A 237,362-nucleotide genomic window follows, 5' to 3' on the forward strand; every position below is an offset into this window, starting at 1 on the left:
GATTTGGGCTGTGTGGGACTTAAGAAAGTTGACGAGGTAACGGATGATCGTCATAGGTAGCGGGAGGTGACGAAGTTTAGGTATCAGTCCGTAGATCCATACCTTGTCAAAGGCTTTCTCAACGTCTAGACTGATAAGGGCTGCGTGGTTTTGTGGAGGTAAATATTTTGTGAGGGATGCAGAGATATGAAAGAGGTGGTCATGTGTGGAGTTCTGAGGACGGAAACCGGCTTGCGATTGTGGTATGAGATGGAGGGAATTGAGATAGGAATATATACGGCGTGCGAGGATGGTTTCTAAGATTTTAGAATACACTGTTAGAAGGCTAATAGGACGATAGGACGATAGGAGGGATGGCAGTTTTTTAGGTTTTAAAAATAACAAAATAGTAGCATGTCCCCAATGGGCAGTAAAGAATCCAGTATGGAGAATGATAGTATATACTGCACTTGGGAGTTGTAGGAAGGGATATGGAGCTTCTTTGATGTGTCGGTAAGTAATCTGATATAGACCAGGGGCAGTGTTCTTTTTGGTCCTCAGTACGTCTTTTATATCTTGTACTGTAATAGGAGCATTTAAGGGATGATGGGAATCAGGGGCGGAAGGAGGTTCAAAGCTAGTTCGAAGAGGAGGTTGAGTGATATCCGCATATTCGGTTATTACAGCGTGGTCAGGATGGTAGAAATGGGGGTCGGAAGACGGCGAGAAAATTACTCTATAATGATCTGCGAAAATGTCGGCCTTTACTTTAGGATCATTGGGTACGGATTTGTTATGTATTATTGGATAATGGGGGTAGGATTTCTTTATGTGTGTCAGTTGTTTTAATTTGGTCCAATATTTGCGAGTATCAGTCGTATTGGATAATTCAGTACAAGTATTTGCTCAGGCTTTTCGTTTCATAGCCTTGATAAATGAACGAGCATGTCTAAGGGTAGTTCTATGTTCGCGGAGGGTATTTGGGTCACGGGTGCGGAGGTATGCCTTGTAAAGGTCGTGGGAATATTTTAATAGCTGGAGTGCTTTAGGTGGAAGGGCAGGTTTGGAGGAATGGGTGGTATGGCGAGGAATATGCAGTCTTTCGGCAGTAATTAGTGCGAATTCTAATGTCTTAATTACGTCATGTCATTCATGCTGTGATGTAGGTGGGTCGGTATTGCGTATTTTGTCTGTTATTGTTTGCCTGTATGCTACCCAATTCTATTCGCTACCCAGTCGGTTCGATTATACTGTCTGACGGGTGAAGGACGTTGGGTATGTTGATATGGGTTGGTTAGTACATTGGTTACGGTTAATAGGGCAGGGACATGGTCACTGCCGATTGAAGGTAGCATAGTGATGTCACAGTTCGTTGCTAGGTTAGGGGTGAGGATTACAATGTCAGGGGTCGTTTGTGATATAGGGAGGGTGGGGGAGGGGAAGGGTAAGTCAACACCCCGGATATCATGTAATAGTTGGTCGTAGATGGTTTGTTGTTACTGCGTATATGACGTAATGTTAAAATCTGCGATGATAATGTACGTACTGTATTTACGATCGATGTATTCCACAAATTTGGTTGGTGGGGAAGAACCTGGAGATATATAAATTGTTGCTAGAGCTATTATTTGTTTTCCAATCGTGATTTCTATAATTAAATTTTCAGATGGATATTCATTTAGATAATGATAATGTTGTTGTGAGGGAATGGATTGATGAATACTAATAGCTACCATCCGCGTCCTCTGGTGGGGCGACCGGAGCGGTAGAAAGTATGGTTTTTAAATTTTGGACTTTGTTTCCTTGTTAAAAATGTTTCATTAACTATTAAGATATCCGGTTTGTGTTGATCTATCTGCAGATCCAGCAGCGGGCGCTTGGCTCTCAGAGCACATACATTATCATAATAAATTTTCATTTACTACAATAGTGGACTAGGATCAAGGGGAAAGAATGCACAGTGCATTCTTGTCCCGGAGAACGTTGCGTCCAAGTGAGTCTGGAAGATCAATCGTGCCGCTAACTGGACCTGATACAGAATATTAGGACGTTGGAAGGGGAGAACATTCTGGAGCACCATAGTGGTGAATCGCATAATGTTCTCAGTGGAGGGAGGGGGAAGAGTGGAAGAGGAAGGCGGGGTAGAAAGGTCAATGGGAGTGATAGGTAGCACGGTTTCTGGTTGAGTGGGGGAAGTTTGAGGTTTACCCTTGCATTTAACTGAAAATGTTGGATGAGCTTCGCCGCAGGTGCTGCATTTGGGTGATCCCTTATTCATGCAAGCATGTGAGGCGTGTTGACCACTACAAATCTCACATACCTGATCGAGAAAGCACGGTGCAGTAGTGGGATGATCGTAGGATTGACAGCGATCGCAGCGCCTGAGCTGTGGTGGAGATGAGCGGGAGGCCTCCACACGATGTCGCTTCGCGTAGATCAGCACACCATCCCTCAGTACCTTGTCCAATGTTGCAGCATCCCGGGACAGGATACGCATCAGCGAGGTCGGTCCGTTGGCATTCCGGATACGAATGACCCGGAAGATTTGATGTCCCTGCTGCTGAAGTCGGGCAGAGACCTCGTCCTCAGTATAACTGCGGTCGACCCCGTATGCCACCACTGACAAGGTGGTGGCTAGACGCGATGGTGGCTGGTTTCGCTGTGGTTGTTGAGCCAAGTTCTGTGCTGCAGCGTGCTTTCCAAAGTGCGCCATTCTTATGGAGTTGACTAGGACTGAGTAGAATGGTCTAGAAGTTTTGATATTGTACCCGTCTTTGCTCCATTGAATTTCTAGATTGTACTCATGTATGGCGTTGGGCAGGAACTTGGTGATAATATGGTAGATTGCTTTCGGATGGTTGATGTCCGGGTTCAGATACTTCAACTTCACAATGTAGAATGGGGCAGGTAGACCGGTGTTTTTTGCTGTGCCACTGCGCTGTCGTACTTGGTAGGGCAGTGCAGGATTTTTTGCTGCCTCTGCATAGCTTCTAATATTTGATGGTAGAGGTGTGTCGGTACTGGCGTACCGGTACGCGTCACCTATTCTCCGAATGGAGCAGTGACAACCTGTTCCAGGATCCTCTTCTCTACCGGTCCACTGCTACTGTGACAGTGTTGCGATGCGACTCGCAGTTTGCTGCTACCGGTCCACTGCTACTGTGACAGCCCTGCGCTGCGACTCTCAGTTTGCTGCTACCGGTCCACTGCTGTCTGCTACTGTGACCTAACTGTGACGGTCTTGCGCTGCGACTAGCAGTTTGCTGCTACCGGTCCACTGCTGTCTGCTACTGTGACCAAACTGTGACGGTCTTGCGCTGCGACTCGCAGTTTGCTGTACCGGGAAGTGTTGTTACTGCTATTCGCAAATGGTCCAGTGACACAGCCGTCGTTGTCCCGTACCGTTAGGGAGGTTGTGAGAGGTTGTGACAAGAACAGGACGGAGACATAGGCTACCGGTATGGTGTTCAATATTTCATGTGAATGAAAGAAATCCACAGTAATCTACTTCAGCATTAAAAAGTTTCTGCAAATAATAATAATAATAATAATAATAATAATAATAATAATAATAATAATAATAATAATAATAATAATAATAATAATAATAATAATAATACTTTATTACTGTGATTATTATTAATGACTGTTTTTCTTAACATAGTTAAAATACTGTATAGTTAAACGTCACTTTTAATACTATAACTAATCATTTAATATGGCGAATATGATCAATGAACATTTTAAATTCACAAGACTGAATACTTTTTAAAACGTCATATTTCAAAATGATCATCGGCGATTTCTAAACAACATTATGGGTCATTCACATGTCAGAATCTTAGGGAAGAATTGCACACAAAATATTATCATTTTCCTAGTTGTAAATAACTGGGTAAAAGTAATCGGTTTACTTGTAACGATTACATTAAAAATACTTGTAATAGTTACTTTTTCCAGGAAGTCTACTTGTAATTTACTTCTTGAAATAAAATTGTGCCGGGCGGAGTAGCTTGGTCGGTACAGCGCTGGCCTTCTGACCCCAACTTGGCAGGTTCGATCCTGGCTCAGTCGGGTGGTATTTGAAGGTGCTCAAATACGTCAAGAAGGAATGAGCATCTTGGATATTTCCAAAACACTCGTGTATGACTTTCATTACGACGTCATGAAACCGAAATACGGCGATAATATTGAAGTATGCTATAGAGATACGGATTCCCTCTTTTACAGCACAAGAACTGAAGATGTTTACAAAGATACAAAAACTATGATCAATCATTTTGACACAAGCGACTATCCTGAAAATAACATTTATCAGATGCCTCGCGTAAATAAAAAAGTTTTAGGAAAAATGAAGGATGAATGTAGTGGAAAAATAATTGAGGAATTTATTGGTTTGAGGTCAAAAATATTTGGTTTGGTTCAAATACGTCAGCCTCGTATCGGTAGATTTAGAGGCACGTAAAGGAATTCCTGCGGGACTAAATTTCGGCATCCTGGCGTCTCCGAAAACCGTAAATGTACTTATTGGGACGTAAAACAATGAACATTATTACGTATGTATTTATTAATTGAAGATAAAAAATAGTTTGATACTATCAACCTACCACCAGTGTGCCATTATCGAATCAGATAAGACAGGCGTGATCATGACATAATCGAAGAACAGAGCAAATCGTGCATCCGCTGACTACGTAAGCCTACTATGCTATGTTCCTCAGCTCCATTTGTGCTTGTACCGGTTGCTACTGGACCGGTAGCATGTCACCGCGGAGCCATGCTCCTCAGCTCTATGTGATGCTGGACCGGTTTGTCACTGGACCGGCAGCGTGTCACCGCGCTCTGCATGCTATGCCATGCTCCTCAGCTCCATCTGTGGTTGGACCGGCTTGTCACTGGACCGGCAACGTGTCACTGCTCCAGTCGTGTCACTGGGGCAGTTGGAGCAGTGACACATTATTTCTGGACTGTCACACCTCTATTTGATGGCATAAATTTCGGAGACTGGTTCCCAGGTGGTAAATGGAACGGTGCTATAATATCACTCTCCTTGATGTTTAGAAGTATATGCCGCTTCGGGATTGGCTGACAGTGTTGTATAAGTACTGCCAGTCGATGCTCGGGACCTGTCATCCTCAGGAGCAATGGCGATCTTCTTACGATGAGTGGGACTCGGAGAATCGTTGGATTCAAGACTCCTTGCTTGTTTTATTGTTTCTTCGTCCATCACGGTTTGTTGTCCTCGTGGTGGTGGTGAGGTACTTCCGGACGACCATGAATGTTGCTTTACCCGCAGATAGTAAATTTTCGACGAATGATGCTCTCTGTTGATCTGCTGCTTATATTCAGGTGTTGCCGTTCGTATATGTTGCCATACAGTACACAAGTAGCTGGAGAACTATACAGCGTGCGTGCGTGCGTGAAAAGTTTTCATTCCCCACCCAGAAGGGGTTACGCCCTCCCTCTGGCCGAGAGCTTGGGCGGGGAGGAGGAGATGTGCGGAAAGTGGGAAATGGGAAAAGGTGATGTGAAAGAATATGGGAGGTAGGGGGCTCGTGGCTAAGTGAGGTGGAATGATACATATGCCTTTATTAGAAGATTATGAATTAAGTACAATACAAATGAATCATACAACTATACAGAGATACTAGATTTAAAGAGTTGTGCTAGGGAAACAGTGGAGAGCGAGGAGGTGATATAAGGAGGAGAAGTGCGCAAGTGACGTAAGGAGAAGACGCAGATTGTCGGAGGACAGCAGATGTGGGAACAAGGAACTGGATGGAGATGGGGGAAAGTGGTGATTGGAACTAGAAGATTGGTGAGGAAGAGTAGGCCGGTGACGTCGACGAGGTGAGGGTGGTCGATTCAAGGATTGTGGAGGAGAGCGGGAATGTTCAACGCGGTGGTGACGGCCGTAGAGGTATAAGCCATGATGGACGAGGCGATGAACGTCGTCGGGCGTCGGTAGTTGGAGCCGCAGCAGGTATGTAGGTCCATCGGTGTTGAAGATTCGGGAGGCGCGTTGTATCGGGAGTCCTGATTGGCGAAGGGTATGAGTGATCAGATCAGAAGGGAGAGTAGGGTCTACCCCACAGACGACGCAGCTGTAAGTTGGCTGTTGTTCTGACGGCGGTGGTGGGGATGATAGGCGATGTGCTGTACTTTCCTCGGCCGGCGGCTGGAGCTGATCGGGATTTTGAACAGGGGAAAGAGAAGCGGGGGGAGGAAACGTCATAAGGGGAAAAGGATGGGACATGAAGGAAGTTGTAAGAGGAAAGTTAGGGGAGGTGTGGGCAGAAGTAGTGGTGGTGGTGATGGTGGTGGTGGTGGTAATAGTGACGATGGTAGTGACAGAGGAGATGTAGTTAGGAGGCGAAGATAGAGGTGGTGAGCGGTATGAGGGTGGTGTTGTTGCTGGAGACGACGTGACTAATGCAGGCGGTTCTTGGTCGCTGGCGGGGAGCTGTGCAATGATGTTTGGGGGCGTAGCTACCACACGATGAAGACGATTGTTGATCAGTGCTCCATGATGAATGATGTGGTCCTGGTCGGCTGAAGAGGCCAAATAGAGCAGTACTACGTCGGAAGGTCCTGGGCCGGCGAGGAGCCGGGAAGCGCAGTGGACTCCAGATGGTCGAAGGGCAGTGAGAATATTCTCTTCCAGAATGGCGAGTTGGACATCACAAACGAGGCAAGTGTAGGTAGAGGGAAGGCCGACCTCCATCTCGGTGCCAGCCTATATGCTTGATTATGGTCAGCGGGGTGCAAAATTATAGCTGAGACGTCACCCGGCCGACGAAAAAGAGAATTGTGAGTCCTCCCAACTATACAGTCTGTCTGAAAAAGTTTTCATTCCTCACCCTGAAGGGGTGGGGCGGGCCACCTAGAGGGTTACGCCCGCTCTCTGGCCAGGAGAGGTGACGGGGATGAGGAGAAGCGTGCAAGGAAGGAGAGCTCTGAAGCTGTGTTGAAATAAGGAGAAGTGGTGGGGGAAGGCGACCTCTGGGCTGATTAATATGAAATGCTTCATTAAGAATAACAAGACATAACTACAAATAGCAATGACAATAAGCGTAATGGTTTTAGCCTAAGTTAGAGGGAAAGAGGTGAAGGGCTATGGTATGGTAGAAGGAGGAGAAGTGAACCAGGGAGGTAAGGATGAAGCGAAGGATGTCAAAGGATGGTGGGGGTGTGAAGAAGCTAGGGGTATGTGGAAAAGAGGGAAATGAAAAGCTAGGTGGGGAGGCAGGTGGGGTAGGCCGGGGACGACTACGATGTGGTGGAGGTTGGGGTGAAGTGCGAGGAGGTGAGCGGGAGGGTTCAATTCTATGGTGTCGGCCATGGAGGTTGATTCCGTTGGCAATGAGGCGTTCTGTATCTTCCAGCGTAGGCAGATGAATCGGTATGAGATAGGTTGGACATCCTCGTTGAATATCCGGAAGACGCGTTGCACGGGAATCCCTGTCCGGCGAAGGTCCTGGATGATGGTAGCTGGTGTTATGCTGGGGTCCACACCACAGACTACGCAGCTGTAGGTAGAAGTGCCGTTAGATGTTGGTGTGTCCAAGTTCTCAGCCGGAGTTGGAGATGTACGTCCCTCGGTGGATAATGGAAGGAAAGTATTCAAAGTTGCGGGAAGATGAGTGGAGGGAGGGAAAGGAGGAGATGACGTCATGAGAGAGGAGGGATGAGACATAGTTGTAGTAACTTGGGACGGGGAGGAGGTATGGGCGAATGTGGTGATGGCAGTGGTAGGAGTAGTAGTAGGTGTGCAGGACACGTTTGACGGGGTTGAGGGATGGGGAAGTGGTGACGTCGCAGTATGGCTAGCGGTGGTGATAGGGAAAGGTGATTCGTCATCCAGAAGCTGTGCACGAAGACTCTCCGAAGTGGGTTCTACGTAGTAGTCGAAATCACCGATGCGGGCGCCATGTTGCAGTAGAGTAGAGACATCAGAAGATGTGCGGCAGGAAAGCAGGACATCGGCAGCCGGTTGGAAGTTGGAGCTGTTGAGAAGCCGAAGAGCAGAAGAGACACCGGGTCGTCTGAGGGCCAATCAATCAATACTGATCTGCATTTAGGGCAGTCGCCCAGGTGTCAGATTCCCTATCTGTTGCTTTCCTAGCCTTTTCCGAAATGATTTCAAAGAAATTGGAAATTTATTGAACAGCTCCCTTGATGGGAAAGCCGACCTCCTTCGCAGTGCCAGCCAATTTTGCTTTCTTGGGCTCGGCGAGGTGATAAGATAAAGATGAGTAATCACCCGGCCGAGGAAAAAATAGTGCGTCGCTTCAGGAATAGCAGTGAGCCACAGAGATCCGCTTTCTTCCCCCTATACAGTTGTTGTTGTTTTCGTGTTTTCATTCCCCACCCAAAGGGCGGGGTGGGCCTCTTAGATCGTAACGCGATCGCTCGGGCCAAGAGAGGTGAAGATAACTTGAGATTGGATAAATGAAAAAGGTGGGTAAGCGATTTGACATATTGAAGGAGGAAGGGCTACGCTGCTGGTAATGAAAAGGATGGGCATTAGGCATGAAGTTTTAAGGAAGATGGGAAAAGTGAAGATTTACCCAAGAGTGGCGGTTTGAAAGTCGCTGGGAAGGGTAAGGTGGTGAAGTGTTGAGACGGTGTGGTAAAGGACGGTTGTGAACTATCTACGATGTTCAAGACTCGGTGGTGGGGGGAAAGAGATATTCAGATGGGGAGAAGATGGGCGGACGGAGTGTGTAGGTTGAAAGGAAGGATGATCTGGCCGGGGGTAACGATGTAGTGTAGCTATGGGATATCTAGAGTGGGGAGGAGAACGAGAAGGTTCGACTTCATGAAGACGGCCGTAGAGGGTTGCACCGTTGGCTATGATTTGGTCGACGTCTGCTGCAGTATATAGTTGAAGACGCACTAAGTACGTGGGGCCATAGGCGTTGAAGATGCGGGATGCCTTCCGGACTGGAATGCCGTGATGACGAAGGTGACGTTGAATTTCTGTTGCTGCAAGAAGAGGGTCGACGCCCCGAACGACACAGCTGTAGACAGCAGTAGTGGATGAGGTTGACGGCGGTGATGACAGTTGGCGGGCAGCTGCTGCTGGTGCGGTTGTAGACGGTGGTGTTGATGTTGCAACAGTTGGTGGTCTGAGTTGCTGTGAGTCGGACCGTTGAACATTGTGTTGAATTGGAGGATGAGGAAACGTCATGATAGGGAATGGATGAGACGGAATGGTAGTGGTGGTAGGAACGGTAGAGACCGCGGAAACAAAGACAGTAGTGGTGATAGGTGCGGTGATAGTGGTGGTGGTAGCTGGGACGATGGAGGAAGAAGACGATGGCAACGGCGGTGTACCAGTTGTAGACAGAGCAGGCGCTGGGTCCATCAGCAGGGCGGGACGACCTGAAGTGTATATGTAGTCCGGTCTAGAGAATTGCAGTGGTGATGCCATGTTCGAAGAGACCAGGTTGGAGTGGATTGAGGACGTAAGTGAATATAGCCGACTTCCAATTGTGGTGTCAGCCTTTGTGCTTTGGGCTCGGCGAGGTGCGAGTTATAGATGAGGCGTCACTCCGGCCGAAAAAAATACAGTATCGATGAATTGTCCGCTTCAGAGGTGTGTCCATCCCCTATACACTGAATGATTGGAGAATTTAAACTGCGCTGAATGACACAATATTAAGAGTACAACAGTATTTCATAGACCAAAACATAAAATATGTGGCTGAAATTCAAAGTTTCTTTCTTTCTTTTTTCTTTTACTAAAGGATAAGAAATGCTTTCATCAATAAGTACTGTATGTACTGTTATGTAATATTGTCGCAAGGAGTGTTCGAATAGTAACTGCATTCCTTTCTAACTGAATACTGTTGCCTATCAGGGTTGTCAGTCTGGTGATTTTGTCACCAGATCTGGTGTTTTCAGGAAGGCGTATGGTGACAAAATTTGAATTTTGCGACAAGTCGAAAATATGGTGTTTTTCTTTAAAATTTGGTGACATATTTGGTAATTTTATAATAAAATGTCAATTTAAAAAAGAACTACGGTCATGAGACGTATAACTTTGTAAAATATTATGACCTATCATATAAAATATGATCTTAACATGTTTACGTAAGCGACTCGCTTGACATTGTTAAGTTGACAAAAAAACCAGCGCCATTGTCGCGTGTGAGCAAGAGCGCTGGATTTTTAACAGCACCAATGTTGTATTTCCGTGCATTATTGATTTTATTATTAAGGTGAATAATAGCGCGGTCGACATCATTCTTACTTGTAACAGTTGTAACTGGAAAAGTTAGAATGAATCATGCGAGGAGCCCAGCTCCAGTGCCAATGTCGCTGTGTGATTAAAGATAGTGCGCTGGACTTTTGAGTTGTGATTGTGTGGTAGTGTCTACTTCTTAATTTATGTTAAATGTGTTAATTACAGAGTTAGTGTAGTTGGGAACCATAGGGAAACCTCAGTATAAACAGCGATTTAGAGACGAATGGCTTAAGGATGATAGGTATAATAAGTGGTTACTAAAAGTAGAAGGAAATGCCACAATAGGCTTTTGTAAATACTGTAAAACTCAACTAGCTGCTAAATTAGGAGATATTGAAAAACATAGGAACACTGCTAAACACCTCAAGGCAGCCGAACCCTTTAGTTCTAATAGGCAGAAAACTTTATATTTTAAACCAGTTAATATTGAGACAAATTTAGTGGAAGGAAGAACGGCACTTTTCATAGCAGAACATTGCTCGGTTCAAGTGGTTGACCATCTTAGCGAGTTGTGTAAAGTGAATTTTCCCGATACCAAAGGGATTAATAATTTGAAGTTGCATCGTGCAAAATGCACTGCTATAATACAAAACGTGTTAGCTCCTCATTTTGAAAAAGACTTGATAGATGATTTACGTGAAAGTGAAATCGGTTATAGTTTGTTGTTGGATTAAACGAATGATATTTCAGTTATCAAGTTACTAGGCATTGTTATAAGATACTATTCAAAAAGAAAAAGAGAGATTGTCGTGACATATCTACAGTTAGTAGAGTTGTCCGAATGTACAGCTGATGCTATAGTTGAGGCTTTGGAGAAATGTCTGTGTAATAAAGGTTTGGATTTGACTAAATTAAAAGCAATAGGAACAGACAATGCGTCTGTTATGGTAGGCATAAATCATGGCGTGTATGTAAAGTTAAAGGCTAAAGTGCCAAATCTACAATTAATCAGATGCGTTTGTCACTCTCTACAATTGGTAGTTTCACATGCATCAGGGTGTTTACCGAGGAACTTAGATTTCCTCATAAGGGAAAGTTCCAATTGGTTTTCACAATCATCTCTACGGCAGGTTGTATACAAAGAACTATACGAGGCAATAAATGAAGGCGACTCTCCCCTGAAATTAGTACAGTTAAGCCAAACTCGGTGGCTGTCCATCGAAAGTGCAGTGACAAGAATAATGCAACAGTGGACCGAGTTAAAAACACACTTTGAAATCGCTCGTCTTAAAGATCGCTGTTATACAGCCGATATTTTATATTCAATGTATAGTGACCCTCACAATTACTTGTACTTGTCTTTTCTGAAGCCAATTTTGGTTGAAGTGCAGACCGTAAATAAGAAGTTCGAAAGTCGAAACCAAGATCCTACAAAATTATTAGGTGACCTAATCCTTCTCATTAAGTCATTATGCACCAAGGTTCTACTGCCCACTGTCAAAGTAGATGTCTTGAAAACAGAAATTAATAATCATCTGGACCCAAAGCCCTATCTAGGTTATGATTTCGAAACTAAAGTATCATCGTCCTCGCTTTCTGAAGACCAACAGAAACAACTACGCGATAGATGCGTGCAATTCATTGTTGAACTTACCCAACAATTGAGGGAAAGATTACCTGAAAATATAGGGATCCTTGAAAAAATGTCTCTCTTTTCACCCGAAAATTGTTTAAGGCCTTTTAAGTTGCCAATATAGTTGATATAGTTGCCAAGTTGATATAGCACAACTCTTTTATGCTGACAATAATGTTATTGCGAAAGTAGAAAACCAGTGGAGAAATTTGCATCATATCCAGTGGACTGAAGTTAAGGACACTGTGAAATTTTGGGCAAAAGTTGATATGTATAGGGATTCAACTGGTGAAAACCCTTTCAGCGAACTTACAAATTTAGCTATGTCTACTCTCGTACTTCCTCATTCTAATGCGGATGTAGAACGAGTGTTCAGCCAAGTCAATATAACTAAAAATAAACTGAGAAATAGAATGTCAATACAAACTCTCCATTTGGTCTTGTGTTTAAAATTTGGATTGAATAGGACAGGGAAATGCTGTTATACATACAATCTACCGAAAGAAGTACTGCAGAAAATAAGCACATTAGAGTCATACAACTATCCGGGTCAAGTACCCTCAACTTATACAGATCAGCCATAAATAAACATAGTACAGTTTTTAATTTGTGTATATAGTTTGCAATTTAATACACTTATGTTAGGATTACGACAATTGATAACACGCAGTGAACATTTTATTATTATAATAGTGCTAGTGTTTGAGTGTGACTTGTATTCAGTTGATCATATGGCTATATTATAGGCTAGACCTATCTTTACAAGAGGACACCATTAGACTTACTAAACTTTAGAGGCAGAACAGCACAACTGGAAGGAGGTAAGTGTAAATTTAATGCATTATCTTACTACATGTGGAGAATTTATAGAGTTTTCAAATCCAGATCTGGAGATTTCTGGTGTTTTTCACATCCATATCTGGTGATAATGAGTATCTAGGGGTTGGCGACCCTGTTGCCTACTGTAAACATTCGACTGATTTTTGTAGTGGTGCCAACATGACCTACAACTGTCAAGTGCAACCTTCTGCCGGCCCATCTATAGAAGAAAAAGGCTATATTTTGTGAGCAGGAGTTGGTGACGCTGCTTTCACTATGACATGTTTGGTCATCCTCTTTGGTCATGTGTCTTGTGCTTGTGATATTCTCTCTGTGATAACCTAGAATGGATGAAGTTGTGCTACACTATGGTTGTAGCCTGGTTGTAGCGGCATGAAATGAGTCTTCGAGTATCTGAATGGTATAGTCCGTATGCATTTGTACGAGCAAAAGTCTGAGGGGGAATGATCTCGCCTGTGACTTGTGATTGTTATGTGAAAGAATCACTGCAAATGATGTCTGATAGCATATCTCGGATTTGTTTTTTACCGAGGAATTGGATAATGTTCAGTTTTGTTCATGGTTCTTGAGTGTACTGAAATGTCATTGCTTTACGCGGCGATTTACTCGGTTGTAAATTTCTCTAGTGAATTTTCGAATGGGATGAAGGATGAAATTCCCTTTCATTTTACCAGTGGAATAGATCCCCACAATTCGTGAAATGTGGCTATGAGTTATAGATACATTCAGTGAACTACAGGTAAAATAATCCTATAAGCAGTTGGTGGTGAATATTTTGTTTCACAGTTCTTTTTTTTATAGTTCTTTATAATAATGAATTATGAAGAAAATAGATTACAGACATTCCACAGTTGGCCAGCTAATGCTGTTGTAGAACCTCAGCGTATTGCTAAAGCTGGATTCTTTTATACTGGAGAAAACTTAATTGTGGAATGCTTTTGTTGTGGAGGAAGAATATCAGAATGGGATTATGGCGATCAAGTAATGGCAAAGCATCGCATACTAAATCCTCAATGTCCCTTTGTTAAAAAGCCAACTGAAGCAGGAAATGTGCCTGTTTTAAATCAAAGTTTATCTAATGTATCATATCGATCTGGTACCTCTCAGGGTTCAGATTCATTACAGAGTAATTCTCCTGGTAGTTTAACTGAGAATTCTTTGGAAGGGAGCTATCCTACTAGTAATTTACCAAGTAATAATGAATTTGGAAGTGAGCGCTTGGTCCAACCTCATGAACCAGTAGAAAATAGAAATGACATTCATTCATCTAGAACGGCAGAAGTTACATGCAGAGAATTTGAAGCTGATTCTCTAATCAGACCCTCTAGTAATACTGACGACATAAGACTTCAGGAAGGTATTCCTGATATGCATGATGAAGTAGATAATCGACTACGATATAGAAGTGAAGCAGCTCGTCTAGAGACCTTCAGAACATGGCCAAAATCTCATATAGTTCCCCCGGAACAGCTTGCAAAATCTGGTTTCTATTACCTCCAAGAAGAAGACAAGGTAAAAAAGAAGTTTAAATGTTTATAACAAGAGTGCACGATAGATAGGCTGGTAGAAATTCAGTAAAGGTTACATTACATTTATAGCATGATAAGGATGTAATATGTTGGAAATTTTAAGTGTAATACCTTGTAGAGGAGAGATGTGTTCACTGCGAAAGTGAAGAACCCACCCACCGTCCCCCAGAAGTAATTTTGCTTTTATAACCTAATACAATATATCACGCGCCATAGTCAATCGCCTAACTACGTTCTAGCATTTCGAATGGGTGAGACACACAACAATGAGATTTGGCTAAAATTCTCAGAAATTGCTTCATTTTTTTCCTAGCTCAATTGTTAGTCAGCTTTTTGTATTGTGCTACTTAAAATTTGAGTCATGAACCCTGTTAAAACTCAATAGTACCCAAGGCTTAAAACTTCTAAATGTATGTATTAAAATAGTTGAGAATGTTCAACGTCTTGCATTAATTTGATGCTTGCTGCAATAATTTATTGATTGTGAACGGCTAGGCATCTTGTTGGTTGTTTCCCCAAACTAGTTGTGAATTGACATATAGCTGGAAGCTGTTCGTTTTTTATAGGAGCTTGGTTAAAAGGGATTTCAATTCTGAGAATCTTGGATGTTGATGTATTATCTTCTACAATGACTTTATGTGTTGGTGCGTCTGTAACAAAAGAAATTACGTTAAGAGTATTGTATGAAGTTATGCTGTCTGGTGATCGCATCGATATGCGTCACTCGCCCATTTGACTACTGTTATGATGCCTTGCGATTCTTGTTACAGCACGGTGACTGCTTGCTGTCGTATTTTTTACTTCTTGTGTTATATGCATGAAGAAACTTTGGTGGAGGGCGAGTAGGGGATGTAGGGGAAGGAACAGTAGGCGGGGCATTGGATGTTGGCATAGCAAGTGGAGGGGAGTCTCTATGCGTTGTCAAAGTGGGAGTTGTATCTGTTTTTGTGGAGGGCGAGTAGGGGATGTAGGGGAAGGAACTGTAGGCGGGGCATTGGATGTTGGCATAGCAAGTGGAGGGGAGTCTCTATGCGTTGTCAAAGTGGGAGTTGTATCTGTTTTTGTGGTGGGAGTTTTGGAATTAAATAACAAAGATTTTACTTTTTTCAAATTTGAAAGTTTGTAGTAATGTTAGCAATTCCTCTGTTAACAGACTCTTTATTTCAATCGCATCATTCAGGTTTTTTTCTTTATTAAAATATTGATCCAAATAGATATAAGTATTCTCAAACTCAGCCATTAACTTCCCGTTTTCAATCCTTTTATTTTGAGGTCTCTCTATTGTGGTATATTGATAGCCGGTTTCTTTCATGTAATTGCTCATTTTGGAATACATATTATGCTTTAAAGCATTAAAGTTTCAATACGGGTCTAAACATGAGACTAGTTACATGCAACATAGGCTACCACTTAGTCGAGCAGTTTGTCTTCTTTCTTCCAAGTCTTCCCAGCCCAAACTTTGCAAAATTTTTGTAACATAAATCACCCAGAACAAATAAAGCTGCTTTTCTTTGGATTTTTTCCAGTTCTTGAATCAAGTAATCCTGGTGAGAGTCCCATACACTGGAGCCATATTCTATTTGGGGTCTTACCAGAGATTTGTATGCCCTCTCCTTTACATCCTTACAAGACCCTAAATACCTCATAACCATGTACCCTTTATTTACAGTCCCATTTATGTGATTACCCCAATGAAGATCTTTCCTTATATTAACACCTAGGTACTTACAGTGATCCCCAAAAGGAACTTTCACCCCATCAATGCAGTAATTAAAACTGAGAGGACATTTCCTATTAGTGAAACTCACAACCTGACTTTTAACCCCGTTTATCAACATACCATTGCCTGCTGTCTATCTCACAACATTATCAAGGACATTTTGCAGTTGCTCACAATCTGGGAACTTATACTCTATATAGAATAACATAATTTGCAAAATCTCTTATCTCTGATTCCATTTCTTTACTCATATCATTTATTTATATATATAAGAAAACATAAAGGTCCAATAATACTGCCTTGGGGAATTCCCCTCTTAATTATTACAGGGTCAGATAAAGCTTTGCCTATTCTAATTCTCTAAGATCTGTTTTCTAGAAATATAGCAACCCGTTCAGTCTCATTTTTACCAGTAGTCTCTCATGATCCAACCTATCAAATACCTTAGACAGGTCAATCGCGATACAGTCCATTTGACCTCCTGAATTCAAGATATCTGCTATGTCTTGGTGGAATCCTACAAGTTGAGCTTCAGTGGAATAACATTTCCTAAACCCGAACTGCCTTCTGTCGAACCAGTTATGAATTTCGCTATCATGTGTGTAATTGAAACAACTTACTAGGAAATTGAATCTAGCAAAGAAGGCAGCTAAGGATAACATGATGTCAAGCATAATTGGCAGTCATACAAATTTTAGTGAAAAATGGAAGAGTATGTATAGGTACTTTAAGGCAGAAACAGATTCCAAGAAGAATATTCCAGGAATCATTAATGAACAAGGGGAGAGTGTATGCGAGGATCTTCAAAAGGCAGAAGTATTCACTCAGCAGTATGTAAAGTTTGTTGGTTACAAGGATAATGTCCAGATAGAGGAGGTGACTAATACTAAAGAAGTATTAAAATTTACCTATGATAACAATGACATTTGCAGTAAGATACTAAAGTTGAAAACTAGAAAAGCAGCTGGAATTGATAAGGTTTTGACTCAAGACAATGGGTTGAGATATAGTACTACTGTATATCTGAAGTACTTATTTGATTATTGTTTGCATGAAGGAGCTATACCGAATGAATGGAGATTTGCTATAGTAGCCCTGTGTATACAGGAAAGGGTGATACACATAAAGCTGAAAATTACAGGCCAGTCAGTTTGACATGCATTGCATGTAAGCTTGGGGAAAGCATTATTTTTGATTATATTAATAACTGGTTTGATAGAAGGCAGTTTGGGTTTAGGAAAGGTTATTCCACTGAAGCTCAACTTGTAGGATTCCAGCAAGATATAGCAGATATCCTGGATTCAGGAGGTCAATTTGACTGTATCAAGACTGACCTATCTAAGGCATTTGATAAGGTAAATTATGGGAGGCTACTGGCAAAAATGAGTGCAATTGGACTTGACAAAAGAGTGACTGAATGGGTGGCTATGTTTCTAGAAAACAGAACTCAAAGAATTAGAGTAGGCGAGGCTTTATCTGTCCCTGTAATAATTAAGAGGGAATTCCTCAAGGCAGTATTATTGGACCTTTATGTTTTCTAATGTATATCAATGATATGTGTAAAGAAGTGAAATCAGAGATAAAGTCTTTTGCAGATAATATTATTCTGTACAGAGAAATAAATAAGTTACAAGATTGTGAGCAACTGTAAAATGACCTCAATAATTGTGAGATGGGCAGTAGGCAATGGTATGATGATAAACGGCATTAAAAGTCAGGTTGTGAGTTTCACGAATAGGAAAAGTCCTTTCAGTTTTAATTACTGCGTTGATGAGGTGAAAGTTCCTTTTGGGGATCATTGTAAGTACCTAGGTCTTAATATAATGAAAGATCTGCATTCGGGTAATCACAAAAATATGATTGTAAGTAAAGGGTACAGATCTCTGCACATGGTTATGAGGGTATTTAGGGCTTGTAGTAAGGATGTAGAGGAGAGGGCATTTAAGTCTCTGGTAAGACCCCAACTAGAGTATGGGACCCTCACCAGGATTACTTGATTCAAGAACTGGAAAGAATCCAAAGAAAATAAGCTCGATTTGTTCTGGGTGATTTCCGACAAAAGAGTAGCGTTACAAAAATGTTGCAAAGTTTGGGCTGGGAAGACTTGGGAGAAAGGAGACGAGCTGCTTGACTAAGTGTTATGTGATAAAGATGTTGATTCCCATAGGGAACCTGAAATATTTGTTCCGAATGAGTAGGCCTACATTTATAATACCAATATAATTGGTCCTTTATTGGACATTATAAATTTTCCAACTAACTCGTTCTGGTTGCCAGCGTTTCACCCCAGTATGCTAAGTTGGGCTCATCAGTTGGTAAATAGCACACTCACTAAGACGCATGGCTAGTGCATACCGTGGAGGCCACTGCGTAGGCTACTCGGAGCCACCGGCAGTGCCAATGCACTAATGAGAGACTTTGTCTATATTTCAAAAATTGATGCCTGCCTGGCCATCAGATGATAAAGATGTTCCATATGGGAATCAACATCTTTATTATATGATGGCCAGGCAGGCATAAATTTTTGAAAATGAGGCAAAGTCTCTCATAGTGCATTGGCACTGCCGGTGGCTCCAAGTAAGCCTACGCAGTGGCCTCCACGGTAGGCACTAGCCATAGCACACTGGGCCGAAACGCTAACCAAAATGAGTTAGCTGGAAAATTTATCATGTCCAATAACGGATCCATTATATTGGTATTAAGTGGTATGTTCCAAGCTGTCAGTAGAGAGATGGCGTGGAATGACATCAGTAGAGGAATAAGTTTGAGTGGTGTCTTTAAAAGTAGGAAAGATCACAATATGAAGATACAGTTGGAATTCGAGAGGACAAATTGGGGCAAATATTCGTTTATAGGAAGGGGAGTTAGGGATTGAAATAACTTACCAAGGGAGATGTTCAATAAATTTCCAATTTCTTCGTAATCATTTAAGAAAAAGCTAGGAAAACAACAGATTGGGTATCTGCCACCTTTGCGACTGCCCTAAGTGCATATCAGTAGTGATTGATTGATTGATTGATTTCCCAAAGCTTACATGCATCGAAGTACTTCAGATATGGTACTATATACCAGCCCATTGTCTTTAGTACATCCCCAGAAATCCTATCGAGTCCAGCTGCTTTTCTAGTGCTCAACTTTTGTATTTTATTGTAAATAATGTCATTGTGTCCGGCCCCGCGGTATAGGGGGCCTGTCACCCAGCGGCCCCGGGTGGTGTTTGTGTCATCCTTAACGTTCCTTTCCTCACATTCAACACTCTACACTTACGCAATTCCAATTACACACAGGTTCATATCATATGGTGCAAGGCTGCATTTTCCTGGTGTGAAAATGGAAAACCACAGAAAACCATATTCAGGGCTGTCGACAGGCTCGAACCCGCTATCTCCCGAATAAAAGGGGATAGCTACTTGATCCAAACCACGCAGCCACTTGCTCGGTACTGGAACATTCTAATCATCTTCCTTGCCTACTGCCCGTGCCCATATAGCTTAATCACAGACATCCTTTGCCGGTGGCAAATTGTTGATGAAGGCCTTGTAATTGGATGGGAATACTCCATTTTTCACCAGATTCAACAATTGTTGAGCACTGTATTTTCTTTTCAGAGCAATGTTTGCCCGATCATTTGTCCATGGAATCACCACAAGCTTGTGGAAATCATCCTTCACACCATACTTGAACAGAATTGTCGAACAATTTGCTTGGAAACTAAACCACTTTGCATGAAGCCAATTACCTTTCTCATTCGTGAAATCTTTTCTTCTCTTTTTATGACATTTGGTCAGCTGATCCAAAGCATAATAATGTTATTGTTTTTATGTCCCACAAACTACTTTTTCAGTTTTTGGAGACTCTTTGGTGCCAAAATTTTCTCTCTCATGGGTTCTTTTACATGTCTGTAAATCTACCAACACAAGGCTGACGTATTTGAGCTCCTTCAAATACCACCGGACTGAGCCAGGATCGAATCTGCCAAGTCGAGCTCAGAAGGCCAGCACTCTACCATCTGAGCTACTCAGCCCGGTGGTGTAAATCCTACACACTGTCGCAGCCCCGTTGAATTACAGTATACGACCAAAATTTCTTTCTGGCTATTTCAATGGCAAGTTTATACTCGTGTAGAGTATAAATTTTTTTAATGTTTCCGACACGTCTCTATTGCGGCATGAATTGAGTTAGCCTTGAGGTAGCTATGAGCACTCTCCATAAATTGCAGGTCTAAGGTTTTCAAGTTGAGGTGCAATAATGAACCGAGTAGATGATCTACGTCCAGTCTTGTTTTGCAAAGTTAATGCACCGGATACTATGTCCAGACATAGCACGATAGAACACGTGAGACCTGACAACAAGGAAGATGGACTTATTGCTTGTGTGTACTTGTAAAGAAGACAGGCAAGGACATGGTAATATTAGGTTTCTCAGTTCTTTTAATATTTCCCACTTGATATGGACAAAGAAAAACTATGTATTCAATGCAGTTTCCCATGACGAATCTGGGGGTACCAATATGTTGATATCTCAAACAAACTTGTGTGCTTTAATGTATCAATATTATCTTGCCTCTAAATTACAGAACTTTAGATACCTGCCATGAAAAAATGTGTTTTAATGTCCTCAGAAATTGCACGTTCATGTAAAAAATTAAACTAGACTATGATGATGTAGAAATAGGAAATATTGAACATCTTTCATATTTTATTCACCAAGATGCCAACATTAAAGTAGGCTAATTCTTTCACTTAGGTTTAAAGCATAAACCTCTGTGTTGATAAACGCCATTTTTCTTTTTTTTCAGGTGAAATGTGCATTTTGTTCTGGTGTTGTGGGGCATTGGGAGGCAGGTGATGATCCTGATCAGGAACACCGCCGCCACTTCCCATCGTGTCCATTACACTACAATGTTCCTGTGGGAAATATTCCCATAGATACCCACATTAGTGGAGAGCAGTATGGGTATACTTCTAATAATGTGGTCATGAGAGAGTTTCCTCCAACCTCCACACCAGAGAGAGATGAGCGTATGTAAATTTTTTACTTCAGTAATAAGTTTTATATCCAAATATAGATTGGCATGGTATTCCCTCTTTTGTTGCTCACTTCCTTTATAGTCTGCTATTCAAATCCTTACCAAGAATATCAGTCCTTTGGAAGTAGTGTTGGCTACTGAGTGCATGATTCGAAGCAGTGTATCGATTCATTCAAGTGTCTGTGTGAATCAATTTACAGGAACGGCGAGCTCACGGCACACGATTCAGCTGACTCGCAGTGGACAGTGCTGAGTGGTGCACTCACGGCTCACTAGCAGGACATTGGCGGAGAGCCAAGCTTCCAATGCAGCGAGACACCGTGAATCATGGCACACCGAAAGAATCGTGTGCAATCACTGCTCAGTGAGCCACACGACACGCACGGCTCCTTATCGGCACACTGGACACTGGCGGGGAGCCGAGCTTCCACTGCAGCGAGACACAGTGAATCATGGCACAATGAAAGAATCGTACGCAGTCACGGATCACTGAGACACAACACACACACGGTTCATCATTGGTACACTGGACATTGGCGGGGAGCCGAACGTCCTCCGAAGCAATACATAACGAGCTGTGGTACACTGAAAGAATCGTACGCTATAATGGACTCGAGCTCAGCTCATTTGAAAATAATACCCACTTGCATTCTCTTCTTACAGGGAGTTTTAAATAAGATGGATTTATGTGCAGTGTTAAAAAGGTAGTCAAAACATAATTCCAAAGTACCTAGATTGTAAGTAGGTAGGCTATTAGGTTATTCTATTTACCGTATTAGTTTAATCAGTAGCCGGGCTGAGTGGCTCAGACGGTTAAGGCGCTGGCCTTCTATATGATTTTTCACGAGAGTTTAATCCTGATGTAAACAAGGCATGTCCACGCCTCAGCCAAAGAAAGAGTTGTGATTCGCTGAGCGTGTAGTATCGACCTCCGCCCCGTCAACGTCTCGTGTTCGGACATAAAGTGCTGCGCATATTACCTAAAATAGACGAGGAACAGTTTTTGAGCTGTGCGAAACTAAACAGAGGGGTCTAAAGGGAGATCTACTGCTGAAGATTAGGGCCTACGTTATTTATTTATTCATTTCTGAATATTAAAGAAAGCTATCGTAGGCTAGAGCACCTCTTGCTCCATTTCTCTCACTGTGAATACTGACACTGACAGCTGCTGCAAGATGCAACACCTTATCTCCACGCTGTACAGCTTGGGACTTTCCCTCGCTATGAGAAAACTTCCTGCATTACACCACGCCTTCTGCCTTCATATCTCGTTATTTAATCACTGTTTTATTTTAAAAAATTATAGATACATACCGGTATATATGACAACCATATTTTAATTTGATTACGTACTCTTTCAGACTATCTAAATGTAATAAACTAAGATAAAATTAAATTAATGCCACGTACTAATTTTCTTCGAGCTCGCATACAGTCCAGTGAGTGCGACGATTGCTTCTCCAATCAACTACGTCTGTGTCCACGTGCAAAGCCAAGGTGCTCCGCCTATTTGTTTACATCAGGATTAAACTCTCGTGAAAAATCATATAACCCCAACTTTTTGATCCTGGCTCAGTCCGGTGGTATTTGAAGGTGCTCAAATACGACAGCCCCGTGTCGGTAGATTTACTGGCACGTTAAAGAACTCCTGCGGGACTAAATTCCGGCACCTCGGCGTCTCCGAAAAGTAGTTAGTGGGACGTAAAACAAATAACATTATTATTATTATTATTATTATTATTATTATTATTATTATTATTAGTTTAATCAGTCGATATTTTTATAACTAGTTGACGTTCGACAATTACTTAAACTCAGCTCTCTAGCCTCCATGCCTAGCTGAGTGGCTCAGACGGTTGAGGCGCTGGCCTTCTGAACCCAACTTGGCAGTTTCGATCCTGGTTCAGTGCGATGGTATTTGAAGGTGCTCAGCCTCGTGTCTGTAGATTTACTGGCACGTAAAAGAGCTCCTGCGGGACTAAATTCCAGCACCTCGGCATCTCCAAAAATCATAAAAGTTGTTAGTGGGACATAAAGCCAGTAACATTATTATCTAGCGTACCCTATGACTATGAGTCATGCTCATGACCAATCGAAATTGTCTGTTTTATATTCGATTGAACCGCTCGGTATTCTCTCAGTTCGTATGTCACATCATTGCACAATACTTTAATAATCAAATCACGAGGTCACTGGTGTACGCGGACAGTGAGTACGTAAGCAGACTGATGCAATAGCTTAAATAAAAAGATGTTTAATCAGAAAACCAGTGGGCTACTAACTGTACCGTACCTGTCTTCTAAATTAGCCGGAGTCAGTCGGTAGAGCGCGTGGTTACTGTTCAGATATCAATGTGGGCTAAGCTAATTAATCATACCTCTCCATGAGGTGAATACTGTGGGTATATTGACAGGAATACAGGTACATAAATCTCGTGAATAAGAGAAAGAAATCAGGTAAAATGGATTTATTAATGTACGACATTAATGCCATTCATACTAAACAACACGAAATAGACAACATAAGAAGCCAAATGGCCAATAAGACAAAGAAAATGTGTCGCGCACATGTCCATTACATTTACACAATAAAATTAATTACAAACAGGTCACAGCCCGCCTAAAGGGAAAATACAACTTGGGAGTGACTTTGGATGGTTACACTATGAAATTAGATCGACTCAAACTTTGCTTTAATGTCCTAATCCCGTAGGGATTCGCTTGTAGAAGTGTCTTTACATATCTGCAGCAGTTAGTTAACCACACTAGTATTTGATCCAATATATACATATTTACATCATTAATAAAGGAAAACAATTCAACAACAACGCTAGTCCTGCGCTGCAGATGGCTTACATATACACTAATTTTAAAGTACGGCCGCCCGTACGCAAATTGAATGGCATAAATTTGCCAGCAACCCCTATTTAGATATCGAGCCAATTAAACTACAAATCTTATTCAACGCTGATAACATCGACACAATCATCAAAGAAAAGAAACGAGTACAAAATCAGCCATCAATATCACGCAAAATTCACAGATAAATCCAGGAGGGATGGAAATACTTACATACAAATGAAATAGCATGTATGGGATCCTGTAATATATGCACATCTTCTTCCCAGGCGATCATTGGATCTCCAATAGCAGATAGACACAAGACTTGGATCTAAACATAAGACACAGGACATATCTTTGCTGTCCTACTTTCACCCTATCAGCTGTGACCTGTCAACATCCCCTAGTTGTAAAGGAGAGCTGGGCTAACGGGCTGAGCAAGACTCTACTACGAGGCGGCCTTGAGCTAGTTTATTCAACTATGCACAAAGGGGCTTGTCGCTACCTGCTAGACTTCACTCGGAGACAAGTATTCTTCCTCAACACTTGCAGTTCCAATACTGTTCCTTTCATAAAATAACCTGCGGTCTCAACTCACTAAAATAATCAATCGCATGACAATAAGGGCTTCAGCCTCTTTCATTTGAGTATACACATCATTATCCATAAATTCTGAGACCAATTCCGGCACTTGGCGATAGGCGGGTTCATGCCTCTCCTCAGATCATATCTATGGGCATCTCTAGCCTCCATTAAATCTCACAGTCTAGCACCTCTCAAATTATTCATAACTGTACTCATGGCTTCTCAAGCCATATTCGATCCAGTCCTAGGTTCGAAAACTTCTATAGTTGCGCACTCATCTGGCATCTTATACGTTAAATCAGCTGTTCTTCCGTCCCGTCTGTCCCGCCTTCCTTGCATAGTAAAGGCTCTAACTTAGACAATGTCGAGTGTCTCCTTGATTCCACTTCATGATTACTCCTGAAATTCCCATGCATTACATAAAAAAATAGAGACTACAGCTGCAAAGTTATTTTCCCATATGGTGTGTTGCCTGTAAAAACAAAGACCAGATCTTGCATATTTACCACATAATGGAATACACTAAAACACACAAAAAAATCACTCTTACATCTACTCTGGCATACCTGTAAACCCATCTAACTTACTGAAAATGATAAAGAAACACAAACATACACACAGCTCAGGATACATTTACATTTAAATTGAACTGAATGCAAATCAATGCCATCTGGCTGAAAATTAACTTTAAATTACTTATTTATAACAGATCTAAACTAGTGTGTGACTACTACCCCAGGCATGCTAATATGGGGCATTAAAACTTAGCTTGCGATGATCTCAGCATTCGTGACGCTCACATGGCCACAGTGTCGCCACGAACTTAGGTCATGTTCACGTCAATCTCCAGGATGCACGAAGTCACTCCATCGACCCTTGGCGCTGCCTCCATGGTTCTGGGTTGGTGAACCTCCTGCAAAGTAGATGATTTAGGTTCTTCTTCTTCACCGCTCGTGGCACACGTGTGCCTAGATCGCGCCCTTAATGCTTGGCGGGTAATTGGCTACAGCCTTTGAGTAAGCAAAATTTAGTCCGTCTCGCTCACCATTAATTTAAGGGCACAATGATCCGGACGCAATCAGTTCTGAAAATTGCTTTATTCACCTTGATCAATACTTCAACCCTAATTTCAATTTAAACGACATTTCTGAAAAACCCAATATCCTTTTCGACTTCCTAATTCCCTATCTTATCCTTCCTCAACACCATGTAATTTCAATTTCTTTTATTCTTATCTTATTCCACTATTCCTCTTCCTCTATTAATTTATTCTATCTTTTCTTTAAAAAAAAACAACAACAATCAATTCTACCTTCATTTCGGTTCTCATTCATACTCAACTCCTGCCTTGCGCCGATTTCGACTACTTCAATCAAGACCTGAATTTTTTACGTTTTAAAAAATTGCGCACTGTGCATATAAGTTTTCAATTGTTTCCGAGTGTATTGCGCTTTTTACTATATTTTTTCCTCTTCACAATTGTTTCTTCACGTCAACTGTTCTAAGTATTCTATAGGAACACAATTACTTATTCAATTACATTGAATTGTATTATATTACATTGAATTGTATTATATTTATCTATATAATTACTTTCCTGTGACCGAGGAAAATTACTGGATCTTCAAGCTATTCTCCATTTTACTTTGGCGTTTGAAACCACAGTGCCTAATGTTGAGTGTGTCGCACTGATCACCGGGAGCTGGCAAGTTGCTTCAATGGATCTACTCGTCTTCAACTCCTGCACGATTATGGGTCTTCGTATGTGTTCGATTGTGATGTGACTTTGTGCCTGACAGTGTTTAAAAACTGGCTCATTTAACCGTTCTCCGCTATTCGTAAACATTGTGGGACTTTGCCTAGCGCTGCATGTGCCATGCTGCCGCTCAGAGAATTGCGCACTGTTTTCTTTTGAGTGACTTGCATTTTACTTCTTCCGAGTTTTACAGTGTCTACCCCTGTTCATTTTTATATCGCCTCTTCTACTGATCCGGACTGTACTTGATCTTTCATTTCCTTTCCTAAGCATTGTTTTTCATGTTTTAATCGGCTGATGATGACCTGGACTAGGGTCGAAACCGGTTCCATTTCTACTTATTATTAAATGGGAATGTAATTCACTACATTTCTTATTCTTTTGTAGTGAATAGGTTAAATCTCTTTATCAATTATTTCAATTTTAACTGTAATCAGTTCTTCTCACGGCACTACAACCATGTGGATACAAATGTTCACACGACCCTGGTCTCAAACCATTATAGTTATATGATTACACTGGCATTAATCGAACATGTCTTCGGACACTCCCGGCACTAAAAGCCATACACCATTTCATTTTTTTACTGGCGTTAATGAGTGTGGGGTTTTAGGCATTAGTGAATTATACCGTTCATTACCGTCCTCTCAGCGTTAGATATCTCACGTGCCAAACCCGCACTTGGTGTCGCTATAACTACAGTTACTGGTAGAAGTAACTACCTTATTTTACTCAAACTGTTAACACTCCAGGATGGGATTATAAAACACAGCACAGACATTGTGCAGTAGAAAAATCACGGTTACAATTATGCCGTCGCGGGTATGTAGCACTGACTCAGTTCACAAGTAATCAGAACAAAGCGTCCTCAGCAAAATACGATCACGGCGAGCTAACGCGTAGCATCAATGAACACAACCAGAATGAGAATCGGAACCAGAGTGAGAGACGCTCCTCTCTGCTCGGGCTTATAAAGACCCCGCACACTTTCATTTGAACTCGGGGAGTCCCCTTTGATGAATACAATGTCAGTTGAACCGCCGCTTGAGTTTGAAAGAGAAGCCGTTGACAATACGAAATATTCACATTAACCTTAAGTAGACACCAAATTATATCTACAGGCTTTAGAAAAATTACCTCTGTCTTCCTGAACATATCAGAACTGTGGAATATCGGCACAATGACGGATTACTTTCATAAATATTACTGGTTCAGACATGCTGTAAGAAAGTTGGTGGTCGTGGTGCGGTAGCTCGCAGAGTCGTCGTACTAGCTCGTGATTGGCTGAGTTCGAAACTCTCTGGACAAAGAGTACAGCAGCGGCTTTCCCCAGTAACTTCGTTCAAATTTAAGAAAGGTCGTTGTTAAAGCTATGTGCTGGCTGGTCTCTTGTATTAGCGCGGTCCGGAATCCAACCGTCTTCCAACTGCCTCCCACACAATGTCATGTTGCGCAATGAGCCCGCAGTGTTATGCAATAAATGTACCTGAAGCATATGACGATCTCGTGTAGCCTATACAGAATATGACGATTTAAAAAATCCTCTGCTGATAGAAAAAGGTATTTTCAAAGATGACCAAGCTAGTTGGCCGTGCGTTTAGGGTTGCGTAGCTATGAGCTTGCATTCGGGGAATGGTGGGTTCGAATCCTATTGTCGGCAGTCGTTATATGGTTTTCCATGGTTTCCCATTTTCACACCAGACACATGCTTGTGCTGTACCTTAATTAAGGCCACGGCCGCTTCTAGCCCTTTCCTATCTCTTCTATTCTCTTCGTCACCATAAGACCTATCTGTGTCGGTGCGACTTATGTGATTTATATTTAATAATATGTGGGCTACTTATTTTGGACACAGGTATTTTTACATCTAATTCTCTCTATATGCGAGTTGTGACTTTCAGAGAACTGTGGAAAACCATTAGGTAGAGTATAAAATTTGAGTTATTTCAGTAATAATAATTATTATTATTATTATTATTATTATTATTATTATTATTATTATTATTATTAACTACGTAAGTTTTGTGCTGTAATATAATAAGCAACTATAGTACTGAATCTGAAAGTTAGATGACGCATAGGAAAGCAGTTCATAGAATGATGACCAGGTGGCAGCAGCAAGCATTGAATGTTTTTGCCGCTGCCTTATTAATACACACTACACAGATGCAATAGGATCGATGACTCTAATGAGCCGTGAATCGGCTCACTGTATCGATTCAGTAATGTGAACGGAATTAAATGAATAGATTCATTAAAATAAATCTAATATCTCGTCACTATTGGGAAGTACATCACAGTATATTTTATACATACATGCATACATCGTTGTTATAGACTCCTACTTTTCACTGTTCAGTCCGTAAGCTTATGTGGATGAACTAAGTGCCTCTACAATTCTCTATTTGCAACTAGCATTGTGGCTCATTTAGTTCTACACCTTTTACCATTTACTTAGACAGAACACTCATTAGAACTACCCAGTGTCTTTTAATGTGTGTGTGTTTTTTTTTAAATGTATCCTTGTTTAACTTATTGTATATTTTCTCTTATGATTATGGCTGACATGTATCCGACATGTCTCTATTGTGGCATGAATTGAGTCAGTCTTCAGGTAGCTATGACCACTCTCCATAAATTGCAGGTCTAAGGTTTTCAAATTGAGGTGCAATAATGAACCGAGTAGATGATCTGCGTCCATTCTTGCTTTTGCCAATTTAATGTAACATGTACCATTTTGTTATGAATTTTTTATTCTGAAAAGAATAAAAAGAAGTGTATTGTAAAGGTGAATTTTTTTTTACCAAAAAGTACCATAACATTCTTAACATGTTGCCATTGATGCTTTCACGGCCCATACTGATAGACATGGTACTGTATAGGCTTTTGGGCTTATGTCGTGTCAAGAAAATAAGGTGAAATTATTTACGTTTCGCAGAGAACTGTGTTTTGCATCATCAGAAGAAAAATCTCGACTGTCCACGAGAAATGCTTCTTAAACAATGACTCTTTAAATTTAGACGTTATAATAGAAGTGGAAATGGTATGTTCATTCGCCACTGGATGGCTCCCAGGACGTGGCACAGCACTAGCGTTACCCTAGAACCTCTTAGACTGATTCTGATGTTTTGGCCAGGGAAGCTGTGCCACGTCCTGGGAGCCATCCGGTTGCGAATGAACGTACCATTTCCACTTCTATTATAACGTCTAAATTTGAAGAGTCATTGTTTAAGAAGCCTTTCTCGTGGACAGTCAAGATTTTTCTTCTGACGCAGAACACAGTTCTCTGCAAAGTGTAAAGAATTTCACCTTATTTTCTTGACACGGCATAAGCCCAAAAGCCTATACAGTATCATTCTTAACATCTATTCATTAAGAACTACATATAACTATCATCATCTTGGTCTCCTACTTCTTTTAACTTCAGTTCAATGACCAAGTCCATTAATCTCCTAGATGACTTACTGGTATCCTTCTCCATTAGCCTAACATAACTTCACAGTTGTAGTTGGTTCATCCATCAAGTTCTTTCCTAAGTTTGCCTTTATCTCCTTATTGCAAGTGCCCTCCTCCTGTGCTCCCATCTGTTTGTACCTGCAATCATCTTTGCTGCTTCTATGTCTGTTACTTCCAGCTTTCGAATAACATATCCAGAATCCATCCAGCTTTCTTTTATACCTTTACAAACTTTACTACTTAAGAATTTTCCTTGTCTCCAATTAGGTTGCACATTACTTCACTTAACGACTTTCATCATTGTAAAACAAAAGTATGCACAGCAAAATTTATTTGGAAGAGATTGGTTTTCAGTATTTATTTAGATAACATTCAAGGACAGTTGCATCAGCATATAATGAAATACTGGGTCTTTCTTTAGCATTGGTCGCAGTACCACTCACAGCACAGCACGGCTAGCAGAATGACACTCGGTCGCTAGCCGGTATAACAAGTGCCTTTCCTCCCCACTACATCTGGCAATTCATATTAATAGAAAGCTATTTCTAGTGAAACTATTAGAGTAAAACCTACCTGACATTACACGTGATGTTCAAAATATTGTCCTTCAGCTGTCGAACACATGCCTGACACCTCGTAAACAGGTTCGCAGACACTCGGCGAATCTCAGCCAGTTGATGATCAAAATAACTTGTGCAGTATTCTCTTGTAGTTCTTCTTTTATGTGAGGGTTGTTCATATATTTTTCCCTTCAGCATCCACCACAGGTAATAATCACAGGCATTTAAATTGGGAGATTTTCCAGGATAATTAACCAACATGATCTTCGAAAACTTCTCGTATTAACTCCACAGACTGATCAGCAGTTTTTGCTGTCACATTATGTTGCATGAAATAACCATTACTCCTTTCTTCTTCTGTCAGCTCTTGAAAGAATGGCCTGATAATGAGGTCTATATATCAGTCAGCGTTTGTTTCATGGAAAAATATATGCCCTCTAATTCTGTGAGCACTTACTGCACACTAAACTCCTATCTTTACATCATGAAGCGGACGAACATGCAGCTGGTGGGGATTTTCTGCACTCCAGTAGTGATTGTTTTGACTAGGCCTATTTATGTAGCCACTTAAGTGCAGCCACGCATCATCACTAAAAAATAGGGTCAGCATACCCATTGTAAGCGGACTGAGGCAACCCGTTACAATACCAAATCGTAGCAAAACTGTCTGGTCCTCTTAAATGTTGGACAGCGGTGAGTTTGTACTGTTTGGCTTTTAATAGTGGGTGGTTTTTTTTTTTTTTTTTTTTTTTTTTTTTTTTTTTTTTTTTTTTTTTTTTTTGGCAGCTTGTACGGGCAAGATACGACAGATTTGGTTGGAGTTCTTTCCAAGAGCGCTTGTATTTCATCAAGCTTTTCCTCTGTTAAAGCGGTTCATCTCCGTGTTTTCTTGGTAAGAATGGACCTGGTGGTTCAGAACTTCTTCGCTAAATTACATATTGTATTCCTATGGGGAGGGAGGATGCCAGGAAACTTGCAAATAAATAAAAAAAAGGCACACACTAACAGAAAAATGTTTCGCATAGCACAACAGTGAACATACGCTGTTCTACTGTATACACCACTCATTAAACGCACAGTAACTTTTGTATGCATACAGAAACTATGCTGTTTCAAAGCTAATACTTTGAACACACTATCAATATAACAGATGTTAAACTATGCTCTTGCGGGACTTATCGCTGAATTGCTACTGCTTTAGATCACATCAGCCGGATATGAAGCATTAGCACATCTCTCAGCAAACGAGTCGCCCGCACGTGCTTTCGCCGTGTAGTTCCACACACAAAGCAAAACGATGATCCTGTACACAAATGTTACCTTAAAATGCTTGTAGAGGAGAGATGTGCTCATTGCTAATGTTAAAATCCCACTATCCCACCCTCAGAAGAAACTTACTGTTATAACCAAACACAGAAAAGTCACAATTGGCTGAACACCCAGCATCCTTGGATACATTTTATGAAGCATTGCATCACTCCTAGAATTCAACACAGTTAGATCTAATGGCCAACTTATCCTCGCTAATTGATCTTAACAAATCAGTCCTAATCTAAAATGCATCTCAGTTTGGGCCAGTGGCTGACACAAAACAGAGCCTCTGCATAGCAGGGGCTCACTACCTTCGAGATGCTCTCTGTCAAAAACTCCTGACATGTTAGACCAGTGGTTTTTATTACTAGCCAGGATGTGCGCAAGCCAATAACGAAAAGCTGTACAATTTCCTTCAACGGTGCTCCTATCGGCACTTTCGTCAGCGTATGACAAAGGAGCATCACCATGTGCCCACTTTTGTCAGCTGACAACAAAGGAGCATTATTCTGCGCCAATTCTCCATCTCTACTTTTTGCCTCTCTCATCCTAGTGCTGTATCTATATTTAGAGGAGAGAGAGAGATATTTTCATAGTGTAAGGGATCCTCGATTTGAGAGCAGGGTAGGAAAAGATATTGAAATGGACCAGAACACCATATTCATAATTCCTGCAAAATTAACAAAGTGGTATCAATAACAAAAATGTGGATAAAACATCTAATAATTATTATGCATTTTAAGCACCAAAAGTAGTAGGACAAAAAATTTTTTTTTTTATTGCTTTTAGAACTCGAGGTTGCTCTTGTTTATTAAGAAGAAAATATGGCGATGAGTTAATTAATAGAAAAGTCAATTTTTCATTCATTTACCACTGATCTGCATTTAGTGCTGTTGCCCAGGTGGCAGATTCTCTATCAGTTGTTTACCTAGTCTTTTCTTAATGATTTCATAGAAGCTGGAAATTTATCGAACATCTCCCTTAATAAATTATTCCAATCTGTAATTCCTCTTCTTGTAAACAAATAGTTGCCACAATTTGTCTTCTTGCTTTCCAATGTTTTTCAAAGAAGTGTATTTAAAGGTGGATTGAAAGTAATATTGTTAGATTATGATAATGTGATTATAGCTCTAAATCATGCTCACATCGCCCTCATTATTCGGGTGAGATAAATTGCAACATTTTCATATTATGATCTTTCCTACTTTAGAAAACTCCTTTCAAGCTTAGTCGAGCAGCTCGTCTCCTTACTTTCAAGTGTTCCAGCCCCCAAAGATTAACATTTTCATAACACTGCTTGTTTGTCAGAAAGTAGTAGTCACTTTTGCAATACTGAGGAGAAATTTATGAATATCAGTGTAATTTGACTTGAATCTGTGCACTTCCCTTGCTTGTGATTGCAGTATGTGTAGAATAATTATGGAATATCAAATCAGAGTCACTTTATTTGCAAATGAGGTGTCTACCCCAGTGGCAAATGGTACACAGATATGCTGTACATTATTATCAAGCACTAAATTTTAAATTAACAAAAGACATGTTCCTAAAATACAGTATTATACAATTTATACTAACAATTTTTCTATTGAACACACAGCTCATCCTTAATAAATTTAAAGTATTTACAAAATTCTACTCATATCTTCTGTACTTACAAACATAATCAACTCATATGCAGTACGTGGAATTACTTCAAATTATACTATACAACTGCTATATGATTAGGGGCTGCCTGGCCGAGGCGGTAAAGGCGTGCTCGGTTCACCCGGAAGGGCGTGGGTTCGAATCCCCGTCAGAAAGTCGTAAAATTTAAGAAACGAGATTTCCACTTCCGGAGGTGCATATGGCCCTGAGGTTCACTCAGCCTACACCAAAAAAGAGTACCAGGTTAATTCCTGGGGGCAAAGGCGGCCGGGCGTAGAGCTAACCACTCTACCCCATCACGTGCCGAGCTTAAGTGGTGGAAGCCTTTACCTTCCACTCCTCCAAGGGCCTTCATGGCCTGTAAGGAAGTGACTTTGCTTGCTTGCTTTGCTATAAGATTAAAATTTGTTTAGTTTTTTTTTTACCATTTTGGTACCTAACAAGCATAACGACTTGCTGCGTCTTAACCAGAGTCCCTTTTGCCACCACTTTCCAAAGTTCCTGAAGGGCCTTGACAGCTACCATAGCGGTCCCTGGGCCCTTGAAGTCCCCACTGTACTTCACTCCTACAGGCAGTCCCTTACTTCAGTTGTCCAATCTTCATAGACCGGAGGATGGAACTAATTTATTCACAAAAATTCTTTATTCACAATAACCTGCACAGTTTGAATGCCCTCTTTTTTTTTAATATCTGTACAGATTTTGGAAAAGGATCAAACACTCCTCCTCGTAAACTGTTCCACTCCTTCACACCCTTCCCAATGAATGAAAATTTACCCCAAATTGCTTCTGCCAAAATCCCTTCTAATTTTATACTTGTCAGCCCTGTCGATGTAATTATTTTCCAACTGAAGCCTCTCGCTGATTTCCCCCAATGCTTCCTCTCCTGTATAAACAAAATAACGTACATCTCCTGCCACGTTAAAATAAACATACTGAATTAAAATGCCCAACATTGATTCACAGTCTGGTGACAAAATTCCATGCCCTATCTGTAATAAATGTTGTAAGTCGATGTTAGGAGTAAATATTCACGTAAGAAAAGCTCACCCTGAGAAAAGGAGAAATAAAATTGTAACACAATATGCTAGTAACTTGAAAGTTGGGGAAAGCTTACAGTTGACAGAAGAAACCCCAATGGTCGCTGATCATGAAACTGATAATATTAATCCTATGAAGAGTTGGGAGGATAGGATTTCAAACATTATACAAAACGGTGATGCTGATCAGCTGGAATCTTTTACTTCTGAGGTTATGCAGTTCTTTTTTGCAGATCAGGTAAATCAATTGCCTGGCCCTCAACATCCTGCTGTTAGATATTACAAAAGTAGAAATTTACAAAAGAATCGTAAATATGACCATAAAACCTCTAGTAACCCACAGCAGAGCTCTAGAATGCAACAAGAAAAAAAAAAAAAAGTGTGTTATGCCTATGAGGTAGCCCATTATCATTTCTGTAATCAGAGGCGGAAAATTGCTCGCAAAATTTTGGATAAGACTACCAAGGCCCATTCTTGGAAAATCCCAATAACTACGATTTTGAATCATTTTGAAAGGACTTTTGGTACTGAAAATAACAATTCTCCTGTTTCTCTTATGGAAAAAAAGCACTTGACTTACCTGTTGATATTAATATTTCAGTAGATGATGTCCGTAAGGCATTATACAACGTTAAAGTTGACACCTCACCAGGCCCAGATCATATTACAGTTCGTGTATTTCGGCACCTCAAGGTTGCTGAAACTACCTTAGCCACTGATCTGGAAGCCTTGGATGTATACTTCAAGAAATGGTGCCTTCACCTAAATCCTCAAAAAACAGTTATGTCTACATTCCACTTACGCAACAAACCAACAGTCAGATTCCGAGGTGAAGTGTTGCCGTTCTGCAATACACCAAAATACTTGAGAATAACACTTGATAGAACTTTGACTTTCAAGCAACATCTCTCAAATGTAGCTGCTAAAGTAAAAACTAGAAATAATATTATTCTTCAGAAACTTGCTGGTACATCATGGGGAGTCAATACTCATGTTCTAAGATCAACAGCATTAGCCTTATCATATTCTGTTGCTGAATACTGCTGCCCCTCTTGGATCAATAGTGTTCACACAAAGAAGATCGATGTACAACTCAATCAGGCAATGCGCATAATCTCGGGTTGCATTCGGAGCACCAACACTATGGCTTCCTGTTCTCAGCAATATTGCACCTCCAGCCCTAAGACGATCAGAAGCTCTCCTAAAGGTTTGGAAGAACATTCAGCAGAACCCCCAACTACCCATCCATCAAGATATTACACACACTGAACATCATCGACTGAAATCAAGGAAACCACCCTGGCGTACAGCAATGGATCTTGAAAGAACCTCTTTTCATGTTAACAGTTCATGGAAAGCCCAGTGGGATCAGTCTTCAGTAGTGAACAAACATCTGGTTGAGAATCCTTCTAAACGAGTACAAGGATTTGATATTCCAAGACGACAGTGGAGAATCATCAATCGGATAAGAACTGGACAAGGCAGATGTGGTTATCTGTTGTGCAAATGGGGTTGGACTAGGTCTGCAGATTGTGATTGTGGTGCCTCTTCTCAGTCAATCCATCACATTGTTGCTGACTGCCCAATTCGAGCTTTCAAAGGAACGCTAATGGACATTCACCGCACATCGGATGAAGCAGTTGATTGGGTCAAAATGCTAGACCTAGAGTTATAGTATTGTACGGACTTGTGACTACGCACATTTACCCTGAACTATATACATGTGTGTACATGGATTCATCATACGATAAATAATAATAACCTCAAGGTTACTAAATTTCTGACATTACTCATCAATACGATGCTTCATTTTTCCTACATACCTACAAAACTCAAAATGGCCAGAACAATTTTAATACATAAGGGTAGAGACATAAGTGATATTAAAGAATGGAGACCTATAACCATATATTCGGCAATTAGGAGAATATGATACAGATGTTGATTCCCAAAGGGAATCTGAAATATTTGTTCCAAATGAGTAAATTTATAATACCAATATAAATGGTCTGTTATTGGACATTATAAATTTTCCAGCCAACTCATCCCTGGTTGCCAGCATTTCACCCCTGTGTGCTAGGCTGGGCTCATCATTTGGTACCTAGCACACCTACCAAGATGCTGGCTAGTGCGTAACATGAATGCCACTCATAGGCTAATTGTAGCCACTGGCAGTTCCAGTGCTCTGAGAGACTTTGTCTCATTACCAACAGTTGATGCCTGCTTGGCCATCAGATGATACAGATGTTGATTCCCAAAGGGAATCTGAAATATTTGTTCCGAATGAGTAAATTTATAATACGCGAAACGCTGGCAACCAGGGATGAGTTAGCTGGAAAATTTATAATGTCCAATAACGGACCATTTATATTGGTATTATAAATTTACTCATTCGGAACAAATATTTTAGATTCCCTTTGGGAATCAACATCAGTATCATCTGATGGCCAAGCAGGCATCAATTGTTGGTAATGAGACAGTCTCTCATAGTGCATTGGCACTGCCAGTGGCTACAATTAGCCTATGAGTGGCATTCATGTTATGCACTAGCCAGCGTCTTGGTAGGTGTGCTAGGTACCAACTGATGAGCCCAGCCTAGCACACAGGGGCGAAACGCTGGCAACCAGGGATGAGTTGGCTGGAAAATTTATAATGTCCAATAACGGACAATTTATATTGGTATTATATGATTAGGAGAATAACCGAACGAGTACTAGATATGAGACTGCGTTCATATGTCACACTAAGTCCTCACCAGCGTAGCTTCGTACCATTACCTGGAACTCACGTCAACGCTTCCTTCATGAATGGTTGCCTCCAGGATGCGAAACGTAACAAAAAGGATTGTTGCATAATTTTTTTAGACATCACAGAAGCATTCAACTCTATCGGACATATTCAAACGATCTTTTCGAGAATGTGAAATTCCTCCTAACTTATGTAGACTAATTGATGCAATTTTTACGAAGAACACAGTTCAAGTGGAAGCTGGTAATAATAAATCAAAACCAATCGAAATTAAGTGTGGAGTAGCTCAAGTGTCCCCTATCTCACCATTGTTGTTTAATTTGGCAATTATAACTGTAATACAGAATCTCACAGACCATAATATGTGCCAACGTTATGGTCATATTTTATCTGATGATCTACCGCCGTTATCCTTATTTGCTTTCGCAGATGACCTAATCCTACTCGGCAAAACTGAAAGTGATGCTACTACCTTGTTAAATTTAGCTGAAAGCAGCTTTGCAAAAATTGGTTCACATATCCATCCTCTTAAAACCAAATCTATAATCCTGAAGAAAGGAAAATTAACTGAAGGAAACATCACTACACTCGAAGGATCAATAATCCCATCGATTAAAACAAACAAACAATGAATGAATCAAACATTTAGGAATTGACTTCAACAACAAAATTTCTCTTGACAGACATAAACTAATAAGCACAATAACTTCTGACTTAAATAATTTGGTAAAAACAAAACTTCTAAAACCTGAGCAAAAGATCTAGATTATTAACGAGTTTGTTTGGCCGGGTTTGATCTACCCTCTACAATGTGCCCCTCTGACACAACTATCAAACACTTTTCGTAAAGATCTGGACAAAATTATAAGAAGTTCTGTAAAAGAAATAATGATGCTTCCAGATTACACTCCGAATTTGATGCTGTACAGTGCCAGAAAGGTCAGGGGGATGTTAATAATTTGCGCAGAATGGGAAGCCAGTATACAGCATTACAATATTTGTAATCGCTTACTCCATATTCAGGATGTTCATCTACCATACGTAAGGAAGTTACCTGAAGAACAAGATATGGCAGTCCACAGATTTGACATACAAAAAGAAAGTCTTCCCCCAAAGATTGACAGAAGAAAACTACATTAAATTATGAGAAATCTATCCTTTCAGTTATGGTGCCAGCTACCTCATAAAGGAGAGGGAGTAATGTTATATTCAGACTGCCCAAAAGCAAACTCCTGGATGACTCATAAATCAGCACAGTCAGCTCAGTTCCCGGTAGGTCATTCAACACAACCCGTTGCTGCCAAAATGGCTGCAACGAGACAGAAACCCTTGGACATGTGCTGGGATTCTGCTGGAGCACTGAGCTAATGCGCAACCATTGCCACCACTGTGTAAGAACGTCAATTGCTCAAGGCTTGAGACAGCCTGGACGGGAGGTGCACTAGGAGGTTCACTGCATCCCTACCGATGACGCTAATCGGAGGGCTGACATCATAGCCATCAACAGAAAGGACATTAAAGCAATGGTCTTAAATCTCACTATTCGCTTTGAAAGAGACCTAAATCAGGCTCGGGATGTGGACCTAGAAAAGCAAGCTATTATGTTCTGTACTTGCCTTACCTGTCATCTAAGTGTAAAATACCTATCGATTGGTGGATTGTCAGAGGCTTGCTATTCGGAGCCGGAGGCACCCTCCCTAGTCAGACATCAACCTTCCTACAAAATTAGAAAGTTCCATTCTGCGAGTTGGAAAAAATAGTAATACAGATACTGAGGGACTCTGCAAATCATTCATTTCCATCTATACCTGAGAACATGATTAACGCTCCTCCCCCACTAACCCTGGAAAAAAAAAATAACAGCATTAACGATTAAACTCCATTGGAATTGTAACTGTGTTCCGGATCCGAAAGGTCACCTTCATTGGAGGATGGACGATTTCTTTAATAAATCTCTCTCTATAAGTCTAGTTTCCTCCCTTCTCTTACTTGAAGTATCCCACCCAAGTTTCTCTAACATTTTTGATACACTACTTTTTCTCCTGAAATCCCCTGGTACAAATCTTGCTGCTTTCCTCTGCATGCCATCTGTTTCTTTCATTAGGTATTCCTGGTGAGGATCTCAAACGCTGCATATTCCAAGAACTAGCAAGATACCCGTGTTTCGCTACGGTATTATACTGAAATTCATAATTGGATGCTTAACATTTTATATATAATCCGCCAAAATTCGCGATCTGACGGCAATGTTCCTCCCATTCTTCAATCTTTCTATCCAGCAATCGATTTCATATTTCCTGGGCTAGCTCCAGGTATTCTGCCCAGTCAGTTGGGTCCCTAAATCTTTACCACCTTACCTATAAGCATTTTTAATATGGACAAATCCTTTAGGAGATCAGGCGTGGTGTCGTCTTGGGTGCCATGGCAGGACTGAAGCCACGGCCGGACTGCATTGGTAGTCATTACCCAGTCAGGACCCGTTCCCAGCGCGGTCATACATTCTGACGACGGTCCAGAAAATTATTATTTTTATATTATTATTGATGCCGCAGCAAGATGCAAGACCTCTGCTTAGCAGTAGATTACATGTGCTGCCATTGTAATTGCTGACAATGTGACCAGCACCATTGTCGCGCGTAGGCAAGTGCGCGAGATTTCTTCGATATGAATGATATACTTCTGTGCATTATTGACCTTATTATAGAGGTGAACAATTGCCCGGTCAGTGTCATTCTTATCGTTTATTTCAAATGTGTTTACATTTGTTTATGTGCCAGGAGAATATACTGTAATCTAACTGTAAGTTCTCCAAAGGAAAAGATGGCTCTTGAAAATGAACCCATGAAAGATTAAAAAGTATTGCTTTATGATCAGAATCAAGTACATTATGAACAGTAAAATCAATTGGTCCCAACTCCTTTTCCATCCCACTGTCATTAAGTTGATCCCCCCCACCCCCCCAAAAAAGAGAAGGGGTGTTTCTTTATGCTTAAAGGAGATTCCAAATACCAATGTTCATGTCTGTTACCTTCAGTTTTGAGATATAAGTTACCCCATAAAAAGAATTAACTTTTTTCACTTCCTTTCACATCCCCCCCCATTAAGTGAATTTTCCAGAACAATACTTGTTTCATTATTAATGAAGGATCTTCTAAATACCAATTATCACGACTGTAACATCTTCAGGTTTTGAGATATGTGTCCTCATAGAAGGAAAAACAGACGAACAACTATATCTCATGCAGACTTTAACTGGGCATCTATTGTTCATGTATAGATAATTGTACAACTCGTAAATGACATGAATGCATTCACAGCTGCACCCGTTCGTCGCTACAGGTTGCAAATAACTCCCGACAGCTCAATGTAATCCCAGGGTATTTCATTCCATGTGAAAAATCTTAAAATTTTTCATTCGGTTCCGCTTTACGTGAATTCATGAAGACAAAATTTCACCCAAAAACGCAGTAGTATGCGAATGATTGCCTAGTTCCAATGCTAACGTTATAACATCACCAATAAATGCATTCATATATACGCAATCAGTTAATGACTCATCTTACAAACTAGATAAAGAATTAACTAACACTAAAAATTAACACTTACAAAATTGTATTTTAAAAAAATTAAAGAACCACATTTTATTTAACTGAAGAATTGCCCTAAGAAATGAGAACTAAGTTTGGGAATGGGCTACATTATCACTATATAGAAAAACAATTCAAGAATTGTAATTCAAAATCAGTGCTGGCTTATTAGGAGAAACAAGGATATATCATTATCTTATTTGAATTGTTTCTGAGATGAAATCAAAAATATCAGCATTACTGTCCATAATTATTCTTGGGACATCCTACGTATCACTGGAATACGTTATCCAACTGCAATTATTATATTGTAATAACATTTCAAAGTCTCTTCTCATAATCATGTCACCATTAAAAACAAACAAAATCTGAACTCAATTAATTCAGGTTCATTCTAGGAAATTAATCAGTAACGATTCACGTGCTAAGGCTTTTTTACACCCCTAATGCCTGCTAAATCCAGCTCCTAATGTATCATCTTCCTATATATTAACCTGTCATAAAATTCGAATTCATCTATACATTGTTTTAAAATAAATAATCTTCCTACTCTATCCACATAATTCTTAATTTATATATCTGTGGCTCGATATGCTTAAATCCGTCGTATTCTAATCATAATCCTACTGTGCAAGTTATTTAGTTCGTTTCTGCAGTGTGAAGATAAATATCTCAATATTACGCTTTGCGATTACTCAACCGCATACGTATACTGTCTTTTATCTGGCATTTATACGTTTCGAGAATGTGTCACAGAACTCGCACACTTCCAACATAACCGCTATCTTGACATTATATCACCATCTAAATCTCAGCTAAATATCAATATTCAATATATACCTTAATTCTGGTCACTCCCGCGGTGTACATTCTCTTATTTATTCGCATCGTTTCATTAGATTCATACCTTCCACATGTGACATTTAACTTCCACCGACATATATATACCTTGTAATTACCATAAATCATAATATACCGGGCGAGTTGGCCGTGCGCGTAGAGGCGCGTGGCTGTGAGCTTGCATCCGGGAGATAGTAGGTTCGAATCCCACTATCGGCAGCCCTGAAGATGGTTTTCCGTGGTTTCCCATTTTCACACCAGGCAAATGCTGGGGCTGTACCTTAATTAAGGCCACGGCCGCTTCCTTCCAACTCCTAGGCCTTTCCTATCCCATCGTCGCCATAAGACCTATCTGTGTCGGTGCGACGTAAAGCCCCTAGCAAAAAAAAAAAAAAAAAAAAATCATAATATAATTCTTCATATCACTTGATATACCTTCTTATTACATCGTCTGACGATCCATTATCATCTCAACTACACAATATTACCTCTTATTTAACATAACCTTCAACGCAAACGTTGCAATTACTGATATACAGCTTTGATAAATGTCACTATGTGTTTCCCATACTTAACTCCTCTCAATAAAATTACGATGCATAACCTCACATATGTTTCTATTACTCCAATATCGCTCTACAAGGAGTACTTGATTACAATCATTCACTTCTGACGCGCGGTCCATCTGTGACGTAATCCATGAATACATTCTATGCAAGATTTATCGATATCCTACAACATGTTAGTTCTTAGCGATCAGCTGTTATGTCAAGTCATTTCAAATGACTTCACTGACTTATTTGCCCAGACACGGTAATCCGCTCGCGAGATATGTATATATAGTTCTACACTGCCTTAATATAGCATTAATATCTTAAATATCTCACACTTCACTGCATATTATCACTTGCACACTTAAATATCGTTTCTAACACCTATTCAACTCCAAAGCATATGCCAACTAATATTATAATTTAAGAATTATGGTACTAATTGTAAAGACTTAGCTCGTTTCTCGTTACTCCGATGTCAGTTGTTCCTCTTTGACCGTCACATGGTTAGTTTTGCGGTCTGGATTGGGGTTGAGCAGGACTCCTTCTCCCGTTCCGAACTGGTCTTAGTAGGCAATATCCATCTCTCGTCACGGGCTGGTCATCTGGCTGGATGATACCTCTCTCGTCACGGGCTGGTCATCTGGCTGGATAATACCTCTCTCCAGGTCGGTCCATCTTAAACGTCTAGCAGTTCATCATCTTCTTCGTGAGGCTGCCAACAAAATTAAAGATTCCCGAGGAGAACATGGCTGTTATAAAATTCATATTAGAATAATATATTTCTTAAGTTACTCTTCTTATCCTTCTTCAGCGTTATATATGGCTAACTCTTTAAAATTGCGTATAATATATTTTATCTTTTTCAGGGAAAAATCTTCAGGATCAGTTTAAATAATCTTCAGAATTATTTTCCTTTCAGCTTCTGCGCCAATAAAAATAACCTTTTCTCAGTTCTTATCTTTCTTGTGCAGTTAAATAATTCTTCCCTGCGATAATGTTGGACTTGCTCTTCTGGTTCCAATAAGCGTATTAAATCCGAGCTTCGCTTATTCGAAGTATTTTGGCTATTTACGGTATATCTCTGGGTTGATTATCCTGTTTTCTTCTTAATGAATGTAGTCTTTCTTTATGAATTTCACCGAGATCTCGTAAAATTCCGTCCTATACGTAGCGCGTTCGCAATTCACGTCTTGACTCTGCGAATTCAATTTTTCAAGTATATTTTTTGTAAAAATCATTTCTGTTCTATTTTTTTCTTTAAAACAACCTACTTGACCTTTTGCTGTTCTGCACCGCCTTCGGTATACATCCGTTCCCAGTTATACACGGCCTTCTGTTATACCTCGATATCATGACTTCATTGCGTATTGAGTGAGTGGGCCATACCTTCCTTCGGCGCCATTTTTGTAAACGTCTAGGAAATGCAACAACGGGCACACAGCTATTTGAATAGGAAGATAATTCATAGAACCTAAATTTCATGTTTTTTGAGAAACAAGAATCAGGAGAAGTGCCCATGTATACTCTTCACGTCTATATTGCTTGATCTTACCGTGTTTCTAATCAATATCGTCTGTCAAATTACGTAATCTCATTGACAGAAACATAGAAATCTGTACAGTACCTCTATTACATCATGAATAGATGAAATAATGAACTTAAAAGTATTTGAAGACAGTTGTAGTAAATTTTCTTGAGCATTTCCTTTATTAAGAAAGTAGTAACAGGTACTGAATTTTAAAAGGTTACTTCAGCATGTTGACAGCCTCTTGAGTTGAGTGCATTAAATTATGTTCGCTGTTTTTTTTTGCTAGTGGCTTTACGTCGCACCGACACAGATAGGTCTTATGGCAACGATGGGATAGGAAAGGGCCGGCAGTTGGAAGGAAGCGGCTGTAGCCTTAATTAAGGTACAGCCCCAGCATTTGCCTGGTGTGAAAATGGAAAACTGCAGAAAACCATTTTCAGGGATGCCGACAGTGGAGTTTGAACAAACTATCTCCTGAATACTGGATGCTGACTGCATGCTGTTAAAGATGATTTTCCATGGTTTCCCCATTTTTCACACCAGGCAAATGCTGGGACTGTTCCTTAATTACGAGGCCACGGTCGCTTCCTTCCCACTCCTAGACCTTTCCTGTCCCATCGTCACCATAAGACCTATCTGTGTCCATTGATGTGGTAAATTATTTAGGTTCTGAGGCAAAAATACTCCTCATATATAACAAGAGTGATGTTCTTAGCTACTCTAACTAGTTTATGGGTAACCCGTGCAGCTGAGTAGTACAAAGTAGTGGTGGTGATTATGGTTTTAAGAGGAAGTACTATTGGGCAACCATCCACTTTTAACACTAATCAGAGGGGAAATTTTGAAACGATCCAACACTTCGAAAAATTGAGGTATGGGCCAAAGAAAGACAAAGGCCACGAAGTTTGTGAAAATGAAAGACTCCCAAAGCTTCGACTGCTTTAATACTGTCAGGGTCGGAAAAGAACAAGAGTTGACCAAGGAAGGTCGTATACGATAGAAAAAGTGAGGAGCGTGGCACAAGTAAGTGGAAAGAATGCCAAGACTCAGCTAATAGCCCCGTGGTCGCCAACCCACACTCTCAAGTTAAGAGTCGCTGGGGCCCTCTTTAGTCGCCTCTTACGACAGGAAGGGGATACTCTGGATGTATTCTACTGTCCCCACAAAATGGTTCAAACCCGACATCCGTATTATGTTTGTCAACATCATTTGAAAACCGGTGATAATAATTTGTTTGGCTACAGTCTTCAGTTGGCTTTTGGCAAAAAAAAACCAAGGTAATACTCATAATCATCTTCATCATCATAAGAAGAAGAAGAAGACCGATCAAGTGGCTGTGCGGTTTCGGTCACGTAGCTATCAACTTGCATTCGAGAGGTAGTCTGTTCGAACTCCACTGTTGGCAACCCTGAAGATGATTTTCCATGGTTTCCCCATTATTCACACCAGGCAAATGCTGGGGTTGTTCCTTAATTACAAGGCCACTGTTGCTTCCTTCCCACTCCTTGCCCTTTCCTGTCCTGTCGTCACCATAGGACCTATCTGTGTCAGTGGGACGTCAACCATATTGTAAAAAAGGAATAAGAAGAATACTTGGGTATTATGTGAATATTGGGCTACACTTATCATTCGAATCACAAGTATCACTGTTGTAGGAGTGGTATAACACTTGCGGTATATAACTGCGAACCTGTGTGTATAGGCTTTCATAATCTTTACCCCCCACCCGGTGGGTGTGGGTGGTAGAATAACACCCACGCTATCCCCTTACCTGTCGTAAGAGGTAACTAAAAGAGACCCCAGGGTCTCTTAACTTGGAAGCCCGATTGGTGACTACTGGACCCTTAACACTGAGTTCTGGCTTTTTTTTCTGTCACTTAGCTTACTTGTGCCATGCTTCATTTTTTCCTAAATGACCTCCCTTGTGTAGTTAACTCGAAAGCAAGGAAACACGAATAATATTATTATACAGTTCCTATTACATTTGCTGCTTCTTTTAAGAAAACATATTTGTTTGGAAACTTTCCTATAACATTTTAAAGACTTGGGTGGATTGGAAACATTTTTGGGATCGAATTCCACTTGAGTGTTACCATCCATCTACACTCTTCTGTTCATATTACGATTCATCACAATGATATCAGAAGAAAATACATAATGGGGCCCACAAATTTAAAACAATTTTCATATAAACATTTGATTCTTCAGGAATAATTCCATTGCAATAACTTACTAACTTCGAACAAGACGGAATTATAAGTGGGTTGCCATTTATTACGCCTGTAATTTTTTACCATATCCACAGCTCTCCATTGCTTATTACTGGAAAGCGAAACACTATAATCCTGCCAGTTGACTTATTGTGACAATTTGGTGTAGCACAGTATCCCATTTCCCTTAAAAATGCAAATATATTTCATATTATCACATCGGGCCCGCCCATACCATAACGATGCTTAAGATTCAATATGGCCGTCAACGCAAAGGATTGTGGTAGCGTGACCAGACCTTCCTATACTGACCTTGCGTTTACCGCTTCTGGTTGGCCTTTTAGGTGTTCAAACCGTACAGTTGAGTCTATGATGAAGCCTTTTGAGCTGTGTTCTCTGAAGGCTATCATGTCGATACGAGAACTGCCATTCATGGCCATTCTGTGAAATGCTTTGTGGACATTAAAGACGTTCTTCCTCAGTTCTTTGGCTGTGAAGGATCTAACTTGATGGTGTCAAGTGTTTCGCAAAAGCTCTTCATGTTGGCAGGATCCTAGGACGTGAGCAAGAGTTTCTTTCTCTCTGCCACAGTGCTAACAGAGGTGGTTGTCCATGGATCTGTCTAGAACCTGTACAACTATAACTAATGCACTTCGTAAAAAAAAAGTATTTAGAGAGATTGGTTTTCAATATCGAGTGAATATTAATGAATACGTTTTAGAAGAAGAAATAAAACCACTAATGCAAATGGGTGTCGCTTTCTGGTGGTCAACTCTTAGGCCTAAGTAAACATTACTGTTATGCTACTCAGTTCTTCAGGTCACCACAACAATTGAAGCTGAATTCCCGTGTAAAGCAGTGGCAGCCTGTTACTCTAAAAGAAATGAGAGGTTTTATCACTGTATTGTTAGAGATGGGAATTACGCATAGACTGTCATTATCTTCATAAGGCAGCAAAAAAAAAAACAGGGAAGGTAAGCGAACCGACCGCAAGATAAGTCTGATTATCGGGTTGCCTGCCCAACATTATGTGAAGGTTAATAAAAAATAAAAATCATTTTATTTTATCCTGGTGATCCTGGTCAGGATATTAAACTTATTAAATTATTGTATTGTCATTGGCCCTTAATACGTGTGCAAATATTCAAGTTAATCAAACGTCTCCAAGTTGGTGAAAATTATGTTGACAGATTCCGTTACAGAGATAGATAGATACATGGCAAGCTAATAAAAGCGTGTTAATGATGTAACAATATTTTCATAGAACATTCATTGGGATTAGTTTCGACTTTGATTGTGAGGTCATCCTCAGCCATTACGTTAAAACCATAATTGGTAAAATGTTAAAAATAAACATTGAAGCACAATACATCTAAAAATATGGTGAGAAAAACACTTCAAAATATTGAGTCTTTGTTGTTAATTATAAGCATGAGCAGTAAAACGTTGTCCATCCTTTTGTTGGGTTCTTATATGAATGTAATAACATTGTCCAGCTGACTGGCGCAAATGTCAAGATACTTTATAGTAATAGTTTATACGTCACCTAAGGTAAAAAATATAGACGCACTTGAAGTGGATCTGCTGAAACTTATACCAGGTAACGAACACATAATAATCCTTGGTGATTTTAACATAAACCTCCTGACCAGACTAACGACTCAGACCAAATTTGCAGACTGTTCACTTAAATGGGCATGACCATCTTACCATTAGATGCAACTAATCATGTATACACACGTAACAGCTCAACTCACACTCTAATTTACTACTTAGTGAAAAATAATCCCCATAAGACTGTCATGCATGGACAAATTTATCTTCCTGGTATTTCTACACACAATTGTATTTATCTGTGCTACTCGCTGCCGGTGCTGAAGTGTAAAGCTAAGTATATACTGTAAGTTACAGAGACATGAAAAATATAGCCTTAACTACAATATGACGCATATAATTTGCCTTGGGGCGAAATACAATTGCACGTGAACTTAAAAGTACATAGATTTAACTCCTTATTGTTAGGACTCTACGACAAGCATGCTCCTGTTCTGCAGGTAAGGGTCATTCGCTCTTCTGCTCTGTGGTTAAACACAGATAAAAGCAACAATGGCTTGCCTTGATGCTTTGTTTTGCTGATACAAGCAACAAAAGAGCAAACGGATTTCGAATACTGTCTTTTACAGAATAAAGCTAAACAACTAATTAGAAACAGTAAATTTAAATATATCGGAAATCAAACCAAAAATATCAATACAGCTAATGCGTGGAATCAATTGCATTAAATAGGGATAGGAAAAATTAAAGAACCTCATATTCCAACATTATCACTTGACACACTTAACCCTTACCTCACTGGTAAACAAATTTTAGAAACTTAACCCCAGTCTGGAATCCTGTCACACGAAGATGGCAATTACTTGAATTTCGAACCAAAATTCTCACTACGAACTGTCAGTATAAATGAATTAAAATGAGTCTTAAATTTCATTAAATCTCAAGCGAAAGGAGTAGATTATATTCCAATGGGCTTTATAAAAAAAAGTCATTGGCACAGTATTACCAATCATTTCTCATTTCTTCAATTGTATAAATTCAGGAACTTTTCCAGCCATTTGGAAAGACGATCTATTGATTCGAGGATTAAAGAACACCACATCGAATTCTCCATCAATTACCACCTCATATCTATACTCTCTCTGCTTGCAAAAGCCCTTGAACAACTAATACATGAGCAACTAACTGAATATCTTATAGTTAAGTATATAAATTTCATTATTCGTCCGTATTGAACCAAGATTACAATTTATAAAAATTTGTATCCACCTTATTCAATACCAAAAATGTTAAGATGAAATTACAACATGTATATTTATTTTATCAGGACTAGTTTCGACGCTTTATATTGCGTCATCAGCTGATATACACTGGAAACATTGGCCTCTTTTCATGATCTCCACATTTCAACATTTTGAAGATTTCATAGAATAATTTTAATATGGTTTTAAAAGATTTTGAAGTGTCAAACAGTATCAATGTCATTTAAGAAGATTGTTTAACCTTATTCTGTGACATTATGTTCACTACATGGCAATAGTCTGAGGACTTTATTGAATGGTTTTAATATGGTTCTACAAAAACATTTTTTTTTTTAAACGTCAAAGTGAATGTTTTTGAGAAGATCGTGATTTTATTATTAGTTTTGTTTAATTTTAATGATTATTTAAACCAAATTGCATCAGATTTTAGCAATCCAAAGTTTAATAATTGCAAGTCTTGGACAGTGTGGACTCGGAAATAGTATAATTATAATATGGTTTTTAAATCTTTATCATAGTTTTTATAATGTGTGTGACATAGATAAACTTATATATGTTTGCCAATGTTTCCAGTGTATATCAGCTGATGATGTCGCAATATAAAGCGTCGAAACTAGTCCTGATAAAATAAATATACATGTTGTAATTTCATCTTAACAACATTTTTGGTATTGAATAAGGTGGATACGAATTGTAATAAATTGAATATCTTATAGTTCATTCACTCTTAGACCCCTTGCAATCTGGCTTCAGAAAGGGCCACAGTACAATGACAGTACTTCTTCAGGTAACAGATGATATTAGGCTTGCTATGGATAAACGACAGGTGATGGTACTCTCGCTCCTTGATTTTAGCAGTGCATTTGATACAGTGAACGTACAATACCTCCTTTCAAAATTGCGCTCCCTTGGCACCAAGAGGAGAGCACAATATTATGTCCAAATGGGCTATCAGATTATCTGACCTATCTTACGGGTGTGTGCTGGGACCTTTATTATTCAGCCTGCATGTCAATGATATTTCATCCCCACTTCCCCACTGTGTATACCATCTATATGCTGATGACTTACAGGTATATTATCACACTAGTATAGATTGTATAAGCAAAGCGATCCAACATATGACTACAGACTTACGACGACTCTACTACATATGCCAGAAACAACTCCTTACTCATCAACCCACGAAAGACCCAGAGTATAATAATTGGACATGAAACATTACTATGTGTTCTAAATAATAATTAAAATTCTCCTCCAGTTACCATTGATGATACTGAAGTGCCATACTCCAAGATAGTTACAAACTTTAGGGTCACCTTAAATAAGACTCTGACCTGGAATGAACATATAACTACTGTGTGCAGTGTGCAGAAAGGTACATGTGTCGCTTTATCCCTTAAAGCATTATAAAAATGTTCTCCCATTGGACCTTAAATTAAAACTCATACAAATACTTCTATTTCCAGCCTTTGACTACTTTTTTGCTTTACGTTGCACCGACACAGATAGGTCTTATGGCGACGATGGGATAGGAAAGGCATAGGAGTGGGAAGGAAGCTGCCACGGCCTTAATTAAGATACAACCCCAGCATTTGCCTGGTGTGAAAACGGGAAACCACGGAAAACCATCTTCAGGGCTGCCGACAGAGGCATTCGAACCCACTATCTCCTGGATGCAATGTTTGACTACTGTAACTGTATACTGATTGATCTAACCTGTGAACAAGCAGCAAAACTGCAACATGTACAGAACTCTTGCATTCGATATGCTTTCCATCTCCGACATGATGTCGACATAACACCATACTACAAAATGTTGGGATGGTTACGTTTAAACGACTGTAGAAAAAGTCCACCAAATCACACTCATCTACCAGTTGCTTTCTACAAATAGCTCCAACTATTGTCTAATTTTAGGCTTCATTCTACAAAATTAATACTTGTTCCAGATCACTACTTGAAATAGCACTGCATCAAACAATTACCCACAGCCATTCATTCTTGGTCAGTGCGTCGAGATTATGGAATACAATCCCAGTAAATATTAAAAAGTCTTGCTCGTCTAGGACGTTTAAAACAGCTTACCGTAAATTTCTCCAGAATATATAAAGTTGACCTGAGTGAATGTAAGAGCGAATGACATACGAATGAAACCAAAAATTACGTATTAAATTCAAGTATCTTATTCTATCCCATTTACGTTTTTACTCTTGTCATTTAAGACAATGCACTGTTCCTAGAAGTAGATAACATAGTAACATGGTTTTTAGAAATCTCAGATTGAAACATATGAGGGCAGATCAAATATATGAATATCCACAGCCTGTTTCCAGTCATTCAACCAGGTCGGGAATGGAATGAATGAAGCCCCCATCTAGCGGTGAGGATAGGAATTGTGCCGGCTGCCGAAGCCTGTCGCACTCCTCTGGGGCAATGATTAATGAATGACAGATGAAATAATGGAGTGTGTTGCTGGAATGAAATATGACAGGGAAAACCGCAGCACCCGGAGAAAAGCCTGTCCAACCTCCGTTTTGTCCAGCACAAATCTCACGTGGAGCAACCGGGAGCAAATATAAAATGGAAATTATTTTTTTAAATTCATTGCATCAACCAAAAAATATACATATAAGATTTTGATGCCGTCCTGATAGAAAGAAGAGGGATGTATGTGAAGCCAGATGTGCACGAACTCTGCTACACTTGCATCATCATCGAAATGCTGTCCTAAGTCTTGTTTGAATGATCCAAACAAACGTAGTCGCAGGGTGTTCCAGAGGTGTCCATTAAATTTCCTCCATTTTTTCCGGTGTTCAAGCAGCAGTATGCGGCCTTGCATTGTCATGGAGAAGAATGATGTTTCGGATCAGTTGCCAGCGTCGCTTGTTCCAATACGCAGCTTTTGCTTCATCCAAAAGGTTACGGTAATAGGTTGCATTAATTGTCCCTTGTTCATGAAGAAAATCCACCAGCAAAATGCCCTCAGAGTCCCATAAAACAGTTGCAAGCACCTTTCCAGCAGATGGGAGTGTTTTGGCCTTGACCGGACCTGCTTCGTCTCTTTGCTGTCACTACATGCTTGCTTGCTTTGACTCTGGGACGTAATGATGCACCCAAGTTTCATCACAAGGCACAATACGACTCAAGAAGTCCTCTCCTTCCTCCTCGTAGCAACGCAGAAGTCTCTGACAAACTTCTTGGCATAAAGTTTTTTGTTCCTGGTTGAGGCGACGAGGAGCCTACCTGGCAGACAATTTTCTGAAATGAAGTTCATCTCGAATGATGGTTTGAACACTTCCGTAACTTATTCCTACGGCTAAAACAATTCGTAAAATTTTTATTTGCCGATGTCTGCATCTCTTGCTGAGTCATGGCGTATTGAAGCAGCCCAACTCTCCACCGTTGTTCGCACGTGCAAACCCCTTCTCCAGACACCCCCAACAACATCCTGGCAAAGCACCATCTCAGAATTATTACTAACAGCGGCTGTACATTCAGATTCCCATTTATATTTGATCTGCCTTGATAGTAATATTCAGTTAGTTTAATTTTGCCTCATATTAGAATTTTTCCTTTAAGCTAATTAGTAGATATATTCTTTCATTATTAATTTGATATCTTTTTTTTACTGCCCACACTCTATTTATCCCATCATTTTTTCATTGGTAGTAATCTTAATTAATTGTATTATTGTTATTCCTTATCTGACTTACTTGCCTTATCTCATGAACTGTAATTGATTACCATGATATTTGAAATTAATGCTGTAAAAGTGTAAAAAATTTATGTGGTTAAATGTAAGAGGGGACCAAGAGCCCTAACTTCGCCACTTGATAAAGACACAAATAAATACTTTTACCTTACAGGGAATGTTCGCTCCACTGGTTGCATGCACTGCAAGCCTGTCTCCCGCCAAGCACTTTGCTGTAATACAGCTAGCGCTCGCCTGTTACTGAGTAGTGTTTTCGCACAAGATTTCCTGTACTTTATGAAGGTATTATGTATATACACAAGCTCACATAATGAAAATGGCATTGGAACAACACACTGAGCAGTAAACATGTGAACGAACCTTACGCTGATAAAGCTCTCAGCAGACTGCAAAGAAGGGGAACTTGTGGTGCCAAGAAGCACATTATGGCAAAGTGCTTGGCGGGAGACAAGCTCGCAGCACTGGCGACCAGGCAAGTGACAATCCCCTGCATAGATAAAAGAATTTCCCTGTATTTTACCAATGATGGTTTTAATGTAATGGCTCAGGATGACCTCACAATCAAGGTTGAATCTAGTCCCAATGAATGTTCTATGAAAATATAGTTAATTATTTTTATATGTGTATTGTATAGGTTGACCTACTCCCACCCCATTATGTGTGCATCTTGTACAAGTTTACTCTTATTTCTAATGATTCCATTTTTTTAAGGAAGGGCTGTGGTGGAACACTCAAAAATTTTGCCAGAGCGTACTGATGTCCTTGTGGAAGGTATTCACCAACATCGAGGACCACGCCATCCTAAGTATTCGACTGTTGAATCACGACTTCGTACTTTCAAAGACTGGCCTTGTGGATTACAACAAACTCCTAATCAGTTAGCTCAAGCTGGCTTCTATTATACTGGTAAATAATTAAGATAGTTTTTTATTTATTTTATATAATGTGTAGGTATATTACTGAAAACCAGTGGTGAAATATGTTTGACAGTTAATTCATTGAATGCCTTTCCTTATAGGTGTACATGATCAAGTACGATGTTTCCACTGTGATGGAGGTTTGCGACAATGGGACGACTCTGATGATCCATGGGTAGAACATGCACGATGGTTCCCCAAATGTATTTATGTATTACTTATGAAGAGCGAGGAATTCATACAAGAGGTTGCTACTCAATATCCACCCATATTACCAGCAGATGTGAGTGATTTTCAGATGTTTTATAATTTAAGATCATCTTAACTCATAAGAAGGTAAATCACTTACCACAGTAGATTCTCTGAGAGAAGTACATATTATACATCACTAAACATAGCATTTTTACATTTTTTTAAGGAGATCATGCTTTTTTAAAAGCTTTTATTAAACGATATATTGTTCATTATTTTCATCATTTTGCCTGATATTTAGGCAGTCTCATAATGTCATTCCTCCAGAAAATTGTATGCCCTTACTCTTGAAAAACCTGATTAGGTAAATTCTGACATAATCTAAAGAATGTTGGGGTTCCTCCCTCTCCCTTTCCCTAAGAGACTTTTGAAGAGATTGAAACCAATGAAGGAGGATAAGGATTATATAGGAGGTGGGAAGATATCCCACAAGAAGTCCACTAAATTCTAACCAGAAACAAATGCGATCTTGGTGCAAGGTCACTCATCTGTTGACTAGTGCAGGTCACTTGTGGGCAAGAGTTGTTCACAGTACTTAACCAGATTTCAGGTGTACAATGAGGATAACTTAGAACCAGTGACAAACTGCAGTAATGTCATGTTAGGGTGATGATGTATGACAAGAAGGAAATGCAAAAAAACAGAAACACAGAAACAGATGGTTACATCCTGACAAAAATAAATCACCATTAAAAGAAGTTAACACCATCACCTTGACAATTTTTTTTTTTTTTTTTTTACTAAAGGATATTTGTTCGTGGCGTCGATCTCTGTAGATATTTTGCCACTACTTCTGTAATTGTAGTTGCAGAAGTGTAGAGTGTTGAATGTGAGGAAAGGAACTTTAAGGACGACACAAGCACCCAGGCCAGGGATATTAATCATTTACAATTAAAAACATCTGACCCGGCCAGGAGTCGAACCCGGGCCCGCAGGGTGACAGGCGGACGCGTTGCCCCCTACACCGTGGGGCTGGACACCTTGACACTTACCTTAAATCCCATCAAAACATAAACTGGATGCTGTGAACACAGCCCACAGAAAAGGAAAGGAAACTGTATCTATGTTTTGCCTAAAATGTATAGTGGAGAAGCAATTATCCCACACACACCCATTTAAATAAAATAAAATGTAATTAAATTAAATGAAAATACACATCAGCCAATTGAGGATAAAAATAAATAAATTAAAATATACAAATAATCATCTCTGTGGATCCAGATCCCAAGATACCGGGTTCAAACCCAGCAGAGGTAATCAGATTTTAACCCCTGTGGGTGGGGGACGCAGACGAAGAATACACCCACTGTATCCCCCTGCCTGTCGTAAGAGGCGACTAAAAGGGGCGACCAAAGGAAGATTATAATAGAACCATGAAACTCCTTGTGATTAGTATCACCACGCAGGGAACACCATGGGTCGCTTTTCCTTGCGTGTACTACCACTATGTTAGGTATGAAATAGGTTTGTGATTACTGTAGTAGAAAACAAGAGTGTGACGGCTTTTACAGTACCAGAAGACAGTGTACTGTAAACACTACATCTTGCCAGCAAAGGCATTGCCTATGATTAGTACCCACTATATGAGGAACACCGCGGGATAGTACGAGTCCCTGTGGTTAGTACACTTAGGTGGTGAACACCATAGGTTTGTGTTGCCTGTCAATGGCGCCGCAATGTGCGAAACACAGTAGGTCTGTAATACATGTGCGAATTTAATTACTTGTGAGTTGTACCATAATGTGTGGAATACTGCGAGTCTACGCTACTCTTGATTAGTACCGTAACATGACAAATACCATGGTTCTACTTTTCTAGCGATAAGTACCATTATGAGGGGCTGATGACTTTGATTTTGGACTCCTTTCGACTACAAGTATCATCGATTCAGTATCGTGCTATAGAAGCAGTCCCTTGGTCAGTAATACTATTGTTTTACGCCAGCTTCTGTGCATGTGAGGCACTGTGGGTCGGTTCCACTAATCGTTTTAACTTCATATCCATCCATTCATTCTTCGTCCTCACGTTTTGAATTGTGATCAGTGGAGGATTTAAGATTTTTAATTTGTCATTTCATTTCGTCTCATTTCGTACCATTAGGGGTTGATGACCTAGATGTTAGGCCCCTTTAAACAACAAGCATCATCATCGTAGTCGGATTTTTGAAGGGTGGGGAAAGTAGTCTATTCGATACTCCATGACATACAATGTTGGCATGTAAAAGATCTCTGGTAACACACTTGGTGTTTACCTGACAAACTTCATTCAATTCAGCCATAGACGCCCAAGAGATTCGGTTTACTCTGCCATCTAGTACGCTTAGAGTAAAACGGAACGTCGAGATTGTCAAGCAGACAACCAGATGGCGTCATATTAAAATGTCTCCACACGGTAGCTGAGGCCATACGATTATTATTATTTATTTTATCTACTCAACCGTTTTCATGCTTTCATTAAATTCATTTAGAGTAATCATATAGCTTAAATAAAATGTCTTTCTTAAAATCATTTATTTATTTATTTATTTATTTATTTATTTATTTATTTATTTATTTATTTATTTATTTATTTATTTTATGATGAATCTATGTACACACACGTATATAGTTCAGGGGAAATATGCGTAGTCACAAGTCCGTACAATACTATAACTCTAGGTCTAGCATTTTGACCCAATCAACTGCTTCATCCGATGTGCGGTGAATGTCCATTAGCGTTCCTTTGAAAGCTCGAATTGGGCAGTCAGCAACAATGTGGTGGATTGACTGAGAACTGACACCACAATAACAATCTGCAGAGCTAGTCCAACCCCATTTACACAACAGATAACCACATCTGCTTTGTCCAGTTCTTATCCGATTGATGATTCTCCACTGTCGTCTTGGAATATCAAATCCTTGTACTCGTTTAGAAGGATTCTCAACCAGATGTTTGTTCACTACTGAAGACTGATCCCACTGGGCTTTCCATGAACTGTTAACATGAAAAGAGGTTCTTTCAAGATCCATTGCTGTACGCCAGGGTGGTTTCCTTGATTTCAGTCGTTGATGTTCAGTGTGCGTAATATCTTGATGGATGGGTAGTTGGGGGTTCTGCTGAATGTTCTTCCAAACCTTTAGGAGAGCTTCTGATCGTCTTAGGGCTGAAGGTGGAATATTGCTGAGAACAGGAAGCCATAGTGTGTTCGTGCTCCGAATGCAACCCGTGATTATGCGCATTGCCTGATTGAGTTGTACATCGATCTTCTTTGTGTGGACACTATTGATCCAAGAGGGGCAGCAGTATTCAGCAACAGAATATAAGGCTAATGCTGTTGATCTTAGAACATGAGTACTGGCTCCCCATGATGTACCAGCAAGTTTCTGAAGAATATTATTTCTAGTTTTTACTTTAGCAGCTACATTTGAGAGATGTTGCTTGAAAGTCAAAGTTCTATCAAGTGTTATTCCCAAGTATTTTGGTGTACTGCAGAACAGCAACACTTCACCTCGGAATCTGACTGTTGGTTTGTAATTAGACTGTCTGTTGTGTAAGTGGAATGTAGATATAACAGTTTTTTGAGGATTTAGGTGAAGGCACCATTTCTTGAAGTATATATCCAAGGCTTCCAGATCAGTGGCTAAAGTAGTTTCAGCATCATAAAAGTTGGAGCACTGAGTCACCAAACAAATGTCATCAGCATAAATGAATTTTCTTGATGATGTGTCTGGGAGGTCGTATATGTACAGACTGAAAAGAAGGGGGGCAAGGACTGATCCTTGAGGTAAACCATCGTTTAATTTAAACACTCTACTTCTGTCATTATCAGCGTAGATCTGGAAGTACCTATTACTGAGCATATTGCTAAGTAAGGCCGTAAGATTACGACGTGGGATCACACTCAAAAATTTTAGGAGTCCTTCTTGCCAGACAGTATCATAGGCAGCTAATAGATCCAAAAAGGCAGCCACGCTTACTGATTTCCTCTCATATCCATTTTTGATATACGTAGTGAGAGACAGTACTTGATCATTACAACTTCTTCCAGGTCTAAATCCTGCTTGCTCTATAGGAATGTAGCTGTTGATTGTTTCATAAATTCTATTGTAGATCAGTCGCTCAAGGAGTTTATATGTAACAGAAGTGCTATTGGACGGTAGCTTTCCACTTCAGATGGATCTTTATTTGGTTTCAGTATGGCTATTATCTTTGTTTTCTTCATCAGAGGTGGTATGTTTCCAGTTTGCAGAATATTAGTGAAGAAGTTGGTTAACCATTTTATTGTGGCTGGTCCGCAATGAGCCAAAAATTCAGGATAAATTCCATCAAATCCTACAGCTTTTCCAAGTTTCACACCTTTTTTTGCGGCTTTAGTTTCCCCTTCATTGAATGGAGTAGAGAATTCAGAAAACTGCGGCGCTGCTCTTTTCTTGATGTTCAACTTTAATTTGATATCCTTTTTGGTTCGCTTGTCTTTTGTGTTTTTTGGAAACTGATATTAGATGATTAGCAAAATCATTCAGATTGATGGCTGTTTTTGATCTCTTAGTTGCAGGGTTTGAAGAATCCAGTTTCCTAATTATAGACCAGGCCTTTCTGCTAGAATGGGTGTAATCTAGGGATTCCACTGTTTCATGCCAGATCCTTCTTCGACTCTCATCCAAGGATTGGAGGAGACCAGCTGCATTGTCGGAATTAGGATGTTCTTCATATTCTTGTAGTAATTCCTCACTCTCTGAACTCCAGCCAGGGATATACTCCTTACGACCATTCCTCTAGGGATGCATCGTCTCGCTGCACCTTTTATAACCCCTACAAATCTGCTGTAGTTGTTGCATGTTGGTTTGATCCATCTTATATTGGAGTCTGTTTTCTTTGCAAATTCAGTCCAATTGGCTTTCTTGAAGTTCCACCTTGGTTTAGGATGTGATCGAACAACAGGTAAAGACATCCCAACCTCCAAGAGAACAGGCCTGTGTTGACTATGTGGGAAATCGTGGAGCACTGTACGTCGAACTTGACTGTGTGAATTATGAAGCCGATTTGTGAAACAAAAATCTAGGGTGTACCCTCAAGACCAGCGAGCTGATTGAAAGGTAGGCAGGTCCTTAGCATCAAAAATCAGATTCAAATTTTCAGTTTCCATCCAGTCCACAAGAACTTTACCATTAGAGTCATCCTTGTTATATCCCCAAAGATGATGATGAAAACTGTTGAAATCACCGAGATGTATAGTAGGATACTGCAGAGAAGGTATAGGAGGATTAGGCCAAGTAATATCTGGTGACTTGTACACGTTAACTGTTGTCAAGTTTTCAATGTTAAGTGTAGTAGTAAAAATGTCATTTTCAGAGTTTACTGATAGTAATTGGTAATTTGTTATATCATTCCTGACATAAGTTGCAAGGCCATAATTTTGATGATAGAGGCTACCAATTTAAAGCCTGGAATTTTCCCCCTACTCTGTAACTGTAGTTCGTCTGCTGTGTGTGTTTCTTGAAGCTCGATGACATAAACTGCATATTTCAGTGCAATCCTGGAAAGATACATTTCGCTCGACTAATCCCTTTGATATTCAATTGACAAATGCGCAGCGATGGTCCAATTCTACAAACTTGAAGGTCCTGAAAAGGACCACACATCTCCTTCTTGTTCGCTCTTTGACCGAGAGGTCGTTTCCGACAGTTCGGTCTCATCTTATCACTGTTGCTTTCTTAGCACCACCCGGGGGACACGTGTAGGGCAGTGTAGTGGTTAAACCTACGGACGTGAAGCAACGTAGACCCCCATAATTGAAGTAAAACCCAAATAGGAATGTAAATGGAACTGACTTATGGGAAATCTGGTTTTCAACACAAATACAGAAAATAACTGTAGGGATAGTTGTTTAATAATAAGTCCAGATAATAAATTTCAAGAAATAATCAAAGTTGGGCATAGAAATATATCCCAGTTAAACACATGCTTGAAGCCAATTATAGACAACTTGACAACAGTTAATGTGTACAAGCCACCAGATATTACTTGGCCTAATCTTCCTATACCTTCTCTGCAGTATCCTACTATATATCTCGGTGATTTCAACAGTTTTTATCATCATCTTTGGGGATATAACAAGGATGACTCTAATGGTGAAGTTCTTGTGGACTGGATGGAAACTGAAAATTTGAATCTGATTTTTGATGCTAAGGACCTGCCTAGCTCTGTGCGGCACAAATCACTATGTCAACATTCGATAAACACCGAAGAGAGAAAAGAACATTTGAAATTGCTTCACATTGAGTTCGGTAAAAGGTTTAGCTTGAAAAGAAAAAAAAAGATAGTGAAGCAAGCAGAACCAAAAGCCCAAAATAATTTGTTTAAATGAGGTAAGCTTCAAAATCATCACAGCACTATGTCAGAGTGCAAGAGTACAAGCCTACTAAAACAGAACACAATACTGAAGAATAAACAAAATTTTATCACGTGAAATAATCTTCATGATTTGTCCGTATTGAACAATTACAATAGATTGAAAAAAATTTCCACATAATCAATACATATTTTATTTGTGATTATACATACATCACATTATGGTACTAGTTTCTACGATGTTCTATGTCATCTTCAGAAACGTATAATTAAAATTGACAAATGTTGAACATTATTGTATCCTTCAAACAATTATAAAACTTGTTCTTACAATCTAATGGTGCTCTATATTAAACCTTTATGGTGGTATTGTGAGGAACATAAGTTAAAATTCAATTCTTAACGAGTAAAATTATGTTCAGATGACGTCACATTAAGTATTACAATTTTGACGAATATTTGAATTCATCACATCTGGTGTTGTTTTGGTTGTCTTGATAAAACATAACTGGTTTTTTTTTGTTTTTTGTTTATCTTTTCAATTTGGTCTTGTTGGGCTAATGAGACAACTGAAACAAAGTCGCAAAAGTGGTGTAATAAAACTTTGTGGTCACATCCTATGAAGAAGAAAGTTCTAGTTGTTTCATAAGGAACTTTAATTCAGTTCAATATATCTGTATTAAAGCATGACCATGTGATAGTTCATAAGACGTTAAAGTCGTAATAAGTATGGTTTATCTAATTAGATAACATTTGGTGTATCACCAGAAATATTTCGCATTCAAGTTGTTATTGTGTCGATACGGATCTTGTTAAGTGAATAATGCATCTGAAAGAAAGAAAAGGGAAAAACACAATGAGACTTGTGAACAAATGTTTTTCAAAGGAATAGATTAAACTTGTGTTGTTTAAGAGACTCACCTCATGTAGGACACCAACACTCGCTGTAACCATACTCAAATATGAATGACGACTGTCCGTTGAGAGAGAATGCAAGCAGAAGGAAGAGGGATGAGGTGGAGAGGGAGAAAGGAGAGGTGTTATTCTAAGTTGGAGCTGGCGGGTGTAACAGAGTGGCAGGGAAAGGGGGGGGGGGTGTTTAGGTAGGGTAAATGGAAATTACTGTATTGATGGGTATTACGATTTTTATTTGTTATGTATATTCGTCGTATATGGTAATAATGATATTTAATATGTTGGGTCTTTCAGAATTTTCGTTTAAGTTTGAATTAGGATTGTAATACAGTTCTAAGTGTATGAAAACATTTTCAGTAATATTTAGAAGACTCGGATGAACTCTATTGCTCCACATCGTCTAGTTTCTTTGGTGGCATTGGAACAAGAATAGAAACAGGAACAGAAATTGTTCGGGTTGTTCACACACTGCCTTCTTGGTGCTGCAGAGGCTGAAGCCACATTATATTGTTACGTGCCAACCCCATGGTAGCCCCTTTTGGTACTTCCAGGAAGGGGCTAGTGACTCAGACAGCCTGGGATCTCCCAGGCGGCTTGTGGGGTGGGGCCAGCCTTTCCGTTTATTGTTCTCATAAGCTGGCTTACCTGTGAGTTTCTTGAAGATTCAACGGGAATGTTCTGCCTCCAGCCACCTCACAAAAGTTATGGCTTAAATCACCCAAGCTATTAAAAGGGAGGCTAGCCGCGGACAGTGAGTCACAGTTGGGCTCCGCTGTGGAGTCCCTGTCAGTGTTGGACTCCGTGAAGTCAGTGAGAGACTCAGGGTTCGGTGGTTGGGCTGAAGGTGGCGGAGGTTTTCACTGTCGCTAGTGTCCCACCGAGGTCTGAACGAGGGACGGTTGTTGTGGTGTCGGAGAGACCAGTGAGTATGTGGACTGGAGACGATAGAATGGAAGCCTATACAGTGTGTTCGTGTATTTCTGCATGAGTCAACGAGGGAAGCTGCTGTCGCAAGTGTGAAGGTAAATGGACCTGTGTTAATGTTCGCTGTTGAATGCTGTTCAGCTGTTTGGTTGTTCACTGCATGTAACTTTGTGAATTACTGGACTGTCTGTGAAGTCGAACCAACGAACAGTTGTTGTGTTTCAAGTGGCCCGTAGCCCTGTGTTCAGATCCAATGGTCTACACACAGCTGCTGTATGAGGTGACTGGACTTGGCGAAGTAAAAGTAAGGATTAAGCATCCCCAGGTAGAGGAAAGGGCTGAACCACCTGCTGTGCCATAAGGAAGAGCATTTTGTAAATAGACAGTAATTAGTGTGTATGGCCATTCATAACTGGTTAGAATGAATATATATATGTGCGCGCGCGCGTTTGTGTGTGAGAGAGAGAGATCGAGTTTTAAGAAATAAGGAAGATACAAAATTTATAAAAACTGATACAGGGCCAGATATTGATGCAAAGAGATGACATACTAAAAAGATGGGAAGAATACTTCTCACAATTGCTAAGTATTAAATATAGTGAATTGGTAGATGAGAAGGAACAGGAAGAAACAAACGGGAAAAGAGAAGAACAAGAAAAGGATATATAGATGTTAGAAATAGAGGAGCCATACAAAAGATAAAGAGCAGCAAAGCAGCAGGAGTGGATTAGATAACTACGGAAATGATAAAAGCGGCAGGACTAATACGGCTATAGTGGCTGTATAGATTATTTAATCTGGAGGAAGAAAGAGATCCCAGAAGAGTGGAGAAAGGGTTTAATTATCCCAATATTTATAAAAGGTGATAAAAAGGAATGTAATAACTGCAGAGGGATCACCCTTATTTGCTCATGTAGCCAAGATCTTTGAGAGAGTATTGGAAGGAAGACTGAGGAGGAAGCTAGGAGAAATGGAAGAAGAACAGTATAGATTTAGGAAAGACAGATCAACGTTTGACCTGATCTTTACATTAAGACATATTGATGAAGAAAAGATGGGAGTTTGGAAGACATAGTGATGACATTTATTGATATTGAGAAAGCTTATGACAGTGTGCCCAGACAGTTGATATGGGACACATTAAGGAAAAAAACAAGTTAACAGAGTGGAAGTGCAAATGATAAAAGCTATGTACAAAAATGTATTAGTAGTGTGAAGACTAGTATAGGAAAAACAAAATGGTTTTAAAGTTGAAACTGGTCTCCGACAGGGAAGTGTACTATCGCCCATACTATTCATCATAGTCACCAGTGGGGCCGGGCCCCCCCCCAAAATATTTCCTGAAACTAGAGCGAGGATCAGCCGTTGTTTTACGTACGGTACGAACAACTTAAAAACGTACGCCGAAATGTTAAGTTAACGGAGCGACAAGAATCTACTAGCAGGGCTCAATAGGGCCATACATAAATCTCCATATTTGTACTGCTTGAATGAAAGGAAGACACTTAGGATTGTGATGCGCGGGGATATTTCCCTGTAGAGGCCTCAGTATTGAGAATGTAACCGTGTGTTGACAAATGTCAAGACATGAACAAAGGGGCAATTAGCAAGGGATTACTCAGTAGGGGACAGAAACGTGACCACCAAGATAACGGGGGGGAGCCACGTCCAGAAACAATTGCAAGCTTACAACATCGTGTCAGCTTTTGCATATCGGTTCCAGGAAACAACGTCCTAGGGATCCTCGGGTTGTACCGTGGTTGAGAGATGTGCTGTGTTGCAGCGTTGGGCAGACTGTGACAGGATTGTGAGCTGCACGTTAGTTCCTCATTTTGTGCCATATAAGTAACTTTTTTTGAAGAGGGACCGTTTTGTCACTGAGAAGCCAGTGCATCCTCGGTAAGTTATGAAAAAGTTTTTATTTATTTTTACAGTAGCAAGACAATCGCGGAGTCGAGCCTAAGTTTGATAGGTAGGCCTATATATTTTGTCAAGTGCCCGGGGGCTGATTGGAACTTCAAATGGCACCATCAAAAGTGCGGGTAACTATTTTGTAATTGGCAGACGTGATAACTCGGTTCTAATGGTTCTATCTTCTCATCAGGACGGCCCAGGCTTGAATCGCAGTCGATGCATGAAACATTTTTAAAATGGGAAGTCACGTTCTATTGATACGGATTCTACTTAAAACACTAGATCCCTTTCATTACGTTTCCTTACACTTTTGAGCCAGAACCGCATCATTTATGGTGGCGTATTTTGAGTATCCAACCATTCTTCGGACTTACCTTGTACCTTAAATGGTGAGTGGATGCAGTGGCATACCCACAAAATAATTTCAGGCCAGTAGTGTGGATACAAATTTTCCGTGGAAGGGGTTGTGAAAAGATTTTTTATTTAGAATTTGCTTTACATCGCACCGTAGGCCTTATGGTGACGATGGGAAAGAAAAGGGCTGAGAGTGGGAAGAAGCGGCCGTGGCCTTAATTAAGGTACAGCCCCCAGCATTTTCCTGTGTGAAAATGGGAAATCACAGAAAACCATCTTTAGGGCTGCCGATAGTGGTGTTTGAACCCACTATCTCCCGGATGCAAGCACACAGCTGTGCGCCCCTAACCGTATGGCCAACTCGCCCGGTGGATATAAAAAGAAAGCCGGTCCTACCGAGTGCGGTGACGGATCTTCAGTAGATATTGTTGGTTTTGATTGTCACCATGTACAATTATAGCTTCTGTACTCTTAACATACACCAGCTGCATTATTGAAACTGTTCGTAAAATTGATAATGTCGTTCTTCGTTTGTGAGGAAGTGGAATCTTTATCTTTGTCTTCTTAAAAAAGGAACCACTTTGGTACATTGGTACTACACTCCGTGAAGGTGACTACCTTCCATGCCGTAGATATTTCGATTACGGGAGACTCAAGGAAAACTCTACTGCACCCAAAAACAAGGTTGTATCCTCCTCATCCCATGCCTTTTTTAACTCTGTCAGTGTCAGGAATCGAATGAAGGATGCCGTAAGTCAAATTCGAATATAAGGAGACCTAAAAATAACCAGCCGGCCCTACAGTGTAGGGGTAGCGTGCCTGCCTCTTACCGGAGGCCCCAGGTTCGATTCCCGGCCAGGTCAAGGACTTTTACCTGGATCTGAGGGCTGGTACGAGGTACACTCAGCTCACGTGTTTATAGTTGAGGAGCTATCTGACGGTGAGATGGCGGCCCCGGTCTAGAAAACCAAGAATAACGGTGGAGAGGATTCGTCGAGCTGACCACAAGACACCTCGTAATTTGCAGGCCTCGGAGCTGAACAGCCGTCGCTTGGTAGGCGATGACGCTTCGGGGCTGTTATGTCATGGAGTTTGGTTTAGAAAAGTGAACAGAGAAGGAAGCGACACCCCTGCATGGCTCCTTGGCTTCCAGCTAGTTCTTCTGTCCGGCCTCGTGCATTTAGGACAGTAAGGAAACGTACGCCTTAATAAATGCTCCTCAGAAAAACTTTTGTAAAATTACTAACTGCATCTATTCATAACAATAATCACAAACGCCTTCTTTTCATGTGGCTCAGTACGTTGTGTCTCTGTCCTTCTGAGTCAGAGTTCGCAGGTTCAAATCCCGGCTTGGATTGGTAACCCTTAAAACGGTGTTGAAATGGCAACAGCTCAGTGTCGTTGGTTTCTGACACGTTAATAAAAACTATACATACGAATATTAGCGTCACAAAACTCTAACTTTATACTACTATATTCTGTATCCCAGGCTTGTGAGGAAAGTAATTAACAATTTACTTTACGTCGCACCGACACAGATAGGTCTTATGGCGACGGTGGGATAGGAAAGGCTTAGAAATGGGAAGGAAGCGGCCGTGGCCTTAATTAAGGTACAGCTCCAGCATTTGCTTGGTGTGAAAATTGGAAACCACGGGAAAACATTTTCAGGGCTGCCGACAGTGGGGTTCGAATCCACCTCCCGGATACAAGCTCACAGCTGCGTGGCCCTAACCGCGTTGGAAACTAATAGGATAAGGTAAACCCTGCATAGCATGTGTTGTAACGCGTATTTTTCTTTACCTACTAACAAAAGAACTATACCCATACGCTTTACATTATATATTTATTTATTTGTTTATTTATTTATTTATTTATTAGTGCCTTCAGTACAGTGGCGAAGTTAGGGCTCCAGGCCCTCTCGTACACTTAACCACATACTAATCAGAATCTTAAATAAAATACTGAGATACTTAAAATAGTTAAAACTGCATAAATTAATAGAATTGAAAATACATTTTAAATAAATTACTTACTAAATTAATATTAAAAACTCTTAAAAATGGCTAATCCTCAGGAACGCACACATTCATACTTCATACTTCAACCATTCAGTCAGCTGTCCTCAGCAGGTGACCTTAAATCGTGATTTAAAAAAGCTAGTTTCTCTGACCTGAACTGGCAGGGAATTACATAATCTGGCGACAGTCACCACAAATTATGTATTAATTTTATTTGTGCGGTGGAGTGAAATAGAAAGAATGAATCTAGAACGTGTATTTAAGTTGTGAAATGATGATAAAAAGATGAATTTAGAAGAAATATACATTGGCTGACTTTCAGCTGCCACTCTGATCACCATCGTTAAAGTGTGTAGCTGCCGACATTTATCAGACATCAGCCATGAGACAGCCTTTTAGTATGAGGTGATATGAACATCGTACCCGATATTGTAAATAAATCGCAGGCAGGAATTCAGCGCTCGTTGAAGTGTAAGTGTTTCTTCCCTCGTCATGTCAACTAAAACGTCACAATAATCAAGAATAGGGAGAATGAGTGTCTGTATTCGTTTGGCCTGTAGCTCAAATGGAAATACATCCCTCTGCCGTTTAAGAGGGTGAAGAACTCCAAAAATCTGTTTACGTATTTGTTTCGTGTGATCACACCAATCAACTGCTTCATTCATCATTACGCCGGGATTTTAAACCGTTTTACTGTAGGAAATAATTTAGTAGGATAGGCGGGATTGCGACATTGTTTGAGCAGCTGAGTAATTTTCGTGATCCAATTATAATTGTCTGAGATTTTTTTGCAGTTTAGTATAAGAGAGCTTCGTTGTGCATATACAGTACACTGAGTCGTCGGAGGTCCCTGTTAATATCTTGTCTTACAGTGTCGATATATTTGAAGATCGCCAGCACAAAGGTCATGTGTGTTATTTCCTGTCACAGATGGTATGTCATTGATAAAAATACAGAAAATTAGGGGCCGTAGAGTACTTAAGATGCGGTTAGATTCGAAGTCTTTGTCATCTAGGGTTTGTTTATAATGTCGAAATAACGAGTCACGGTGGGCCATCATTCTCTTGCCTTCATCATCTAGCCATGGACAAGAAGGACGAGAAACCTGTATTCGACGCGTGTGTGTGTATATCTTTGTCGCATTATTTGTATAAAATGTCGCTTCTTTATTCCTTATCACATGACCATTATTATAATAACATCACCGTATTTATTCTAAACCAGAATATTGCATCCTTACTCAAACTGTTTATTCTTGCATTCAATTCACTTGTACTCGGAATATATGAAATGCTGCAGTTATGTTGGGATGGGAGTAAGAGATGTAGCCGGGGTCCGGGGGCGGGGGGGGTATCGTACAAGCAAGTCCAGACACCCCAGAAGTTTTAACGAATGTACTTTTATTGAGCATTTTATATATAATGTGCATTAATATTAGCTTACGGAGTCCGACTCAATGATCAGTGTTGAGGCCTTCGGTTAAGACGGTTCCGGGTTTGATTCCCGGCTGGGTCGGGGATTTTAATTGCGTCTGATTAATTCTTCTGGCTGGGGACTAGGTGTTTGTCCCAACATATTCATATTCAGACAACATACTACACTACCAACCACCAAAGAAACACACAACACTGACTACATCCCTCTGTATAGGGTTGGCGTCGGGAAAGACATCCGGCCGTAAAACAGGGCCAAATCCACATGTGCGACACAGTTCGCACCCGCGACCCCACAGATGTGGGAAAAGAAGAAGAGGAAGAAGAAGAAAATTACTATTAGCTTCCGGAATCCGCACGAATTCACCACTCTCACTTGGATCCAAGGACACCCATTTCCTTTTTCGGTATTCTACACCACCTAAACTATGGATGTTTGGACACCTATCAAAATAAAATTCTGGATGAATGGGCCCCCCCCCCCCCCAAACTGAAATCCTGGCTACGCTACTGATCATAGTCATGGATGAAATTCATAAGAACATTAAACAGAGATTGGGAAGACAGGCAACAGAAGCCATGTTTGCAGATGATATAGTGATATAGGGTAAGGATGAAACAGAAGTTCAAAAACAAGTAGATGTATGGAACCAAGAGATAAAAAAATTTGGGATGAAAGTAAGCACCGAGAAAAATAAAACAATAGTGATGGCAAGGGGAAGGAAGGAAGAAGAAAGATAAAACTAAATGGTAAAATTCTGGAAGTGGTTAAAAGTTTCAAGTACTTGGGAAGTGTGACCACAGAAGATGGAAAGATAGCCGATGAAATAAAGGAATACAACAAGCAAACAGCTTCTACCAGAGTGTAATCAGTATTTTGTGGAACCAAAATGTCCCAAAGAAATGTAAGGAAGTATTATATTCAACCTATTATGAACCCATACTGACCTATGCAGCTGAATCGTGGACTACAACAAAACGAGAGGAGAGTAGAATACAGGCAGCGGAGATGAAAATCCTATAAGGTATTGAGGGCAAGACCAGAAAGGATAGAATTAGAAATGAAGAGCTAAAAAAAGGACCGGAATCTTGAAACTTCAGGACAGGATAGAAACAACAAAGCTTAAGTGGTATGGGCATATGATGAGAATGGGAGAAGAGTGTGTGCTAAAAAAAGTTTTTTCAGAGAAGTTAACAGGAAAGAGACCACGAGGAAGACCCCGAAAGAGATGGAGAGATTCAGTGTGGGAGTGCATAGAGAAGAGGGGAGGAAAACCAGAAGATGTACTTAAAAAAGGAGAAGATTGGTGGAGAGACAGGTAGCGATGGAGGTCCTTGATTCACAACCTGACCCGGGAAGCTGGAAACGGGAAATCATGATGATGATATACACAACACTAAGGAACACTTAAAAACCAGTGTATATTACACTCGGACAGCAATGAGAAGAGTAAGCCAACCGAAGACTATTGTGGTACTACGCTAAGACACATTTATCTAAAGTATGCGTTTATCTTAACTTTTCTTTCCTCGGATACATATCTTTATGAGTTAACATGTTTTGGCACTCTTCTTTTCAGTGATACCAATGCTGACAGATATTACTTCCCTTCACCGTGTTGGTCTTGTATTGTCAAATCACTCAACCCAAGAATTTTAAACATGTGGCCAGCCGAAGATAATGAACTGAGGGTGAAACGGGTGTTTTGTTTGACAAAAATATTCTCTGTGTAGGTTCGCTTTTTTCTGTTTGTTAACCTATTATGTAATACACTATAAAGTTTCCAAAGCATTGAATAAATCCAGTAGAGTATTGCATTGAGATTGTATTTTATTTTCCACCTAGGAGTGCCTTACCCCAGTAGTATTTTTTTTTCCAGTCATAATGTTATCTATTCCACCAATTGTTATGACTCAATTTTTTTTGTATGTGATAAAATTATTTTCATATTTCCATAAATTTGCAACATATAAGAATTTAAAGATATCTTTTTTAATTGACTAGCTGATGTACCTGTGCTTCGCTACGGAATTCTACATTAGAATTCTAGGTTAGGTAGTGTACATGTTGTGAGCAAGATTGTATGAATTGTATAGCTCTTAACATTACCCTAGAAACGCGACGGGGAAGTCACCAAACATATTTTCTCATATGAAGACTGAGTTAAAGAATTTTCACTTTAATGGTAGACCCGCTCTGCATACCATCAGTAACAATTAGGTTGGGGAGCTTTCATTATAATGGTAGACACTCTCCACCTGCCTTTTTACATCCTCAGAAAGACTTAGTGGTTTTCCCAACTGAAATGGACATGCATTACAATGACGTCAGTAGGAATGGCGCAGTTAAAAGCAAAGCTTTCGTATGAAATAATCAAATAAAAAACCACAAATTTTCTCACTTTTAAAGAACAGTACTACGCTGCCGATCTAACAGTCCAAAGTTCCAGAGCTGGAATGACTAAGCCGTGAGCCGTAAACACAATTCGTCCATTTTTGACGGGGAGGGGGTCGAATAGTGATGACTCCCAGGGGCAAATATTATGCCCTTTTACTAATCTGTTTCCTAGAGTACCCCGATGAGTCGGAAAGTATCAATTTAATACACTGGCGATGGAAAAATCTATCTGACTTCGAGGCAAATTTTTCCTCCAAGCCAGAGGAGAAACCCCCTCTTCTCTGCTAATTTGGAATAAAATGAATGTGGAATTTAATAAAATTGAAGAGGAGGAAGCTTCCCTTAAGAAACGGCTCTTTTCAAGGTTGAATTTTGAGTTATTTAGGTGAATTGTGGTGCTATGATTTGATGTAGGCCTTCACATTTAGTTTTCTTCTGACTCTGAAATACCTCTCTTACCATAGTCGGTACGGTAAAACTGAATAAAACACAAATGACCTGAAATTGTATTCTCTATAACTTTTGTTATGTAGTATATTTCGATAGGACCAATAACATAGGTATTTAAAAAAAACATTTTAGGCGCCTTCCCCTAAACTACAATTTCATCCAGGGTGAATAAAATTGTTTATAGTTTAGACTGTAGTTTCTTATTCCCTGACTCTATATACCGATTTTCATTAAATTCTGTTAACCCATTTTCTCGTGGCTCGGCGTTGATATGGACTTAGCAACAAAAACACAAATTCATGAATATCTGTGTTATCATGGCCGGTACGGTAAAAATGTATAAGACTAAATGGTCGTAAATTTAATTCTATATAACTTTGGTTATGTAGTATTTATCGATACGACCACTAATAATATAAATATTTGAGAATTAAATTTTAGGTCTTCCACTAAACTACCATTTCACTCAGGGTGAATTAAATTATTTATAGCCTAAATTGTAGGGGCTCATTCTCCGACTATGCATACCAATTCTCAATGAGATAGGACCACTAATAATGTAAATATTTAAGAATTAAGTTTTAGGCCTTCCCCTAAACTACCATTTTACTCAGTGTGAATAAAATTATTTATGGCCTAGATTGTAGCGACTTATTCTCTGACTTTGCATACAAATTTTTATTAAATTCTCTCTAACTGTTTTCTAGTGATGCGTGTACATACATACATACATACTCTGCCCGTTTAAGCCACGACTAGCATTTGGAGGCACGCGACCCTCTCAGGGGTGCTCAGTAAGGGATTGACATGTTCCATGATAAAATGGTGTGGATCAAGGAGATGGGCAGATATTCGTAAATAATGAACCATCAAATCCAAATAAATGGTGGATGATTTATTCCAAAAGTAATTCCTTCCTTAAAAATGATGATTATGTGAAATGATCGCTAAAATTTAATTTTATATCAACTCTTGCTGTACATCCAAAAATTAAAACAAATGAGATGGTACAAGTTAATGAATTCTTATTAATTCTGACAAAATTGTTTCGTCCATGTCACATTGTTTTGTGAATATTGCTTTGAATGTTATCTTTGATTTTCTAGAGAATGATGCTCGCACGCATGTCAATTCATGCCGGAAAATCTGGAACAAGATTTTAGATATTGAAGTTATGACTGAGCAAAATAAAAAAAAGAATAAAAATACAAAGAATGTTAACGAATTACTTCTATCGCTTAATTTCACTTTTTAATTTAATTACTTTCCAATTTAAATCGACTTTTCAATAATTATCTGCTCGTTGTAACATAATACACGTGATATTACGTGGCAAAGTAGGCAAGAAAATGAGAGAAAGAAAAAAAATTAATTTAAATTAAATCCTTAACCATGTGTCATAATCCTGACAACGCCGAAATTCGGAACAACGATGGCTACACATAAAAATCTATTTTGCACAACAAAATTAAGTCACACAACCTGTGGAATAACAACATAAAAATACACGAAATGATCTCCCATTACCATCATCCACCAAGGAAAAACAATTACAACCCACTACAACTAAGAGTATATTTACAAATATACATCTGTCCGCACGTTGACCAATCATCTCCTGGGAATAGCAGACTCCTGTAAATAATGATCTGTTCCTGTACAAAATCCACCTGGTACAAACAATCTATGTAATGATGACTGAAAGAAAAAAAAAAATATCGCCAATCTGTATCGAACTCGACGTTACCAACATTTAGCGTATATTGAGGAAGTGAATAATATTATACAACTTCGATTTAATATTATTGGTGATGACGCTCATCCAGTATGACAAATAATTATCTCATACACTCAATTTTATTTTGAAGGAAGACATGTGGTTTACTTCGTGATTCAATATTGAATGAAGACGCTATCGCCTACCGCTCACAAACAACAACTCGCACATACGTCAAATGACGATAAATTATTCCAAAATCTCCGTTCATCAATGCATTCAACATCGCAAAATATATATTAAATGTGCCTCTATCTATAGAGACGTGAAGAGTCGCCTTCAAAAAGCACATAAAATCAGCATAATTCATGCCCTTATTCTCCACATGGCACAAGGTGAGAGGTAAAATAGCGAAAATAACTCGCAACATCCGTTCAAAATATTACGGGAACATTTACATAAATGACTTGAACCACATATAAATATAATAATAAGATACTATCCTTCCTTAAAAAAAGTATGAAATAGGATTCAAAGAAAGCTATCCGTATCGTTAGCACAGCATTAATATGTCAGATGAGCCTGTTGCCCGTGTGAAATATAGCAAACACTTTTGGGCAAAATATAAGAGAAATACATTTCGAAGAATGAAAATATCACGCTTACACAATCCTCAATATCATAGTAACCGAATAGAAATGTAAAATTCCTTAAAGATTAGTAGATGGCTGATATTTAAATCAGATACATGTCCGATGACATTACTATTTGAAACCCGCATGGCCGATGATGTTGACACCCTGTCATCATCCACCTTAAAATCATGTAGTAAGTGAAACCGCAACTTCAACATCGAATAACGCAAGAAACTAACATGGTAAAGATACTAAAAAGCTACTCAAACTACTGTACAATTAATAATCCCTTCAAGAAGAAAGTTAACTACATATTACAGCTACATAGAACAGATAATACCCAGTATAAATGAAATGTCGACTTAACTTGGATGTCTTGATGACCATGGTGTTCTTCTAGGCAGGATTCAAGGCATTAGGACGCCGTTGGCGTCGGTTCTGGGTTTTTAGTGCTGCATCATGATCCAAGCGATGTCTCCAAGGCACACGAACTTCACACTGCAGGCTTCCATTTCCTTGGCCGGTATCGAACTCGTATTACTCGCAGTACGCTGAAACTTTCACAAAAATATTAACACAAATGCATCGAACTCGTGGTTTCACAATTAGCAAAGGATGATACGTGCCTTCTTTTCTAACACTATTGACGTCTGTTAAGATGTTGAAATGATCTGCTAAAGCCGCACTGAAATAACACTGCTCCCCTCGTAGAGCGAATGACAGCTGTCCAGGCTTGTACGAGACCTTTTGTAGTAGCTTCCCGAGCAATCACGCAGTCAGCAGAGAACAGCAGCGAAACAGACTTGAGAGAATGAATGAGAATATTCCAGTACTAGCTCGCCACCGATGTTCCGAGCTCTGACGTCATACCTCGTGGTTCAATTGACATCCTGAATTCCTCGGTGTTGTAATTGAGATGTCCGTTAATTTCTTGTTAAATAATTATATAATTAATTCCCTAATTAACTTAATTTTCAATTATTACTATTTGTGCCTTCCTGAAGTATGGTATCACGGTTTTATGCATACTTGTTGGAGAGTGACTATTAGGATGTCGGATCTGACGTGGTAATCTGACGAAAGATTTTAAATGTAATACTTGTCGTGGGTGAAAGGTTCGGCTGTATTAAAAAATTTTCTCGTCTTCTCTCGTGGTAATAACATGGTCTTTCACTCCTCAGCAGGTTACACCAAAGATAAACCAAAAAAAATCATCCCTTTGTATTTCCCTGTCGGCACACCGCGCGAGACACCTGGGGTACAGTCCGGTCTTATAAAATTCACGGCCGATCACAGTAGACCAAAATGTCACAATACATACATGCATACATACATACAGACAGACAGACAGACAGACAGACAGAAATTACGGAAAAGTAAAAAGTGCATTTCCTTGTTACAGTGGACATGACCGATACAGAAATACCATTCTTTTCAAATTCTGAGCAATGTACAGACAAAACTCATAGATATCTTGTAAACGGTACATGATAAAGCATTTGTTTGGGTTTTTTTTGTTTGTTTTTTTCCTTCACTGAATTCTACACACTAATATTAGTGTTGTTCACATATTTTGATGCCTGATAAAAAGATTAAAACATGACAAAATAAATTCAAATTTCCATAAATTTGCATTAAATCGCCAACATTAATATATAGAAAATTACATAAGATCTGTATGTGCTGTGGCAAAATGGTTGGTGTTTCCAAAATATGCACATCGTTTTCCATATGAACCACCTATTTTCATCAAAACTGGGAAATCATTGCAGGCTAGTGTATTTGACCCTCACACTTTACTCTGCTGATACCTTCATTATTTTTTAATTCTTCCATTCCTCTATGGTTCATGGTGTGGGTTACTGTAGTCACGTCCTAGTTCGTGAACCATGGGCAACGGCTGAGTGGCCTAGTAAGTGGTCCTGAGAGTCGGGATACCAGTTGCTATGGAATGGGAGTGGGCATCTCGGACATATTCTGAGTCATGGCCCTCCTTGTGCTCAGGCGGCTAGGACTATACAATTCACCGGTGGTCCATAACCCGTTAGAGGAGAGATCCTCACTTGGACTATGTGCAAGTAGGGTAGCATCCTGCTTCATGAATTTACCGAGCTTGGAACATTTTAAGCAAGCCTTGGACCTATGGGAGTAACGGAGTCCCACTCCCATTTGACAGGCGAGGGACTCCTTGGAAACAACTTAGCGAACAAAATGGAATTCGATGGGGAGCTATCAATATTAATGGGGCTTATGGAAGAAAGAAAGTAGAACTGGCTGAGTCAGCAAAGAGGATGCATCTGGATGTGCTAGGAGTAAGTGATATTCGGGTAAGGGGAGATAACGAGGAAGAGATAGGAGATTATAAAGTGTACTTGACGGATATTAGAAAGGGAAGGGCAGAGTCTGGGGTAGGGCTCTTTATCAGGAATACCATTGCACGCAACATAGCTTCTGTTAGGCACGTAAATGAGTGAATGCTGTGGGTAGATTTGTCAGTTGGAGGAATTAGGACTAGAATTGTCTCCGTGTATTCACCATGTGAGGGTGCAGATGAGGATGACGTTGACAAGTTTTATGAAGCATTGAGTGACATCGTGGTCAGGGTCAATAGCAAGGATAGAAGAGTGCTAATAGGAGATTTCAATGCGAGAGTTGGGAATAGAACTGTAGGATACGAAAGGGTGATTGGTAAATGTGGGGAAGATATGGAAGCTAATGGGAATGGGAAGCATTTGCTGGACTTCTGTCCTAGTATGTGTTTAGCAGTTACGAATACATTCTTCAAGCATACGGCTATTCACCGCTACACATGGGAGGCTAGGGGTACCAGATCCATAATAGACTATATCTTAACCGACTTCGAATTCAGGAAATCTGTTAGGAATGTACGAGTTTTCTGGAGATTTTTTGATGATACAGACCACTATCTGATCTGTAGTGAACTAAGTATCTCGAGGCCTAGGGTAGAGAAAGTGAAATCTGTCTGCAAACGATTAAGGGTAGAAAATCTCCAGGACGAGGAAATTAGACAGAAGTACATGGATATGATTAGTGAGAAGTTTCGAAAAGTAAGCAGGTTCAGGATATAGAAAGTGAATGGGTGGCATACAGGGATGCTGTAGTAGAAACAGCAAGGGAATGCCTAGGAACAACTGTGTGTAAAGATGGAAAAAGGCGAACATCTTGGTGGAATGATGAAGTGAGAGCAGCTTGTAAACGTAAAAAGAAGGCTTATCAGAAATGGCCCCAAACAAGGGCCGAGGCAGACAGGGATTTGTACGTAGATGAAAGAAACAGAGCAAAACAAATAGTTGTCGAATCCAAAAAGAAGTCATGGGAAGATTTTGGTAACAACCTGGAAAGGCTAGGTCAAGCAGCAGTGAAACATTTCTGGACAGTAATAAAGAATCTTAGGAAGGGAGGGAAAAGGGAAATGAACAGTGTTTTGAGTAATTCAGGTGAACTCATAGATCCCAGGGAATCACTGGAGAGGTGGAGAGAATATTTTGAACATATTCTCAGTGTAAAAGGAAATAATCCTGGTGGTGTTGCGAACAACCAAGCTCATGGGGAGGAGGAAAATGATGTTGGTGAAATTACGCTTGAGGAAGTGGAAAGGATGGTAAATAAACTTCGTCATAAAGCAGCAGGAATAGATGAAATTCGACCAGAAATGGTGAAGTATAGTGGGAAGGCTGGGATGAAATGGCTTCATAGAGTAGTAAGATTAGCATGGAGTGTTGGTAAGGTACCTTCAGATTGGACAAAGGCAGTAATTGCACCTATCTATAAGCAAGGGAACAGGAAGGATTGCAACAACTATCGAGGTATCTCATTGATTAGTATACCAGGCAAATTCACTGGCATCTTGGAAGGGAGGGTGCGATCAGTCGTTGAGAGGAAGTTGGATGAAAACCAGTGCGGTTTCAGACCACAGAGAGGCTGTCAGGATCAGATGTTTAGTATGCACCAGGTAATTGAAAAATGCTATGAGAGGAATAGGCAGTTGTGTTTGTTTCGTAGATCTAGAGAAAGCATATGACAGGGTACCGAGGGAAAATATGTTCGCCATACTGGGGGACTATGGAATTAAAGGTAGATTATTAAAATCAATCAAAGGCATTTATGTTGACAATTGGGCTTCAGTGAGAATTGATGGTAGTATGAGTTCTTGGTTCAGGGTACTTACAGGGATTAGACAAGGCTGTAATCTTTCACCTTTGCTGTTCGTAGTTTACATGGATCATCTGCTGAAAGGTATAAAATGGCAGGGAGGAATTCAGTTAGGTGGAAATGTAGTAAGCAGTTTGGCCTATGCTGACGACTTGGTCTTAATGGCAGATTGGCTGAAAGCTTGCAGTCTAATATCTTGGAACTTGAAAATAGGTGCAAGGAGTATGGTGTGAAAATTAGCCTCTCGAAGACCAAATTGATGTCAGTAGGTAAGAAATTCAACAGAATTGAATGTCAGCTTAGTGATACAAAGCTAGAATAGGTAGATAATTTCAAGTATTTAGGTTGTTCTCCCAGGATGGTAAAATAGTGAAATTGAATCAAGGTGTCGTAAAACTAATGCAGTGAGCTCACAGTTGCGATCGACAGTATTCTATAAGAAGGAAGTCAGCTCCCAGACGAAACTATCTTTACATCGGTCTGTTTTACGGGAGTGAAAGCTGGGTGGACTCAGGATATCTTATTCATAAGTTAGAAGTAACAGACATGAAAGTAGCGAGAATGATTGCTGGTACAAACAGGTGGGAACAATGGCAGGAGAGTACTCGGAATGAGGAGATAAAGGCTAATTTAGGAATGAACTCGATGGATGAAGCTGTACGCATAAACCGGCTTCGGTGGTGGGGTCATGTCAGGTGAATGGAGGAGGATAGGTTACCTAGGAGAATAATGGACTCTGTTATGGAGGGTAAGAGAAGTAGAGGTAGACCAAGACGACGATGGTTGGACTCAGTTTCTAACGATTTAAAGGTAAGAGGTATAGAACTAAATGAGGCCACAACACTAGTTGCAAATCGAGGATTGTGGCGACGTTTAGTAAATTCACAGAGGCTTGCAAACTAAACGCTGAAAGGCATAACAGTCTATAATTATTATGTATGTATGTCCATTCCTCTTCAATATTATTTTCTTGCTGCTGGCCCTGCCCAGGCATTATTGGGCTCTTACCGGCCTGTCTGCACTCTCAGCTTTTGTTGCAATGCTCCCCCATTAAAGTTGCTTTTCTTGAATAGCTCCACAAAACATTCTAGTCATTGTAGTTGGTTGTTTGGAGAGGTCGCTGGATCCTGCAGACTACAGTGTTAATTGTTAATCCTGGTGGTCATGGTTTATGGGCCTTCCCATGGTGACTGGAGCTTTGGCAATTTCCACTTTGATTGTACGATGCTCCTGTCACCTTCCTGGAATTCTAGTGTTTGCCTGAAGGTCTTAACGGACTGTCCTCCTGTCAGCTACTTTCAGGTATCAGGCATACTCATGGATGTTGTTGAGCTCCCCACACTCTTGGCCTTCATTGTCATGTTATTTTACTGAAATCTTCCAGTCTGGTCTTGTGGTTAGAGTTGCAGACTGCAGTTTTGGAGGTTACAGGTTTTCCTGAGCTCTGAATTTACAGTAAGGTTGACTTCACAGAGACGATGGGGCAGTTATCTGATGCAAAGAACAATAACCTGTCACAAGAACTAGTTCTTTAACATCGGTGGATTTCATTATGCTGACGACTTGCCTTACAGGAGGAAGGCAGCTGTTAGTCAGAGTACTTGAATGGCATATGTTTGTTTCTATGTTACAGTATATCCCATTTGCGTTTTGTATCTATCATATGGTAAAGAGTGTGTTAGCTCAGAATGACATGTTGGCACCTGTGGTGTCTCCGTCCTTCCCCCTTGATGTTCTGCCTTGATGCAATAATTTACCAGAGAGACTCATGCCTGTGGTGCTCATGCTTAGTATCTATATGCATGAGATAACCAGTTCACCATGTGAATATTCTTCCAGAGTAAGGGGCATGATTATTACTTATTAATAGATATACAGGTTTCTGTCTTGTTAGAATAAAGTCTTTAACTGGATATTAGTGATGTTCGTTGCAATTTTTTGTTTTTAATTTTAATGAATCATAATATAACACACTGATGCTTTGTTTCAGGATTCACATGGCAAAGCTAGTAAGCATATAACATCAAATTTTCCATCGTACAGAGTTCGGAACATCAGTGAGGTCGAGTTGGATAACCTGATGAATACAATTCCTGCTCAGGTATAAAATAAATAGGTTACATTTAATCTTGGTGAGATTTTAATGTTCTGGAATATAAATGCTGTCTGAATCACATATTTCTTATTGTAGTACTTATATTGGTAAAATGCAGACAAAGTAAGTGAACTTACCCATTTGATTTAGACTCTTAATATGTTACTTTGCTGTCATTTCTATCTCACTTTTTCTCATTTATCATCATTTACATTCCTAAAGGCCCCAACATACGATCAAACAATTTGCGCAACAAAGGATTTGTGCAACGTCCTGTTTGCTCAAACTTTGGTACATACACATTGCAATGGTTTATCCAAACCTCGGTTCATTTTCGAAATTTAAATGCTTACCTTTTCATTAATTTTCTCCATTTGCTTGTCATCTTCATTGATATCGTCCATTGTGGATATCCCCTGCATTTGAGTCTCCTGGTTCCTCTGTATCGGTGAAGTACCATAAATTAGGTACATACACATCTTTATTTCCTGCACCGGATTTTTTGCTGCTATTGAGTTTAAGTTCTCTACGGTACAAAGGGTATTTTGGTACGCACTAGGGCCCTATCTGCTTTGGGATCAATCTCCTTTATCTTCTCCACCAGTTTCTCATACGCCGCATCCTTCATATTCCTATTTTTATACACCTCACTGTTCACTTTCCACAGTTCAGGCAATTCGTGATAAACTGAGACAAACTCTCGCCAAAAATCTTTATTAATGTTTTTTGTTGATACCATACAAAACCGAACTTAGATACAGGAAAGGTCTTCACACGGCCAACTGTCGTTAAACACTGCCATAGACGTTCAAACAGCTTGCCAACCAGAGAGTGTTGCGCAAATTATTTCGGTCTTTCTCGATTTGTTTCAAACAATTGTGCAACTAGTCAATCCGTGCCATACACCATCAAAATGTTTGTGCAAAACACTTTGTTGCGCAAATTGCTTGATCGTGTACAGGGGCCTTAAGGGTAAGAACAGGACTAGCTTACAGCAGGCATGGTTGTTTAAACAATGATGCTACTTTCTTGCTCGCATTGCTCAGCTGATTGAATTACATCAGTCTTTCTTTTAGTTGTGTTGGCACCAGTAGATACTCGATAATCTGGTGGTGCGTTTCTGACTACTTCCTTCTTTTTTTCCTTCCATGTATTCAGTTAGTGAATATGCATTTATAATACGTAGACCGGGCGAGTTGGCCGTGCGCGTAGAGGCGCGCGGCTGTGTGCTTGCATCCGGGAGATAGTAGGTTCGAATCCCACTATCGGCAGCCCTGAAGATGGTTTTCCGTGGTTTCCCATTTTCACACCAGGCAAATGCTGGGGCTGTACCTTAATTAAGGCCACGGCCGCTTCCTTCCAACTCCTAGGCCTTTCCTATCCCATCGTCGCCGTAAGACCTATCTGTGTCGGTGCGACGTAAAGCCCCTAGCAAAAAAAAAATATATATATATAATACGTAGAGCCCATTATGAATACTGTCTCATAAGTCCAACACCCTCGTCCACGTCGTGGGAGATGGGCAGTGTTAGAAGTTGGGGAATGCCTGTAAGGGTGAAGTACAGTGGGGACCTTTTGTGCCCCGGGACCGGTACGGTAGCCGTGAAGGCCTTACATGAACCCTGAAAATAGCGGCTAACGGGGCTCTGCTGAAGCTACTGGCTAGGGAATTGGTTCTCCAAAGGCTAAGGAAAGAAACCCTGAGAGAAAGTCAGCACGCCTAGATGCTATAGAAGGCAGCCCTTCCACTGGGCTTTGGGTGCTGTGGGCTAAGAACTTGCACACCCGAGAATCAATTTATTTATTTATTTACATAGTTTACGCCCACATTGGAGCACTTAAATCGAACCCAAATACATTTACGTTAACAAAGAATTAACTGAAGATTTAGCTTGCATCATCTTCTTCCTTTCCCAAAACCTCTTCATTCTGGCTGACCTGGCTGTCCTTTCTTCAATTATTACAGAAACACATACAAAAGTAAACTGGACGGATATCTCGATGACAATTTTTGGAATGAAGACTCGGACTCGAATTGGTTTCTGGAATGTGTGAAAAATGTATGAAGCAGGAAAGTTGGAACAGACTTCAAAGGAAATGGATCACTAAAAGATGATGGTGCTTCAACTGAGTGAAACACGATGGAATGGATTTGGAGGTCATCAGTTAAGAGATGGCGAAACATTGTATATTCAGGAAAGGAAGATGATGATTACCACCAAAGTGGAGTGGGACTGTTGCTGACAAGAGAAGCACGAAAATCTCCTTGACTGAAACCCTTGTTCAGACCGCATCATTACAGCACGGTTCAAGACAAGAGTTAGAAATATTAATCTCGTACAGTACTATGCACCAACAGAGCAAAACAGGGGAAAGGTATGGATATCAGACAATACCTGGCAGAAGATAGAAGAGATATCTAAACAAAGCTAAATCATTGCAAAGACAAAACAAAGAAAAGAAGCTTGATAGAACAGTTCAGTGAACTGAACCAACAAATAAAGAAAGCAACAAGAAATGATAAGAAGGAATTAGGTAAATAGCCTAGCAGAGTTGGCGCAGGAAGCAGCACTTAAAGGAGACTCAAAACAGCTCTACAGCATTACAAAACAGCTGTCTCAAAAGAAATTCAATCAGTGCAGGCCAATAAAATCCAAGGAAGGTAAGAAGCTTATAAATAGTGTAGAACAAATGAGAAGATGGAAAGAGCATTTCAGAGAAATGCTAAACAAAGTGATGGTGCAGGAGGATCAAGAAGAGGAAGGCTATCGAAAGGTTCCAGAATTGAGAGTAAATATCAACCTGCTGACGAAGAGCGAGATCATAAAGTCACTGAAAAGCTGCAAAGCAGGCAAAGCACCCGGCGTGGATAATATTGTGACGGAGGTGTTGAATGTGGACTACGAGTTGACAGCTGAGATGCTTTTGCCATTGTTCAAAGACATGTGGAAGATGGAGACACTCCCAGAGGATTGGAAGAAGAGCATTTTGATAAAACTACCAAAGAAGGGGGATCTGACTTGTTGTACCAACTGGCGAGGAATTACACTCTTGTCAATGCCATGTAAAGTTTTTTTGAGAATCGTACTGAACTGATTGAGAGAACCAATGGAAACTAAGATCCGGAAAGAGCAGAGAGAACACCGATCCTATATAGACTAAATAAATAGGTTACGAATTATAGTAGAGCAGTCCATGGAAATCACTGTACTTGGCATTCATTGACTTTGAAAGAGCTTTTGATAGTGTATAGTGCCAAGCAATCTGGAGAGCGATGCAGGGGCATGGGGTTCCAACGAAAATCATGGCAAAAATGCTATTCAGAGGTTATGCCTGCCAAGTGGAACATGGTGGAGACCTTTCAGACCCTTTTTAAATAGTCGGGAGTGAGACAAGGGTACCTGCCCTCACCTTTGCTGTTCTTGTTAACATTAGATCAGGTCATGAGAAAAGTGGTTGAAGGAAAGCAGAGGGGAATAAAGGGGGATGACAGATCGTCTGGAAGATTTGGACTTTGCGGATGATATATGTCTATCTCACTCATTTAGACATACGACTGAGAAAATGAAAGACCTCGAAACGGAAGTACAAAAGGTGGGACTCAAAATAAACATTGCCAAGACAAAGGAGTTAAGGATCAATGCCAGGAACACGAACTCACTGGTATTAGAGAACGAGATAGAAAGAGTTGACAACTTCTGTTACCTAGGAAGTATTATTTCTAGAAGTGTAGGGGCAAATTAAGATGTCCAAAATAGGGTAAACAAGGCCAAAGGGGCCTTCGCCCAGCTCTGGCCGGTGTGGAAGTCCAGAGAATTGAGAACAAAGACTAAATTGAGAATCTTTGAGACAAATGGGTGTGAGACGTAGAAGATGACTGGAAAGATAACACGCAAGGTCCAGGCTTTCATTAACAGATATTTAAGAACCATCCTAGGAGTGCGATGGTCAGATATTATATCAAATCAGGAATTGTGGGAGCGTACCCAACAACGCAAGGCTGAATTTCAGATAAAAGAATGTAAATGGAAATAGATAGGTCACACACTGCGTAAAGGTCCTGACAGCATTCCAAAACAGGCTCTTGAATGGAATCCACAAGGGGCTAGAAGAAGAGGGAGACCAAGGGTAACATGGCTTTGAACAGTGGAAGCAGAGGCGGCGTCAGTTGGGAAGTCCTGGAAGAACATCAAAACAGTGGCAGCAAATCGAGTCAGCTCTTGTTCCACCCAGGAGTAATAGGAATTAACAGGTAACATTCTGAATACTATTTGTTCTCAAGAATATCAGGTTCATCCAGTAAATAGAGGACTGATTGTGGTAACATCACCATCTTTGTTCTATTCTGCAAAATTGCCCTGAAAATATTTATGTAACTATTTGGGAATGGAAATAGAAATATTCAATTGCCTTCTCAGTTTATTTTAAAATGCCACGCAGGAGACTTGGAGAAACTGTCATTAAAATCTCAGTGCTTCTTGAAGAGCAGCTGGATGTTACTTTAAGGCAAATAATATTCATATTTTTATTTTTAGTTAGTTTTATTACTGTTTTTATTTACCTCAGTGTTTGTTTGTTTTTTGACATTCTTTAGGCATATTATTTATATGTTGTGAGCACTTCCATACTTTCATTTCCCTCACCAGTTTACCTGCATAGTCTACCCTCTAATCTACCTGTTTACTGTATTCTTACCGAAGCATAACTAACTCTAACCATTTAACACATTGCCGACCGGATGCTTGAGCTTGTCACATACCCTGTGGACCGGACATTTTTCTACTAAGCATACTAGGGTGCACTTGATTATAAAAATGTATATAAATATTAAACCAGTCAAGATATTATCTTTAAAGTTGGCATGAGTACTGACCAATGCCCCTAGTAGTACTTAACATATCTAAGATAAGTAAGCAAATGCGTGTTAATTCAACAACACATCATTAATGTTTACATCGTTGTCGTCGTCAGTCACTTGAATAAATAAGCACACTTGGTAAATTACGGCGTGTAGAGGCTTGAATATCACCTCCACTATCACTCTCACATTCATTTTCCACTAATTCATTATCACTATATCCATTTGAACGATCATAGGCATATAATTCTTATCGTCGTCAACTAACACTGTATTGACTGAATCGGCAGAAAGAAAGTCGAAGTTTCGAGACTAAATCAAAGAATAAAAGAGGCCGTGAATAAAAGAAAAGTGGCAGATATACATCTACGATTTATTCTATTCAATGTGCAAGTCCGAAATAGTTCAATATGTGGTCAAGAGATGTCACGGGAAGACCGAAAACAATGTCGTGAATAAAACCGAGATTTCTCGGGGCCCGTCACCTACCGCTGGCGAGCGTACTACGAGATTTCTCGGGGCCCGTCACCCATGTGTTAAAAGGGAAGTAAATTTTATTTCTTACACTGTGTGAGAAAAGATGTTCTGCCTTTATTTCTCTTCTGAAGGATCATGAAACAAAGACTGAAAGCAGATAATTCTGTTTATCACCTAGTATCATCCCAGACTTCATAGACTATTTTATCAGCTATTGAGTTTGTTTCTTCTCCTTACCACTTTGGTAGAACCTTCTGCTACGTTCATGTTGTAATACATATCCTATTTCTAGGGTCCCCAGCTGGGCTCTCAAATGGGAGATTGAAGCAGTAACAGGAGTTCATCTCCACTTTACTTGAACAGCTCCCTCTGTGGACTTGTGGCAGATTGTTGGCCCCCAGCCGAGATAGTCTGATTTTTGATGGGTAAAAGAGAGTCCATTCAGTGCTCGCTGCCATATTATCTGATAGTGTAAAAGACCTCCGTTGACACATTTGGTTTTAACCTGACAAAATTAATTTAAACTCAGCTATAGATTGCCATCTGTGAGGATAAAACAGAACATCAAAATTAACGTATTTCTCTTCTTCACCACTTCCTTCTGCCTCTCAGCATTGGGCCTTCCAGCTATCTTTGATACTCTTTTCTGTCCCGTGCTAAGTTGCCTTACTTCATTTGGGTCTTTTCCTCCGTGCTCCGTAATTACACTGACCATCTGATCCCAAACCGTCTGTGGACCGTCCCTTTCTTGTAGTTCCCTCATATCTAGCCTCAAACACTTGCTTAGATTTCCTTTCAAAATGCGTCCGAACCAGGTGAACAAACGATTTGAGCGACTTATCAGTGGTACGGCGTACACACATCATAGTTTGGAAGCATGTACTCCCGTAGACTGGGGAATGATCGACCGGGTGATGCCGAGCGAGCGAAGGTCATGTCTGAACAAGAGCAATTAACACAAAGAGAGTTTGGAAATAATCTCAAATACATCACTCTCTTGTAGCTCTCCTAAAATTGTGATGTAACATGACGTACGTGTAGCACAAGCTAACAGAAGCAGCTGAGCATAAAATATATCATTGTATGTATGAATTTTTTTTCAATTGGCATTATTGTACGTAATAAATCAATCAATCGGTCACTACTGATCTGCGTTTAGGGCAGTCGCCCAGGTGAAAGATTCCCTATCTGTTGTTTTCCTAGTGTTTTCTTAAATGATTGCAAAGAAATTGGAAATTTATTGAACATCTCCCTTGGTAATTTATTCAAATCCCTAACTCCCCTTATTATAAACAAACATTTGCCCCAATTTGTCCTCTTGAATTCCAACTTCTATCTTCATATTGTGATCTTTCCTACTTTTCAAGACACCACTCAAACGTATTCATCTACCACGCCATCTCTCCACTCACAGCTCGGAACATACTACTTACCAATATAAATGGTCCATTATTGGATATTATAAATTTTCCAGCTAACTCATTCCTGGTTGCCAGCGTTTTGCCCCAGTGAGCTAAGTTGGGCTCATCAGTAGGTAAATAGCACATCCACCAAGACACTTAGTTGAGCAGCTTGTCTCCTTTCTCCCAAGTCATCCCAGACTAAACTTTGCAACATTTCTGTAATGCTCCTCTTTTGTCAGAAATCACCCAGAACAAATCAAGCTGCTTTTCTTTGGATTTTTTCCAGTTCTTGAATCAAGTAATCCTAGTGAGGTTCACTTACACAGGAACCATACTCTAGTTGGGGTCTTACTGGAGACTTATATGCCCTCTCCTTTACATCCTTACTACAACCCCTAAATACCCTCTTAACCATGTGCAGAGATCTGTACCCTTTATTTACAATCCCATTTATGTGTGATTGCCCCAATGAAGATCTTTCCGTATATTAACACCTAGATAATTACAATGATCCCCAAAAGGAACTTTCACACCATCAACTCAGTAATTAAAACTGAGAGTACTGTTTCTATTTGTGAAACTCACAATTAACCCCATTTATCATCATACCATTTACTACTGTCCATCTCACATTATTGAGGTCATTTTTCAGTTTCTCACAATCTTATAACTTTCATATCATTTATATATGTAAGAAATCGTAAATGACCAATAATACTGCCTTGAGGAATTCCCCTCTTAGTTATTATAGGGTCATGGGAGAACTGTAACTCAGGATGATTTTCAAAACAAAACAGAAAATTTAAAGAAACTGAAAATCATAAAAATAAGATTTAAACCAAAAATAGAGAAACGAGATACAATGAAAAGGGTATTTACAGATGAGGAACGACAGAAAAGATCAGAACAAATGAAAAGCTTCTGGGAAATTTGGAAAGAAGACTTATTGAAGAAGATGGCTAGAAAATGTTTGAAGTGGTCCAGTAAGGCTGTAAAAGAAGAAATCTTAGAATTAAAAAATGTTCTTTATGATAATTTTCTGCCTTACAGGTATGTGATATTGTAGGGTCGTTTCAAAGCTGTAAGGAACTAGAGGACAGATCTGGATTAATAAGTACTTATGCAAGAACAGTTTTTGGGGATTCCTCACAGGTGCATATTGAACCCAATTGGACATATCTGGAGTGCTGTGAAGACAGATATTAAGTGGCGTGTTCATGAAAATTATCGCATTCTGATGAGGGGTGATCCAGAGGGTGTATTGACCCAAAAGGAATACTGGTTTCGTTTCTTGGAGAGTACCGCTGATGCTACATTGCAGGGTTGTCACCTTTCAGGTGTATCTCCACTCAGTCAATCACGTGCAGAGCTACTTTCCTGGAGCTGTGAGTATAGGTAACATTCCTATGTGAAACAGAAAATGATTTTTTTTTTTTCCCTGAATATTCTAAATAGAAGTTTGGAAAGGTTTAGAATTCATTGAGCACACAAGTGTCTTGCGAGAACATTGAGCCAAGCTGTCTTCTTAAAAATTTTAATTGTTTTATATGAGAAGCATTGGATAAATCACATGTATTTATTTATATAAGTAGCCCTGCATAGGACATTACAGATAGCAATTACCAGGCGAGTTGGCCATATGGTTAGGAGTGCGCAGCTGTGAGCTTGCACCCAGGAGATAGTGGGGTTGAATCCCACTGTCGGCAGCCCTGAAAATGGTTTTCCGTGGTTTCCCATTTTCGCACCAGGCAAACACGGTGGTAAATTCACTCAGCTGGAGTTTCTTATTCAAATTGTGCAGAAACTATTTCAGAAGTATGCGAACGCTACCCCTAACGCAGCCTTGCCAATTTGATCAGCGAGACCCACACCCGTAGACTTGTCAACTCGATTCTCGGGAAGGCATTTTCCAGATTTCAATCCAGCCTCAAAATCAAGACTGCACGCAAATAAGAGATGCGTTGTTTGCGTGATGGCGAAAGGCCAGCGGCGGGATACTCAGTATTGTTGTGTAGTATGCTGTGTCGCTTTGTGCCCCTCTCCTTGCTTCAGGGTATACCATACAGTTGAAGTATGAGCATTGCAACTATGCCAGCGAGTCTCAGGTTCCGTGCTCGGGGAATTTGAGAAGCTCGTAGTCTACACTCGGTGACCGCTGTACAATCTGTGTGCTGGCAACTATCGGTGACCCTCCTGAAATATATTTTTTTCAATTTTTTTCTTCAGTCATTTGTTATAGCTATTGAGTGTAAATAATTAGTGTAAATAGTGTTGAACAGTGCAGTGTAATGTTGTGTAATGTGGTGACAAAATTGTGACAAATGAACTTGTGGATTACTCGCTGCCCTCTACAATGGCAAGTTATAGGCCTACATGGTGAGTACGTTTTTCTATTTTATTTCAGGAAAAAGTGATATTTTAGTGAATGTGTCACTATTATTTGGAGTATTTGATAATTCTTAATTTGTGTGTTACGCATTTCAACGATGAATTAATATAAGCAACACAAATAATACTCCGAATTGGAGTAAATATGAAATATGCACTGACACTGGATGAATTGAAAAATCGTTTTAATTTTAAATAATAATGCAATTTACACTGCAACGTATAATTTTATGCTAAGTTTAACATAATATAATATTTAAGCGGGTGTAGGTTGGCAAAAACTATGTTTTAAATAAAAATTTTACTGAAAATGATTCCCCACTATGCAGCAATTTCTCATTTATGACCTCCCCACTTAACAGGTTAAGGATGATTATTGAAAATATTTTGTATGTTATGTCTAGGAGTGAGATTCCCCTGTAGTTATTAGGGTCGGTTTTGTCTCCTTTTTTATGCTGTGGCTATTATCCAGTGTTCTGGCAGTTCTTCTTTAATCCATATAGAGACAAGTTGTTGATGGAAGGCAACTTTTGCTGATCTTCCTGCATATTTTCAGATTTCCGCAAAGGTCTGATCTTCTCCTGGCACTTTGTAGTTTTTTAATTTATTCAGTGCTTGGTAGATTTCCTTTATTATGGGGGGGATTGATGTTTTCTGGTGGTGTTTTTATTGGGCTGTTGGTGTCCAAATGAAGGAGTTCTGTAGGTTCCTCACAATTTAGAAGCTTGTTGAAATATTTAGCCAGAATTCCTGCATTGTGTATTGTCATGAGCCAGCTTACCATTTTCATCCTTCATCAGTAGGGTCGGGGGTTCATATTTTTGGAGCTGTTTTCTGAAGGTTTTCTAGTAGTCCCTTGATTGAGTTTTATTGAATTCTTCAATTAATTGCAGTGTGTCCTTATGATGCTGTCTTTTTATTCTTATAACTTGGTCTATTTATAGTTGTTAAGTACTTTCATCATCAACATACTGTGTAAGGAAGTGCCCTTTTATTTCATAATGGTTGTATTATATTGTAATCTTCCAGTTCCTTGACTGAATGGTCGGCATATTGGGCTCCAGGTTTAGTTCTCTGTTGGGCTCTAGATTTTAACTTCATTTGGTTTGATTCCTCAGTCTCAGGGACTGGATGTTTGTGGTCGTCTTAATATACTTCTCTTTGTCTACATATAACACACCACACTAACAACCACCACAGAAACACTCAATAGTGAATGCTTCTCTTCATGAAGGATTGGTGTCAGGAAGGGTATCTGGTCGTAAAACTGGGCCAAATCCACATTAGTGCTGGCCCCAATAAATTGAGAAAAGGCCAGGGAGAAGAGGATATTGTAGTCTTCTAATCTAGCCTGGTGGTTAGAGTACTGTAAGTTTGCAGTTCAGAGATGGTCTTTCGAACCCCACCATTAGCAGCCCTGAAGATGGTTTTCTGTGATTTCCCATTTTTACAATAGGCACATGCTGAGGCTGTGACTTAATTAAGGTCGCTATCACTTCCTTTACCCGAGTGAGTTGGCCATGCAGTAAGGGTTGCGCAGCTGTGAGCTTGCACTCAAGAAATGGTGGGTTTGATTTCTACCGTCAGCAGCCCTGAAGATGGTTTTCCATGGTTTCTAATTTTCACACCAGGCAAATGCTGGAGTTGTACCTTAACTAAGGCCATGGCTGCTACCTTTCCAATTTTACCTCTATCCCATCCTTGTGTTGCTGAAAAACTTCAATGCATTAGTGCAACATTCACTAGCAAAAAGAAAACTTAGGAACATGAATTGGATATACTACCACTAATCCAACCTGGCAGCTCTCATGATCATTAACTGGAAGCAACAGGCTCAAAAGAAGTGAGAATTATTGTTGGTTCGTGCAAATGGCAATAATAGCATGTGGGTATTGTGATGAAGAGGTAAGGATCAAGTGAGTAGTGAACATTTTAGATCAAGCTGCTTGTATGCAGTGACACAGGGTGGCAAAGTAAATACAGTAATTTGATTTACAGGAACTTGGTATGTTTTAATGGGATATGAAATAGTGGGAGATAATAAAATGTTTTTGCTACTAGGCATATTCTGTCTAAGCAGAATTCCCCCTGTGGGTGGAGGCAGTTTTGCCAGGCTCCTCACTTTCATCTATCCGGACTTCCCTTGGTCACCTGTTGTTGTTTTCCAATCCCTATGGTATTAGCTGTTGAGGCCTAGGGAATCTTTCATTTTCACACTCTTCATGGCCCTTGTCTTTCTTTGGCCTATACTTTCATTTTTCGAAGTGTCGGACCTCTTCCACTTTTTCCCTCTGATTAGTTGTAATGGATGATGGTTGCCCCGTCGTAATTCCTCTTAAAACAATTATCACCACCACCCACCACTCTTAGCAGAACTATGCTGTTCTTGCACGTTTTACCTTTCTGTAGCCATTACGCTGAAGGTTACAATGTGATGAGTGATGTCAGCATTCATATGATAAGTAAATTTACTTGAAAGGAATCTACTCACTCAGAACTTAAAATAAACAATAGAGGTTCTGATCAGGTAGCATTGTGTTGTGAGCACAACTGACTAAGAAAAGCAGCTTGATGCATGCTAGCTTTCAGCTTGTATTTAGCTGCTTAACTAACACCACCCGTGTTAAGTGTAATATTGCATCGCTATGGCTTCATTCTAATGGGTATTGTCAAAAGCAATTTAGTTTTTTTTTTTTTTTTTTTTAAACCTAGAGAGAGATATTTGAGGTTGGCTGTCCTTAACTGTAGATTTTATAAATACTGTACTCTTGTGGGTGGGAGAGACTGATGAAGAATACATCCCCGGTATCCCCTGCTTGTCGCAAGAGGCAAGTAAAAGGGGCGACCAATGGATCATAAATTTAGAACCATGAGAATACTTGTGATTAGTACCATTACTTGCAGAACACTATGGGTCGACATTACTTGCGACTAGTACCACTTTGGGAGGTCTACGTTACATAGGAGCAATACCATTATGCAAGAAACACTATGGGTCTGAGCATTGTTTGTGATAATGGTCATTGTTTGTATTCCACTGGTCAGTTCCACTGTGTTCAGAATGGGTCTGCGTTACCTGTGAGTAGTATAGTTTGAGACAAAACATGACGACTTCGCCTCACACCACTACCCTCCAGCGGCAGCCCGGTGTCTATTAGGGGCTAATAGGATTTACTACGTCTGCCGTTGTCAGAGTTGCCAAATTGTCTACCTTATTAGCACCAAACGAGCCAGAGCAGGAATAAAACGTTTTAAAGGAATTTGTCATTTCGATGTAAATAATAATAATAATAATAATTATTATTATTATTATTTTAGCTCGAGAATTTAGACATGAAAAAATAATGTTAATATTGTATTATGGCGATCTAAAGTAGTATGACGTAACGAAGAGAGACCCCTGAATATTAAAATGCAAAATTAAACAACCCATAAAACTGGACTAGCTCAGTGATAGTGTGACGGGCTACTAACCCGAAGTGGGGGTGCCGTGGGTTCAAATCCCACTGGCTGTTCTTGAAATGATTTTTGTAGTTTTCCATTTCACATAAATGCCGGAACATTATAAGGCTGAAATAGCCACATGAATAATAATAATAATAATAATAACAATAATATAATTTCCTGCTGCTGTTGTTGCTGCTATTATATAATTGTTAACAGAATGAATGTTCAAATTACCCAATTTTATCCCACCAATAGGCTGCACAGTTTGTAAAGTAAACCATTTTGGGAAGTGAAAATAATAATGTTTTCATACTGAAAGAAGAGACAACTGAATTATTATTAACTATTCATAATTAGTATAATTATTGACTCCTCTGTGGCCCAGACTGTAGCCTCTGACAGTTAAGGGAAATGAATACACTTTAAAGCGTTAACTCCCACTTTAAGATGTTTTGCAAACTATAAAAATCTTCAAATAGGTTGGATTATTATTATTTATTTACTTTATTTTACTTTATTATCCATAAATATTTGTAAAAGGGAAAACAACATTTAATTTGACGTGTGGGTCCCCAGAAAAACTAGTTGTCATTATTATTATTATTATTATTATTATTATTACTACTACTATTATTATTATTAACAACAAATACATCACAGTTGGGAACAGGAACTATACCACTTTATGAAAAACACCATGGGTCTACTACGTTGCCTGTGATTAGTGCCACTGAGTGTGAAACACCACACGTTTGGATGGTGCCCATGATTAGTACCACTATGTGAATAAAACCATGGATCTGCGTTCCCTGAGAATAGTAGTACCATTATGTAAGAAACACCATGGGTTTGTATTGCCTGTGGGCATTGCCATAATGTGTGATACAACATGAGTCTACATTGCCTATGATTACTACCACAATGTGAGCAACTCCATGAGTATATGTGGCCTGTGATTAGTTCCACTATGTGAGGAACACCACGGGTCTGTGTTGCTTGTGAGTAATACCCTTACGTGCGAAACACCATAGGTTTGTTACCTGTGAGCGTTGCCATTATTGTGTGTGACATACCATGGGTCTACATTACCTGTGATTAGTACCACCATGCGAGAAACGCCACGAGTCTACATTACCTGTGCTTAGTACCACTTTAGGAGGAACGCTATGGTTCTGCTTTACCAGTGATTAGTACCATTATGAGGGGCCGATGATCTGGATTTTGGACCACCTTAGATAATGAGTACCATCCCAGTAATGAAGGCACTGTGAATTGGATCCACTGATTGTTTTGTTTCACGATCATTTTTCATCATCATCATTCCTTTTAGATTCTAGTCAGTGAATCCATTTTGAAGTTTTACTTTTTGTTTCGTTCACCTCGTACCATTAGGGGCCGATGACCTACCTGTTAGGCCCCTTTAAACAACAAACATCATCATCATATAAATATGAAGGGGGATCAAATATAAACAGAATTTTATTTTTTGTTTAAATTCATTTATTGAAAAACACAAGGCAATTGCAATTTATTTTTCCACATAGTTTCCTGCTTTGGAAATGCATTTGTCCCAGCGTATGGGCAGCTATTTGATGCCCTCATCGTAAAAAGAACAGAGTCATGTCACCAGTCAGTTGCGCACAAAGTCTTCCACACTCTCGTCATCTTAAAATCGTTGCCCTTCTAGAATTTCTTTAAGCAGTCCAAACAAATGGAAATCGCAGGGCGATAAGTCTGGGCTGTAAGGAGGATGATCAAATGTAGTCCATTGCATTCCCTGTAGCTTGGAGACAGTTAGAGCTGCAGTATGGGGCCGCGCATTGTCGTGGAGGAGGATGACGTGTCGAATCGGTTGGTCTCGCCTTTTGCAGCGATATGCAACCCTCGCCTTGTTCAACAGCTCACAGTAGTGAGCAGCATTGATTGTGCGCCACTCATGCAAAAAAAAAAAAAAAGTCAATCAGCAAAATGCCTTGCAGATCGAAAAAAAAAGTTGCAAGAACCTTGCCAGTTGACAGTCGAGTCTTGGCTTTCACTGGTGCTGCCTTCCCTTTCCTTTGCCACTCCTTACTGGCTTGTTTGGATTTGGGAGTGTAGTGGCAAACCCATGTTTCGTCGCAGATGACGATCCGACTCAGAACTGCATCACCTTCTTCCGCAAACCTTCCTGTAAGACTCTGACAGACCTCAAAACGTCTCAACTTCAGATTTTTGATCAAAAGGTGAGGGACCCATCTGGAACACACTTTACGGTACTGTAGGTTGTTTGTGATGATTGCTTGACAACTCCCATAACTGATTCCGACTTGTTCTGCAATTTCTGATACTCTTGCCCGACGATCGTCGTCAATGTATTTAACTGCACAAATGTTTTCGTCTGTAATGCTGGTCCAAGGATGGCGACCGTGTTGCTGATTTTACACACGTTCTCGTCCTTCCTTGAACTTTTTATGCCAGGTAAACACATTTGTCTTTAACAGTGTTTGATAACCGAACTGTGCAGTTAATCTCTGGCAAATTTCCTCCGCTGTAACTCCTTCATGAGCAAGAAATTTTATAAAAATATGCGTTGCGCAGTCTAGGGGTGCACCTGTTGCTCCTACATCGTGAGCGTTACTGACGAAACCTCGGGAAATATCTAACAGTGATTAGTACCATTATGAGGGGCCGATGATCTGGATTTTGGACCACCTTAGATAATGAGTACCATCCCAGTAATGAAGGCACTGTGAATTGGATCCACTGATTGTTTTGTCCCACTTAAGCATAGCAGAAGCACGGGGCAAGTCCTACCAACTGTTAATGCTCAGGAACAAAAATCCTGTTTATATTTGATCGACCTTCGTTCTGTACAGTGAGTTTTAAATGTTTACATGACTTAAAAGTTTACAATTGAATTAAAAATTAAGAGTAAAATATTTCCACCTTTTCAGTACAAAATCAAGTAATGTGGGTTACATTATGGAAGAAATATTTATTGGAACTAGTTCCAACCTATTTTTTAAGGTCATCATCAGCCAAATCGGAATTGCACAATGTACCTGATAGTTCATAAAAATGTAAAAAAGTCGTGAAAACACACTATAAATGTCAAAAGGTCAAACTTTTTGTAAAAGTTTTGGCTAATGCATAAAATGCACATATTAATGCACTTAGCTGTTTGAAGGAAGAAGTCAAGAAGAATAAATAAAAAGTTTAACCTCGTTGCTTCACCAAGAAAGTTTGAAGTACAAAATTTCTGTTACAATTTTTTCAGATGGCTGTTGGAGTGGGACTGGATGTTTCCAAAATAAGACGTGCTCTTCGACGAAAAATGGAGCAAACTGGACTACCTTATTCCACCTCTGATGCACTTATTGGAGCTGTGTTAGATATGTCATCGAATTCCTCTAGTTCACATTCACCTGAGTCTCCCACGCCAGGACCATCCCAAGAGTATGCTGGTGAGAATGATTCAAATTTACAGCAAAATATATCTGAGAGAAATGATAACAGAGAAGATGATGGGGCTAGCCTGCAAAAGGAAGATCAACATAAGAGGTATAAAAATGCAATATATTTTATAGAATTAGCCGCTAGTGATCAGAATGCTTACTTCCATCAATGTTTATTTATCCAATGGTAGTATCCGACTCTTGTCCGACACGTTGGCTGAATAGTCAGCGTACTGGCCTTCAGTTCAGAGGGTCCCAGGTTCGATTTCTGGCAGGGTCAGGGATTTTAACCTTCATTGGTTAATTCCAGTGGCTCGGGGGCTGGGTGTTTGTGCTGTCCCCAACATCCCTGCAACTCACACACCACACATAACACTCCTCCACCAAAATAACACGCAGTTACCTACACATGGCAGATGCTGCCCACCCTCATCGGAAGGTCTGTCTTACAAGGGCTGCACCCAGCTAGAAATAGCCACACAAAATTATTATTATTACTATTATTATTATTATTATTATTATTATTATTATTATTATTATTATTATTATTATTATTTTTATTATTATTATTATCATCCGACTCATGATCCTAAGTTTGCAGGTTCAGTTCCTGCTGAGATAAAGGATTTTTTTTTTTTTTTGGCAGCGGTTGGTCGACCCCTAGGGGGCCAACAGAGCCATTACACCAGCTGTCTAAAATACAAGGAGTACTCTGTCGGTTTGTTTAAAAGTAGGTCATCTTGGCAATCCATGACATGTTAAAGATCTCTGGTGGCGCTCTCAGTGTTGCACACACACACCACACACCCTCCCCATGGCACTACATTTGTGATGGACCTTGCCCTGCCAAGCAATTGCTGCTCAGCCTGAAGGCCTGAAGATTATAAGATGATTTGTGATCAGTGCAACAAATCCTCTCAACTGTTATTCTTTGCTTTCTAGACCAGTGCCGCTATCTCAGTGTTGGATAGCTCCTCAATTATCACATAGTCTGAGTGTACCTTGAACTAGCCCTAAGATCCAATGTTAAAGAAATCCCTGAACTGGCTGAAATCAAACCCAGTTCTCTGGATTTGGGACTATGGGGCCAGCTCAATGTCATCTGGCAAAATGAAATAAATTGTGCCATTTTTTTGACATAGAAGAGAATTGAACAGAGGAAACTGTTGTCACCAGAATGAAGATGAATGGCTTGAGCACTGACTATGAATCGAATGTTTGTTCGTGAACACATGAGAAGGAACAGTGACCGAAAGGTAGAGGAGCACTATAAGTAGAGGAAGAAGCAGGAGAAGGAGCAATATGGTGGACAGGGTCATCAGGAAGTTACCAGAAAATGAAGAGGATGGCAGAAAACATGACTGCATAGAGAGCTGCTGTGTGAAGGCCTGCTTTAGGTCAGATTAACACTATTCATAGTCACCAGGAAGAATTCCGCTTTTGTTGTTAGCAGCACAATTGGTATGTCAAAATTGGTAGGCAGACTGTTTATTTGGCACCACTCTTAGATGGTAGCTGAAGCTATCGTCATCGTCATCATAAAACGTTATGATGGGCATTGAGGTTAGTTTCATTAGTAGTCTTAACATGAAATTTACACCACTACAAGCAGATTTTAAACTATTATAAATGTAGATCGATATGCCTTCTATTCGTGTTTAAAATTTTACCTATACATACCATAATAATAATAATAATAATAATAATAATAATAATAATAATAATGTTGGGATAATATATTCATTCCGGTCTAGTGCTGCTACATCTTTTCTATTATCTATATGTTATTTCAACAAACTACAAAGATATTCAAATACAGTAAAGGCTAAAGAAAATGTACAGGATATCTTATACAGCCAAAACTGGTTAGGACATTTTAGTGGGGACCGAAGAGAACTTCATAAAGATCAAACGTGCTAAAAAATGAAAAACAATTTCTCTGTTAAATTTAAGGTTAGGTTTGAACGTAAAAATGATTACAATGTGTTTATTATAATATATATGTATATATATAAAAGAACATGTCCTGACTGACTGACTGACTGACTGACTGATTCATCATCGCCGAGCCAAAACTATTGGACATAACGAAATGAAATTTTGAGGACACATTTATATTACAATGTAGGTGCTCACTAAAGGAAGATTTTTGGATATTCCATCGCTAAGGGGGTGAAAAGGGGGGTGAATTTTTAAAATGAGTATATCTCAAAACTTTAAAAATTTACAGATGTCAAAATTGGTATTTAGAATCTCCATTAAAAATAAAGAAACACATATTTTTTTGTTTTCGGAAAATCCCACTAGGGGTGAAAAAGGGGTTGAATGCCTTTAATGAGGATACTTATATCTCAGATCTGAAGATATTACAGACCTGAAAATTGGTATTTGGAATGTCCTTTAAAAATAAACACTTTTTTTTCTTTCTTTTTTTTTTTTTTTTTTTTTTTTTTTTCAGAAAATCCCATGAATGGTGGTTAAACAGGAGTGACAAATGGGGTGAATTGTTTGAAAGACTATATCTGCAGTATATCTGAGAAACGTAAAATGTTAGACGTAAAAATTGGTATTTGGAATCTCCTGTAAAAGTAAAGAAACATAGGCGATTTGTTTTCGGAAACTCCACTTAAGGGAAAGTAAAAAGGGGGTGAAATTTTAAAATGAGCATGTCTACAACATATCTCAAGAACTTAACATGTTGCAGAAGTGAAAAATGATATTTTTTATCTCTATTAAAATAAAGAAACGTGTATTTCTTGTTTTCAGAAAAACCACTTGGATGGGGGGTAAAAATGACTGAAAATGGCGTTGAATTTTTTAAATTAGGTTACTGATATCTCAAAAACTGAAGATGTTACAGACGTGAAATTTGATATTTGGAATCTTGTTTAAAAATAAAGAAATGCGTATTTTTTGTTTTCGGAAGTCCACTTAAACGGGGGTGAGGGTAGAATTGAACAATTATTAGAATTATTTGTATGAAGATACTACTATCTCAAAAACGAAAGATTTTGCAGACGTAAAAATTGGTATTTTGAATCTGCTTTAAAAGTAAAGAAGCACGTATTCCTTTGATTTAGGAAAATCCAATGAAGTGGGGTGAAGGATTTGAAAAATTAATTGAATTAATTGTATGAGGATATTTACATCTAATAAAAACTAAAGTTGTTACTGACGTGAAAATTGGTATTTGGATCTCCTTTAACAACAAAGAAAATGCATTTTTGGGGCAGTTATCTTGGGGGGGGGGGGGGGTGCGTTGGTGAAAAGGAGTTGAATTCCTTTTATGAGGACACATATCTCAAAATCTGAAGATGTTACAGTCGTGATAATTAGTATTTAGAAGATCCTTTACTAATAAAGAAACAAGTATTTTTTTTTCTCGGAAAATTCACTTAATTGGGGGGGGGGGGTGAAAGGAAGTACAAAAAGTGAATTATTTTTATGGGGTAACTTATATCTCAAAACTGAAGGTAACAGACGTGAACATTGGTATTTGGAATCGGCTTTAAGCATAAAGAAACACGCCTTCTTTCTTTGGGGGGAATCAACTTAACCCTAGAACGCTTACCAGGGTGACGCGCCACCCCACCGTGTTCTTTTATTCTATTTTGCATGGCTGCGCTTGCGCATTGGTCTCTCCCTTTCTCAGTAGCTTTTAATAAAGGCAAGCTGAGTGATGCCATCGGTGTTGTGTAGGCATGCGCTGAGTGTAACTGAATCGAGACGTGTTGTGGGGTTACAAGCCACCTCGGTAAGCGTTTACTGTTCACTGCATTAGAAGTAATAGCCATTTTTATAATGGAAATTAGTGTGACGGACACTAACTTTACTGATAATGTTCTCGCCATACTTGATGAAGAAAGGGGAGGTGAAAATGACAGTGAATTTCAGGAAAGTGAGACAGAAGATAATGTTGAGATGGATTCCGACAACCGTACTGAAATTAGTGCGTCAGAGGATTTTGACGTTGATACTGACATTTCTGGGATTGTTCTAAAGGGGAGGAATGGTCACGTGTGGTCATCTACTCCACCTCCTCGGACCCAAATTGCTGCGCGCAATGCTGTTGTACGACTTCCTGGTGTCAAGGGCGAGGGTAAATATGTGAAAAGCGAAGTGGAATCCTGGCAAATTCTTTTTAGAGATAATATGATCGACTCTAGACCCTCCATAGCTCAGGTAGCAGCGCGTCGGCCTCTCACCGCTGGATACCGTGGTTCAAATCCCGGTCATTCCATGTGAGATTTGTGCTGGACAATGCGGAGGCAAGAGAGGTTTTTCTCCGGGTACTCCGGTTTTCCCCATCATCTTTCATTCCAGCAACACTCTCCACTCTCATTTCATAGCATCTATCAGTCATTAATAAATCACTTTGGGAGTGGTGCCCCCATCGTACTGATAGCCTATATATGACTCATTCATTACATCCCTGACCCGGTCAATGACTGGAAAACATGTTGTAGGTTTTCATTTTCATGATTGACTCTATTGTCCTGCATACGAATGAAGAGATTTCCCACCAGAGGCAGACATACTGTAAAGAGACAACATTTGTGGGAGCTTGTGATTCTATGCAAATAAAAGCCATGATAGGACTACTCTACGTAACTGCTGAAGAAAAGGACACTTATCATGCTACACAAGAAATGTGGTCAAGTTACGGAGCTCCAGTGTACCGTGCCATTATGAGTGAGTCAAGATTCAAGTTTCTGTTGAGAACTGTTTGCGGTTTGATGACAAAGAGAATAGGAACAGAGATGACAAATTTGCTCCAGTTCGTGAATTATGGGAAGAACTCGTTTCTCATTGTGGTACTGCTTACACACCTCATGAGTATTGCACTATTGACGAACAGTTACTTGGATTCCATGGAAAATGTCCATTTCGAGTATACATTCCAAGCAAGCCAGATAAGTATGGCTTGAAAATAGTTGCAATGTGTGATTCTCGCTCTTACTACATGGTGTCTGCCATTTGTACAGTGGAAGACAGGATCACAATAGGTACGCTGAGCCACTTCCCGTTCACTGTGTGATGTGAAAAAGCTTACAGCACCAATACATTGAACCAGAAGAAACATCACTTGTGATAATTGGTTCACTTCAGTACCTTTAGCTCAAACAATGATACGTGACTATAATCAAACAATGGTAGGAACTATGCGCAAAAATAAACCTGAAATTCCAGCTTCATTCCTTCTGTGTAGTTTTTTTCATCTCAGTTCGCATTTGATCACGAAACAACATAAGTTTGTGAATATTGAATTTTCACGACCGCATTGTAATCGAAACAGACTTTCAACATATTAGGTCGTGTTACGTACATGTAGTACATAAGTTTCATTTTGTCCGAAAAAGGGGAAATCAGTGATATTGTTTTCAACAATGCACAATGACAATGTAAGGAAATAAAATACCACCATGAAAAAAAAAAAATGGTCCCTTGCCAGGGTTATGGCGAAGACTGGTAAATGACCAGAAGCCAGAAAACATCTTGAGTCAACCTCTAGGGCTAACAACCCTAGTTGTAAAAGGATGGGTACCCGTCCAAAGCAAAGTCAAGTCAAAAAGCTTGATGGCACAACATTTCAAGAAACAAACCCCAGGGGGTAAATCTTCGGATAAATCCCTCGTCGTGAACGCCACGGCGCACGAGTCTCGTTCGGATTCTGGGGGAGACTCGACATCATGCAAGAGACGAGTCAGAGCGTCTCGGTGTACCCCGAAGAGTCAAAAACTCAGGCCAAAATCTGAAACCTTTCTAGCAACTTTCAACATAAATTCACTTACACAAACTGGCAAGCTGAAAACCCTCACCAAAGCTCTTCATGAAAATCAGATATCCATAGTGGCCCTACAGGAAACAAGGTACCCAGATGAAGAGATTTTTGAATCTGAAGGCTACCGATTTTTCAAGAGCAAAGCGCAAAGAGGAATCCTCAATGGAGCTGTGATGCTTGGAACCGCATTTGCTGTTAGAACCAAGATCCTTACATCGGTTGCAAATTTTGAACCTGTGAATGACAGATTGTCTATACTCACAATTAAATGCGCGAACAAAACCTACGCCCTAGTTAACGCACATGCTCCTACAAACGATAAGAACAAGTCTGATCCAGACGAAGTTGATAATTTCTGGGACCTACTGGATGAAAATTTGAACAAAATCCCCAAACACCATGTCAAGCTTCTTTTGGGTGACTTCAATGCCCAACTAGTTCGTGAGCAGAAGTACAAGAAAGTTATAGGAAATTACCCTGCTCACAAAAGAACCAATCCCAAGGGCAAAAGACTGGTGACCATTTGCGAAAATCACAACCTGCAGGTCATGTCGACCCACTTTCACCATCTACCCAGAAAGCAAATGACTTGGCGTACTCCCGTCCAAGCTCTCGGAGAGTTCCAAATTGATCATGCTGCGATCTCCAGGAGAAACAGCCCTGAGATTATGAATGTGAAGGTAAAGAAAGGCATCAATGTGGCCTCAGATCATTATATGTCTCTTATCAAATTCAAACCAATTCCCGCAAACACAAGGAAGACAACCAAACAGATCACACGCTTCGACAATGATAAACTTCGGCAAAGGGTCGAGGAGTTCCAGGAGAAGGCTAGACCAAATGACTGTGACTTTAACAACGCCAAAAGTCTCCTTGTTGAGGCCGCCAAAGACGTTGCAGAAATCAAGAAAAGCAAAAAGCATACCTGGTGGAATAGTACCTGCGAATCAGTCCTCCAAGAAAGACTCAATGCGTGGAAACAGTACAACTCTACAAAATCAGAAAATGATTGGGAAACCTACAAAACCCAACGTGCCCAAGCAGCTAGGGTGTTCAGAACTGAGAAACGTAAATACGAAAAATCTCTCATTGAAAAGATAGAACAAAACTTTAGGAAAAATGAAAGCAGAGAGTACTACAGAGCCTTCAAACGCAAACTCACTGGCTATAAACCACCATCTCTATGCTTTGAGCGAAAGGACGGCACACTGGCGACGTCAAATGAAGAAAATTGCAGCATTCTGGCAGATTACTTCAAGAATTTACTTAATTGCTCTAAACCGCAAAGCGCCATTGAGACCAAGGAACCCTTACTCAGGTACCCAGATTCCAGACCACCCGACAGAGATGAAATCAAGCGCCACATTGCCCGTCTCAAAAATAACAAAGCGCCGGGGGAAGATTCAGTTGTAGCAGAACTATGGAAATATGCCCCAGAGGAATCACTTGATATCTTGCAAAAGCAAATAGAAGAAATTTGGAACAAGGAGACCCTACCCGAAGATTGGAAAATAGCTTTGATCCATCCATTACACAAAAAAGGCAGCATGAAGAACATCAACAACTACAGAGGAATATCTTTGCTACCCGTGACTTACAAAATTCTATCACTTGCCATCCTGGAGCGTTTGGAAGCACAAGTCTAACATCAAATAGGTGAATACCAAGGAGGGTTCAGAAAAGGTCGCACAACAGCTGAACATATCCAAAATCTGAAAACGATCATCAGATATTGTACACTAAGGTCCAAGCAGTATGTGTCTGTCTTTGTGGACTTTAAGAAAGCGTACGACTCCATTGACCGGGAAGTCCTGCTAAACATCTTAAATGAATTTGGAGTTGATTTGAAACTGCTGGCATTAATTAGAGCCACCCTGACTGATACAAAATCCAAGGTGAAGTTCCACGGATGTCTCTCGCATTCCTTTGACATCAAAACAGGAGTCCAACAAGGTGATGGGCTATCCCCGATACTCTTCAAATTGCCGAACAAACTGGTTTGCAGATATCGTTTGAGAAAACAGAAGTAATGACTAACCTCAAAGAGGCTCCACCAAAACTCCATACAAAATACGGGGACATCACCCGAGTAGACAAATTCAAATACCTGGGTGAGATCATCATGAAAAATGGACTGGACAAAGAAGCACTTCAGGAGCGAGTACGCAAACTGGAAATAGCCTACCAAACATCCCGCACAATCTACAACAAAAAATACCTTTCCCAAAACACCAAGATACGTCACTATGAAACAGTTCTGAAGCCAGTAGTTCTACTGTATATGCAGCCGAAACCCTGTCTCTAAATGCCAACAAAGGACTACTTGAAGAACTGGAGAAAAGAGAACGCAAAATTGTGAGAGGAATCTTGGGATCAAAGTACAGAAATGGAATCCATCAAAAGAGATCCAACAAGGAAGTCTACAGCAAAATAGAGAAAATTACCGACACAATCAGAAAAAGACGGGCACGATTTTACGGTCATCTGAAAAGAATGGACAGAAGAAAGTTAACTAAAGAAACCTTTCACTTTTTTGATTCAAACCCCAAAACCACAATTCCCTGGTTTAGAAATACCAAAGAAGACCTGCAAATGCTACATATCTCAGCTGAAGACGCCTTTAACAGAGATCTCTTCCTCAAGAAAATATTGACGAACGGGCTAAACCGAGACGAGCAACCGAAGAGAAGACACGGTGCCCCTTGGACAGAGGAGCGTAAGCAGGCCCACTCACAAAGAATGAGGGAAATTTGGGCTGTAAAGAAGGCCAAGTTCAGTGTCAAATGCAACAAGACTTAACGTGGTCCTTGATGGCCCCAGCGAATTTTTTATATATATATATATATTATAATAATAATAATAATAATAACCTCAATTCAACTAATATCACCCACCCTATAATAATTTCGTGTGGCTATTTCTAGCTGAGTGCAGCCCTTGTAAGGCAGACCCTCCGATGACCCACCCTAATAATAATAATAATAATAATAATAATAATAATAATAATTTTCTAGACCATCGTCAAAATGTGCGGATGCGCTGGGAATGGGTCCTGACCGGGTAATGACTACGAATGCAGTCCGGCCGCAGCTTCAGTACCGCCATGGCACCCAAGACAACACTACGCTGGATCTCCTCAAGGATTTGTCCATATTAAAACTGCTTATAGGAAAAGATGGCAAAGATTTAGGGACCCAACTGACCGGGCGGAATACCTGAAGCTAGCCCGGGAAGTACGAAATCGATTGCTGGAAAGAAAGATTGAAGAATGGGAGGAACTTTGCCGTCAGATCGCGAATTTTGGCGGATTGTATATAAAATGTTAAGCATTCAATTATAAATTTCCGTATAATACCGTAGCGAAGCACGGGTATCTTACTAGTACTATATATATAAAATATGTCCTGACTGACTGATTCATCGCCAAGCCCAAACTACTGGGCATAAAGAAATAAAATTTTGGAGATTCATTTATATTACAGTGTAGGTGCTCACAAAGGAAGGATTTTTTGATATCCCATTGCCAAGGAGGTGAAAGGGGGGATGAATTTTTAAAATGAGTACATCTATATCTCAAAAACTCAACAGTTTAAAGGCATGGAAATTGATATTTGGAATGTATTTTAAAAATAAAGAAACACATTTTTTTGGTTTTCAGAAAATCCTCTTAAGGGGGCTAAAAATAAGTGAAACAGGGGTTGAACCCCTTTTTATGAAGATACCTATATCCTAAAAACTGAAAATGTTACAGACGTAAAAATTGATACATGGAATTTCCTTTAAAAATAAAGGAATTCATATTTTTTTTGTTTTTTAGAAAGGTCACTTGGGTGGGGTGGGGGTGGAAAGTAGTGAAGGAGTAGAATTCTTTTTATGAGGATACTTATATCTAAAAAAACTGAAGGTGTTGCAGACAGACGCGAAAATTGGCGTCTGCGCTTCCCTTTAAAAATAAAGTAACACGCATTTTTTGTTTTTCGGGAAGTCCACTTAATGGGGAAGGAGTATGAAAAGAATTGAATGTGTTGAATTCTTTTTATGAGGATACATATGTTTCAGAAACTGAAGATGTTACAGATTTGAAAATTGGTACTTGAAATCTCCTTTGAAAATAGAGAAACTGCCTATATCTTTTGTTTTCGGAAAATCCACTTAAGGGGGTGAAAAGAATTGAAAATGCAGTTGAACTCTTAAAATGAGTACAACCGGGTGAATTGGCCGTGTGGTTAGGGTTGCGCAGCTGTGAGCTTGCATCCGGGAGATAGTGGGTTCGAACCCCACTGTCGGCAGCCCTGAAGATGGTTTTCCGTGGTTTCCCATTTTCACACCAGGCTAATGCTGGGGCTGTACCTTAATTAAGGCCACGGCCGCTTCCTTTCCACTCTTAGCCCTTTCCTATCCCTTCGTCGCCATAAGACCTATCTGTGTCAGTGCGACGTAAAGCAAATAGCAAACAAAAATGAGTATATCTCATAAACTTAACATTCTACAGGAAATTGTTTTTTTGGAATCTCCTTTAAAAATAAGGAAACACATAATTTTTTGTTTTCGGATTCATCATCATCATCATCATCATTTCCCTTTATCCAGCTGTAGCCGGGTAGGGGCAAATATGGTTCCTCTCCACTTTCTTCGGTCTTTCCACCACTCCTCCTCCAACACTGTGTCCCAGTCCAGGTTTCTTTCTATAATGCTGCGTTGGATGGTATCCTTCCATCTCAATCGTGGTCGTCCACGGCCTCTCCTTCCTTGGATTTGCATTTCCATCACCTTTTTTGGCATTCTTTCGTCGCTCATTCGCTTTATGTGCCCAAACCATCTTAGTCGGCTCTTCTCTATTCTATCATTCATTTTTTCCACTCCAATTTCTTCCCGGATTTTCTCGTTCCTTATTTTGTCTCGTCTACTCTTCTGTATCATACTCCTCAAGAATTTCATTTCGGCTGCCTGTATTCGACTCTCATCCTTCTTTGTCATTGTCCAAGTTTCTGCTCCGTAAGTTGTTATGGGTACGTAATACATCTTGTACATAGTATCCTTTGCTTCCATTGGCACATCTTTGTCCCATAACATATTTCTTACACTATGATAGAAACAACTTCCAGCTTGAATCCTTTTACTAATCTCAGCATCCAGTCGAGCATTCTCCATTAATTCACTCCCCAGGTATTTAAACGTTTCCACTACTTCCAGGGGCTTGTCTGCAAGTCTAATCTGACCTTTCCCTTCTTTCTCCCCTCTCGTCATAACAAGAGTTTTACTCTTTTCTACACTTATTTTCAATCCACATTCTTCAATCTTCCCATTCACCACATTCAACTGTTCTTGAACCTTCCTGTCGTCTTCTCCCCAAATCAGGTAGCAGGTAGGGACCCTCTTCGGAGGCAGCCCTACCCAGGGAGTGGCGCCCCTGCCTATGTGAGTCCCAGAGCACACTGACCCGGTGTGTAACATCTGGTATGGGTCCCAGCTCAGGGTTACGAGTGAAGACCTCAACGGCATCTACGGCTGAGAAGGTGGACTTCGGTACGGCGGAGATGGCGGAAGGGGCATACCCGTAGCGTCTGTACTCCAGAGGAGCGGCTACGAAAGGCGTCTGTCTCCATGTTAGGGGCGGCCTAATTTTGAACCTGGCAGTAGGTATAAAATGCCTTTGGGTGTGGCGAGCCCATCGTAACAATAGCCTATATGGACAAAGCAAATATGGTGTTTTCGGATTATCGACTTAAAAGGAGAGGTGAAAATAAGGGAAGAAGAGTTGAAGTCTCTTCAAGTGGATATTTACATATCAAGAACTGAAGATGTTACAGTCGTGGAAATGGTATTTGGAATATCCTTTAAAAATAAATGTGTATTTTTTTGCTGTCGGAAAATCCACTTAAGGGGATGAAAAGAATTGAAAACTGGGTGGAATTTTAAAATGAGTATATCTACAGAATATCTGAAAATTAACATGTTACAGATGTGAAATTGGTGTTTTGAATCTCCTTTAAAAATAAACGAACAGGTATCCTTTTTGTTTTCGGAAAAGCCACTTAGCCCTTTCCCGCCCACATTTTCATTCCGCTTATCCCCAGCTTTCAACCAGTTATTTCAGAAAAATTGAAGTAGAGCGAATTGTTTCAGAAAAAGTTAAGTATAATAAAACTGTTGATCACAATTTATTCAAATTTTCGATAATATTAGAAAACATACCATCACATCCATTTCTCTGTTCATTAAGTCTTAAGATTGTTGATTCACACCTCCACCCCCTAATGGTGATACTTGACACGGAGATAGGCTGTATTTGTCACATTCTCATGTTGTTCTGAATCTCTCTAAACTAATAACCACGTGTTTCTGGAAGTGGAATGATGCCCATATACTGTACTAGCAAGATACCCGTGCTTCGCTACGGTATTATACTGAAATTTATAATTGCATGCTTATTGTTTTATATATAATCCGCCGAAATTCGCGATCTGACTGGTTATCTGAGAGAATCCACCAAAATTCGCAATCTGACTCATTTTCTAATAGATTACGGCAAGTTCACTCCCATTTTACAATCTTTCTTTCCAGCAATCGATTTCGTACTTCCTGGGCTAGGTCCAGGTATTCCACCCGGTCAGTTGGGTCCCTAAATCTTTGCCATCTTTTCCTATAAGAATTTTTAATATGGATCAAATCCTTGAGGAGATCTGGCGTGGTGTCCTCTTGGGTGCCTTGGCAGTACTGAACCCGCGGCTGGACTGCATTCTTAGTCATTACCCGTCCAGGACCCGTTTCCAGCGCGGTCTGCACATTTGACGACGTTCCAGAACATTATTATTATTATTATTATTATTATTATTATTCATACACTTCTCCACAGGAAATATGGGTAGTAATGGGGCACGGGATGCACCAAGTGCCTTACATAATTAAACTATTTACACATTATAATACAAACGTTGATGTACAGGTATATACAAAACTGTAGATCACGGGATCTTCATTCTTGCGAGAGGAATGATCGCACAATGTTGCATGTTGACAGGAGGACAGAATGTTGCATAATTATTATTATTATTATTATTATTATTATTATAGATGTTCTGGACCCCACAGCAAGGTGCAAGACGGCTACTTGGCGGTAAATTACATCTGCTGCCACTGTCGTTGTGACCAGCACCATTGTCGCGCGTAGCCAAGTGTGCGGGATTTCTGGTGATACGAATGACATATTCCGTGCATTAATACCGTATTATAAAGGTGAACAATTGGACGGCCAATCTCATTCCTATTGTTTGTTTCAAAGGTGTTTAAATTTGTATTTATATGCCATGAGAATGTACTGTAATCGAAGAACGTTCTCCGAAGAATAAGATGGCTCTTGAAAACGAACCCAGGAAAGATAAAAAATGATCGGTTTATGATCAGAATAAGTACATCGGAAATCTACAGCCTGTTTCCAGTCATTCGACAGGGTCAGGAATGGAATGAATAAAGCCCCCATCTGGCAGCGGCAATAGGAACTGTGCCGGCTGCCGAACCCTGTCGCACTCCTCTGGGGCAATGGATAATGAATGATAAATGAAATGAAATGATATTGGACAGTGTTGCTGGAATGAATGATGACAGGGAAAACCGGAGTATCCGGAGAAAACCCTGTCCCGCCTCCGTTTTGTCCAGCACGAATGTCTCATGGAATGACCGGGATTTGAACCACATAACCCAGCTGTGAGACGCAGGCGCGCTGCCACCTGAGCAACGGAGCCTCCTTATAAGTACATTATGAACAGTAAAATCAACTATTCTCACCTCCTTTTACACCCCACCGCCGTTAAGTTTATTTACCCCCCCACCCCCACAAAAATAACAGAAAGGCATGTTTCTTTATGTTTAAAGGCGATTCCAAATACCAATGTTCACGTCTGTTACCTTCAGTTTTGAGATATAAGTATCCCCATAAAAATTATTCACTTTTTTCACTTCCTTTCACACTCCTACCCCCCCCCCCCCCCCTAAAGAAAACGCGTTTTGTTTTTAAAGGAGATCCAAATACCAATTTTCACGTCTGTAACAACTTTAGTTTTTATTAGACGTAAGTATTCTCATACAATTAAGTCAATTAATTTTTCAATTCTTCCCCCCCCCCCCCCCCTTCATTGGATTTTTTGAGAATCCGTGTTTCTTTACTTTAAAGCAGAATCCAAATATCAAATTTCACGTCTGTAACATCTTCATTTTTGAGATATCAGTAGCTTAATTAAAATAATGGCATTCAACCCATTTTCCCCCCTTTTACACCCCTCCTATTGGGATTTTCCGAAAACAAAAAATACATGTTTCTTTATTTTAAAAGGAGGTTTTGAATACCATTTATTACGTCTGTAAACTTTTCAAGTTTTAAGATGTAAATACACTCATTTTAAAAATTCACCCCCCTTTTCACCCCCCATATTTGGATTTTCCAAAAACGAAAAAATACCTGTTTCTTTATTTTTAAAGTAGATCCCAAATACCAATTTTCAGGTCTGTAATATATTCATTTTCTGAGATATAAGTATCCTCATTAAATGCATTCAACCCATTTTTCACCCCTTTCCACCTTTCCTATTGGGATTTTCCGAAAACAAAAAAATACGTGTTTCTTTATTTTTAATGAAGATTCTAAATACCAATTTTTACATCTGTAAACTTTCAAAGTTTTGAGATATAGATACACTGATTTTAAAATTTCACCCCCCTTTTCACACTCCCATTAATTGGATTTTCCACAAACAAAAAAATATGTAATTTTCACCCCCCCCCCCCCTTTTCACCCCCTTAGCGACGGAATATCCAAAAATCCTCTCTTAGCGAGCACCTACATCTTAATATGAATGTATCCCCAAAATTTCATTTCATTATGTCCAGTAGTTTTGGCTCGGCGATGATGAATCAGTCAGTCAGTCAGTCAGGACAAGCTATTTTATATATATAGATATCAGCTATTTCCCCTGAGCAGGTGTCTTCCCATTCCGTATTTATGTTACTGGAATGTGCCTGTTTGTATGCTGCATTGAGATATATATATATGCTAGTGGCTATGTCACTGAATAGTTTGTCTCCTCCTAACATATGTAGGAAACAATGTATTTCTCGTAATATTCTTTCGAAATAATGGACAGGATCAACATCATCCATATAATCATTCGGAGTAACGAAATAAAATATTTGTGTTACCCGAAATGTCGGGGCATCGCCATCAGGTCCGAATTCTCGATATCCGTTTTCACATATATCACTGTTATCACTAAAATTATCTTCGTTGATATGTTATTCACTCACTAGAAATCCACCTCCACCCCTACTCAACGATTGTGTCACTTTCTTTGCCTATATTCAGCTCAGTTTCAGTATCTGCAGTATTCAATCCTGCCATGTTTACGAACGAAACAGTTCAAGACCATTGCTTAGGTGACGTCAAGACAGATTATCGTTCTTCTTTTATTTCCTAAGCCTTGTAGATCATACTGCGTGTTCATAAATGCCGAAAAACAAAAATACTATTGGATACATCGCAAAAGTGTGTAGAAAATGCGTCCGGGCGCTAAGGACCAGAAGGGAAAGTAAACAGTCGGGCGCTAAGGGCGGGAAAGGTTTAATGGGGGTGAAAAGAAGTGAAAAAGGAGTTCAATTACGTTTATCTCAAAAGCTGATGATGCTACAGATGTGAAAATTGGTATTTGGAATCTCCTTTAAAAATAAAGATATAATGTTTTTTTTCGACTTGAGAGAGGACTTTCTCTCATGTACTGTTCTATGTCGCATGTTCCAGAGTTAGCTCTGCCAGTAGCCTGGTCATCTTAGCCCCAAAAGGGCAATACCACAAACGGGGTTTACAAAGAGGTTCTGGCTTAAAAGAAACTCAACTTTTTGGTGAGCTTTTATATTTTAGGGCTTTATCATATAATGTCTTAATGCAGTACGGAGGAATGATTACTTCTATAAAATTACGCAATTCATGCGAATGAAGCTGTGGATAATGGCTAGTTACTGAAATAAATAAAGAAATAATACATTTTAAGAACACGAACATAGTAAAACATCAAGGAAAAATGCTCTTAGAAATGCAGACTATACGCTTTGCTTATATGTTTGAAGTTATCATAAGAATGTCCAACATCTGGGCGATTTGCACACATTGCATGTGTGGATTAACATCCACTTTCTCAGTAAACATTAATTTTTCATCATTTGTAAACTGTCTAGTTTTCTTTTTCCTCCATAACTGAATGTCCTGCAAACTACTATGCTTAAGTACAGCAGGCCTAATTATGTATGTTTTTACCAGTACACAATTCACATACAAAGACGAGCTACTATTGTGTGATCCAAGCAACCATAGCAAAGACTGGCTTGAGACTGAGCTCCCTGCAACTTTAGGCCAATACATAACCGAGCTCCATGGCCATGAGATTAAGTACTCTTATCAAATCCTTAACCCAGGCCAGTTGTCGCTTCACTGGCCTGTCGTGCGCACAACGTTGCTGGGAACGCTGATTTCAGTTTCTTATGGTGGGAGTTACGAACATACTAAAGAGTGACGTAAATGTGCTATCCAGGTTTCTTTAGCGAGTATTTAATATGACATGGCCTGGAACTTGGGAATAATGGCATAATAACCAGGGAAACGTACTAGAGAGTAGTGTCGTGCAAAACACGCTCTATGCTCGTTTCAAATTTTCCGAGTATGGCTATGACCGAGCCTCGCTTCTCACAGGCGAGGCGAGCTATGTTCGTTCGAACTTGCCCCTTCATACTCGCTCCTTCACGCGCTGTCTCAGGCACAGGTGGACGTGCTCGCTTCCCCTCGTTCTTGTTTAGCCGTACTCTGCTGTTTTTCTCACGCACCTTTATCTATCAAAACATTCGCTTTTGCCTCAGTGGTGGACTTATGACTGGGCATGTAACTGTCAATCGTTAAACTCGTGTTTTTAGAATGTGATTCTACAATATACTGAACTCGGGCGGCCTCGTGTATATAGGTAAGCAATACTGGAAAATAATGTAGTAAATATCGCTCCTGTCGGAGAAATGGATAATGAATTTCACGTGCTGCCACTGACTAGCATACGTTACTGCTTTTATAAAAAAGCAAAGTCATCCCCGCACTGGCCACGAAGGCCCTTCGATGGGTGGGTGGTAAAGGCTTCCACTATCCGTAACCTCGGCACTTGATGGGGTAGACTGGTCAGCTCTACGCCCGGCCGCCTTTGCCCCCACGAATTAACCTGGTACTCATTCTTGGTGTAGGCTGAGTGAACCTCAGGGCCATGTGTAGCTCCAGAAATGGAAATCTTGTTTCTTAAATTTTATGACTTCCTGATGGGGTTCGAACCCACGTCTTTCCGGGCGAACCGAGCACGCCTTTACCGCCTCGGCCAGGCAGCCCCCTTACCGGATTTATATGTAAACAGTGCATTGCACATTTCACAGGAAACATACCATATCTGCTGACTATCTGCCGTGACCACAAGCAGGAACGTCATCAGAAATGAGCCCATCTCTCTTGATTAGTTTATATTCACTGCTTTGAATTTTAGCCATAACGCTGTCCGTCGATTCACGTGGCATGGTGAACTTCATCTCAAAACTAAGGGGTAACTCAACCATTCCTTCGCCCGTTTATACCTTCGAATTCCCGGGTTTTTCTCTATGTAAACAAGGGATTCCCTATATCTGGAAAAACCACATGGCTTGTAACGTCAGTAAAACAAGCAAGGCCATCCTCCCTAGTCAGCAAGCTTCGCTTCGAACATGCCCTGTCGAACGAATTGGAACAAACTCGGGCATTTTAGCTTACACGCTTCACTCATGCATGATACTGGTTGCATATGCAGCAAGGGACATGATGTTCTGTCTTGGTTACCCGTCTCAAGTTCGAACAATGCACGACACTACTAGAAAGGGATGCCTTAACCTGTTTCGACTTTATTTCATACCTATTTTGGCATTTCAGTTTCTCCCAGAGAACTTCTACAAATGGATGATGAATTACTTTTGATTGAGTGCCATAAATTGCAAATAAGGAAAAAAACTTCATTTATCCACCTATTCAATATTATGTAATTCAATCTATAAGATTGATACAAGTTACATTAACATTGTAGATGACCTAGCTGTTAGGCCCCTTTAAACAACAATCATCATCAACATTGTAGACATGTTTTGACCGTTTTTGGCCATCATCAGTACATGCATTAAGATATTAAGATATTAAAATAATTAACAATAATTAATGCCTCAATATAGAAACTGACAATTAACACTGTAATTCTCCAAAGGATATTTTTTTAGCTTAGTTAAGTTGGTTGTTCATTATTTTAATGTCATAAATATACTGATGTTGACTCAAAAGGGTTGAAACATGTCTGCAAAGTTAATGTAACTTGTATCAATCTCCCTGTTTGCATTACATAGCATTGAATAGTGGATAAATCAAGTTTTTTTCTTAATTGTGCTACTACAGTCAATACGGATCATTTATATTTCATTCATTTATTTAGCTTCCATAGACTACAGTTTCATATTTTGAAATATGCCAACAGTATAGGAATTGTCTAGTGATTTCTTAATACTAACAATAATATATGCACAATAATGAACATTTTGAAGAAAAGAAAGAACACTAAATACCTCAATGTTAGGACAGCACATCCTAATCTTTCAAAATAATAAATAATAATAATAATCAATATTTACAAGACAAAATAAAAATCTATGTGTGTGCACCCATATGCACCCAGCTGCCATGTTCACTGACATTGATAGGAATTTGCGAACTTTCTAGTGTGCAGGGTTGGTGTTATAGACTGTAGTCAAAATGTCTTCAGCAGGGCTGTTTCAAAATGCCAAAAAAAAGTCTACAACTGCCTTATCTGCAACGAATAGGAAGAAGGGGAAAAGAAGCCATGTTTGATCGAGTTAGCTCTCAGCAACTCTTATTTTTTCTTTCCTTCTTCACTTCTTTTCCTAAAAAAAGAAAAACAAGGAGTCATATTGATCGAGTAACATCTCATAAACTGTTCTTCCGCCTTTCTCCATTGCTTTTCCTAAAGAAGAAGGCTGTGCGGTTAGGAACGCTAAGCTGTGAGATTGCTTCTGGGGGATAGTGGGTTCGAACCGTACTGCCGGCAGCCCTGAAGGTGGTTTTCCGTGGTTGTCCATTTTCACATCAGGAAAATGCTCGGGCTGTACCTTAATTAAGGCCATGGCCATTTCCGTCCCACTCCTAGCGCTTTCTTATCCCATCATCGCCATAAGACCTATCTGTGTCGGTGCTACATAAAACAGACTGTAAAAAGCTTTCGAGCCGTTAAGGAACAACATGATGCACGATATCCTCAACGGTGTGTAGGTCATGGTAGACCGTGATAGTAGCTTTTCTCTATGGAGATATATCAAATCGAACGTGTAGAAAACTGAGCCAGAAAATGCTGAACAATAATTACAACAACAAATTTGAGGCCTTTGCTGCAGTGACTTCTGAAATATTGACAGCACTGCCTGCACCAATAGGGACAAGTTTTTGAGCATATCTATTACAAGTAGTTGTAGAAGGAAACATTCTGGTAGATCCAAGTGTGACACTTTAATTTTCTGATCTTTGAAGCTATAATAATATGTATTCGTTTTTGTTTCATACAAACAACTCATTTATGGAGTAAAATGTCTGCATATGTATTGGTAATAAGATATTACATTTTCTTTTCTGCATCTTTGGTGTATTTACAAATGCACCCTCTTATAGAACGCGTGCAGCAAAATGACTGATATTTGTTTCCCAACATCCGAAATACAGCACGTTATCACTCCTTTGAAAACAAGGGATTAGGCATCCCATGCATCACTTCTGCATGCGGGACATTTATAAGTAGAAAGTACGGCGCTCGCAAGCCGCCTGGTATATGCTTGGTACTGAAAGTATTCTTAGTCTCTTAAATAATGGTCTGCCATGATCTAACCTGTTACGTCTCAATATAATTCTGATAGCACTTTTCTGTATTTGAAAAATAACATAAAGATTTTATTTGTAGCAGCCCCAGAGACCAATAGCATAAGATATGACGGAATGGAAATATCCAAAATATGCTATTCTAACATATTCTTCACTACAACTATTAGACAAAATCCTTAAGGCAAAGCAAACAGAACTTGGAGACCTATTTTTTTTTTTTTTTTAATTTGACAATCCTATCTTAATTTTTCCATCTATATGGACGCCTAAAATTTTTGTGGTCAATGTATTTTTAATTGCATTTACATTTAATATAAGGTTGTATTTTTTGCAGTTTTGTCATGGTAGTTCGATGCCTTGAATTCCGTGTATTGGGTCTCTTTTAGGTTCAATGTTAATTTGTTTTTCCTGAACCATGATTCTAAACTAGACAGGACTGCATTTGCTGCAGTTTCTATAGACATAGGGTCAGGATTATTAATAATTATGTTTGTATCATCAGCATACAGAATTGCAGTTTCTACTGGATTACTGTGAGGAAGATCATTCACATAGATTAAGAAAAGAACAGGCCCCGAAGTACTACCCTGCAGAATACCTAAGTTTATGTTTTTAATCTGAGAGTGATATGTCTCAGTAGCCCTTTACTATTACCATGTGTAATTTCAACAAACTGGAATCGTTCCAGGTATGATCTAAACCAGTCGTTAACAGTTCCTCTAACCCCAGTCTGATATAATTTGTGCAACAATATTTCATGATCAACAGTATCAAATGCCTTTGAAAGGTCAAGAAATAGTCCTATCACAGTTTCATCATTATCAAGAGCATTTACGACCAACTGTGTAAAATGTGATAAAGCAGACAAAGTACTTCTGCCAGCTCTGAACCCGTGTTGTGCATTATTTAACAAATTATATTTGATTAAAAATTTAGTAAGCCAATCTTTCATAGTACATTCAAATATTTTTGAAATAACACTAAGTATTGATATTGGTCTGTAATTATATAAATCGTGTAAGTCTCCACTTTTAAAGACTGGGATAACTTCAGCTATTTTTTAAGAGATTAGGAAACTGACCACTAGAAAATGATTCATTGATGAGATAAGTTAAAGGCTGTACCAGATAAGGAGCACATTTTTTAACAAGTTATGTGGGAATTTAATCTACACCTGTGGAAGTTCTATTCTTCAAAGACTGTATGATTTTAAGAACTTCCAATTTTGTTAATGGAATTAATTGCATAGAGTTTTGCACAAAGGTATGATTTTATGTATGATGTTAAGAACTTCCAATTCTGTTAATGGAGTTAATTGCATAGAGTTTTGCACAAAGTTTATTAGTTCTGGTAATACATCTGATTTATTTGCGTTTTCAATTTTGCATGGTAAGGATACAAAGAAATCATTTATATAATGAGACAAATGATGAGGGTCATTCATTTGTATTCCCTAGTCATTTTTTATGGCAGCAACTTTATTTCCAACTGCGTATCTGTTGGTTTCTCCCTTGATTATCAACAAGGTGAATTTCATCTCTTGTAATGTCATAAATTGTAGGACAAAAGTTCTACCGGAAGAGTAGAAGGCTGCCATCATATTCCCAATATTTATAGAAGACTATAAATTCCAATACACCAGTTACCGAAGGATCACATTCCTGTATGTGTCTGTCCATCAAATCCTCAGACCAGGGGGTTTGTTTTATCCTCAGATAGCACCACCGAAGGAAATTAGCAGAAACTGATGGCTTAGTTCGGGTCAAGACATTGACGGAAAGATTTCATAGTGCAATGCACAATCTGTTTCCTCTTCCTATTAATGATTAACTTATGTTCTACAGTGCTTATTGCATCATGTGTTCTCTTTTTCAGGTACATTCTAGTGTGTGACATTTGATTTGCATTATTTACATTGACTGTTTCAGATTCTCTCTGGGTAGGGTAGTGTACCAAAGCCCTCCACCTTACTCGATCTTGCCACCACTCCTCTTCTAGTACTTTATTGCTGACCAGTTAAATCTGCTATGGTAATGGAGTAAACCATACAGCCAGTGTCTCCACGCCGAGTGTTGGGCGGTGGTAAATAGCCTGACCCTCTATAAGGACTAACTGCTAAGAGCGTAGGAGTCCTTATAGATGGGAAATGGGCCCTCAGTGGAGGAAATGCCACTGAAACCCCAAATCAACTGCAGCATCTGTACTCCAGAGGAGCGGCTACAAAAGGCATCTGTTCTCCATGTTAGGAGCGGCCTACAAGTTTCTGCTGGCAGTAGCTCTAAAATGCCTTCGGGAGTGGCGAACCCATCATAATAATAGCCTGTATGATGACAAGTGTACTGAAGCCTAGGAAAATGACTGATAGCACTAACATAAGTAAATAAAGTAATTGTGACATTTACAACCGAGACCAGGCCAGACAATGAAGAAGAATGAAAGTCAAATTCAGACAGCAGGAGGAAAATTTTGAGAAGAATGTTAGAGATAAGGGGAGAGAGTAAATGTTGAGTGATAAAATGGAGAGAGAGAGAGAGAGAAATCTTAGATTTTTTGGACATTTAAAATTAATGACTGAAGAGAGAATGCTATATCTAACTCTAAAATTACAAGTGAAAGGAAAGATAGATTAAGGAAGGCCCAGATAATGTGAATGGAAAATGGCATACAGGAACAGGATCTGGACAAGAAATATTGCAAAGTTGATGATGATGTTTTTTGGCTGTTAATTTACATTATAACAGAAGAAAATATATGTTTTGCACTTAATTAAAAGAATAGACTGGTAACATTTATTGATTTTCTACTCTTTCAGCTCAAGAAATCTTGCTGTATCGCAATCCCTGCCTAGTCTTCCTCATATAGCATGTGATGAACAGAGAGTTTACACTGTGAACCAGGCTGGAGTGGTACCTTTGCCAGATATCAATAAAGAAAAGTCTGAAAATAGTAGCTGTAAGTATATTTTCTTCCTTCAGCAATGTTTTGTGACCTAGTAGAATAGCTTTTTTTTAAAGTATATTATATGAGGGGGGGATCAAATATAAAGAGGATTTTATTTTTATTTAAATTTGTTTATTGAAAAACACCAGGCAATACAGTTTATTTTTCCACATAGTTTCCTGCATTAGAAATGCATTTGTCCCAGCATATGGGCAGCTTTTTGATGCCCTCATCGTAAAAAGAACGGTCGTGTCACCAGCCAGTTGCGCACGAAGTGTTCCACACTTTCGTCTTCAAATCGTTGCCCTCCTAGAGCTTCTTTAACCCTCTTAGTGCCATGCCTATTTACAGTGGGTATGCTAAGAATGCCACCCGCTTTACGACCAGATTGCAAGGCTGAACAAGATGAACCATAATTCTCCCGATCCTAAATCCAGATAATTGATTTTTGTCCCAAATTGCTCAGAAAGTTTGACTGCATTGAAATTGATAGCAAATAATACCACCTAAGGTCACATTTGGGGAAGAAAAGGTTTTTTCCTGGGAACTTAGCATGGAGCAGATTATATTCTTCAAGTTCAGACCTACAAAAGTTACCTGAAATACAGTAGAAGTCTGATATAGCGAGTACGGCATATAACGAGAGCCCCATTATACAGACAATATTTTGCTGCCCCTTCAAAATTCCTATAATAAACTGTGTATTATCCTTTGGTTATAGCGAGAGCCCTATCACTGACGCATCCGTTATTACGAGCGATTAAGCACGCGCAATTTTTTCTGTTATCGATAGTAATGTACCCCAGCGATTATGTTGCATGCAATTGATTATCTTCGGTATCGTTTTCTCGCTATGTTCACAGGCGAGTTCCCTCGTCGACATTCGAAGACGATGTTGGAGTCTGTTAGTAATACCCGTCGACTGCTGTTCCGTAAAAAAAATTCTCAATGAAGAACATATTTTCGTAATAAATGCGTAAATAACGCGTTCAATAAAAGTTCTTAACTCGTTATAAATAAAGGCTGACTAAATGATCGCTTAATTTTAATGCTGAATACTGCAAGTAAAAATGGGATAAACCTCGAGATATGGCAGAGTGCATAATTGACTTCACAGGTTAGATTATATTTTCTCGCGACTGGTTAAATTACCGAAAGGTTATTATCATGTAAATTTATAGCGAGGAGGTTATCATTTCTCTACTGGCGCTTGAAATATGTTTTCATCATATTATTGTACGGTTAAGTTAGGATAGATGACGCTGTTTGAATAAAGAAACAAACTTTTGCCACAAAATGCAATCGATCATCTTTGGTACGGTATAGTTTTCTCACTATGTGCATTTGCGAGCTCCCTCGTCTACATTCGAAGACGATGTTGGAGCCTATTTGTAATACCCAACGACTGTTATTCTCTAAAGAAAATTCGAAATGAAAGAGGATAACAAGTTTTCATAATAAATGCGTAAGTAACGTGGCCGATAGCAGTTGTTCAATCGTTCAAAATAACGACTGAAGTAAACGATCTCTTAATTATCATGTTATAGTATACTGAAATTAAGTAAAAAATGTGATACACCTCAAGATATGGTAAAACACATCACTGATTTCAGAGGATAGTTCATATTTTCTCGCGTCTAGTTAAATTTCGGAAAGGCTATTCACAAGTAAATTTTAGCGAGGATAACTCATTTCTCTACATCCGTTTCAATTATGTTTTCATGACTCGCAGGCCTATACGGTAGGTTAGGTGACGCCATGCGAAGAAGAAAACTCTGGAGTGATACCGTATTTCTCCGAATCCAAGACAACGTTTTCTTCCTCAGAATCTCATGCGAAAAAAAAGGGTCGTCTTGCATTCGCTGCCTAACAGTAAAGAATATGGTACCACTCGCAACTCTCACGGTAACCACGCTGCTTTTCATCCCCGCACGCTCCCGCACACACAAAATTCTTTGATAATAACCGATCGACTCTCTATTATACATCGCTAGCCGTGACAACCGATTGTACAGTGCCTGTGTGTAAAGTCACTGGATCTCGGGAAATAGTGAAGAGAATGACATTCTATTAGCCTCTAAAAAAGCGTTTCTCAGATCTGCAGAATGACATCAAAACATGCGAGCCTTCGAATTCTTAGAAAGGCCACGGCTACTCGGTGCCAGAGTTATAACGCGTCTACTATGCCCGACTCTTAGTAAAATTAAGTTTTATAGACAGCAAGAATATTTTCGTGATGGATAGTCGTAAAGATACGTGGAACAGGCATTGCCGGCAAATTTTCAACGGGTTCTCATTGATATTATGATGCCAATTTTAAGTTAATGGTTATTAAACACTCAGAAATGCAGAATAATTGTGCAGCCGCAAGAAAATATGGCATAGGCCTAACTAAAGCCAATATTTGGCATCAGCGTGAAGACAAAGATACAAAAAAATGCATTCAGTGGTCCGCAACAAGGACGCTTTAAAGAAATCGAAAAATAAATTGTGAGGTACCAGTATGTGCACGAAAAACGCAAGGGCGGAAAGGCCATACCGTGGCGCAATAAACTCGTTCGTTGACCTTTAACGTCCGCGATTAGGCCTATACATCGCTAGCCGCTGAAGTTGGCCGAACCCGGCAAGCGAGACGTGCGTGTAGCGGTAGCCGGTTATATCTGACGGTGAGTAAAAGTACCATAACAGTTTTATAGACAGCAAGAATATTTTCCTGACGGATCGCCGTATTGTAGAGACGCATGGAATAGGTATTGCCGGCAAATTTTCAACGGGTTCTCTTCGGTATTATGATGCCAATTTTAAGTTAATGGTCATTAGACCCGCGGAAATAAAGAATAATCGTGCAGCTGCAAAAAATGTGCCATAACGAAAACCAATGCTCGGCTTCTAAAATAGTATAAAAACGCGTACTATACAACAAAGGCATTCATACGATTTTACGAATCACTTTTTAAGCCCGATTTACATTTTTGAAGGAAAAAGTGGGGATCGTCTTGGATTCGGAGAAATACGGAACTGTCATTTTTTTCAGAATAAAATTCAACATACACTTTCACGTTGTATCGCGTTTCGAAAAATAACAAACAAGTAAGTCATAGTGTGTATATCATCCTCGGAAACGCAAGTTTTGAACAAACTGATTGCTGTTTCATACTGATTTTAATGTGTATGGGGAGTTTTCCGACTTTTGTACAAAAATCGGATATAGCGACAATCCGCTATAGCGAGTAAATTTTCCGCTGTTGTGAATTCTCGCTATAACGGACTTCTACTGTACGTAGGTACTCACCTAACAAAGATGTGTTAGGATGTCTTATGACATGTACTTGCTCGTTGTCAGATGTAAAAGAAACCCGGGATATTCTGCCTAGTATTTTTTGAAATTATTTTAACACTATCTACAAGAAAATCATGTACGTATTTACACTTTTTCAGTCACTACCACTTTTAACACTTGTGGACCCCCAAGCATAATGGGTAGAGCCCCTGTTTGCACTTTACGCACTGTAAATGGTATCTCTTTACTGGTTCACCATCTTTCTTGCTACACACGGCACATTGTTTCAGGTTACGTCCCAGAAGTTTTTCCAGTAGTGCTCTGGGAGGACTTGGCTCTGTCGGATGTTGTGCTGGAGATGAGGTTCTGACCCAGGACTCATGTTGATGTAACATCAACATGTGATGTCACATGTAAACATACAAATGACCTCTTGATGAATCATCCTCACCATTTCTCCAACAAATAGAATGTTGAAGACTCCTTTTTGGCAGGAAGGACTGGAAATAATTGCATTAGTGAATGTGGCTGCCTACAAAGAACTATGTTTCTGACAGAAATGGGTATAGGGGTGGGTTTTTTTTTTTTTTTTTTTTTTGTAAAGTAACTTGAAGTCACTGCATTGTTATTTGTTCAAACACAGGGCATATATTGCACATTCTTTTTCTTATCCTACTTAAACTGACAGCTGATGGGTGGCATGATTGTCCTCCAAGGACTTCTCTCCTGAGCCAACTGTTAGATTTGGTAGTTTGGGCATCATCCTTTAATGTCATTCAAGAAGCCTGTTCTTGGCCACCCTCTCTTTTATTTTTCCTTCCACTTTCCCTTAAAGAAGCATGGTACACAGTGTTGAATGATGTAGTAAGTGACTAATCTAAATGTTTTGTCTGTCTTGATGGTTTCTATTAAGCTGAGGGTTTCTTTCTTTTGCTTTCAGCAGGATTTTGTTATTTGTTACCTTGTTGGTCCAGAGTATTCATAAGGTTCAATACCAACATCACATTTCAAATGCACACAGTCTTTTCTCCCTTCAAGCAGAGTCCAGGTTTCAGAGCCATAGGTCACAATGCTCCAAACAAAGCTTTTAATGAAATGCATTCTCACTGGTAGTGGTATTCGATGCCAGTAGGCTGTGCCTCTTATTGAAGGTTTTGTTTACCTGAGCTATTCAGTAAGTGACATCCTTTTCATACCTCCCATTAGAGGAAATGATGCTTCCCAACTACTTGGAATTGATTTACCTGGGCCAATCTTTCTCCTTCCAAACAGATATTGGCATTCTGATTACCATCTCATGTAAGTTTCATTTCCTCCACCTATGATACATATTTCTCATAGCGGATCATTTTATTTAATGAGATCTCTACCTCTTTGTCACTCTCTGCTTTCAGAGCAATGTCATCTGCATGTATTGCTTGGTATAGTACACGTTCTTGTTTTGTTGTACCCCTTATTGTTATTCACCTAGGTAGAAACACCTATCGCTATCTTTAACAAGTCTGAATATATTTGTTTGTTCCTTGTAGTTGTCATTTTTATGTCAGATTTTGTAGATTCTGTTCTGTTATTTACATTCCTAGACTCAGTTAATTTTTTATAAAGCAAATAACTTTAAATTTGTATATAAAGGAGTTTGAAAGAAATCTTGTGGATTCTCTACGCAGTGCCATATGTTAAGGGCTTCACCACGGCTACTCAAGACAATTTTCCCATCTGTCTTCATCTCCTACTCGCTTCTTCCTCCACAGGACACACTACTATCTTTCTGTCTCTTTCCAAAGTGAAAAAAGTCAAAATACATGTTTTCTTTGATGTTATTATACAATGTAGGTATCTTGCCTTGCATTCTTTTCACCAAACCTTGCCAAGGATTGTTGTACTTTCCTCTTCTATTTTTACCCTTTCAGCCCCACATTGCCTAAATCTATAAAGAATTACAAAGCTATCTACTATGGTTATACTTACGACTAAAGGCATTAGGCAGGATGTTACCAAGGACATAGTTATGGAAGATATGCAATAAAGACTCATAAAGGAGAAACCAATTTTTTATTCTGCTTACAGAGAATAATAATATTAATAACAACAACAATTGTTGCTTAAATAATATTTTAAATTGCATGCTTAAGTTAAAAAAATTTGATCACATTCTTGAACCTAATATTCATATTTTGGTTTTCAGCATGGTGCTTTCTTTACCTGAAACATTAGAGAAAATATATGGTTCTTACTGATATGATCCCTAGAAATGCATTTAAAGTAGGTTTACAAAGAACAGCTCATTCCCCTTCATGTCAACAAGTGGACATGGTCAGAGTTTCTATCATATCTAGTAATTTAACCAGCAGTAAGCTTTATTCTTTCTATCTGAAGGAGGAAGATGTATTTAGTCGTACAACTGGTTTGTCCCAGTGCTGAGTTTTCTCCAGATGAATCTATCTTGGACAGTTCTTTTAGCTTCTTCATAATTTATTAGACCAGTACAACTGAAGAATATGATCTTAAATGTGTTTCTTGGCCTCCCATGAGGGCATTTGTCAGGTATTATGCCAGCAAGTGTTTCAATAATTAAATTGGTATGTCACAGTCTATGCTCCAGCCATGTTGATCTTCTTTTGTTGTTTTTATTGATTAGTTGTTGCTTCTCATTAACTCGCTCTAGAACATCCGCATTGGTCATCTCCGCCCATCTTATTTTTTCCAAACGTCACCAGCACCACATCTCAAATGGTTCTAGTCTTTTTTTTTTTTTTTTTGTCACATTTGTTCATTGTCCAGGTTTCTCCACAATATATTGCAACTGGCCACATGTAGGTCTTTACAAGCATTTTTCTTAAACTGAGAGACTTGTTGTGTTGACATATTAAAAACTACTGTATTTGCCACAAAATGCCCATATTATCATGGTCTTGCTACTTCTAATTTCAGTTTCATACTGTATATCTTCTGTCCGAATCTGTCCAAGGTATTTAAACTGCTTTCCTGTTGTACTGTATTACTACTCACTTGATTAACATGCAGTATTTAGGCCCCTTTAAACAAGCATCATCATCATCAACAGCAACAACAACATGCAGTATCATCAGAATTTTTGTGATTTTGAGGTTGATTTTCATACCATAATCTGTAAATTTGTAATTCAGCACTGTAACATTTGTGTTAAGTCATTGGGTTTCTTGCTATCAGTGCCAGATCATCAGCAAGTTTAATATTCCGAATAAATCTTCTACCAACTTTTACTCCCATATTGGAATTCCTTAAGGACCAGATCTATATATACCAGGCGAGTTGGCCATGCGGTTAGGGGCGTGCAGCTGTGAGCTTGCATCCGGGAGATAGTGGGTTCGAACCCCATTGTCAGTAGCCCTGAAGATGGTTTTCTGTGGTTTCCCATTTTCACACCAGGCATGTGCTGGGGCTGTACCTTAAGGCCACGGCTGCTTCCTTCTCTTCCTAGGCCTTTCCCATCCCATCGTCGCCATGACACCTATCTGTATCAATGCAATGTAAGGCCGATTGTAAAAAAAAAAAAAAAATCTAAGCTCGGTTAAAGCATTAAACAGTCCTGGAGTAAACAAGCATCCTTGTCTCACACCTTTACAGATCTTGGCACAATCTGGAACTTCATTTCTGATCTGGGTGACAGCTGGCTGATGTTCATGCAAATCTAAAATTATATTAATTATTCATTGGGGGCAGCTATTTAATTTGAGAAGAAGAAACTACTTTTGTCAGTGTACCTTATCGAATTCTTTCTCATAATCAACAAAACATATATAGAGGTTTCTGCCTTCGCGTAGCATTCTTTCTCCTAGGCAACATAAGGAACCAATGACATCACAAGTTGTCATGCCCTTACAAAAGCCAAATTGAACGTCATCCAAATTCTGGTCGATATAGAACTAATTTTTCTTTTTTAAATATGTGTAGCAGGATTTTAGATGTGTGAGGAATAAGACTAATGGTCCAGTAATCGCTGCGATAAACTGGTACAGTTTTCTTTGGAATTGGAATTACAACTGAGGAGGCCATTTTCCTTGTACAAAACATTTTGCTACTAATTTGAAAATTCATTCAAGTGTGATCTCCCCACTATCTAATTAGTTCAACAGGAATGTTGTCAGTACCTGGTACTTTATGTGCAGAAATTTACTTCAGAGCAGCTTCAAACACTTCTGAATATTGTCTCTTCTTCACTCGATTTCTCTTCCAAGAACACTGACCAAAGGAATTGAGCTGGTTCTGCATATAGATCCTGCATGCATTTTCTCCATAGTTCTTTCTTATAATTCTGATCTAATACTGGTTTACCTTGAGTGTCTCATACTAATTAGTACAGAATTATTCTGTATATTTTCTAGTTGTTTCTCTGACTTTCCTGTAGGTTAAATCTGTTCTTCCTTGATTTTCTAATTCAATTTCTGGTGACATTTTGACTTCCATCATTCCTCTTTCTTTAGTTTACAGAGACTGTCACTTTTGTTCTTCAGTACTCTGTTATTTTTTTTTGCCTAGTTCTGAAGGGTTGTTTTTAAATTGTTTTCTCTCATCTATCTTTTGGAAAATCTTCTGGGTTATCCTCAGCTTTCTATTTACTCTTTCCAAAGTTCCCACCATTCCTCTAGTAGCATTTTCAGTGGAGAATTTTACTGATGCCCATGACTGGTCTACAGATTTATTTGCATGGTTTGCTAATGGTTCATCAGTAGCTGCTTTATATTGTTTCCTTGTCTGTTCGTTTTTTGAGCTTTAAGGTTCCATTTCATTGTTGGTTTTGGTACTTGAGTTTAAGTTTCAGTATCCTGTTCATTGTTTGTTTGTTTGTTTGTTTGTTTGTTTGTTTGTTTGTTTGTTTGGTCAGTATTAATTATAAAGCATTCAATGTAGCACTTAAGCTTCCATGGCCCAAGAGAAACTGAGTGATAATGAATTCAGGTACCGTACTAATGTTTTGTACTGGAGTCAACTATATATGTTGTACTTGAGGTCCAGAGATTGTTCCACTGACTTAGCAGTATGTTTCCATTTGGGTTTTGCATAGCTTGGTGGGGTGATATGTTGTAGGTAACTTCTGTATTGAATGAGGAGGCTGCTTTTGCAAGGATGTCTGCCTTTCATATTCCTCGGATCCAGAAAGAACAGACGTTGGGGGCACTGCTGTACTATAGATCTTATAGTAGCAACTGTTGGGTTGACATTGTGCTTGTCGTTGATTGAGTTCAATGCAGCCTGCAAGTCACTTAGTATCTGGACACTATTGTTGTAGCAAGTAATGAAATTCATTTGCAGGTTCCATATTGACTATAATAATCAGGAGAAGTATCTGTTTGCCCACCTATTCAATAATTTTAGAAATGTAATAATCTCTTTAGATAGTTTTATATCGATAATGGTACATGTTTCAGCTCTTTTGAATCATCAGCCACTAAATCTTTACAGTTGGTTAAGATATAAAAATATAGAATTCATACATAATCTGTGTGTTGTACATGTTAAAGATATTAGGCCGATTGCGGAAATGGAATTTAGACGATGTGTACGGTTAAACAATGCCTAAGTATGGCTACCGCATCGCAGAGACGTTATTTATCACTTAGACACTAACACCGATGTTCAACCGGTCATGTTTAAACATTGCCAAGAGCACTGTTTAACCTCAAATGAGAGGAGTGAATCACAATCAGAGGTTATGTATACCATGAAACATGTACTGTAATTTGTATTATCATGTTGAGACGATTCCGGGAAGAAAGGTTAGACTGACGGCTTCTCTGTGGGTCGCCCGCTGCTAAATCGCAGCAATTCGTTTGACATGTACGAGGAGATAATCTTAAAAATAAGGTTTCGCTTTTCGAGAGACTTGTTTCTTGAGACTGACAAAGGGACAGTCCGGTAACTGTCAACTTGAATACAATTCTTGGCAACAGATTTATTTTATTATATACATTAATTTCCATGGAATTATAGGTCACTTTGACTACATACATATCAGAATTACGTGTCCCGATCGTCAGAGGGCTGTCACATATATCAACGGGGAGGGATTCGCTTATATTTACTGCCAAGTAAACACACATAATAGTGAAAACTAAAAAGTAGGTTGTATGGGTTTTTTATATATATATAATCGTATACTTTTTCAGTGACTATCAGAAAGGAAAAGGCAACTGGTGGTGATGGTAGTGATTATTGTTTAAAGAGGAGGACTAGGGAAGAAGAGCCATGGCCATAATAACAGCCCTAGTATTTGTCTGGTGTGAAAATAGGGAAACTACGGAAAACAATCTTCAGGGCTGCCGATGATGCGTTTCGAACCTATGATCTCCAGAATGCAAGCTACATCTATATGGCCCGTACAACACACTCGGTTACACATCACTATTGCTTCATCTTCCCTTCGTCGAAGCTACCGTATTTATGAATAGATTACACTCACTGTAACAACTTTATAATCAAAGCTACACTTCCCCGTACGGTGGCGTGTCGCTTTAGTGTTGATAATATTATGATGAGATTTAATTTCCACCGAAAGTGATGCTCTTATTTGTGGGCAAGTCATGCTCATGCTTAGCCATATTTGAGTAATGTGTAGGAAGACAAACATCTGACTGGCGTTCCGCACGCGCACTGGCGAATTTCATTGGTTGCGACAAGCAAAGACTTACATGAAAGATACTTCTGTCTCCATTTTCAAACCAAAATTTGAAGTTTAATTGATGTCTAGTTGAACATCGGCTGAACATTGTTTATGCAATGGAAGATCATGCTTGATTTAGACGTTGTTTAGGTAGACGTTGTCTAAGGCTTAAAACTAGTCATCGTTTCTGCAATCGGCCTATTTAGTCCTACTTAAAATTAAGACCTTGAAAAGTTGAAGTACATAAATGAGTAAACACTGAATACATTTAAAAGGAATGTTATACAAACATGACAAGTACCTATTAAAATTATTGTTGAAAGTTTAACAGACAATTAAAAATCTTCATTCAGATGTTAAAATATATAGTTTAAGTTTATAATACTTTGCTATTATTATGTTGTTTGGCTGTTGGCTGAGATCAACTATAGGCCTATATATAAATTTAAATGTACTCTCCTTAGAGGTGGACAATGCAAACTTGAGTGTTGATCTATATGTGCAGAGGATGTGGTCTGGTATTCAAGAGAATCTAACAGATAAGAAAGAAATAATTGAATGAAAAAAAGATTCTCTCAAGAAATACTAATTGGAATACGGTATGGCTTTTTACTCACCTCATGGATCAGTGGAGTGGAACTTGATATTTTAAATGCTTACCAGGTGAGTTGGCCGTGCGGTTAGGAGCGCACAGCTTTGAGCTTGCATCCGTGAGATAGTGGGTTCGAACCCTACTGTCCACAGCCCTGAACATAGTTTTCCGTGCTTTCCCATTTTTACACCAGGCAAATGCTGAGGCTGTACCTTAATTAAGGCCACGGCTGCTTCCTTCCCACTCCTAGCCCTTTCCTGTCCCATCGTTGCCATAAGACCTATCTGTGTCTGTGCAACGTAAAGCCAATTGTATTTTAAATGCTTAGCACAGCACTGACTGAAGTAGGTACTGTACCAATTTATACTGGGCTGAAAACACTTTGCTGTTATTTTCTTAGACCACAAATGCGCATTCCCTTTATCAAATTCAGCAATATTACAAGTGAATGATCGGAGCAGATGTCAGCACCAGGATAAACAATGGATTTCTGTACCTTTATTTACTCTTAACCAGGGATATAGTAAATCTGATACCTTTTGTTAGTCACTTGCTCACCTGGTGTCTTCCAAATATATCTACGTCTCTAGGTGCTGAAAATCAGGTATTAGTTATAACAAAATTATCTTGTTCAAAAAAAATCAACACGATGTTGCCTTCATGTTTCTGGTATGAAGTCCATACTCACCAAGATTAAAACCTTTTTCCTCGTCAATCACAGCATTCCAGTCACCCATTATGAAAACATTATCACTAGACTTTGTATTTTGAAGTAATTCTTCTACGTAGTTTCTCATATATTTCTCCAGTCTCATAATCCTCACTGCTGGACATCGGCATATATACTAGCACCACAATCAGGTTTACAGGTTTATCAATAGCCTCAACATCAAAGAGGGCTTTTCAGGAAGTACTATTAAGCACCAGCCCTACCCCACTCTGGCCACGATCACTTCTAGAATATATAACCTTTATTCTCCACTCATAAATTCACCCTCTTCTCCCCGTGTTTTTGCTAGTCCTAGAATATCTAAACCATTACCTTCTATCTTTATTTTAAAGTTTTCCAATTTTCCAAACTGTAAGTAATAGTTTTCACATTCCATATCCCAATTTTAAATAGGAATTTTGCTTGATAACAACCTGAAAGACCCTATTTCCTCCCCGGGTTGCAGTTACCAGCTACATCAATATTCATTATTTGACATGTCATAGGTTTTTCTTGGAAAAAGTAATGCAGTGGTTTTCTTTTGCCTTGTGCATTCTGTGCCTTGACCAAATCATTGCTGATTCATCTGCCTTTCGGAGCAATTTCTTACCCCCGAGGACAAGAAAGTACCCTATTCCACCACAGGTATGGAGTTGAAAGCTTATATCGGCTTCACCTAGGTCCCCTTCTTTTCAGTTGCTCAACGAACATTGCCCGTTCCCTACAGGAGAATAGTTCTCACAGAGGGAGCTACAGGTAAGGACTTCTCCATTTATTGAGCCCGAGACCATGTGACATTACACAGCGCTCTCGGGCCAGAAGATAGAATACATAAAAATTCTCACTGTAAATATTAAAATTGAAAAGCTACAACAGGTGGCACAACCAATTTGTAGAGACAATCCTTGAATAATGAGGGGACCGAGCAAGTTGACCATATGGTTAGGGGCTTGCAGCTGTGAGCTTGCATTCAGGAGATAGTGGGTTCGAACCCCACTCTTGGCAGCCCTGAAGATGGTTTTCCGTGGTTTCTCATTTTCACACCAGGCTGTACCTTAATTAAGGCCACAGCTGCTCCCTTCCCACTCCTAGCCCTTTCCTATCCCATAGTAGCCATAAGTCGGTGTGATGTAAAGCAAATTATTTTTAAAAACAGAATGAGGGGTAAAAATTATATTAGAAAACATTTTCCAGGTCCTCGAAGAACAAGGTGGTGAGAGGGTCAAAAAATTCATTTAAAAAGCACATATTACTCCTCAGAACATGAGGGTGAGAAAGGGGTCAAAAATTTAAAACATATCTTACCATTCCTTAAAGAATGAGGGTGGTGAGGTGGTCTAAAATTAAGAACATATCTTACCACTCCTGAAAGAATGAGAGTTGTGATGGAGTAAAAAATTAAAAACATATCTTACCATTCATCGAAAAATGAGGGTGAGGAGGTCAAAAATTAAAAACACATCTTCCAAATTCTCAAAGAATGAGAGTGGTGAGGGGGGTACAAAATTCCATTCTTCAAAGAATGAGGATGGTGGGGGGGGTTAAAAAATAATGCATCTTCCAACTTCTCGAAGAATTTCTATATCATTTTTAAATTGCTTTTGCAGCTGCCAAAAATCTTTGTGTAAAGTATTGTTTCTTCAGTGAAATTATAAATGAATTATATGCTGATGTATTGTCACACATTTTCTACTTCCTTGTTGTAATTTTCATTGAAGGTCTCTGTCTTATATTCAGCACATTACATGTACTGTATGTACAGATGTTTTGCATATTCTCCTTATACCAAACCACTACCGAATTCCTGCTTCCCCTTAGGAACAAGTATTGCATAGTAAAGCCAGTTAACTCTTTGGTTCTCCTTTTCTGTTTTTTGAATTTATTTGTTATTCAAATATCCATTATATCTAAATAATCAAGGTCATTTATTTCCGTGTGGATTTATGTAAAACTTGATAGTACTGTTTTTTAACCTGCTTTCTGTTCAGGCAACCTTTAAGTTACGGATGCAGTTCAAACAAATTTCACTAAGAAACAAGACAAGAATCTTAATTTAGGTTAAATATTCATAGTTGAAGTTATATTTAACATCTATATATATAAAATAACTTGTCCTGACTGACTGACTGACTGACTGACTGACTGACTGATTCATCATCGCCGAGCCAAAACTACTGGACATAAAGGAATGAAATTTTGGGGATATATTCATGTTAAGACGTAGGTGCTCGCTAAGAGAGGATTTTTGGATATTCTGTCGCTAAGGGGGTGAAAAGGGGGTTGAAATTTTAAAATGAGTGTATCTATATCTCAAAACTTTGAAAGTTTACAGATGTGAAAATTGGTACTTAGAATCTTCTTTAAAAATAAGGAAACATGTATTTTTTTGTTTTCAGGAAATCCCAATAGGAGGGATGAAAAAGGGATTGAAGGCCTTTAATCAGGATACCGGTACTTATATCTCAGAAACTGAAGATATTACAGACCTGAAAATTGGTACTTTTAATCGCTTTTAAAAATAAAGAAACCTGTATTTTTTTGTTTTTGGAAAATCCAAATAATGGAGGGTGAAAAGGGGGGTTGAATTTTTAAAATGAGTGTGTCTACATCTTAAAACTTTAAACGTTTATGGATGTAAAAATTGGTGTTTAGAATCTCCCTCAAAAATAAAGGAACACGTATTTCTTTGTTTTCTCTAAATCCCAATAGGAGGGGTGTAAAAGGGTGAATAATGGGTTAAATGCCTTTAATGAGGATACATATATCTCAGAAAATGAAGATATTACAGAACTGAAAATTTGTAAATGGGATCTCCTTTAAAAATAAAGAAACACGTATATTTTTGCTTTTGGAAAATTCAATTAATGGCGGTTAAACAGGAGTGGCAAATTGGGGTGAATTTTTTGAAAGACTATATCTACAGAATATCTGAGAAGCGTAAAATGTTACAGACGTAAAAAGTGGGTATTTGGAATCTCCTGTAAGTGTAAAGAAACATAGGTGATTTGTCTTTGGAAACTCCACTTAAGGGGAACTAAAAAGGGGTGAAATTTTAAAATGAGAATTTCTACAGTATATCTCAAAAAACTTAACGTTACAGAAGTGAGAAATGGTAATTTTTTAATTCTATTAAAAATAAAGAAACGTGTATTTTTAGTTTTCGGAAATACCACTTGGGAAGTGGGGGGGGGAGTAAAAATGACTGAAAATGGTGTTGAATTCTTTTAATTAGGCTACTTATATCTCAAAAATGAAGATGTTACACACGTGAAATTTGATTTTTGGAATCTGCTTTAAACGTAAACAAACATGTATTCTCGGAAAATCCAATGAAGGGGGTTTGGGGGGTTAAAGGATTGAAAAAATTAATTGACTTAATTGTATGAGAATACATACATCTGATAAAAACTAAAGTTGTTACAGACGTGAAAATTGGTATTTTGATCTCTTTTAAAAACAAAGAAAAGCGCATTTTTGAGGGGGGGAACAATCTTGGGGGGGGGGGGGAGTGAAAAGGAGCTGAGTTCCTTTCATGAGGACACATAAATCAAAAACTAAAGAGGTTAGAGTGGTGATAATTGGTATTTAGAAGATCCTTTACTATTAAAGGAACAAGTATTTTTTGCCTTAATATCACTTTGTGGGGGGGGGGGGGGAGTGTGAAAGGAAGTTAGAAAAAGTGAATTATTTTTAAGGGGATACTTATATCTCAAAACTGAAGGTAACAAATGTGAACATTGGTTGTTTTTTTTTGCTAGGGGCTTTACGTTGTACCGACGCAGATAGGTCTTATGACGACGATGGGATGGGAAAGGCCGAGGAGTTGGAAGCGGCCGTGGCCTTAATTAAGGTACAGCCCCAGCATTTGCCTGGTGTGAAAATGGGAAACCACGGAAAACCATCTTCAGGGCTGCCGATAGTGGGATTCGAACCTACTATCTCCCGGATGCAAGCTCACAGCCGCGCGCCTCTACACGCACGGCCAACTCGCCCGGTGAACATTGGTATTTGTAATCTCCTTTAAACATAAAGAAACACACCTTCTTTTAATTTTTTGGGGGGTGGGGGTAAATAAACTTAACGGCGGTGGGGTGTAAAAGGCGGTGAGACCAATTGATTTTACTGTTCATAATGTACTTATAAGGAGCCTCCGTTGCTTAGGCGGCAGAGCGCCGGCCTCTCACAGCTGGGTTCCGTGTTTCAAATCCCGGTCACTCCATGTGACATTTGTGCTGGACAAAATGGCGACGGGACAGTTTTTTCTCTGGATACTCCGGCTTTCCCTGTCATCATTCATTCCAGCAATCCTGTCCAATATTTCATTTCATTTGTCACTCATCGATCATTGCCCCAGAGGGGAGCTTCGGCAGCCGGCACAATTCATATTGTCGCCGCTAGATGGGGCTTTATTCTTTCCATCCCTGATCTTGTCGAATAATAGGAAACAGGCTGTTGACTTTCGATGTACTTATTCTGATCATAAACCGATCATTTTTAATCTTTCCTGGGTTCTTTTTCAACAGCCATCTTTTCCTTCGGAGAACGTTCTTAGATTAGAGTAGATTCTCCTGGCATATAAATAAAAATTTAAACACATTTGAAATAAACGATAGGAATGATATTGACCGTCAAATTGTTCACCTCTATAATAAGGTCACTAATACACGGAGGTGTGTCATTCGTATCGCCAGAAATCCCGCACACTTGCCTACGCGCGACAATGGTGCTGGCCACATTGTCAACAATGACAATGGCAGCAGATGTAATTTACCGCCAAGTATCGGTCTTGCATATTGCTGTGGGGTCCAGAACATAATAATAATGATAATAATAATAATAATAATAATAATAATGTTCTGGACCGTCGTCACATGTGCGGACCACGCTGGAAACGGGTCCTGGACGGCTAATGACTAAGAATGCAGTCCGGCCGCGGGTTCAGTAGGCTACCGCCAAGGCACCCAAGACGACACCACAACAGATCCCGTGAAGGATTTGATCCATATTAAAAATGCTTATAGGAAAAGATGGCAAAGATTTAGGGACCCAACTAACTGGGTGGAATACCTGGACCTAGCCCGGGAAGTACGAAATCGTTTGCTGGAAAGAAAGATTGAAAAATGAGAGGAAACTTGCCGTAATCTATTAGAAAACGAGTCAGATCGCGAATTTTGGCGGATTCTCGCAGAAAACGGTCAGATCGCGAATTTTGGCGGATTATATATCTAAAACAATAAGCATTCAATTATAAATTTCAGTATAATACCGTAGCGAAGCACGGGTATCTTGCTAGTATATTATTAAGGTATTGTTTTCTATTTGCCAATAAAGCAGAAAGAATATACAGTAGATATTTAAAATTTTGTGCTTTTGTTTACATGACTGTATCACATTTTGCAAGTTTATCCCAATTCCTTTTTCTGTGTTTACTTTCCAGCTGCGGCATTATTGGCTGAAGAGAATCGCAGACTGAAAGAAGCTCGACTCTGCAAAATCTGCATGGATGAAGAAGTTGGAGTTGTATTCCTGCCTTGTGGTCACTTGGTTACATGTGTGAACTGTACACCTAGTCTACAAGATTGCCCACTTTGTAGACAACCTATTAAAGCTACTGTCCGCACCTTTCTTTCTTAAACACTATTGTTGTGATGGTGTGCTACTTTGTAGACGTCTCAGTCAAACTTTGGTTCTTCTAATAAGTGAACCATTTCTTTACACTCCCAATACTACTCATAAATAGAATTGTTTATTTTTATGATTAAAAGAGAGTTGTTCTTGTACAAAGTATTCATTATTTTTAGTGTGGTCTGGATGTAATAGTAATTCTAAAATACTTGACTTAGTTTCCTTTGGAAGCTTTGACTTGCAGTTGTGAGTTTTATGAAATAAAATAATATATATTGTGCATTCACTAATGAATTTTATTTATAACATATAATTTAGGAAGATGTAGAGCTAGTTTGAGAGAAACTTTCATTAGTTGTTCCGAACAAGTTAACTTAGCCTACTTGTACCCAATGTCAATATTAATCAGTATTATGATGAAATGTGATTTAATTTTAATTTCGATCTAAGTAAATGATCAGAATATTTTTAGCTCAAGCAATAGTAGTATTCTGTTGTAGCACACAGAATTAGACTTTTCTATAAAGAGTAAGAAACATCCAAACATTAACTATGAAAATCAATATTTCTTGATGCATTTATACAAATAAAATCAGAAAAGATCATTTTCCTTTAATATGGTTGCTTCGTTACAAAAAATGTAATGCATCTTGCAGCATATTTTATATCTTCTCGACACCCTACCTGTGTATAACAGCAATTATTTTATTTTGTTCAGGTATTTTCCATCAAACTCCTCAGTCTTTATTGATTTATATTTTTCATACCCTTTTTTAAAAATTCAAATGATTTTATAAACACCAAGTATCTCTAGGCCTAGGATAGAGAAAGTGAAAACTGTCTGCAGACGAATAAGGGTAGAAAATCCCCAGGACGAGGAAATTAGACAGAAGTACATGGATACAATTAGTAAAAAGTTCCAAACAATGGACAGTAAGCAGGTTCAGGATATAGAAAGAAAATGGTTGGCATACAGGGATGCTGTTGTAGAAACAGCAAGGGAATGCCTAGGAACAACTGTGTGTAAAGATGGGGGGAAAAAGCGATCATCATGAAGTGAGAACAGCTTGTAAATGTAAACAAGAAGGCGTATCAGAAATGGCTCCAAACAAGGACTGATGCAGACAGCAAATAGTATGTAGATGAAAGAAACAGAGCAAAACAAATAGTTGCTGAATCCAAAAAGAAGTCTTGGGAAGATTTTGGTACTAACCTGAAAAGGCTAGGTAAAGCTGCAGGGAAACCTTTCTGGACAGTAATAAAGAATCTTAGGAAGGGAGGGAAAAAGGAAAGGAATAGTGTTTTGGGTAATTCCAGGTGAACTCACAATTGATCCCAGAGAATCACTAGTTCTCAGCGTAAAAGGAAATCTTTCTGGTGACATCGCAAACAGCCAAGCTCATGGGGAAGAGGACAATGATATTGCTGAAATTACACTTGATGAAGTGGAAAGGTTGGTAAACAAATTCTAGTGTCATAAAGCAGCAGGAATAGATGAAATTAGACCTGAAATGGTGAAATATATTGGGAAAGCAGGGATAAAATGGCTTCATAGAGTAATAAGATTAGCATGGTGTGTTAGTAAGGTACCTTCTACCGAGCTCGATAGCTACAGTCGCTTATGTGCAGCCAGTATTCAGGAGATAGTGGGTTCGAACCCCATCGTCGGCAGCCCTGAAGATAGTTTCCCATTTTGACACCAGGCAAATGCTGGGGCTGTACCTTAATTAAGGCCATGGCCACTTCCTTCCTACTCCTAGCCCTTTCCTGTCCAATCGTCGCCATAAAACCTATCTGTGTCGGTGCATACCTTAATTAAGGCCATGGCCACTTCCTTCCTACTCCTAGCCCTTTCCTGTCCAATCGTCGCCATAAGACCTATCTGTGTCAGTGCAACGTAAAAGCAACTTGTAAAAGTTTTGCTGTGAGCACCGTACGTTGTATTAAATCTATTTAAACATATCTCATTTAACGCGTCACAAATTTTCATTATTACCGCTCAGCTCAATTCGTAGGTTTTATTATTATTATTGTTGTTATTGTTATTATTATTGTACCGGGCGGTACACCTCCACGCCGCTAATTCAAATTTTGCGCCAGTTGAAACTCCCCTACTGGAGAAAGTCTGAACTTTATTTAAGGTGTTAATTTTTCAAGTTTCTCAGAAGATGTCACTACTTGGAAATTTTGTAGTTTCTGAACTGGGTCGTTTTCGATGTATTTTTGTTTTACCTGTAGTAAGAAGTGTGAACTTTCTCTTCTAGAGGACACTACTGAAGAACTACAATAGTGCACCCTAGTGCGAAGTGAAAGAACTGTTTTTTTGGAGAAATTTTTATTTCAAAAGTTTGTTTCTTGTTAAATTTCTTTCTGTTATTGTTTAAGTTGGCTGTATAACCCTTTCTTTCCCCTTGTTTTGAATTTAGCCAATCCCGAATTTCTTTAATTAATTTATAACCAATCAGGTGTATCTTCCCCAGAGGGATATATTGCTTAACCCTAGCCAATAAAGTTTTTGTAGGAGGGTGTTCTCATTCCTCAAACGCCTCGAACTTTCCGCGAGAGTATATAAACTGCTGATTTTAGGGTCTCCGGGCCACTTCAGTACCATCTTTCAGTGTGTAAAGTACATAGCAGGGGGCGGGAAGCGCCTCTTTCTTCGGGCAGCAGTTCAACAACCAGGTAATGGCCGTTTAATAACTTCTTTTCTTGCTAGCTCAGCAGTTTAACTCTCGGGGCGGGTCTGAAGCGTTTCCACCATGTAACTTTTCCCTAAAATGTAACGACCCTTAGCATCTATTCTCTTTTAAAGTTACATATTGGGATAGAGAGTGCTTAACCCTCTCGAGCTCCCACTCATATTGTTTTGAGGTGAACTTATTTCTCACAACCGATTCTTCCTTAATGTAATGTAAATTGTTCTTTTCTAAAGTCACCTCTGTAGTATGGGATTAACCCTTGCATTAGCGGCCTAAAGCCAGATTAGGTTTTAAACAAATGTATTAGGAGTGCAGATCGCCTCCTCTCAAATTGTTATTTTAGAGGTCATGTAATTAACCTTTTTCTCACTTAATAGGCCTCAGTAGGTTGGGTATTTTACCCCTGTGTCTATGTCCTTAGAGGACAACTTGAAGGTGGAGTTTGGTGTGGCCTTTGATAGGCTTAAAGTTGAGAGCGAGTGGCTCTTTCTCGAAAATTGAGTGTTGTATGCCTCGAGGAGGCTTTTCTGTGTAATTTAGTGCAAGTGCTCCTGGGCATGAATGGGGTTTTCTGCCCCTCTGTTAAATCTTGTTTTGAGGTAAAGTTGGGCTAGTTGCCCAAGAATTGAGTGTTTGGGGCTCGAAGCCCAAATCCTGTAAATACTGTAATTGTACTTTTGTTGCCTTGCTACTCTGTACCTGCCATTCGTGTTATTTCTGAATTTTGGAAAGAAAATATAACCTTGTTAAATTTTACATTAACTTTAATTTCGTAGCCTGAGACCCGTTCACCCCTGCACCTTCTTTCACCTCTACCTACCACAAAAATACGGTAACAATTATTGTTGTTGTTGTTGTTGTTGTTATTATGACTTGTAAGGTGTGCCTATGAAGTTGTTTACATCTGTTATTGTTATCTACATAGTTATGTGCAACAGGTTATGTATGGGCTTTATTTGGTATAAATCATGGTCATATCATTTATTATTTGTGTGTTGTATGATCTGTCTTGTGTAAGAAAACACGTGAGGTTATGTCACGATACGTCTGGTGTATGTATTATAATAATAAGACTTTTTGTATTTAATGTAAGAACAGGTAATTAATAGTATATAATTTATTATTACCTGTACCCGCCTGGTGGCCATGATCGTTAAGGCGTTGAAGTCTTAAACAGTCTGACACTGAGGTTAGCCGGTTCGAGTCCTGTTGGTCGAAAACATTTTTACCATCAGAATGTTGGCCGGTAGGTTAGGGGAGGTGGTGGCATACAATTTCTAATCACTAGATTACGTGCCAAAAGCCTGGATTAAATTCCAAACCTCTCTGCAGTGCTCATATGAAGTGAGGGTATACGACGCTGTTGATGGTGATTCATCCATCGGATGGGCCTTGAGCAGACCCCTTGGTGCTATTCGACAGGAGTAGGCTACGTGCCGGCACAGGGTTTCACCCCTCCCTTCCTAGTGCTGGACGTGATCATGGGGTGGCCATCCAGAGCCACATAGGGCTAGTCACTTGACCTCAGCAGTGAATTCCCACAGTATTTCATCAGTGCACTGAGTCTTCTTCCACAGCTGGACATGGTAGTCGGCTGATTGTCACCATAGCGTGGATGACAAAGCAGTAAATAACTTGATGATTTAAATTCAATATTTCTATATTTTATATTGATTATACTATTTACATTTTATGGCCTTCATTGGACCACTTCAGTCAATTTTATAGAAAGAGTTTTTCATTTTCCTGCCAGCCCAGTACTTCTTCATTCTCTCAGATCTTAACTTTCTTTCTTCGTCCCTTTGTCTATTGGTTGATCTTAGTTTTGTAGTCAAGTTTGAGTTCCGTGATTTTGTCTGTTCTGTTTTTTAAATCTTTTATTGTAATTTGTTGTTCCCTCCCCTCTGCTGTATCAAGTTTCTTGTACAGGCCTTGGTAGTTTTTTTTTTTTTTTTTTTTCCCAACAAGTTGTGATCTGCTTGTAGTTTTGTTTTCCAGCAGGTCACATAAGCCTCCTTTTGAGACTTGAAAGCTATCTGTTCTTATTCATTCCACCACCAAGTTTGTATGTCCATGAACCGTTTACCCGGTTGTCTTTTCAAGACTTTCAGCTACTGTCATACGTATCTGGTCATCGATCTGAGCCCACACGGTTTCTATGGGCTAAATGTTCACACTAAAAGAACTGAGTCTTGTCACGAACATGCCCTTCTTTTCATAGAATTTCCACTACTTTATTCTTTCGAGGCCAGTCTTCTGAGGCCGAGGTGGTTTTATCTGACAAGTCCAAACAACCAAAACGAGCCGTTGATGTTGAAGGTCGATGGATTCTGATGGAATTGTACATTTAATGCCAATTTGAAAGGTGCATACCAGCCAGTAATCAATCTGATTAGGAAGCTCACAACTGATGTTTGTAATGAGGTGTGTAGGCCTTTTCTTAAAGAATGTGTTGACAGTGACTAAATCATGAGGTTCAGTAAAATCTAAGATCGTGATCTTGATCCCATATCCATGGCCTCCATGGACTACTAGAAAAAGACTTGCACGAGACCTTTCCGGAGGCCATGCGTTATTGTCATTATTATTGTGGCCTCCATGGCACTGCACATACCCATCTCATTTCTCCCACATGACATTCAGATTCCAGCAATAAATAAAAAAGTTCTCCTGGGAGTATTGTTTGAATGTGAGCACCTAACTGCTCCCAGAAATCAATCAATCAGTCACTACTGATCTGCATTTAGGGCAGTTGCCCAGGTGGCAGATTCCCTATCTGTTGTTTTCCTAGCCTTTTCCTAAATGATTTCAAAAAAATTGGAAATTTATTGAACATCTCCCTTGGTAAGTTATTCCAATCCCTAACTCCCCTTCTCATAAATGAATATTTGCTCCAGTTTGTCCTCTTGAATTCCAACTTTATCTTCATATTGTGATCTTTCCTACTTTTATAAACGCCACTCAAACTTATTTGTCTACTAATGTCATTCCACGCCATCTCTCCGCTGACAGCTCGGAACATACCACTTACAAGTAACTATTCTCATTTTGGTTCCGTATTGAAGATGACGTATGTCTCGAATATTATTACAATATTTTTAAGTCCACTTGTTCAATACAATACAATACAATATAAACCACTATTTCATATGGTTAAAATTTTATACATAATACATAAAAGTCAATGGTACATGTTTCACCCTTCTTTACGGGCATCATCAGCCATATCAATCCTAAAAATAATACATATGGAGTCTTTCTAATCTTATGAATTATGAATAATGATTTCGTAAAATATAACATAAATTTTTGGGATAGGTAGAGTATCACTAACATACAGTAAACGCCTTAAGTGCCAAAACGTGATCAGCGATAATACACCAGACACATTTAATCATACAAACTGACAAAGAGCTACAGTACATTAAAATTTTCAACATTCATTCAGTATCATAGCCTTGAGATGCAGTTCTTGCTCGGTTTTCCTAAAAGAAAACAAAAAAAACAAAATATTAGTATGCTTTATGATATCTGTCGGCATAAGTTAGAAGACACTGCCTAAAAGGAAGTTTGAGTTCATAATCGTACATACCTCTTAATCTTCTTTGCCAGCACATCACAACCATGTGCATTCTCAGATTGTTGAAAAGAAATCTTCGAAGGTCGCTCAGTATTTTTTTGTACTGGGAGAAGCTCCTTTCTACGTCACACGATGTCACAGGAGCGTATTTAAACATAGTCAGTTCACTGCTGCTTAGCTGTGGATCGTTTTCGCCTAAACCAGATCCATTACCCTCTAAAATGGCACCAATTCTGCACATTGTTGTGTATCCTTCATTTGCACTCAGCACCTCATAAGTTTGTTCTTCACTGCAACTGACACTATACCTCTTGCTTGTTCTGCTTTGGATACCATGTCTTTTACTATTCCCAAACTCTCACATAATTCTAAACCAGCAGTTTCTAGGTGAAAGATAGTTTTCGATAGATCTTTATACTTTGAAAAAATATATACGAATTGTCCCGGCAAATCATTGGAAAAGAGTTCCTGTGCAGTTTTTATTGACGATGCCTCACTACTGTCAAAAGTAGAAACAATGTCTTGCACAGATTCGTAGTGTTCACAATAGGAGGAAGAGGAAGCGAAGGGGCGTGATCTTTGAATTTTGCCACCCTCAGTGGAGCCTTCACAAATATTTTCTTGACGTTTCATATTAACCGGTCAACATCAGGAAAACGGAAAGTTTGGTTGTCGAAGATTTTGCTGTATCAAACAAAAGAGCCTGCCTGCTCTGTTCAGAAGACTTTCAGTTCGCACAGCTTTTATGTTTAGCCGTAGCACAGTGCTGTTGCACATTAAATCGCTTTATCTCCGCTACCTTAACTTCACACGCTTTACAAAAAAGAATTGTTCCTTCAGTACTGAACGTCTCTTCACCGAACTCTTTCACATACTTTCTTAACTTTACAGCTTCACTTCACTTCACTTTCAGCATGATGAGATGGGGTTCACTGCAGTACTACAAGTGTGACCAATCTGTTGAAATCCGTTGGTAGTGAAAGAGCAAGGGAGCTTTAACTCGACCCTTCAAGGAAGAACTGGGCGAGATATAACATTGCATTTCCTTGTTTGCTAATTGCTTCTGAGCTAAATATATCTACTGGAGTGACATCGTATTGAAAGAAGTACGTGTCGCAATCTAACTTGTCCAGAAAGATTTGCTAAAAGACGTCCGTAGAGGACCGCCTTCTTGGAATCGGGTCTTCTAAACCTGCTACCCGCCTGTTCCGGGAAAAGAAAGAAAAATATATCTACTGCACTATACGGAAATCCTGTGTTTGAAACTCGACGCAGATAACACGTACCTTGTTAACAACGCCTCAATTTAAACAAAAATGCTGAAATTATAACCAAATATGACCTTATATCACTAAAATGAACAAAATATGACCAAAACAATAAAAATAGCCAAAATATGCATTTATAGGCAACATCAGATTGCTTTAAAGATGGTCAGGGACCAGTCATTCAAACTTATTTTTCAGATTTCGGGAAAAATGAGCTCAGAAAAAAACTATGACTTTTCCTTGACATCCGAACCTTACAAATAAAAAATCAAATGGCATTGTAAATCATACATCTCTTACCAGCAGGCTGGGATACAGTATAATACATATAGTGGCTATAGCAGTTCAATTAGCGATCCAGGCGCAGGCAAGCAGCACTATGGCCGCCATGATATAAATGCACTAGCTGACGACAACAGTTGCCCAAGTCTGAGTAATCTTGCATCCGTGTTAAGTTCATCGTTGATAAAAAATTATTTTGCCATTGATGCTTTCACAGCCCGTACTTATAGAAATGATACTGTATAGGCATTTTCAGTGAAGTTTTCAAAAGTCATTGTTTAAGAAGCCTTTCTTGTGGACAGTCGAGATTTTCTTCTGATGACGCAGAGCACAGTTCTCTGCGAAATGTAAAGAATTTCACCTTATTTTCTTGACACGGCATAAGCCCAAAAGCCTATACAGTATCGTGTCTAAAAAATGATTTGTAGTTTGGCTTTATTCATTATGGTATGAATATGCCTGCATTCTGTTCTACATGCTTCTATTCGAACAAAAGCAGCAAAACAAACAGTTATCATACTTCAGGTAAGTTAATTTCTTTTGTATTATAAAAAGGCTGTATTGAAAGATCTTAAGTTTCACCATTGTAATGTACAAATTCTCGTCACAACTTCTCACTAAGAATAAGAGAGCTGACTAGGCAGTGAAGAAGTCTCATTTTTGTGGCTAATATTAACTCACGACTTTTTAAAAGTTTCCCATTCTGTTTAAATTAGTTCTGGCTTTTCCAGTGCAGGATTTTACGTCATCCGAATTATCCCATTGATCATTAATGATGATACCAAGATATGTGGATTTCCAGACTTTCAACAGGTTTCTGGTCGATTACAGGATGACGTGGGGATAAACGTTTTGCTTATGGCCATAAATTTGGTTTAACTGATATTAATGTCAAAACTGTATTTGTGGCTAGTCAATGCTACTCTGTCAAAAAGGTCCTGTAAACTTTCTGGACTATCTGTAAAAATCACAGTGTCGTGCATATTGAATGTTGTTTATCCATTTGTCTTTTCTACATCTTCCAGTGCTTCCCTGAAGATATATTATACAACTCTGCCTTACTCCGCATTGGATATGCATATCTTAATATTTCAGTCGTATTGTAATATTGCACTTTATCGAAGGCCTTCTGATAAGTCAATAAACCAGACATAAATGTCACAATTTATGTCTGCATTGCTGAAACAGTACCTGTATGCTGAATCTTCCTATGTGCTAACTGCATTTTAGAATCCAAACTGTGTAGAAGAAATTTGTTCTTTGCAGAACTTGTATATTCTTCTGGAATGACCTTCAGAAAATGTTTCAACAAATGGCTCATAAGGCTCATCATTCTCTAATCTCCATGTAATTTAGCTCCAGTCATGTTAGGTAGTGCGATAAATTCTGATTTTAGCCACTCTCAACTAATATTGCCAGAATCATAGACGCCATTGAATATTATATATTTAGCCGCTTCACATTGTCCTCGTTGAAATGTTTAAAAAATTCTGCATTGTTACTGTCTGGGTGTGAGGCTTTGCCAACTTCAGTTGCCTTTATTTATGTTTGTACTTCCATTACTGGATTATTTGGTCCTGTTTCACAGTTTACAGTATTTTTGGCGGTACTGGCCAACTGACAAGAAATAATTCTTAATTGTATCCCTTCCACATTTGCTTGATTTCGTCTGTGTCAGTAATGACTTTTCCTTTGCTGTCCCTTTTTCTATTTTCCTGTCAGCTTCCCAACTTTATGATAAATATTGAAATAGTAATGTTTTAGTTGTAATGATCCTATTTTAGCACATTTTTCCTGCATTTCATTTTCTTCAATGCAATGAAAGGAAAATTTCTTAATAATCATAATAGATGTAAATCAATCAGAATCAGTTGGCAGACACTCTGGAAAATCTTGACACAGCAAGGTACAAAAGGATGGACTAAGTAAGTAAATTAAATAAGTAGCTAAGTATAATAATAATAATTTTATGATGAAGGTACATAAGAGCTTTAAATGTTTTCTTTTTAAATTGCATCGTAATTTCAATCATGCATATGCTATAGTACATTATAATTACATTATGAAATGTTTTCATTTTGATTGTGCAGATGTCTTTACTAAGCAGGAAATTATACCTGGATCAGAAGGAAAAGATTGGCAAAACTCTGTCTTCAACATGGGAAAAGGGGCAAAGATGAAACCAAATTCATGGCACATGTCAATTAGTTATTCTAACTCTGAAGTACCTTGTCGTGAACGGGGTTCACGGTGCGCCTCTCGCTTATAACAGAGTGAGCGAACATACTCGAGCGGGATTCAAATCTGCGTCCTCCATGGTAACAAGCCTGTGATATAAGGAGTGGCAGGTATATGAACACATGTAAATATAAAGGGAAATTAAGGAGAGTCTGTATAATGCATAAATAATAATGGGAATGATAGAAAGAATATTTTAAAGAAAAGACTTGAATATTCAATGTTGAGTCAGAACTTGTAGGCAAGCTTTGTTATGAAGCAATGAAGCGCATTTCTTGTGGAAATGTACGATGTGACATGTAAGAGACACAGGGAGAGCTTCCAAACTAGTCTAGAATGTTGTGTGTAATTGCAACGTGACAGGAAAGTCCCATGCAAGGGAACCAATCAGAGAACAGTGATACTGTGACGTGTACGAGTGACAGGTGGTGGCGATGCGCAGCTCAGTGGATTGTTCTAGAAAGAGTTGGAGAAGGTATATAAACTATATCTTCTAAACAACAGGGCTTTTGACTCTGAACTTCTTCCGTGGGTTGGCCGAAGGCCCTGCTGGAGTGCGTTAATGTACAGTCATAGCCATAATGTGGTGATCCAAAGGGAACAGAAGCTTTTGATAACAGGAAAAGTACAGGGTTTTAGTCTGTTGATTGGCTTTCCTGAAGGTTCAGGAGGCTGTACACAGTTAGGAAACAATGGAGCTTTCTAGAAGCCAGGGAAGTATAAAACGAGGGCCTCAGTTAAGGAAGGGGTCTTTCATTTGTGGCTGAAGTAAGTGTGCTAGAGGAATCCCTATCAATCGGAGAGTAACAATAATAATAAAAAAATTCAGAGGCTTAAGTGAAGCCAGTCAAATTAATTGTCAGTCTTACCTTGTGATTACACCAGATAATTTAGACATCTCATTACTATATACATTGTAAGTAGTCATAGAATTAAACTGCATAGAGGAGACAGAAATCCTTCATCTTCCACACCTTACAGCCCAAGAAGACGTTCCAATCCACATGGGAATCAATAAACTGACAAGAAGTATTTTTAAAGTCCCCAGTTCCTGTCCAGGTCATGACATGTAAGAGCTATAAGCAGCTAAGTAGCACGTGTCGGTAATTTTGTTTCATCTTTGCTGCAAATCTTTTCCTCCAGATCCAGATATAATTTCTGGTTAGCAAAGTCATTTGCATGAACAAAATTGAAACATTTCATAATATAATTATAATGTACTAAAGCATATTGTAATACCGGTATATGGTTGATAATATAATGCAATATAAAATAAAACGTAATGCAATGCAATATATTTATGCATTATATTTTTTATTATCCATCCCGCCATATAGGAAAGGTATCTGGCCATAAAACTAGGTTAAATCCATTCAAAGTGCCAACACCAAGTAATTGGAAAAAGGTCAGGAAGAAGATAATACTTGTTATTATTATAACTGTTACCGTGTTTTACGTGGTTGACAGAGGAAAGGAAGCATGTGGAGTGAATGTCTGGAAAAAAATCGTAACTAGTTTTTAAATATAGCTAACAAAAAATTGAAGTTAAACTTTTTTTTTCTTTTCTTGTATTAGAAACTTTTCAACGTCAACCACAACTGAATTATGAGTGCTTTACAAAAGAGCTGAGAAGCTCTCAAATATTACAACTAGAGATCTCGTAAGCTCAGAGGGTTTTTACAATAGGCGAGCACGAAGCTCAGAAATGTTACAATTTTAGTGGAGGAGAACTCCCATTTCAAATGACACAATCAAAGTTTTCTGACCTTGCAGGTATAGTCAAAACCAATTTGTGAAAGGAGCCATTGCTTCAGTTACAACATTTCTTCTGACGAGTCTCAAACCCTTGAGTCCAGTTTGCAATTAATTTTACTAATGCCCATTATTGGGTCAATTGAGTACATTAATCACAACTGTCTGATGCCATAAGCTCTTGAAGCAGAAAGAGCATATTACTCTCAGGATTAATTACTACCTTTACTACCCTCATTTTTAGGAGAGCCACACACCAAAGAAAGGATCAGAAGATCCATAAACAGGGGCAGAAGGCCCACACTACAATAGAGGAAAAAAGAGAGGAGAAAGAAAGTTACACTCAAAAGGCCAAGAAAAAAATGTGACTGAAGGCTGAAACACCAAGCTCTCCAAAGTAAGGTTCAATAATAAACACCTAAGTGGTCATAATGCCCGATGACACAGAAGCTAAGCCATGACACAAGGCAATTAAGTGAAGATAAATTTGAAGTCCAAGAACAAACTGAAAATGGAGGCTGAAACACAAAGCACTCCAAAATTTAAGTTTGACAGAAAATATCTAACTGGGCCTAAATCCGGATGACACATAGGCTAAGCAATGCTACAAGGTGAATAAGTGAAGAGAGGAAAAAATATATATTAAAGATTAAAAAGACAATAATAGTTTTAGATTGTTAGAAGAACTTAGAATTTAGTCAGCCAAAAAATGGATTGGAAGATGGGAATGAGAGTATCCACTCTGTCATTCTTACATTGAATTTAAGTTTGAAAAAAAGAAAATCCAACATTAAAATTTGAGAAAGCTAGACGATCTAGCGATTACATGCTAAAGGGGTACGCTGGAATCTTCCCTATCTTCACATGCAGAAAATTCATATTTAAATTTCTGCCATACCTTGTTAAAGTTACCTTGCCAGTCCCCCCACCTCCAGCATCTCCTAGGAGATCTCTCCTCATAGCACACTCAATAATCCACTGCCACAAGACATAAGTCTAAAAAAGAACCTCACTCCTTTTATAGAGGACAGGCAGAGATTTTCAGAAGGAATTAAGTGACAAAAGTTTTGACAGGAGGATGGGATTTTGATATCACTTTATATCATTGGCAGATCAATTTTAATAAGATGGATGATAACTCAAAACAATTGAGCAATAGGTACCTAATCCCAAGCAGCCTGGTTTGAGGGAATGATTAAATGCAAGATAAGATACTGACATATTACAGTGTACAATGTAACATAAATTACATTTTGTGCTAAATATCTATGATTGTTTTATAAATGCACTCTGTACAGTATACAGGGTTGTTACAAATGATTTGAGCAATTCCAAATCACTACAATAACTTTATTATTTGACATATTGTCACAAGGCTTTACACACACATAGAAAAACTCAAAAAGTTTTTCTTGACATTTACAAATGTTTGATATGTGCCCCTTTAGTGATTCTGCAGACATCAAGCCTATAATCAAGTTCGTCGCACACTTGGCGCAGCATGTCCCTATCAATGGATTTAAAAAGGTTGATACAAGCTCACAGTTCTGGCAGGTTTGTTGGGAGAGAAGGTGTAAACACTGAGTCTTTCATGTAACCCTACACAAAGAAATCGCATGGGGTTAGGTCAGAAGAGCATGGAGGCCATGAAATGAATTGCTGATCATCAGCTCCACCACGACTGATCCATCGGTTTGGCAATCTCCTGTTTAAGAATTGACTAACATCACCATGGAAGTGGGGTTGAGCACCATCCTGTTGGAAGATGAAGGCCGTGCTGTCCTCCAGTTGCAGCATGAGCCAATTTTCCAGCATGTTCAGATACATGTGTTCTGTAACAGATTTTTTGCAGAAGAAAAAGGGGCCATACACTTTAAACCATGAGATTGCACAAAACATATTAACTTTCAGTGAATTTTGAATGTGCTGCATGATAGCGTGAGGATTCTCTACACATACACACACACCCTCCTCCCAGGATTCGCACATTGTCTATTCATTGCACCATTAACAAAAATGTTGCTTCATCACTGAAGACAAGTTTCATACTAAACTCATCCTCTTCCATATACTGTTGCAACCGCGCCAAAAATTCAAGGCGTTTGACTTTGTCTTGATTTAGAAGACGTACATTCGTTTGACTTTGTCATCGGGAATCCGGGCTTGTAGCAAAAGTAAGCGGTAAGGCTTCTGCTTTAGTCGTTCCCGTAAGATTTTCTAAATGGTCGGCTGTGGTATGTTCAGCTCTCTGCTTGCTCTCTCCGTCGACTTCTGTGGGCTACGCATGAAACTTGCCCACACGCGATCAACTGTTTCTTCAGTCACTGCAGGCTGACCCGTTGATTTCCCCTTATAGAGGCATTCTGAAGCTTTAAACTGCACATACCATCGCCGAATGAAGTTAGCAGTTGGTGGATCCTTGTGGTACTTCGTCTTGAAATGTTGTTGCACTGTTATGACAGACTGATGTGAGTGTATTTCAAACACAACAAATGCTTTCTCGGGTCCTGTCGCCATCTTGTCTCACTGCACACTGCTCACTGCTGCTGCGCTCTCGCGGCAGAAATCTAAAGTGCAACTTCAGCAGACCAAAACTCTGAGTTTTTCTACACGACTGTTGAGTTTCGTGACCATATGTCAATTTATGGAGCTACAGTGAATTTATGAAATCGCTTCAATCATTTATATAGGACTATATAAAAATAGTTTTGTCTGTACATTGCTCAGAATTTGAAAAGAATGGTATTTCTGTATCGGTCATGTCCACAGTAACAAGAAAATGACTTTTTACTTTTCGGTAATTTCTGTTTGTCTGTATGGCTGAAGAGAATTTAATGAAAATCGGTATGTAAAGTTGGGGGATGAGCCTCTACAATCTAGGCTGTAAATCATTTTATTCACGCTGAATGAAATGATAGTTTAGGGGGAAGTCTTAAATTTAATTCTCAAATATTTCCATTACTAGTGGTCCTGTTGATAAATACTACATAACTAAAGTTATATAGAATTAAATTTCCGATCATTTACGTCATACATTTTTATCGTACCGGCTATGATGAGAGAGAGATATTCATGAATGTGTATTTTTGTTGCTAAGTCCACATCAATGCCGAGCCACAAGAAAATGGGTTAACAGAATTTAATGAAAATCGGTTTATAGTGCTGGGGAATAAAACTCTACAGTCTAAGCTATAAACAATTGTATTCATCCTGGATGAAATTGTAGTTTAGGAGAAGGCATCTAAAATTTAATTTTTAAATACCATTGTTATTGGTCCTTTCGAAAAGTACTATATAACAAAAGTTCTAGAGAATACAATTTCTGATCATTTATGTTTTATTCAGTTTTGGCGTACCGACTGGTAAGAGTGGTATTTCAGAGTCGGAAGAAAACTAAATGCGAAGGCCTACAATATCGAAAGCGCGTAACATTGATCAACAATAACATTACATTGACTATTGTTTGTTGTGATGTTCTTTGTCTCTTATGCTGCCACTCAAGTTCAATAGACGGGATTACTGCTGCGTGCCGAGTATAAAAGCCTGACTGAATATTGGTGGGAAGTAGCTAGGGAGTTAGAAAACTTTCTTTCTTTCTTCTTTAGCATGCCATTCATCTGGTTCATACGTTCATACATTTTCTGATACTGCTGGAACGTAACACACTGGTTTATCATAGTATTCCAGCTATTCGATCCCTACTCTGACGCGCTGTTTTGAATGAGCCGTGTGCACACTTAAGGCAGAGGCTCGCTTAGCAGTAGTAGTAGTAGTAGTATGACGTGGTCTAGAGTATAATAACATCTTTATCATCTGATTGTCAGGCAGGCATCAATTTTTGAAAATTAGACAAAGTCTCTCATAGTGCAAGTGGAATCAGAAATAAGGCTTTTCGCAGATGATGTTATTCCGTATAGAGTAATAAGTAAGTTACAAGATTATGAGCAACTGCAAAATGACCTCGACCATGTTGCGAGATGGACAGTAGGCAAAGGTATGATGATAAACGGGGTTAAAAGTCAGGTTGTGAGTTTCACAAATAGGAAAAGCCCTCTCAGTTTTAATTACTGGGTGATGGGTTGAAAGTTCCTTTTGGGGATCATTGTAAGTACCTAGGTGTTAATATAAGGAAAGATCTTCGTTGGGGTAATCACATAAACGGGATTGTAAATAAAGGGTACAGATCTCTGTACATGGTTATGAGGGTATTTAGGGTTTGTAGTAAGGATGTAAAGGAGAGGGCATATAAGTCTCTGGTAAGACCCCAACTAGAAAATGGTTCCAGTGTATGGGACCCTCACCAGGATTACTTGATTCAAGAACTGGAAAAAATCCAAAGAAAAGAAGAATTTGTAAGCTACGAAAAAGTTAAAGATGAGACACATGAAATTCTAGGTGTAAGGCTGATTTCTAAAGATAATAGGCAACTTGATATATTTGGAGTGTACAGATCGGGAAAGGGTAGCAATGATGCAGATTCGGAATTATTTGATAGGATAGTCAGCTATGTGGGAAACGACATGGAAAGAAATGTGATTGTAGCGGGAGATCTGAATTTGCCAGATGTAAATTGGGAAGGAAATGCGAACGACAGGAAGCATGACCAACAAATGGCAAATAAGTTAATATGGGAAGGACAGCTGATTCAGAAAGTGATGGAACCAACCAGAGGGAAAAATATCCTGGATGTGGTGCTGATAAAACCAGATGAGCTCTATAGGGAAACTGAAGTAATAGATGGTATTAGTGATCATGAAGCTGTTTTTGTGGTAGTTAAAAATAAATGCGATAGAAAGGAAGGTCTTAAAAGTAGGACTGTTAGGCAGTACCATATGGCTGATAAAGCAGGTATGAGGCAGTTTCTAAAAAGTAACTATGATCGGTGGAAAACGGTAAATAAAAATGTAAACAGACTCTGGGATGGGTTTTAAAGAAATTGTTGAGGAATGCGAAAACAGGTTTGTACCTTTAAGGGTGGTAAGGAATGGTAAAGACCCACCTTATTATAATAGAGAAATAAAGAGACTAAGAAGGAGGTGCAGACTGGAAAGAAATAGAGTTAGAAATGGCTGTGGAAGTAAGGAGAAATTGAAGGAACTTACTAGAAAATTGAATCTAGCAAAGAAGGCAGCTAAGGATAACATGATGGCAAGCATAATTGGCAGTCATACAAATTTTAGTGAAAAATGGAAGGGTATGTATAGGTATTTTAAGGCAGAAACAGGTTCCAAGAAGGACATTCCAGGAATAATTAATGAACAAGGGGAGTGTGTATGTGAGGATCTTCAAAAGGCGGAAGTATTCAGTCAGCAGTATCTAAAGATTGTTGGTTACAAGGATAATGTCAAGATAGAGGAAGAGACTAAGGCCACAGAAGTAATAAAATTTACATATGATAACAATGACATTTACAATAAGATACAAAAGTTGAAAACTAGAAAAGCGGCTGGAATTGATCAGATTTCTGGGGATATACTAAAGACAATGAGTTGGAATATAGTACCATATCTGAAGTACTTATTTGATTATTGTTTGGTCGAAGGAGCTATACCAGATGAATGGAGAGTTGCTATAGTAGCCCCTGTGTATAAAGGAAAGGGTGATAGACATAAAGCTGAAAATTACAGGCCAGTAAGTTTGACATGCATTGTATGTAAGCTTTGGGAAGGCATTCTTTCTGATTATATTAGACATGTTTGTGAAATTAATAACTGGTTCGATAGAAGGCAATTCGGTTTTAGGAAAGGTTATTCCACTGAAGCTCAACTTGTAGGATTCCAGCAAGATATAGCAGATATCTTGGATTCTGGAGGTCAAATGGACTGTATCGCGATTGACATGTCTAAAGCATTTGATAGGGTGGATCATGGGAGACTACTGGCAAAAATGAGTGCAATTGGACTAGACAAAAGAGTGACTGAATGGGTTGCTATATTTCTAGAAAATAGATCTCAGAGAGTTAGAGTAGGTGAAGCTTTGTCTGACCCTGTAATAGTTGAGAGGGGAGTTCCTCAGGGCAGTGTTTTCGGACCTTTATGTTTTCTTATATATATAAATGATATGAGTAAAGGAGTGGAATCAGAGGTAAGGCTTTTTGCGGATGATGTTATTCTCTATAGAGTGATAAATAAGTTACAAGATTGTGAGCAACTGCAACGTGACCTCGAAAATGTTGTGAGATGGACAGCAGACAATGGTATGTTGATAAACGGGGCTAAAAGTCAGGTTGTGAGTTTCACAAATAGGAAAAGTCCTCTCAGTTTTAATTACTGCATTGATGGGGTGAAAGTTCCTTTTGGGGATCATTGTAAGTATCTAGGTGTTAATATAAGGAAAGATCTTCACTGGGGTAATCACATAAATGGGATTGTAAATAAAGGGTACCGATCTCTGCACATGGTTATGAGGGTGTTCAGGGGTTGTAGTAAGGATGTAAAGGAGAGTACATATAAGTCTCTGGTAAGACCCCAACTAGAGTATGGTTCCAGTGTATGGTACCCTCACCAGGATTACCTGATTCAAGAACTGGAAAAAATCCAAAGAAAAGCAGCTCGATTTGTTCTGGGTGATTTCCGACAAAAGAGTAGCGTTACAAAAATGTTGCAATGTTTGGGTTGGGAAGAATTGAGAGAAAGAAGAAGAGCTGCTCGACTAAGTGGTATGTTATAGATGTTGATTCCCATAGGGAATCTGAAATATTTGTCCTGAATGAGTAAATTTATAATACCAATATAAATGGTCCGTTATTGGACATTATAAATTTTCCAGCTAACTCATTCTTGGTTGCCAGCGTTTCGCCCTCGTGTGCTAGGGTGGGCTCATCAGTTGGTACCTAGCACACCTACCAATACGCTGGCTAGTGCATACCGTGGAGGCCACTGCGTAGGCTAACTGGAGCCACCGGCAGTGCCAATGCACTAAGAGACTTTGTCTCATTATCAAATATTGATGCCTGCTTGGCCATCAGATGATATAGATGTTGATTCCCATAGGGAATCTGAAATATTTGTCCTGAATGAGTAAATTTATAATACCAATATAAATGGTCCGTTATTGGACATTATAAATTTTCCAGCTAACTCATTCTTGGTTGCCAGCGTTTCGCCCTCGTGTGCTAGGGTGGGCTCATCAGTTGGTACCTAGCACACCTACCAATACGCTGGCTAGTGCATACCGTGGAGGCCACTGCGTAGGCTAACTGGAGCCACCGGCAGTGCCAATGCACTAAGAGACTTTGTCTCATTATCAAAAATTGATGCCTGCTTGGCCATCAGATGATATAGATGTTGATTCCCATAGGGAATCTGAAATATTTGTCCTGAATGAGTAAATTTATAATACCAATATAAATGGTCCGTTATTGGACATTATAAATTTTCCAGCTAACTCATGTCCAATAACGGACCATTTATATTGGTATTATAAATTTACTCATTCAGGACAAATATTTCAGATTCCCTATGGGAATCAACATCTATATCATCTGATGGCCAAGCAGGCATCAATTTTTGATAATGAGACAAAGTCTCTTAGTGCATTGGCACTGCCGGTGGCTCCAGTTAGCCTACGCAGTGGCCTCCACGGTATGCACTAGCCAGCGTATTGGTAGGTGTGCTAGGTACCAACTGATGAGCCCACCCTAGCACACGAGGGCGAAACGCTGGCAACCAAGAATGAGTTAGCTGGAAAATTTATAATGTCCAATAACGGACCATTTATATTGGTATTATAAATTTACTCATTCAGGACAAATATTTCAGATTCCCTATGGGAATCAACATCTATATCATCTGATGGCCAAGCAGGCATCAATTTTTGATAATGAGACAAAGTCTCTTAGTGCATTGGCACTGCCGGTGGCTCCAGTTAGCCTACGCAGTGGCCTCCACGGTATGCACTAGCCAGCGTATTGGTAGGTGTGCTAGGTACCAACTGATGAGCCCACCCTAGCACACGAGGGCGAAACGCTGGCAACCAAGAATGAGTTAGCTGGAAAATTTATAATGTCCAATAACGGACCATTTATATTGGTATTATAAATTTACTCATTCAGGACAAATATTTCAGATTCCCTATGGGAATCAACATCTATATCATCTGATGGCCAAGCAGGCATCAATTTTTGATAATGAGACAAAGTCTCTTAGTGCATTGGCACTGCCGGTGGCTCCAGTTAGCCTACGCAGTGGCCTCCACGGTATGCACTAGCCAGCGTATTGGTAGGTGTGCTAGGTACCAACTGATGAGCCCACCCTAGCACACGAGGGCGAAACGCTGGCAACCAAGAATGAGTTAGCTGGAAAATTTATAATGTCCAATAACGGACCATTTATATTGGTATTATAAGTGGTATGTTCCGAGCTGTCAGCGGAGAGATGGCGTGGAATGACATTAGTAGACGAATAGGTTTGAATGGCGTTTATAAAAGTAGGAAAGATCACAATATGAAGATAAAGTTGGAATTCAAGAGGACAAACTGGGGCAAATATTCATTTATAGGAAGGGGAGTTAGGGATTGGAATAACTTACCAAGGGAGATGTTCAATAAATTTCCAATTTCTTTGAAATCATTTCAGAAAGGGCTAGGAAAGCAACAGATAGGGAATCTGCCACCTGGGCGACTGCCCTAAATGCAGATCAGTATTGAATGATTGATTGAAAAGCAGCTCGATTTGTTCTGGGTGATTTCCGACAAAAGAGTAGCGTTACAAAAATGTTGCAATGTTTGGGCTGGGAAGACTTGGGAGATTGGATAAAAAAGAAGTTGCCTAACATGAAAATATGAAATGGAGAAGAAGAATGGGACAAGGAGAAGAGCTGCTCAACTTAGTGGTATGTGATATAGATGTTGATTCCCATAGGGAACCTGGAATATTTGTCCCGAATGAGTAAATTTATAATACCAATATAAATGGTCCGTTATTGGACATTATAAATTTTCCAGCCAACTCTCCTGGTTGCCAGCGTTGGTAAATAGCACACTCACCAAGACGCATGGCTAGTGCATACTGTGGAGGCCGCTGCGTAGGCTACTTGGAGCCACCGGCACTGCCAATGCACTATGAGAGACTTTGTCTAATTTTCAAAAATTGATGCCTGCCTGACAATCAGATGATAAAGATGTTATTATACTCTAGACCACGTCATACTACTACTACTACTACTGCTAAGCGAGCCTCTGCCTTAAGTGTGCACACGGCTCATTCAAAACAGCGCGTCAGAGTAGGGATCGAATAGCTGGAATACTATGATAAACCAGTGTGTTACGTTCCAGCAGTATCAGAAAATGTATGAACGTATGAACCAGATGAATGGCATGCTAAAGAAGAAAGAAAGAAAGTTTTCTAACTCCCTAGCTACTTCCCACCAATATTCAGTCAGGCTTTTATACTCGGCACGCAGCAGTAATCCCGTCTATTGAACTTGAGTGGCAGCATAAGAGACAAAGAACATCACAACAAACAATAGTCAATGTAATGTTATTGTTGATCAATGTTACGCGCTTTCGATATTGTAGGCCTTCGCATTTAGTTTTCTTCCGACTCTGAAAAGAGATGTTAGTATGGGACAGGTGAGTAATAGCTAATAAATATACAAGGAATAGACATAAGAGGTTTGGAGCAAAGTATAAAAGGGGGCTTAGTGTTGTAAAAATTATATAATCATGGAAAACAGTAAGTCCTTATAATGAAGAATGCAATGTGAAATCTCTTTTCATTTACCACATTCACTTGTTATTCCATAATAATCTTACTGTTAAAATTAACATGTTCTTAGGATTTCGTCAAGAGTGATCTTTGCTTTGATGTGGCTGATGACCCCTAGATGGGTCGAAACTAGTTCCATGTAATTTTAAAATATTGTGAATATATTTTGTACTGAATAGGTGGAAACCTTTACTGTGGTGTTACTCATAGGAAAACACTATCCCAGAAGACTGGGAGAAGGGTATAATCGTACCTCTTTTCAAGAAGGGGAGTAGATGGAAACACATCAACTACCATGGAATTACTCTGCTCTCTCATAGTCTAAAATGTCTGGAAAAAAATCATAGAGAGTAGATTAAGAGAAATTGTAGAACCTTTATTGGAAGAGGAACAATATGGATTTAGGTCTGGAAGAACAACTACAGACCTTACCTTTGATGTCAGGATGTTAATGGAAAAGCACTGGGAAAAGGGGAAACCACTTTTTCTAACATTCCTAGACATCGAAAAGGCTTATGATAGCGTACCAAGGGAGCATATCTGGAAAGGCCTAAAATAGCTGGGAGTTTGTGACAGTCTTATTGCAAAAGTGAAGATGCTGTATGATAAAACCAGAAGTTGTGTGCAAATGGGTTGCGGGCTGTCCAAATGGTTTGAAAGGAAGAGAGGAGTACAGCAAGGCAGTGCTTAGCCACCCCTCTTATTTAACACTGTGATGGATGCCACATAAAGGCTCTAAAAAGGAAGGAGCAGCAGGACTTGCAAGCTTTCATATTTGCAGACGACGTGGTGATCTGGGGTGAAACTGAAAATGATGTGGAGGAAAAGCTAAAGAAATGGAGTCAAAAGTTTAAGAGGTATGATTTAAATATCAACAAGGCTAAGACGGTGGTGATGAAGTTACAGAGGGGAGATGACAAACCATAAATCAGAATAAATTACACCAAACTGGACAGCGTTCCAAAGTTTAAGTACTTGGGTAGTACAGTATCAAAAGACAACCTTGCAAAGTATGAGGTGGACAGTCAAATTAGCAAGGCAACTCAATTTTACCACCAAGTAAGACAACTGCTATGGGATAAACAAGTACCACTAAAAGCAAAGATGGCATTATATAAATCATATTGTACACCCACTCTCATGTATAGCTTGAAAACTACCACGTTAACGAGACAAGAAACTCAAAATTCCTAGCTGCAGAAATGAAGTTCCTACGCACTATGATACAGAAGACCAGGAAGAACAAATTCAGGAATGAAAAAGTCTGAGAGGAGGTGAGAATAGGAGATTCCCTACTACAGAGGATTCAGAAAGCAAGACTGAAGTAGTTTGGCCATGTAAGAAGGATGAGTGCAAGCAGGACTGCAAGAAGAGAATATGAAAGAGAAGTCAAAGGAAAAAGACCAGTGGACAGACCCAGAGGAAAATGGACAGATCTGGTGAAGAAAGATGTTGAGGAGAGAGGACAAGATTGGGAAAAGATTATGAGAGAACAGTAGTTCATGGACAGACAAGGATAGAGGGGGCTCGTACACCACACTCGGGCAACTGGAGATGGTCAACGACGATGATGATGATGATGATGATGATAAGTAAAGGTACAACATTTTATCATCAGGTCAGAGAGCTTTTATGGGATGACACAGTACTCACGAAAATGAAATTAACATTATATAAACAGTATTACGTACCAATTGTAACATACAGACTAGAAATGCTGGTAACTAATAGAGACAAGATAGTATGATCCAAGCAGCAGAAATGAAATTTGTAAGAACATTGGTTAAAAAGACAAGAAGAGATAGAATTCAAAATATTAAAATCAGAGAAGAGCTAAATATAGAACCATTGGTACAGAAGATACATAAAGCAAGACTGAGATGGTTCGGACATGTAAAAAGAATGGGAAAGGAATGGGTAGCAAGAAGGGAATTGGAAAGAGAAGTTAAGGGAAAGAGACCAGTTAGAAGACCGAGAAGAAGGTGGATGGATGAGATTTGGAAGGACATTAGAGAAGCTGGGTTAGATGTGGTGGAAGTAATGGAGCAGGAAAAGTGGAAGGACAGAAAGGAGTGGAGGAGGCTTGTTAACCACACCCGGGCGACTGGAGTGGGACATTGATGATGATGATGATTTATTTTTAGGTTTTACATACATTTCTTTATTTTTCCACATAGTGTTCCCGTTTTCTACCATCAAGGTAATTAGCCCCAGACTAGTCAGCCGCTCCCAGGCGTGCTCAGTTCAAAATGAAAAATAACTAAAAAATTACACCCTGGTTATGATGAGGAACATAGATCTTACATGGACAAGATGAGGTCAACTAATAGCTATAAATAATAAAAGATGAGGCATGACATCAGTTTAGAGGAAAACATGGTTATTAAAATAAACAAGAAAATACGGAAAAAAAATATATATATATATGAGAGAGAGAGAGATCAAAAATCATTGAATGTGACAGAAAATATATGAATCAGATCTTTCTCACTGTTTACAGAGTTCATCTTGAGGATCAAAAATATATTATATTTTAACAAGTGTATGCTGAGACACAAACATAACATTAGCAAGAAAAATTCCTAAATTTTAGCACTTTAAAACTGTGGCCTGCGTGCTCGCATCACACTTCTGGCTGGTTTGTTAATTCTTTCCACTTTAGACGAGTATTCCCCTTTCCTGCAGACTTGACATTGCAGTGGGGGTCCCTGACCTTAAAGAAAAAAAAACATGTTTTAATGCACGTTGGGGTGAAAATAACTAGTCTAGCAGTACACAAAACTACGCTGAGTGGTAAAATAACTAATATGTACACCTCGATAATGAGTAAACTCATGAGCACAAAAAAAAAACACTGGATTGGAACCACACACCAATAAAAAAAATCACATAAATGGCAAAATGTACACAAATCAAAGAACAAAAACATTTTGTCGTATTTTCCAGGCATCATCAAGAAAAAGCATGCCACATTTATGCAACCCTCACTCACACACAGTCTCGATGGAAGATATTAATGATATAAATTATACACTTTGAGAAATCGCTTCCTATTCAATATAGATTCCTGAAATAAATTACATTGACACAAAATTCAAGAAAATAACAGAGTAGGCTTTAACCTTCAACACATAACTCAACGTTGGTCTCTGAACAAGATTACATGACACAAATAATCTTCAGCGCGGTCATATCATACAGTACAAGTCAAAACTAAACGTCATGGTATAAAAGTCTTGCCTGCAGCATCAACCGTAGTGACATTGACAAACGCCAATAAAATTAACACAAACAGGCCGCTAAAATAACTCTCCTCGGTAGAAACACGCATCACCCTCGCCTACAACACAGCGGAATGACTTAAAAGCGGAGATTCAGTCTCCAAAAATTGCAGCAAATACCAAAACATTCGGGATCCAACCCTTAACACATGCTGTTCACAAGTCTACCCGAGGCAAGTTACACAAAAAATAAAATGCAGGCCTTTCGAAATGAGGAACGTGTTCCCTTAATCATCATCACACAAAATATATCACACGTCCTAAAGTTGCCCAAACTGATACAAATATAAATGACGTCGTCTAACTTACGCTCTCAAGAAAAAGAAACATCACCACATGGGTTACATACCAGAGCACTCGTGCTCGTAACATTAAACTTTAAAATAAAATGGGCCAACTCTGTAAGTAGAAACTGAGAAATTAACATATAGACATAGATCATGTCTGAAAATCTGAAAGTTACAGAAATATCTCACCCGCTCAGCTCAAGAAAATCGCATTAATAATAATAGCAAGATTCAAAGAAAATTGATTCTAATATTCTGAACTTGGAATACGAAACTGTGATAGAGGAAACCGTGAACTAATCACTATTTCACACCCCCATTTACATTCAAATAATCATGAAGATGATGCTAACAGGGATTATGGATCCAATCTCTACCCACATATCCTCATCCACATTCATGCAATAAATCAGAGAACGTGACAGCATGTTTTCGTACACTGTGAATCCCATTATCTAGTTAATCTAGTCCTTCCTGACTTTAATTTAAATCCTTATTACATTTACATTTAAGCCCCGAGATGTTCACTGCGTCTCAAACGTCAAAGGAAAACAAATCAATAATTTAAAGAAAAACTGAAAGCAAGAAACTGACTTGTAAAATGAATGTCGTTAACCACTCAGCTATAAAATCTCAATAAAAGGAAAAGGCAAGCTGTGACGTCATGCAATTGGTCCCCATGTTATTTACATTTAAATCTACAAGCTTCCTTACCATTACTGAAATAGGATGTAGTCCTTCCAACTAACAGCTAAACCTACTGAAATTAATAAAAAGAAACTAACCTATTCCCTTGGCTACATTAAAACATGTGCACAAATACCTTATTACATTGCAAAGCTAATACTCATTTTTTTTTGTTGATTCAGCCACCTGCTTACGGTCATCCGACTCCTAATCCTTCTAGCCAACCATACTGACTGTGATGTCTTCAAATGGGAACTTGTTCAGTCCGTGGTCTTGCATCCTGGCATAGAAAAACGTGTTCTCGTCATCTTCCTGCTACTGCCGGTTCAGATCTTGACTAAAACATTCCGTTCATTCACGTTATTACAAGTGGGTCAATACAACCTGCCAGTTACTATCTACAACAGTCGGGGTAATTTCCCGTGGCCATGAAAACTAGTTCCCATTCAGCCACGCTACACCTCTTCACTTATTTAACACCGTAACAAGGTCAATTTTCTCCACTCGCTCCACACTTCAACTGTATTATGTCACAGCTCACACGTCTGGAAACAGTACACAAATGCTGGACTAAAAAGTGTGGCATTCGTGTCCTCGAAAAAATCTATTTTAAATAGGCAGGCAACTATGCGCTTAAATGTTCATATCAAAACTGTTCTTTCAGTCAGAAATTTGAAGATACTAAATGCAAATTTATCAAAGTTAAATCATGAGTAATTAAGGTCTGAGTGTATTGAGCTAAATGTTAAAGTCCCCACACGGTCCAGACACATAATACCTGGCTCTGCACTTCCGTAAGTACACTTCTTCTCACGACGTTGCTACTTCGAAGACTCCTGCCGAATAAGGGTAGCTAGCCCACGCACTGGTCACGTTTATTTATTTGCCTCCACAGACGCTGCTGTATGCTCGTTTAGGGCCGTCTCTCACTTTAACCAATGCATAGTCAATATCCAAATGATGCTACCTTTTCAATAGTTCAAAACATTGCGTGCCCGATGCTCACTTCAAACTTACGTCGTATGACCTCCTAGCCCCTCGCCGGGTTTCCGAAATGTGGTCCGGTGGTCCATGCCGTTCTCTTCCGTTGTCCCCTTGTTCTAAACAAACACATGCAGGCCGGGGTGCGTCATGTAGAAACCCCTTCTTAGTATACCTTGAGAATAAATAGACCTTCGGCTCCAAGCTTCCTGTTGAAATTGTAAATTTGGTCCGTGCAAGTTACCAAGACTCAATAAAATGAAATATTCACTGTCCTCTCAATAAATTAATGATCAATTAAATGAGCACTTCAATAAGGGGTCAATAGATGCCCTGTTTATTTAGGCACTTGTCATACCTTATAACTAAGTTTTGAAATCCCTCTTCAGAGAAGTCTGCCGTCTGCTTTGGCAGCCAAGAGTTCATGGCCATTTTCACTTCTTCATCGTCATTGAAGTGCTGCCTGTCAAGATGATGTTTCAGCTGCCAGATAAGAAGGTGGAAATCGCTCCGAGCAAGGTCAGGGCTATAACGGTAGGTGATCCAAAACTTCCCATCTAAAAGAGTCAATCGCTTCCCTAGTCTGGACAGCAGTGTGAGGCCTTGCATTATCGGGAAAGAGCAAAATTCCCTTTGTCAGCATGCCATGTCTTTTGTTCTGAACCACACATCAGAGTTTGGTCAAGGTTGTGTACCAGGCTTCTGCATTGATCGTTACTCCTCATAGCATAAGTCCACCAGCAAAACAACATGCATGTACCCCAGAACACAGTTGCTATGATCTTGCACTGCGACAGCATTCGTTTGGATTTGAACTTGACAGGAGAGGTTGAGCATCACCATTCCACTGACTGTTGCTTGTATTCAGGGGTGAAATGGGATACCCATGATTCATCTCCTGATCTCCTGTGACGATTTGACTCACCATGTCATCGCCTTCTTGGGCGTAACGAGTCAAACAGGTGAGGAAACTGGCCAGTATGTTTTGTTTGTGGTCTTTTGTGAGGAGTTGGGTACCCATCGAAAGCACAGTTTTCTGACATTTAGGTTTTCAGACTTAATTTTGTACAGCACAGACTTAGACACTTGAGGAAAATCCATTGAGAGAGTGGTTCGCGTGAATCTTCTGTTCTCATGAATTTTCATGTCGATTACAGTCACCAAATATTCTGTGATCACACATGGTTGACCTGAGCATTCGTCATGAACATTTTCACAGCCACTTTTGAACTTTCTTGCCCATTTTCACACTTTACCTTTGCTCATTGCATTATCACTATTACCATACACTTCACAAAGTTGATGGTGAATGTCTGCAGCCGACATGTTTCTTGTACTCAAAAAATTGTATTACAGATCGTATCTCACACATGGTGGGCGATTCAATAATCTTGAATATTTTAAAATACACAGTTCAGCGTACAGGTTAGCAACAAAGCTGCAAGTGCTGCCTGCTTGTTTTCAAAGGATGCCGGAAGGGAGCGCACATGCTTGTTGTGGTGTGTGCGCTAACTATGGGATTATTTAAAACAAATGGCCCTTACTTAAAAAGACATACTTCGTATATTAGTTGTTCATAATTGTAAAGTCAGCCATGCAGTGTAGGGTGCCTGCCACTTATCTGGAGGCCTCAGGTTCCATTCCCAGCCAGGTCAGGGATTTTTACCTGGATCTGAGAGCTGGTTCGAGGTCCACTCAGCCTACATGATTACAATCAATGAGCTATCTGATGGTGAGATAGTGGTCCTGGTCTAGAAAGCAAAGAATAATGGCTGAGAGGATTCGTCGTGCTGATCATGTGACACCTTGTAATATGTAGGCCTTTGGGCTGAGCAGCGGTCACTTGGTAAGCGATGGCCCTTTGGGGCTGTTGTGTCATAGGGTTTGGTTTGGTTTACATAATGTTAAAAGTATGAGGAATGGAAAATTAGTGCTTTTTTGTGGATCAGGCCACTGAAGTTTTGACGAAGTTATCAATAATACCTGAAATATTCAAATTATGTCATTATTGCAGTACAAACTTTATCCATACAGTTACAGGTCTGCCTGTTGCCATTCCTTGATAGATGCAGCATTCTTGCATCTGTCTCTTGGCACAGTCCAGAACAAACTATAGTTTCCACCAAAGTCTCAGTCTTATTTATGGCTGTGACAGTATGGAAGATGCTGAGTACTTACATTCAGAACACGGCTAGTGCATCTGTATGTTATTAAACAAGCACTCATAAGGCTAGTCATATTATAATGACACTTTCTAGCCCAGTGAGCAAAGTAATGCTAAATGACTTTAGTCAGCATGCCTTCTGCATCTTAATTACGGAACCTCCCATCGGTTTTTGTGGTTTCCCTATAACAGCATAAACTTTGGTTGTGCTATTTGAGGATCCAACCAGCCCCTGGGCATTTCTGTCTTGTATGTTAAGTAACTTCCAAGGGTTAAACAAAACTATAATCTTTCACTTTTGTTATTCATGGTCTACATGGATCATCTACTGAAATGTGCATATAAATCGGTAGGGAGGGATTTGGGGTCTATGCTGACAATTTGGTCTAAATGGCAGACTGTGCTGAAAGTCTGCAATCTAATATCCTGGAACTTGAAAACAGATGCAGTGAACATGATATGTAAAGAAGCATTGCCAAGACTAAACTGATGTCAGTAGTTCTTACAAATTGTACAAAATTGTGTTGCGAATAATACAAGCGGGCCACGTAACACTAAAAACCAATGGTTCAACTTCATTAACAACTTGAACTGTCAGCCTATGACTGAACACAATAATTAATTCAACAGTGCACAGATATCAGTCGAACTGCATCAGGAGACAACGGGAATATCACTAAAAAAAGGCCTCCAGCTCAAGAACTGTTTTAATGACCACCACTTCACCTTTAACTTTCATAATGATTTTTAAGGAAAAACGTTTTAACAACCACTTCATATTGTGTGTCTAATGTTTTTAGTGCATTACTGTATATGTATTTTACTGAGGATGACCCTGTGCCAGGTCAAAACATGTCTATTTAAAATTTCATCTTAATTGGATGTAATGTTCAGTATTGACTAGGAGGAAAATCAACACAATTTTGTACAGTTTGTAAGAAGTTCAACTGTCAATATGGACCTAACATGCGATTTATAGTCTGTAATGATTTCAATAGGGAAGAAACCTAATGTCAGGTCAGGAATACAAAAATGGAACAGGTATTAAAAGTATTAAAGATGTGTATTCTCCCAGGAAGGTAGTATAGCAAGTAAGATTGCATCAAGGTGCAGCAAAGCTAATACAGTGAGTTCTAGTGATGGGATATTTGATTCATTTTACTGATTCAATTAATTAATTTAATTCCATTCATGTTACTGACTATACACGGAACATTGCACACCATTCCTGTTGTATTTGCACAACAGGAATAACAACATACAGTGTACATTGCTTCATTCTATGAACTCCTATCCTACGCATGTCATATAGATATCATATTTCTCATGCAGCCACCTCTCCACATGAAGTTTGGATTTTCGAGGTTTTTGCCACCAGTAACATCTCCATTAAATATTCAGGATTAGATGTAATGATATATGTATTGAAATAAGTACATATTAATATAGAGCAAGTCAGTCATAAGTCCAGCCATAAAAATGGGACAAAATCAATGGTGGTGGGCTCTCAGGAGCATATGAGCAAGTGAGCACCCAATTCTAATGCATATTAATGCATTCATGGATAATTAAAAATTGCATGCACGTAGAGGCGCGCGGCTGTGAGCTTGCATCCGGGAGATAGTAGGTTCGAATCCCACTATCGGCAGCCCTGAAAATGGTCCGTGGTTTCCCATTTTCACTCCAGGCAAATGCTGGGGCTGTACCTTAATTAAGGCCACGGCCGCTTCCTTCCAACTCCTAGGCCTTTCCTATCCCATCATTGCCATAAGACCTATCTGTGTCGGCGCGACGTAAAGCCCCTAGCAAAAAAAAAATTAAAAATTGTTTCTTTTGTTTTGACCTGATTTCATTAATCGATCACAAGCATTAAACTTATATCAAAGCTCCGTTACACTGACAGTTGTTCGTTTTGACTGACAATGTCAGGTTGTGCTACGAGCCTGAAGACTATACGCATGCAGATGACATAATGATTTATGCACACGATATCCCCATGAGCGAGGAGCACAGTAAGGTATGTGCCTTTCCGTCTACAGCCACTCTCTAACCGGAGATAGTATTACAATTGACCAAAAGGGTCCGCCACCTCCCCTGTTACTTCTACCCACAGCTCCCAGAAGTTACTATTGCATTACAACACTAGAAGATTTTGCCAGTAGGTAACTCTTTAACAAGTGTTCATAATCGCGGGAATAAGTTTGCTTTATATTGTGTGTGGGGACTCGTTTCCAATGTTATTAATTTGAGTAGTGCTAAATTTGGTACCGGTATGCATTATTTTTATGGTTGTCATACCTATGTAAACTTCGTGCTATGTAAAACCAATAATAGTGTTTGCATCTTTTAATATTCATTACAATACAGCATTGTAGCAAAGTTGCTGTGAATTTTACTTTAACCGAAATGGGTAGCTTCGGCTAACAGTGCACGGCTTTACTGTGACTTTTCAGATCTGCATTTAGGGGGTAGTGGGATTGGTCTCTTGTCTGCTGTCTTGAGAATGATTTCCCATGGTTTTCCATTCTCCTCACTAAAGCAAATTATGAAATATATCAACAGATCTTTTTATAGGCCACGGTCGCTCCTCTCTCCCATTCTCTTCACCGCAAATTACTGTAGCACATCTCGTAGAGGACGTCACCCTCTAGGGGCCCACCATCAGGGTACGGAATTAAAACATTGTTGTAGTAGTCATAATTTTAATAATAATAATAATAATAATAATGTTATATTTTTTAAGTTCCACTAACTACTTTTACGGTTTTCGGAGACATTGAGATGCTGGAATTTAGTTACACAGGAGTTCTTTTACGTGCCAGTCAATCTACCAAATGAGGCTGACGTATTTGAGCATCTTCAAATACCACCAGACTGAGCCAGTATCAAACCTGCAAAGTTGGGTTCAGAAAGCCAGCGCTTCAACCGTCTGAGCCACTCAGCCCGGCAGTCGTAATTTTAGTTTTGTTGCATGCTCACTGATTAGTCTCAGAAAAATACATCCTCAGTTGTAGGGGTTCTACCATATTATGAGTGGAGAAGCAACCGAACGAGGAACTTTTAGTGAAATGATTTAAGTACCAGTAAGTTCTTTGGTAATGATCTGCATTCTACTTTGGTACATTTAGGACATGAACAAAAATGTTGCTGTGAATCCCCAGAAAAAGTTGTCATGAGACGCCACTGGACAAAGTACACAAGAAAATTAGTTGTCCGGTACATCGATCCCTATTAAGTTACAGTACAAAATTGCGTAGATGATAATACTAATAATAATAATAATAATAATGTTGCAATGAAATTTTATACACCAACTTGTGGTTTTCTCAGATACTGTGTACTCAACTAACAGACTGCACTGTAATGCATATCAGGAATTATTTCAGGTTCAAGAACTAAGTGTTTTATTTTCAAATGTGCTGAGACAGTATCCACCATAAATATAAAACTGTACAACTCTTAGTGAACCATGGCTCTTTATGTCCCGCCCTTAGCGAAGGCCCGGCTTCCGGACAATATCCTGTGTTCTGATAATGAGCTGTGTTGTTCCCTGAGTGAGCCACACAGCACAGTTAAGTGTCTGCTGACTAGTGAGCTGTGAGCTCGTCGTTGCTGTGGTTTGTTTCATTCAGACAGATGACCGAATCGATACACTGCTTCAAAGCATACACTCAGTAGCCAACGCTAGCGACTTCAACAGAATTCTGTAAGGAAGAAGTTGGCTCCTGGATGAAACTATCTCTACACCGGTCTGTTTCCAGGCCAACTTTGCTGTACAGGAGTGAAAGCTGGATGAACTCAGCTTATCTTATTTATAAGTTAGAAGTAACAGACATGAAAGTAGAAAAATGATCACTGGTACAAACAGGTGGGAACAATGGCAGGAAGATATTTGGAATGAGGCGATAAAAGCTAAGTTAACTGGCTTCAGTGGTGGGGTTGTGCAAGGCAAGATGGTTACTTAGGTGAATAATGGATTTGTCATGGAGGGTAGTTTCTAATAATTTAAATTAGAGGTATGGAACTAAACGAGGCCACAGAGCTAATTACAAGTAGAGGATTGTGGAGGAGTTTAGTAAATTCACACAGGCTTGCAAATTGAACACTGAAAGGCACAACATTCTATAGTGAAGTATGTATTTAGGCTGGTATAATGGATTGGCCAAACCGCATTAACAGGCTGAGGCATGAAGCATGCTGCATAGGTCAGTATTTTGTCCTCCATAAATCAATAAACTGTTCCATGCACGAACTCAATTCTTCCAAAAATGATGGTAAGGCCACAGTTGTGCTAATAGCTTCATATAATTTATCTCGTATCTTGCAGTGTCTTCTAGGGCCTTATCCTTTTCGATTTGCAATGATTAGATAATGATTTGTGCAAATTCCTTTTCGATTTGCAATGATTAGATAATGATTTGTGCAAATTCGACAAAACTCATTCCTATTAACATTCATTTGCCACAGTATGTACTGTCCTATGCCTTTGCTTCGAGATGTAGTGTTTATAATGCACTATGTCTTCTGGTATGGACTAGAATAAATTTTTTACTTTCACTGACCTGTTTCTATCTCATCCTTGGCTTTGACAATATGAAAGTGACTGAGGTACAAGCGATGCTAGTAATACTATTCCTTATGCAGCCAGTCCCTGTTTCAAATGGTGTGAAAATATTGCTCATTGAGTCAGTTGGTGCATGCATGTCAGTGGACTGATATGTAATAACTTCTGGCCCTGTGAGGAAAGCAGCGGGAAACTACCTCACTCCTCATTTCCCTAATGTGCCTCTTCAGTGACACTTAAGCTATCTATGACAGCTGTTGAGGATCAGACCAGCCTTTGGGTTGAATATCCAACATACACATGTACTCCCCTACAATGTTTTCCTCTCTTCCCACTCCTGTAATTGCACTTCAATTTACCAAAGAACATAAATGGAACAAAAATCAAGCCCAATTAACATACTTATTTACACACCTTTTTATGATTATGACAAACGTGGCTTTTACTCTTCTAAGTTAGAGGTTAGAATCAGAAATTTCTTTGAAGTTCCTATTTGTTGAGAAGCTTATTCCCCCAGTTTGTCTTAATCTCATCTTTTTATTTTGTAAATGTGTTAAAATTTTCATTTCTTTTGTCTTTGTGCAACAAGTTCCTTCTTGCAGGTCTCCATTTCAAATTCCTAACTTGTTCACCTTCCATCTTGTTGCTTTCTTTAATTTCGTTCACCAAGCTATGATTGGTATCCACATGTGCTCCTGGAAAGACCTTGCAATTCAAAGCCTGGTTTTAGAATATATCTGTTAGCTTGGTTCATTACAATTTCAGGCCGGATGAATTTTCTGCCACCATGTGATTTCTTGGGTAAAATTTCTATCCCAAGGTCCACTAGGATTTGAAATTGGGTCATTCCTGGATAATATCATATTTACTTTGCCGCCTGACTCGTTGGCTGAATGATCAGCATACTGGCCTTCGGTTCAGAGGGTCCCGGGTTCGATTCCCAGCTGGGTCGGGGATTTTAATCGCTTCCGATTAATTCTTCTGGATCGGGGACTGGGTATTTGTGTCCATTCCAACACTCTCCTCTTCATATTCACACAACACACTACACTACCACCACCACAAAAACAATAGTGATTACATCCCTCCATATAGGGATGGCATCAGGAAGGGCATCCAGCCACAAAACAGGGCCAAATCCACATGTGCAACCCAGTTTGCACCCGCGACCCCACAGGTGTGGGAAAAGCAGTAGGAAAAGAAGAAGAAGAAGACCATATTTACTTTGCCATAGGACCCTATTGCCTATAGCACATACCCTTTTTAGAAAGTCAAAATACAAAATTCTTGGGAAATGAATAATTCCTCACTTCCATTGTGCTAAATCTGGTGAAGTTGTCCATCTAGAAGCATGTGGTGCAACAATAATGGAAAAACCCATCCCTTTCTGGCTCCAGCATGGCTATGGAGTCCACTGGAATGTGGCCTTGGCTTCAAGCTTGCTTCACAACCTCCACTAGGGTTGGGCAGACCGGAACACCCAGTTGTTCTGAAACATTAGGAGCTTGAGGTGGAGTGTTTCGGTACAGTGTACTGGCACACGGGACTGTAACTGCACAGTAGAGTGAACTTCGGGAGGCAACATGACATGTTCCGCTTCAGCAGGAATGTGCTGTGTGTAGTTACAGCCAGCGTGAAGGAACAGCCAGAACACTGAAATTCACTCCCAATAATAACGTTTAAAGGCTGCTTTTAGGTGAAGATTTTTTCGGTCAATATGAAATACACATAATACGGCTACAATGGCAGTACAGCTGTTTAAAAGTAACTAATCCAAGGATATTTTCACCAGTTGAATGTATCAGCCTATATTGTGAGTAATTAGGGTCAGAATAAAAATTCACGGCACGTGAAAAAGCAGTCGGAACTCTGTCGTAGGCACCCAGAAAGTCATGTCTAAATGTTGTTTTTATGATAAGAATGTTTTCATTAATTCTGAAATAAACCTGTTATAATTACACTGGCAGTAGATGTGTTTACAAATGTCACAATGTTATTTTCACCAATTTAAAATATGCTCACATAGTTGAAGAAACATTCGTCAGTACTCTATCTACGTACACAATATACAAGCGGAACATGAAAAATATTTAAAAAACCCATACATGCAAAACACGAAGATACAAATTCACTATATACAAGCGGAACAGGAGATTAAAAATAAAACTAGGCCTATACAAGCAGAACACAAAAGTAAAAATTGTAGGATGTTTAAGTTTCAAGTGTCATCATTGTGCCGGTTGAAGATCCCTTTGCAGACAAAATAGAAGAGCATAAATTGCATGTCACTGTCTGGTTTTATTCTAGTAAGAAAGTTGTAAACAGGACTCCAGTGTGACATTATTCAAAGTTTACTGCCTTTTGTGCGGTATATATTACTAGGTTTCAATGAAAACACTCTTACAAAACAGAACGCATTAAGTTATCTGCATGTACCGAAGGCCAGTTGCTGGTGCAACGGAACTCGCAGAACAAAGAGGATATGACGGAACATGGAACACTCCAGTACATGGCAGCACACTGCCGGTATCGAAAGTCAGCTAGTAGGTGAAGGGCAGTGCATAGTGGCACTTCTGATGGGACAGCGAGTCACTGTCTTGGTCTCGCTTGAGAATGTTTCGGAGCAACTGATGCTCTGTGTTCCGTAACAGCGGAACATAACTGTGGACCGGCACAGTGTGTCGAAACAGGGACAAAGTGCCCAACCCTAACCTCCACCCCTACAGCCGCCCACTTGTTCGGCTGCTTGGGCCGTACCGCACCTTTCTTCTCACATCCAGTCTATCGCGGATGTGTAGTGTTTTGCTTTTCAAAAAATTTCTTTACAATTTGCTTTACACTGCACCGACACCGACATGTCTTATGGCGACGATGAGATAGGAAAGGGCTAGGAGTGGGAAGGAAGCGACCGTGGTCTTGACTAAGGTAGAATTTGCCTGATATAAAAAAGGGACAAAATGGAAAACCATCTTCAGGGTTGCTGACAGTGGGATTTGAACCCACTATCTCCCAAAATGCAAGCTGACAGCTTCACGACCCAAACCATACAGCCACTAGCTCAGTAATGTGTACCGTGAAAAATTAGAAGATGGGTACTGGTAATCACAAAATGAGTTTTATGGCCTCGGGTTTGCATTGAAAAATGCCATAAGAGTAGTATCTCTTGAATTCAATATAAAGCTATAAAGCCTAAAATCATTCTCTACTGGTGTAATCAGAAGGACCAACTAAAGTTAGTAAAGAAGGACTTCAATTCTTTTTGTGGAATGTGGGACATCGATGAAAAAAGTGTTAAGAGTGAATTGTTGAAACAAAAAACTGTAGTCTCACTGTGGCGCATGAAATGCTACAATCCAAAGCGTGTAACGTAGCGAAAAAAACAAGGGATCTCAGCTTTAGAATTTAAGGCAAGCCGAGGATATACAGTTGATATATGTGTCGAAACAACTGAACTTTGAGAACTTCACTATGCCAATTGCTCTCAGCTGACTTCAGGGATGAAATGTTAGAATTTCCTCATTTCATGATAAGACTTGAAATGCCAATAAGACTTTGACATGCCAACAAGAATGATAAACATAACAGGTGCCTCAATTGTTTTCATGAAATCCTTGGGAGCTGAGAAGATACAATGTAGACTTATGCTAGTTGTGGCTGGAGATGGCAGGAAACTTCTGCCATACTGTATTTTCAAACGTAAAACTCTGCCTAACAGATACTTTCTGAATGAATTTCACAAACGTGTACAGGACAAAGGGTGGATGGAAGCAGATCTGGTAAAAGACTGGCTAAGAACTGTATGGGAACGATGTATAATAATAATTTCGTATGGCTATTTCTAGCCGGGTGCAGCCCTTGAAAGGCAGACCCTCCGATGAGGGTGGGCGGCATCTGCCATGTGTAGGTAACTGCGTGTCATTGTGGTGGAGGATAGTGTTATGTGTGGTGTGTGAGTTGCAGGAATGTTGGGGACAGCACAAACACCCAGCCCCCGAGCCATTGGAATTAAACAATGAAGGTTAAAATCCCCGACCCGGCCGGGAATCGAACCCGGGACCCTCTGAACCGAAGGCCAGTATGCTGACCGTTCAGCCAACGAGTCAGACGGGAACGATGTGAAAGAGTCTTACATAAAAATCAATGCTTGTACTGGACAGCTTTTGCAACTACTTAGTTGACTGTAAAGAAAACAAACGGCCCTAACTAAAACCTATCCAGTAATTTTCCTAGAATGACCTACATCAGTTTTGCAGCCATTAAGCACCTCCGTAAACAAGCATTTTGAGGATCATATTAAAAAGTTTTACAACTGGATGGTGGATAATGTGCACGGGACAACAATATTTGGAAAAAAATCAAGCAGCCTTCACTGCCACCTGTATTTATTGTTGTCTTATATTTCTTCCCTTTTCCTGTACTTAACTGGCTTTCTTCTTATCCTACACTTATCCTCATCAGCACCTATATGACAGTTTGTAGGGGGGGGGGGGGGGGTGCAGACCTGGGAGTACGTAGTATTTTTAATATTTTGGAAGATAATGGCGACTTGTATTCTGTGGTAGAATAACCCACAGTGATCCCTGCCTGTTGGTGGGGAACGCAGTACTACCGCTTCTAGATAATACTGACTTTTAAATAATTTTCTTGAAAAGAAAACACCTGACTAGACTAGATTTTTGCCTTTCCTTGAGAGCTGGGGAGTGGGGGCGCGGCCCCACCTTGCCCCGCGGGTATGGGCGCCCTTGCTTACCCCACATGATGACTGAAGATCAGTCTAGATGGCTCTTCGACGAGTGTTGATGCCCGCCCTCCTGATGATGCTAGGAATGAGAAATGAGCTTATTGGGAGCTGAGAAGAGAGGATGTAGAAAAACTGGGTTTGATGATGAGAGAGCCTATCTGTTTGAAGATGGGAGTGTATTAAGATGTGGAGATTGTCCTTGTCCTTTTGTGTTTCCATATTTGCCCTAGTTTGCTATTTCTTTCTATTGTTCCCTCTTCCCACACTGACCTGCTATTGTGTTTGTCCTGTCATGTGTTCCTTTCTTATTCCCCTCTCTCTTTCTCTCAGACCTGATTTGTTTGTTCCTTTCCTATACGTTTTTAAACCCAATGGGATCCTTTCTCCTTTCTTGTTTGTCCTGTGTTCCTATTCTTGTACAGTACCACTTGTATTTATCTTTGTCTTACGTTTCTTCACTCTTCTGTACTTATCCAGCTTTCTTCATATCCTACCCTTATCCCAAGTGTATGAAGATGTAGAGATTGTCCTTTCGTGTTACCATTAGTATGGGCAATGCTCCCGCTCAAGACTGACGTCGCAGATCTCTAGACTCTTGTGAGAATCTAAGAGACAGATTCTGTGTGCGACATTCCAGTAACTACAAGCTTAGGCCTAAGCTTGATAGTGTATCATCAGCAGCAGTTGTTGCATGAAATAACATTCTCATACGGAAACATGTGTGCCGATAAATTTTGTCAAAATTCTGAAAAAGTACTGCATGTTCAACTATAAGCCCCTTTAACGAAAGTGAAAACCAAATGTCAGTATCTCAAACGGTTGAAGAGTTATGTGAGATGGACATCTTAAGGCCGGTCTCTACTGATTAACATTTAACACCAATATGTTACAATTGACATGTATATTGTAATTGTGTCTTCCAATTGACTTTGCATGTTAACTCAGAATGTTGAGGTTAACACTTTTAACATGTTGGCGTGTTTTCCGTTCCAAGTGGAAAACATGTCAATTTGTTGTTCGTGAGATGTCGGCACAGCTTCAGCAACTACCGTGCTGTTTCCATTCCAACGGATAGCCTAAACATCACAAACAACGTACTTCTCATGAAGTACTGTACTCATTTTCTTTGTTATAATGAATACAGTACGCGCACGTACATCATTCTCTCTGCACTATACCGGTACCATACTAAAATTTATAGTCACAAATGGAGTGGAGAAAGGAGATTACTCTGGACTTAATTAATGATTTAATAGGAAGGCCTTGTTTGTGGAATATCTCATCAAAGGAATACAGAGATAAAGCAAAGAAAGCCGACAGTTTCCAGGAACTCAAAATTATTTTATTGTTCCCGCGAGTGCATCGAAAGAAAAAAAACTAGCGTCCCTCCACTCCCAGTACAGTCGAGAATTGTAAAAAGTTCAGAAAAGTCGGAAGTCAGGGGCGGGAGCGGACGAAGTTTATACTTCAAAGTGGTTTGCTTTTGAAGCAATGAGCAGGATGAAGGGAGGAAATGTGCCTAATAAAACTGCATTTCTAAATCATAACAAGAAGCAACAGTGGCAACAAGGGCCAAATCCTCTTCATCTTTCTTTCTTTTTTCTACTGGCTTTACGTCGCACCACCACAGATAGGTCTTATGGCGACAATGGGATAGGAAAGGCCTAGGATTTGGAAGGAAGCGACCGTGGCCTTAATTAAAGTACATCCCCAGCGTTTGCTTGGTGTGAAAATGGGAAACTATGGAAAACCATCTTCAGGGCTGCTGACAGTGAAATTCGAACCCACTATCCCGGATGGAAGCTCACAGGCACATGCCCCTAACCACATGGCCAACTCGCCTGGTAATCCTCTTCATCCGAGTCCATTGTCCTTGTTTGAAAATACTAGACACCACCTAAATGTATTACCCCAATTGATATAATGAACTACCTCTATATAGAAAAAGGAAGTCAAGTTTAACATGTTTATTAAGTGTGGACACAATGTTAAATGGAACAGTATTCAACATTTAACATGTTGATGGTGTCACCAGTTAACATTGAACACTTTTAACATTTAACATGTTGTTGTTAAATGTTAATTAGTGGAGACCGCCCTTTAGCTGAATAACCGTGTATAATTTGTTAACTGTAGATAGGATGTATACCTACCTGGACACCTCAGAACTGTCGTTGACAGGGTACCTTCTGGTGATGCAGACTGGGCTGGAGGTGTTCTCTGGCAAATATACAAACTTTCAGATTTATTATTGCTGCCATTTCTTTCTTCAGTCATGGTTCTCGCAGGAACCCTTTGATATTCTGAGATGATACATGGTCTATGTTACCTGGAATGACATTATCTTGCAAGTGGTGAAAGAAATTTCAAAATCGGTCCACTAGTTCCCGAGATTACCCGTTACATTCAAACAAACTGTCTCTCTCTCTATATATGAGGGGGTGAGTTTCAAAACCTGCTGCGTGATATTTTTGGTCAAATTGAGATCCATGACATCCAGTCATCAATATCAAACTCTACCGGTACCCTGTGCTGAAAAGTAATTTTACATAAGTCAATTGTGTACTGTAATATAAGGCTTTAAATATTAGGGTGAATTTTAAATCCTGCATCGTGAACAGAACTATTTAATTTTTTCCCTTTCAAAACCTGCAACGTGTATGCACCAATCATACTTCATGTCAGAACACGCCACTTTGCTGCCTACCTTTTAGGGTGTTAGAGCAATCATCACTTACTTTTTTTTTAGCTGTACTTGTGAGTACTGAGTGTGTTGACAGCTAAGATGGAGAGGACCATTACCTTAATGTCTAAACTTGAATAACCACTTACGTATTTGCATTGTTAACTCTGAGGATAGAATAAAGCATAATGTTATTAATTACGAAAGTTGTACTTGCTCTAAAAAATCCTATAACACATGTTTTCACTGTTCCCTTCAATCTGAGTTTCAAAACTGATAACGTGCAAACAAAATACACAAAATTCTTGGCAACAATGGCTTCAGATCTTTGAATATTCTGGATACTTACAGAGATCACGAATGGCAATTAATTCACCAAATTTGAACTTTGTAAGTAGAATAGTATAGAAGTTGCACATTTTTCTCAATTTTCTCAAAATGTTACAAAGGTCACATGGCAGATACACTGACTGACAGAGCAAATGCAACACCAAGAAGGAGTGGTCAGAACTTTATGCCAATTGCAGGGTAGACTGACGTCACTGAGGTATGCTCATGATGTGAAATGCGCCGCTGTGCTGCGCACGTAGCAAACGATAAATGGGACACGGCGTTGGCGAATGGCCCACTTCATACCGTGATTTCTCAGCCGACAGTCATTGTAGAACGTGTTGTCGTGTGCCACAGGACACGTGTATAGCTAAGAATGCCAGGCCGCCGTCAACGGAGGCATTTCCAGCAGACAGACGACTTTACGAGGGGTATGATGATCGGGCTGAGAAGGGCAGGTTGGTCGCTTCGTCAAATCGCACCCGATACCCATAGGGATGTGTCCACGGTGCAGCGCCTGTGGCGAAGATGGTTGACGCAGGGACATGTGGCACGTGCGAGGGGTCCAGGCGCAGCCCGAGTGACGTCAGCACGCGAGGATCGGCGCGTCCGCCGCCAAGCGGTGGCAGCCCCGCACGCCACGTCAACCGCCATTCTTCAGCATGTGCAAGACACTCTGGCTGTTCCAATATCGACCAGAACAATTTCCCGTCGATTGGTTGAAGGAGGCCTGCACTCCCGGCGTCCGCTCCGCTCAGAAGACTACCATTGACTCCACAGCATAGACGTGCACGCCTGGCATGGTGCCGGGCTAGAGCGACTTGGATGAGGGAATGGCGGAACGTCGTGTTCTCCGATGAGTCACGCTTCTGTTCTGTCAGTGATAGTCACCGCAGACGAGTGTGGCGTCGGCGTGGAGAAAGGTCAAATCCGGCAGTAACTGTGGAGCGCCCTACCGCTAGACAACGCGGCATCATGGTTTGGGGCGCTATTGCGTATGATTCCACGTCACCTCTAGTGCGTATTCAAGGCACGTTAAATGCCCACCGCTACGTGCAGCATGTGCTGCGGCCGGTGGCACTCCCATACCTTCAGGGGCTGCCCAATGCTCTGTTTCAGCAGGATAATGCCCGCCCACACACTGCTCGCATCTCCCAACAGGCTCTACGAGGTGTACAGATGTTTCCGTGGCCAGCGTACTCTCCGGATCTCTCACCAATCGAACACGTGTGGGATCTCATTGGACGCCGTTTGCAAACTCTGCCCCAGCCTCGTACGGACGACCAACTGTGGCAAATGGTTCACAGAGAATGGAGAACCATCCCTCAGGACACCATCCGCACTCTTATTGACTCTGTACCTCGACGTGTTTCTGCGTGCATCGCCGCTCGCGGTGGTCCTACATCCTACTGAGTCGATGCCATGCGCATTGTGTAACCTGCATATCGGTTTGAAATAAACATCAATTATTCGTCTGTTCCGTCTCTGTTTTTTCCCCAACTTTCATCCCTTTCGAACCACTCCTTCTTGGTGTTGCATTTGCTCTGTCAGTCAGTGTATTTCAACTCACCCCCTCATATACAGTATAAAACAAAGCAATCAAGGAAGTCAAGGAAGCTCTGAAAGCCCCTTTCGTTGCTCTACGAAGGATTTCGACAAATTCTCCGGGACAGATTCACGTACAAGTTTGGGAAAGACACTTCAATCAACTACTGAACAAAGATAACATAGAAATTTTAAGCAGGAAAGACAGAAAAGCAACTGGACCTGACGTGATAAGTAATGAAGTACTGAAATAATCAGCACAACACCTTGTAAATATATGGACCTTAATGTTGTACAAATGTCTAGAAAGTGGAACAATCCCCGAGGACTGGAGGAAATCCAGAATAAAGACATTATAAAAACGGAAAAGGACAAGCCGACAACCCAAACTCGTACCGAGGGATTGCTTTAGAGAATAATATATTCAAAGTCTTCTCCAGTATAATAACAAAAAGACTAATGAACCTCACTGACCATCAAATACCAGAGCATCAATTTGGATTTAGAAGGAAACGATCAACCTTAAGGTTATAAAATGCCTACAAGAAGACATTCTGGGAAGCTTAAGACACCCCAAAGGTAAATACTATACAGTCTTCATAGACTTTACAAAGGCATTTGACATGTTGGACAGGAACATACTGACAAGGCAATTGTAAAGTTCATAGGAAACTTCCTATCACAAAACAAAGTAGAGATAAACGATGGGATAAGTACCAGAGTCCTGCAGAGAGGCCCAGCCCATGAGCTGCTTCGGCAGTAGGCTGCAATGGGCTTTGAAAGGCTCGAACATATGAAGCCCGTGACGTCATTGCATGGGCCGGTCTGGCCAGCGCTCTGTCATTCGTACACAGTGAGCCTAGGACAGCTCTGTGGTAATTCTATGGGCATACTGCTTCAATGTGTACAGTGTACTGCGTGTCAGCGGAGTGCGTTGCATTACAGTCGAGTGGAGCCGATCAAATTTGCTGTGGTTTTCAGTTTGACTTCTCATCTATCCTGTTATCGGAAGCAAATGTGGACTGTAGTTCCAAAAGAAAGGAAACCATGGCAAAAAATTGTGAAGAAAAAAAAGAAAAAAGAAAAAGAAATAACAAACGAACTAAAAACCGCATAATACAAGACTTCTGAACCGGACCCTAAATTTAAAAGTCGTATTTGGTTGGTGTTCAAGTCTGCAGTTGACGGTGATGGGAAAGACGTTAATTTTGTGTGCTGTACGATCTGCAGTGAACTTTATGTACACACTAGCAGTTACCCGTGGCTTCTTGCGTGGATTTCGTAATTTGATAAAAGTAATCGTTCCTCGGTACTGTACTAAGACATTATCTGAAAATCCCTGAAGTATAAAACCTCACTGAAAAATTGATTTTCATTTACCCCAGAAACTCTTTGTAAACCAAGTGTGTTTGGGGCTGAGATGACCATGCGACATAGAACTGTACACGTGAGAACGTCTTCTCTCAAGTAAAAAAAAAAAATTCTTTATTTTTAAAGGAGATTACAAATACATATTTCCACATCTGTAACATCTTCAGGTTTTGAGATATAAGTATCCACTTAAAAAGAATTCAACCCCTTTTTCAGCCCTTCCTCCACCCCCACCTACGTGGATTTTCCGAAAACAAAAAAGAGTGACATGTTTATTTATTTTTAAAGGACATACCAAGTTCCATGTCTGTAATATGTAAAGTTTTTGACATGCACTGTAGATATACCGGTACTCGTTTTAAAAATTCACCATTTTCAATTTTTTTCAGTCCCTTCAGTGGTTTTTCTGAAAACAAAAAAATACATGTTTATTGATAAAGGAGCTGCCAAATACCAATTATCATGACTGCAACATCTTCAGTTCTTGAGATATTTGCATCCTCATGAAAAGAATTCAACATCTATTTCAACGCCCCCCTCCCCCCCCTTCCAAAGTTAATTTTACCCCCAAAATGAGTGTTTTTTATTTTTAAATGTGATTTCAAATACCCATTTTCACGTCTGCAACATCTTTAGGGTTTTTAGATATAAGTATCCTCATACAAATAATTCAACTAATATTTCATTCCTTTCATTCCCCCTTAAGTGGATTTTCGAAAACCAAAAGAAAACATATTTCTTTCTTCTTAAAGGAGACTCTAAATACCACTTTTTACGTCTGTAGTAACTTCAGTTTTTGAGATATCAGTACCCTAATCAAATTAATTCAACCCGCTTTTCAGTCCCTTTTGCACCCCCCTCACACCACGTTGTGGTTTTTCAAAAAACAAAATAATACCTGTTTTTTATTTTTAAAATATTAAAAATATCAATTTTCACATCTGTAATGTGTTAAGTTTTTGAGATATACTGTAGATATGCTCATCTTAAGAATTCACGCCAACCCACATTTCAGTCCTCCCCTCCCCCCCCCCCCCCCCAAGTGTCTTTTCCTAAAACAAAATAATACATCTCTCTTTATTTTTAAAAGAGATTATAAATACTACTTCACGTCCGTAACATGTTAAGTTTTTGAGATATATTGTAGATATGCTCAGGGATTATGTGTACAAATTTTGGTTGGCAGCTATGCCCAAACGTACATGCATAATCTCGCTGCTGTAGAATCCTGGAGCTGGCGTTGCCATGGTTACGGCAGTTCATTCCTTATCTTATTCCGAGAGCAGGGGTAGTGTGACGCCAATATCTCCATAACGGTCGGTTTAAGGGCCTTAAAACATGGTTTTCGGGCCCATAGGGCTTACCGAGATTTGTTCTTTGGGTCAAGGGGCTTAAAATGAGCTTAGTCTCGTCCTTGCATGACAAATTTGATATTTTGCCTATATTAGCCTATTATTTTTATATATCCCCCGTCGCCCCCCACCTCGGATTATTTTGAAAATAAAATACAGCCCATGTTTCTCAGGGATAATGTATATTTACATTAGGATTTTTAGAATTGGTCCAGTAGTTTCTGAGATTACCCTCCAGATATACACAAACTAACACAATTCACGCTCTCTCTTTATTATATTAGTATACTGTAGATTAAAGGAGTCAGACTGATTTTGTCTTTTTATGATTAGATAAAAATCTTACCATGAACGAGGTCTGCTTGAATGATGAGCATTCTAATGTTTCCGTGTCATTAGACTCCACGACTCTGCCACAACCTGCCAAAGTAATGATATTCTCTTCGTGGACTGACGTTCATGATGCTCCTATTCCAACAGATGAGCTGGAAAGATATTTAAAGCAAAATTGTGGAATGAGAGAAAATAGATATAACGTCCTATTGGAGAACAAATAGACAAAACTATTCAAAATTTCACTAGATCGCTAAGAAAGTAATATGTATGCAAGCATCAAGTTCAGCTTCAGAGAGAAATTTCAGTTCAGTGGGCTTCATTCTCTTCTACAACCTAACAATTGCTGATGCTCTTTTCATTCACAGTAATTCCATTCCACCACCATTAACAATGACCAATAAACTAAGCACACTAAGTAAAAGCTATGTTCAAGTTTGTTTTTGTTGTTGGCATATTGCACGTCATTTCTGTTTGTAGGCCCTATTTTATTTTGAGGTAAACGCGAATGAAGTCCTATGAATATGCTTCATGTTATTTAGATTCATTTTCAGTTAAATTGATGTCAATTGCAAATGAATATTAGTTTATAACAAAGTTTATGTTTGTTTTCAATTATTATTATTATTATTATTACAGTGCAGGAGAAATCTCTACCATTTAATTTCCAAATGCGATTAGCCTAGTTTAAAGTATGTTATTAGCGTACGGGAATTCGTAGAGTGAATGATCCGAATAGTAGTGTGACGTGAACATCTCGTTGTGCACGGCGCACACATTATTGTGGAGAAGTACTCAAGGTTATTCTACTGAGCCCGCCCAGTGTGGTGGACTGCGGTGGGCTGTATGAGCCCAGTGCTGTGGGCCAGTACACTGCCGTGTCAGAAGAGAACAGCACTGTACGGGCTGGGCTGCCGGAGCCCGTGGGTTTGAAGTGCTGCGCGGTGGGTCTGGTTGCAAGACTCTGATAACTACATAAAAAGAAATCCTTCAAACAAATGGAGTACTCCAAGGTGGCCCAATTAGTCCTCTCCTGTTTAACATTGCCACATCTGATGCAGTAAAATCCACCTAAAATCTGAAATTGGTTTCACTCTATATGTACGCTGATGACATAGTCCTAGGTTTGCAGACCAAACCTGACCTTCAAGAAGCCTTAAACAAACTGAACATTCGGGTTAAAAACAATAAATTCTTCATAAACCAGGAAAAAACAGTATATCTGGTTTTTCGAGAAGCGGCAGGTACCAGCCGAAGACAAGATATTACTAAGAACAAAACAAACAGAACTTTTAAATTCATTCAAATACTTAGGACTAACTCTAGACAGACATCAAGAACATCATACAGGATCCACATCAAGGAAAGGGTAACTACTGCAATAACAGCACTGTACGATCTGAAGAATATAATGAAGCTCTCTCTGAATACAGCTAGGACTCTACTCAATGCTAAAATTGCACCAATTATCACGTACGGGTTGGAACTGATCTAGGAATTCTTAACTATCAAAGATCTAGAGACAATAGCAAAAGCAAAAGCCCGCTTTCTGAAAAGAGCCCTCGGAAAAGCAAAAAACGTGCCCTCAAAGCTTGCATATGAACTTGCAAGAGAAGCCTTCTTCATTGAAGACTTGAGATGCCGCTTAACACTGCTATCAACCAGTTAAGAAAGGAAACTACCGACCCTCCGACAAGACAAGTGGATGAAAATAGAAAATTTCTTATTCTACAGATGATATGATTGATAGAGGATGGACAAAAGAAAACCATGATGTGTGTTCTGCACTGATAAGGCTGGTGATACATGGATTCCACCACAGAATATGCAAGAATATGAAATACCCTGAACCCAACCAAGAATGTTTATGTAGTCTGTGTGATCAGTTCTGTGACAAATATCACTTCTCCTGGTGCAAGAATCGCAAGAGAACCCTACTAGATTATAGCAGAGACTAAACACCCACAATTCTCTATGTACCTACATTTGTATGATCGTATTAGATTAATATACAGTATTAGCATAGATTTTCCCCTTTCTGAGCCTAAATATTATTGTGAAGCATGAACCTACACCAGTATTAAGAACAAAAATTTTTGTGACACAAATAGGCCATTTTGTACTCAAGCTGCATGCTCTCTTTAGAGCTACAAGCAACGCTCATCCACCCCATTACAAGAACTTCATGGAACTAAACACTGCATGGGATGTTAGTTGAATCATTGTTGATAAAATATGTAAACTTTATTTTACTTACACATCTCACATTATGTAGCATCAAAATAAAACAGCTTATTCTGTACCTCCCCACTTCCTATAACAATGTATTTTTCTGAAGATTGTCTTTATAGGACCCTCCCCCTGGTGATGGGCAATGCTCTCACTTGAGACTCTCTTGAGAATCTCCAGACTGATTTTCCTGTGTGACGTCCCAGTAACTACGAGTGTAAACTTGATAGTGTATCGTAAGCAGTTATTGTGTGAAATAACACGCTCTTATGGAAACATGAAAGCCGATAAATTTTATCAAAAGCCTGCAAAAGTACTGCATGTTAACTATGAACCCTTTAATACCATAAACAAAAGTGAAAACAGAATGTCAGTATCTTAAGCAGTTCACGAGTTATTTCAGATGGACATCTTAGCTGAATAACCCTTATCTTTTAATAACTGTAGATAGGATGTATACCTCGCAATTGTCGATAGGGTAGCTTCTTGTGATGTAGACTGGGCCAGAGGTGTTCTGTGATGATTCCCCTTCATGGATATTGTGGGTTTTTAAGTCCCAGATCATCCCAGAAGTATTTCTGTTGATGTATTTTACTTCTTTTGAATAAACAACACAACGGGCTGTGCAATGTAGCATTTCTTCAAAATAACAGACATCCACGACTTGCATTGGGGACACAGTCTTAGAGTTGTCACGTACAATTGGACGTAATTACACATTGGACCATCATATACCGAAGTACCCAATATTAGGACGCGAATACTCTACCAATATTTTGGTGACAAATGAAATACAGTAATTCCTTACAATGTTACAAACACAAGCAGTGGCCATACGAGGAGAGTCCAGAAACTAATGCACATTTTTTTCTTCAACAATTATTTATTCAACACAACGAAACTTATACTCAAGAAGGAATTATGTTTTCTTACACTCCCTATTTTTCCACATAATCTCCTTCCCGTTCTATGGCCTTCCTCCAGCGAGACACAAGAGTGTGTACATCCCGGCAGTACCACTCCTTGTTCTGTTCACAAAGCCATTTCTTCACTGTGCTAATCATCTCTTCTCCCATGAATGGCATGCTTCAATGGCTCAAACAAGTGAAAGTCTGAGGGAGCTAGGTCAGGGCTATAGGGTGGATGGGGTAACAATGTCCAACCCTTTTCTGTGACTTGTTTCAAATATCCTCAAACTTGTGAGGGCATGCTTTATCATGTTGAATCAAACAATCACCTGGGTTATGGCGTCTACGTTGCTCGAAGCACTTCTTGAGGTTGATTAATACGTTCACATATGCCTCAGAATTAATGGGTGCCTCTCGGCACTAGCGGAAGCAGTTGCTTTGAATTTTTTCTTCTGTGGAGAGTCAGGATGGCACCATTCCATCGATTGCTACTTTGTTTTGGGCTCAAAATGATGAGCCCAGATTTCATCACCTGTCACAATCCGGGACAAGAAGGCTTCCCGCTCAGCTTCAAAACATTGCAGCAACTCAGAAATGTTGTTCTTTTTTTCTGAGAGTTTTGTGTTCCTCCGTAAGACTGAGTGGAACCCATCGTGAACACTTTTTTTTTTTTTGCGTAATCAACAGCACTGATGATTACACCGCACACTTCCTTTGCCGATTGACAGCTCCCGAGTCATTCTGCATCTGTCCTCACGAATTAGTAAATCAGCACGCTACATCTTGTCAGGTGTGACAGCCGTGGGTGGCCTCCCTGACTCCTGCAAATCTTGGGAGCTCTGCTGAACCACTTTCAGATGGCCTCACCCTCTGTGCCCAGCAACTAACTATACTTCTGTCAACTGCTGATGCTCCATAAACTGCACATAAACGTTGTGAATGTTTCCAATTGTTTATTGCTCCGCAGTGAGAAATTTGATGATGACATGCTGCTTATAACGTACATCACTTACAGACGCCATGTTGAACCATTGCTGCAAGTACACTATCTGTCGGAAGAGACAAACTTTGCTCACGCACACTGAAAACTTCAAAGAATTCATATCTAAAGTTCTGCATTCATACCATTGTTGGTGGGGGGGGGGGGGAGTGTACATTATTTTCTGGGCCACCCTCGTATTATATTAAATGTGGGGTCTGATAACGATGTACACCAAGGGCATTCTGTTCCATGTGCGCCCAGCACTGCCAGCGGTCGAGCAGGCAGGCGACACGTCGCAGGCCGTGAAGGTTGGACAAAGTCCTTCAAGTTACTCTTGATCACTGTGGCGATACCCCGAGTTTGAAATGGAGATAGAAAATAATGAAATGACAATTTTCGCTATTAAATTTTAAAGAGGTGCTTTAGAAACATTTCTAATATAATATGGAGTTAAGGTATATAAGCTGTGGGTTGTGGTTTTTTGGGTCTAAATTATCCAATACCCACCAACAATCCAATCATGCTTACTATAAAAACATGTTAGATATACACCATGCCTTCAAGTAAATAACCTACCTGGTAGATATACTTACATGTACATTAATCTCTGATAGTAAATATCTGTCCTCACTCATGATGAAACTTTAGCTATTACCATCGGACGCCTGTTAAATTTCAAATACCATTATCAAAAATTCAGTGAACAGAGTCACACAACACTACAACTCTGTGCAAAATCAAGCAGTAAACTTACTGAGTTATGTAATTATATTACGTTTTGCTTAATAACAGGAATTTTACTCTTTTTTTTAAATGGAAATACTGTCATGTCCATCCACAGAATTGTAACTCGCAGCTTGTACACTTAAACCCGGTAGTCTCGTGAATGCGACTACTGTTCCTGATGAAGCAACTTTATGTGAATGCATTGTGACAATCTCTCAGGCAGTATGCACTACACCAGGCATTTTTGATTGCATGCGTAACTCCATGTGACGACGAGCGGAGGCTTGTTTTCCAGCTGAAGGTAGTCACTTTGAACATTTCCTTTGATACATGCCCAAAGTGTTTGAGATGTCATTACAGACGTAGGATGCAAATGTACAAAAGTTTGAATAAATCGAAGTATACGTCTCCGGACCCATGTTGTCAAACTTTTTTTCTTCTCTCTATGCGAGGAATCCATTCCTAAATTTTTGCAGTCAAGTTTTGATACATCCTGTATAATGTTACATAATGTGTGTGCAAGTTGTTGGCTTAAGATAATAAAGGTTTAGAAAATTCATATCGATCAATCATATTATCGATTCAATTCAGATTTCATTTCCATTCAGTTGGCAGTATTACCGGAACCAGGAGAGCTCCCTCCTTGCCTCTCACCCCCATAAAACCAGGCATCACTAAAGTGTTGTACGTACTGTAGTTTGTAACCAAAAAAAACTATAACTTGTTTTTTTCTTTGAATGATAGCGATTTTAAATACTGCATTCCAATCAACATTTCGCTTAGTAGTGGAGGAGAGCTGAACGTCAATGCTCCCTCCCTTCCCTGCAAAGTGCGTCTGCTGTTGCTTCACTGTGACATGCTTTTTTACGTAAGCTGTCCACATTTACATCATGGCAGCCCAGCTAGCCTCAACAGGCGCCGGCTAAGCGCCCCTGATGTACATCTACCTCTCAAAAGAATTGGAGCAAATTCTAGCATTTTAGATTACACATTCCACTCATGTGTAATGGTGGTTACATATGCAGCAAGGTGCATCTTGCCCCGTCTTGAGTTCGAATAATGCACGCCTCTAGTATCCAGGAGGGTGTACCTACAGTAGCTGTCAGTTTCTGTACATACTGTTTCATACAATGCCAGAATGCGCATCCTTTATAATTATGTTATACTGCATCAAAATAGACCTCTGTAGAAATGAACGCCCTTGTCCCTTGTTGACATTTACCAGGCGAGTTGGCCGTGCGGTTAGGGGCGCACAGCTGTGAGCTTGCATCCGGGATGTATTGGGTTTGAACCCCATCGGCAGCCCTGAAGTGGTTTTCATTTTCGCACCAGGCAAATGCTGAGGTTGTACCATAATGAAGGCCAAAGTAGTGATGGGCAGTCTGAGACGAGGTCTCGAGATTTCTCGAGACTAGCGCAGGCACTATTTCTCGCGAGAAATTTCGAGAGATCTCGAGAGCGTTGTGCGGTGAGCAGTGTCGTAGGCCTACAGATAGTTGGAGCTGAATGTTGTTTGTGCCGAGTATGCGAATAGCCAACCACGGACCTAACCCATTTCGTAAATACGTGTCGACAAGCGACTAGGGCGTTCATTTCTCTCATTTCTATCAAAGTCTATTTTGACGCAGTATAACGTAAGTATAAAGGTTACATATTCCGGCATTGTATGCAGTGGTATTGTAAGTACACGAATGAATAGGCTAAGTACAGAAACTGACGGCTCTGTAGGTACACCGACCTGGATACTAGAAGCGTGCATTATTCGAACTCGAGGCGAGGCAAGATGCGCCCTGCTGTCTATGCAACCACCATTACGCATGAGTGGAATGTGTAGTCTAAAATGCTTGAGTTTGCTCCAATTCTTTCGACAGGTCATCAGGTTATCGTTATCAGATCCCACATTCAATATCATATTATGACCACTGCTTTTATTTACCGATATTTTGATGACGAAGGAAATAATTCCTTAAAATGTTATGGAGTATTCGCGTCATATGTAAAGTTAGCATAATTACCCAACAACTACAACAACAAGTGTACAACAAGCAATTCCATGGAGAGAAAATATTGGAAGAAATACTACTAGTTTAACACTAAATCCAGCAGAAAATCACAAATTCAGTGTCCCGTCGTTTACAGCTTTTACTTTCCACTTTACACTAGCGCTAATCATCTTCTTAAACGATATGATACCGGAAGAGAATCTATCAAATACTGCTGCAGGTAATTTATTTCAATCCCTTATGGTCCTGTTTACGAAGGAAAACTTGCCCACATCAGTATGCTGGTTATTATTACACTACTGTAAGTGATCATTGCCACCGGGATATTTCCCACTTGCGATGTATTTGTTAATAATAATAATAATAATAATAATAATAATAATAATAATAATAATAATTGTACCGGGCGGTACACCTCCACGCCGCTAATTTAAAATGTGCGCCAATTGAAACTCCTCTGCTGGAGGAAGTCTGAACTTTATGGACGGTATTAATTTTCAAGTTTCTCAGAAGATGTCTCTACCTGGAAATTTTGGAGTTTTTGAACTGTGTCATTTTCGACGTATTTTTGTTTTGCTGGTAGTAAGAAGTGTGAACTTTCTCTTCTAGAGGACACTACTGTAGATCAACAATAGTGCACCCTAGTGCGGAGTGAAAGAACTGTTTTTTGAAGAAATTTTTATTTCAAAAGTTTGTTTCTTGTTAAATTTCTTTCTGTTATTGTTTAAGTTGGCTGTATACCCCTCTCTTTCCCCTTGTTTTGTATTTAGCCAATCCCGATTTTTTTTTTATTAATTTCCGACCAATTGGATCTATCTTCCCCCAACTTGAATATGTTGCTGTATCCTACCCAATAAAGTTCTTGTGGGAGGGTGTTTTCATTCCCCTAACGCCTCGAACCTTCCGCGAGAGGATATAAACTGCTGATTTTTGGGTCTCCGGGCCACTTCAGTTCCATCTTTCAGTGTGTAAAGTACATAGCAGGGGGCGGGAAGCGCCTCTTCCTTCGGCGGCGGTCAACAACAAGGTAATGGCCACTTAATAACTTCTTTCTTTGCTAGCTCAGCAGTTTAACTCTCGGGGCGAGTCCGAAGTTTTTCCATTATGTAACCTTCCTTAAAATGTAAAGGAACTTGTATCTATTCCATCTTTGAAACTGCATATCGGGATAGAGAGTGCTTAACCCTCTCGAGCTCCCAATCATATTGTTTTGAGGTGAACTTATTTTTCTCAACCTATTCTTCGTTAACGTAAAACAAATTGTTCTTTTCTAAAGTCACCTCTGTAGTATGGGATTAGCCCTTGCATTAGTGGCCTAGAGCCAGATTAGGTTTTAAAAACAAGTGTATTAGGAGTGCAGATCGCCTCCTCTCAAATTGTTATTTTAGAGGTCATGTAATTGCCCCTTTTCATTTAATAGACCTCAGTAGGTTGGGTATTTTACCCCTGTGTCTATGTCCAGTGAGGACAACTCGAAGGTGGAGTTTGGTGTGGCCTTTGAGAGGCTTAAAGTTGAGAGCGAGTGGCTCTTTTTGAAAATTGAGTGTTGTATGCCTCGTGGAGGCTTTTCAGTGTAATTTGGAGCAAGGGCTCCTAGGCATGAATGGGGTTTTCTGCCCCTCTGTTGAAACTTGTGTTTGGGGTAAAACTGAGCTGATTGCCCAAGCATTGTGAAGTCAGGGCGCGAAGCCCAAATCCTGTAAATATTGTAACTACCCTTTTGACTTGCTACTTTGTACCTGCCATGCTTGTTATTTCCTTATTTTGAAAAGAAAATATAACCTTGTTAAATTTTAAATTAATTTTACTTTCGTAGCTTGAGACCCGTTCACACCCGCACCTTCTTTCACCTCTACCTACCGCTAAAACACGGTAACAATAATAATAATAATAATAATAATAATAATAATAATAATAATAATAATTAGGTGCTTCGGTATATGACAGTGCAATATGTAATTGTGTCTAGTTGTACGCGACAACTTGAAGACTATGTCCGAAATGCAACGTAAGTCGTGGATGTCGGTTATTTTGAAGAGATGCCACAAAGCACAGGGTGCTGTGTTGTTTATTCCAAAGAAGTAAAATACGTCGGCAGAAATACTTCTGGGATGATGTGACACTTAAAAACACATACTATAAATGAAGAGGAATAGTCACAGAACACCTCCGGCCCGGCCTGAATCACAGGAAGCTACCCTGCCGACAAAAATTGCGAGGCATCCAGGTAGGTTTACATCCTAATAACAGTTATTAACAAATTATACGGGTTATTCAGCTAAGAAGTCCACCTGAAATAACTCTTGAACAGTTTAAGATACTGGCATTCTGTCCACTTTCGTTAATGCTATTATGGAGCTCATAGTTCAACATGCAGTGCTTTCCTAGGCTTTTGACAAAAATTTGTCACACATGTTTCTATATGAGAACTGCTGATGATAACTATCAAGCTTATACTCGTAACTGGGACGTCGCACAGCTCACAGCACACGAGAATCGGTCTCGAGAGCATTACCCATCACATCTGCTGAAAGAATTGGAGCAAAGTCGGCCGTTTTAGATTACACGTTCCACTCATGTGTAATGGGGGTTGTATATGCAGCAAAGTACATCTTCCCCGTCTCAAGTTCGAATAACGCACGCCTCTAGTATCCAGAGTAGGTGTACATCATATCTACAGTTATTCACACATTATGCAGGATTATTCAGCTAAGATGTCCACCCCAAATAAATCGTGAACAGTTTAAAATAATGACATTCTGTTTTCACTTTCGTTAATGGTATTAAGGGGTTCGTAGTTGAACATGCAGTACTTTTCCAGGCTTTTGAAAAATTTATTGGCTCACATGTTTTCATATGAGAACGTTATTTCGCGCAATAACTGCCCATGATATACTATCAAGTAGTGATGGGCAGTCTGAGACTAGATCTCGAGATTTCTCGAGACTAGCGCAGGCACTATTTCTCGCGAGAAATTTCGAGAGATCTCGAGAGCTTTGTCACCGCATTGTGCGGCGAGCAGCGTGTCGTAGACCTACAGGTACTCGGAGCTGAATGTTGTTTGTGCCGAGTATGCGAATAGCCAACCACGAGCCTTCTCCCGTAAATACGTGTCAACAAGCGACTAGGGTGTTCATTTCTACCGAGGTCTATTTTGACGCAGTATAACATAATTGCCGGCCCCGTGGTGTAGGGGTAGCGTGCTTGCCTCTTACCCCGAGAGCCAGGGTTCGATTCCCGGCCAGGTCAGGGATTTTTACCTGGTCCTGAGGGCTGGTTCGAGGTCTACTCAGCCTACGTGATTAGAATTGAGGAGCTATCTGACGGTGAGGTAGCGACCCCGGTCTAGAAAGTCAAGAATAACGGCCGAGAGGATTCGTCGTGCTGACCACACGACACCTTGTAATCTGCAGGCCTTCGGGCTGAGCAGCGGTAGCTTGGTAGGCCAAGGCCCTTCAAGGGCTGTAGTGCCATGGGGGGGGATAACATAATTATAAAGGATACACAGTCTGGCACTGTGTGCTCTGGTAGGTACACGAATGAGTGGTTTAAGTACAGAACCTGACGGCTTCTGTAGGTACACGTACCTGGTTACTAAAGGCGTGCATTATTCGAACTCGAGACGAGGTAAAAGATGCGCCTTGCTGCATATGCAACCACCATTACGCAGGAGTGGAATGTGTAATCTAAACTGCTTCAGTTTGCTCCAATTCTTTCGACAGATAGGTGTACATCGTTATCAGACCCAACATTCAATATCACATTATGACCACTGCTTGTGTTTACCGATATTTTGGTGACGAAGGAAATAATTCCTTACAATGTTATAGAGAATCCGCGTATATGTAAAGTTAAAGCATAATTACCCAACAACAAGAGTACAACGAGCAATTCCATAGAAAGGAAATATTACAAGAAGTACAACTAATTTAACATTCTAAATCCAGCATCATCATAAACAAATTCAGTATTTAGCAATTCCATGGAAATAAAATATTACAAGAAGTGCTACTAATTTAACATTCTAAATTTAGCACCATCATAAACAAATTCAGTATTTCCAGTTCTTAACACTACCGCTTACTTACAATACTATAGGTTGAACTTTCTACTAGCTTAACATTACAAGTGATAATAAAGTGAAGTTAAACCATCATTACCCTACAACTATGACAACAGCAACAACGAAAGAAAATATGGCAAGAAATACTACTAGTTTACCTTTCTAAATCCAGCAGCATTATACATAAATTCACACACAACTTAAGTATTTCCATTACTTACAGTACTATAGGTTGAACTTCCTACTAGCTTAACACTACAAGTGATGTTTTGTTCTGTTCGTGATGTTGAGTTGGGCTCGTTATTTCACCCAGTCACAATACTGTATTATATTTATACTAGTTCTACACGCGGACACAATTCCAATAAAGTAGTACACCAATACAGTTCACAATTTGTTCTGAGTACCAAGTACTTGAAGATTGAGGGAAGTAGACCATGCAGCGGACTCACAAAATGGTTTCAAAGCACTTGAAGTAGTTCATGAAAGGACGTATCACCTAGACAACTGAGAGTGAGGAAATATGTATACAAGACTAGGAGATATAGGAAAAGCACAGGGACACAAGGTATACTAATCTTCACGCTAGAGTGGCCGATCTCAGCGACTTCTACAAAACATACACACCGGACCAACATATAAGGGATAAGCAGGAGAGGGCAGTGGAACGACGGAGGGGTGGATATATGTGAGAGTGTGGGACTTTGGACAGATGGAAAGAAATATCTGAGCAACGTATATGGGGGATGTAGAGAGCTCAAAATGTCATTGAAATCGTAAACAAAAGATTAAGAGGGACGACAGTGTGTTGATATGGACATCAATGAAAATGTACACGCGATCGGTGGAGGGGGAGATGAGAATAAACGGTAGCTATGTGTCTTGGTTGAAGAAGAGGCGTTATGGAGGGCGTGAGGCAAATGAGAAGATGATGAAATATGTAAGTAGTGTCAATGTATTGTGGGAAAGTGGGGAACACTACAAGTGATATTAAAGTTGAAACATAACTACCCAACAACTACAACAAGAGTACAACAAGCAATTCCATGGAGAGAAAATATTAGAAGAAATACTAGTTTAACATTCTAAATCCAGCAGAAAATCACAAATTCAGTGTCCATCGTTTACAGCTTTACTTTTCATTTTACACTAGCACAAATCATCATCTTAAACGATTTGATACCGGAAGGGTATCTATCAAGACTGCTGCAGGTAATTTATTCCAATCCCTTATGGTCCTGTTTACGAAGGAAAACTTGCCTACATCACTATGCTGGTTATTATTACACTACTGTAAGTGACCATTGCCACCGGGTTATTTCCCATTTGCGATGTATTTGTTAATAATAATAATAATAATAATAATAATAATAATAATAATAATAGTAATTAGGGGCACTTTGGTATATGACAGTGCAGTCCGGCCTGTCACCCGACGGCCCCGGGTTCGATTGCCGGCTGGGTCAGGGTTTTTGATTGTTAATTAATGATTAATATCCCTGGCTTGGGGACTGGGTGTCTGTGTCGTCCTTAACGCTCCTTTCCTCACATTCAGCACTCCACACTTCCTCCATTCCAAATACACGCAGGTTCATAGGCCTATCACATGGTGCAAGTAGGGGCAAAATATCTCTGTAGGTCGACGCCCCGAACTAATGTCATTTAAAAAATGACAGTGCAATGCGTAATTGTGTCTAGTTGTACGCGACAACTTGTAGACGATGTCCAAAATGCAACGTAAGTCGTGGATGTCTGTTATTTTGAAGAGATGCCACATAGCACAGCCCGCTGTGTTGTTTATTCCAGAGAAGTAAAATACGTCGGCAGAAATACTTCTGGGATGATCCGACACTTAAACACACATAATATAAATGAAGAGGAATAGTCACAGAACACCTCCGGCCCGGTCTGAATCACAAGAAGCTACCCTGCCGACGAGTGTGAGGCATCCGGGTAGGTTTACATCCTAATAACAGTTATTAACAAATTATACAGGTCATTCAGCTAAGAAGTCCACCTGAGATAACTCTTGAACAGTTTAAGATACTGGCATTCTGTCCTCAATTTGGTTAATGGTATTAAGAAGCTCATAGTTTAATATGCAGTGCTTTCCTATGCTTTTGATAAAATTTATCGTCACAAACGTTTCCATATGAGAACTGCTGATGATAACTATCAAGCTTACACTAGTAGTTACTGGGACGCTGGTATCCAAGTAGGTGTACATCCTATCTACAGTTATTCACAAATTATGCAGGGTTATTCAGCTAAGACGTCCACCTCACATGAGTCGTGAACAATTTAAGATACTGACATTCGGTTTTCACTTTCGTTAATGGTATTAAGGGGTTCATAGTTGAACATGCAGTACTTTTCCAGACTTTTGATGAAATATATTGGCTCACACGTTTTCATATGAGAATGTTATTTCACGCAATAACTAGCAATGATATACTATCAAGTTTACAGTCTTATTGTAGTTACTGGTACGTCGCACAGCTTGCCCTTCAGGAGGATCGGTCTCGAGAGAGCGTTGCCCATCACTAGGCCAAGGCCGCTTCCTTCCCATTCCAGGCCTATCCTATAATCGCCGTAAGGCCTGTGTCTGTGTGACGTAAAACAAAGGCAAGTGCGTATTTACACCTATCTATACGCCTACGACACACTGCTTGCCACACAATGCTCTTTAGTAGTGATGGGCAGTCTGAGACTAGGTCTCGATTAGCGCAAGCACAGTTTCTCGCGAGAAATTTCGAGAGCGTTGTCCCCGCATTCTGCGGCGAGCAGCGTGTCGTAGGTCTACAAGTAGTCGGAGCTAAATGTTGTTTGTGCCGAGTATGCGAATAGCCAACCACGGGCCTTCTCCATTTCGTAAATACGTGTCAGCAAGCGACTAAGGCATTCATTTTTACCGAGTTCTATTTTGACGTAGTATAACATAATTATAAAGGATACGCATTCTGGCACTGTATGCACTGGTAGGTACACGAATGAGTGATTTAAGTACAGAACCTGACGGTTACTGTAGGTACGCGTACCTGGATACTAGAGGCGTGCATTATTCGAACTCGAGACGAGGCAAGATGCGCCTTGCTGCGTATGCAACCAACATTACTTACGAGTGGAATGTGTAATCTAAAATGCTTCAGTTTGTTCCAATTCTTTCGACAGATAGGTGTACATCGTTATCAGACCCCACATTCAATACCGTATGACCACTGCTTGTGTTTACCGATATTTTGGTGACGGATGTAATTCCTTACAATGTTATAGAGTATTCCCGGCATAATTACGTACTTTGATGTATTACGGTGCAATGTGAAATACTACTAGTTGTATGTGACAACTTGACTATGTCCGAAATGCAACGTAAGTCGTGGATGTCGGTTTATTTTGAAGAGATGCCACATAGCACAGCCCGCTGGTTTGTTTATTCAAAAGAAATAAAATACATAGGCAGAAATACTTCTGGAATGATCCGACACTTAAAAATACACAATATAAATGAAGAGGAATAGTCACAGAACACCTCCGGCCCGGTCTGAATCACAAGAAGCTACCCTGGCGACAACGATTGTGAGGCATCCAGGTAGGTTTACATCCTAATTCGTAACAGTTACTAACAAATTATACGGGTAATTCAGCTAAGAAGTTCTAAGACACTGGCATTCTATCTTCACTTTCATTAATGGTATTAATGATCTCATAGATCAACATGCAGTGCTTTCCTAGGCTTTTTACAAAATTTATTGTCACACACGTTTCCATATTAGAACCGCTGATAACTACAAAGTTTACACTCGTAGTTCTGGGACGTCGCTTCGCAAAGCTTGCAACACACGAGAATACGTCTCGAGAGCGTTGCCATTACCCCTGCTGAAAGAATTGGAGCAAAGTCAGGCATTTTAGATTACACGTTCCACTCATGTGTAATGGGGGTTGCATATGTAGCAAACCACATCTTCCCCATCTCAAGTTTGAATACACGCCTCCAGTATCCAAGTAGGTGTACATCCTATCTACAGTTATTCACAAATTATGCAGGGTTATTCAGCTAAGATGTCCACCTCAAATGAGCCGTGAACAGTTTAAGATATTGACATTGGTTTTCACTAGGGTATTAATGGGTTCACAGTTGAACATGCAGTACTTTTCCAGGCTTTTGACAAAATGTATTGGCTCACATGTTTTCACATGAGAACGATATACTATATAAGTAATAATAATAACAACGTAAACGTTTCCACCTTTTCAATACTACAATATATTCACAAAATTACAAATTACACGGTACTAGTTTCGACCCATCTAGGGGTCATCATCAGCCGTATTGGAGCAAAGATCATTTGTGGCTGATGTTGACCCCTAGATGGGTCGAAACTAGTACCGTGTAATTTGTAATTTTGTGAATATATTGTAGTATTGAAAAGGTGGAAACGTTTACGTTGTTATTATTATTACTTATATATTATTCTCAGTTCAATACAGACCAAAAACATGAAATTCATAACCATCAACGATATACTATCAAGTTTACAGTCGTACTTACTGGTATGTCGCACAGCTTGCAGTACAGGAGGATCGGTCTCGAGATCTGCGACGTCAGTCTCAAGAGTCTCGAGCGAGAGCGTTGTCCATCACTACTCTTGAGATATCTGTAAATTTTTCGCAAGAAATCGTACCTGCACTAGTCGAGAAATCTCTAGACCTTGTCTCTGACTGACCGTCACTACCCCCACCCCAATTTTTGGAAATAAAAACAGACAAATGGGGGAGGGGCCCTATAGGCAAATAAACACTGTACCACAAGGTCTACTACTAATCACCAATAATGGTAATGCTACCCTTGCAATTTCTGAAGGGCTGCTTCACTTGGTGAGGCATAAATTCCTGTACATTATGTAGGACTAGGACTCATCACTGGCAACCAGTTAGCTATGCAATTAATGAAAGGGGTTGTTTACTGAAAAAGAGCAACTACAACAGGTAATGTAGCTTTTGTCTGTCTAAAGGATTCATTATAAAGATACAATACTACTACCTAGGGTCACGACTTAAAATATTTATTTTTATATACAACACAAAAAAAACAGACAGTCTTTAAATACATTCAATAATCAAGTAAATCACAACTACACTTTCAACATAGGATTACTTGATTATGAGCACTGATTATGCTAAATACAAATGATTGAAACTGCATTCAAATTTATCAACTAAAATCCCTCAAGAGTGAATATAGAGGTACAATTATTGTCTCATCACTTGTGCTTATCATGCAAAGAAACTGGAAAGCAGCAGAAAAATGAAGCAGGAAAATTTGTACTTTTTTCGAGACAGTGTTATGAACTTGGGGACATGCCCTTTATTTCAGTACCTTGCTTTCATTTGCTACAATCCAATCTTCTTGCTTATGACTATTTTGGACTCTACTTCATAAGATTTGTGGCATCCCAATATAATAAACAAAGGTTTGCATCAAGTTGCAGTTGATTACTTTTCTCAAGAGGTACAACATACAGACTTTTCAAATATTATAAACTTCCCTTCAATTATAAAATCCATGCCTATATTTTGCAAAATTGAAGCATTTCAAGTAGAACAAACTGCATCTTACCTTGAATTTGAATGGAGTTTATCGAAATTTGATCATGTTATTTTTCTATATTTTCTGATTCTGATCCTGGCTTACAACTCTTAGGGCCAATTGTATAAACATCGATTTGAGATCAGTTTTCATCCAAGTTCAGGAAATGAACTGAAATCAGACCAGCGTCTTGTTCTATAACACGAATCTAGGATCAACTAATCGAAGTTTAGTTTTGATCTCGGCTCATGCGACCACTTGGCAATATCCAAAAAACAGCTAAGTATCGCAGGTCGCCCCGAGCAGTGCGAAAATGGTTTCCTTCGTATTCCCCTGTGCTGTGTAAAAGGAAGGGAAAAATGACCAAAATTAAAAATAAAAAGGAATGTTCTAAGGATTTCCTTGCTGAAATAGTCTTGGGGAACATGTACATACATTTTCATTATACGTCTTTCAGCGTTCAGTCTACAAGCCTTTGTGAATTTAATAACCATCGCCACAATCCTCGATTTGGCCCTGATTAGTTCTATTTTCAAGGAGTCCCTCGCCTGTCAAATAGAAGTGGGACTTCACTCCCACAGGTCCAAGGCTTGCTTAAAACGTTCTGAGCATGCTCAGTGAAAATTCTGTGAAGGATGCTACCCTTATTTACATAGTCCAAATGAGAATTTCTTCTCCAACAGGTTAGGGACCATTGGTGGATTGTATAGTCCTAGCCGCCTGAGCACAAGGAGGGCCATAACTCTGAATATGTCCGAGATGCCCACTCCCATTCCATAGCAACTGGTATCCTGACTCTCAGGACCACTTACTAGGACTTGACTACAGTAACCCACACCATGAACCATTGGGGAAATGTAAAAAAAACGGTTTTATTTTTTACAATTTGCTTTACATCACGCTGACACAGATAGGTCTTTCCATTTGTGCCAGGCTCCTCACTTTCTATCTGCCCTCCCAAAGAATAACGTTTTAAATTGAAAATAAATGTGGAGTGTGGTATAAACAATTTCTTGTAATAAAGCAAGAATTCTTTTACAAAATTTCCAGTCCTAAAATCAAGATGCAGAGATTAATCCATAAATATACACTGTAAACAGTGTTTACTTTATCTACAACTTATTTTGTTCTACTCGCATTATATTTGACCTTTTTCTACTTCATGATGAAGCACAATGTTTCAAAGTCTAATTCTAATGCTTAACACATTTTCATCAGCAAAATCAGTACCAAAATCAAGTATGGTACACACACTATATGACAATTATGTATATACAATATTTTCTACAATTTAATTCACCTTAGGTTAAAACTATTCCTATTTTTTTAAACAAAAAACCACATACTCACTCAGTCACTCACTAAATACAATAAATACAATAAATATATACATCATACTTAAAAACGGGGATATGGTGTCAGTCTTGTTTCAGGCGACTAATGAATGGAATATTGAAGCTTCCTCCTTTGCTTGCAGTACCCACATTCAACCACATTTCATGCCAAGTTACAAGAGAAACTATGATAAACTGACAAACATCTTTCAACATCTGGATCTACTGGAAATGCATCCTCTTCAAACATCACATGGATTTGTCTTCTAAACTTTGAGAAGTTTTGTTTGTGGTTAAAGGGAAGACTGCATGCAATACACCTTGGACCATCAAGATTCCAAAGAATGAAGTTGTAAAATGGCCAGTGGGAAAACTTTGGTAAAAGCTCCGTTTCAATGCTTCAGCCGAAACTTCACAAATATTTCCAACTGCCACATTTCAATATACTACGCTAGTCTGCAGTAAGCCTGGACAAAGTGTTAAATGTTTCTTAATTTGCATCCAGTTCCAAACACTAAATTTGAAATCCACTCAGGAAAGTATGCAGAAAATGCATATTGTGAATAATGGAAAAACTTCCATGTACAGCTCAGCAATATATCTGAGATTGTAAACCAAACATACATGTTATAAATTTATTCACATTGGTGTTAGTAATAAATGAGTAAATTACATTGAAATTTAATACCTGAACAATGAGCAGATCAACGGATTGTTTATTTTCTCCATAGAAATTGTAGTTTTAAGATAATGAAGGGTTTATTTATATTGGAATTTCCACAATATTGGCTACTTAGTGTACTTCGTTAGTCACTTTTCCTTCACATTTACATCAAAGTTGCAGGATCAGAACACAGTTGGCACGAAAGTATACTTAAAACACTTTGATAAATAATTTCTTTCCAGGGAAAACTATTCTCTCGAAATCTGAAGTAATCGAAGGGATAGTAAACAGTGTAGACAATACCTTGGAAGCAATGAGAAATCTCTCCTGAAAAGTGAAGAGTTTCTACCTACTGTCAGAGGCATAAGAAAAACTACAATATACATACAGTAGAACCTCGATTATACGTTCCCGGAAACTACGTTTTCCCGTATTATTCGTTCAAATTACGTGGTCCCGCGAACATCATAATTAAATCACGTAAAAATCCCGCATTATCCGTTCCTCGAAGAAACGATTTCCTGGATCAACCGTCCAGAAATTTCAGTCCCATCAACGCTAAACCCTCGATAACGCATTTTTCAAGAAACTGCATCTTACGAAAGGACGGCTACGGCACACTTGAGCATCTTGATGTTGACGTTCGGTCATTGCAGTACCGGTAATTTGAAGAAGTACTGTACGGTACTGGAAAACCGATCGGCTATGAACCTGCATAAGGGACCATCCTAGCATCGCATTTGGGTAGTATTATTTAGAAAATCATCGGAAATCATAAAGCAGAGTGCCCACGACAATTGGAAGGAGACAGAGCGCATTTCGACAGCTCTATTTGAAGACAGAACGAGTTTCGTCAAATGTTCGTACTCGCAAAACGTCTACATTATATCCACGGTTAGAAGTTTATTTTTTTACTTTTTTCGAGTGTATCGCCGAACAGTTTTTCAGCATTTCCCTCCGGGCACTGTATAGTCACTGGGCTTTCAGGCAGGAATTGAAACTGCTCCTTCTTAAGTAACACAAATTTAGTATTTTAATGTTATAGTATACAATTATGATATCGAGACCAGAACAGATGTTGCACCTTACATACATAAAGCCATGCCAGGTTTTGGGGTTGCCTATTACAGTTTTCGTCCTAATTTAAGACTGGGAATTTCATGTTTTTGTGTTAAAATGTTATAAAAGCTGCAGTCGTTTAATTTGCGCATGTTACATTTAAAAATTTTGTATCATTTCGCACTCGTACTGACTTTTACAGCAAGCGCGCTTTCCAGCTGAGCTCAAGGTTGCGAATAATCGTTCTCTCTTTCCAATTTGATTGTGATTAGTGACGGGCAGAAATAAATATAATGCAATCGAGAACTTGAGGACTGATACTTTCAAAACCATATTCTCGAGTTCAACATAACCTTTAAAAGTCGATGTAGGCCTAATTTGCGCGGTACAAGATTTCCATAAACTAAGAACAGTATACCGGTGACCAAATTACAATGGAAGATTTAAAAAAAATAATAATTTTTACCATCATGTTGGACGCTTTTGTATCTAATGTGCTTTATTTTATTAGATTAGCGAATGAAAAACTAGTTGTGGTCAATTGTTGTTTGGCTTGGCGTTACGGGTACCGGTATTGGATTTTTCGAAGAATTTGGCTGATCAAAGTTGCTGAACTGTAATTTTTCAGAGGAATATGACGAAGTTTCCGGAGGAAACTGACGAAGTTTTCCCGGTAAAACTGAATGTCAAGTTTTGAGATTTTTAAGTCGCGTACCGGTAATAAAAGTTTGTAGCCAGCCCCGCGGTTTAACTTGCCTGCCTCTCACCCAGAAGGGCCCCGGTTCGATTACTGGCCAGGTCAGGCATTTTTACCTGGATATGAGGGCTGGTTCCATGTTCAGTCATTCTACTATTACCTTTAATTGAGGAGCTATTTAATGGTGATATGGCGACCCTGGTCTAGAGAGCCAGGAATAACGGCCGAGAGGATTCGTCACACTGACCATGTGTCACCTCGTAATCTGCAGGCCTTCAGACCAAGGGCAGTCGCTTGGTAGGCAGAAGGCCCATTGGAGCTGTAGTTTGGTTTGGTTTAGGGGCGTTTGTAAGATTAAAAGTATACACATTCCATTTTTATGATGTTTAGCCAAATTGTTGATGGTTCATTCATTCCCGGATTTTCCGTTTTCCCGTGTTGTACGCTTTTATTCCGTGGTCCCTCCAAAAACGGAGAATCAAGGTTCCACTGTATTAACAGAATTATATTCAATGATCTATTAAGAAATGCTAGGTCCATAATTTCACTTCCAAGAGGGAGAAGTTTTCTCAGAAATCCCTTTCCCACCAAAAACTTGATTTTCTGTATTGAAGTACCATAAAATACCATGTGGTTCATCCAACAATCTTTGACATGAAAGTGTTTAACCTTCCCCTTCCTAGCCTTTTCTCCAATTTCTTAGGGTCAGCATTTGATACGGATTTCCTAACCAACAGCTTCACAATTCTCAATATTCAAGGCAATTGTTTATATTAACCACTGACCAATGAAAACTACATAGTCAAAACTGGTTAGGACATTTTTGTGGGGATAAAAAAAAAATATAAAAAAATCATAAAGAGAGATCGTACTAAAAAATTAAAAGCAATTTTGCTGTTATATTTAAGGTTAGGTTTGAACTTTAAAATAATTACGACGAAAACAGACAAACAAGTGTTTACAATCATAATTAATGAAATTAGTAAATAAATAGGCTAATACATTTCTAGAACACCAACACAGTAAATTATCAAGGAAAAATGTTCTTAGAAATGCGAACTATACACGTCGCTTATGATTATGAAGTTGTTCTAGGAAAATCTTAACATCTGGGCGATTTGCACACGTTTCATGTGTGGATCAGCATCCACTTTCTCCATAAACTATTCATTTTTCATCATCTATAAACTTTCTTTCTTCTCCATTAACTGAATGTCTTGCAAACCACTATGCTTTTATGTACTTGTTCACTTATGAACGTAAAATTAAGCAACATGTCAGATGAATATGGTATAGTAGAACAGCAGGCCTAAGTTACATACATTGTTACACAAGTCGCTTAGGCCTCTTTCAGACGGCACAGAAGTAAAACGCATCCATCTGCATGTGGGTGGATACACCCGCTTCTGTTAACCCTCACACACACACACACACACACACACACAGCAGGTCGAGTGGTGCAAAACTCCCCGTGCTTTTCAACGGATCCTTTTCAAGACTGGCTTGGGACCGATTCCCAGCAGCTGTAGACCGACACGCAACCGCACTCTGGGCCCGTGAAATTAAGTTCTCTATCAAATCCTTACCCAGGCCAGTTATCGCTGGCCCGTCCTGGGTGCAATGTAGCCAGGAACACCAATTTAAATTTCTTGTGATGGGAGTTACAAACTTACTAAAGAGTGACGTAAATGTTCTATCCAGGTTTCTTTCGCATGTATTTAATACGACATGTCCTGGGACTTCGGAATAATGACCTGGGAAACGCACCAGACAGGGATGTCTTAACCAGTTTCGACTGTATTTAGCAACTTGCTGCAATCTTGAATACCCAAGAGTTTTGTTTGTGTGAAAGGTATCACGTTAATAGCCACAATATGTATTTGAATGTAGAACCCTAACCATACAGATGCAACTATCAGTTCAAAAATGCTATTGGTATTGGCCAAGGTTGAACTGCAGGCTGTCCTGGTGAGAAGCCAGTAATATCACTTTGCTATCTCTTTCATACACCCACCTCCCCAGGACCGTGAAACAAGTCATGTTGAACCACTTTCCTACAAATTATAAAAGAATTTTGGACCAAAGACATTAAACTTAAGTTATACAAGTGCAACAATTTATGAAATATGATTTGTGTTCGGTTAAACAAGAACAAGAACATTACTTAAGAAAGAAATGCTCTGACTGTTGCAGTGAAAGGTTTACGACATACAGCACAAGTGTTCAGTGAAGGTGCACACTTCACACATGCCACTATATGACCACATGGCAGAAACACAACACCAAGTTCTTCCTCATAACAAATTTTGCATAGTCTTCCATCGTCTACTGTCCCATTAGCAGTTTCTCTCCGAACCACCGGTGTCATAGGCGAACTGGAATTAAAAGAAGTACAATAATTTAAACAGAAATAGTTGACGGGGATATAATACATCATACATATTTTCTATTGGAAACATTATGTCCATGACTAATGATCTGACAATTTCTTATTATTTTAAGAGATCATTATCCATTCCCTTTTCCAGATTCTCTCTGGGTAAAAGATATTGTTCAAACAAACAAACAAAAACAAAAAGACTACATATGAATATACAAATCTGGAACAAATTATTCACTGTTTCAACAAAAATATATCCTTTAAGGACAGTTTTGTAAATATTGAAGCAAAATTCCTTGTTTGTATCTTATTTCATGGCTTTTTAAAAAAACAAACTTTAGTTCCTAGAGAATTTAAGGCCATTCACTAAGAAAAATCATACAAGTGGTCAATGTCATCTTGGAAAAACCAAACCATAAAAATTTCCATTAAAGTTGCCAATATAAATCTTGAACGGAGGAGGATAATTTTCAAGTGAAACATTTTGATGATAGGCACTGCACAGCTCACAGCTAAGTTGCTGCTGCTGTTTCCAGTGTGGTATAGACATTGGCCTCTTGCAATTGTTTGTGAGAGATGAATTTGATGGAAAATTAAATTAATATGCACGTTGATAATCTCGCCAACAATGAAATCAGTCATCCTATTTTAAAATAATATAATATACGGCCTTAGGTTTAGAAATTCAAGTCTTTTCAGTCGACTTGTATACTACAAATTTTCTGTCTTCAAAAATCCACCAACCTCATCCAGGTTGGAACCTGCAACTTTGGGGACAAGAAATTATCCTATTAACCACCAGATCAGGGGCCTGTTCCACGAACACACTTTGCAACTCTGTACTTTGCACTTTTCAATTCTTGCAAAGTCTTTCTGTTCCACCATGATCTAAGTTTTACTTTTCAATTTCTTTGCAAAGTGAAGTCTTTGCGTATGAGTGATCCAATCATGTTTATTCCACGGACAAACTGTATAATACTCCATGATTTTAATACTTTATTTTTCGTGGTGAATTTAACAAATTGTGGTACCAGCAGTTTTTAAAGTTTTGATCATGGGAAAGAAAGAAATTTACAAGAAGCTAGCAGTGTTAGGTGTCAAGGAGAAATGGGACATCCTTTTTGGCAACTTCAAAAATAACCTATCACATGATGAACGATCAGCTTGGACTGAAGTTCTAAAGAAAGCTCAGTCTTTGCAGTTAGCTGGAGCCGAAAAATCTTGGATGTACGCGAGGGATAATCTATTTGGATTATGGAAATGCCGTGCACCAGTAAGTAAATATTTAAGTTTTCATTAAATGCATTAATTGAGAATATATCGCTTAAATCAATTTGTATAACCTCACATATAATACCAATATACCAACATCTACATCATAACCTCACATATGTCGATGCAGCATGTTACATAAAATTGTGATGTAGAGGTGATTTAAGAATATATGTAATGATTTCATCTTACCTATATATATATATATATCACGTCTGAAGCATTAAATTCTTACCTTTAGGCAAAAACAGATAATGCCAAGAAAAGTTGAAGTGAAGGAGGGAAAGATGAGCAATTGGATGAGGTGGATGCTGCTATCTTTGACATCCTACAGAAAGAAAGATTCAGCCGTTTTAGACGGGTCGAATCTTCCAGAAAGCTACATGGGAGATCAAGCGACCGTGGAGCCAACACCAAGAATACATAGCCAACGAAAGTAATGAGCGATTGATTTGAACTTAAATTTCATAGTAACATGTTTATTGTATGTAGATCAGTAGAAATATAGTACAGTAAATAAAAATGAATGTTATTAATATAGAAACAGATATTGTTCAGTTCAGTTAGCGAAATATCTCTCGAACGAATTGAGTTTAGCAACGGCGTCTAGATCGGGTGCCTCATTTCCAGGATTGGGGGGGGTTCTTCATTTTCATCCATTAAGGCAAGTAAGTCGTCTTCATTTTTTCTTCCAACCTTACGTGCAATATTATGCAATGCATGCATGCTAAGACCACCTTTCCCGCTTTTGTTGGACATAATCTTAAGTGGTTTAAGCAGGGAAAACGTTCCTTTAAAATTCCGATACTGTTCTCAACAGTACGTAGTGTCGATTTATGTGCCTTGTTAAATTGTTGCTCAACAACATCGTCAGGATTTCTATTAAGAGGGGGTATTAGCCACTTTTAGTCCATAGACACTGTCACCTAATATAACTGCTCCTGGGAACGGCCTCCAACCTGAGTCAAAACGTTTACATATGGCAGTGTTTCTTAGGACCCTGGAATCGTGCACGCTACCCGGCCAACTAGCATTAGCACTGTAGAAGGTAAAGTTTGTGCCACTAATCATTTCAAGAATATAGTCAGTCTCATGGGGTAACACGAAAACACTTGCGAAATTCTGTCAAAGTGACGTTATGAAAATTAATCCTGTCTGTATGTTCTCTTGTTGGATTCTTCATCACTGTCCTCACTTGATAACAAAAGCTCTCGTTGTAACATGTTTATATCACTAAACCAAATTCTAGGCCGAGAAACTAGTGTACATAGTTTTTTATTAACAACTGAAAAGAGAATTTCTGAAAACTTTCACTTCATTACTTTGCATTTTGTATTTCTGTACCAATGGAGGAACATAACAGGCTTGAATGTGCCAATGGAGGAACATAACAGGCTTGAAAAGTGAAAAGATTCACTAACTTTTCACTTTGCAAGGCTAAGTCTGAAAAGTGATGGTGGAACAAAATCTGAACTGAAAAGTGCAAAGTGGAAAGTTGCAAAGTTCGGTGGAACAGGTCTCAGGTCTTTAAATGTTGCAAAAACCAATCTACACAGTCCCCAGCACTGGATCTTCCCAATGATATTTTTCAATGTCAAATGGAATCAACCTCACCAGAAAACATGCGGCTTAACCCCTCTGTGACCACATTCTCAGATCCCCGAATGTGTCGCCCATCAAATTGAAACACCGAGATGCGGAAGGCAAACAGAACAGCCAGTCCTAACTCATAAATGGGAGTACTTTGCTTCTTGAGCCGATAAGGTCCTAGACGCATAGGCGATTGGCCGCCTTCCAAGTTCAGTTTCTGTAAAATTAACATCAGAGTACCGAGCAAGTGGCTATGCATTTTAGGTTAGGTAGCTGTCTGTCTGCATTGGGAGGATAGAAGATTTGAAACCCACTGTCGGCAGCCCTGAAAATGGTTTTCCGTGGTTTCCCATACTTGGCTGTGCCTTAATTAAGGCCCCAGTCGCTTCCTACCTGCTCCTAGCCTTTTTCTATCGCATCATTGCCATAAGATCTATCTGTATCAGTGCAACACAATGCAAGTTATAAAAACAAAAACAGCAGAGTTTACCAGTGTAACTGTACCAACTGTTACTATTAAATCCACAGTGCATAGAAAAGTACAGTAAAATACTGGTATAACAAAACTTTGGGGACCTCTGAAATTACCACGTTGTAGTGAAATTTTATGATATTGAAGCAAATACAGTAGAGACGATACGCAACACTCGGCAAGATATAGAGGGACAGCTATTAGAACTCTCTAGCGGATTGACCTGAGAACTACTGATTCTGTCATAAGAGCAGGTGTATTTGTGTGTGAAATTTTTGGTGTTATTTATGCGTCTTCAGTGAGTTGACATAATTAAATAGTAGCGTGTGTCATTCTTTGATATCTGCTCTCAACATGAGGGGAAAGGTATGTGCTGTGCTTGGCTTCAGTAACTATGAAGTAGAGAAGAATGCGCGGTCTTCAGTTTCCCTCGTGACAAGAAAATGTAATGTGTTTGCATATATATTCTTCCAGTGACAAAGATTTTTATAGTACTTCATAATCTTCTGACCTGCTCGACCCATATTTTAACTGGATTAAAATATAATACACATTTTATTGTATAGTGCAGCAGTTAACCTTCAATACCGGTGTTGTAGGTGTGATCTGTGGGTTTGAATTAATTCAGGAAAATACATATGCATATGAGTGTGGCTGGTTGTGTTCCAAGTTACCCCATTTGGAACACCGTAATGTGTTATCAAGCACTGAAGAAAATATGGGTGATTTAAGAAATGTACATATTTTGTTGAAACAATATGATACAAATTTGCTTTACCCTAATGTAATGGCAAGTATTGCTTATAAGGAAATTTTTAATGTTTTTGCGGCTAAATTTATAGATTTTCTTTCTGTTAGTAGGCTTCAAGTTAAAAGTTAATTGTCCAGCTCTTAAATGTAAATTCACTGAATCATGTGTGTAAGGAATGTGCCAATATTTTTATTGACAAGTGTCTTAATGTGATGATACATTGCTTTTAAATGAGAAAAAAGACAAATCTAGTCGTGACAGTTCAGGCAGGTATGCTAAAGCTAAAAAAGTAATGCATAAATGAAAGATCAAGCTCTTTCAGAGCAGTCCATTTCACATCTTGATTATATGTCTATTTTCAGTCTTTAAATAACAACCTGTTAAATAATTCTTCATTCATTTATCCAGAATTGCTTTAGCAACTTTGAAGTTAACAACTTAGTAACACTTTCTTTCCAGAGGTAATTTATTTATCCATTTCTACATATACATTTCCATTGATATTTGAATTTAGCACGAATTTTCAGGTCAAGCCACTAGGAGCGCTACTTGCGACTTGTCTCCCATTTTAACAAGGCTAAATTCGTAGGTACCTTGTATTGTCTCTACTGTATTTGATTGAAGTAAGTCTATTCTTAAGAACTCTACTGTTATAACTGTTGCAGGATCTACATTACTTCACCATGAATTTACACTTAGAGCTTAATTTTTATTAGATAATCAGAAAATGGACAACATCATATATATGAAGTAATGATACTTCAAATGCAAAAGGTTTTCTGTAAATATTCAGCATATCAAATTTTGCATGGTTCTGTTACAGAATGTTATGGTGCTAGAATTCTGCTACGCTGTCGATTTCATTACCCATATATGCAATGATCACCGAGGTTTTGAAGTATGTTGGTGTGAGGGTTTTTTTTTTTTTTTTTCGTCAGCTATTTGAGACAATAGAAAACCTGTAACCCTGACTAGAATACTGAATATTTTACATTTAGGTTCGTTGTATACAAAATTAACTGCAGTTAATTCATACAAATTTACTAAAAATGCATGCCCCATAGCTTAGACTACTTATTTACAGAAGAGAATAGAACATCCAGGAACATTCCCACAAAGGGTTGACACCAGGAAGGGCATCTGGCCATAAAACGGGCAATTTGCACCCCCACGACCCCACAGATGGTAGAATATAATATCTAGGAAGTGTAACAAAACAAGAAGCTAGTAGTGTTTCAAAGTGGTACCTACCCTGGCAGCGATAATTCACTTTTTCTAAAAACAAGTAAAACTATCGTACCATCAATAATTGACCATACATCTGCAGTTCGGAATGAGTTTATCCAGTAACTTATCAGCAAAAATTCTCTACAATATTCCTAATAAAAGGTGGTACGTCATACCTTGTTGAAGCTGCCGCAGGATCACGTATTTGTATCGTATCCTTGAGTTCCGCAGGTACCTTGATATTTTTTGCCTCCTGTAAGAAAAGAATTTACCATACACCTATATAATATTTACAACAAAAGAACTAATACCAAAATCATTTCTTGCATAATTAACACCCCTGCATAATTTACGCACCCAAATTATTTTTGTTAAAGGTGGGGAAAAAAATGAATGCCAGATCCATTTGATGTAGTAAGAACTGTCACTCTTTCTTTACTTTTCTTCACATGAAGCAAGTGTCTCAGAAGGCAACATTTTAAAATTGAGCCCTGTTTCATAACAATTGTATAACTGATGAGCACCAAGATTCACTTTTTATGAGGTGTTAAGCTCTTTACAGAACTTTTTTACACCTTCAGAATCACCAGAAAGTCCCCCACCCCCTCGCGCACATTTCAAGTTTAACACAGTATCAGTTTTTCGATACCTGTAACCAGCCTACACTCACTAAAATCGTCCTCTCCTTCCACCAATTTGTTTCTAAAGAGCAACACTATTTGCTGTAACATGGGTCCTGATATTGGACTTCCCTTCTGCCTCTGTCGACTGAACCATAAAAACAAGGCTTCACTCGCTTTTTCATATTTGGACTTCATCAGGCATTTTCTATCAGAAGAGTTTTCCGAGCACTTACCAGAAGAATACTTTCCCAGGTTGTGTCTATTGTATCACCAATCACCAACAGTCACTTTAACTCCGTATTCAGCCGCTAGCTTTTTAATTGTCTCCCTATTAGAGTCTTTTAAAAGCTTCTAATTTCACTTGTAATAGCACAAACTTCCTTAACTTAATTTTTAAAAATGATTCAAAAAGAAAAATTTGTACCTTTGCTGCAACAAGAGCCGCCTTCTCTCCACAGATTTTGTCCACGAATTCCTTGCCTTTAACAAGCAGCATGTATGTACATTTTGAAAACCAGAGGGCATGCTCTACCCAAGGGTCATCCGTTTCTTCCCAGTCCTTCAGCCCTCCTCCACAATGAAAACACACTGTCTGGTCACCCTTACCTAAAAAGCAAAGAGTTTTCAATTTGAAACATGACAAACTGATACAAATCTATTTTTCATGCTTATCGTTGTCCTGCAGGTAAGATTTGCATCATTTACCTTTTGCTATAACAATTTATACTGTAGAGCCTTTACTGGAGGTTTACCCTCCCTTATTGATTATGATGTAAATCTGCCCACCTGAGCCCAGTATACGGGAGGGATGGATCTGCCCGTTACAGGCCAGAACAAAAGGCAAGTGACAGGAGTAACACCTCTTTAACACGTTGAGTGCCAAGCGACCCCATTTGGGTACGTGAGAGTAGTCAAGTTTTTGAACTTCACGTCCCCATATGGGGCCGTACGTTCATTCTAACTCTAGAACTGTGCGAACCCATTTGGGTGCGCAGTAGGTATGTGTTTCGAAGGTCTATAAAGTCTCTTCCTGCCATCTGCTGGTCGTCTAAGTACGTGCATAGTCCACCTTCCATTCCTCAATTCCTGTTTTGGCGCGACCCCATATGGGTACGTCAAAGTGTTTTGTAGGGTGACAAATTCATTGTCTATCTCGCGCACGGATTGTTTATGTAAGTGTGCAGAGCTGTGAGTTTGCTCTTCTTTTCTAAGTCGTTACGAGTATATCGAACAGTAAGGCATTTAGTGCAGATAGTTTGGACGATATATCGAACAAGTCGGACAATGATGATGTAGACGAAGTATATTGTTAGTGATTTTGAACCCAGTACAGAGCAAATAGCGATCTCGCACGTTCATCCACATTGATGTTACTGTCTTCAGCATACGTATCCCCACTGTATTCCGGGTTTCTAAGCCAGCTGTTGCAAAGATTATGACCGTCTTCAATGATATAGTCACTGGTTTCCCATGTTGCACAATAATCGCTGCTAGGTTCTCTTATTCAAGTTAAAATTGATACAAACAAAATTATATACATGTTGAGTATTATTTAACTACCAATTCTTCTTATAATGTTATTCTGTTACATCCTAATTTACCAAATTCACATGATTTCCATTACCTTATATAACTATATTCTATATGAAAATTTCTTAACCTAAAATCGGAAGATCGTCATTTCATTTCATGACCTAAAATTGGGGATCGTACATTTTTACGGCTCCAGTATGAACAGGCTAACACGTCTCATAATCAACTGCATTTAACGCGTCCCTGCAAAGGAAAAGGTAAACATTACCGAGTTTCGTGTCAGTAACTACTGTATAAGTACAACCCCATATGGGGGTGCGTGTACGTGTACAGTTCGTAATGACCAATACGACCCCATATGAGGTCGCAATATTTTACCTAATATACATAATTTAACCTACTATATCAAATACATCCTCATTTCAGCGATCATTTGCTTGGTTATGCCTGTGAACGTTTTGGCACCAGGGAGTAACTTGATGTTATTAGCTCACGGCACTAGACGGCAATCCTATGAAAATCGGTCTGGCATTCAACGTGTTAAAGAACTTTAGTCCAGCTGGTCCAGCTAAAAGCACCTTTGCAAGTGCCCCTCGCCAGAGTTATGGTGAAGTCCTTAGCAGCTTCAGCGGAGGACACCTTTGGAATGGAGCAGTTTGTGAATGAGGTATTCCAGCACAATATGTTGCTTGTAGATGAAGTAGGGGATTACTAAAAGCCTAGGGAGTTTACCTGAACAGAGTTGAGGAAAATGACAAACTGCTTTCAACAAATTTGTTAATTCTCAAACCCGGCCTACTGGAGAGGAGAATCTATGATTAGACCTGCTGATCATGGTGTACATACTGTGATTGGATGAATGACACAGACTGACATTTTACTGGTCATATGCAATAAGCACAAATGAAGAAGGTTGTATTTTAGCACCACTAAGGGTCAACCGAGAATGACCCCAGAGATTATACCTTCCAGCCTATCTGAAAAATCTCACCTGTATAGTAAAATCCAGCTTCACTCAGTTTGTCAGGTCGCTGTTTGATAGACAGGGGCCAGTTAACGTAAGACTTCAATCGAGCCTCCATTGTACTATATTTAGGAAAAGCTGGTCCCCTACTTCTGTGGATTCCTAGCTTTTCTAAGTTGACTGTCTGTTCATCGTGACTACATTCACCTTTAACAAAAAACACATTAAAATAAATTAAGGTTTTTAACTATATAACAAATCTGCAATAAATCCATAATAATGATATTGAGCAGCTAACCATTCTCAGCACCAGCATTTGGGAACACCTGAATTCCGTATGGTCCACAAGTATCATAACTCTGAATGTCACGATTTGGTACTATGGCAGGATTATTTGGATCCAACGGTATGTTGCCTACAGGTAATTTACGAATATATGGGCACGATGGAGACCATCTCTGATGGTCTCTGAAAGGATCATCTCCTTCCTCCCAGCATCCTATTTCCACTCCACAGAAGAAGCATCTTACAATGTCATCTCTTCCTAGATAATAAAATCCAGCAGCTGCTAACCTTGAGGGCGCTAAAAACCTTACAGGCCATCTGTCAAAAGTCTTTAGACGATCTGCTTCAGATTTCAAATTCAACGGTGTGCGTACCACCGGAATTGTTATAGCTGCCTGAGGTTCCGTCGTAGTTACAGGACTAGGGGATTTAACTCGCGAAATGCCAACTGTTTCTGGATGAGCTACACTTGTTTCGTTTGGAGCCATGTAATGAACTGAAGTGCCCTGAAGAATAATTTTACCACTTCCGTGATATCAGGCGAGTTACAGTAGAATTTGGTGGTTACCTGTAACAGTAAAAACAAAACCACAGTTACACATGTATATTTATAACTAAAATTTATTAAAAAGTTGACAGACTATACAAATACCACGCAGAAACCAAGACCAAAACCAACAAAGTAACCACAACCAGGACTGTATTTTAATGTAGTGATAATCTCCAGGAAGAGCAACTGCACTGTGTAACAAACAAAGGTACATATAACTTGTCTTTCAGTCTATCAAAACATGAAATGTAACACTCAGTACTATAACACACCTGTAAAAAAAAAAAATTTTTGCAATTATAACTAGAATGACATGTTTTGTTTTACAAGAACATCTATTGGTCCAACAGTTGGCATGGCAGAGGCTTGTTAGGATAAGTAACAAAAAGATTTCTAGAATTTACAAAAGTGGTAACGACTTCTACATTCACAAATTTCTCACTTGTTTCAACATCACCAATTCACAATCATTGACATGTTAACACAACGTAAACAAATTTTTACGTACTATAATACATGTGGCTTAAAAGTAATTTGATAAAATAGCATTCTCGCAGAATGAAACTGGGCATTCCACATACAACTCATTTTTTACAGTTATGCTATATTGTACTGTTACATTTCGTGTTTTGACAGAATGAAAAACTTACAAGTTATATTTACTAAGTCGACGCTAAGAAAGAATAAGATGTTTTATTTATCTTGCAACGTTAGGGATGGCCAGTCTTAACGCAGAACAATCCTCCTGAACTAAGTACGGTACAGTATGTATGCAAACAATTTCCAAACCCAGAAATCTGATCACACAGTAATGTTAAATTACATATATAAAAGCATAAGTTAACATACTGATAATTAACGATTTGAAATATTTTGATCCATTACCATTTCTTTAAAAGAATTATTATCAGGAGCGTAGCCAGGGGATGAAGGGTTACTGGGGCTTAGAACCCCACCCCATGGAATTTTTACAAAAATAAAATAAAACAGAAACTGACAATAACAAATATTCAGAAACAATTTTAGAACCAAGAGATCTGCAATTCACTTGTATCAGTGTCCTTATATTGCCAAGTCATTCATTCAGTTTTGTAACTATAACCTGATCCCGGCTACGCTACTGATTATTATTATTATTATCTATCATTAAAACTACCACTTTTCTCGAAATATCACTGCATTTGTTCGGGAAATACTGAAGGAACTTTGGAAAATATGTTCATGATCCTGTTCATAGAGAAATAGCATATCGACCAGCTGGAATGTAAAGCCAACTCTTGACGGCTCTCAATTTTTATGCAACTGAATTCAAGCCTTAAAAAAGCACCATACTGTGGATTGTCTTCGAAAAGTCGTGTGGACCCTTAAAACCATAGTAATTAGGTAATAACAGTAGGTATAGCCTACTCCTAGAAATATCAAGATACGAACCCTCACTTCCAGGTCAGCAAGTACTACTTCGTTTCAGAATAATATAAGGAAAATTTGCACGAATCTGTAATTCACAATATGACCGTTAAACATACGAATAATTTCAGGAAGAAACTAATCTCAGACGGAAAGTAGGTAAATAATCGATGGAGACACGCCTTAAATACAATTCTTCCAACCTATTGCATATAACATAAGAATGACGGACGAAGCTAAGATTACTTAAAATATACTTACAATATGCCATCGTAAGAACAGGTCCCACAAATACCAAGAAATCAGAAAAATTAAGTAACAGTCTTAACAGAAGGCCAAACCACTTTACGTAGCTTGTAACGTAGGCATGCCATTCAATGGAGCGCTGTTGCCATACTTAACGACTAACATTTAAAATAGTCTACATATGAGCAGATAAGAAAAAAATAACTGAATTACAGCACGTATTAAGAATTTAGTATAAATAATAATTTCACTGAAAGGTATAATTGAGCGATGTATATACTTCGATACATTACTGACTCTGGAATGTAGAACGTTGCCACATGCATCACTGTTCCTAGCCATACGCTACGTAGCAGATCCCGATAAGGGGTCTTATAACCATTTCCAAGAATGATATTACATTTACTTGTCACGAAAGTAGGCTATACGGATTTAAAGGCTGGTCAAAGAATCAATGCCAAAATTTAATCAGTATGTGTAATTTTACTCTATCAAATCTAATAAAAGCAGCTACACTGTTCAAACTGTCAGGTCCTGTAAGACCAAAACAGAATTTTTAAATAACAGAAATCAACACGCAATATTTTACAAAAAACCGTTCTACGAATAAAGAACAATATTTGTCATTCATGAACTCCTTACGAGAAATCGTGTACGTCGGCCGGGTAGCGCAGATAGAACCTAAGTATAATATAATTAAAGGATAACACCCGAATGGGCATTAAAAGAAAAAAAAATTACCAGACCTAGCCGCTCTACTCCAATGTTCAAGGTCACGGGGCTTACAAAACCATTTCAGCACTCAGACGTCCCTTAAAATAAATAGCAAATGAATGGACATTACCTATTATTATTCATTATTATTACCAAAACCTTGTTCCCGCCATCCATTCAACTGAAAATCCGCGTTAGGCCATGATGCAAGTATAATCGCATCAAGCGTTAGGCCTACAAAGCCCCGCTCCTCACTATAACAATACATGTACACGTAAGATGGGACTTACGCCATGGAACAAACCATAAGAAAAATAAAGTAGGCATACATTTTGGCTCCTTACTTTTCAAAATTTATTACCACCGAACCTAACAACAATATAACGATTCTTGGGAAATTTGCCTGTAGTGTTCGTAAAGGTCATCCATCGTAAAACAGCGCGTGCGCTTCTGGAAAAACGATCATTCATTATTTCTAAAGCAGTGTCTGCAACACGGCTGTGGGAATAAAAACAAGCATAAAAAAAAGCTTTCCATGGTAACACACGCATTCCATGAACAGAAGACCACTAACAAGGTTCCAGGGTCAGACACTCGACTTCGCCTAGAATTCAAGTGCAGGTATTTCGCATCGAGCAGAGTTGCCGGAGAGTACAACAGCAGCTATATAATTATAGCCACATGTGTACCTCCCCACCAACACAATATGCGGGTTGCCAGCCTATATGAATCTCTCTCCCCATGGGTCCGTATCTTACGAGACATTTGTATTTGAGGCAGCTGGTGTCTCAGTTCCCACTTTGTAAGGTTCCCTTTTCATCTTTTCGTCCGACTATTCATTGACGAATCTAAGGAGAAAGATGATTTACGACCCCTCGAAGAATGTGTCGGGAAAAGAGCACGACCATGTAAAGCAGGACTGTCTAGGTCAATTACGTACAAAATGTCAAAGTAACTTCTTCCCTAACTTTCCTAAGTGTACCGCAAAGGTACACTATGTCGAGCAAAAGATTTTCAATTCAAGAACTCGTCCTTTTCTGACCTCGACGGTATTGATCTAGACAGTCTTATTTCTCCTGCCTTATATGTCCTTACTTTCGCGACACTTTCTTCGAGGGGTTGGAAATAGTCTCGCCTTTAATTCGTTAATGAACATATCAATATTCATGTAAAAATACAAGCCGGGTTGCCAGATGGTCGATTGAATATTTCTATAATAATAGTTTTATTGCAGCCAAAAGGCCATGTAAGTACATTAACTTTAACATTTCCAAGCCACACAGGTATCGTTCTTCTGAACAGAATTTAATCAACGATTTCCCTCTATTAGGACATGTTAAGACGTGGTATCTATCACATTCACAATCGCACAATTTACACATGCATCCGAATTCAGGTTCATGAAATGTTTTGGTTTTGCAAAGCTTAAAGTGAAAGCCATGAACAGCCAATCTAATCACAATATATCTTAATTCGTAGTTCGCTTCCATCCATCCCCGCGTCGTCATAGCATCTGTTGCATAGAAATCTAACCAAATGTCTTCTCTTTTCTGCTTCAGTTCCGTAAGTAGTCAATCGTAATTTGTCGTGGATGGTGGTGACATCTTGAAGCGTAGCTCTTCGATCAGGAAAGATTCCCTATATTTCTATAAACGATTTATTCATGACAAAAGCAAGAGCAATTCCCTCCCCCTCTTTTTTTACTAAGAAAAATGTACTATCTGCGCACTTTTTAGCGATAGATTTGTGTACGGGTTAGAGGAGCAAGGAGGGATCACTTCCGGTTCCGTTAGTACTGCCAACTGAATGGAAATGCAATCTGAATTGAATCGATAATATAATCGATCGATATGAATATTCTAAACCTTTGTTATCTTAAGCCAACAACTGTCACACACACCATTATATAACATTTCTCGATGCGAATCTTATTCCTAGAGCGAATTCTATAGTTTAGCTTTGCTGTGTAAATAATAACAGTACTAGTACGTAAAGTGTACGCCAGATGTCGCACAGCGATGCATAAGCGATTCATAGTTTGTATTTCAAAAGTTGCCAGTACGAATCTCTACGATTGCCGAGGTCGACCGATTCAGCACTAGGGTGTAAATCTTTGCTAAAAAGTGCGCAGATAGTACTTTTCCCTGCTACACAGAAAGGCACAGAATCATGGATGATTTTCGGCGTAGAAGACGAGGGAAAGTGCAAATTATTTGCTCGTTTTTCTCTTAGTAGCCTCTTACGACATGCGCAGGGTACAGATAACGTATACTTTCACTCCACTCACAGGGTAGAGAGTTCCGGTAAATCAAAAGAATATGTGATGAAGATTATGGCTTCGTCAGAGGGAGTATGACATTTGACAAGCATTGGCTGCAAAGTGCAAAGGGATAGAATTATTACAGTGAGTTCACCGAAGCACATATTAGATAGCCAAGAAGTCAGGACAGCCTACCTCTGAATGGGCTGTCAAAATGAATGAACATGTTGCGGCAGTAGGAGCAGTTCCCGGGCGGTCTTTGAATGGTTCCCGGTGCAGATAATAAAATCCTTGCTCACGTCCAAGGGTAACTTCACCGCGGTTTATTACTCAGAAACGCTCGATACCATCAAGTAAGGACACTAACAGCAGCAATGAAAAAGGCAATCACGGGAAGTTAAGGAGGAACTAACCTGTGTTGCAACAAACTGCTCCACTAGACGAGCGCAGTGCAACACCAGAAATAGATTCATTATAGGCCCAACAATTAGATTTGAAACTGAAAACAATCGACCAAAAGAAGTCAATGCTGAAAAGAACATAATATACGAGCCAACAACTGGGAATTTACTGTAGGTAACTCAAATTTTAGTCCATTACATATTGGCACCGTACATAAATGACAAAAATGTACATGATTCATCGTTTAAAAAAATGTGAGTGAATTCTGACGCCGGTGGGGATATCTCCAATAGTTCTCAAATAATATAACATGAACACTGGTTGCCCGTTTATCACGGTGTCTATTTTATGTCCACGCAAAATTGTCTACGGTAACTCCAGATATACCTCCAGTCCAAAAACATATCCATGTTAATTTCGAAAAGTCAAGTCATCTCTGCACAAGCCCTGAAAGCCCTTGAAGGGGTGGAAGGCTTCCACCATGCGTAACCTCGGTATCTGGGGTAATCTGGGGTAGAGTGGTAGCTGTACGCCCGGCCGCCTTTGCCCCAAGGAATTAACTTGGTACTCATTTTTGGTGGCGAACCTCAGGGCCATGTACACCTTCAGAAATGGAAATTTCGTTTCTTAAATATCTCAACTTCCTGACGGGACCCATGACAATTTCCTACGTCAAAACTGACTAAGGCTAATGTTATGACCATCATCCTGTAATTTAGAAATATTACTTAAATCAAGGTCCTTGCAAGATCTAAAACGCACTCTGATATCTCTTTTCATCAACCGTCTCGAAATGACAGCTTTCTTGCAAGGTTAGTTCATTATGCTTAAACACTGAATGCAGGGGCGGCTCGTGAGGTAGTGCCGGTGTACGATGGCACCACCAACGTAATACAGAACATGAGATTCTTTTTCTGTCAAGAACAGTTTATATGAAATTTCAATTTCAAAAAGGTGCACGCATATCTCATTTTGTCTTCATCTGAACAAGAGCGCCAACTGGCATGCGCTCTGGCGGAGCTTGTCCGAGTACGTGAGCCAGATCTCACGGCCACTGCTTCCGCACGTAAGCCACTGCACAAAGGACTGTTTGTTTGGTTTATATGTGTGTTGTTAAGGATTGGAAGAGTGCCAGTGGCCACGTGACTCAACGCTTAGATTTCATCCACTACCACTAGAGTGCGACATGTACAAGCACAAGTCCACATCGCTTTATATTTTAACCACCAGAGTACAGCAAATGACAATCACAACAGCAAATGTTACCAATATAGCGATTTTGTTATTGTATCTAACGACTATTATATCTTTTAATAAGGGATTCGTTCTCGTGTTGGACACGTAGGGACTTTTTAAACTCGTATAAGCGACAGAAATAAATCTCTCTATTTTTAATGTAACAATGTGGGATTCTTGCAATGAATTTTGCTTTGTTTTATTAATGTAAAGTTTGCAACACAAGTTATCTTTACCAACCAAAACGCAAGCACAAAATATCGAAATATTGCTACCTATTCTAGTGTTAATTTTATGCGTTTATGAATAGCAACAACTGAAACTGTGACTTCTGAAATTAAACATTACGAAATATCGTCACAATTTTTATACTAATTGCTGTTGACTTTTATAAGTTATCGCTGTAGGAAATGATCTGTGAATGAGAAGTTTAAACATACAGATTAAATTTCCCTACATAAAGAATTTTCAGATAAGTTCCCTTTTCTCTCCAAGCCAAGATAAATTTTCTCTAACTGCTACAAGCTCTTATTTGATGAAAGAAGAATAATGAAAATGAATTTCGCTGGTTTGGTCCTTAATACAACAATGGCCACCACAGGCCCCAGCACATGTAGTTGTATATATACAAATGATTTTTACGTGCCACTAACTACTTTCGATGGTTTTCGGAGACGCCGAGGTGCTGAATGTTCTCCCGCAGTTCTTTTACGTGCCAGTAAATCTACCGACACGAGGTAGACGTATTTGAGCATCTTCAAATACCACCGGACTGAGCCGGAACAGGATCTGCCAAATAGGGGTCAGAAGGCCAGCGCCGTGTGAGCCACCCCCCGCCCGGCAGTTTTATGTATTATACAAGCATGCCCCTAGCTTCGAAAATGTACCAAGAGTTAGGTTCGATTCCCGGCAAGGCCGGGTCATTAGTTAATTTCGCGGGCACGGGGGCTGGGTATGTGTGTCGTCTTCATTCTTTCGTCATAACATTGCAGATCACCTACGAGCCTCAAATCAAAAAGACCTGCACTTGGCGGCACTAAAAGCCATACGCCATTTCATTTTCTGCCCCTACTGCCAAAAGGGCAGAACGAGGAGAAAATGCCGGTGCACAGCGAAATAGTCATGAGAATGTACATGCATATATTGATGGTTTAATAATACTTATTAATGGCCATCAACATCTATTGTTGGTTTATCTTCAAACCATTGTGATCCATTTTTTTAAAAAAAGCAAGAAATTTCAGTAACGGACAGCATTACTTCCAATTGTGCCAAGCTCATCTTTCCTATCAGACCTCCTTTGACAGACTACATTCAGATTATGACCATTAACTACCTACGATGTACTTCCTCTTAGAACAACAATCACCACATTTTGAAGTTTTCTCAAGTTATGAATATTGGATTTTTTTTTTCTATTTGCTTTACGTCGCACCGACACAGATAGGTCTTATGGCGACGATGGGATAGGAAAGGCCTAGGAGTTGGAAGGAACCGGCCGTGGCCTTAAGGTACAGTCCCAGCATTTGCCTGGTGTGAAAATGGGAAACCACGGAAAACCATCTTCAGGGCTGCCGACAGTGGGGCTCGAACCCACGATCTCCCGGATGCAATCTCACAGCCGCGCGCCTCTACGCGCACGGCCAACTCGCCCGGTGAATATTGGATTTGTTTAGTCACCTTTTCAATTTGTTCGTTTCAAGACAGACAGCTGATGAAGCCCCCCCCCCCCCCCCACCAAAGAAGCTTAAGTGATCGAAATATGTTCATATAAATGAACTGAAAAGTGGATTTAACTTTTTACAAATTTTCTAAGTTTGCCAGTTTCACAACCACGTCAACAGGGAACAAATTATGAAGTGCATTACATATAATTCGATAGCTGAAGTCCTCAAGTATCCTTTCTTTTGCAGATACCTTGTATTACTGACTGATCCGATCTCCCTATGAGCTGTGTTTTTATTTTACGTCCCTTCAATAGTCAAAGTGGGCTCTGAAATTGTCACCAAGTCTCCGGACAATAATTGTAGGTTTCATTACAATAATCGAGGGCAATATTAATGTCGGGGGGGGGGGGGGTCCTGTTTGAATGATAAATTTTATTTGAGTATCTTATTTGTTTCTTTATCCCTTGCGACAGTATCGGAAGACGCACTGTAGCTATATCTTTCACTTAAATACATTTAATAAATATCCCACATCGCCGGTAGCCCTGGACATGGTTTCAGTGGTCTCTCACTTTTCACAAAAGTCAAATGCCGGAGCAGTGCTCTTTGGCTGAAGCCACAGCCGCTACCTTCCCACTGTTTCCGATCATTGAGTCGCCGGAAACCTTCGAAGTGTTAGAGCGATATCAAACAGCTAATAAAAACAAATTATTAGAATACTCCAGAACTCCAACAGAGCCCCAAGCGAGTTTTAAAGTCTATACTATACGGAATTTGTTACAATCAACACTCGAACTGGCCTATAAACTCATTACATTTTTTATGCAAGTAGAGTTAGTTTCAAACGGAATACGTCGAAATATATGGTTTTATTTGCGATATAAAGTATTGGAACCGTTTGTTTTATTTTTAACTGATTCTAGAATAATTTTAAATGGAATTCACAGAGTTTCAATCAACTTCTTGAACTTATACTTCCATCCAGAAGCGAGTATTGCTGTAGTTAGTACTAACCACAGAGTTCCTGAACGATGAAGGATAGCCACTTAACTTACTAGTAAGTAGGAAGGAATCGAGAAGACACGGGAACAATATGACGTTCCAGATCACTCACCAATTTCGAACTTCACTTGCACTGTACTCAGGAACTACTAACACACGAACACACTATGACACGGAAACTTGCTGCACCAGCACTTGGCTCGCTTAACTGACGCTGCGCCAAAGGCAAAGAGAATGAGAACGCACAGGCGGCGCAGCTACGGCGTAGTGTTCACTGCCTGGTGGCGCTACCAACCGTGTGGTAGTGGGGGGGATCACTGACTTCTCTGTTCCCCACTTCGTGCTGTTGGACGCGGTAGACTTGATCCTTACAGGTAACTTGTGAAAAGAGCCAACTGATAAGCGACACACTGTGCAGCGCCTATTATACCTATGACAATTGCTATCTTCAATTTTATCTCCAAAACAAAGGTCTTCTTTTTACCTGGCAGAAGTTCATAGAACACGGTGTGGTCAGATGCAGTCTCCACGAATCCATGCTATCCTGTCCTATCGTCTTTATCTAAGGCCGGCATTACACTATCAAAGAACTTGGATAACAATTTTGATCAAATAATTTGATCAATGTTTGACGCCATGTTGTAATCAAAGAAAAGCTATTACACCACATCAAATGTTTTGGACAAACTCTGCAGTCTTCTTTCCGAGAAGGCTGTTAAAACAAAAATGGATTCTGAGCAGGCTCCCGCTCTAGTTGCAGGTGCGTGTTTAGTATTAATTATAATTATGTTATTTGCTTTACGTCCCACTAACTACCGTACTTTTACGGTTTTCGGAGACGCCGAAGTACCGGAATTTAGTCCCGCAGGAGTTCTTTTACGTGCCAGAAAATCTACCGACACTAGGCTGACGTATTTGAGCACCTTCAAATACCACCGGACTAAACTAGGATCGAACCTGCCACGTTGGGGCCAGAAGGCCAGCGTCTCAACCGTCTGAGCCACTCAGCCCGGCCACCCCCCCTGTGGGTGGGGGCTGTAGAATAACACCCACGGTATCCCCTACCTGTCGTAAGAGACGACTAAAAGGGGCCTCAGTGGCTCTGAATTTTCGGGGCGTGGGTTAGCGACCACGGGGCCTTCAGCTGAGTCCTGGCATTGCTTCCACTTACTTGTGCCAGTCTCCTCACTTTCATCCATCCTATTCGACCTCCCTTGGTCAACTCTTATTCTTTTCCGACCCCGACGGTATTACGTATGGAGGCCTGGGGAGTCTTTCATTTTCACGCCCTTCGTGGCCCTTGTCTTCCTTTGGCCGATACATTCATTTTTCGAAGTGTCGGACCCCTTACATTTTTTCTCTCTAATTAGTGTTATATAGAGGATGGTTGCCCAGTTGTACTTCCTCTTAAAACAATAATCACCACCACCACCATCAGCCCGGCCACAGTATTAATTTTAGGACTATTGTTAAGAAAAGTCTGAAATTTCGGGTGAGGTCATGGGTTGCAAGGAGAAACTCAGTGGGATTTGTGAATACAATAATGAATGAATTTGAAAAGTGAGGACCCAGAATCATACTGGAGATACATAAACATAGATATAGACATATTTCAGAATTTAGTTGCGAACGTTCCTTAGGAGGTTTGATATCACGGATGGCCTGTGTTCTGGAATGATCAATAGAAACATCATCGGGCGACACAGTATGCCCTAGGAATGACATAGAAGGTTTAGCAAAATCTACCTTGGATAACTTGACAGTCAATCCGGCCTTACGAAGCCGATCGAATACTTCCTTTAGATAATAATTTCGTGTGGCTATTTCTAGCCAAGTGCAGCCCTTGTAAGGCAGACCCTCCGATGAGGGTGGGCGGCATCTGCCATTGGTAGGTAACTGCGTGTTATTGTGGTGGAGGATAGTGTTATGTGTAGTGTGTGAGTTGCAGGGATGTTGGGGACAGCACAAACACCCAGTCCCCGGGCCACTGGAATTAACCAATTAAGGCTAAAATCCCCCAACCGGCCGAGAATCGAACCCGTGACCCTCTGAACCGAAGGCCAGTACGCTGACCATTCAGCCAACGAGTCGGACTTCCTTTAGATGATCAAGGTGTTATTCAAAGGTCTCAGAAAATACGACGACATCATCAAGATAGTGATACAAGTATTCAAATTTGATGTCGGAGAAGACCCTATCTAGCAGTCCAGTGTGAACAGCTGTCCCCGTGGGGAGCCCGAAAGGCACGCACCTTCATTTCGTGACCTCCGAAAAAGATAGCGTCTCACTGTAATGTTTTTCGGCCAGTTGTCAGGTGCCTATTGGGTGGGTGGGAGATAGGGATCTGCACTCAGATGGCCTTCACTTAAACCGCAGTGGTACATATAAGTCAGTAAATTTGTTTAGAAGGGTTATAGGGAGGTACATTCAGGGAAACAAGGTGGACTTGGGAGCGGTGTTAAGGCAACAGGGAACTGGAAATCAAGTAGGAATGACATAAAACTGTTAGTGTTCAACTGTAGAAGTAATGTAAAGAAAGGAATAGAATTAAGTAATTTAACAGATATATACCTACCAGATATTGTAATAGGAGTTGAATCATGGCTGAGTAATGATATAATGGACGCAGAAATTTTCTCACGGAACTGGAGGGTGTATCGTAGAGATGGGATAGGAATGGTAGGAGGGCGAGTATTCATTCTCATGAAAGAAGAATTTGTACGCTACGAAAAGTTAAAGATGACAAACACGAAATTCTAGGGGTAAGGCTCATCTCTAAAGACAATAAGCAACTTGATATCTTTGGAGTGTACAGACCAGGAAAGGGTAGCGCAAATGCTGATTCAGAATTATTTGATAAGATAATCAGCTATGTGGGAAACGATAAGGAAAGGAACGTGATTGTAGCGGGTGATCTCAATTTACCAAATGTCAATTGGGAAGGTAATGCGAACGACAGGAAGCATGATCAACAAATGGTAAATAAGTTAATATGGGAAGGGCACCTGATTCAGAAAGTGATGGAACCAACTAGAGGAAAGAATATTCTGGATGTGGTGCTGGTAAAACCAGATGAGCTCTATAGAGAAACCGAAGTAGTAGATAATAATAGTGATCACGAAGCTGTTTTTGTGGTAATTAAAAATAAATGTGAAAGAAAGGAAGAGATTAAAATTAGGACTATTAGGCAGTACCATGTGGCTGATGAAACAGGCATGAGGGAGTTTTTAATAAGTAACTATGATCGGTAGAAAACTGTAAATAAAAATTTAAAGAGACTCGGGGATGGGTTTAAAGCAATTGTTGAGGAATGTGAAAACAGGTTTGTACCTTTAAAGGTGGTAAGGAATGGTAAAGATCCACTATATTATAACAGGGAAGTAAAGAGACTAAGAAGGAGGAGCAGGTTGGAAAGAAATAGAATTAGAAATGGCACTGGAAGTAAGGAGAAATTGTAGGAAATTGAATCTAGCAGAGAAGTCAGCTAAGGATAACATGATGGCAAGCATAATTGGTGGCCATACAAATTTTAGTGAAAAATGGAAGGGTATATATAGGTACTTTAAGGCAGAAACGGGTTCCAATAAGGACATTCCAGGAATCATTAATGAACAAGGGGAGTGTGTATATGTGGATCTTCAAAAGGCAGAAGTATTCAGCCAGCAGTATCTAAAGATTGTTGGTTACAAGGATAATGTCCAGATAGAGGAAGAAGTATTAAAATTTACCTATGACAGCAATGGCATTATAGTAAGGTACAAAAGTTGAAAACTAGAAAAGCAGCTGGAATTGATTAGGTTTCGGGGGATATATTGAAGGCAATGGGTTGGGATATAGTACCATATCTGAAGTACTTATTTGATTATTGTTTGCATGAAGGAACTATACCAAATGAATGGAACGTTGCTATAGTAGCCCCTGTATATAAAGGAAAAGGTGATAGACATAAGCTGAAAATTACAGGGCAGTCAGTTTGACATGCATTGCATGTAAGCTTTAGGAAAGCATTCTTTCTGATTATATAAGACATGTTTGCGAAAATAACTAGTTTGATAGAAGGCACTTTGGGTTTAGGAAAGGTTATTCCACTGAAGCTCAACTTGTAGGATTCCAGCAAGAAATAGCAGATATTCTGGATTCAGGAGTCAATTGGACTGTATCGCGATTGACCTGTCTAAGGCATTTGATGGGGTAGATCATGGAAGACTACTGGCAAAAATGAGTGCAATTGGACTTGACAAGAGAGTGACTGTTTCTAGAAAATAGAACTCAGAGAATTAGAGTAGGTGAAGCTTCATCTGTCTCTGTAATAATTAAGAGGGGAATCCCTCAAGGCAGTATTATTGGACCTTTATGTTTTTTATATATATATCAATGATATGTGTAAAGGAGTGGAATCAGAGATAAGGCTTTTCGCAGATGATGTTATTCTGTACAGAGTAATAAATAAGTTACAAGATTGTGAGCAACTGCAAAATGACCTCGATTATGTTGTGAGATGGACAGTAGGCAATGTTATGATGATAAACGGGGATAAAAGTCATGTTGTGAGTTTCACAAATAGGAAAAGTCCTCTCAGTTTTAATTACTGCGTTGATGGGGGTGTGAAAGTTCCCTTTGAGGATCATTGTAAATACCTAGGTATTAATATAAGGAAAGATCTTCATTTGGGTAATCACATAAATATGATTGTAAATAAAGGGTACAGATATCTGCACATGGTTATGAGGCTATTTAGGGGTTATAGTAAGGATGTAAAGGAGAGAGCATTTTTGTCTCTGGTGAAACCCCAACTAGAGTATGGTTCCAGTGTATGCGACCCTCACCAGGATTACCTGATTCAGGAACTGGAAAAAATCCAAAGAAAAGTAGCTCGATTTGTTCTGGGCGATTTCCGACAAAAGAGTAGCGTTACAAAAGTGTTGCAAAGTTTGGGCTGAGAAGACTTGGGAGAAAGGAGACAAGCTGCTCGACTAAGTAGTATGTTCCGAGCTGTCAGTGGAGAGATGGCGTGGAAGGACATCAGTAGACGAATAAGTTTGGGTGGTGTCTTTAAAAGTAGGAAAAACCACATTATGAAGATAAAGTTGGAATTCAAGAGGACAAATTGGGGCAAATATTCGTTTATAGGAAGGGGAGTTAGGGATTGGAATAACTTACTAAGGGAGATGTTCAATAAATTTCCAATTTCTTTGCAATCATTTAAGAAAAGGCTAGGAAAACAACAGGTAGGGAATCTGCCACCTGGGCGACTGACCTAAATGCAGATCAGTAGTGATTAATTGATTGTTGGGGGTTGAAGTTGCTCACGTCCGTAGGTTTAACCTCACATTGCCCTACACGTGACCGCCGGTGCTAAGCGAGCAACAGAGACTAGATGCCGCCGTACTGTCCTCAGCGACCTCACGGCAATTACAATCTAAGATTTAGCCCTTTTCAGGGCGCAGCATCCTACACATGGACACTACGCCCTCAATTAACCATCTGTCAACTAAACATTGAGGGTATAAATAGAGCCAAAAGTGAATACTTATCCAAGATACTTCTGGATCATTCTGTTGTTATTCTGGTGCTACAGGAAACTCATTGTGAAGATGAACATCAATTGATTACCAGGGGGAAAATACCTGGGTACAAACTAACTACCGGACTACACCACCCTAAATATGGCATCGCCATCTATATGAAGAACAATATTGACAACTATGAAGTTCTGCCACCAGACTCCATGCATAATATCTTCACCACATCTGTCAAGGTTCAAAATATTACTATTACAAACGATTGCAAAACACCAATGGTTAATTGGCCAGACTCTATCACACTAAAACCCACCGAAAACAGTGTTATCCTAGGTGACTTTAACAGCCATCATACATTATGGCGCTATAAGGATAGCGATGAGAATGGCGATAGGCTATTGCAATGGATAGATATTAATAACCTGACACTGGTGTATGATGCCAAGGACAAAGGTACATTCCATTCAGCACGATTGGATCATGATTATTCTCCAGACTTGTGTTTTATGTCAGATGGACTAATGACGCAATCCTCACAAACACAAAGGCAAGTACTGAACGATTACCCACGAAGCCAACACAGGCCCATAATCTATAAAATCGGCCTGCAAATCCCATTAATTAGATCAATACCTAAAGCTCGGTGGAATTTTCGGAAAGCTGACTGGAAACTGTACTCCTCGTATACTGATGCTAACATACGATGGGTAAAACCATCTCCTGAGAACTACGTCCGTTTCGTGAGACTAATCAAAGCTGCTGCTAAGCGAATAATTCCGAGAGGATTTCGTAAATATTACATACCTGGGTGGAGTGAGGAAACTAGCCGTATATACAAAGAGTACGAACAAGACAACAGTCATGAGAAAGCTACCGAACTGCTGGCATCCTTGGACAGTGGCAGGAAAGAAAAGTGGAACAAAACTGTTGAAGGGCTCAGCTTTACTTACTCAAGCCGGAAAGCTTGGTCTCTTATCCGAAAATTGGACTCTTCAAACAAGCCAGCAAGAAAACGATCATCTATAAACTGAGAGAACATTGCCAACTACATTGTCTCCTTATCCAGGCCCATGAAAGATAAGAAATACAGCAGAAAAAAATCGATCTGAGCTCAAGCGGTAAAGACAAGAAGCTGAACCTCATACCATCTACTCTCGACCATTTTCTCCAGAGGAAGTACAACATGGCCTGAAGTCCCTCCAGAATGGTAAAGCAGCTGGATTTGACGGTGTATATCCAGAGCTACTGAAGAACTGTGGCCCCGCAACTGTACGCTGGCTGGCGTCCTTCTTTAGCAGTATACTGCACACTGGACGTGCACCCCCAGTATTTAAGAGAACCAAAATCATCTCGATACTGAAGCCAGGAAAGGACTCTTCTCTATCCGAGGGCTACAGGCCAATTTCGCTATTGTGTGTTACATATAAACTACTGGAAAGGCTAATTCTGAACAGGATAGCTCCTGCAATTGAACACCTGATCCCAATAGAGCAAGCTGGGTTCCGCCCCAATAGAGACTGTACTGACCAAGTCCTCGCCTTAACATCATATCTGGAGATTGGTTTTGAGAAGAAATTTAAAAATGTTTCTGTCTTCCTTGATCTGTCAGCGGCCGATGATACTGTCTGGAGAGAGGGTCTCCTCGTGAAGCTCATCAAGATTGTACCTTGTCTTAAGGTGATTACTCTCATTGATAATGTATTGAGTAATCGATTATTCCAGGTATTCTCTGAAAATTCCAGGAGTAGATTTCACAAACTGAATAACGGCTTACCGCAGGGTTCAGTCTTAGCCCCTATACTGTTCAATTTGTACATCCATGATATCCCAGAAACTACAGCTCGGAAATTCATTTATGCCGACGATATAAACCTAACAGTACAGAGATCTACTTTGAAGGAGGCTGAGGATATACTGTCTGAAGATCTACGGGTGATGGATGAATACTTTAGGAAGTGGAGACTTCAGGCAAGTCCTTCGAAGACGGAAGTAGTCGCATTCCATCTCAACAACTTAGAGGCTACTTATCAACCTAGGATACGGTTCAGGAATCAACTTTTGAAATACAATAGTACACCAAAATACCTAGGTGTGACATTAGACATATCACTGACATACCGAAGTCACATAGAAAAAACAACCGCCAAACTTAAGACTCGGAATAACCTGCTGAGCAAGTTAGCTGGAACTTCATGGGGAGCTGACGCCAATACTTTGCGAACTACCTCCTTGGCCATGGTGTATTCTACAGCTGAGTATTGTGCCGGAATATGGTTAAATAGCTCTCATTGCAATCTAATTGATATCCAACTACGCCAGGCTATGCGCATTGTGTCCGGCACGCTGTACTCAACTCCAGTGCAATGGTTACCTGTCCTTTGCAACATCTCTCCCCCTCATATAAGGAGACAACAAGCACTTAATAGCTTATGGTGCAGAATAGTGAAGAATGAGGCCCTTTCTATACATCAGGATATAAAGCAGCACACTACAACTAGGCTGAAATCAAGAAAACCAGCGTGGAAGACAGCTTTGGACCTCTCATGTCTTCGGTTCAATCCCAGGAATGCCTGGAGAGAAGAGTGGAGGATGTCATCACCCAGTGGCTTAAATGATATCTCCGACCCCAGCAGGAAACTGGCTGGCTTTAGTCTGCCCCGTGCTGTTTGGTCAACCCTGAACAGGATCCGATGTTGTGTCGGTAGGACTGGAGCAGCCTTACATCTGTGGGGATGGGTAGTTTCTCCCTGCTGTGACTGTGGTGCTCAAGTGCAGTCTATCAAGCACATAGTTCAAGAGCGCCCCCTACGTGCATTTCCTGGCTCTGTGGGAATTTTTTGAAGTAACACCAGAAGTGATTACATGGATAAAAAATTTGGACATTAACATATAAAAGTGAAGTCCTGATGCTGTCACCAACTTGTATATTTGTATATTTTGTATTATGTTTGTATATTTTGATTGTCATGTACACATCATACGCTAATAATAATAATAATAATAATAATAATAATAATAATAATAATAATAATAATAATAATAATAATAATAATAATAATAATAATAATAATAATAATAATAATTGTACCGGGCGGTACACCTCCACGCCGCTAGTTCAAATATTGCGCCAATTGAAACTCCTCTACAGGAGAAAGCCTGAACTTTAAAAAACTGTATTTACTCAACAGTTTCTCAGAAGATGGCTCTGTGTGAATTTTGAAATGTTTTTGTTTGTCATGGATCAAGAAGTGTGGACATTCTCTAACAGATGTCTCTACCAAAAACTATGGTAATACACTCTGGTGTAATGGAATGTGCTCTCCTGAAGAAATTTTGTATTCCTAAGTTTTGTTTTTACTAAATTTTGTTCTTTTATTTTTGGGTTGGCAATATTAATCATTCCTTCCGCCAGGTTTGAACTTAGCCAATCCCGAATTTCTTTAATTAATTTTCAGCCAATCATGTATGTCTTCTTCGATATGGATATGTAGCTTTAAGCTATCCAATAAAGTTGAGGGGGTGTGTCTACTCATTCTTGAAAGGTCTCGAATTTTCCACGAGGGTATAAAAACTGCTGATTTTCTTGTCTCCGGGCCACTAGTATAACATCTAACTCAGCGTGTGGATATGTAGCAGGGGGCGGGAAGCGCCTCTTTCTTCAAGCAGCAGTTCTTCTACAAGGTAATGGCCTTTTGACATCTTTATTTCTTGCTAGCTCAGCAGTCTAACTCTCGGGGAGGGTTCCAATCCTTTAACATGTAACCCATCTTTTGAAAATGTAAATTCCTTTTTTGTCTATGTAAAATCTACCAATCTCTTTAACTGTAAAGCGGGGATAGAGAGTGCTTTTCCCTCTCGAGCTCCCCTTCATTTTGAAATTGAGGTGACTACGTTTTCATAACCGTTTCTACGCTGCCTTAATGTATTAAAGTTTTCTCATACGGGTCACCTCCCTAGCTTGGGATTAGCCCCTGTGTATCGGCCTAGAGCCATTTAGGTTTTGAAAGGTGTATTTGGAGTGCAAGTTCACGCCTCCAGTCCTCTCTGTACTTTGGGCCAGTAACTTAACCTGATGTTTTATTTTCATTGCGAAGGCCCTGTAGGTTGGGTTTTAAATACCCCTGTTTCTTTGTGTGCCTTGAGGGCAGACAGAAGTGAAATTCATTGTGGCCTTTGATAGGCTTGAACTTTGAGAGCGGGTCTGCTCTTTCCTAGATTTGATCTCTGTGTGCCTCTAGGAGGCTTAACATTTTAATTAGGAGCAAGTGCTCCTTGGCATGATGGGGTTTTCTGCCCCTTTGTTCAATTTTGTACCTTGGTAAAGTTGGGCTAATAGCTCAAGGATTGTGATTGTGGGGCTCGAAGCCCAGATCTTGTAATAATCCCCTAACACTTGTAATTTCTTTGTATCTGATTTTGGCTTGTTGTTGACTTGTTAAGTTTTCAAATTCTATGTTACCATTGTTAAGTTTTGAAAATATAACCTTTGTTGAAATTTTAATTCATCTTTCGTACTTGTAGTTAGACCCATTCCAGCCCGCACCTTCTTTCACCTCTGCCTTCCACGGATAACTCCGTAACAAGAGGTAGCAGAGCGTGGTTGAATGGGTCTCAATTTAGCCCCTTTTGACGGCTAAACATTGCTTTCGTTAGAACACTAACAAATTTCTCCGTCGCTGGAATTTTTGGTTTTGTTTCTAAATTGTCAATATTTTGTCATCATGTCCGGCCCTCGCGATGTGCTCCATCCCGGCTATTTGCGCAAGGAGAAATTTTTCTATAAACTCCCCATTACGAAGGTTGAATCTGGTGGCATGCTTGTTCAAGGGATTGTGAAACTTAAGGTTCCGTCTGGTTGCCCCTTTCAAGTGGTTTCTTTTGAGTGATGATCATTGTTTTGGCTGTGTGACATCAACCTTGTCATTCATTTCGAGTGCTTCTTAACTGCACTTTTCCTATCGGTTGCCCCTTTTAGATGTAGTTTTTGGGCGAGGTCGTTGGGTATGTTCATGGGCTAAATTCTTTGCGATAGACCTGCTCTCATTGTATAGGCACTATGCCCTCTGGCCAACCTCTCCTTATCTCTCCTATTAAGCCTTGCTGGATGTCTAATGGTTGTCTGCTACGGTACAATGTGTATATTTTAGTTGCACGTCTTATTTTTCTTCCTGGGTTGGGCTTCTCTGCCCAATTCTTCCCGTGTATCTAATGAGCTTTGTGGCGTTCTTGTGTCGCTTACGTCCAAGTTCTCTGTAATGGAACCCTTCTATGTTGTGTGGAATCTAAGTTCCTCGGGACCTGTGCCCTTCTCTAGGGAGGATCTGTATATCGTCTATTCCCTAGGCTTGATCGTAGGGTACTCTAATTTTGCGGCTCGTATTGGTTGGTAAAACTTGCTGGATTGCGCGAGGTATGCAAACGAAGTACGTGTTCCTTTCGCCCAACATTCTGTTGTGTCTTCACTTTATACATCCCTCCCGTTGGTGATGGGTCAGATAGGGTAAAGCTTACAACATACTTAAAGTGGTCTCCGTCATGTTTATTGATCTTCCCTCTTTTCCTCCTCACGACATACACATTTCTCGGTCTCACTTCTCTATATTTGACAGGGCCTACTCACTTGAGGAATTTTGCTTTCATTTGAGATGTGTTTCTACTCTTTCGACCCGCTATCCGGTCCCCCTACTCAAGTTCACCCATGATGTCTTTTGTATTTTGATGCTTTGTAGGGTCATATTTTTGTGTAATAGGGGATCTTGTATGGGAGTTATAGGCTCCTTTTGATATACATCTTCTCTTTTGTGAATTAGGGTATTTATGATGTAAGAGAATGGGAGGATGTATTGGGAGTATGTTGCTCCTTTTGGGTATTGATGCTTCTTCTCGTGGTATTTCTTGTCTGTATTGTGGATCCGTGGTAGAGTGTCGGCCTCCGAATCCCAAGATAGCGGGTTCAAACCTGGCAGAGGTAGTCGGATTTTTGAAGGGCGGAAAAAAGTCCATTCGACACTCCATGTCGTACGATGTCGGCATGTAAAAGATCTCTGGTGATACATTTGGTATTTACCCGACAAAATTAATTAAATCTCAGCCATAGACGCCCAAGAGAGATCCGGTTTACTGTCTGCCATCTAGCGGACCTAGAGTAAAACGGAACGTCGAAATTGACGAGCAGACAGCCAGATGGCGTCAAATCGAAATGTCTGCACACGGTAGCGGAGGCCATACGATTATTATTATTATTATTATTATTATTATTATTATTATTATTATGGTGTTACCTCTTTTCGTATGTAATTTGTATAGGGTAATTTGTCTTTTAACATGGGTGTAACGAAGTCACCCCAGAGTGATTATCCCCGGTAGGACGTTTATATCGGTATGAGGCGTGTTTCGGCCTTTGGATTTATCGATGAGGTTCTACACATTAATTACTCCTGGGAGTTGTGATTTTTCTTTGGGGCAGGCTCTTATACGGTAGTAAACCATCTGCATCGTTAATTTGAGGTTCATCCCTGTGAAGTCCTCGATATTTTTTTTTTTTTTGTTTTGTTTTACCATCTCAAGAATTCCTCCTGGGAAGTAGGTGCCATTCATTTTCTTCCGTTAAATTCTTTCGGGAGTGTATCATAACAGTCTTCCCCGATATAATGTTTCTGAATTTCCGTGTCCCCCTATTTTTTGGATTCGGTGTTTGCATGTCGTAAAGTGAGTTGCTCTTTCTTCTTTTTGGTACGCTGATAAAGAACTAGATATGAGCATGGACGGATGTCCACCCATTTAAATGTCGGAGATCAATTCTTGATTAAATGGTGTGTTCCCGCGGGCAAGCTTGCCCCCAGATTTCATGGGCCGTGTGTCATTTTTGTTTTTTGACACTTGTTACATTCTTAGTGAGTAATCCAGCCACCGAGAGGATCTTTAGGGTTCATTTGTCTCAGGGGAAACCTGTGTAAATTTCTTGCTCATTGGATCTTTAACTCCTTGTAAATTCTCTAAAGGTTAGTCTATATTTTTGGGTTTTATATTTAAGGCCTTCTGCCCTGTGTTTGTCCATCTACCTTGTATAACTATGTAAAACCCTCCCCATGGTTACTCTGTTGTCCTTGCCCAACGGCCATTACCAAGTTCCCGCCTCCTGCTAAACCGCACCTATGGCAAATAAAATTTCCACGCCGCTGGCTCCTCAGCCTCTCCAATATGATAATACCCTAAAGCAAAATTTCCAACAAAGTCTGTCGCGGAGATCTTACTGTTTCAGTGCCCCCTCAGCCATCTACTGCCGTGCAGCAACTTGAACGGAAACTGGGCCCCCTTCGTTCCTGTGAAGACTCTCTAAGAACGACGAGCCGGAGTTCAGCTCCCGGCAAAGGCTGATGTGCGGCGCACCAACCGCAAGCTACTCGAGTACTGCAAACTACTTCGCATCTGCGGCGTGCTTCACCTCGACTACCCCTCTCATAGTGCGAGAGAGCGGTATCTCAGGGTACGAGAGGAGTCAGGGCGACTCGTATGAACATCGGCTGCGGCGGCAGGTGTGGCCGTCAAGCATTAGCAGCGTGTAGTGGTTTCACCTATCTCTAAATTTGAATTTAAATTATTAACAACAAAAGACTTTGAAATTTTTTGTCCTTTCTTCAAGATTCGTCGGCTATTCAGCAAAAAGTACTTTTTCATCTATTAATGTTCCGTCAATATTTTCTCACCCATCAGTATCAATCAAATTACCTCTGACTACTGAAAAGTTATATTTTTCTCTTCGAAATTCTTCTTTAATTAATCAGCAACAAACTTGGACTTTGTTTCGAAATTTTTTTGTTTTCTTCTGTGTCACCCCTTGGAAGGACTTTTAAGGGGGGGGGGGGGGAGGTCTGTACCGGCTGGTACACCCAAGGCCCCACACCGCTGGCTGCGCAGTAGCGTGTGACTGGGGAAGACATGTCCATGCGCGTACCGCCATGTTGCGGGCGCTTCTCAGCTTGACGCGGAGATCGTATGTAATACGAGCTTTAACTTAAATTTCGCACTCATGAAAACATCTACCCTACAAAATTAATGACAGCCTACACCGACTACCGTGTACACACGCAATAAATATACATAGTATGAAGACTGTGGTAATATAAAATATATTTCTCTATAAAAACGGAACAATCTACACAAATCCTTTGGATAGCCCATAGGTGGCGCACCTAAAAAAAATTAAAAAGACAATAAGAAGACTGAAAAATACACTACTATGAAAATACACTAGCAGTACCTCGAAAATTATCACGTCGCTCACTTTAATACTGTATAAGGGTCATGTTTGTAACTAATTTCTTCGAACATTGTACATATCGCAAGAAGGCCAGACTCAAAGGACGAGGATCACGTAACAATCTGTCTCTTGAGAAACGTAGACTCTACAATTTAGCTTTATTGAAAATAAGAAGACATGTTCCAAGAGCAGTCTACAACTTAAGTATGATTACATATCGTGAGGTAAAAATTGCCTGTCTCTCAGCAGACTGCAGAACACAAATATTTATAAACTCCTGTACCGATAATAATAATCTTCAGTATCAACAAAAAAGGAAACCTGTGAAATAAAATCTTTCTATGAAAGGTAACATAGCTTACGATTCCTCTCTGGTAAGTCATTAGGCCTACAGCAAATTTCACTCAATTCTCTGAATACATTGTTTAAAAAGTACATGACTGCAGAAATCATTCTAAAACAATCAGATACATGTTTTATCATTTTATGAATATGAAATGCCGGCTCTGCGGTGTAGGGGTAGCGTGTCTGCTTCTTACCCGGAGGCCCCGGGTTCAATCCACGGCCAGGTCAGAGATTTGTACCTGGATATGAGTGCTGGTTCAAGGTTCGCTCAGCCTACGTGATTACAATTACGGAGATATCTGACGGTGAGATAACGGCCGAAAGGATTCGCCGTGCTGACCACATGACACCTCGTAATCTGTAGGCCTTCAGGCTGAGCAGCGGTCCCTTGGTAGGCCATGGCCTTTCGGGCCTTTTGTGCCATGGGATTTGGTTTGGTTTGGATATGAAATAACGTAACTGGATGAGCAGAAGTTAAGTTACTGTATCATTATTGTGTGATTTGGATTTAGGTAAATGCTGCCTGACATTTGTTACACTAGTGCTAGTCTTCTGTTGTGTATTTCTTAAAATGAAATGAATGTATAGGGTTAGTTTGAGTTTCTCTGCGTGGTTTAGGGTTAAGTTTTATTTTTACCAATTTGCTTTACGTCGTACCGATACAGATAGGTCTTATCGCGACGATGGGATAGGAAAGCCTTAGGAATGAGAAGGAAGAGCCCGTGGCCTTAATTAAAGTCAGCCGCAGCATTTGCCTGGTGTGAAAATGTGAAACCACGGGAAACCATCTTCAGGGCTGCCGACAGTGGGGTTCGAACCCACTTTATCCCGGATGCAAGCTCACAGCTGTGCGGTCCTAACCGAACGGCCAACTTGCCCGGTTAGGCTTAAGTAAGAATGGTATCATTTAAGATGTAAAACCCTCCTTATAATATTATCTGCTTGAATAATACTGCTTTTACAAACTCATTCCGAATTAACATTATCTGAGCACATAAAAATTGAAAGTGCGTTCTAATTTTTCTCTAATATGAGCACCATGATTTACACCAGAATGGAAATAGGTGAAACTGAAAGTAAAGCACTTGCAAACAAAAAGATTAATATCATAGTGAACAGTTATTTTGATTAGCGTTTTCTACTGCAGACTAGGATTGACAAGACTGTAATGAGCTTTATTTAGACTTTATATTGTCAGATCTTACTGGAATAGTGTATTAACAATTGTATTCTTTTATTATAAAGCAAATGGGAAAAATTGGAGAAATGAAGACACACGATACTAATAAATCATTTTTTAGATAACTGATAATTTGAAGCAATACCTTACCCTAATATTAAAAGGTTTTATCAAGTTGTATCAATCATATCTTACGGATTCTAGGCCCAGGTTTATCAAATTTGTAATACCGCAACACAGTTTATGTGAAAAATATGTAGCCTTTTTCAGAACAGCTGTTTAGTTCTAAACAATTATCTCCGATGAATTGGAAAAAGGCAAACAAAAAAGAAGAAGCAGCCTAAATATTCTAAATGTCATGTCCATGCGTTCTCTGAATCAATCACCCTATAACCTGTTTAGTTCTCGATTATGGTAAATTAACGTTATTTTATAACAGTTCTATTTCTACTCACATGTGAAAAGAAATACCAGATCCCTTCCGATAGCAACCTGTACAAATGAAGGCTGCGCACGAATTCACCCTCGTGAATATCTTTCCATTCTACAGGTAAGGCCTAACTTTAGGCCTAATATTGCCGAAACTACTGTAATATATCAGTTCCCACATTCCTTGAAAATATTTGACAATATATTAACACTCCGTTACATATAATACTAAAATAGATCCACTAACAGGCATGATTCAAATGAAATCGAAAATATGCAAGGGTCTGTAAACATTACAACGTGCTAGTCATCCATTCGAAGCTGAAGCGCCCGCAACATGGCGATGCGCGAAAGTGTTCAATATTCCGCATAGCATCAGCGCGCTCTGTGAGTCTAGATAAGTAATATTAAAGTCTTTGATTCAAAGCATGAGGAAAGAGATCTTAACATTATAGCTGCACTGAAAGATCAATTAGAGCCTGATGAAAATCCGTTCGACTCGAGTTCTATTTTATTTGACGATTCATTTCCCGTATTGGAAGATATATCTACAGTAGAGGCGTCATGTTCCGAGGAGATTGTAACCTCTAAACAGCTGGGACAGATGACACCATACAAGTGTAATCAGTGACTAAAGCCAGTGATAACATGGAAGTAAACGTACTAACCGAAATATTGTCGAATCCAACACACCCAAGCACGTTACAACTACAATGAATGACTGTAAATATATTATAACCACTTCATTATCACTTTCTAATGTTTAC

The 237,362-nt window shown here is 39.5% G+C and overlaps 2 protein-coding genes and 1 long non-coding RNA gene across 5 annotated transcripts; 1 reads left to right on the forward strand and 2 right to left on the reverse strand.

The window, feature by feature from the left end:
- Positions 1–12,891: 12,891 nt before the first annotated feature.
- Positions 12,892–134,797, forward strand: Diap2 (Death-associated inhibitor of apoptosis 2). Its single transcript, XM_067143384.2, has 8 exons — positions 12,892–14,156; positions 20,692–20,914; positions 52,824–53,018; positions 53,131–53,312; positions 78,533–78,643; positions 94,467–94,750; positions 117,208–117,347; positions 133,994–134,797. The coding sequence occupies exons 1-8, from the start codon at positions 13,458–13,460 to the stop codon at positions 134,188–134,190; spliced, it is 2,031 nt and encodes a 676-aa protein (XP_066999485.2). The 5' UTR covers positions 12,892–13,457; the 3' UTR covers positions 134,191–134,797.
- Positions 134,798–158,149: 23,352 nt separating this feature from the next.
- On the reverse strand, positions 158,150–184,953 carry LOC136866440 (uncharacterized). 2 transcript variants are annotated; one of them, XR_010859548.2, is made up of 3 exons: positions 184,739–184,953; positions 180,040–180,178; positions 158,150–158,420 (listed from the first exon to the last, which is right to left on the reverse strand). It is a non-coding gene; the product is annotated as an uncharacterized lncRNA (long non-coding RNA). The 2 variants fall into 2 exon arrangements; XR_010859549.2 differs by lacking the exon at positions 184,739–184,953 and adding an exon at positions 182,716–182,985.
- A 16,754-nt stretch (positions 184,954–201,707) lies between these two features.
- Positions 201,708–221,228, reverse strand: LOC136866441 (death-associated inhibitor of apoptosis 1). Of its 2 annotated transcripts, none has more exons than XM_067143385.2 (6): positions 220,972–221,228; positions 211,389–211,943; positions 211,118–211,297; positions 209,018–209,199; positions 208,147–208,223; positions 201,708–202,653 (listed from the first exon to the last, which is right to left on the reverse strand). In XM_067143385.2, the coding sequence occupies exons 2-6, from the start codon at positions 211,861–211,863 to the stop codon at positions 202,443–202,445; spliced, it is 1,125 nt and encodes a 374-aa protein (XP_066999486.2). In that variant the 5' UTR covers positions 211,864–211,943; positions 220,972–221,228; the 3' UTR covers positions 201,708–202,442. The 2 variants fall into 2 exon arrangements, with proteins under 2 accessions (XP_066999486.2, XP_066999487.2); XM_067143386.2 differs by lacking the exon at positions 220,972–221,228 and adding an exon at positions 213,594–213,657.
- Positions 221,229–237,362: the final 16,134 nt, after the last annotated feature.

This window comes from Anabrus simplex, chromosome 3 (assembly GCF_040414725.1).
Source record: "Anabrus simplex isolate iqAnaSimp1 chromosome 3, ASM4041472v1, whole genome shotgun sequence".
Taxonomy (NCBI): Eukaryota; Metazoa; Arthropoda; class Insecta; order Orthoptera; family Tettigoniidae; genus Anabrus; species Anabrus simplex.

Excerpts from the sequence above, each read along its gene's own strand:
- Diap2 (XM_067143384.2), top strand. The coding sequence starts at position 13,458 with ATGAATTATGAAGAAAATAGATTACAGACATTCCACAGTTGGCCAGCT. Across the intron at positions 53,019-53,130 it reads AGCTGGCTTCTATTATACTG|GTGTACATGATCAAGTACGA; the intron begins GTAAATAATTAA and ends CTTTCCTTATAG. Across the intron at positions 78,644-94,466 it reads TGAATACAATTCCTGCTCAG|ATGGCTGTTGGAGTGGGACT; the intron begins GTATAAAATAAA and ends CAATTTTTTCAG.
- LOC136866441 (XM_067143385.2), bottom strand. The coding sequence starts at position 211,863 with ATGGCTCCAAACGAAACAAGTGTAGCTCATCCAGAAACAGTTGGCATT. Across the intron at positions 209,200-211,117 it reads AGCTGGATTTTACTATACAG|GTAAGGGTGACCAGACAGTG; the intron begins GTGAGATTTTTC and ends TTTGCTTTTTAG. Across the intron at positions 202,654-208,146 it reads CCTGCGGCAGCTTCAACAAG|TTCGCCTATGACACCGGTGG; the intron begins GTATGACGTACC and ends TTTTAATTCCAG.